The sequence below is a fragment of the Pogoniulus pusillus genome, chromosome Z (genome assembly GCF_015220805.1).
Source record: "Pogoniulus pusillus isolate bPogPus1 chromosome Z, bPogPus1.pri, whole genome shotgun sequence".
Lineage (NCBI taxonomy): Eukaryota > Metazoa > Chordata > Aves > Piciformes > Lybiidae > Pogoniulus > Pogoniulus pusillus.
In genome coordinates, this window is record NC_087309.1 from 47,050,904 (window position 1) to 47,339,261 (window position 288,358).

At 41.0% G+C, this 288,358-nt stretch overlaps 2 protein-coding genes and 1 pseudogene across 4 annotated transcripts; 2 read left to right on the forward strand and 1 right to left on the reverse strand.

Annotated features, from left to right (window-relative positions):
• Window positions 1-17,310: 17,310 nt before the first annotated feature.
• ERBIN (erbb2 interacting protein) lies at window positions 17,311-138,944 on the forward strand. Of its 2 annotated transcripts, XM_064140884.1 has the most exons (27): window positions 17,647-17,899; window positions 57,880-57,936; window positions 68,654-68,851; window positions 72,601-72,718; window positions 85,205-85,283; window positions 86,050-86,139; window positions 92,928-92,984; window positions 99,244-99,307; window positions 101,618-101,692; window positions 103,104-103,248; window positions 104,727-104,799; window positions 108,194-108,323; window positions 108,688-108,803; window positions 109,962-110,031; window positions 111,039-111,138; window positions 112,155-112,276; window positions 113,126-113,296; window positions 114,039-114,221; window positions 116,412-116,526; window positions 117,590-117,773; window positions 118,579-120,097; window positions 127,720-127,863; window positions 128,698-128,829; window positions 130,501-130,710; window positions 131,745-131,837; window positions 133,192-133,266; window positions 135,731-138,944. In XM_064140884.1, the coding sequence occupies exons 3-27, from the start codon at window positions 68,663-68,665 to the stop codon at window positions 135,836-135,838; spliced, it is 4,362 nt and encodes a 1,453-aa protein (XP_063996954.1). In that variant the 5' UTR covers window positions 17,647-17,899; window positions 57,880-57,936; window positions 68,654-68,662; the 3' UTR covers window positions 135,839-138,944. The 2 variants fall into 2 exon arrangements, with proteins under 2 accessions (XP_063996953.1, XP_063996954.1); XM_064140883.1 differs by lacking the exons at window positions 108,194-108,323; window positions 108,688-108,803; window positions 109,962-110,031; ... (11 more) ...; window positions 133,192-133,266; window positions 135,731-138,944 and adding an exon at window positions 17,311-17,360 and having other exon boundaries at window positions 17,856-17,899; window positions 104,727-104,887.
• A 17,960-nt stretch (window positions 138,945-156,904) lies between these two features.
• On the forward strand, window positions 156,905-190,295 carry SREK1 (splicing regulatory glutamic acid and lysine rich protein 1). 2 transcript variants are annotated; one of them, XM_064140584.1, is made up of 12 exons: window positions 156,905-157,345; window positions 161,972-162,105; window positions 169,383-169,498; window positions 174,191-174,355; window positions 175,270-175,448; window positions 176,845-176,975; window positions 178,390-178,504; window positions 180,925-181,044; window positions 183,244-183,777; window positions 187,991-188,086; window positions 188,517-188,652; window positions 189,021-190,295. In XM_064140584.1, the coding sequence occupies exons 1-12, from the start codon at window positions 157,185-157,187 to the stop codon at window positions 189,171-189,173; spliced, it is 2,040 nt and encodes a 679-aa protein (XP_063996654.1). In that variant the 5' UTR covers window positions 156,905-157,184; the 3' UTR covers window positions 189,174-190,295. The 2 variants fall into 2 exon arrangements, with proteins under 2 accessions (XP_063996654.1, XP_063996655.1); XM_064140585.1 differs by lacking the exons at window positions 156,905-157,345; window positions 161,972-162,105 and adding an exon at window positions 167,993-169,092.
• Window positions 190,296-213,419: 23,124 nt separating this feature from the next.
• On the reverse strand, window positions 213,420-264,377 carry LOC135192937 (leukemia inhibitory factor receptor-like; annotated as a pseudogene).
• Between the last annotated feature and the right edge of the window lie 23,981 nt (window positions 264,378-288,358).

The window sequence follows — 288,358 nt, forward strand, 5'->3', positions numbered from 1 at the left end:
GGCACGTTGGGTTTGTGTTTTCTGGATGGAAAGTAATGTAATACTCATAACAGTGGAAGTATTTTGTAAATGAAAACATTTTTAATTGGGATTTTGGGAGGAAGGAGTATCTTCAGATGACTTTATGTTGGTCAGAGTAGGCCAGTTAATCACCTTTCCCATATGAAGATATCTTCATTGGAGGGGTAGTTGTTTCTTAAAGGGATCTGGCTGCTATTTGGGGATTATTTTTTTATTGTTATTTTGGAGAACATTAAGAGAAATAAATGTAGTAAAAGTCTGTCTTTAACCTTTGTCCTAGTGAATTTAGTGAAACTGGTTGTGCTTTCCTTTCCCTGTAACGTCAAGCTGCAGCAGAGCAGTAACAATCTTCTGTGGTTACTTAACACACATAAAGCTTTAACTTTTGGAAAAATACCAGTCTGCACTGCAGATAAAAAGAAAATGAACCTACCACGGCAATGCCATTAGAAACACTGTATTTTTACTCCAGCTAGTTTTATATATTATATACAGGCACAGATGTGAGGATTGTGTTGTGTTTCTTTACCATGGGATATCCCACCTGGGAAATAATGGTTGTGTGCTGCAGAAAAAGAAGAGGACAGGCTACATTTAAGCATGATTAAATGAAGCTTTTTTTTTTTCCCACTGCTGTAACTGAAATTGTAACTGAAATCTGAAAGCTATGCAAGAAGTACCAAAGAGAATGGAAACAGGAAGGGATTTCTGTACTATTCTGTACTATTCTCAAAACACCGCAAGGAATCATAGAATCAACCAGGTTGGAAGAGACCTCCAAGATCATCCAGTCCAACCTATCCCCCAGCCCTATCCAGTCAACCAGACCATGGCACTAAGTGCCTCAGCCAGGAATTCATGTTAACTTAGGTTTGCATTAAGTAAATTGCTATCAATGGAAATAGGTAATTTATAAGGCAAATATAGACTGTTTTGGGTTATTTTTCAACTGTAGTGTGACTTGTCCACTCTTTTGGTATCTTCTGTCAGCAGTCTCATAAGCAGTGGTAGTATGTTGTGCTAGTTTGAAGCTAGCCAGAATGTTTTGGTGAGAAGAGATTGGTGAGATTACAGGCTGTGAAAAGGAAAAGAGAATGATGTCTACTTCACTCATAGGCTTACTGAGAGATACAAGAAGAAGAATCCAGACATAGATAACTCACTACTCCTGCTGGGGATCTGTGAGCTGCATCTCTCTAACCTCACCCTCCATTTCTCTGACTAATCCATTTTGCTTCCTAACCCCCTGGCCGAATGTCCATTCTTCCTTGGGACTGGGGGAAGGTTGAGAGGGGTAGGGGGAAGGTGAAAGGGTGGTTGGGAGCTCCTCCTGGGGACTCAGGTTTCTGGGAGGGGAGTTGTGTTTCTGTATTACCTTTTACTTTGTATATTTCTGTATATAACTGTATATACTGTAAATATCTGCTTGCATATTGTGCCAGCTGTAAATAAATAGCTTCATTCAATTTCCAGAGCCGGCTGAGCCTAGTCTGGGTGATTTCTAAAGTGTGGGGGGGCAGGGAACACCAAAACCAAAGAGTATGCATAGAAGATGTTTTCTACAATGGTGTCACCTGCATAGCATTAGCAGACTAGGTCAAAAAGATATTATTCTTTCAAAAGGGTGGAATAGTCAGCTTTAATATATGTGAAAATGTTCATTAAAAACAAATCAGACAACAAAACCTCAAGCAATCAACTTACAAAAAGAAGTATGTGCACACCTTTTTGTTTAACAAACAGTGAATAAAGGTCTCCCTACATAAGAAAAAAACAACTTAACTCTGTTTAAAATTTAAGTAACCAGGCAGCAGAGTTCACAGGAAAGGAAACTCTGGGCTTTTTTTATTATTCAGTAGTCAAGTAAGGACAAATGGGAAAAAAAGATACAAAAGATAAAAAAATACAAGTGTCTATATACAACTACAAAATGTTCAGTACTTCAGCCACCTGTAAGGCTGCATGTTACATAAAAAAAAGATTATGTGCAGCATAGTTCATTTGGGTGCCTCAGCTAATTAAGTTCATGCATGAGAAAACAACTAAAATACATTGCAGTTTAATTCTTTACAATGGGCACTGGATTAACAGAGCATATTCTGAGGATATCTTACTAACTCCAAGGAAAGTCTTATTTTAGGTGAGTTGTATTTACTGCCCTGTGGCACTGGTGCAGTTGGTTTTTCCTGCATCTGTGTTGAGAATTACCAGGTGGGATAAAATAAGGGTCCTTGGATCTCCATTGGAAGTATTTAGAAATCTTACTTTCTCTAAAACAAAACTAACTAAATGCCAAAATATTCAAAGTCACTAATATATGTAGTTAGTTAATCCTCGAGTGACTGTAAGCAACCACAGGGCTCTAGGAGAACAGAGGCTTGAAATGAGTAACTACTGAAATCTTGTTTAAATCTTTCACCAGGAATTCCAGACACTTTGTGTTACACATGCATTTATTTAATTAAATGGAGTATGATATGTGCATAGGTTTGGGGTTTTCTTTTTGGAGCTATAGGCTTGGCTAACAGCAGGTGTTTCTTCAGTCCTCTCCTTACCCGTCCCTCCTCTCTATGCCTTCATTTACTAATCTGCCTTTCGTTTGTAGTCTTCTTCATCCATAGACTTAATAACTTCTCTCTCCTACCAGCCTTTTGTTTGTCTACCTCATTTTCCATCAGATCATCATTTCTGCTCTTCAATCAAGTCACAAGAGAAAAAAGCAAATTACCTTGCAGAGAGAGTCAGACCAGTTGATGAAAGGGTGCCACTGCAGTAAGAAAATGGACACATCGGCTTTCTGCCTTGCATAGTGTTCACCCTCACTACGTTTCCCTGCTTGTGCTGCTCAATGGTTTTGCAGAGTGCTTGTAGTTTCCAGCTACGTGTGATTACGCTACTTTTCCTTTTTCAGTTGCTTCTTTGCTCTCCTAAGGCTTTAAGAATACCCTTCTGTTCTATTTGATAACACTTGTTTTCAATTATCTGCTTTATCTCTTTGCAGTTGCACGTTAGAGTACATACTAACTGCTCACATCCATTTCCTCCACAGTCACCCACAGGTATCAACTGCCTAAGTACTACAGTGTCAAGAGCTCCTCCCTACAGTGTAGCTTTCTTAATTTAATCTTTACTTGCATTTCTTTCTTAAGGAGTCACTCCCACCATTTTCATAGTGTTGATCCTTCCTCGCAAGAGAATTAACATTTGCTTTTTCTAATTAATTTCTAGAAACCTACATACCCAGGCAGCATGGCTGGGATCTGCCAGTACTGTCATCAGCTTCACACACAAGAAAGTAAAGCAACAGCTGGGGCACTTGTAGGGTGCTCAAATGTGGTAAAACTGGTCTTTTCACCACTTCATAAACCATAGCCTGCCTGGGCTTACTTTTTATTCTCCTGAAGCAGCAGACTTCTTCTTTTCACCCCTCTATTTTTCACCCTCGGAGTCTGGTCCTTGCCTGGAGGTAAGCTGACCTGTTTTCAGGGAGAAAGGAAGGTCTTCAATAATCACTGGCAGCTTAAACATTCCCCTTTTACTGTACACCCCTACACAGAAGATAAAATGCAGGACTGCACCATAACATCATGAAGGAATTCATCCTATACATGGTGGAGCAAAAAGCAGGAAGTCAGGAAGTCCAGAGCATGGCTGGAGTTGAACTTGGCAAGGGATGTGAAGAATAACAAGAAGGGCTTCTACAGGTGTGTCAATATAAAAAAGAAGGTTAAGGAAAATATACTCTCACTGAAAAGGAAGAATGGTGACCTAATAACAACAGATGAAGAGAAGGCTGAGGTTCTCACCAACATTTTTTGCTCAGTCTTCACCGTCAACTTCTCTCCCAACATGTCCTAAGGCTGGGCAGCCAAATCCCTCCCACTGTATGTGAAGATCAGGTTTGTGACCACCTGAGGTACCTGAATATACATAAGTCTATGGGACCTGATGAGATACATCCCAGAGTCCTGAGAGAATTAGGTGATGTAGTTGCCAAGCCACTCTCCACCATGTTTGAAAAGTCCTGGCAGTCAGGTGAAGCTCCTGGGGACAGAAAGAAAGGAAGCATTGCACCCATTTTTAAAAAGGGTAGAAAGGAGGACCCTGGGAACTGCCAACCTGTCAGCCTCACCTCCGAGTCCGGGAAGATCATGGAACAGATTATCTTATAAGCTCTATCAAGGCACATGGAAGGCAGGGAAATAATCAAAGACAGCTGACATGGCTTCACTAAGGGTAAGTCCTGCCTGATGAACATAGAGGCTTTCTTATGATGGAGAGACTACATCAGTGGACAAGCAATGACCTATGGATGTGATTTATCTGGACTTCTGCAAGGCCTTTGACAGGGTCCCTGCAACATCTTACTCACCAAGTTGTAGAGATATGGATTTGCTGGGTGGACTGTTCAATGGATAAGGAATTGGCTGGATGGCCACATCCAGAGGGTAGTGCTCAATGGCTTGAAGTCCAGATGGTGAGCAGTGACAAGTGGTGTCCCTTAGGGATCCCTCCTGGGACCTGTGCTGTTTAATAATTTTATCAGTGGTATAGACAGTGAGATTGAATGCAGCAGCAGCAGGTTTGCAGGTGGCACTAAGCAGAGTGGTGCTGTTGATATGCCAGAGGGATCTGGACAAGCTGGAGAGGTGGGCCCAGGTGAACCTCATGAGGTTCAACAAAAGCAAGTGCAGGGTCCTGTGCCTGGGCCAGAACAATTCTCAATATCAATATGGGATGGGAGATGTGGTGACAGAAAGAAGCCCAGTGAGAAGGCAGTTGGGGATGCTGATGGATGAGAAGCTGGACATGTGCAGACAGTGTGCACCTGCAGCGCAGAAAGTCAATCACATCCTGGGCTGCATCAAAAGATGTGTGGCCAGCAGACCTAGAGAGGTGATCCTGCCACTTTGCTCTGCTCTGGTGGGCCCTCACCTGAAACATTGCATCCAGGTCTGGAGCCCTCAACATAAGAAAGCCATGGAACTGATGGAGCGAGTCTGGAGAAGTGCCACAGGAATAATTAGGGGACTAGAGCAGCTCTGCTGCAAAGACAAGCTGAGGACAAGCTGAGGGAACTGGGTCACAACAAGCCCATAGCAAGCTACAGATTTGGGGATGTGTGGTTAGAAAGTTGCAACTCTGAGAGGGACTTGGGAGTACTGTTTGATAGTTAATTAAGTATCAGCAGTGTGCTAAGGTGGCCAAGAAAGCCAGTGACATCCTGGCTTCTCTTAGAAACAGTGTGGTCAGCAGGAACAGGGAGGTGATCATCCTCCTGTATGCAGCATTGGTGAGGCCACACCTTGAATACTGTATTCATTTCTGGGCACCTCACTAGAGGAAGAACATTGAGGTTCTGAGAGTGTTCAGACAAGGGCAATGAGGCTGGTGAGGGGCCTAGGGCACATAACCTACAAGGAGTGTCTGAGCAAGCTAGGGTTGTTCAGCCTGGAGAAGAGGCTGAGGGGAGACATCATTGCTGTCTACAACTATCTGAAAAGAGGTCGGAGCAAGGAGGGAGCCAGCCTCTTCTTGGTGACAAGCAACATGACTAGAGAAAATGGTTATAAGCTGCATTAGGCAAGGTTCAGGCTGGAAGCTAGGAAATACTTCTTCACAGAGAGGGTTATCAAACATTGGAATGCCCAGTGCAGCTGTGGAGTTACCATCCTTGAAGGTGTTTAAGCAGCATGTGGACCTGGTGCTTAGGGATGTGGTTTAGTATTGACTTTTCAGTGCTGGATCAAAGATTGGACTTGATGATCATCGAGGTCTCTTCCAACCAGATGTTTTCTTTGATTCTGTTGTTCACCTGGAGAAAACTCCAGGGAGACCTAATAGCAGCCTTCCAGTATCTGAAGGGGGCCTACAAAAAGGCTGGAAGAGGACTGTTTGCAAAGGCCTGTACTGATAGAACAAGGAGCAATAGTTTTAGATTAGAGAAGAGCAAATTTAGGTTGGACATTAGGAAAAAGTTCTTCACCATGAGGGTAGTGGGACACTGGAGCAGGTTGCCCAGGAAGGTAGTTGAGGCCTCATCCTTGCAGATACTCAAGGTCAGGCTCAGCAGAACTCTTGGAAACTTGATCTAATGGAGGATGTTTTTGCTCACTTCAGTGGGATTGGACTAGATGACTTTTGGAGGTCTCTTCCAACTCAAACCCATTCTATGATACCATGATCTTCTCTGGAAGCATAGTCATGTATGACTGGAAAAGCATCACTTTCAGTGTTGGAATGAGAAACAAAACAGCTGTAAAATAAACATCTTTGCATCTTACATTTCTTCACTAAGAAATGCTTCAAGTTTTCAGTGTAGCTTACTCAAACTTTCAATAGCTAACAGTGGCTTGTGACACATTGTTGGTGAGGAGCAACAGTGGAGAACTGTGACTTGTTTGTTACAGACTTCTCAAGCTCAAGCAGTCGAAGAAGGGGGTGAGGAAATAGAAAATGTGTATGGGAAAAAAGAGTGTTTTCCACTGTACATCTGAGAATGGGTCAACTACTGTATATGCTGAAACATCACGATTTTCAACTGCCTTCTGAAACTTCTTGTGTGGTCATCACCTGGAACATACAAATGAAGGCAACTGAAATGAGTTGTTAGGGAAAGAAAAGATCTATGGAGGTGCTCTGTGTCTGTTTTCTGCAGAGCAAGGACATGAAAGGAGCTTGCAGTGTTGCATTGTGAGTCTCTGATGTTGTAAGAAGGAAGCAGAATTCAGTGTCTTTCTTACCTTCCTAACCCCTCCAGGATATTCTCAGCATGGGAAGGGTGGGTAAGTAGTAGCTCAGTAAAACATTACACATGTCTTATTTCATAAGCTTCAAATTGGTGTATAGGACTTCAGTTAACAGCTAGTATATGCTAAAACTGTATTGCATGGAAAATTAAGGTGGTTCAGTACACACAGATTTTGTGCACTTTTCTGATTCAATGTAAACAAGCCCTTAGTTCACAGATCTAGTGTCAGGTGTGCAACTCTATCTGTATTAGCAATCTCAGTGAGGACAATGAGCTTACTCATATGAAAAGTATCTCCACATTTTAAAAAGCAAATCCTTACATTTTAGAACTCCGTGTCAGCAGCTTGCCCATTAAATGACCAACTCATTTTCCCCCCAAGCTTACATGTGATTTATAGAGCTTTTGTGTCCATTCACTTATATCAACATGTATTTGCTTTAAAAGTAATGTTATAGATGTCTTACAGTATACGAATGAGTGTTTATCACTGAAATATTTGTACATAGGTGTATGTCACATATATGGTTTACACACATGTATGTCTCTTACGTTGCATTTCAGTTCTAGGCTTTAGAAGATTGTCGTGTGTGTATATATATTTATACACACGCACACCTATGTATCTCAGAACTCTATTAATAATTGTATTAAAACATAAATACAAGGCTGAACTGCAGGCAAAATAGCTCACATAGTGGTCATGGAAGGGAGCAGAGCCCCCTTGCAAAGGTCTTAATTGCCTCAGGCTGCACCAGGGGAGATTTAGGCTTGAGGTAAGGAGAAAGTTCTTTACTGAGAGAGTCATTGGACACTGGAATGGGCTGCCCGGGGAGGTGGTGGAGTCGCCGTCTCTGGGGCACTTCAAGGCAAGGTTGGACCTGGCACTTGGTGCCATGGTCTAGCCTTGAGCTCTGTGGTAAAGGGTTGGACTTGATGATCTGTGAGGTCTCTTCCAACCCTAATGATACTGTGATACTGTGATACTGTGATTGCAAGTTAAGTCGTGGCTCACATGGTACCAGCCATCGAAAACCAAAACAATATTTTATCTCTGCTTGCATGAGCCAGACAGCCCTGGGAGATTTCTTCCCCGAGGGGGCAGAGACATAACATTGGCTCTGTTTTGAGCCAAAAGACCTTGGTTCCCATAGTTCGCTGACCACCTGTTGGGGGCTGAACCCCTGGGTGGTCCTGTAGGTTGTTTATGGTAAGAATTGTCCAACTGTATGAATTGATTGTAACTTTGTACCAATCTGTAAAATTAACATAAAATTGCCTGAGCACACCTCTTTTGAACACCATAAAAATGCTGTTTGCCTTAATTGAGCAACCCTCGCTTTCTCCTCATTCTCAAAAACCCTGCACCTCGATCTTCACCCTGCTCTTCTTCTGAATGATACCATGCCTGCACAAGCATCGCAGCAATAGAAGCTACAAGCCAGCTCGGCACGAACGGGGCAGCACCCGGTCCCCATCAGCTTTGCGAGCCGATGACTGACTCGATCGGACCCGCGAAAGCTCAAACAACACATCGCAATTCGTAATGCTTTAAAAACTCTTCAGATCTGCATTTGGACAGTGAGTAACTGATAAACTTTTTATTTAAAGACTGGATAATTTCTCAAGACTCAAAACTTTCTTAAATCACGGACTCACTTTATTTTAGCCATTCTGCATTTAAATTCTCAACCGCGAACCAAGAACTCACGAGGGATAGCTATAAATAAGTTTGGGGAAGGGGATTTCTAGTATTTTTAGTAATAAATCACTTTAAACCTTTACAAATCGGCCTCACATATTATTCCCCGAACTTTCCCTAAACTCAGTACCACGACAATAGTTAAAATGGTTATGCTATGGAAAATAATGCAACTATAGCCTTCCAATTTCATTTTTCTTCATAGTTTGAATAAAAGCATATCTGTGGAGATCTAAAATGTGGAACAGTCTTAACAAAGACACGACCATGTAACATATGAACATCTTAAAAAGAAGTTTACCAGTATTTACATCTTTGAGGATTTCTTTCCCAAACACCACTTGTTCAGGGCGGTATCTGTCCAACATAAAATAATACAATTGTTTTTCTAATTTAATACAATATTGATTCACCTAAACTGGTGATTTTCAGATGGAGGTGGCTGCCATTGCTAAAGAAATGTGCAGACCAGTAAGTGACAGAATTATGCCACCAAATCTACTCTGTATCTAAAAGATACATGTTGTTACTGAACTTCTCCACTGATGTCAATTCCATATTCCCTCCCCTTCCTAATAACAGAATATGAACATCATCTTTCTAAACAACATGGCTGGCAAAAGTTGACAAAACAAAGTAACCTGTAGAGGAAAACACAAATCAACAATCTCTTCAAATGTCAGCCACTATGCAAAAACTAGAAAAAGTCTCTAGAGCTGCCCTGAAAGAAGCAGGCTCTGTATTTCAATTAACCAATCAAATACTGTCTGTCAATCTAGTAATGCAAAAAAATAAACCCTCACTAACAATATCTTCCTGTCTACTAAGTGCTACTGGATGCTGGCATGTGTACAGAAAATTGCTAAATAATCACAGCATCTACTAAAATTCATCCTTGAAGAGTTCTTCCTGGAGCTCTTTTCCATCTCTCTTGTTGTACACTGCTTCAAATATTAAATGCACGGTCTCCTGTACTAACAGATTTCTCCTTCACTCATTAGAACCAAAGCTTGCTGGCACAGCAAGTGCAAAATTCATTAATACCAATGTATTTAACATAATTTATCTCAGTGCCTAAAATAACTGTTAATTTCCATGCTTCTTCTTACACCTTTAAAAATGTGATGCATTGCACATCATATCCTCTCGCGAGAATTACGTGCATGAAGCTAATCAAACATGACTCACTCAGAACTCACACAGAAAATTGACAAAACACAGCAAGGGATCAGAGAACTCTGTTTTAATGAAGGAAATATTCCATCTCTTACAATGCCCAAGTGCTTACAAAAGACCTACAAGTCATGCTTGAAAAATAATCTTGGGATCAAAATTCTTAATGATAGATAAACAAATTGTGTACTTGGTAGTGACATTGTTTATAAAGCTTACCATTTTCTTGCCGATTTATCACTGTACATTCATGTTAGCAACTATTTTCTTGCCAGTCCTTTGACAGATTAAAGTAATTAAAATAAATCCCACTTGTACTTGGTCTGGAATTTGCTTCTTGTCAGATCTGATTAATGGATGTCAGTCAAGTCCAGAAGTTTGTTTGTTTTCTCCAGTTCTATCAGCTGGTCTAATTAAAGATTCTACCTCTTCTATGAATCTTGTCTCACTTGTATCAGACAGTATAATAGCCATGGCATTTTAACTGTATTCTCAAAATGCACAGAAGTGAGATAAACTTCTGACTGAAACACTTCACCTCTTCTTTTACAGCAAATGGAATGGGTGTGTTCATAAAAATTATGTTAATACTGTAATGATGCTCAGATGCAAACTCTGCTATGTTACTAGTAGCACAGTTAATCAAATCTATGTATTTTTGTAACCTTAGTTTAACAGCAAAGTAACATATTTAAAGGTTTTATTTAAAGAAATCATCATAAAGAGTAACCACAGCTCTAGATGAAAGTACTCTTCTCAAAGCACTTGCTAAAGCCACTTTCTCTAGTGAGAGCTTTTGCTTCTTCACAGGCATGGAAAGTTGATAATACATAACTATCTTACCTTTGTGGCCTGGCAAGTCAGTATTTCCTCACTGATACAGCACACTACCTCTGTCTGTCAGGTAAGGCTTATATTGAAGCGTCATTTTGGTGGAAGAAGCCATGAGGTGAAGTCTGTGAATTAAAACATTAAAAATAGTACATTGTTTTCAGCTACCATGACTTAGAACTTTTGGTAGACAAAAACTGAAAAACATGATAGTCCATAAAAAATTCAACCTTAAATATAATTGAGCCAACATTGAAGCCAAAAATTCACATATTTTTAGTCTTATTTTTATGTGACTGAAAATATTCAGAGGAAACAGATGACAATGGAAGACTGAGGGATTTGTTAAGCATGCCCATATACAGCAGTGTTGCTAAAAACTACTAAGACATCTGGATTCTCAATGTGGGCCTCCTGTGAAAAAAAATAATGTTCAAAACAAAGATAAGGAAGCCATAAAATTTAAACCAAGCACAATTTGTACTGCAGTCAGAGAGATCTGGGTTAGTATTATGATTATCATCATAAATGTGCCTATAGAAACTAATTATGGAATTATATCTGTGATAACTTTTAGAATGTCTATCTACACAACACCTATTCACCAACTTGTTATTCCAGAACACATACTCACAGGTTTTCATCAGCTTAAAAACTCCACCATAATTAATTTCAAATTAACTTGCGACATAAATTCTTCTTTCCTACCAATGCAGAGAGAGGAGTCATAGTTCTCTTACAAGGTGCAGCACTAAGTTGATTCTATTCTATTCTATTCTAATTACTGACCTTTAAGAGCAATATAACCAGTACAGAGTTACTCCAGAGCCACGGTAGAGATAGCAGAATTGATTTGCTATAGAAATGCTATCCCAGAATTGATTGGAAGCTAGTACAGTATTCTTTCAGGATTCCTTTTGGACACAAAAAAATTCAGAAGCATGGTTACCCTTATTTGACCCAAGAACTCTGTCACAGGCAGTCCAAAACCATAGTCCATGCATAGTCAAAATACTGTGCAAGTAGCTTATTTTAGACAGCTTTACAGCTGACCATTTCTGATAACTTCATGTTTAACTCTTTGTCCACAGTGTGGCCAGAAGCAGCTCAGCAGAAGTGTGCAAGCAAACGACTGACGGTTATGGTCTACAGGTGTCCATGTCCTCATATGGCACAGCTGCATTTTCATTCCTTTCCATTTGTCTTGACCAGTGCAAGACTTATGTGAAGGCATCAGCTGTGAAAACAGACTCTTAGGCTAAGAGACTGCATCACAGCTTAAAGGCAATGTCAAAGAAACTCTCCAGAAGCAAAGCAGTCCATATCAGGGAAAAGCAAAGGTGCCTTAACACCTTCTTTTTGTGTTTCCTCCTCCATGTCGAATCCTGTGCATCAGTCAGAATTCATGAGTCCACCCATGGCAACTAAGGAAGAGAATAACAAACAAAAAGGCACAATGAAATGTTTAAAAATAACTCTAATACATTCCTAACCATTTTTGGAACACAGCATATACAAAATAGCTCCTGCTGTGACAAAGACTTTCTATTGGTACCTGCTTAGTACTCCAAAACTTAGTCACATAATACATTTACATTCATCCCCCTTGTTCAATTCTACTATTTGATAAATAATGCAACCAAACACAGGGAAAATTTCTTTATATGCTGTGATGCAATATTTAACCAGTGTAAATTTGGTATTGTACCAAAGTCAGCTTGAACAAAGGTTGTTTACTTAGCTTCTCTTTAAATACAGTTGATAGGCATTGTGCATTTATAAAAAGTCATAGCAATATACTTCTAAGACCTGCCACTAGCTTTGTGTTGATTTCACCAGTATAAGTGTTCTGTAATGCAATTGTGAACCACATCAGTTGAGAAAATGTTACAAGACATTCTGGATGGACCATGTGCAAATTTAAATTATAGGGTAGCTGAAATACAATTCAATACATATGTGTTAAGGAAAAGATTACTTCTTCACTTCTTTCAGGGAGTTATTACTTCACAGTATCACAGTATCACCAAGGTTGGAAGAGACCTCACAGATCATCAAGTCCAACCCTTTACCACAGAGCTCAAGGCTAGACCATGGCACCACCAGCCTCGTTGCCCTTCTCTGGACATGCTCAAGCATCTCAATGTCCTTCTTAAATTGAGGGGCCCAGAACTGGACACAGTACTCAAGGTGTGGTCTAACCAGTGCAGAGTGCAGGGGCAGAATGACCTCCCTGCTCCTGCTGACCACACCATTCCTGATGCAATATTTCCAAGAGGTATTATTTAATATTTATATTACAATGATGTCCAGAAGTCCCAATTCAAATAAAGTTAAACCCCACTGTTAAGTCACTAACTGAGCATTTAATTAGCAGTAGTGCATCTCCCTTTCAATCTGGCTCTTGGAAAAGTGGAAATGCACAGGCATAGTGAACCACAGTATGGGTAGGGAAAAGTTGCAATTTTTCTCTGTTACTCTGAAAAACTCTGTATACATTCTTCATGCCATGGAATTCTTGAAAGGGGCAGAGCGATGTCTGTTTCAACAATTGTTCTTCCAGCTTAACTGTGCAGTACTGCAGTATTTACTAGTGCTCCACTTCAAATATAAAAATAGAATTCTGAATGAGAGGAGTTGGGCCTAGTGTCTACTGTAAAATTGTCTGTAAAGAATTTGTTTAAACTTTCAGTGGCATCACTTGCATGGCCTTACTTGAAAGGCTCATTATATAACTCTGTATTTTGTACTTTGTGCACTTAATCTGTAATTATTTGGTAACTGGGATACCAACTCTGGGAATTAATGTTGCTGGGGACCCTGCTGAAGCTGTAATCTAAATACTGTCTTGATATTTATAGCACTTTTAAATCCCTGGAATAGCTCCTGGTATTTTCTTAATTTGTATAGATAGTTGTATCTTGTCTATGTAAAGTATCTTCAGGAGCTGTGGTACAGCCAGCATAGTTTCAGCAGACTTTTCTTTTTGATGGGTAAAACTGTAAGTGAATTAATATCTCACATTAGAACTAATACTACAACTGTGGTAGATTCACCATGTTACCAATAGTTGCTAAAAATTTCCCACACCAGCCTACTGCTGTGATGCATTAATAAAAACATTGGGCAATCCGCACTAAATGTTGCCAAAGAACATTTTCACATCTAAAAAGTTGTGGTAACTCACACATAAAAGAGGTGCCCTGGAGATAACTGGAATGGAGGCTATCGGTTACAGAGAGCAAATCACGTTGATTATGATAAGGACACATTATTGGCTACTAGGTATGAATGATCAGCTATTCACATGAGATTAAAAAAGTAGCAATTTTATTACAGTACATGCATATACTGAGAAATTCTTAATCTGTTGACAATGGAGGCGACGTTCTCATACCTGGCCTTAGTTCAAAGCAGACTCATTTGAAAAAAAAAGGGTTATCTGAACAAGAATAAATGGAAGTGACTTAATGTTTTCAGAAATACATATATATATCACAGTATCACAGTATCACAGTATCACCAAGGTTGGAAGAGACCTCATAGATCATCAAGTCCAACCCTTTACCACAGAGCTCAAGGCTAGACCACGGCACCAAGTGCCACGTCCAATCCTGCCTTGAACAGCCCCAGGGACGGCGACTCCACCACCTCCCCGGGCAGCCCATTCCAGTGCCCAATGACTCTCTCAGTGAAGAACTTTCTCCTCACCTCAAGCCTAATTTTCCCCTGGCACAGCCTGAGACTGTGTCCTCTCATTCTGGTGCTGGCCACCTGAGAGAAGAGAGCAACCTCCTCCTGGCTATAACCTCCCCTCAGGTAGTTGTAGACAGCAATAAGGTCACCCCTGAGCCTCCTCTTCTCCAGGCTAAACAATCCCAGCTCCCTCAGCCTCTCCTCGTAGGGCTGTGCTCAAGGCCTCTCCCCAGCCTCGTCGCCCTTCTCTGGACACGCTCAAGCATCTCAACGTCCCTCCTAAACTGGGGGGCCCAGAACTGAGCACAGTACTCAAGGTGTGGTCTAACCAGTGCAGAGTACAGGGGCAGAATGACCTCCCTGCTCCTGCTGGCCACACCATTTCTGATGCAGGCCAGGATGCCACTGGCTGTCTTGGCCACCTGGGCACACTGCTGGCTCATGTTCAGGCGGATATCAATCAGCACCCCCAGATCCCTCTCTGTTTGGCTGCTCTCCAGCCACTCCGACCCCAGCCTGTATCTCTGCATGGGGTTGTTGTAGCCAAAGTGCAGCACCCTGCACTTGGAGCTATTGAACCCCATCCCTTTAGACTCTGCCCATCTGTCCAGGCGGTCAAGGTCCCGCTGCAGAGCCCTTCTGCCCTCCAACCCAGCCACATCTGCCCCCAGCTTAGTGTCATCTGCAAACTTGCTGATGACTGACTCCATGCCCTCATCCAGATCATCTATGAAGATGTTAAAGAGGATGGGGCCCAGCACAGATCCCTGAGGGACACCACTAGTGACAGCCGCCAGCTGGATGTGGCACCATTCACCACCACTCTCTGGGCTCGGCCCTCCAGCCACTTCCTAACCCAGCACAGAGTGTTGCTATCCAAGCCATGGGCTGACAGCTTAGCCAGCAGTTTGGTGTGGGGGACAGTGTCAAAGGCCTTGCTGAAGTCCAGATAGACCACATCCACAGGCCTCCCCACATCCACCAAGCGGGTCACCTGATCATAGAAGGAGATCAGGTTGGAGAGGCATATATATTTTTTAACATATATATATGTTAAAAAAAAAAATCTATCTATCTCTATCTATACCATTTAAATCTAGGCATAGATGTAGTCCCCCAGAAGGACTCCATGTTCTGTAAAGATGGAGAGAGTATTTGTAGAAAAATACAGAAGCAATAAGCAAGTATTGTTACCCTAGTAGAAATGCATGCCAAATTAGTAGTTACACCTACAGTTCCCATACACAAAGAAGTTTTAAACAAAAAGCAATATTGTTAATGATTTTTTATAATTGTGATCAACTGCATGTTTTGTTGGTAAGCATTGAATCCTCTTCAGCCAAAGCCCTCCAAGAAACTGGGTAATGCAACTAATGATCCTGAACAGAAAGTATCAACTGCAGCTACTTTTAGGGACTGGTGGAGGTTTAAAGGACTTTTCACACTAGTTGTGTGCTAAAATCAGAGACAGGTCAATACTAACCTGACACATTTTCCGTTGCTGTTCAATGGCTCATGTAAAATTGCATTTTTTAGTATTTTGTCCATTTCTCAGTAAGCAGATTATTGTAGTAAAACACCATCCCAGCTTAGCTGGTGGCAGTCCCAGTACAGAAGCCAAGGATTAAACGGGTGTGAAATAAAACTATCTCTGTCCTTAGACATGGTCTCTGCAGAACACAGTTAAGAAGCATAAGGTGAGCAGCATGTACACGTCCACCCTGCTGCTAGCTTTGTGCACTGTCATGTGGCCAAGCATAACTCCAGGCTTCAGGACTGTTAAAATGGCATATTGTGTACACAATAGGCTATCAAATGCGTGTTTCAAACCACCATGGAAATTAAAGAGAAAACAATTTCCATCGACATACTGTCGTGATCCAACAAACACCGGTATCAAAGCCACATGGCCTATAGTAAACTCAATGGTTGGGTTTTTTTTTTCAAACCTACTTCTATGTGACTGCTACAGCTAGCAGCATTTTCAGCTACATCATATTGTACTGAGGTTGTTAAGATACTTGAAAATCAATTTGCATCCTGCAGTCTGTGTGAAACTGTGCAACAGTGTATGTGGTCCCGGTTGTTGTTGGTTGCACCCAAATTTAAAACTGCATACCCAAACACGGTGTTTGAGCAGAGTTCGCCAGTTTTTCATCGACACGTTCCCCCACACGCTGGCAGCTGAAGTTACAGAAAGCGTAACGGAGCAGCAGCTGCTGGGGCAGCCATGAATTTAAGATAATGAACGCATGATCTGTGATAAATCATCTCAGCAATATTGGCACAGCATGTGCAATTGTGAAATTAGAAAGCCGAGCTGCGTAAGCCCGAGGTAAGATGTGTCATTTGGACCGACTCTGTCCGGGGAACCGACGGACCCTGCAAAGCCTCAGGGCAAAACCGTGGGGGAGATCAGCCACACCCGCGCGCCAGCGCAAGGGGTCTCTCAAACCACAGTGGCTAGCGGCCAGCAAGGACCCTCACAAACACCCGGCCGCGACTCGGCCCTCTCACAGGCCCCCGTCTCAGCCTCCCCCTTCACGCAGGCCCCAGCTCGGCTCGGCTCGGCCCCGCCGCACCTACCGCCTGCCACTCATTCCCTCCCCGGCCCAGCCCCCGCCCTCCGACTCCAGCACCTGACCCCGCGCCAGCGCCTCCCGCCCCCACCGCGCCCCCTTTTCTCTACAGCCCGCTCCTCGCCGAGCCCCATTGGCTGTAGTGGCCCGTCCCTCACGACGCCCTTGGCTTGGGATTGGGTGCGCCGCGGTCTCCCGCTCTCAGCCCCACACCGGTGTTGGGGGAGGGCAGCGAGGCTTGGGGGCGACTGTGGCACCTTCCCCCGCCCTCCCTTCGCGTCTCGACCAGAGGGGGCGCTCACACCGTGGCCGCGTTCGTCTGGCCCCAGCCAAGCTCCCGCTCCGCCCCCTCCCCCCGCCGCTGCAGTGCCTTCCCCAGACCGGGCGGCGGTGCGCGGCGCCGGCAGCCGCAGGGGTGCGGCGGCCTCTTCTCTCTCCCTGATTGTGTCCCTCCCCAACCCCGAGGCGTTTCTGCTCCCCAAGGCTCCGCCGCCTCTCCAGGCCACCCGCTGCCGCGGTCGGGGAGGGGTGTGGGAGACAGAAGCAGCAGAAGGGGGAAGTGTGCGAAAGGAGGCGGGGAGAGAGGGCGGCGGCGGCGGGCGGGCAGGTGAGGCGGGCGGCCATCCTGCTCCCCTCTTTCTCTTGGCGGCGGCGTGGCGGCGGTGGGGGGGAAGGGGTGCGGCAGCGGGTGCTGTGTGCAGAGCGGCGGGGCTCAGCGCGCCGGGAGCTAGGCAGACCGGCCAGCGGACGAAGGGCGGCGGCGGGCAGATTAGGGCCGCGCCGGGCTACCAGGGACGGCTGGGTGGCGGAGGGGACGCTGCTGCCGTGCCGCCGGGCATCGTTTCTATCGGGCGGTCGCGGCGCCGGGCGGGGCCGGCGCTGCTCGGGGCCGCCCGCGGCGCCGCCGCCAGCGAGGGCCGGGAGGAGCTCGATTCTCCTGCTGCCCTCCCCCCGTGCACACGCACGTCGCACGTTCCGCGAACGCCCCCGTTCTCGTCGAAAGCTGTTCCATCTTCCCCCTTCCCTCCCCGCCCCTTTCTTATCCTCTGCCCCCCGAGAAGAAAACTTGATTGGATTTAATGTATTTCTTTGGGGTCGGAAGGAACTCCTGCCTGCTGGATCTGGTTTAGACGCCCGCCAGACAAGGTAAATTTAATGGAGAAGGCTTAGGGAGTAGCAGCAACAACAGAAAAATCCTTCCTCTGCTGAAGGGGGTGGGGGAAAAAGGAAGGAGTTCACGTTTCATTTTGATATCCTGTTTCTGGCCTTTATTTGTCTTGTTTTCCGCCTCGCATAGTTTAGCTGCCCTTTGTGTTTCTCCCCTCTCGCCGAAGTGCTGTTTGTATGAACGTAGTCGCTGGTTCCATGGGAGAGTCTGGGGAGACCGAAAGTTTTTAAGGAGTTCAAACATAAAAGTTTCTTTGTTCGATCGGAGAAGGTACTGAATTGAAACTGCTCGACTCCGTGAGTCTGCTGTTCCAGCGCCTTCCCTTCCAAAACGATTCCTGTCCCTGCGAGTATAATTACATCCTCGGGAAATAAGAAAGTTCTGAAGGAGGTAGTGTCTTTTATTTAATCAAAAGATCTTGAGGCTTGGCACCGTTTGTGTCTGCCGTTGCATGTTTGTTGTTCACTGTTGTTTTGTTGTTTTTTGGTTGGGTTTTTTTTTGTAACATCGGTTAATATTTGGCCGGACTGATTCAGGACAACTGTTAAAAGTTTTTTATTAAAAAAGTGCCCTCGTAGTCCTCTGTAAATGCTGTCGCAGTTTTCCCCGTCGACTGCTGCCTCCACTTCTCTTCCTCCCTGCCACCCCCTCTCTGTTCTCAAGCTGATGCGTTGAACTGCGTGTTTTTCAGCTTGTATAGGAGAGATCTGTATTGCGTTTTGATCCGTACAAAGTTTATCTTAAGAGCCTCAATGTTAAAACAACAAAAAAAACCCCGAACAAACCAACCATCTAGTAGTCTGACTTCGACTTCTTAAAAGTATGTGCAGTTGAACCTTCGAGTTAACACAGCCTTGTTTGATTTTGCTGATCCCTTTTTTCTTTATAATATTTGAAAGTCCTATTTGCAGCTGTTAAACTGGAACTTAAATACAAAGTTTTGGTGTAAGGTTTTGTACTGCAGGTGCTTGTTCAGTTATGCCAACTAACTCTGTGTGTGTAGAGAAAGCAGTATTGCTTGCCGGGGATTCATTTCACGTGCCTCAGAGAGGCAGTTATTGCTTAGTTCTTTCGTGAAGGCAAGGAATTTCTTGTGAATATTTTAAGTGAACTAGACGCCATAGTTCTATACCAGTTTATTTAATTTTTTGTTCCCGTTTGTCACACTTGAAGGCAGTGCGTTGGTCGGAAAAGATGCGTGTGCTTCAGTCTCTCAAGTGTCCGGAATGTGTTGGAATTTGTAAGGCTTGGCTAGAGTAAGTCTGTGCAAAATTTGTAACTCTCCTACACGAGTGGTTCTTTAACAGCGTCAAGTAATGTAGTGTTTGAGGGAAAATTTATTAATCCAATTCTGATATACCATGAAGAAATAATCTTAATATGTATCTGACCTCAAGTGGCTTCTATGGCTGCTAGCAAGTAAATGCAGTTTATAGACTTACCTTTCCCGGCAGCAGTAAGGATTATTCATAGGCGTCAGAAAAGGCTGAGCAAAATAGATGGCAGTGAACTTCGGTTTCCTTATATGGCAGATGCTTGGCAGAAAAGCAATGAAGTCTAAACAGAGTAATCCTTTTACGAAGAACGATCACTTTCCAAAGCAGTGTTTCAGTCCCAGTAATGACTTGAGATTCTCGTGGGGTGGGTAATTGTAGCAATGCATGACAAATGTAGTTGTAAACTACAGCCTTCGTAATTGATGCAATTTTGTTGCTTTTCAGACCTTTTGTATTTCTCATGATATTTTTCAATGCCATGTAGAAGAATAGACCCTTGTAGTGGAGCCACAACTTTTTGCGTTACTCTTTTGTCACCATGGTAGCTATGGATAAGACCCTTTTTAATGATGGAAGTGTAATTCAGTACTGCTTACAGCTAATGGTTATATCATAGAATGCCATTCATTCATTATCATAGTTTAGGAGTTATGAAGGAGTGTATTCTTTCTCAAGATCAACCATCTGAAGTGAAAAACCAGCGTGACATTGATAGTCATAGTATGGAAAAAAAAAAAAGATTAAGTATACACATGCTTGTGTTTGAGGCTCGTGTTGCTTGAAACAACACTTCCCTAGGTACATATTGATGTCTTGGGGAAACATTTATTTGACCTGGTTCTTCCTTGCTCATGAATTAAATTAAGATCAGGTAAACATCAGTAATTTTAAGTAGATATGCTTGCCGTCAAAGACCTGAAATTACAGCCTATGGCATACTAGGAAATATGATTATCATATTAGTAAAAATATGAATCCATTTGTCTCATGAATAAGCTGCCTAGGAAACAATTTTGGTATCCATTTGCACATCACATTCATACAGATGAGGGGTTCCATGGAGAAAGTATTGATTAAAAGTTGTATAGTGTATTAAGGTGGTAGTGCAGGAAAACAATGTTATGATTTGTCCTCAGAGGAATTCTTGCGGAGTCTGTAGTACCAGGCATAGAGAGCCATGCTTCGAATATCAAAGCTAAGGAAAGGCTTGTACATATGTAACATACATTATATGTAGTGTGTTAGCAATAGGTGAAAGGGATCAAATTCCTCAGCGCAGCTTTCCTGTAGGGGTGTAATGAATCACTGATTGTCTGCTTTGTGGGTTGGGCGTTGTTGGTTGGTTTTTTTTTTTTTTTTTGTCCTTCCTGCTTCCAAGTATAAAGGAAAATCTAGGGAAAATGTTACATAAAGATCAAGTGGTTGACATGTCATCTGTTCAGCAGATTCTCCCTATGGAGTAATCTGTTCTGCTAAAGAAGGCTCTGACATTTACTACACAGAGGACTTACAAATCTAACCTTTCCCGAATGAGTAACTAATTGAGTTGATGTAAAAGCTATTCTTACAGAGAGGGAATTAGTAGACTACTCCTATGTAAGCATGTGGTTGGTGACCGTTGATATAGGTAGTTAAACATGCAGTTAGTTTGTGGTAACCTGTTACATTGATAGCTTAGCATCTTTGGAACATCTTTTAAAGTCCAATACACACTTGTGTCTTACACAGTTTTAAAAGTTTAACTGATTTTGAGAGTTTTCCTTGGTGTTTTGAGTGCACAGGGTATATCTCTTAGCGTTGTGGATAAATTGTGAAGAGTTTTGTGGCTACTCACATGGCAGACTCTGATCTGCTTCTGGAAAAGAAGCTTTTTCAGTGCGATGTGGGTTTGCGGAAGTTTCAAACGTGAATTTCCTTCAGTCCTTATAGTTCAAGGAGACAGTCTTCATAGTAAAGAGGACAGCTAATACATGGGGAAACTTGACTCAAGCCTTAATGGCAAGGTATTTTTACAAAGGATTCTTGTTGTTAAAAAAATATTTACTGAAATACAGTCTTTGTTTCTAATTAAGAATACTGTGTTCATATATTGTGAGTAGAACCTTATAAATGTTAAGATATGAAAGTAAGAATGCTAATTTAGGATAAACTTATAGATTTCATCTGTTGCCTCAGTAAAAAAAAAAGGAAAAAGGGGGAAAGTGAATATTACTATACAGGAATTCTTAGTATTTTTCATTATGTAGTAACCTTGGGATAGTTCTGCTTCTGGTGCTGCTCCTCTTCCTCATTAGATACCAGTTCTTTAGAAGATAATTATTTCTCTGACACTTAGTACAGATACTTGGCTTATTATTATTACCCTGCTTAGTTTCACCTGATTTACACTAAACTGCACCTTCCACCTTTTTAAAATAGTGGCTTTTCCTAACTGCGGAGTAAACCTTTTCATTTGATCTGAGCGAAACAAAACTAAATTGTGCTTATGTTGGAGAACTGAACATTGTGACTAACTTCCTTAGGGTAGTTCATGTTTTTTTGGTTTTGTTTTGTATCTGCAAGTAGTTAGTAGATTCTTGACACTAAGTGATCATTACACATAGAAACAAAAAGTTATGATGTGAACAGTGTCATGTTCTGTGGCTGCCGTGGAAGTTTTAACAGTGTCAGAAGGTAAGTGGGTCTTTGGAACGTGTTTGGAAGCTCAGTGCTGTTAGATAAGATAGTACCTATTCTTCCACCCTCTTTATCCACTTCAGTAGATAATGAATGTGATGTCTGTGCTTTTCTATTTCTTAGCATGGCCAAGAAAACATTATACAGCAAGTCTTGTACACAACTTAGAAGAAAGCTCTTTATGCTTTCCTGTGTTCCCTGTCCATCAGGCTAAACCCTGAAGATTACTTACAATAGTAAGAACAACTTGTGTTCCTGTAGGAGCAAACCTACTGGAAAAGAAATTATTCCGAACTGCACAGTTCTGACAGTTTGTCACTTTCAAATTATGCAGTATTCTATACGTTTGCATCTTTTGTAAATCGAACTATAGTTTCTCAGACTTTTGTTTCACACTTTTGTATAATTTAATTCTGCAAATACAAGGGTAGATAATATGTGGTGCAATACAACTGCTGAAAGCAGACTTTCACTTATTTTGAATAATACCTGGAATAAACTGTAAATTAGTATCTTTGGAGTGATCAGTTCAGAATTGGGTGCGTAAGCTCCTTTTCCAAACAAAAATGTCCTCTAAGCATGCTGAATTCTCCAAGTTTGCATAGTTCAGTATGTACAGGGCTGTGCTTCATGTCTGTAGACCTTATGAAGCAGGCTGAGGTGGAGTGAACAAATACCCATAGACATGGTCCAAGTAGTGAATGGTCTGACTGTTCTGGACTATAGCATACTTAAGAGTGTGAGATGGCAGCTGAGGGTGTAGAACTAGGAGTAACCAGGTAGGAATGAAATGCTTGCCTTAGGAGTGTTGAGTTTTGTATTCTCTTGAACTTAAAATTGCACTTCTGAAGTAGGTGCTCAGGGTATAGATGTCTTCCTGTGAGCTCTTAGTGTTCAGTGACTAGTTCTTGTGTCAGTTGTCAGGGGCTGCCTTTAGGAATAGAAGTTCTGGAGTGCTTTGAAGTCTTAGTAAAAGATAATTTAAATGAAACACTTAAAATTTATCTCTTCATTTGGAAGGGCTGGTATCTCCCAGAGAAGTGGCCAGGGCATCATTATCCATGGTGGGGAAAGCTCCAGTGTTAATAACCGAAGTCTAAGTTTGGAGTTCTGCTGGTGTGTTAAAAGTAGCTGCAGAAGTATGGTTTTGGTGTCTGAAGTACTGTGCTTTGAGTTTCAGAGCCTTCTAATGAGTTCAGTGCTGGTTGGCATGAGAAGTTCCTGTAGCAGCTGCATGAGGAGTCTGTCTTCCCAAGCAGTTCTGGAAAAAAAAGTTCCATTTTTTCCTTATTTTTGTGTCCTATAGTATAGGGTCTAAGTTTAGTAGAGTGGCAGAAATTATTTCTTCAGACTCCTTTGTCCATCCTTTCCTTGGAGTTTTTCAGTACACATCCTCCAAAACTTCCAGGCCTCCCAAGAAGGAGAGGGCATAGTTTCTTTGAGCTGCACCAGTACATCCCAACATTTAAATGCTATGCCTGTGAATGTCAGTCACACATTCAGTCATCCAGAATGATTGTGGATGTCATCTTAAATGTTTGGATAGAGGAACGTGTTTCCAGAATTGTCTGGAAGACTTCTGGTAGGCTACTAAGAAACTCTTTGAGAACTACTGCTTCTGGTGACCTAGACTGTCGGCTTGATAATTAGCTCCTTTCAGGAGAACATGCTGATTTAGGGTTACTTCTGGTCATATAGCCATATATGCTGTTAACCCTGGATCAACAGCTCGTTTAATTTCTGAGATGCCTTTTTTTTTTTTTTTTTTAAATTGGCAATAATGTTCATCACGGAGGGAGAAATTTCAGAGGATCACATCTTTCTCATTCCTAATTATCCTTATTTACACCCTGTATTTTTTTGTTGTTGTGTTTTACTAAACGTACACGTGTTGCTTTATTCTTAATAATGAGTGAATTCTTTAGTATATCTCTTTCTGCAACAGTGTAGAGTTTTGCTATAAGGTCACTTCTGTTGGTTAATGTGTGGTTGTTGGGAAACTATTAAAAGCAAGGTAACAATTGAGGTCTTAAGTGGGAAGATGAAATAAAGATTGTTAATCTGTGCTTTTCTATCTTTTCTGTGAATGTTGCAGGAAGGGGAAATCAGTTGGACCACTGAATTTGGCAAGCCATCTCACTCTGATTCTGAGGGATAAGATTAGAAACTTTGATACAGGGGAGGGAGAAACTAATGGAGCTTTATTATTTTACTATACTATTGCTATAGTGCATCTTCTGTGTTCTTCTTGTAGAAGGATTTTTTTTCCTGACCAGTGTTTTGTGAGGGGGAAGATTTTCTGTGGCTATTAGAAAGCTGTTTTTCTTCTAGTGCATTATTCTTAATCTAGATTCTAATGCTTTGGCTCTGCTACCAGAGATTTAATCTCAATAAATGAAAATATAAACAATGCAAGTACTAGCAAAGTAAAATAATCTTAAAATAGATGTTAATAGACTTACATGAGAAATGTTTTTTTCTCATCTGTTTGTATTTACCTGGATGAACTTCTCTGTTTTTCAAGGAGCACTTACTTGGTATTACTTTATTGAAGTAGAGCAGGAGTGCTGAGACTTGTAGCACTCTGTGCTTTTTTTTCAGTGGAGCATTTGCTGGAGCAAGACAGTGGAGCAGGCAGACATTGCTAAAGGAGATCTATGGGAAAGGTATTGTCAGTATTTCAAATGTCCTGTAGTCTTTCATGACTTCTGTGTTACTGAATTGGTTTTGCATCAGCAGCCTGTGACGCTTCTTCAAGAGAAAGGCTATAGCCCTGTCAAATGATCAGGTTAAAATGAAGTTCAATGGGATTGGTAGGAGAGAAATGGGCGGTTTAGTAATTTTTTTCCCTATCCTCTTTTTTATTTTTTCCTTCTACGTAACCAACTGATCAAGAACCAGTGAATTGTCCTCTAAACTTCTGAAAACGGTGCTCTAACCTTCATTTAATATCAGATTGTTACTATTTTTCTCCAAACTTTTATTTACTTGTTTTAAGTCTTTGTAGAGTCTGAAGGGAGGTGTGCATTGGCCAGGTCAAACCATTTGCAATCACAGGTGGGACATTTTCTGAAATTCTTATACTGTGCTGCTCAGTCTCCATTTTCCTATTATGAGATAAAGAGGCTGACATGTTAACAGCAAATCAGCACGGCCCAACTCACATTTTATTTCACTAGTGTCAGCGTAGTATTGTATCTCCTGTGTTTTTCCCCCCTTTACTGCAAAGCACAGGATGTTAGAAGTTCAGTAACACTTTTAGCTGAATTATTACTGAATCAGCTTTGACTTCAGTGTAATTTGTGCTATGATGAGATGGAGGAATCTTAGTTATACTTAAAGCTCCCATCAAGTAAAAAGCTTGATTTTGACAATGTAGTGCATTATTATCTGTTGATAACAGCACTTTGTATTGAAGTACAGTTTCTCTTAATTATCTAGTTTCTAAGTAATTCTTAAGTGGTAAGCTGACATTCTTCTCTAACTGAAGAGGCAAAAATACTTTGGAATTAATTCAAGAATAGCCTTTTAAAGTTTTGTTCTAGCAGTTCCTTAACTTTGGAGATAAGTGCCTGATGTAATAAAATAAAAATAACATAACAGTTTTTTTCTTTTATCATCATGGCTTGGCTTAGAGGCACACAACACTAGGTAAAGAGAAAAATAATTTAGTACAGAAAATATTAGCTTAAGTGTTTCATTACTGTGTTAAGACTGAAAAGAGATTATGAGTTGGCAAAAATGAAATGTGCATTGAGGCAGCAAACCTGAGTAAACAGAGGACAAGAACAATGGTGCTTAGTCACATGGGATATGTGAAGGGTCTTGTGGGCAGAACCATTGTTAATGCAAAGAGGAGTAATTCTTGCACATCAGTTGTGAGTAACTAATAGCAATGGATCAGGATTTGTGTATCAGTTATAAAATGAGTGAGGGAAAAAAAAAAAAAGAGATGCAGTTCAGAGATTCCTTTATTTGCCCAGAATGATCTCTTAAAGCTGTTGAGTTAGTGTGTGTCATCATTATATTGTAAACTATAGAGAGAAGATGCGTTGAATCTGGGAAATACTGATTTTTAGTTTAAGTGTTTTTTTAACCTTCTGCTCATCATAAAAATAGGGGCTACTCTTTATTGTAGCAGTGAAAAAGATATATCAAAGTAAAAATTCTTAAAACTGTGTTGTAAATAAAAAATACTGTGTTTCATACTAAACAAATATAACAAAAGAAACAAACCAGCTTGTTGAGTAACTCTGAGAAAACAGAGATGGAAGTGTTCTTTAATGGGAGAATTTGCGTGTGATTTTGAGTGGGAAAAAAATGTAACAGTGCAAAATTGGAGAATGAATACACACATCCACACAGAGCTCATGCTTTTTTTTTGGTTTTGTTTTTAAATGCTGATCTATGAATGTGTTCCCATTTGTGTTCGTGTTGCCACCAGCTGAGTTGTGTAGCCTGTCTAAATTTGGTGTGGCAGTTTTCTTGGGAATTTATCAATTCTATTAGCTAGAGAGTTTTGAGTGTGATTCCCCCTCTCATGTACCCAACATCTGCTTGGTTTGTATCTCTGTCTCATATTGTTTTGGACCTGCTGTGTTCTCCTGACCCGTGTTGTTTGGTCTATTCATCTAGTTTTAGCTAGGAATTCTGCCAATGACTCTTTTTGAGGGAAGTGAAGGTAAAGGAGAAGGTCAGGCTGTTTTGTTTTAGTGTATGGACCACTCCATTTAGAAAGCAAAACAATTAATAACCAAGAGTCTTCTGAGAAGACATAGTTTCTTTTCTTACCCTTTTCTCTGTGTTGTTTTTTTTTTTTTTTTTTAAATTATTTTTTCCCCTTTTCTATTTCTGTGGAACTCTTGTGCTGCAGATTGCCTGAGTGTGCTGGCAATTACATAGTCTGGTTAATAGATGAAAAGTTTTCTTGTATATTGAAATACAGCTTATGTTGAGCATTGCAGCTTGCTTGTTTAAAAACCTTTGGTATCTGCTGCAGATGGCCGCATAGTGTAAGGAGTGGCTTCCTGGCTGCATTGTACATGAATTGCCAGACATGATGAGAGTAGTTTTGTTCTGGAATGCCAAAATACATTCAATTGATTCAGGAACCAACATACATCGAATGAATAAAAAAATCACTTATGAAACAGAATGTAGTAGTTACGTTTTTCCTGAATTAAGGGAATTAAAAAAGGGCTTCTTGTACTGAGTATAATATTAATTACCACTTGCTGACTTACATTTCCAGGATTTTTGCTGTTTGTTTGTTTATGCCTGTTGGTTTTTTTTTTTTCTTTTTTAAATTAATGTATGCCAAAGATGGGAATTGGAACAAGGAGGCTATCAATAGGAGTACTGCATAGGGCAAGAGTGTTGTGTTTTCTTCTTGGATATGAAGTCCTATGCACAGTATGCAGGTTTTTGGTGAGGGATTGCATTGTTGTTTGATTTTGGCCATGGGTTTTGGATTGTGGTTTTTTAATATTATTTTTGTCTCACTGTTTTTTGTTTAATGCCCTCCTTTCTTTTAGGCTGGTATCCTAGATGTTTCCTTTGCATCCATTTTAGAGTCGTGATTACTCATACTGCAGATAAAAAACTAAAGTGGGTGAAATTAAAAAGCAGCAGTGAAGGATGTTGCTTCTGCCCATATTTTTAATTCCAATAAGTTCTTGACACAGGAAATGGGAATATTTACAAGTAATAGCTCCAAATACTGCATGATTTTATTATGATAAAGAAAAAAGCCTAGGGCGGAGCTTGTTTATTTTAATACAACTTCCTCATTTGCAAAGTAGGTGGTAGTCTCTCTGAATCCTGCTAGTTGGAAGGCAAAAGATATTAAAAATTGTGTTGACAGAAAACCAGACATATGTTGGTTGCAATTGTAATTCCATCTGAATGGTTCTTAACTAATATTTTGCATAGATTTTTCTTATTCAAAATAGTTCGAAAGACATGTTTTTTTTATACCTCTCTTAAACCTAGAGGAATAAAGTGTGCATTGTTAAAGCAATTTTGCTTGTCCTTTCTGAATGTTGTTTTTCTCTTGTTCTCTTCCATCTCTATAATAGTTTAGACTTTAGTGAGTTGTCTTATGTAAGATTCTTGTTTGTCTGTTTGTGTAAGAAGTGATAGGTCCCTGAAATACGAGAGAGAGAGGGCAGTTGTGCAGAAAAGGACTTTGGAGTTCTTGTGGACAAAAAGCTGGACAGAAGCCAACAATGCACAATTGAAGGCCAGTTACATCCAGGGCTGCATCAAAAGAAACATGGCCAGCAGGTCAAGAGAGGTGGTTCTGCCACTCTAGTCTGCCCTGGTGAGATCTTACTGGGAGTATTATGTCAAGCTCTGAGGCCCTCAAGACTGGAAGGACATGGACATGTTGGAGTGGGTCCAAAGGCGGACTTGAAAAGTGGTCAGACAGCTTGAGCACCACTTCTGCAAAGACAGGTTTAGAGAGTTGGGGTTATTCAGCCTGGAGAAGAGAAGGTTCTGGGGAGACCTGAATGCAGCCTTCCAGTACCTGAAGGAGGGACTTACCAGAAAGCTGGGGAGGAACTGTTGACATGGGCATGTAGTGGTAGAATAAGGGACAACAGGTTTTAAACCAGAGCAGAGTAGATTTAGATTGGACATTAGGACAAAGTTCTTCACTAAAAGTGTGTTGGAACACTTAAACAGGTTGCTCAGAGATGTGGCTAAGGCTCTACCCCTGGAAGCATTCAAGGTCAGGCTTAATGTGGCTCTGAGACATAATCTTGTTGGAGTTGTCCCTACTTACTGTAGGGTGGTTGGACTAGATGACTTTTAAAGGTCCCTTCCAACCAAAGCATTCAATGATTCTGTGTTTTCTTTCCATAGTTGTGGATTTATGTAAACCAAGCATCTGATAATAAAGTAGCTTCATCTGAAGCCTGACTGTACCAGTGGCTGTAATTGCTGTTATTGCTGTGCTGTGTTGGTGATACGAAGCGCTCAGTTGTGAAGCAGTATTGAAGGCTTCGTAAGTTCCTTTCTTCTGAATTGAAAGTGGAGATGGCTGGTGTTTCTCTTAGCTTCCTGCCCCCTGAAATTTTTAGCTGTCCCATGGTAATGATCTCACCAACTGCTGAGAGATGAGGCACGTAGTCCAAAACAACCCCTGGAGCTGCTTATTTGTATGTAGGTCTACATCAGCAGTGTTTTCATGAGTGTTTGTGTTTGTTCTGGTAGTCCATCTGTCTCCACTGTTTGTGATGTGTGTTAGTGTGATGTTGATCTTTGTCTTATAGCTACCTCAGAAATCTATAGAGACCATGTTCATGTGTATGAGAGCTTTATTCCTACTCAGCCTTCGTTCTTTTGTAAAGCATTGTATTTTTCATTTTACTGTCATGAATGGTGATCCTGCTAGTCAAAGGAAGGCCATACCTCAAGCACAATCTATTCCAGTATTCCTACTCATCTCCCAGGTACCAGTGCCTACAGCACTGTTCCGTAGCTATTGAATTGCAGGAAGTACCAGAAATAGCAACAGAAAGAAAAGCGTTCTACTGTGTCTGTGTTTTCTTTCTCCTCTTTTGTGTTTCTGAAGTGTACATCCAGTGTAGCAGAGCAAGAATCTATAGGTGTCTGCCTCCTCTCCACAGCTTAGAGGTATCTGTTTTTTCTCCAGAGTCTGGCCTGGTTTGCTGACATTTTTGGTCAGGTGGCTCTTGTGGTTTCTTCTTGAATGTGTCCCTTCTCTGTAGGCTTTCCAAGACATTGGTGGTGTTGACATGGAAGCAGACCAGAAGACAGCATTGTAGACATTTGTGTGTGTTTTTTTTTTTTTTTTTAATTTTGAAGAGAAAAAAACCAGCCTGTTTTAATTTCCTTTCCAATCAGGGTTTACTATTGTGTGTTTTTTCAGGTGTATGATATGGGTGGCTCTAGGTTAATCAAGTAGTAGAATTTAGGTGAGAAGCTTACGTACATTGCAGAGAGACTAGTTATTTCAGTGTGAATTACTAGGTTTGCTTTACATCCAAACACCTAGAGGGTAACTGAAACTGTCATATTACATAGGCTTCATCTGGGAGAAATAGTGTATCTTGTTAGGGATGGATGTTGACTGCATTCTGCTCCAAGTAACGGGCATCATCTGCTATAAAGTGGCAGCTTCTTATGCTATAGGGAGCTTGAGGTGCATCTTATCTATCTTTAATTTCTGTGTAAGAGCACTGAAACAGAGGAAAAGTGATTCTAGTTCAGTAGCACTTCTGTGTATTTCAAACCTAAGTTCTTTATATGGATTTATTCAGTGCTCAGCATTTAAATTAGAGGTTGATATTTGGTGTATCCTTTTTAATCTTAATATTTCAGTTAGCCCTGCCTGAACAACTGCAGCTGTTTATCCTGAGCACTTCTTGACCTTCCTGTATTGGTGATTTTGGAATTTAAGAGAGAATTTAATTTCTTTGGTTAAAAGAAAGTATGTATATTTTTAACTTACCATGCTATGGATGACAGTCTATTGTGTATACTTCAGTCTCATTGCATCAGTTCTTTCATAAGTGTAAAGCATTGCTTTGTAGGCAAGTTGACTTTTTGTTGCACAAATATGCACAGCACTTGCTGAGCAAGGGTGTCCTGCAACTAAGAAGACCACATCTGGTAAATATTTCTGTGAGTTCTGGTCTTGGTGTAGAACATGAACTGCTGACACAGTCACTGTTTGGACTGTAACTGTTTACTTACATGGCTGAGTGTCTTTGCTTCTTCTTAGTTGCCTGGAGATATTTGGCATGGGTAATTTTTCATTTTTAAATTATTCCCTTCTGCTCCCTCTCCAAAGTTCTTGTCTTCACTGACTGATTCCTTCAGGAAAATACCACCAAAACTATGTATGCAAGGCTGAGTAAATTATAAAATATGAGCCACATGATTGAATTTTGCTACCAGCATGTGCTGTTATCAGCATTAAAATATGCCTGCTTACATTTATTTAGTATAATTTGTCATGCTAAGAGAAAAACACTGGTAATAGTTATCACCTTTACCTTTTAAAGAGTATTAATTCAAAGATTCTGTAGCTGAATGTGTAGTCTTAGATTCTACAACATGTCCTCTGACAGGAGGCAGTACACCTTCCTGTTTCCTTCCTGTTTGAGTTCTCTGTCATATATGTGAAGACTTGGTATTGAAAGTCAGTGATTTGATGGGCAAGCTGATCTAACTAGGAAAAAAATCCTCACGTTATCTTGCCAGGTTAACCTTTTCTAGTTGATTACTGACAGGACTTGCAGTGAGATTTTTATAAATTTAGATTTAACATAAGAGAGTTGTGAGGGGAAAGGAGGGTTTGCTCTTTCTTAAGCAGTGAATTAAGCACAGTGGGAATTAGTTTCACTTTTGAGTTCCAGTTGCTGCTTTAGAATAGTCTTTCACTTGACCACAGTAAATGTAAAGATTGCTCTTCATCATCAATTAGTTGATTTTCAGTAAGCCTTTCATGAAAGTCAGAGTGCAGTTAAAAACTGGGATATTACCCAGTAATATGTCTTTTTGGGTAGACTTGAAGTGTGCTAGATCCTGTCTTTCCTGTGGTTTTGCTATATTGAGTTTGACTTCTAGACTTTGGACAGTAGGCTGGGAGTTTCATACCTATCTGTAAAATGGTTTATAATTGCTGCAGGTTTGGGAAATAAATATCCATGGTAAGAACTGAAAGTGCAGAAGAAGCAATGAAGTCCTTTTCTCCTAAAAGCTACCTTGCAGAGCACTTGCTTTTGAGTTGTATGTACCTAATCTCTTTAGCAACTAGAGATTTCTGGTGAGTTTACTTTTTTATTGTCTGGAGGGGTCTGGGTCTCTCGATTGAAATGTGAAAGTCCAGAGTATTTGAATGTGGGATGCCCAGCTTTCAAATTAGACTCCATGGTTAATGTGACTGAGTAACTGACAGGTGATGGGCAGTCAGTGTGATTAGTAAACTAGTTTATATGTTATGTATTAATGTATGAGAACTGTGGAGGAACACCAGCCTGGTGGAACAAGGAGCTTTCTCTGTGACTCAGAGTAAAAAAGTCTGGAAAAAGATGCAGGCAACTTGGAAAGATTTTAAGGATATTGTTAGGTTGTGCAGGGAGAAAATTAGAAAGGCAAAACTTAATCTGTCCACCACTGTAAAAAAAAAAAAAGTAAAATGTTTAAAAAAAAATCGTCAGTAACAAAAGGAAGGCCAGAGAGACCAAGGATAATGTCCATCCTTTATTGAGTGCAGGGGAAAACACTGACACACAGGCTGAGATCCTTAACATCGTCTTTGCATCAGTCTTTAATAGTCAGACCAGTTATCCTCGTAGTATTCAGCCTCCTGAGCTGGAAGACAGGAATGAGAGTGAGCAGAATAAAGTCCCATAATCCAAGAGGAAACAGCAACCTGTTACTCCACCTAGATGCTCACAGATCCATGGAGCCAGAGCTCACACAGCTGTTTCCCATAACTTATCAACAGTCCTTGTTAATCAGGGAAGTCCTAGTTGACTAGAAGCTAGCATATATGACACTCATCTACAAGAAGGGTCAGAAGGAGGATCCCAGAAGCTGCAGACCTGTTAGCGTGACCTTAGTACTGGGAAAGGTTATGGTGTGATCACAGGGTATGTTGCAGGGCAACCAGGTGATCAAGCCCAGCCAGAATAGGTTCATGAAAAACAGGTCCTGCTTGATGAACCTGACCTCCTTCTACAACAAATTGAATGAGGGAAAGGCTGTGAAAAGTTGTTTACCTGGACTTTAGTAAATGATTTAACACTGTCTCTCAAAGCATCCTCCTGGAGAAACTGGTTACTCAGGGCTTGGACAGGTGTACTCTTTGCTAGGTGAGACTGTCTGTCTGAGCCTCGAATTTAGTGGTGAACAGAGCTAAATTCAGTTGGCCATGAGTGCCCAGGGCTCAGTACTGAAGTGACTTTTCATATCTTGATCAGTGATCTGGATGAGGGGATTGAGTGCACCCACAGTGGGTTTGCAGATGATGCTAAGTTGTGTGGGAGTGTTGATCTGTTTGAGCATAGGAAGGCTCTACAAAGGGATCTGGACAGGCTGGATTGTTGAGCTGAGGCCAGTTGTATGAGTTGAAGTACTGGGTCCTCCACTTGGGTCACAACCCAAGCAGAATGGTTGGAAAACTGCCTGGCAGAAAAGGACCTGAGGGTGCTGGTTGAGAGCTGGCTGTACATGAGACAGCAGTGTGCCCAAGTGGTGAGGAAGACCAACAGCATCCTGGCCTGTATCAGAAACAGTGTGGCCAGTAAGGCCAGGTAAGTGATTGTCCCCCTGTACTCATCATTGGCGAGACCACACCTTGAGTACTGTGTTACATTTTGGGGCCTTCACTACAAGAAGGATGCTTGAGTTGCTGGATCATGTCCAGAGAAGGGCAGTGAAAACTGATGAAGCATCTAGAACACAAGGTTTTTGAGAAGCTCCTCAGGAAACTGGGGTTGTTTATTCTGGAGAAAGTGAGGCTCAGGGGGAGACTCTATCTCTCTCTCTGAAAGGAGGTTGTAGTAAGGTGCAGATTGGTCTCTTCTCCTAGGTAAGAAGTGGCAGGGTGAAAGGAAATGGCCTCAAGTTGTGCCAGGGAAGGTTTAGGCTCGATATTAGGAAAAATTTCTTAACGGAAAGAGTGGTTGAGCATTGGAATAGTCTGCCCAGGGAAGTGGTAGAATTGGTGTTTCTGGAAGTGTTTCAAAAATATGTAAATGTGGCACTTAGGGACATGGTTTAGTGGCAGACTTAGCAGTGTTTGGTTAACTGTTGGACCCGATGATTTTGAAGGTCATCTTCAATCTTGATGATTTTATCATTGTAATCACTGGTAGAACGATGGACTCAGAAGTGCCTGTCACAGTGTGGTGTGCCATTACTGCATTTCACTTTTTCATCTCTGATAGAGCCACCTTAATTCATGGAAGGATTAAAAGTGTAACATAATTTAGGGGGCAGGCAGGGTGGAAGAATAGGAGGTATTTAGCTGTCATTCTAAAATCTAGACGATTTGGCACAGCTGTGTAGGTGATGTGTGACTGTTTTATGGAGCCAAGTATATAGTGGTCTCACATGGCAGTCCTGCACATGTGAAGTGAAGGTGACCCAGCTTCTGATCTTTCTGCCATTACAAAAAAGGCCAAGTCTGTACAAGAGAGAGAATATGGCATCAGTGGGCAATGAGATAGCCATAAACATGTTTTTCCTGCATTGGTACCAGCTTTTTAAAGTCCCTGATACTCTCTTTCTGCTTTTCTGAAGACACTAGAGTAGTGTGATGTGGATAAGCACTACTTTGTTTTTTTTCCCTTTCCAATAGAATGAGGAGAAAATCTCACAGTTCCTGTTGTCTAAAATGAAATTTCAGGACACCTGAGTTTAAATTGTGTTTCCCTGCAATGCGTGCCTTATTGCCACTACATGAGAAGTGTTTAAATTGAGTTGTGTAGATTTCTGTGTTCCTCAGTCAGACCAGTGTTAGCAACAATTGCTTCTGCAAGCAGTTCATCTTATCTCAACGTTTCCTGCTTACTGGAATAGTAACATATTAAGTGGATTGTTTTGAAAACATCCTTTAGCAGATAAGCTGGTAGTTGTCTTTTTGTGATAGCCCCCGCTCCTTAAGTTCCAAAATAACGGTGTATCTTCTGGTTGGTTGATAGGTTTTTTTATGGAGTGCATCAGAGGAAATAGAGTGTTATGGAAGATTATTTCTTTTCCTATGATGCAAGGGTAGAAACAAAGCTCAGCAGAACATATTTAATTCCCAAATAAATTTGAATGTTATAGTTAAGAAGACAAGTTATGTTCACTTTCTTTCTAATTATGTACTACAAGGATTTAACCTATGCAGGATTTGGAGATAGTGAATTCTTTCCTTAAACTAGTTTGTGAATGGTGATCTTCTGCATATGTGAAAACAGCAACTGTAATGATATTAAATTCCTACTGTAATGATATTAAATTTTTTGAGACTGAAATTTTATCTTGGGAAACCAAGATTTGTTTGGGATTTGTTGTTTGGTTGGTTTGGGGTTTTGTTTGTTGGTGTTTTTGTTTTTTATTCCACTACTGTCTCAGATTCAAAATATGCTAGGATTTTAATGCATGGTAAAACTAGGAATTACAATTAAAGAGTCTGATGACCTTGTAAATGGGCTTGGAACAATTCTACATTTTTTCCTTGTTTCTGTCTTACGTCTACTTCATTTGTGAGACTTTATCTGTAGTAAGCATCTAGAGCCATGGTAAAGTGAAATTTACTCTGAACCCGAGGGTGTGCGTATCTCTTTTTGGCATAACTTCATGTTTGTATTCATCTCTTCTCCAGGTGAATAGGCAGTTGAAATATTATTAACTACATTCACTTCTTAATTTTTTAAAATTACTTTCTGAGTTTTACCCACTGAAAACTTTAACTGAATTTTTCTTTATGGTACTTTAAGCTTGTGTCTTTTGGGGAAGACTGCTGAAGGACAGGAGTCTAGTTTCAGTCCATCTGTCATAAAACACTGGGCAGAAAAGGTTCATAGACGTTAGCTATGTCTTTATACTTTATCTGCTGTGCTTTTAGAATACAAGTTAGAGCTTTTATAGGTCTATGTGTGGAAAACCAGATATTTTAAGATCCCTTAATTTTAGGATCCAAGATAGAAATGATTCTCGCTTTGCCAAGATGAGTCTTATATGCTGATGTATATAGCCAGTAGTGAAGCTGAGCTTAGCGAGATTAACATATACTGCTGAAGACGACTTCTCTTCCTTCCCTCAAGTCATTCATCTGGTGAAGAAATTAGGATCCAGTGTCAAATGAATGTGTTTGGATTGTGTAAAAACCAGTTCAGCTACTCAACAGCAAGCTGACAGTGTGCTGGCAAATTGATGCCCTGTCCTGTCAATCACTTAGCTTCTGGCAAGCTAAATTTCTGTATAACCAAATTATCTATTGACACTGCAGGATTGTAAAGTATGTTTAAGAACTTCTTAATTATTTTTTTAAAGTGGAATAATTGTATGCCTGAGCAACTTCCTTTAAGATAGGCAAGCTAATTTGTAAGTAATTTGTAAAAATATGCATCCTGCTTGTCCCACCAAATGGAAAAACTCAGATACACAAAGTATTCAGTTGCTTTTAGAAAGTAATTGTGGAGAACAGGTGTTTATTGTTTACAGCCAACTGCATTAATGTAGTTCTTTTAAATGCATTGTGTTTTTCATAAGTGTGGAGGTGGAGTAAAATCTGGGTTGATTGTAATTGTCATCACTGCTACAAAAATACTTTTTCTCTGTCAGATGTCTGTGGGGGTTTGTTTTGTTTTGTTTCTGTTTTTTTTTTTTTTTTAATTCAACAGCACAAATCTGTCTTGTTCTGAGAAGTCCTGATGGTTTGTTACTCTTCTGAAATGAATACATAACTCAGATGTAATAGGGGTAACCTGCCCATCAGACTTCTGATTTGGAATTAGTGTTAATTACACAGAATGTGTTTTAATTAAAAAGAAGAGTATGTGATAATGAAAAAGCTAAAAGTAGACTGTGTTAATTCTGTTTTATTTCTAAGTGGTTGTATTGTGGGGAAGACTTGCATTATACTGGAACAAAGGTTCTTCTTTAGTAAAGGTGTGTAAAATGCTTATTTTCCTGTTCCTTCCCAACTCTTAACTTTTTATGTCTAGCTTAAGTCTGAGCACTTGAAGCATCTATGTCATTGTCTTTTTTTCTTTTTTTTTTTAATCACGGAAAAAGTCTTGAATTTTTGACAGTAACAAGATGGTGATTTTAGTGGCCACGTGAAATATATTGCAGTTGTCAGTGGGGTTAAATTGGTGCCTGTCTTTTGAACTTCTGCAACAGCATATTATTTGTCAGGAGGGAGAAAACAGAGTGATAGAGGAGTGTTTTCAGTCCTCCTCCAGTCATTAGATAATACTTAGATAATCATCTTTTGTGTAAGAATCTGTGCAATTAAAAACATAGAATGTCAGGGGCTAGAAGGGAACTTGAAAGATCATCCAGTCCCCCCTGCCAGAGCAGGATCAGCCAGAGTGGATCACGCTGGAATGCATCCAGACAGTTCTTGGATATCTCCAGAGAGGGAGACTCCACAACCTCCCTGGGCAGCCTGTTCCAGTGCTCTGTCTCCCTAACAGTGAAAAAAATCTTTCTTAGGTTCACATGAAACTTTGACTTCCACCCATTGCTCCTCATGCTGTCAGTAGGCATCACCAAGAAGAGCCTGGCTCCATCCTCCTGGTGCTCACCCCTTACATATTTATAAACTTGAATGAGGTCACTCCTTAGCCTTCTCCTCTTCAAACTAATGAGCCCCAGCTCCCTCAGTCTCTCCTCATAAGGAAGGTGTTCAACTTCCTTAATAATTTTTGTGACTCTGTGCTGGGCTCTTTCAAGCAGCTCCTTGTCTGGGGCCCAGAACTGAACACAACACTCCAGATGAGGTCTCACCAAGGCAGAATAGAGAGGCAGGAGACCCTTCCTTGACCTACTAACCACATCCCTTATAATGCACCCCAGAATGGCATTGGCATTCTTTGCCACAAGAGCACACTGCTGGCTCATGGCCATCCAGCAGGACTCCCAAGTCCTCCTCCTGTTCACTGCTGACAGGGAGGTTGTTCTTCCCCTATATTCAGCACTGATCAAGCCACACCTTGAGTACTGTGTCCACTTCTGGGCTCCTCAGTTTGAGAGAGATGTTGAGATACTGAAACGTGTCCAGAGAAGGATGAAAAAGCTGGTGAGGGGCCTGCAACACAAGCCCTATGAGGAGAGGCTGAGGGAGCTGGGGTTGTTTAGCCTGGAGAAGAGGTCACCTGGTCAGGGGTGACCTCATTGCTCTTTACAGCTACCTGAAGGGAGGTTGTAGCCAGGTGGGGGTTGGTCTCTTCTCCCAGGCAACCAGCAACAGAACAAGGGGACACAGTCTCAAGTTGTGCCGGAGGAAGTATAGGCTGGATGTTAGGAGGAAGTTCTTGCCAGAGAGAGTGATTGGCATTGGAATGGGCTGCCCAGGGAGGTGTTGGAGTCACCGTCCCTGGAGATGTTCAGGAAAAGCCTGGATGAGGCACTTAGTGCCTTGGTGTAGTTGACTGGCTAGGGCTAGGTCGGACTGGATGATCTTGGAGGTCTCTTCCAACCTGGTTGATTATATGATTTTATGATTTCCTTCAAGTCAGTCCCCAGCCTACACTGATCCACGGGGTTGTTCTTTCCCATGTGCATGACTCTACGCTTGCCCCTGTTGAACTTCAGTATTTTTTTCCCTGCCCATCTCTCCAGCCTGTGTAAGTCTCTCTAAATGGCATCACAACATTCAGGTGTGTCAGCCACTCCACCCAGCTTGGTGTCAATTATTGTTTGTGTAGCCACCTTATATATATAGTTACTATGGCAGTTGCTGTATTCTTACTACCTGGAATGTAATGGAAGAGTTGAAAATTAAAGTGAAAGATTGAAGCAGTAGTGGAGGGTACTGTGGAATTCGAGACTTGACAGAGATAGCCACAAACTTGAACTTAAAATCTAGCAGAGTCAGCATGTTCAGCAGCTCACTGTATCTGTGAAGATGCCACTTGGGTTTCAATTGTATTCTAAATACAAACTTAAGTTTCAAAAACTGAACTGAAAGTTTAGCCTGTGGAAGATTGGAAGACAAGGGCTACTTAGCTCTTTTTAGTTACTTAAGTACGAAGAAAGCTGTTTCAGTCTTTACATCATAGAGTAGCAGTTTCCAAATGGGGTGTGTATGAAGGGAGTTGCTGGCCAGATAACAAACTAGCATAATGCAAGACTGATGTTAACATTTTCAGTCATGCAAAAATTTTGGCTCTAAGTGGACAGCAGTAGGAAAATTTCTAATGTAAAGTTCCAGAGCCACCACTGTTAAGGATAGCAATTAATATTTTAATTCCCAACCAGTCAGGAAAGCAGCAGTGCAGTTACTGACCAGTGATTTTCTGACTGTGTTGGCCATGGCATAATGGGAACCTGGTATCAGCAGTGTTCTTGAAAAACCTAATCAAGATTTGTTAAACTGTTATATTAGTATGAAATTTTTAGTGGTTATTACATCTCAGAGTGTTCTGGAAGTGGTAGAAAGTGATTTTAGTGATGATTATGCTACTTCTCTTTGTCTTAGAGACTTAGTTACAGCAAAACTCAGTTTTCTGACTGTGTATTGCATGCTTTATGAAAAAAAGAATGCTAATTTGGGTCTCCTAGAGAATCTGTTTCTTTTAGGAAATATTCCACTTAACAGTGTAGAAACCTTACAGGTATCAGACACATTTATTTAATTTTTTTTTTTTTTAAAATTTTTAAAAAATATATTTTATACAGACGACAAAATTGTCCTTTCTTTATTCTGTTTTGGCATCTTGTTTGACCTGGCTCCAACAAATGTTCTCAAGATGAGGTTATGGGTGTGTTTCATATACATCTGAGACTGGCTGTATTATTCCAGCCTCCTAGCCAGAACCACATGATCTAACTTTGTATCCTCAACAGAGTATGTGGCAGTACTCCACCAAAGCTCACCAGGCGGAGTATGCTTCTTGGAAAGAGATCCAACTGCTTGTAAGCAACTCTTCCAGTCTTGCCAATGACTGTGGCTTCAGACTATCAATAAAAGTTCATGTTCAGTTAAATGAAAGGCAGCTGGTAGGTCAAACTGAAACAATTGCAGATTTTTTAAAAGCCTCATCTGTTGCAAGGAGTTTTACTTCCTCATGAGGGCTGTGGGGAATATTTGTGACATGTGGGTGGTATACAGTCTCCTGCAGAGAATGTTCTTGAGACTCACCAGAACAGTGCTTTAAGAGAAAGTCATCCAGCTGAGGTCCTTCACATAATGTCTTTTGGTTTTGTTTATGTTTTGTTAATCCAATAATTGCATTAAAACTCCATTTATACAAGTAATAGAAAAGGGGCCATTTCCAACTAAAGCTTGCTGTGTTTTGGGTCTGGCTGTCATAGAAGGAGGAGATGATAATCAGTTCTGCCTTTTTTGTGTTTTGGCATGCTGCTTTTCCTGTTTGCATTACTGCAAGATCTGGCAGGGGACTAAAATATGTAATGGTAGAGTGGTGGTGGTTGTGGTATTGTCATTGTGTTTAGTTCTGGTCTAAAACAAAGTTATTATGTGGGTTTCAAACTTAGTTTTTATGCAAGACCCCTTACACCTGTCATCTTGAAAGCACTTCTTAATTATTTTTTTTGCAGGTCTATATAGATGGTTTAATAAATTCTCTTCTGTGTTATGGTGATTCTGTGGTCCAAGTTCAGAAAGTATTCAGACTCTTTTGGTGTGAGTTGTCAGTAGTGGCATGATTTGGATGGGTCTGTCTTGCGTGTGCAACCTGACTTCCGTTGCTTGTGCTATAATTTTCCCCATTGTTTGTTTATTTTCAGTGCTACATAATGTATGCAAAGTAGTAACCTGTTTTATGATAAGTGTATTCGGTAGGTTTGTGCAGCAAGTTAAAGCAGTTTCAAACGTACTCCTGCCCTGGGTAAACTAACTTAAATGATATTATCTGGAGGAAGATTAATATGATTTTTTTTTTATTTAGTTCATTAGCAGATTGATTAATGACCATTTATAGGGGAAGATCTCCACTAACTAAAAAGGTCAGGACTTGCTTTGTGATAGGCTTGTGGCTGTAGGCAGATCTTCAGTAGTTGAATTGTGAAGCGTGTTACAATGAAGTATGTAGGTATCGCAAGAGGCTTAGTAAGTGCTCCTGAGATTTTGTGATCCTCTTGGATAGGGGCTTCTTAATGGCATTCAAGTGTGTGTTCTCCAGCTTCTCAGAAGTTTTGTAATAATTAGGTTTCTGGAAAAGGTGCCATAATTTGTCAAGCTGCTAATTTCACACTGAGCATGCCACTTAAATGTGAAGGTAACATATCTGTGTTTACAGGTACAGAAGTGCAAGGCGGACATACAGACCCTATGTGAATTCTGACTTATATATAGCTGAAATAGATGAAGGAAACTTAAGACCAGGTGTTAAATACTAAAAAAAGGTCCGATTTTTTTTCCCAATTTTTGTAATTTGTATGCTGCTTGATAGGTAAATTTGACAAGTTGCTGAAACCTTCAGTTGTACAATGTTACAGTTTCTTTTGCAGTGGAGTATATTTAGCTTTCTGACTATGTTTTTTTTAAGGATGCAGTTTTTAAGCTGTGTCTAATTAGAGTCAGTTGAGAAAAATTCTGTTTCATTCTTTTACTCTAAAGACTTCTACCTGAATAATGAAAACAACATCTATATCGCATCCCTTCAGTCATGGTTGTGGCTTCTCTATTTCAGTAGATTTTGGACAAGTTCCAAGCTTCTTATATAAGCTCTGCTTTGCATATTTGCTCTATGACTTGCTGATTCATTTCTCCTTGTTAACAATAAATGCTGGCCCAAGTCTTCCCTTTCCTAGTTCTGTTGACAAGTTCTGGCATGGAGTGTCTGCTTAAACTTATCTCAGGTGGGTCAGCTATGAAGACTAATCCAGTAAACACAAGTTGTGTTTTACTTTGGCAATACACTTTGTGAATTTGTTTTTCTGTCAGCCCAGTGTTTGCTGTAGTAAGAGTTATGGATAAGCTGTCTTGATAGGTGAAATGATTCCCAGGCCTGTGGGCATTTCAGCATTAAAATACTTTAGAATGCTTTGCTGGATATTATTTTGATTAAAGGACGTAGGAAGGATAATAGTTAGTAGCTAAATGTGTGTATTCTGCTAACTATCTAAAACAAGGTTAGGTTGTCATAGGGTTGGCTTATGTGATAAGTTTCCTTGTCACATGACCAGAACTGTATGTTCTGAGGAAAACAATGTTAATCCTGACTGCATCTAGGCAAATTTGCTTTATTCTATGCAAAGGCTAGCTGTTGGGAAACTCCCTCTTGCATTGCATAAGCAGTTCTTGAATCTGTTTTGTCAATTCAGCAACTCACAGACAGAAAACAATTCTACAGCACCATAAATGTGCATGGTGGTTTCCAAGGAAAATAATGCAGAGAATACTTCTAATTTCTCTAAGTGACATGATACATTCTGGCCTTCTCTTTCTCTTCCCTCCCTCCTTTTCCAGCTGCATTGTTCAGTGGAGATAGAATTAACTGGTAACTAGTGTATGGAAGCAAATGTCATTTTAACAGTTGCCTTCGAAGGTCTTTGCTGATGCAGATTGCTGTTTTGATAATGTTGGTGTCTATTTCTTCAGTTAAGATATGGCTTCTGTGTCACAGATTGCAATGACTGTTACCTCCTTCTGTTTAGGTTTTTTCCCACTCCTCTGTGCATTTTTTTGTAGTAATGTAATTAGGTCTATTATAATATGAAAATATTTTCCAGTTCAAGGGGGGAAATGACAGTGAGGCAGAAATACCTAATAGAACACTTCTAGTAATGTTATAAGCAACTGTTTTGAGCTTTTATAAGCTCACAGTTTTGAGCTTTTTTTGCCAAAATACTTTCTTTCATATTAAGTACAAATTATAGAAGTGTACAGATTTAGTAACACAAGTTTATATGAAGTACAGATTTCTTCCTGTACTTTCACTGTTTCTGGAGATTCATACAGCAGTGGTGTGGAAAGCTGCACAGACTGATGTTCTGTAGGCAGGAGTCCATGTCAGTATGAGAAATACTGGCTGTCACTGTGTGAAAGCAGAAAATGGAGCAGGCTAGTTTGCAGCCAATCAGTCTGCAAGGAGTTCAGGCCAAAGCAGCTTTGTACACAGAAAATAGCAAAAAACGCAGTTACTTTTGGTTTGTAGCGAAAAGGTACTGTGGCAAGAATGCTGTCTGGTTTTTAATACCCTGTTGCCATCAAGTTGTGATCCTGTGTTTTTGAAGATCTTTAGCCACCCATGATATACAAACTCTCATTGTGAGAGAATTTACACCAAGACAGTTGGAAGACAGTAATGCGTAAGTGGATGAAAGGCAGGTGCATAGTTTATCTGAATGTTCATGTAATCTTCTGACATTTCTCCTGCTGGCAAGCAAATGAAGGCAAAGGCAGATGATGAGAAAAGTGGTCTATCTGACTAGGTAAGTCTTGCAGAAAGGGTGAATTTTCTTATTACGAAGCAGTAGCTTGGTTTTAGGGCAAAGAGAGATGACAGACCTTTCACTGAAGAAAGTATCACTTGAATTAAGCATCAGTTACAGACAAGGAGCAAACAGAATAGTTAATAAAACATGTGCAGAAAACCCAAAAAATTATTGTAATACAACACTAAGGTAATGAAAGTACCACTCATCAAGGAGTGATAGGTTGGACTTGATGATCTTGGAGGTCTCTTCCAACCTGGTTGATTCTATGATAATTCTGAAAATCTTTATAAAGAAAAATATTAGGTACTTAGTTTGTGGGGGGAAAAAGAAAGCTTATGGTTGATCTCTTTAATATCACTGGTCCTTGGTAGGAAGAGTGATGTTGTTCATTGGTTAAAATAGCTGTCTATAATTTAAGAAGGACAGAGTGAGGGAAAAGCATAATGTCGTGCTGATTAAATGAGCTTTTATCTATTTACCTATTTTTGACTTTTGAGAGCTGATGTTCTCTCTGGTAAGCCATGCTTAAATAGATTGCTGTGGACCATCAAATCGTAGTCACATACTGAATGACTAACTCTGTAAGTACAGGAAATTTAAATTTTTCTGTGCAGGTGGTCTTGTGTTACTGATATTAAAATGTTCATTAAAAAAGATGATGGATGCAGTATTCAGTGTAGAAGGTTTTGGAGTTGCAGCTGACACTGAAAGGTGCCAAGTAACCAACCGTATATTTGAAACCTCTTTGTGTTTGATAACCTACTATGAATTGATTTTGTTTGTACATAATGCTGCTGATTGAACTTTATTTATTTGTTCCTTTTTTAAAAAGAGCACTTGGAAGCCATTGAGCCAAATCATCTGTATAGAAATTCCTTTTTTACTCCAGTTTTGAATGAGGATTTTATTAAATGCTTCGGAAGTGGTGAAGCTAAAACAGGATAGTGTCATAGCAGAACGTTTCCATCTATTAATTAAATGAAGAGGGGAAAGCTATAGCAATGAGCTATGGGTTAGAAGCTAAAGACTGCAAATATATTGGATGCTAACGTTAGGACATGCTTCCCACAATTTGTTTCTTTCCCTGTTGTACTGGAAGATCGTCAGGACTTAGTGTATTTCTTCTCTTGAATTTTTTGCGTTTTTTACTTGCTGTCCTTTGGGACAGTAAAGATACAGACAGAGTAGATCTTTTAATTTTTCTAGTTTGAAAGCCTGAATGCTTGTATCAGTGTAACTGTACTGGTTTTATTATGCAGATGCTGGTGCGGATGCAACATGGAATGCATTGTAATGTGTTTAAAAGCAGGACGGGTAAAATCAATTTCTGCCCCAAACGGTATGAGTATGATTGCCCTTTGTGATGATGTAACCTAAAGGAGTTTCAGTGAACAAACTGGAATCATCTGTCATGGTTCAACACCAGTGTGGGATAAACAATGGATTGTATGTCCTCCAGGACAGGTTAAGGTGACCTAGATTGGTTGAGGAGCAGATGAAGTTTTGGGGGTGGTGGGAGGTAGTTGGCTGGATGAGCACACCATCAGCAGCCTAGTAATCATCAGGATTTTCCTTTTCAGCATTGTTGTGAAAGTGAGAGATAAGGAAGAAGATGAAGGAATTAATTGTATATAACTTTATGGAGATGCTATAAATTGTTGTTTATACAAGTTGATTATGGTGATAGAATTTATTGACTGAACAGGAGACGGCCTTGATTTTTGAATTGGAAAATTCTTTGGAAAAGTGAAAATAAGGTGCTTGTCTCTCTAATCAAAAAAGAGGGAAAATGGAGGTACCTCAACCAGCTACACAGTCAAGCACTATCCTAGAAATTTTTCTAGTAAGTGTTGCAAGTTTGTGTGCTTAAGGTTTTGGTTTGGGCCTTTGGAATAGGATGGAAATGTGACTACAGGAACTCAAGTGAGAAACGACTGAGAATTGTGGGTCAGAGTAGCTGGCAGGATACTGGTGATTTCCACAAAAGTAATCAAAATATGTGGTAAGAATGGTTGTTGATGGTGGTTGAGATCAAGTTCTGATTTTATATGCACTGCAGGGGATGCACTGCAGGCAATCCCCTAGATGTGCTCCTTCTGCGGAGCTTTCCTGTAAGAATGGAAGTGTTAGGGTTACTGTAGCCTAAGGAGGCCAGAGGAAGTAACTTGGAAAGAATACACTGAGAAAGAGGAAAAAGTGGAAGAGTGGAGAGAAATGGGCTAATGAACATCACAAGAAATCACAATGACATGGATGAAGAAACAAGAGATGACTCTTTAGGGACTCTTAGCTTTATTGAGAACATTTTAATTGGAAGGATAACCTATAGAGTGATACTAAGTCTCTGAGAAACCTTAGAGATGTAAGCAACCCATCCAGGGTTTTCTTTTCCTTTTTTGTATGCCTTTTCTTATTTTCCTTTTTTTGGTTTAATTTTCCATTTTATTCCTGTATCTCATTAAGGAATACATTTCTGACTGAGAATAAAGACTCCTCTTTTAAATTTCTCTCCTTTTAAAGCATGTGAGGTGGAGTTCACTTTACCGTTTGTTTAAATGTACCTGTGACTTTTGGAGATAGAGATGTGATTTCTGTAGAAAGCAATTACTCAGGCATTTTTACATCTAGGAAGATTTAAGTTTAAGACTCGATAGTCTTAAACTAGTGCCGGTTAGTTAAATTGTTTAAGCCCTGTATTAGTGTTTGTTATTTTGTTTTTAGATACTGGCATGATACCTCTGTTCCAGGCTGTTGAGAACGATTCTTTGCTTTTACCTGGGAGTGCTAAAAGCACGATTGTTTCCTAACTGCTAGCACTCACACTGGTCTCTGCTTCTATAAAGGATGCTGCTAACATTTATTCTTGGCCTGGGCTCCTGGTGTTGTGAACATTAGACAGCTGTTAACTTCAAATGCATTATTTTACAGTTTTGTATAGTTTTGGGGGAAAACAGGGCTATGTGTGTTGTCATAAAGCACATGCATTAAAATTATGTTGAATGGTTTTATCCATGGCATTCTCAGTCTGTCTCAGTTCTGATCCCTTAATGGTATTAAAATGAAAGCTGGTATCTAGAATGGAATTAGTCTGTTAATCTCACTACTGAGATTTTTCTGCACTAGAAAAAAAAAAGAGTCCATTTCCAACCGTAACAAAGATGATTGAAATGGTAAAAATCAACTTGCTGCAGAAGTTGATTTTATTACTGTTTTAGTTGCAGTGTCTTATTTCCAGGCAGAATACTGCATAGAGATGTCATCTAATACAGTTTAGTAAACCTTTCTCTGTAAGAATTTAACATTCAGTAATATGCAGGTAAACAGATGATTGCTTTATTGAGGTGAAAGCTTTAAATACAGACTTGATTGTTTTGTCTGGATCTTTTATTGCCTTTATTTTTTTCTGAGAATACCAGCAAGGTGGATGATGCTGTGATACTGTGTGAAGAAGAAATCTTTTTATGTTAGATTTAAATAGAAGTCAGGTTAAGAGCTCACATCCAGTTGTTTCATTCTTCACTTAGAAGTGGAAATGTATACAAACACCCCTCCCCCCCCCCCCCACAAAAAAAACCCAAACAACAAACACACACATCCCCAAAAGATTAAAAAACAAAACAAAACACAGAAAACCCCACCGAAACCCCAGTTACTTCCATCAACTTGCTATCAGATCAAGTTCTGTGTTTCACATTTTACTGAAAGACACTGTTAACTGGAATGAGCAATTGCAGTACAAAAGCTTTTGGAAAATGCATTCATATAATCTGCAAAATGCATTTTAGGTTACACACTTCATCACAATGTAAAGAGCACATTCCTCCAGGCAGTGTATTTCTACAAGATGACCCTTCAAAAAAAATGAGAATGAGGAGAAATATACTAGTATTTTGCAGGCTACACAAATAGCAGTTTCTTTATGTTACACTTATACTGTGTTAGTTTAGATTAAGTTCAATAAAAAGCCACTAAGAATTGAGGCAAATCATCTCTCCCTATAACCACATTCTCAGAGGAAACATAGCAAACTTCTATCTGGTTCTTTACTAGACACGGCTGTCTTGTAACCATGGTTTTAAGTATCAGTTGTGTTCTTGTTTTCTCAGATTCATAACCTGTCTCTTGATTGGTTACTTCAAGTTCAGTCAGCAGAGTGTTTTTATTTAGGCAGGAAAAAAAACAGGACTATTTTCCAATCAGTTGAATGTAGCATATCCGTTTCCTTAAAGTTTCTGGTGAAGTGAGGATTTATTACTTTGCAGGTCTGTGATTTGAAATTACAGAAATCTTTATTACCTCAATGAACTGCTGGCCTTTTAGTTCACATGGCCTGTGGTATTGGATTGTTTTTGTGTGTTAGCAGAGGATTGTTATCCTGTTATACAGCTTTTATTCCATCCATGAAACAAATAATTTATAGAACAGTATTTGTGGAATGTAAATTAGCTTGCAACAAGAGTTTAGATACCTTTAAATTATGTGGTAAAAACTGCCTATCTGCTGCTTTATCATCAGTTCTTGGGCAGGTAGTGAAAAAACCTGACAGCAAGCTGAGGCTTAGTGCTTAGGAATTGGCTCAGGCCTTCAGATTAAGCAGCAGCATTAGAGTTTTCGAGAGTAATGTGATAATGTCACAGGGAAATGGATCATACCTCAGGGGCAGATGGCACATGTCTGTGTGGCGTGTAACGGGGTAAAAATATGTTTTGGGTTGACATTGCATGTGTTTAGTCACAGTAACTGTTGTGGTTAGTTATGAATTTAATATCAATTCAAACAGGGAGCTTAGACTTCATTAAGAGACTTGCTCAGTTGTTCACAGCTTACTAAAAAGTTTTAGTACCAGACCCTTGCCTTCAACATTTTATCCCTACTTCAAATCAGTGCCTTTAAAAATATTTGTATACCTGGTTTTGCTTGTTGCTGCCCCAGTACCTAGTTCCCATTTTGAATACAGAAGTGTGTTACTCTTCTTGGTGTCTTCCTTTGCTGTTATTTTTAGGGAACAATAACATACAAGAACTGTTGAGTTAATGAGTACTGTTATGACAGCGGATCGATGTGCACAGTAATTTTCAGCTGAAGTTCTAAAAAGGGTTGTCTGGGTTTATTTTAAAGCCACTTAAGCAATAACACAGCAATATTTTTGTATCTCTTTAAGAGCACAACTGAGCTTGATTTAATTCATTAAGATAAATTTATTTCTCAAGCAAGATCTCAGATTGCCAATTATGTCTGTAATCAAACTGTTTAGTGATGTCTCCTAGTTTATCTTTGTGAAGAAGTGAGGAACAAAATGAACGCAGAAGAAAGTAAAAGGTTTATAATAGCAGTTGTTAATTGGAAAGTTATGCCTGCACACATGCAGGGGGAAAATGACATCTAAAAATAGTTGTTGTTTTTTTTTTTTTTTTTTTTTTTGTCCTAAAAAAGTGTTGCTCAACTAGCACCACTCACCTCTGCCCTGGAAGAAAAGCGAACTCAGGAATTTATGTATCCTAACAATGGCTTGGCTTGTAGAGTGAGATCTATAATTAAGTATGCAATTATAGCAACTGTTTGCTGTTAGTTCCTGCTATTTTTGTATCAGTTTCAGCTGGCAATCTTCCTTATGCTGCTTCTGAAATAGGGGAAATGAAAAAAGATTCACTTGGTTCCTAATACCTATTTTTAAAACTATTTCAGGCAACTACTGGGTGGTTATTGGTTCTAACAAATTTATGCATAATTTGATAAATTAAAATACAAAACCTCAGCTTGTTAGCAGCTCAAACTATAATGTGGAATCTCTGCCAGTCGCAGTAAGAGGCAGCAGGCACAAGACAGATTCATGCATTTAAAGTGCTACGAACACTCACAGAATCTGTAAAATACACGTTTGGGTTCTCTGTCTAGGTTTCTGCTGCAACATGTATCCACAGCCTCCTGTATTTTAACAATCTGAAACAGCTCTGGCCCCGAATTTCATTCGTAAACTGTGGTGTAACTGACAAAGTGTCTGCCTGATTCAGGAGTTTATCTGTCAGGCTAGGTTATAAACTGAGAGAAACCCTTGTTCATATTAATGGCAAACAGGTTGTTCATCTCGAGTGCTGGAAACCTATACTTAAATGCTGTCTAAGAGGACTTGAATCTTGGGATATATTTTAGGACTGGAACGCAGATTCTGTGACAGTCTTAGGGTTGTTCAGATGGATGACTCATCCTGGGAAACGTTTGATTAAGTTTCACAAGTTTCTATCAGAACATGCAATATACTGAGCCCAAGATCTTTCCAAGGGTTCTTATTCTCTGGGCTTTCTTTCTCCTCCTACTTGGTAGTGATTCTCATTTTGGTATCTAGATTCCCTCACGCTACCTTATTAACAGGTTATCCATGTTAGTTAGACAGCATCTATTTAGGCTATGCCTTATTCACAGAAATTAGGTGTTGGATGCCACTAGCATTTTATAAGCACCCATGAATTTTGAGATATGGTGCTGGGTTTCTAAAGTTTTGCACAAATAGTATTAGTTAAGTCCTTCTCTGAAGTATTTCATTATCTAAAAAAAAGATAGGGGTGCGATTAAGGAGAGGCGGGAAAGGAGCTTGTGGTGAGTGGCAGTAGGGAAAAAGAGATCGCAATTAACAGCATCACCTATTTCATTTAGATCCAATGTGTCCTTACTAGAAATGGTGGTATGCATTCTGGTGTAATTTAGTGTGTGTGTGTGTGTGTGTATGACTCAGTTGCATGTTTTTAATCACAGATCTTGTTACAGCTTAAATGAGTATATTCCATCTGTTAGGTATTCCTGTTCTCTTAGTCATTTGTTTCCCAGATTTTCCACATTCCTCTCTTTCCCATCATCTGTCTTGGCCTGCTGTGAAAGAATACTGAGGTATTTGCTGTGGCTAACAGTAATAGCTTGAAAAAACTCTTGACCATTGGGAGCTGACACTGTCATGGATCCGTGTACTTATGGGAAACTCTTAAAAGTGGAGAGTGTGAAAAAGGAGTGAAAAGTAAAGGGGTCACTTAGGACAAAGGGTGAGGGCACCGGATAGTTTTCCCATGGGTTTGTAGCCTCTCTTGTTGTCCTGAGTGCTTATGTCACAGTGTGGAGCTAATTGGCCTTCTGATGTGACCTAGGTGTGTCCAGCCTTCTCTAAAGTTGTTGTCAGTTCTGTGGCAGCAGTTGAAATCTTGACAGTGGCTGAAGTTTGGGTAAGAGCTGTCATAACTTAAAAAGAATGTTTTTTTTTTTCTTTTTAATTCCTAGATTGACTCAGGTTGGATTCTTTGTGTTACCACTAACTACAAGAATTCCTCAGGTTAACCAAGACCTTGATGTGTAGCTTTGCACTGCTACTCACTTCTAGTTGGTGAAGTATCAAAAATGCCACTTAGCAACAAGTAACCTGGTAAAGAATTGTGACAGTGCATGGGATACAGACTGTTGCTTGTCTGAAGCATGCTGATTTAGTGATCCCCAAGCATGGTCTGTGAGGTCAAGGTAAGTGGTCCAGGCAGCTCTGTCACCTTGATTGAAGACCTCAGGTTGTTTTCTGTCATTTACTTCAGAGACAAACCAGTCTTTGTGAAAATATATCATTGAATCTGTTTATTTTGCATAATACTAATTTTTAAAAGGCCCATATTAAATGAATGTGTTGTTTAAAGATACCAGGCATTATTAATATTTTAAGTGTTTGGTATTAAAGCCGTCCTGAAATTCTTAAGCATTAAGTTTGATGTATAAAATCTCTTTAATTTCTACTTTTTCATTACTGACAGGGTCTCTGGTTATTTGAGCTAATGCAGTGGCATTGCTGTAACAGAGATAATGAACATCAATAAAGCCTTATGAGGAATTAGCAATAGTATATAATAACAATTTATTTCTCCTTACGTAGCCTGTTCTGCATAGGAAACTTGGTTTATAGAAATTAATAATTTTTAATCCTGTGAACATCTGATGAACTGTGGTGAATATATTTGTCATTGTATAGCAGAAATACTTGCCAATTAAATAGCCATTTCCCTAATTTAATTTCTGTCGATCAATACAGTGATCTTGATTCTGCAAAAGGGATTTTCCTGATACTTCTGTTTTCATGGTAGGGAAGGATACTGGAGTTTCAGTTAAGATGAAGCATTGTGTATCATCAAATCGTGAATGACTGAAATAGTGTGTGATTATTCAGCTACTTTAGTAAGAAAAAGTATCTTGAGGAGAAATTATATTGATTACATAACTTTGCTACAGTGAAGGCATGAAAAACACTAAATCACAAATTTCTCCTCTGGAAATGTTTCCAAATAAGCCAACCAACCTGCTTTCTTTGATGTAATATACTGACATTGACCTTCATTCAAAGTTGCTTTTACTTTTGCTGGACCCTAGTGTTTAAGTTGGCCAGTATGTGGTAGTGTTATTTATTGATGGGTTGGACCACATGACCTGGAGAGGTCCCTTCCAACCTCCATTGCTCTGCAATTGTGATGACATGGGAGTAACAGTGAAAAGTAGTGCTCTAGCTTGCTGCGTTTAAGGGGAATGTTGGGGTGAAAGGTAATTAAAAGGCACAATGTTTATCTGCAACAGCAGGACCTTTCAGTGGTGTTGTAGATACAATTGTTTATGCTTATTAATACCTTATTTTGTTCTTACTATAGAAAAACTTTTCAGACCATATGTGCTGAGCCTTATGCTTTGAGAAGTAGGCATCTCAGTTCATAAATAATTCTTTGCAGTTTTAAGAGTTGAGAAACTCCTCTCATCTTGTGTTAGAGTAGTTTTTCTCTGGTAAGATGAAACTCAGATGTCTTGGTCATTTCTGCATCAGTCCCACTACTCTATAGGGGAACTTTGACTCCAGGCAATTTGTCTATATCTAGATATGTTTATTTTGTTGCAAAACCAAACTTTGCCCTCTGAACACTTACACAGTGAGAATACTTTTCAGCTATATCCACACAATTTGGAAAATATTTTCTTTTGAAATTTTGAATTAAAATTTGCAATCTTCATTTATACCTTGGAAACCTTTTCCTGACCAGCTTCCCAAGGGAAAACAAAACTGAAATGCAACAGATTTGATATACCTATGTTAAGTGCAGCTGAGAATGTCTTTTAACTGTCTTCTTCAGAACTGTTGTTATGGTATTTTAAGTAATGAAGAAAGTTTCATTTTGCTATCCTGTAGGCATTCAAGTTTAAGAGAATTAGAAGCCTTTCCAATAGAACTGCAGATACCTGTCAAAACAGTGAAACTCTTAATGTAATTCATATAGTGAGTTAGCCAGTCAGAACCATTTTCCATTCCACTGTTGTTGATAAGCACACTTGTATCCCTTGGCAGAACACTTCTCAACTGCATGTCCCTTGCATATACCAACAGTGTTGCCAAATACAGGTTATTTTGGGGCATGCTGGAAGCAAATGTGAATCTTCATGTGCTCACTGAGGATACACCATCAGCTGCCCTCTTCCTGCTTTGAAGGACTGTGGTTGTCAGCAGCTGTGACAGCATTGGTGCTACGAGGTAACAAATCCTCAAGTAGGTCAGTCTCATGCTGCTTGAGGTAATGTGTCATAATTAACATCATAAACATGTCCACACAAGACTAGTAGGACAGAGCCTCTCCTGTAACTTCTCAAGTTTTCATCAATGGTGCAATCCATGTAGCCATCAGAGATTGTTTCTTTGCTTCACTCTAGACATCTGGCTTTCGTTCAGACATCAAAGTAATGAGAGTCAATGAGATATGGTGATGGTGTCTGCTTCCAGGAAAAATAAGATGCACTTTTTTGTGGGAAGAGCCTCTGTATCCCTTATGTGTCTCTGGTCCTCCTCTTTTGCCCCTTCCTGTTCCCTAGCGTGGGAATCCAAGATTAACTAAACTGTCTGTGGACTATAGACCTTCCTACTTGGTCAGAAATGTCTGATTTCAGAAGGTACACTATTTAGGTTACAAGTATTTGGCCATCTGTGTTTATCTCAAATCTGTAAGGCAGGAACTTCTTAGCGATGTATCAGGCTGAGACTGAGTAATCACTGACAGTATAACTTCTTTATTATTGTTGTGTATGAAATAATTAATGTGTATCTGTATATACTCCTCTCATACTTAAAAAAAAAATCTGCTTATGGGTATCCTTGTGCAGGCAAAACCTGCTTTTTTGAGGACACTGATACTGATTGTACAGATAGATGCACTTCCTTGGTTTGCCTCAGAACCTCCTGGTCCCCGTTCCAAAAGGGAAAAATACTACTAGTCTCATTGCCCTGAAATAGTTCTTGATTTGCAGCATGGAATTGAGTGCTGCAGTGTGGATCTGCTTCTGCTTAATGAGCCTCTCTGATCAATCTAAAATCTTTATAGCTAAACATACTTTCTCACTGAACATGAGTAGCTATTCAAGGGCAAGCAGTACTCTCCTGGAATTATTGAAAGAAATAATTCACTACATTTACTTTAAATGGAGAGTGGTTGTCACGGGCCAAAGGCTGCCTCAGATGTCTCTGAAACAAGGAATTTTTGAAAGTTTCTTATTTCCAGTCCTTCTTTACATGGAAAGCACAAGTGTTGTGATTTCCCTGCCCTGTCTTTTGTGGGTTTTGTTTTGTTAAAGAACAAAACAAAACAAAACAAAACAAAACAAAAAAAACAGACTGGAGAATGTAAAAACTACTTGGAAGTTGCTCATTCTCATTGCAATAGTATTTCCTCTGTCAGTATCTGTTCAGAGTCCTTCAATAAACAATTGAAAGAAAGACAAGAATTTGAGGTGTAATGTAACTGTGTGGAAGTCATAACAAGAAAGATGTTTATTGAATCAGTTGCAGGCCTTGCTTGTCTGAAAGCAGTGGTAAACTGGAACTGAAATACTTAAGAGGTATGAGCAGACTCCAGGGTAGTGGAGTGATTGGAACAGTTGCACTGGAGGAGATTGACAGTCCATCTGGCAAGCATTTTCTTGCAGCTGTCAAGTAACACTCAAGGAAGAGTAAGAACAGGATGAACACACAAGATAGTTCCCTTAAGTACTCTTCCCATATTATAATCTCAGTGCTAAGGCGCTGCCACCATGCCTTTTTGATTGGAGGAACCTGGCAGATAGTGAAACTTAGTCAGATATGGTTGATAAAATCAGATGTCAGTAGGTACTTTTACCTTGAGGGTACTTTACCAGTAGTCATATAAGGCACCGGTTACAGTTTCTGTAGAACAAGTGGTAAGGTGGTGGTCTGAACTAGTTGAGGGCCTGGTGCATGAGTACCTTGGGCTGCCCTGAGTACCCTGTTCTATTTAATTTGCAGCAGAATGCAAGAAATTCTCATGATTGTGTGAATGTGTGGAAGCCTGGAGATGGGGGCATCCTGCTATTGGGTACTCATCAGTGTTTACAGTTGTAGTTACAACACTCTCTTAGCTCTTCTCTTCTGATACAAGTTTAAGGCTGTATGAATCAGTGTCAAGTTTCAGGTGGCAATAAGATAATACTGTTTGCAGTGAGTTTTGTTGTTCTGTTCTGCTCTTTTTTGTGCAATGTATAACTGCTTCCCATGCTTTGGAGATGGTGGTGTGTATTCCTCCCCCCATCCTGTGCATACACATCCCGCTTGCTATATTAACTCCTGTTAAATGTCTGGGATGAAGTGAGTTCTTTGTACTTGGTTTGGGAGACAGGTCATGATTTGGCAATGGCTCCTGACCACTGGATTTTATTCTTTTGGGCATTTTGACAAAGGCAACTCAACAGGTGTCAGGAAACGATGCAAGATAAATCCTTTCTTGTTTGTTTGTTTTTGTGATGATTATAATGCCAGCTATTTCTTTGGTTATTTTTGTAGTCTGAACATTCTGCCAGCAAAGGCTTGACCTTACTCCTTTTTCTTTCAGAGGCACAATCACCTGACTGTCCCACGGTCAGATCCAGCCCTGCGCTATTGTATTCTCTGAATTAATTTTGCTTACCCTAGCAGACCTACTGCAAACCTGCATTTCTTCTACTTAGGAGCTGTGTACAGTGCCTTTGAATAGCTTTTTGTAAGGATGAAATAGTTTTCCAGTAGGAGCAAAGCACTGTGGAAAAGGAAAGCATGTAGGCACAGCAGTTTGAAAGACTCCCCCCTGAGACCCCAGATTTCAGAATCCAGCTTGATCCTTGCTATCTTTCTTGGTCCTTTTAATTGTTTTCAGTGCTGTTATTCTGTATTTCCAAGGTGGGCTAAATTCTTAGAGGCCTTCCTTTCTTCCTTCCTTTCTTCCTTCCTTTCTTCCTTCCTTTCTTCCTTCCTTTCTTCCTTCCTTTCTTCCTTCCTTTCTTCCTTCCTTTCTTCCTTCCTTTCTTCCTTCCTTTCTTCCTTCCTTTCTTCCTTCCTTTCTTCCTTCCTTTCTTCCTTCCTTTCTTCCTTCCTTTCTTCCTTCCTTTCTTCCTTCCTTTCTTCCTTCCTTTCTTCCTTCCTTTCTTCCTTCCTTTCTTCCTTCCTTTCTTCCTTCCTTTCTTCCTTCCTTTCTTCCTTCCTTTCTTCCTTCCTTTCTTCCTTCCTTTCTTCCTTCCTTTCTTCCTTCCTTTCTTCCTTCCTTTCTTCCTTCCTTTCTTCCTTCCTTTCTTCCTTCCTTTCTTCCTTCCTTTCTTCCTTCCTTTCTTCCTTCCTTTCTTCCTTCCTTTCTTCCTTCCTTTCTTCCTTCCTTTCTTCCTTCCTTTCTTCCTTCCTTTCTTCCTTCCTTTCTTCCTTCCTTTCTTCCTTCCTTTCTTCCTTCCTTTCTTCCTTCCTTTCTTCCTTCCTTTCTTCCTTCCTTTCTTCCTTCCTTTCTTCCTTCCTTTCTTCCTTCCTTTCTTCCTTCCTTTCTTCCTTCCTTTCTTCCTTCCTTTCTTCCTTCCTTTCTTCCTTCCTTTCTTCCTTCCTTTCTTCCTTCCTTTCTTCCTTCCTTTCTTCCTTCCTTTCTTCCTTCCTTTCTTCCTTCCTTTCTTCCTTCCTTTCTTCCTTCCTTTCTTCCTTCCTTTCTTCCTTCCTTTCTTCCTTCCTTTCTTCCTTCCTTTCTTCCTTCCTTTCTTCCTTCCTTTCTTCCTTCCTTTCTTCCTTCCTTTCTTCCTTCCTTTCTTCCTTCCTTTCTTCCTTCCTTTCTTCCTTCCTTTCTTCCTTCCTTTCTTCCTTCCTTTCTTCCTTCCTTTCTTCCTTCCTTTCTTCCTTCCTTTCTTCCTTCCTTTCTTCCTTCCTTTCTTCCTTCCTTTCTTCCTTCCTTTCTTCCTTCCTTTCTTCCTTCCTTTCTTCCTTCCTTTCTTCCTTCCTTCCTTTCTTCCTTCCTTTCTTCCTTCCTTCCTTTCTTCCTTCCTTCCTTTCTTCCTTCCTTCCTTTCTTCCTTCCTTCCTTTCTTCCTTCCTTCCTTCCTTCCTTCCTTAACTGGAAACATGAAGCCTTCATGATGTTTTAACATGTTATTTTTTTCCTCTTGCTGTTTGCATGTCTTGGTTGTCCTTTTGAGAATAAATTAGAAAAGTTATGCAGTATTGTGCATTGGTGTCCATTTGGTGCAAATGGAGAAGCTGGCACCATGAACTCCTGAATGAGGAATAGGACATGTGAAAGTTTGTTGCAGCACAACATTGCAGTGCCAATCTTGAGTTTGAAATGAGTTTATTTTTCTATGATTATGCTGCTGCCTATTTCTTTCCTGAGTCATAGAATCCTTCAGGTTGGAAAATACCTTTAAGATCAAGTTCAACCATTAACCCTACTCCATCAGTAAGCCATGTCTGCAGGCACCACATCTACACAGCTTTTAAACACACCCAGGAATGGTGACTCAACCACCTCCCTGGGCAGCCTCTTCTAATGGCTGACATGCCTTTCAGTGAAAATTGTTTTCCTAATGTGCAGTCTAAGTCTCCCTTGGTGCAGCTTGAGGCCACTCCCTCTGGTTCAATTACCCAGGAACTCTTCCCACTGGGAAAAACTACTGCCACCAGGAACTTTCATTCTAAATCAGCTTTGGGTTTAAGTCCATTGTGGGATTAATTTTTAGGACGTGTTTATGATTATTTTATGGTGGACTAATTCTGCTTTTTATTGAAAATCAATGAAAGACAGTTAAGTAGAGGTAAATCCTTTGAATGAAGCTACAACTTGTGCTCTTCACATTTTAATCTTTTTTTGTGGATGAGTTCTGTGCTGTCTGACTTGACTTCTTAGCTGTTCTACATGACTTCATGCTCACTTAGATATCTGTCTGGTCATAGTGACATTTAATCTCTCTGAAGAGATGTTCTGCTTCTGTCTTTGTTGGAGGCAACATTTATCCTTTCCGTAAGTCTGGCCACTAATTTAAATGTGCTCAGTTGAATGCTCTGGATGGTTTTGTTTATAATTGTTCTGTTTCAGTGAAGACAACATCAGCCTTACTGAGTATCTTGCAGCTTCCTAAAGTATGTCTAAAGCTGATGATACAGAGTGTGCTCTTTCTGTGGTCTGTTAATCTCTTACATATTTTTCCTTTTTTTTTTTTTTTTTTAGTTCTTTTAGAATTGTGTGTGCAAGAGAGGTCCAATGTCAGAGATTAGTAATTCAACACAGCAACTAAAACCGGAGTAGAAATAAAGCGATTTCATAGACAGAATGCTATAAACCAAAGATTTAATTACAGTAAAAAGCAGTGTGTTGTACTGCCTGCACACAAAAAAATAATTTCCCCCAGAAGTGTATCTGTGTAATTTTGACTGTCTTAAAATTTGGTGAAATTCTCTGAAATCTTCAAGTGACTGTTCACGCATAAGTACAGCTGTTCTTTTTATACAATACAAAAGCCAAAACTCTGAAAGCAAAATAATTGTCCTGTGTGACAAAATATCAATTTGTTCAGCTCTACTAGGGATAATGTTAACTAAAATGTTTATACCTTTGTCTTAAACAGGATGTTGGCTTTGAAAGCTCAGGGAAGAAGCAGCAGGGAGGAAAAAGTAACACAGTGGTAAGTGCCTTATTTCTTTCCTCTGGACCAGCTGCACAATATATTAAAATAGAAATGCTCTTTATTCGTATGTTGTAATTGCCTCCGCAGCACTTGAATTCTAATCTGCAACATCTCTAGTGTTATTTTGAAGGCAGTTTTTTAGTTATAAATATCTGTTCAAGAGTCAAGTGAATGATATGCATTTACATGTAATTGTGTGCACATATAGTAAGAGGAATATATGGGAAACTGTCACAGCAAAATAATTATCTCTTAAAGCTCAGTGTCCCTTTATTAAATGGTTTGCCTTGTATGTTGGACTTTTTTTTTGCTTATTCTGCTTTTGCTTGTACTGCTTAAAAAAATTAATTCTCAGGAGAGATAGATATATTTTTTTAAAAAAATGCATTAAAGATGCTTGAGAAAATGCTTTGAATGCTTATTGGACCTCTTACTGTCTTTTCTTTCTGGTTTGCTGATGTAAAGCCTAGGTGAACGTCCTATCATACCATTTTTCTCTTATTGGTGATTAACATTCTTCAGCTAGAAAATATACTTAAGAAGGTGCAAAATGTTTAGAAGCCAAATAAAGTTCAGTTTTCTGTTCAAAGCTCTGTGGAAAAGCAACACATGTTCAGGATCAGGTATTTCTTTATTAAAAGGTGCCAGTGCAAATGTCACTAAACTGCTTTTGCCCTATGTTATAAGGATTTCTGGAGGCAAGTATGTCTTCAGAACTCCATGAAATTCTGCAGAGTTGTCATTGTGTAGACATGCACACCACACCACACCCCTCCATACCCCTGGAAAAAAATACAGTAACATATGACAGCAGCTTCCATCTGCTCTGATTTTATTAATAGTACCACTCAAATGGTGGAAATGCTAATAAATATTGGCACTTCGGTGACTGTAATTTTGAGGCGTAGTATAAAAAGCCAGTTTAAAACATATGAAATCTTCTCCGTGTTTTATCCAGCATTGCTACAAACAGTGCGTACTTTAAAAGGCAGAGGCATGTGCACATGCTTGGGTTTTCCAGCCTTTTGTGTAGTCTGCAGGGCTTTGTGTGCTTTGGCATTCTCCACCGAGCAAAGGAACTGTGCTGTGACTGCGCTGCCTTTGCTGTGCTTACTGCTTCACGCTGTGTTGCTTCCTATGGGAAATGGCTAGTAATGCCTCCTTCTTCATTTCCCCTGTGCTGGTTCATCTCTTTTGACTGTGTTATAACTGGAGGAATTAAGACAGTATCTTTTCCTTTCTGCTTGAATGGGTATTGACAGTATGTGTGATATACAGCATTTATACATACAGTAAACTCAACTGTAATCCACTAAAGGACTAAACCCGAAGTGTTAAGGGTTTACCACCTCTAAGTTGGTTTGCTCAGTGTGATTAATTTTCAATTTTTTTCTGTAGAAAGTCAATAGCTTGTCCTGTTTGTTTCCATGGGTCATTTTCCCAGCAACAGGAAAAGAAATTTGAGTTACTTAATGTAGGAATTAGTAGATTCTGATAGCAGAGCAGTTCTGGTAACAGCTTGGTAACAGCTAGCTCTACTAAATAGCTGTGATTAGTAGTTATACAATAGCTGTGATTATTTCTACTGCATATTTGGTTTTTCTTTTAAAATAAAGAGATAGAGTGGCTAATAGGGGATGGAATTCACTTCAGTATCCGATTGGGATAAGTATTTTATATCGCTGGCTATCTATTAACATAAAACTGGCAAATAGAAACCCCAAGCATAATATTCCATAATGTAAAGGAATTCTGTAACCATTTGAAAACCTAAGTGTTGAAACACTGAAATATCTACATCATGGCTTTTAACAAAAGGTGGTTTTTAAAATATTCCAGCAAGATTTGAGGGGCTCCAGCAGTTTCCATCAAAATTCAATTTGTCACAGTGGGTGTCCTTGAATTTGTGTGGCTTTTGTCTCTTAACTTTTATTTGCGTAGGAGAAATAGATGAGATGTAAGCACAAGGGTTTTAAAAAACAATTTATTCCTCTTAACATTTTTTACCAGCACTACAAATACGTATCCGAAGAATATGCAATCAAGTCAAATGTCAGAAAATTAAGCTCATGTCTAATACTGATCTCAGCGACGTTGCTAATGGTGTACAATTAGATCCCATCCTTTAGATGGAATGTTACAGTGACACTTGGATAGACTGTCTGGTGAAAGGTAGTTTCTGGTGCTTTCTCGTATTTCCTTTAGTTCTTATTCCATGAGAACTACATTGTGACTGCTTCGCCTGCAGTTATGTGGTGGCAAGGTGTGTGCTTGTTACTGTGCAGTTATATATAGTGTTTATATGAAAAGTCAGTGCAAATACTTTTAAAAAGCAAAAATTGGAATTGTTTGGGTATCTCATGATTTTTACCTTTTTTTAATAGGAAATGTAACCAACAGGTTTCTTTCATTCTAGGTCAAGAATTATAAGGCTATTCCCACATTTCACTTAAAGGCCATACTTGAAGCAGAATATTTTATTGTGTAGGTTCTTGCCAAGAAGTTTTTTGCTTCTTTTCTCGGTTTAAAAACAATACTACTGTTGTTTTGTTTCTGAAAATCAGTCTGGTTTTGTAGTTGTTAAACTTGCGGTGTGGTAAGGCCAAGTACTATCTGCTTTGCTGTATTGCTACTATTTTACAGTTACAGAAATGAACAGAAGTATTTGAAATATTTAATATGCTCAAAGTAGGTTTTACTTGTCATAATATCTCTTCAGGGCTTTTTTTACCGTAGGCAGCTTAGACAAATTTCTAAGCTGGAGAATAACTATTACAATAAATACCTGGTTAGACAGTTCTAGTTCCAGTAAAGTGGGAGAATGTTGTTGTTAAACCAAGAAAGTGTTGTTGACAAACCAACTAATTCTAAAAGATTTGCAAAAACATTTGATGAAGAACTTGAAATTGTGTAAAAGATTTCTGAATATTTTAATGTAAAACAAAGCAGAAATGTGATTTAAAGCCCGTTTATGGTTAGAATAAATACATCATGTAATTTAACCCACTGTCTCCAAAACTGGCACCTGGCATTGCTATTCTGAGAGTTACCCAAAATTATCTTGCTGCTTTGGCTCTTGGAGGTGAGTTTTGGGGTTTCTTTTCTGTTTGTTTGTTTTGTTTGTTTTTCTGTGTTTTTTTTTTTTTTTTAGGTTTTATGGTTTGTTTGTGGTTGTTTTTGTTTGGTTGGTTTGTTTTGTTTTTCTGGGTTTTTTTTAGGTTACATGGTTGGTTTGTTTGTTTGATTTTTTTTTTTTAAATATAAGGAGTCTTTAGGAGCTTGGAAAGTAGGTTAACCCCAAGAGAATATTTGAGTTTTATTACCAGCTTTTGAATTCTGTATTTTGTCAAGGTGGAAGTAGAATATTGCTCGTTTTGCTTATATTTTAGCAGCTGTTGAATCAGTAAAAGCAAAAGTATTATTTCTGCCCTCTCTTCATTTCATTTTATCCCCAAATGTGACAAGTATCCGTATTTTCACATTTAATGGTTGGTTATTATTGGCTAACTTGCTCCTCCTCCTACTGTCACTACTCACTACTGTTGGTTCATGTGTAATGCCTTTTATGTATTTTTTCCCTGTATGCTGTATGTGATCAAATGCAGTGTGGTTTTTGGTGTTTCCTGCCTGGGTGAGAACACTCAGCTAACCCTTTTTATTTCCTGCTGCTTGTTCTCTTGCCCAGAGTGCAGTACTGTGGTTTATGGGTTATACTGACCTGAGTGTTTGCCAGTCTTGTTCAGTGGAGTGAATGACATAACCCAATCCAGTTCTGCTTTTTTTTTTTTTTTTTCCCTAGAAGAGACAGAAATAGTTTATATGGGATGGAGGAGAAAGTGAAAATATCTTGACACTGCCACCAAATGGGGCTTCGACACCTCGGGGAATGACGGTGCCTCTTACAAAAGGGCAGTCTCATCATAGTATGTGCTATCCTTTTGTTTCAGCTGCTTGGCAGTAGCCATTAGATTTGCACTTTACTGTACTCTCCTAAGGAGAACAAGAAAAAGAATGGCAGAGAAACAGACATCTAAGCTAAAATTTACAAAGTGCTGGCTGCTGTCTTTTAAATTAAGACCTTGGCATTCCTGTCCAAGAGGATTGAATTAATTTTAGAGGAAGCCTAAGCGAACTCTTAGTGGCCCACCCAGATTCTTTACATGATTTGCTTATGAGCAAGAAGTGCCAAGTCATTTCTGAGATGAAAGAATGAAGCATAATTCTCTTCTTCATTTACTGTGAGAGCTGAGGATGATGTATGTTCTTTAAGGTACCAAGATGTTTACAGTTACCCAAAATTCATGGGGACCTGTGCTGTTGTTAGCTGGAAGAAATTAATTTGAGTTGTGCTTTGAGTTTTCTCTATATAGCATCTTTCATCAACACACCAAGTAACTTGTGTTTTGGTATTTTCTCTGGTGTCTTCTGTTGCTGCTTTAGCAGTGGAAAAACCTTTAACATAGCTGAAAAGAGTCTGGTTTATGGTTTGGGTTTTTTTTGTCCACTTTAAGAATCTTAATTTCCTACTGATTTATTTTTAATGTAGAGGAAATAATCAATTATTTTGATTGGAGTGTTGGATGCTTTGGTGTTTTTTTTTAGTGGATTTAATAAGATTGTTATTGACAATTACTGTTTTTCATAATTTTTTTGTTTCAGCAGGATTATGATTAAACTTCTGTCAGTTGGCCAAATAAATCTTATATTTGTTGGGTGTCATGTTAGCTTACATGTTCCCCAGCACAGTATTTCGCTTTCATGTGTTTACACATCCTCAGCTCTAAAATTCTGAATTTGATTGTAGACAATGGAGTGGGCTTGAAAGAACCTGACCAGATATTTTTGTGCCTGATTCTTTGTGCCTTTCTGTATTAAGGTCTGAGAGCTGGTTTCATTTTCATCTCTGCTGGAACTGCAGTGGCTAAACATCCTTTCGAACGGTTGGAGTGGGGGGAAGTGCTTTCACCAGCTTAGTGCATGAGCTGTCACATCCTGTTAGCATCAGACAGGAAATTTAAGGGACTAATGGTACAGTAAAACTATTGCTTTTAAAGCAAATTAACAGAGATTAGGAACAAAGTTCCAGTGAGCTTAAATTCTACTTATAATAAGCCTGAGTTCAGAATTTTCAAAGAAATGTGATACCTGGAGGGCTGGGTATTTTTGCTGGTTGTTCTTGATTTGTTTTTTTTATGCTTATCAAAGCATAGGCAGACATGTGGTTAAACAAAAATGTTCTGTGCAGTTCTGGCAAATCTGTGGGTGCTGTTGGGCTGTGAGGTACATGGAATTGTCATGACAGGGGTGTGCAGAGAATCATCAGAGAGTTCTGAGAGGGTAATGTTTGAACTGGATGATGCTGTATCTTCTGGATTAACATTTAGCAAAATTCAACATCAAGCTTGGTTACACACTTTCTTTCATTAGTTATGGTCTTTCCAACCAGTGCTTTGCTTTTCTGCTTCCAGTGATTTTGTTCTACAGAATGACAGAATTAACCAGGTTGGAAATGACCTTCAAGGTCATCAAGTCTAACTTATCACCTAACACCTTCTCATTTACTAAACCATGGCACTCAGTGCCTCATCTAGTCTCTTTTTAAACACCTCCATGGATGGCGACTCTCTCCTAATATCCAGACTAAACTTCACCTGGCACAGCTTGAGGCTGTGTCCTCTTGTTCTGTCACTGGGTGCCTGGGAGAAGAGACCAACCCCCACCTGGCTACAACCTCCTTTCAGATAGTTGTAGAGAACAATGAGGTCTCTCCTGAGCCTTCTCTTCTCCAGGCTGAACAACCCCAGCTCCCTCAGCCTTTCCTCATAGGGCTTGTGCTCCAGCCCCCTCACCAGCCTTGGTGCCCTTGTTCAGGCACTTCATATTTCTTAAACTGAGGGGCCCAGAACTGGACACAGTACTCAAGGTGTGGCCTAACCATTGCTGGGCAGAATGACTTCCCTGGTCCTGCTGGCCACACCATTCCTGATGCAGACCAGGATGCCATTGGTCTTCTTGACCACCTGGGCACACTGCTGGTTCATGTTCAGTTGCATGTCGGTCATTACCCCCAGATCCCTCTCTGCCTGGCTGCTCTCCAGCCACTCTGTCCCCAGCCTGTAGCACTACATGAGGTTGTTATGGCCGAAGTGCAGAACCTGGCACTTGGACTTAGTAAAACTCATGGCACTGGACTGTGCTCCTCTATCCAGTCTGTCCAGGTTGCTCTGCAGAGCCCTCCTACCCTCTAACAGATCAACACGGGCTCCCAACTTGCTGTCATCCGCAGACTTAGTGATGCTGGACTCAAACCCTTCATCCAGATCATCAGTAAAGATATTAAGTGGGACTAGGCCCAGCACCAATCCCTGGAGCACACCACTAGTGACTGCCTGCCAACTGGATGTGGTACCATTCATCACCTCTCTGGGCCTGGCCATCCAGACAGTTCTTAAGCCAGCATGTCCGTGAGCTGCCAGCTTGGCCAGGAGTTTGCTATGGCAGACAGTGTCAAAGGACTTGCTGAAGTTTAGGTAGACTACATCCACAGCCTTCCCCATGACCACCAGGTGAGTCACCTGGTCATAAAAGGAGATCAGGTTGGTCTAGTCAGTATAAATTTCATTGCATTGGGTTGATACTGCACAGTTTTGGTAGTGGTGGGGGCTGCAGGTGTGGTGTCTGTGAGAATATGCTTGGAGGTGGCCCCAAGCCAGATGGAACTAGTTCCAGCCATCTCTAGGATGGACCGGCTACCAGTCGAAGTTCGGTGAGCCAGCTGTAATGGTAGCACTTCTCTGATGACATTTTAAAGAAAGCATCTCTGGTAAAGACCATGGTGAGGTAGGTTGTCCTTGTGCAGCCCATGGATGTTGATGGTGGAGCAGATATGCACCTTGCACAGAGAAGGTGGGTACCTGAAGAAGGCAATGACCCTGTGGGGTGCCAGTGCTGGAGCAGGCTTCTGGCAGGACCTGTGTCGCTATAGGCAGAGAAGCCCGTGCTGGCAGTGGTTTGCTGTCAGGAGTTGTGATCCTGTGCCATGTGGAAAAGACAAGTGCTGGGGCAGATTATGAGGAACGACAGCCCACGGGAAAGGGCTCACACTGGAGGAGATTGTGGAGGACTTTATTCTGTGGATGAGACCCTGTGCTGGAGGAGGGGAAGCATGTGAGGAGGAGGGACCAGCTGAGACAATGTATAATAAACTAACTACAGTACCCATTTGCCATACCCTTGTGCCCCTTAAGGGAAAAGGGTAGAAATGTTGTGGGTGATAGAGTTCCTTGATGGGCACCTGGCAGCCAATCAAGGTCAACCCACCGCATAGATGTCAGTCCACTGTTTTTACAGTGTAAGTGTGACCTAATTATCGTCTTTGCTGTATCTTCTCCAGTTTGTTGTTTGGGGTTTTTTGTTGGTTGTTCTGGTGTGGTGGTTGTTACTGGTTTTGAATTTTTTAATTTTTTTTTCTTTTGATTATTGTCCATTTATTCGCCTGCTTTTAGCAAGCGTCAGCAGCTGCTTGGTTACACTTTAGCAAGTGTACTTGCTGCTTTTGGAGAGCTGATAGCTGTTGGTAGTGACAGTGATCTGCTGATAGATTAGAGTGGAGGGGGAAATGTGTGTCTGGAAGCAGAAAACTCCCAAATTTCAAAATAGAAGAGGTAATTTTTAAGTTCTTTTCGTTTGTTTGTTTTTACTGGATATCACTGCCTTCCTGAGCAAAACTTGCAAGACTCCTTGGTCGTTTTGGCTTTGCTTATCAATTGTGAAACTTAAAGTGCTCCAAGTCATTCATGGACTCAAACATGATAGACTAAACGAGCTGAAATCTTTTATCCAGTTGCATGGATACAAGGCAGTAAAACTAAGATGAAGCTTTGTTGTAGTTTGTGTTGGATAAATTGTATGTAGTTTCAGAGAAGAACGTCTTTCAGTTGTGAACTCTTACCTCCCTGATCATACTGGTTAAGCACTAGCACTACACAGTACTTTGTAGAGTCTCAGAATGTTGAGGTTTGAATGAGGCCTTTGTACATCTAGTCTAAATCCTCTGCTAATGTATGTATGCTTAGATCAGGTTGCACAGGAATATGTCCAGGTGGGTTTTGAAAGTCTCCAGAGGAGAAGACTCCACAGCCTCTCTGGTTTAAGTGAAACTTCCTGTGCACTAGTTAATACCTGTTGCCCCCTGTCCTGTCATTGGCCACCACTGAGAAGAGCCAGCCCCATTCTTTTGACCTCCATCCTTTAGATACTTGAAAGCATTTATAAGATCCCCTTTCAGTCTTTCTTTTTCCAGGCTAAGAAGCTGCATGTCTATCAGCCGCCTCTTGTAAGAGAGATGTGCCAGTCCCCTTAATCATCTTTATGGCCCTCCTTTGGACTCCTTCCAGGGACACAGAACTGTACAGAGTACTCCAGGTGCAGGGCCTCCAGGACAGAGTAGGGGAGGAGGAGAAAGTCCCTTGGCTTGCTGGCCACACTGTTAATGCACCTCAGAATACCACTGGCCTTCTTGGCTAACAGTGCTGTCTCATGGTGGAACTTACTGTCCACCAGCACTCCCAGGTCCTCTGCAGAGATGCTTTCTAGCAGATCAACCTGTGCTGGTTTGTGGGGTTGTTCCTTCTCAGGCGCTGAACTTGTCCTTGTTAAACTTATTTAAGATCACCTTTGCCCAGCTCTCCAGCCTATCCTGGCCTTGCTGAATGGCAGCATGACCTCTTGATATCTTAGCTGCTCCTAACAGAGCTAAGAGTATGCTCTGTCCCCTCATCCAGGATGCTGATGAATGTGTTGAACAAAATGACCCTGTACTGACCCTTGGAGAGCACCACTAACCACAGGCCTTTAAACAGACCTTCCACCACAGATCACAACCCGCTGAGCTCTGTCATTCAGGTAGTTCTCAGTCCTGCTCACTGTCCACTCATCTAACCTATGCTTTCTGATCATACCTATGAGGATGTTATGGGACACAGTGTCAAAAGCCTTGCTAAAATCAGGGTAGACAGCATTGCTGCTTTCCCCTTATTAGCCCACCTGGCCACACCATCATAAGATGCTATCAGATTGGTCAAGCATGGTTTCCCCTTCATGAATCCATGCCAACTACTCCTGATAGTCTTCTTTTCCTTCCCATGCTTAGGTATGACCTCCAGAATGAGCTATTCCATCACCTTCCCAGGGTTGGAAGTGAAGCTGGCTGGCCTGTAGTTTCCTGGGTCATCCTCCTTGCCTTTTTTGGCAGTGGGTATCCTTCAGTCCTCAGGCACCTCCCCTGTTCTCCATGACCTTTCAAAAATGATGGAGAATGGATTAGCAATAACCTTAGTCAGCTCTTTTAGTACTTGTGGATGCATCCTGTTGGGGCCTACAGGTTTGTGCGTGTCCAGCTTTTCTAGAGAGTCTGAACCCATTCCTGTGTGACTAAGAGAGAGTCTTCCTTCCTCTAGACTTTCTATCTTAAGTCTAGGGACTGAGAGCCAGCCTCTGCAGTAAAGACTGACGCAAAGGCAGCTTTCAGTAGTTCTGCCTTCTCTGTGTTCTCTGTCACCAGGTCACCCAACTCATTCAGCAGCAGGCCCACGTTTTGCTGGGTACTTTTTCTGGCTGATGTAATTAAAGAAGCCCTTCTTGGTTTTTTTTACATCCTTTGCCAGATTGAATTCCAAGAGTGCCTTAGATTTCCTTGTAGCATCCTTGTGCACTCTGGCAGCATTCATATATGCCTCCCAAGTGGCCAATCCTTTTCCCCGCATTCTGTTAACCTCCTCTTTCTGCTTGAGGTTTTCCAGAAGCTCCTTGTTTGTCCATGCAGGGCTCTGACTTTTACTTGATTTCTTGCTAATAGGGATGCATCAATCTTGAGCTTGGAGGAGGTGGTGCTTGAATATTAACCAGCTCTTTTCAACTGCCCTATTATCTTCTAAAGCTCTAGCCCGTATGATTCTTGCAAGGAAGTCTCTGAAGAGGTCCAGGTTAGCTTTCCTGAAGTCTGTAGCTGCAAACCTTCTTACTACTCTGCTACTTACTTCTGTGTTCTTAAATACTATACCATACTTATAATAGAAAGCATTTTTTTCTCACAGATTTGAGACTTCTTGAAACAGTCTTCATCACTGTTTAATGTAGGAAGTAAAACATGTCTGCACAGTTGCTGCTGCCTTCAGGATAGAGGTGGATCAATGGATGGTAGTTTCTTTTGTCTCATTTTGTGTAGTTACTGTAGAATTTTTTCCCAGTTACCATCACAGTTAATGCATATGAATGAGTGAAGACTACGCCTCTCTGAAATACATGTCTGTGTTGTTTAAACCACCCATTTTTACTAAGGAATTTGCTACAGATACTGATCCTTAGGTCTGCTCATCAAATAAGCTTGGAAGAGGAGGTGTGTAATGAAATTTAAAAATGATCCTTTGTAAAGGTAGGGATAAACTCTTGTTGTAAAAAAGCAGGACTGCTGCTTTGTCCCCTGTATGTGTAGGTGTACTGACTCCATTTAATGCCACTACGGATCTTTGTGTTTAGAAGAAAGTGAATACTCTCTCCTCTCTCTCTCATGCATGTGTATATACACTTACACTGATAGTGTCTGTACTTCTTTCTTTCCCAGGTATTTAGCAGCCATTGAGAGTTTGAGAAGCTGCCTGTGTGAATATTTCTGCATTTGTCCTGGTTTTAAAATTGGTGTGTTTCTGGTTTACAGTGCCTGAAGATGACAACGAAGCGGAATTTGTTCGTGCGGCTGGTGCCATGCCGCTGTCTGCGTGGAGAGGAGGAAACAGTCACTACCCTTGATTATTCCCACTGCAGCTTGGAACAGGTGCCTAAGGAGATTTTTACTTTTGAAAAGACATTGGAAGAACTCTATTTAGATGCTAATCAGATTGAAGAGCTTCCAAAGGTATGTCGACTGGCTTTCCTTTTAGTTACATTTATTAACTTCATCAGCACTGTAGATGCAAATAGTGTTTAGCTTCCCACTTCAGCTTTTAGGCTTCAGTTTGCCAAATGTTTTTAAGTAAATGTTTGTCCCAGAAAAAGTAGTCCCGCTGGAAGATCTCGAGAAGCCATCAATGAAAATCTATACTTGTACATATAATAGAGCCAATAACATATAAGTTAAAACCAGACGTTTTGTCTAGTTTGACGTTTAATTCTTTCTCTTCCCAAGCAGATACTTTGTTAGAGTTACTCCCTTTAGGTTTTAGTTGTTTTGTTTCAAAAATTTCATTTCAACCTCAAAGGTATTTTTTCATGTTATTTTCACAACTTCATTTCTGTCTCTTTTTCTTTATTGGAGAATAACAACATTGACTGCTTAGAAAACAGAAAAAAACACTTTTCTTAGGAAAGAAAAAAAACAAACAAAAGACTCTTCTTGCATTGTATTCTTATTTCCCACATCATAATAGCTAAGCAAAAATCTTGGTACCAAACTCATAAATCTCCATAAATTCTTTTGTTAATCTTAAGAGGAAGAAAGACACTACTGTGGTGATCAGACGGATCCATGTTGGCGTTTCAGACCAGAAACAGGATTTAGTCTGCCTTGTCTTCTGTTAGATGCCATTTGAATTCATTAGTCAGTTCCTATGTGAAATGCAGTTTTGATACATGAAAAAACTGAGACGTGAGCAGTCTGGCCTAATACTGAATTACAAATTTGATTACAAATCCTGCTTTAACATTTATATTCCTTTTTACTTTGAACTGCAGGGACCTGTAATAGCCTATTTCAGGTATAATGTGTTATCCTTACAAGCTTATTTTTGAAAGGGGAAGTATTTTATTTTTAAAGCTGTTAAGTAATTTTGGTCATAATTTTTTCCTACTTTCAGTGTCCAAAAGAAAAAAGCTACTTATAAATTCAAATACTGTAAAGGAAGAAGCAGAGAAATTAGGGAGTGGTGAATACTTAATGAAGTGTTTTATTTAATAATTTGTCAGAAATTATAATCTTAAAACTACCCATAGATTGTCCATAAGGGAAGGCCTGTAATATTTGAAATTATCATAGACTCACCTAGGGTACTGTGTGCAATGCTGGAGCCCCCAACACAAGAAGGACATGGAACTGTTGGAAAAAGTCCAGAGGTGGGCCATGAAGATGATCAGAGGGATGGAGCACCTCTGCTATGATGATAGTCTACAAGAGTTGGGACTCTTCAGCCTGGAGAGGAGAAGGCTTTGAGGAGACATAATGGCCTTCAGTATCTGAAGGGAGTCCACAGGAAGGATGGGGAGGGACTATTCACAAGGTCTTGTAATGTTGGGACAAGGGATTGTGGGTTTAAAGTGGAAGAGGGGAGATTCAAACTAGATGTTAGGAAAGGGTTCCTTACAGTGAGGGTGGTGAGACACTGGCTCAGGTTGCCCAGGAAGGTTGTGAATGCTCCTTCCCTGGAGGTGTTTGAGGCCAAGTTAGATGAGGCCTGTTCTAGTGGGAGGTGTCCCTGCCTGTTGTGGAAGGTTTGAACTGGGTGATCCTTGAATTTGTTTCCAACCTACACCATTTTGTGATTTGGAGCCAGAGATTCAAACTTTGTGTGCCTTTTCTGTGCCCCAAACTTTTGTTAGTCTTTTAAATTGGGGGGAAATAAGGCTTCTAATTAAAACATATCAGATGAAGGGTATAGTGTACTTCTTAGGCTGCATCCAATTTTCTGAAGCTTGAAGAAGTTGCTGCTCTCCTTTTTGCCCCTGGTGGCATGTTCTTATCCCTGTTTTGCACTTTGTGCACCACAACACATCTCTCTGGTTTTGACTGTTGTCACTCTGGTCACTGAACTGGCCTATTAGTGTCTGGGGTTTTATATTTGTTTTTTAAATTGCTTCCACTCTTTTAAGAAAGATTGGAGCATATTCCAGCATACTTACAATATGGTTATTACAGTAAATCTCCTTACTGTATTTCACTCTCTGAGGACATACAGCATGAGGGAAGTGTGGTGGAGAAGGACTTTGCATTCAACAAAGTTATGGTGTGCAGTGTCAGTTTCAAAAGTTACCTGGCATTTGATGTGGTATCATCTTACTTGCTAAATCACATCTGAAAAGGTACTTTGTTTATTCCATGATGTGCACTTGAGCTGAAAAGCTCAAAGTATAGCACTTTACAGTGCCTTCTTTGCTGTTTGGAAGACATTGGAATTCTGCAGTAAAATAGTCCTTAATTACATGACTGCTGCTGTTTGGTGATCATATACTTAACCACTGAATATATAAACATTAAAAAGTACAACAACAACAAAAGAAACAACTGAAAACTCACTACCATCCAAAACTCCCTTCCTATTTATTTTCCATTAAAGGTACTGCAATTCCATGTAGCTGTGTTTCCTTTTACCTGACTGATGACTTACGGTTTCAGGAGTCCAGATTATAGTTTTCAGGGATGAAAGTATATATATTAAGTATATATTCTTGCCCAAACTACTGAAATACCAAAGTTGTTCTTGCCATTTGAAATCCTAAGTAATTTGTAACTCTTCAGAGTCTAAATGATACCAATGAGCTGTAATAGGTGCACTTTTCTGATAAACTGGCACATCAGTAGGGAAATTAAAGCTCATTCCTTGAACTGAGCTGTTATATGCAAACATTATGTGAATGGGAATAGCTCAAACAATTTATAGTTGAAACAATGGCCTCATAATTGAAAGACACCCAAGAAATTTTGGTTGAACTAAACTCTTTGCTCTGATGTTGATCAGGATAAATTTTTGTAGTTGTAGAATACATCCTCATCTTGTATGACCTGTTCTCAGAGTTCCGAAAGAAAAGAACACTGAGATCAGGTATTTGCAAGTGATCTTAGCAGAATTGTTAGGAAGGGAATGTTGACCATAAATTGTTCAGGTGAACCAATTCGACCATATTCTTTAGAGATTTTTTTTGTAGTACCTTTCAGTTTCCTACATAGTATTTGAGGACTTTTCTTCCATTACACTAACACTGATTGCCATACTTTGTAGCTCCTAAAGCTTTATAAGAATGTCAAGGCATACAGAAAGAGAACAGACTCTTCCTAAGCTAGTACTTGCTGCAAATTATAATGCATGGGCATAGAGGCTGTCTTTTTTTGATATCTGTAGAGCAAACTTTCTCTAGCTTTCATTATAAAGTTTGCCAGATTTTCATGTACTTGAGCTAGGAAATGTGGAAAGGAATCAAATAATTCTAAAATATAATGGAGTAAAATAAACGTTTTGGAAAAAGATCAATACCTACTCAAATCCTGTGTTCGACTGGAGGGGGAAGAAAAAGGCACGTGTCTATTTAACTTTTTTGACAAAGCTGTCATCACCTCTGGGGTATCACATGGCACATTTAAGTTAAGGGAAATATTTTGTAGTGTTGGCAGGACTATATGTAACTACAGGTCCCAGTTTCTGAGGCAGTGGAAGGAACTTGTAAGAAGTGTTAAGTATAGCTTCTGGCTTGTTGTGACTGCAGATTTTTTGCCTTCCTCAGCATTGAGAACTTAGTCAATTTTGGATAAAATTAGCTAAATGAAGTTTTTGTAGTCATAGACTCTGTGTAGTCTGGCCTTCAAGCTGCAAGGTCAAAAGTTTAAAGGGATTAAAAGCAAAAGCTATATAGGCAAATCTAAGAGAAAGTTGCATTCTTTTTTCCCCTTTGTTTCAACAGCAACTTTTTAACTGTCAGTCTCTGCACAAGCTGAGTTTGCCAGACAATGATCTAACCACATTGCCAGCATCCATTGCAAATCTCATTAATCTCAGGGAACTGGATGTCAGCAAGAATGGTAAGTCACTTCACTTACTAAATTGAGGTAACTAAAAGGCAAATCACTATTGACTCTACAAAGACACTGTTGAAAATGTATTTTTTTAAAGGTACACAACTAGCAAATTTCAAATTACTACTCCAAATCACCACTTAACATGAGAGATGATCTTTTATGGTCTAACTGTGGTATTTAATTGTGCCTCAGGTTGCTTGGTGTGTACTTTGAGATTCATTACTGAAAACTGATAATTTATTTTATATTATTTCAAAATGCATGTACTTAACTACGTTACTTCTAAAGGTTTTTAGCATGCTTCACGATACTGAAGACAGCTTGCACAAGAACTAGTAACATTTTTCTGAATTCTGTTGTTATACTTTGTTTCATATGAAAATTGTTACATTTTGTTTTAATGAGATGTCTGAAAATTGTAGTAGAACTTGGCTGCTCTGCTGTCCTGCCCTGAGGTCAGTAACCTCTGTCTCATGGAGAGAACTATGTGGACAATGACTGGTTCACTTGTCTGACTTGTTAAAAATCTATCATTCTGTGTGCGTCAACCTTCTATGAATTATGAAGTGTTGTCAGCCAAGTGTTGCATATGTGTTGTTTTATTAACGCTGCTGCTTTAGCAGGCTGCAGATATGTACAACTGTGAGGAAATGGAAAGAACTTGTTTTGTAATCAGACTTAGTTTTGTCACTTATTTAAGATAAAATAAAATTCAGTTGTCATGCTAATTGAGAAGTTTATACTAGAATTGCCTTACTAATTAAATGTGAAGTAAGAGGACTTCTTGAAATCGTATTTGAAAATAAGAATTATATTAATATGCTAAAGATTTTTATCATATTACATCAATTGTTTTATTTGGACAGCTAGCTAATTATGTCTCTGCCAAGTTGAGTAAGTTCTGCTCTATTGAGAAAGTATTCTGGTTGTTGAGATGTTGGCATTCTCCTCGATTGGACGTGGTAGATCTATCTGTGCTTAAAATGTTACTTTATTTTTTCTGGCTAATAGATGCAGCATTTAGAGTGATAAATTGACCTGCTTGTCACTGCTCTGTTCCTGGTACAAGTGGATTAATAGTCTTTCTTAAAGAGCACTGGCCTTAAACTTTCATTGTGACACACAACAGAGAAATAATCATCTTTTTGTCCTAGACTGAACTGTTGAAAGAACTTTTTCCAACACAAGTTCTCAATGCATTAGACTTAGAAGCAGCAAAAGGGCATTTGACTTCCAGTGCTGGCAAATTCCTTAGCTTATGTACATAAATAGGCAGCTGGTACCAGCTAGAGTTACTTGTCTGTCCAAAATGGTGTAACCTTTAGATAAGCCTTCGGAGAGCTGCTGAAAAGAGCACTTGTTCTAATGAGGCATATAAAGAATTTAAAGAGGCAATAGCTGAACTATCCCAGTAAACTGCGAGGCTCTGTTTTCTAGGGCTTGTTTTGTTCTGTTGTTGATAACCTTTCAAAGAAATGTCGGGACACAAGCTTATTTAAACTATTATCATGTGTCTGTTCTCCATCTTACTGCAGTTTGGACAGCTTCTCTGCCTAGTGTTGCGCATCAAAAATAGTTCTGAGGTCACATGCTTGTTTACTTGGGACATGTTTTCTCCCACTATTCCTGAAAGCTCTGTAACACTTAACAAAAAAATAAAAAGAAACAGGGTTTCTGTTTGTCCCTATTGGATGAGGTGAGAAATAGTGCTTTTTATTTGATTTAGGAGGCTGCATTTTAGATGTTAGATAGTTAGATGTTAGTTTTCAAATACTAGTGTGCATGAAATACGAAAGGATTTTCATGAAAGATAATTGAGCTGTTATGTCATAGGCACAGTCAAATGTCTTAACTGAAGTATTGAATTACCTAAAGAACTGATAAAAAACTGAAGAATGGACCTTCAGTTTTAAAATGTGTCCAAGTTACTTTATGAATTGCAAAGTCTATCTTCCAAGGGGAGACCTGTTACACAGGAAACCATCCAGCTTTCTAAGTAGAACTGCAGAAACATGCATAATATTTGATGTGTAGACGAAAGACCAAAATTGCAGATTTTTTCAAAGTTGTACATTTGTTACATAAAAATTATTTGCACAAGAAAACAATCTTTATCATGTCTTAATAGGTCATAAAAGGTCATGCTTTTGTAATTTCAGGTTTACAAGTCTTATTTCCTATATACAATGTATAAAGCTGTGTAACAGAGGTGCAGCAGAAGTCCAAGTCTTTGATATTTAAGAATATTTACTAATATTTAATCAGAAGGAGGATTCATTGAGTCTAATGTGCTGTCTCCAACAATGTCCAAAAGCAGAAAGACAAGAGATATGCATGTGTTCTACTGCATGCCCCAGTGCCCAGCACCTCCTGCTATTGGGCCACCTTGGGCCAGACAAGGTGGGGTTTATTTAGTAGTCTTCATTTGACTTCTTGGTCAGTATATCTAGTCTGTGTGACATACACACAACCACTAAAGAGTCTGTGTTCTGGAGCATAAAGAGGTCTTTGTGTATGTGTTTGATTTGGAATATATTATTAATGGTTGCTGAAGAGGTCATGGCATAGATGTATCCTGAAATACCAAATTGCTGCTGCACATGCAGCAAGAAAGGAACAGAGTTAATAGTCATAGAATCATAGAACAGCTTAGGTTGGAAGGAACCTCAGATATCATCTACTCCAGTGTGCTAGTTTGAAGCAGACTAGAAGGTTTTGGTGAGAGAAAGTAGATAATTGGCTGTGAAAGGAAAACAATGGTTATGTCTCCTTCCCTCACAGTCTCACTGAGAGGTATGGGAACAAGAAAGTAAACATTAGATAACACTTTTCGCCATCTTCTCTCTCTGCTTCTGGCTTCAGACTGAGCTACATCTCCCTAACCTCACTGCCACTAACCTTGCTCCTTAACCTCTTGGCTGAACCTCTTTTTCTTCCTAGGATTTGGGGTAAGGTTGAGAGGGGCAGGGGGAAGGTGCAGGGGTGGTTGAGAGCCCCTCCTGGGGACTCAGGTTTCTGGGAGGGGAGTTGTGTTTCTGTATTACTTTTTAACTTGTATGTTTCTGTATATAACTGTATATACTGTAAATATCTGCTTGTACATTGTGCTAGCTGTAAATAAATAGCTTCATTTATATTCCCAGAGCCTGTCTGAGTTAGCTGGGGTACCTTCTGAAGTGTGGGGGGGCAGATAACACCCAAACCACCACACTCCAGCCTCTGTGCAATGGGCAGGGGTGCCTCTCAACCGTTGCTCAAGGCTTCATCCAACCTGGCCTTGGCAATAGGCAATAAGTTCCGTATTTTTTTTTTGGTAGTAATTATGTGATTTGTCCTTTTATGGCTTTTAATGTAATTTCCCAAGAGTGTCTTGAACCCTTAATGTCATAGGTATTTCATTGCTTCTCTCCAGGTGTGTTTCAGCTTTGAAATATTTATCTGAAGCTTGATACTGTCCTAGTTACAAAGATGAAACTGTACTTGGAACAAATATCACAATAGATAAACCACATTCCTGTATCAGAAATTGTATCCTGCACTGTAGAAACACCCTTTTATCCCAGTCCTGAAGTGACGATGCAGCATACAAAACAGAATTTGCATAGAAAACACGAGTGTTTCATTTATGAATCTAAAGGAAAACTTTTATCTTTTCAGTTTCGTGTAGCCAAGTTATTTATGTGTCAACAATTGTACAGAAAAAACAACCAAAGCAATACCCATTTTAAAAAATCACCAAAAATCTCCCCACTACCACTCTTCACCCCTTAATTGGTCTCCTTAAGGGTTTGTTAACTTTTAGGGGACAATAATTTCTTTTTTTTTCCAGGATGCTAGTGTTAGCCTGCATCTATTGGGACAATTTATGGGGCAATGTGAAATAATGCCAAGGAAATATTCTCCTGTGAAGGAGGGGAAAGCATTTATTAACAGTGTACTGTGGCATATACAAATGGACTGAAGAGATAGCTTTGAAGATGACTAGGTGGTTTGGAAGAAGGCTGAAACACACAATTAGGTGACTTGCTAAGAAGCCCTGGGTTCAATCCCCAGCATCTCCACCAGTGATCTGTCTTGAGCTTAGGAACAGGCAGATGCTCTTTACCCCTCCCCAAAGCAGTAAAAGAAAACGCTCCACACAAGATTGGAAAGAATTGGAAATGTAAATGGAAGTACTATTCACAGCTATACAAATGAGCACAGAAACATGCAAAATGACACAAAGTCATGTTCAGCCTCACAATTTCACTAGGCCAAAGCCTCTCTACCAAGAAGGCTTCAAATGCCCCCTGCACCGTACCTCTTTCTATAGCCCTCCAATACCAGGCCCAAATGATGCAGTAAGAAAATCATCTTGCCTGCACCATGTCCCAGACCCTGGCATTGGAGAGATAACAGTCTGCACTAGGAGGGGAGCAGGCAGAGGAGAAAGGCAGTACAGCCTGGGTTGTTCATTTATAAAGATGAGATGCAGGCATAATGGGAATGAAATAACAAAGATTACACTTTTCTGTTGTCTACTTCCTGAGCATTCTAGGCCTTTGGAAAACTATACTCAATAGTTCAGAGATCTCAATTCTTAAACCCATAACATGGGGCTCTCCTGGAAGTCTGGGAAATGGATTTGAAATCAGTTGTGACTATAAATAATCATGACAAAAGTTATTAACACATGCACGTTTGGATCAAATGTTTTTCTCAGCTTTCCCAGCTATGCCAATACATATGTGTAAGAGGAATAAAAAAACAAGACCCACAAAAAAACAACAGTAAACTCTCATCTTACTTGCCTGCATCAGCTCTGATAACTGAACAGTGCAAGTTTATTGTTGTTAGTCAAAAGGATGAGGTGGCATTATGCATTTAAACAGATCAGAAGGCCAACGTACAGTATAAAGCAGGATTTATTGCTGAGTGAACCTCACAGAATTGGTATGAGGTTTTGGTTTTTTTTTTTTATTTTTAGAGTTCAGATTTAAAACTTAGCATCTGGAATTTCACAACTGGTCTCAAACCAAAAATTTTAGACATGTGAAACTTGACTCAGACTAGGAATGGGTTTCGAAGCTATAAAAAAGCCATTTACATCGTAATGCTCCTGCTTCTCCGCACATGGATATTTATACTGGAAGAAACCCCTTCTGTCTTAATTGTGAATAAATACTTTATTACCGTATAAAAACATGTAGTTAAGTACCTGTCTTGTTAACAAAATAGCACCAAATGTATTCTAATCCTGCATTTTATTGTACATCTATAATTATGTTACTTGTCATAACCAATAAGAGTACATTTTTCTTAACTCATTAGAAAAGCTTAAAAATCTCACTGTGACAGTATTTCCAGGAATGTTTTTCTCTCTTGTGGTATTTGTAGTTCAACTGACATTTTTTCATTAATCATTACATGGACTGTACAAATGTTAATTTGTTTTCCTTACCAAAAAACTCCAAAGAGCCTTTCAAAAATCATATTTAACTTCCATTTTTCATCATGTAAACTTAAGGTAGGAATCCCCCTCATAGTTGCCGCATACAGCTCCTCAAGTGACCATTGCTAAAGGGAGCACAAATGGAAAGGGAAACTTTAAAACTTTCAGAGCATGTAGAATTGGAGAAGAAAACTTTCTGAAGAGAGATAGGTGAATCTGCCTCCTAAGCTATTAAGCAGATAGTTGTCAGACAAAGCCACTTCAAACATAAATCAGGAAATCCAATGGAGTTTGTTTTCAGAATTATGTGAAGCATTTTGTAAGATTTTTAGATTAGATTTTCTTGAAAGAAACAAGAGCTTTTCTAGGAAGAAGACTTTTCTGTGTGAACAAAGTGGAGAGAGTAGAGAATTAAAAGCTATTTAAGTGCCTTAAAATCGGTGTTTTATTAATCCTTAAGAAGTTTAGTGATGATAGGTTAAATCTGTGACAGATTTGGGTTTTGAGTTTTAGTTCTTGATAAAGGTAGCTTTCCTCCACAGATCTCCAAGCTTACACATTTTGCCTTTACAGAAGCCTGCTTTGTCTCTTTCTTACTAATGTTTGTGTGCAAGGAAAACCAAGTTGCAAAGAATGGGCAATTTTGGGGCTCTTGAGATACAAGAGAAGTAATTGATGTTACGTATAGGAGATTTCAAAAGCTTTTGGAATATCTACCTGTTTGCAGAGGTACAAAACAGGACATTTGAAATTGCTGTTCGTTTTTCTTTAAATTTTTGATCACTTTTCTTAGAGTGTGTTTTTACTTCAGTAAAACTAGAGGCTTCAGAGATGCTGGATAGTGATTAGCATACTGAACACCACCATTTGCACAGGGACATTGAGACTGAGCTGCAAACTCCAGCTCTGAGAAGGACAGAAAGGTGTTATTGCTGCTCTGTAGCCTGGTCAGGCCCCACAGGGAAACCTGAGATCCTGGGTGATCTGAAACCATCTGCTGCAAGGGATCATTTGAGAATCTTGAAAAGAGGAATGAACATTCAAAAGGAGGGATGTGTCAGCATTATGCAGTGAATTGATTCAGCTCTGACGTGATGCTGACTTTGGATAATGAGAAATGCTAGTTTTAATTCAGAAGGTATGCAGAAATCCCAAATTACAGCAAATTGTGTGAATAGATAAGAGTAGAGACTATGACTGATACTTCCATTTAAGCTTTCTGTTTAAAAAAATCAGCTTTTGAAAACAGATTTTGTGTAATCTTAGGGAGAGTTCTGGCTCTTGAGCTGTGTAAATATTTTTTTCCCAATATTTCATCCATATTGACTGAAGAAATAGTTGTTACCAGGGGCCCAAGTGGAAGAAAATGAGATACTACTCTTTTTATGGTGGGAGATGCTTTCAGGCAAGCCCTAGTAACTGCCTTACCGGAAGCTGAAACCAAGATGAATAGATTAGCTAAGAAAAGAATGTACATAATTAAGATTGATTTCATATTCATGCAAACTGAAGCACACATTTGCCTCTGTGTTCTCTGTACTTCTAAGGGTTCAAAATGGGGTGGGTGCTCAGCAGGCTGTAGTTTAATTTATTTTAGAGCAAGAGGACTTTTTGGTCTGCGTTTTGTTTGGAGGTTATTTCCCCTTACAATCACCACAAAACTGAGAGGTCTAGCTATGCACTTTTTCCTTTGGGGACATCACCCATGTGGCTTCCACAGGTCTTATGTGTTTCTTATGTGTGATTTTCTTCATGCTGTTTAGGAATTGAATGAATACTTTTTTGGCAAGCCTATTTAAAATGTTTCTTTGTCAGAAAAAGTAGAACTTGTCTGTGAGATGCAGCTGCTGTTGTAGAGCAGTAACAGTTTCAGTAACAGAAATCTAGATACACTAGCTTTAGCATTTGATAGTGAACTAAAAATGTGACAACATGACTGGAGTATGAGCAGCAAAGCAAGCCCCTTCTGCAGTAGGGCTGAAACACTAGAGGGATGTCAGCTCTGGGATCCGTTTCAGTGAAGGAATCTGCCATTAGCAGATGCAACTTACACAATTTTCTGTAAATTTAGAATTCCTAGTATTTCTTGAGTGGAAAGAAAATTTACCTGATGGACAGAAAAAAAATTGTCCCACATTTTTCTCCTGCTTGTTAAGTTATGGTGACCCTGGTGATAGGAAATGGAGGAGAGGAGTGTAACTCCAGATGGAGAGCGGGACTCCAATTATACTTAAAATTGCCTTAATCCAGTCTAAATAGAGGAACATTTGTGCACATTTGTTCTGACAAGCTGTGCCAAAACAATCACTGCTCTCTAGGGAGTTAGATATCAGGCAAAATTCTCTAGTTGGGCTTTGTTATATGAACCAGAAGTGAGAGAGCTTACCTTTAGATTTGTGGCAAATGGCCTGAAATCCCTGAATGAGCTTTTTTTTTTTTTTGGTATGGCCTTTAGGCCTGTGGCATAGCTGGTCTGGGATCATGAGTAAGCATTACTTTCTAGGTTAGGCTGGTTAGCTGGTGAGTTTTTGCAAAGTGCAGTTCTGAATGCTGAGTGATTTCTGCTTTTGGATTACCACAAACAAGAATTTCTGATACCTCTTCCTTACCTCACTGCCAGTTTTTCTTTAGTCCTGTTTCCCCACTCTCTCATTAAAAAAAAAAAAGGAAAGAAAAACTTGGTAGAAATAGGACAGTAAGCATTTTAAAATGCCTGAAATTTGGCAAAACAGAGAGGAAGGAACAGGCAAGTCAATACTGGAAGTTATATAAATATCACTGCTGTGAAAACCTAGACTAAGAAAGAACTTAATTCTCAATTCAGTTTGGATCTGTTGCTTAGAATTAAAGATTACCAGTAAATTGTATTTTCTTCTGTTGTGCTCTGTGAATGGCTGTAGTCCACAGCTATAATGGTTTGGGGTTTTGTGGAGAAATAGCCAGCATGATCTGTGTATCAGCTACAGTTCTGAAATGGCTTAGGGGTGATGGTTGTAAGAATATAAACAGGAAACAACAGGATGAAGAATGTCTACATGATGCTTTTTAAGAAAAGTGGGATAAGGCTATGATGGACTACATAACCCCCAAGTAATATGTTGCAACAGCTGATACAATACCCGAGTATCAGTGTATAAAGTCCTATTTTGAATTAGAACAGATCTAACTCTGTTCAGGGATTTTGCTTTTCATCTCAGTTTCTTCTAAGTAACTGTGCTTTCTGAAATTAACAGTTGACAGTATCTGCTTATGTAATTGGATAATGCTTGAATTATTACTGAGGGTTGTTTTTCAGAAAGGCTCTTATTGATACTTGTTCCTGTGCAGGCTGAGGTCAGTGCTAAATCTTATGTACCGTATTGAGGGAGGAGAAAGTGAAAGGCTGCACCAGTGGTTACAGGAGTGGATGGGAAAGGTAGCTGGAATCCAAACAACTAGGTGTTCCATTCCATATATTGAGTGTAAAACTGAGATAGCGTGAGCAACAAACTTCCTTCTTTAATAGTGTCTGAGGAGGATGCTGCCCATTCTGCCTTCAGTCCTGATCCCTGCTGCTGAGTCCAGTTTGTGACTCCTCCAGTGCAGGCCAGAGTATCAGTAACAGCAATGTAATTGCCATGAGGGAGGTTGGGTTCAATATTAAATTTGTATGTATATGTGTGTATTTCATTTTATTGTTATTTTCATTAAAAATAATGTAGAGTTTTTTATTTTATTCCAACCTTTTATTCTTTCTCTTATTCCCTTCCTTTGAGAAGGGAGAGAGGTTAGAGTGAAACTTTTAACCCATCTAATGGCCAACCCAGACCTAACCCTTGACAAGGAAGCAATGGAAAAAAACTGAAAGAAAAATGGGGTTTAGAATGGAATGTGGATCTCAGTTTGCAGTGCTCATTTGATCAGATACTTCTGAAGGGTGAGGGTGGCTATCAAATAGATTAATTAGCACAGTGTTACAAAAGGAGTGCAGAAAGATGTGGTCATGGAGATCCTTGGCAGTTGCTGAGCTTTCATAATGGGAATGAAGATTAAGGATACTCAGGATAGCTAGAAAGCAGAGAAACAAGGAACAGATCATCTTAACAAGTGCTCTTCAAAGCTCTTTGTCCTTGTCTTATGTATTTTTCCAGTGTTTCTCTTCTTACTTGCTCTTTGAATTTGCTTTCTTGGTGGGAGAATTGAAAGAATACTAATCCAACCCTGATGATACTGTGATACTGTGCATGTTTTTGTACACAGGAGGAATATTGCTGAGGAAGGTTCTGCAGCCATTTAGTAAATACAGGTTCCCATCACATGGAAATGTGCATGTATATATATGCATCTCCTGATGTGTATATACATGTTTTGTTACTTATTTGGTTGGTTTTTTTTTTTTCATTTGAACATGTACTGCAGAGTTTAGGTATATTTCATGCTGTCATTTCCAATTTACTGCTCTTTTGCATGGAGGCTACCGTTTGTCCATAACTAAGTGCTGAGTGAGATTGGTAAAGATGTATACCATAAAAATACTGGCTTTAAGAAGCAGCAAAATTAAATGTGTGGACTTCTTCATTGTTAGCTTTCCCATATTGGTGAAATCTATGTTGTCAATTTGTTATTAAAACTGTTGCTGCCTCTAGGCAAATATGAGACTACTGTGGAGTCCTCCAGTTATGTACCAAAGTGTGATAATTTAACATGTCTGTATTTGGATAGATAATATTTTATTTGGCTGTTCTTATGAGAGTGTTTACACAGGCATTCTCTTTTCTGGCAGATTGCTGTGTTTTGCTTTCTTGGTAGTTATCACAGATTTAAGTCTTACGTGCTTCAGTGGCATCTAATATTAATAGTAAATGCACAAGGTTGGACATTTTGGAACAGAGCAATCTTTTCCAAGGACCAAGCCAAAACCAGTAGTGCAACAACCTTTCATAAAAATTAAGTCTGATTCTTCAGACAACAGAAATAAAGACACAGAGCGAGTCTGAAACACAGCTCTGCCTCTAGTAGACAGAGTGGTGTTAAGGGAAGTAGTGTTTTACTCTGGTTAATGCAGACAGCTGTTTTAAGAAAGTAAAGACCACTTCATACAAATTATACATCACTTCATGTATGCAGACATGAAGCTTCATTGCATTATAAGTATTACCATTTTAGTTTTTATTTTTGAACTGTTGGGGTAATAAAGTTAGTTAAATCAGTATACTTCGTTGTCTTCTGCTTTGACTCCACTCAGGCCCAGTATGGTGAAGCCATAAATGTAAAGCCATATATTTACTTACATGTGTGCATATATATGAACATACAGGGTAGTAAACCAGAAATTGTGGTTGATGGATCAGTTCTTCTTAGGCCCCTCTGCCTCTGTATTTTATTGTTCTTGAGTTCAACAGACTATTTCCCAAGAGGATATGTAGAGATATTTAAACACCTGGGTTAACTGTGTGTCGTGGTGTGAGTTTCTTGTCTTTCACCTTTCAGTAACAGTATGACAGCTGGTATGAGTCAAATGTAAGTTTCAGGCATTTTACTATGACAAACATGTTCCTGTGAAGAAATGCTTAAAAGTCTACTTTGTCAGAGTTGGTGTTTCTGCTGAAGGTGAATTTATGGATGACAAGTCACCGTGGTGATTCAATGTCACTGATTGACTTACTGTGAAAGGGTGTGTTTTGTGACTGCTTTTCTTGTCAGGTGGTATTTCAGCCTTTGAAGTGATAATGTACCAGCTCAATCTTGGTATTTCACAAACATTAAAAGAACCAAAGTGTAAGCAAGTTTCAGAAATTCTGCAATATCTTATGTAAGCAAAAACATTACTTTGCACTTGATGCTTTACCACATTTTTCTGTTTTGATATTCTCAAAACAGATAGCATGGAGAGATGTAACCTGTCCTGGGTTTGGGCTGATCCCTCCCTCGGGAAGAAAATTCACAACACAAACCGCCCTTCTTTTTTGAAAGTCAGGGAAAGATGAAATTGTATTTTCTTATAGTATAAGTATAACAATGTAAAGAGAGATAATAACTAGAGAAGGAAGGAAGGGAAAAAACCCAATACAATAACCTTAAGGGAGATGGGGGAGGGGTGAAGCGGCGGCGAAGCAGCAGAAGCAGCAGTAGCCAAAACAGCAGCCGGGGAAGATAGGCGAAGCTGCAGCAGCAGAAGCCAGCGGGAGAAGGGGGAGAACCAACTGTGCTTCTAGACATTAAGTTCTTGATGCTCCAATGAAATTATATTATCTATTGTTGCCATTTATGTGGCCTATCCCAGGAATGTTCATTTCTCCCCTATGTCTGAGCTAGAGGATCAGCTCAAACGGCCACATAACCAAATCTCATTTTCCTGTCTGAAGGAGAAGGCACCCTGCCGTGGTCTTTTCTCTGCAGCTGGACTACAACAAAGTTAATGGCACTTGGAGCAGCATGAAATTTCACACTCACTAGCCTAAAAGCAAGCATCCACGGAGTGTAAATTCCTCTTAGTGGTCTCATTCCCAGGGTTCAAGTTGCCCCCTCTGCACATCTCATAAAGTACTCTAGAAATAGATGCAATTACTGGTTGGTTTTTTGTTGGTTTTTTTTCAATTGAAAAGGAAAGAGCTAAGATTTCTGTTACCTGAAAAATGCAGTTGTTTTAAAACTATTTTTATTTTACAAGACTTTGGGGGTTGTGTTCTTTTTTTTGTTTGTTTTTAAGACTGTGTTTAATCCAAGTTGAAGAATTGAAGTGTGAATGGTTGTCACACTGAGAAAAAAGTTTATTTAAAATAAAACCAACTGCTTCCAGGTGTAAGAACAGTGTAGGGATACATTGCATATGCAGCTTCAATTGTGATATTAATTTTTTAATTTGATTTTGTGGTATATTAACGATTGAGGTGAAGTGAAAGTCTTGGGCAGTCGACGTGATGTATTTCTTTAATGAAAACTGTATCTAAAATGAAATACTAGATAACCAGTCCACTGGTTGCTAAATGAATTGAAGTTTTTATGTCTATTTGGTTTTATGCCTGTGATAAAGTCTAATAATTTAAGACTGTTTTCCTGCCTCTGTCTGTATTTTGCAGGCATACAGGAGTTTCCAGAAAATATAAAAAACTGTAAAGTCTTGACAGTTGTTGAGGCCAGCGTAAATCCAATTTCAAAGTAAGTTTGTCCTTTTTTTTGGTGTATTTTGTCTTTTGTGCAAACACTGCTGAATCTCAAAGTTGTACCAAACATGTGCCAACCTTTGGACAACACAGAGCAGAGTTACCTGAGAAGTATCTTCGTTAGCCTCATTGCACTAGGACACAGTATAGTTGTGTCACTGGAGTACTTTGCTTGAGTTAATAGGCTGTGTGGGCAATTCTACATTACATTATGTGGTTTTCTCAGCATGAAGTCCACGTTTCCCTGTGAACATAGAGGAGTCTGCAGAGTTTTCTTTCTTAATAGTTAGTTTTATTCTAAAGCTTGTAACACTGTTTTTCAAGCTTGCCTTGTAGTAGTTTTCCCTCTTATCTTCTATAAGTGGCAAAGTTAATTTGCCAGAACTACCACTGCCAAAGGCACAAACTTTGCTTGCTGTGACTCTTCTAGGGGGAAAAGAAGATGTTCTGTAGGTTTTAATTTGTCTTACTGTCCATAACAATTGTGCCCTCTACACTGAATGTCAGAACGTCACAAATACATAGCAAGATCTCTTTTGTCTGTGGTTTTTATTTCCTATAGATACTACCTTCAGTTCTTAAAAATAATTTTGAAAGGAATTTTGGCAGGGAAGTAACAAGTAGCAGTTTTCTAGAAATTCTGATCCCACCTTAATGTTATCGATATCTAGGGCTTCAGTACTGTTCTGTTCAAGAAAATATGGCTTAATATTCTGAATGTAATTGAAACAAAGGCATGACATTATTTTGTTTCAATATAGGCTTCCAGATGGATTTTCCCAACTGTTAAACCTAACGCAGCTGTACCTAAATGATGCTTTTCTTGAGTTTTTGCCAGCGAATTTTGGCAGGTAAGTTGAATCTGAAACTTGATGTCAACATTTAGTTTTAAATTTATGCAGAGCAGTTTTTGCTGCTTCTCAAACAAAGCATGAACTACAAGAGGAGACGAGTGTACATTAACAATCCATTTATGCCACATATTAGTTACATTTAAAAAAATCTGAATATTTGTCACCATTTTTAATTGGGTTTTCCAAGGACAAGGAGAATGCTTATGAAGAGCCAAGAAATAAAGATAATTTACATACTTGCTTATTTTAAAACACAGATTTGGTATGTGAGACTATTTTTTGAAATGCAGGTTGCTTATCATTTTGTATTTGGAGTGAAGCAGGTAATGATATCTGTAATTCCAGTTGTCCTCTCCTAGATTCATTAGTTTATTAGTGATCCACGATCAGAGTTGCTGGCCAATTCTTCTCTATCCAGTTTGTATTCATTCCCTGATGAAGAACTAAAATCAATGTATCTGTCATACACATAGCAAATAAAGGAGCTGCTTATGATGCGGAAGAAGTAATTATGCTTGTTTCTAGTACACTAAGTTTGTGTTGCAAAAGCTCTCATTAAGGCTGAAGATGCAGTCTTTACTTTGCATCATTTTAAAGGTCACTTACACATTTTTCTGGTCTGTTTTTGATAGTCTAACCCAGGGGTCCTCAAACTGTTTAAACAAGGGACTGGTCACTGTCCCTCAGACACTGTCGGTGGCCAGACTATAGTTTGGTTCCAGCCCAGTAGTGTCAGGGGCTGGACTATAGTTTGGTTCTAGCCCAGTAGTGTCAGGGGCTGGACTATAGTTTGGTTCCAGCCCAGTAGTATTGGGGGCCGGACTATAGTTTGGTTCCAGCCCAGTAGTGTCAGGGGCTGGACTATAGTTTGGTTCCAGCCCAGTAGTATTGGGGGCCGGACTATAGTTTGGTTCCAGCCCAGTAGTGTCAGGGGCTGGGCTATAGTTTGGTTCCAGCCCAGTAGTGTCGGGGGTTGTACTGTAGTTTGGTTCCAGCCCAGTCCCACCAGTGCTTGGGAGGCCATCGAGCAGATTAAGTGGCTGCTTGGTTTCCTCCCCAGTGGAGGAGAGGGCGTGGGGGAGTTCTGTGCATACTGGTGGGCCAGATTGAGGACCTTGGGGGGCCTTATCCTGCCTGCAGGCCGTAGTTTGCAGACCCCTGGCTAACCAAATGACAATGTTTTCCTGTTTAAAAAACCCAGCACTACGGAGGAAGTTGAAGACTTCTGCTTGACAGAGTTGGTATTAAACGTAGTTAGTCTTACAAATTTTTAAAGACATTGTTACATTTTTTTCTGAATGGTTGTCTGCTTCTGTAATGATTAATGGTTAGGGAAATGGCAAAGTTATTTATTACATTTACAATCAAAATTAAGATAAGTTACTGAAGGGATCTCAAAAAACAGTTCTCCAGTATAGTGGTTCTCCTAGTAACTATGAAGAATTAGGCTTGTTTAATTTTAAAAGATAGAAATAGTGATTTGCAGCATCCTAGCTTGAAATTAAGTTTTCTCATCAGCTGTTCTAAAGTTAAGGTTAGATAGTGTTCGGCTCAAATAATTTATAGATCAATTAATTTGTACAATGTCATTTCGAAGTAAAGTTCAGACCCCTCTGACTACATTGTAAGGGGTCAGTCTGCCCTGCCAGCCCTCAACTTTACAACTGGACAGTGGAAGCAGTTTTTTAACTTCAGAATACAAGAATACTTTATTTTTTTTAAAGAAAGAATCTAAAAAAGCCATGGTAAAAGCTTTTGGGATATTTGTTGGTTATTTCTCTAAAGAACAAGCCTTCAGGCTGTCTGGTATATTAACTGTTTTGTATATGGCCTTACAGCTGTTAACTTTTCATTGCAACTGACTTCAGTCGCCTGCTCTTAGTGGCAACTACAGGCAGTAATGCCTCAGAAATCAAGGCAATGCCACATTAAAGCTGACTCCCTGTGTTAGGGTCTATCTCTCAGGAGTTCAAGTTGTAGGTCTGGTTTCCTACATCAGTTACCTTTGACTTTTCATATTTGTTTATTCCACAGTTTAATTGGTGCCATGTCTCATAACTAGTGTCCCCTGTTCTCTCACCTGCTCTTTCTGTAATGTTTCTATATCACTCTTACTTTGTTAAACAAAATTCTGCTTCACTCTGGTAAGGCAAGTTTTCCTTTGTGCATAATTAAGTTAGTATATCTTGGAATGAATTTCAGTTTGAATTAATCTTTTTGACAGAGGATGACAATGTGTACAGGTATAGTTAGAATTAAAATGAAGGTCTTTTCATGGCTTGTGCTGTGCCATGATTATCTATTGCTTATCTTGGAAGTATCTGTGGTTAAGCTGTAGTGTTCCAATAGCTGATTTTTGAAGCTACCATGCTACTGTGTGTTATTGCCCATGTAACTAAGGCATTGTACAGTTCTGTTAGAAATGGATTATGCAAGAAAATCATGAGTGCTTGATGTGATACTTGGCATCCTGTCACTTTTTTTAATACTTCAGGTTATACATCTCTTTTTCCCTGTAGTGTGCTCATCATTCACTCTGTCTGTCTTTTGCAACATTAGCAAGCTCGAACATTTTTCCTGTCGTTTAAGACTGCTGTTAAAAAATATTGAATAGTCACAGAATGGGTCTTACACCACTTCTGTCAGTAACATTTAGCCTAATACTTAGGAAAAAAAAACTTCAAATAGTGGAAACTACTTTTAGTATATCCATGTGCCATTTTATTGTGTTTATCTTAATGCTGTATTCTCATCTTTGAAATTTGTGCTAAATCTTTACAGATCTAATGTTTTTTCACTATGTGTTGTATGAGGGTTACATTCAGGTAGGAACTAGGACTTACCTTTGCAGAAAGGTGGCAGACCCCTTAGACCAACTGAAGCACATTTATACTGGTGCAGAAAGCATGGGAAATGAATAAGGGGAGCTGGAGGCCATTGTGCATCAGGAAGAATATGATATAGCGTCCATCACAGAAACATGGTGGAATGTCACGCGTGATTGGAGAGCCACAGTTCATAGCTACAAACTCTTTAGAAGGGATCGGCAATGAAGGACAGGTGTTGGGGTGGCCCTAAGTGTCAGTGACTGTTTTGATTTTCTTGGAGTTAATGATGATGATGATAGAGTTGAATCTTTATGGGTAAGAGTCAGGGAGGAAGTCCACCAGGACAAATATCATGGTAGGATTCTGTTACAGATCACCCAACCGGGATGAAGAGACAGATAAAATATTCTGTCATTATCTGGGAGATGTCTCATGGTCACTAGACCTTGTTCTTGTGTGAGACTTCAAATTTCATGATGTCTGCTGGAACTACAACACAACAGAGAGGGAACAGTCCTGGATGTTCTGCCAGTTTATAGAGGATAACCTTATGACATAGTTGGTGAGGGAGCCACATAGGGGAGGGAGGAGTCCTATCTGCTCTTTGTGAATGAACAACAACTTGTGGGTTGGAGGCTGTCTTGGGCACACTGATCACAAAATGTTAGAGTTCTCAATTGTTGAGCTGAGAACTGTCATCTTGAACTACCAGTGGGCAGAGTTTGACCTATTTTAGAGGCTTGGGAGGCAGTCCTGAAGGGTTTAGCAAGTCCAGGAAAGCTAGATGCTGCTCAAGAGAGAAGACATACAAACATAGAAAGAGCCTGTCCCCATGTGCTGAAAGATGAGTTGTTGGGGAAAAAAGGTTAGCCTGGCTGAATAGAAACATTTGGTTGCAATTTAGGGAAAAACTGAGTTTATGGTCTTTGGAATAAGGGACAAGCCTTTCAGGAAGACTATGCAGTTGTTGTTAGGCTACATAGAGAGGAAACAGAAAGATCAAAGCCCAACCATAAATTCATCTGGCTTCAGCCGTTAAAGAGAATAGAAAATCCTTTACAAATGTATTGGCAACAAAAGGAGGTCTAAAGTGAACCTCTGTCCTTTGTTGGTTGCAGGGGGGGAATGTATTGGTCAAGCATGAGGAAAAGACTGAGATACTCAATAACTTCTTTACCTCAGTCTCCAATAAGACCAATTGCTTACTTGATACTCAGCCCCCTGAGCAGTAAGATAGGGTTGCAAAGCAGAATGAAGCCTCCATAGTCCAAAAAGAGATGGTTAGTGACCTGCTGCACAGCTTAGACATACACAAGTCTAAGTGGCATACACCTCAGACTATAGAAGGAACTGTTGGAACTGCTCTCCAAGCCACTTTTCATCATTTACCAGCAGTGTTGGCTAGGTGGGGAGGTCCCAGCTGACTGGAGATTGGCAAATGTGACCTCCATCTACAAGGAGAGCCAGGAGAAGGGTCCAAGGGAACTGCAGACTTGTCACTCTGACATTAGTGCCAGGGAAGGTCATGGACCTTTTAATATTGAGTGCCACTATACAGCACATGCAGGGCAGCCAGGTAATCAGCATGGGTTCATGGAGGGCAGGTCCTGCTTGACAGACCTGTTTTCCTTCCATGACCAGGTGACCTGCTTAGTGGGTGGGGGAAAGGCTGTGAGTGTTGTTTACCTGGACTGCAGAAAACCCCTTGACACTGCCTCCCACAGCATCCTCCTGGAGAAATGGCTGCTTATGGCTTGAACAGGTGTACACTTAGCTGGGTGAAAAACAGGCTGGATGGCCAGGCCCAAAGAATGTGGTGAACAAGTTAAATCCACTTTGGTTTGTTGTAAGTGATGTTTCCCAGGGCTGTTTTGGGCACAGTTCTCTTTAATATTTATTAATGATCTGCATTAAAGGATTCTGTGCACCCCTCAGTAAGTTTTTGGATGACAGCAAGGTGGGAGGGAGTGTTGATCTGCTTGAGAGTATCAGGGTTCTACAATGGGGACTTGGACACACTGGATTGATAGGCTGAGGCCAATATTATGAAATCCAACAAAGCCAAGTGCCAGGTCCTGCACTTAAGTAACAACAACCCCATGTGACGCTACAGGCTTGGGGCAGAATCCTTGGAAAGCTGGCCATCAGAGGAAGACCTGGAGGTGTTGATCAGCAGTTGTGTGAACATGAGCTAGAAGTATGCTCAGGTGGCCACAAAGCCCAACAGCATCCTGGTCTGTATCAGAAATAGTGCAACAAGAAGGAAAGGAGGCAATTGTCTCCCTGTACTTAGTACTGGTGAGGCCACACCTTGTGTTCCATATGAGGGTGAGAAATCTTTTTGTCAGAATAGCATAATCTGTCACTGTGAGAACTTTTTTTTTCCCCTTTAGTATAAGTTGGCTAATTCTGTCTGTATTTCTTTTCCAAATTATAGCCCACTTTTTGAGTTCCATTATAGCAGTTCAAATAGTATGGCTGTTTATATCAGTAATTTAAAGAGCATCCAGGCAGCATATTTGATGTGTATTATTATATTAAGCTTGAATTAGCCCCTCCAGTCATAATGGAAGAAGTGACAGCTGCTTCAGTGCAGTATTTCTCATCAATTACTGCAGGAAAATTACTGGCTTAGGCACAGCCTGTATTTACCAGCTAAGAGAGGTTGAAAATGTTTCCCTAGTAGCCTCTGAAACTTGATATTTTTATCTCCAGTATCTTAGGAAAGAATACATCATTAAACAAGGTCACAAAACTACAAACCTACCAGCAAAGGCAGTCTTTAAGTTCACAGAATTGGATTATTAGAAGTGCAGTACAGTCAGTTCTGGATGAAGTCAACATTAAGTGTGGACATGCATGCATATATATATATATATATATATATATATATATATGTTGACATCTGCTTTCTTTTAAGGTGACTGTTATGTTCTTGGGGTTATTCATAGGCTCAACAGATTACTACTTTCAAATTCAACCAGAAAATGAGCAAATGAGTAGTTTTCAGCATTCTGCTTTAAAGTGTAGTTCTTACTACTCTAATAAAAAGTAGAGGTCTTTGTCTCTGTCCTTACAACATACTGAGTTAAACATGTTCAGGAAAGGTTGATCTGTTCACTAAGCTTGTTTTTGAGTCAGAGTACTGACTGCCCTGTTTTGTGTTGTATGAGGGACATTAGTGGGTCACGTATAGAATTCCTGCCTTCACCAAACTGTCTTAAACCAAACTGTCTTCATTTAACAAAGCAATAGACTTGTCACTGCTGTCCTGATGCAAAAAAATTCTACTGGGGGTGGCGCATTGCTTGAATGTCAACACTGCTTTGGACTTATCTTGGCCAAGCAGTTGAGTTTGGCATTTAGAGGTTATTTGTCTTGCAAACAAGTATTTGCTGAAGGAAAGGTCAAACTGCCTAACAGCAATATCCAAATGGATAAAAAATCTGACTAGAAGGATAGTATGGAAGGAAATCCAAAAGGAATTTAAAGTTTGTTTTTACCACGTGTAAGACCGTAAGTGATGAGGGTTTTCATATCAAATAGTTTGTGATGTTGTCAGTAGTAGAAATTCAGTGTCTTAACTTACATGGACTGATCCTACCTTTCCTCTATTATTTTGTGTGTGCTACTCCCTGTGCTGATAGCATGTATGTAATGAATCCAGTGAAGAGCTTTAAAATCGTTGGGATGAAGGATAACACATATGTTAAAACATGTGCAGAAAAGCAGGCAAGATTGGTTGTTTGCTGCTTTACCAAACCCAAATCATAGTGAATGAACTAGTTTAAAGTTACATGCACATTTTGGTACATACTTATATTCCTACAAGAAAAATACTTCAAACTTGTAGAACTACTTTTTTTTTTTTAATTCAGCAATATAAATATGTTCAGATACTACTTTTGTCATAAAATGTAGTACATTGTACTAACTGGTTATGCCTTTCGGTTACAGGTTGACAAAACTCCAGATATTGGAACTTAGAGAAAACCAATTAAAAATATTGCCAAAGTAAGTATAGAGGAGATTTATTTGAACTACTTTGGAGGACTTTTTTCTGTAGCATGCACTGCATGCAGAGAAGTATATGACAGCTTAAAATGTGTAGCTAAGAAACTAGTCTGAAGTCTCAGACAGAATTTTCCTTTTGTACTGCTGAAATTATATCTATTTTCAGGCTGACTGCTGTGCCTATTCAGAACTACACATTTTGGAATTGTTTTTCTGTCCCATACAGCTCTGTGAACTTCTGATCCACCTGTTGAGTGCATCTACTTGAGGATGATCATTCATAGACTCCTAGAATAGTTTGAGTTGGAAGGAACCTTTAAAGACGGTCTAGTTCCAGCCTCCCTGCCGTGGCTATCCTCCATTAGACCAAATTACTCAAGGCCTCATCCAGCCTGGCCTTGAGCATATCCAGGGAGGGGCCATCCATAGCTCCCCAGGCAACTTGTTCCATTGTCTTACCACTCTTACTGTAAAGAATGTCTTTCTAATACCCAGTCTAAATCTATCCTCAAGCTCAAATCCATTGTCTTTCATTCTATCACTACAAGCCCTTGTACAAAGCTTCTTCCCAGCTTTCCTGTAAGGCTGCCTTCAGATAGTGGAAGGCTGCTATAAGGTCGCCCTGCAACGTTCTTTTATCTAGGCTTGACCAGCTCCAACTCTCAGAGCCTGTCTCCATAGAGGAGGTGCTACAGCACCTCTGATCATCTTCATGGCCCTCATCTGGACCCGCTCCAGCAGTTTGATGTCCTTCTTATGGTGGGGGCACCAGAACTGGACATCGTTGTACTCCAGATAGGGTCTCACAAAAGCAGAATAGAGGAATTGCCTCCCTTGTCCTGCTGGTCATGCCTCTTTTGTGCAGCCCAGGACATGGTTTGGCTTCTGGGCTGCAAGTGCATATTTGCCAGCTCATGTTGAGTTTCTTGTCACCTGACACCTGAAAGTCTTTCTCCCCAAGACTGCTCTCAAGGCACTCCTTGCCCAGCCTATATTTGTGCTGATACCTGATTCTTTTTGCATGCTGTGTTGTGTGGTATCTGCTCAGGTACCTGATTACAGTTCTGATGGCGGAGTGTCTGAGCAGTGGCATTAGTAATTAAGATCATTAAACCAAAGTTGGAGTTGAGATGTTTGCTCCTAATCACTGAGGAAATGCGATTCATATGACTTGAATACTTTTTTTTTTTAGTTTAACTACTTCAGGACTGAAGAAAGTAACAATTCATTACAGTGTTGCCTGGAATCTGTTGCAACACACCAATTTTACAATGAAACAGGGTTGTTCAATGTAATGCAGCGTATTCTTCAGCATGTTTTCTGTAGTAGTGAAATAGTTCTGGAAATTCTTACAGCATTTGTTTTAACAGTAGGTCCAATTGTACCTATCTCAAGATGTAGCATCCTTCTAAAGCCTGCCTGGCAGTTCTCCCTTGTTTCATCCAACAAGCCTAAGCTGATAGTTTTTCAGTTTATGCTGTTCCTATGACCTAAAGCAATGCTCTAGATTTTCTTACTTGGACCTTGGAGGTCTAAATAGGTTAACAGAGTTGTAAAAGATCAATAAAGAAAGAAAGCTCTTTAAAATGGGATACGAATATCCAGCTGTATAGTCTTGAGTATCTTCTGGTGTACTGTAAAAGCAGTCCTCATCTGGCAACATAAACGAGTACAGAGAGTTACTGGGTTTGGTGGATAGAATACATTTTTGGCTGAGAAGGAGAAGGGCTAACACATGAATATTCATTTTGTCCACCTAATTTGTTAGTAAAAACTTGGATGCAGTAGGCTGAAATGTGAGTTGCTATCCCTTCAAATGCAACAGCAAATTTTCTTGATGACTGTATCTAACCATAGAATGTTTTTTGTGGGAGTTTGTTTTGGGTTGCCACATTTCTTCTGGCAATGGCTTTTGTCCAGATCACAACCATGACTGAGTCCTACGTAAGTGCCATGTTCCTAAGATGTAACTAAGGGACATGTTCTATCAGAATTCCCTTTTCCTTTGCCTAGATACTGTACTGTGGTGCCTGCTGTATAAAGATGGCAGAACTCATATCTGGAATGAAAAGTGTAGCATCAGAAAGTGTGAATTCAAATCTTAGAAGTGTGAAGCATTCTACTCATTTGTGCGATTTAAATCCTCCCTATTCTCATTTGCTCTTTTTGCTATCACTTATTTTCAGTTGGAAAAATTAAAGGACACGTGATTTGGGGGAGTAGCTCTCTAAATGGAGTTAACTCCCAACTGAGGAAAAGTAGCTGTAATTAAAACTTACAGCTAATACAGATTTTGTTTATGAAATTGCTCTGACCTTAATTGCTGTAATTAACACCAGTACCATGCATTATATGGTACAAAGGCCTCTTGTAGTGGTAAGAGATACTTAAATGCTGTGATGCATTTAAGTTAACTTCTGTTGAAGTTGCTGGGAATTTTTTCTGGTTGACTCCAGTGCTTTCAGGATGTAATTATTACTGGAAAACTGCACAGCATCCTTCATGAAGATGTCCTCTATAGCACCTCTGTAATGGTCTAAAGTATAAGATGAGCTGTCACCTTTATTAGTTTCTTCTGGTATTCTTGTGGCTCAGTTAAGGAAAATTAGAGCTATTGAGATGATGTTGGATTTTGCTTTTTTGGTTTTGTTTTGTTTGTTTTGTTTTGCCATTTGTTCATGGGGTGATGTTGTTTTTTAACTACAGCAAAATGCACTAGAATCAAACCTTGCATATGTGTGATGTACACCAGGGAGAAAAACTAGTTGTGTCTAGAGTATGCAAGAGGTGAGTCTGCCTTTCAGAATAAGGCAACCATGCAGCAGTTGACCTAGCTAACAAAAGTGTCTGTGGCGTGGCTTAAACAGCTTTGTTAGAGTAGAACCCAATGTGAAATTGAACTTCTTCAGTTTTCCAAATGTAAATATGTGTTTTAAAAGGAACTTGCTATACAATTATAAGTAGTGTAGAAAACCCAGAAGGTTGTGTGGTTTTTTTTGAAGCTAGTAAGTTGCAGCAGTACATGCTAATATTATTGCTTTGGAATACAATTGTATTCTTATGTTTCCCTCTCAGTCTCACCTTTTTAATATTCTCATACCTAGAGCAAATTCTGATGCAGTTGTATCAGAAATGTCTAAGTTTCTACAAATCAGCTAGACTTTCTGCTGAATTAAACTTGCACATAATTTTTAACAGTGAAGCATGAAGCACTTGAGTGTAAATCAAAATAGGTAATTAATGCCAACATGCTAAATCAACCTTGCTTTGTGCTAAATGCATCGTTTTCTTGAAGCTTATCCACAGTCAGAGAATGCAAAGCTGACAGTGTTATAGTGCAAACCAGCTCAATGAAACTATTTCTACTGAAAGGAAAGCAAAAATACACAGTGTTTATTATAGAGGCATTTATGTTATAGGTAGCAGAGAATTGGGAAAATGACCCAACAGAAATATAAAAAGTTTTTTCTGTGGGGGGGATTTTTTTTGTGTGTGGTTTTGTTTTTTCTGTTGGTTTTAAATTTTTAAAGCTGTTGCCTAAATGTCAATAAAAAATAGTAACTTTTTTTTTGAAAGAAGGAAGTTATTTAAGACTAATTGTAAAGATTCAGGGCCCAGTCTTGTTTATCATACACACCTCTTGAATTGTATTCTGCTTAATGTAAGTTGTAGTATTAATATTAGTGAAGCTGACTATTTGCATATTGGAATCTGAGGTGCACTTAGACTGCCTGATTCCTTAGTGTTGGATTGATTTGACAGCAAGTTCAATAATATTATTTCAGTTTATGGAAGGGGTTACATAGCACTAAGACAGAAGTAGGTAGAGCTTGGTGATCAACTACATTTTAGTTTCTAGTCTCCTATTTCTCTTCATTTAGCATTGAATTTTCCTGCTACTTGAACATTACTGTAAGCTTCTCTTGCATGTTGTTCAAAGGTGTAATTGCTCTATAAACAATACATAAAAGGAAAAATATATTAGCTACAGAACAACTGAAAGTGTTGGAGGCAGTAGGGAAGGAGAGGAAGGCAATTGATCTTGCAAACACACGTGTGTTTTACAGTTGAGTGGTTGTGTTTACTAGATTACAGATGTCTTGGAAAGAAAAGGGTTTAATATCAATAAAATTAGAATCTTAGACTCAACCAGGTTGAAAGAGACCTCAGGATCATCTAGCCCAACCTATCACCCATCCCTACCCAGTCAACTAGACCATGGCACTAAGTGCCTCATCCAGTCTTTTCTTGAAGACCTCCAGGGACGGTGCCTCCACCACCTCCCTGGGCAGCCCATTCCAATGGGAAATCACTCTCTCTGGCAAGAACTTCCTCCTAACATCCAGCCTAGACCTACCCCGGCACAACTTGAGACTGTGTCCCCTTGTTCTATTGGTGGTTGCCTAGAAGAAACCAACCCCCACCTGGCTACAATCTCCCTTCAGGTAGTTGTAGACAGCACTGAGATCACCCCTGAGCCTCCTCTTCTCCAGGCTAAAAGCTCTAGTAGTCCCTCTAGACTCTCCCACAGTCTAGCTAACATAGTTTGCAAACAGAAATCTGAAACCTTTCTAAATTGAAGTTCTCAGTTCTCAGTGGTGTTGGTTTCTGTGATTCAGCAATTGCCTTACCTGTTTAAGATGGGTTCAAGCAGTGGTCTTTCCTTGAGAGGAAAACATGTAGTTGACAGGTCTTTAGCTGGTGACCACAACTTACTGTTGATGAAGAGCTGAAGCACTCCCACGAAGAGTAACTTCACTGAAGTACTCTTTGTCATAAAGATTACTCTACCTTTTACTTTTTGTAAACTAATCAATAGATGAGTTGCATTGTATTCCTTCTGTGACAGTTAACATCACGGGATATTAGGGGTTGGAAGGGACCCAAGGAGATAATTGAGTCCAACCACCCTGACAGAGCAGGACTACACAATGTAGCACAGGTCACAGAGAGATGCCTCCATACAGGCCTTGAAAGTCTCCAGGGGAGGAGACTCCACTGCCTCTCTGGGCAGCCTGTTCTGTGCTCTCTGACCCTTACAGTAAAGAAGTTCCTCCTTGTGTTGAGGGGAAACCTCTTGTGCTGCAACTTACACCCATTGCTCCTTGTCCTACCGCAAGGAGCAAGTGAGCAAAGTCTGCCCCCTCAATCCTGACCAGCCCTTAGATGTTTAGAAATATTTATTAAATCCTCTCTCAATCTTCTCTTCCCTGGACTAAAAAGTCCCAGGTCCCTCAGCCTCTCCTTGTAAGGCAGTGCTCCAGTCCCCTAAATCATCCTCATAGCCCTCCACTGGACCCTCTCCAGCAGATCCCTGTCCCTCTTAAACTGGGGAGCCCAAAACTGAATGCAGTATTTAAGATGAGGTCTCACCAGGGCAGAGTAGAGGGGAAGGAGAACCTCCCTTGGTCTGCTGGACACACTCTTCTTAATACACCTCAAGATCCCATTGGCCTTCTTGGCCACAAGGGCACATTGCTGTGCCATGGATAACTTGTTATCCACCAGGACTCCCAAGTCCCTCTCCACAGAGCTGCTCTCCAGCAGATCACCTCCCAGCCTGTACTGGTGCAGTTCATTATTCCTTCCCAGATGCAGGACTCTGCACTTGTCCTTGTTGAACCTCATTTGGTTCCTCTGTGCCCAGCTCTCCAGTCTGTCCAGGTCTCTCTGGATGGCTGCACAGGCTTCAACTGTATCAGCCAAGCCTCCCAGTTTGGTGTCATCAGCAAACTTGCTGAGCAGACACTCTGTGCCCTCATCAATGTCGTTGATGAAGATGTTGAACAGCACTGGACCCAGCACTGATCCCTGGGGGACTCCACTGGTTACAGCTCTCCAGCTGGACCTAGCACCTTTGATAACCACTCTTCGACCTCTGTCTTGTAACCAGTTCCTAACCCACCGTCTGCTCTTCCATCCCATACTTCCTGAGCTTGCTCATTAGAATGTCATGGGAGATGATGTGAAAGGCCTTGCTAAGGTCAAGCTAGCCTACATCCACTGGTCTCCCTGAATCTACCCATTCAGTTATGTCATCATAGAATGCTATCAGGTTAGTCAAGCACGACGTGATCACTAATGTGTGTCTGGCTGAACAATATGTGAAAATCTGACCTTATTGAGGTATCAGTCCACTTGCAGAAGAGAATCACTACTTAATACTGATTAAAACAGTATGTAAGTACAAATAAAGGAAGATAGAATATAATTGGTATTTTCTCAGATCTAATTCCTTACTAATCCCTTTCCTGTGCAGAACCATGTCCAGACTGACTCAGCTGGAGAGACTGGACTTAGGAAGTAATGAATTCACAGAAGTGGTGAGTTTTGCCTTACTACCAGAGTTTTTTATCTTTTATAAATCTCTTTATCCTTTAATCTATTTTTAATCTATGTGAGAATGTAAACATCAGCTTAAGATTTCTAATGCTGAGCAAGTATTATGTATGTCTTACACTCCTTTACGGTGCCTGTTACAAAAATTATGTGCATATTCTGATGTATAGGAGTATGGTTTTTCCTCCATTTGAAAAGAACACTATGGTATAGTATGGTTACTGGTAAAGAAAAAAAACAGGTTTATGTGCATTTTAATTATAAGCATAATTGTTTGGCCTGTAATAATTAATTGGTTGTCATTTGATTTTGCAAGTTGTCTATAAGCCATGCATAAGCTACTTTTAGTATTGTCTACAACTTGTTTAGATCCAGGGGAAACCATATTAATTTTAAGTTTGAATATTGTTAAAAATAGTATTTATAGTAGAGGTGCTCAGGTCTTTCCTTCAGCATGGATCAATTTAATAAGGTGCAACTCTAACAAGTCTGGTGGTAAACCACATCCTTTAGTACTGCATCTGAGCACCTTTTGGACACCTCCAGGGATGGTGATTCAGACACCGCCCTAGGGCACCCATTTCAGTGTTTGATAACCCTTTCAGTGGAGAAGCTTATTGTAATATCCAATGAAAACCTTCCCTGGTGCAAGTTAAGGAGTGTCCTCTCTTCCTATTACTTTACTAGGGAGAAGTGACACCCACCTTGTTATAACCTCTCTTCAAACAGTTGTAGAGAGCAAGGAGGTCTCCTCTCAGCCTCCTTTTCTCCAGAATATACAATCCCAGATCCTTCAGCTACTTCTCTTAAGACCTGTTCTGCAGACCCTTCACCAGCTCTGATGTCTTTCTCTGGATCCACTCCAGCACCTCAATATCTGTCTTGCAGTGAGGGCTCCAAAACTTGCAATCACTTAGCATCTCCCTGCTTCTACAAGTACTTTTTTTGAATAAAAGAATTGAATTAGAACTACAGTGGAGCACCATGGAATGCCATGTAATAAAGTCAGCTTTTATGTGCCACCAGTAGATCATGCAGGGCTAACTGAACCCTTGCTGATTTGTATGATTTGGGTGATATGGAAGTGTATTTAAGTAACTGTTCGTTAGTGTTCTTACACTTCTACCTATTGCCATTACTGCTGTCATTGCATAAGAGTTACGTGTGTGGGATCTTTAAGATAATGGGTCCAGGCTCACATTAAGCCATTGCAGCCAGAAACTTAAGTATAGGCTAAAAATTACCCATTAGGGTGTATTTTATGCTAAGTGCTTCATCTCTCACAGCTTTTTAGCTATAGGCGTCAGCTACTGTAATTTATTTCATTACAGTCTTCTGGTAAAAGCACACAAAATTTGAAATGGCTTTTTTTTTAATGAAGGTATGTTGAAAGGTAGTCATCATTTTTTTCTCTTGGAAAGTGAATTATTGGGAGTTGAAACTGCAGCTCGTGCAGGAATTATGTATATTTACAGCATAACAATGTTTGAATTCTGCACTTAACTGAACTCAGTTGTAGTTGTTAAGCTGCAGTAGCAGTTGCTTTGTATTACTTTCTCAAGAAGAAAGTTTTAATAAGAAAGTATATGCAACTTGGATAAAGTTGCCATAAAGTGATCTTTCCCTACCAAGATACTTCTAATGAGTAGTAATGGAAGCACAGTCCTGCAGCTCACTTTACCCATCAATTGCTTGTTTAATGCAGATGTACACTTCGTTGCTAGAAAATGAAACTTTGTCTCCACGTTCCCCAAAACCACAAAGTAACTGTGCATTTTGAAAAACTGCTCTGCCCGGGGAGGTGGTGGAGTCGCTTCAAGGCAAGGTTGGATGTGGCGCTTGGTGCCATGGTCTAGCCTTGAGCTCTGTGCTAAAGGGTTGGACTCGACGATCTATGAGGTCTCTTCCAGCCTTGGTGATACTGCGATACTGTGGGATACTGTGTGAATTGATGGAATTTGAGTTTTTAGGCCTCCTCTATGAAGCAGGAAATTGCACCCATAGCATTTATTTATTGTGTGCTCCAGTTCAAAAGTAGTACTTCTCCAGAAAAAAAAACCAGCAAACCCCCAAACCAACAGTTTCTGTAGGGATTTAGTGCTGTGATCAAAAGCTTAAGCGATTTTTGTGTATCTAGTATATATTTACATTGCAAAAAGTGAATTACCAGAGTTTGGTCTAGTAAAAAACAAAAATATGTAATAGCTCTAACATGTATAGATAAATCACTGAATTTGATTCTGCCTTTCAGTGTTTTTTATATGAAGTTTCTTAAAAATTACTTCCTTTTACAGCCTGAAGTACTTGAACAACTGAGTGGGTTAAAGGAATTTTGGATGGATGGTAATAGACTTACGCTTATTCCAGGGGTAAGATCTCTTACTGTGTTAAACATTTTATGTTTTAATTTAGAGGTATTTGTTTTCTCAGCAGTTGTGTATGTTAAAGTTGCTATGTAGTTTTAATGTTACTTGAAGCCAAGAGGCTAAGTGCCACATAAATGTTTAGCTTTGGATTTGACACTGATCATGAGAGCTGGGTACACATCTTTTCTTTCACTTGAAAGTTAAATACCTCTCATACAAAAAATCTTTTTCCAATTCTGTATAAGGGTCAAAATTCTGGATTCAGTCTTTGACTGACTTTTGAGTTGACTGATCCTTCCAAAAAGAATGTATTTTCTTACACAGCATGTTTTGTGAAATTTTACTGATCACAGCTGTAAAGCAAGCAATGCCTGTTCAGATGCCATCTATAGAGGGAGAATAGCCTTTTCCTGAAAAAACATTCTGTTGACTTTGAGTTCCTGGCATCACTTAGAATTATGTGGGGTCCAGACTGAACTGTTTATTACAATACTTGTGAACTTGTGCTTATATCCTAGTAAAATAGTAAACAAGGATTTGAAATCTTAAAATCGATAGCAAACTTGTGACATGAGGCTTTCTTGTCTGATCAGTAATCTTCCCTGCTGTCCTTCCTCACTTTAGCTAATTCTTCCATGAATAGTTAAGTGAATGTATTAAACATTTCTACTTCACAGTAAAATTTATTTTTATGAAAGCGATTCTATCATCCATGGGCTGCCCAGGGAGGTGGTAGAGTCACTGTCCCTGGAAGTGTTCAAGAAAAGACTGGATGAGGCACTTAGTGCTATGGTCTAGTTGACTGGATAGGGCTGGGTGCTAGGTTAGACTGGATGATCTTGGAGGTCTCTTCCAACCTGGTTAATTCTATGATTCTGTGATCCCTGTGAAGATTTTGGTAGTGTGCAAAAGTCATCAAACTTCTTACTGTGTCATGTGGAAAGGTGATACAAACTTCTATTTTATTCAGTTTAGTTCACTGCAGTTAGAGTTTCATTGTTGTTACTTTAGAGGTTAAATAGGATGGAGTTTTACAAAAAAGACATTAAAAGACTTCTCTGGAACCTGGTGATCTCCTTAGGTAATCTGTCCGTGTCCGAGTTCTGTTCTAAAGCTTCGGTTACTTGAGTCAGAATAACTGATCAAATTGATGAATTTTTAGCAGGATAACTACAGAGACCTGCAGAATTACTGCAATATGTGTATGCATGTGGAAGAACATCAGCTGTGTATATCTGCACAAAATATTTCATTATATAGATGAGATACTTTGCATAAAATTGCATTTCAGCACTATAAATAGGCTTTCCCTTCCTCTGGCATTACACTTGAGAGGCTGTTGTCAAATCTGCTAGATTTTTGTTTGTTTGTTTGTTTGAAGTTTCTAGAATTAATTATTTTATTGTGCTTTTAGTTTATAGGCACTTTGAAGCAACTGGCCTACTTGGATGTTTCTAAAAACAACATCGAAGTAGTTGAAGAAGGTATTTCAGGTTGTGAAAGCCTGCAAGATCTACTGCTATCCAGTAATTCACTTCAGCAACTGCCAGAGTCTATTGGTTTGTATTTTCAATCAATTGGTGTTCTTAAAATGCTTGTAGTTTAGACACACAGAATAACTGAGGGGGCAAATGGCATCTTAAATCTAAATGTACATTGATCAAAAGTGCTAATTTTTTGATAAAGCTGTAATGCATAGTGTCGTGGAGGCAGGAAATTAATGTGTCCAAGTCAGGAGTTGTAAAAATAGAATTATTTTATTTTCCTGAAAACTCTGCCCCCAAACTATATACAGAACTAGTTTAGGTTTATTTGCAGGCTCAATTCAATCAGGAAAAGTCTTCACAGGATGCTAGGGGTAAATTTAGAGATTTAGGAAGACAGGAAATGGAAAAGGCTAAGCTACAAAACCAGCTTTGACCCCACTAAAAATTTGGCTGAGCAGAGAATTCAGGGACCAGCAGGCTTTACTCACATGAGGTGAGATAGGAAATTGGAGGTGATCCCTTGCTGGATTTCTCTGCAGCTCGGCTGCCTTCTGGTGCTGCAAGCAATATTCAATTGTGGATCCAAACAATAAAAGTCAAGGCGAGTGGAAAAGCCACCAAACTCAGAAGTGTCTTCAGACTTCTTCCATGAGTGCAGTGGTTGTGGAATGATGCTTGCCTCAGCAGTGTCAGAGGGGAGCCAAACTATTAGCGTTTTCCCAGCCGTGATAGCAACCAGGAAGTCAGTTGGTCTGAAAGTAGCTGGGTCTGGGTGCTCTCTCAAATGGACCCCAAGACTTGCCAAGCTTTCACGTTTGCACAGAATGGTGCAAAAGTTGGGGACCATCCAAATGCAGGTATGGTGCAAAAAACTGAGAACCATGTAAAAGGGTAGGAGCCGTCCAAAAGCAGGGATGGTCTTTCAAGGTGTGAACCTGTCCTGTCAGGAGCTCTGTCAAGGTGGGAACTCTTCCAAGATGGGAGTCTCGCACCTTTTCCCTTGCTCTATTTCTGCTTTTCTAGATAGAGTTTCCATTTGCCGTTTTATGCTGGACATGAAGAACCCATCCAACCAGTAGCTTGATTCCAGTGTGGGCTTCCACATGGGTCAGTACATGTGTGGAGAAAGGCACCTTTTGCTGTTTCCCCTTCAAGCCTGCAGCGAGGGGAGGAAAGCAGTTTTTGCACCACCTTCTCTTCCCCATTCAAACCCTCAGAGGTGGAGGTGGGGGGGGAGAACGAAAGAATTTGGAGTGCTCTACAACACTTAGGTGGATAATAAAATTTATATTTGCATTGGAATACTCTTGACTTCATACAGTACATTATAAATGGCTGAGAAACTGATAATTACAGAGTAAAAAGAAGCTTGCTTTTTTTCCCCCTCCTCCAACCTATGACTGGCTTCTTTCTTTAGATAGCCCTATAGGTATGTCAGAGAATACAGAAGATGTAGGGGTGTGCCCATACTTTTTCTTCCCCTGAGTTTTAATTTAAGCTCAGTGAAATTCAAGTGTCATGTTTTTATTTACTGTTCCACTTTATTACAGGTTCCCTGAAGAAGGTAACAACCCTTAAAATCGATGAAAACCAGTTGATGTATTTGCCTGACTCTATAGGAGGGTAGGTCTTTCACCTGAATGCCAAGTTGGATTGCTCTTATGCACACTTTTCTGTAACAGTAACTCCTCTTTTACATCTTCACTTAATTTCTTCCACATTGTAATGTCTTAACAAAATTGGGAGCAAATGCCTTCATATTTTACATCTGTTTTGCAGCATATATGTTAACAAAAGAATATTCACCTCTTCTTCCGGAGGTTTTTGATGTTTGGTGGTTGTTTTTTTTAAACTTGGTGTTTGTAAAATCATTTTGGCTGAATAAGAAGACCTTCAAGATTGAGCCAAACCATTATCTAACTTTACCAACTCTGGTGCTAAACCATGCCCCTTAATACCTCATCTATGGATCTTTTAAATGTTTCAAGGATGGGGATTCAACACCTTTCTGGGGATCCTATTCCAGTGTTTGACACCCCTTCCAGTGAAGAAGTTATTTTTAACACCCAATGTAAGCCTCCCCTGGTGCAATGCAAGGCCACTTCCTATTACCGTATTTGTTACTGGGTAGATGAGACTGCCACTCATGTCACCACAACCTCCTTTCAAGAAGCTGTAGAGAGCAGGGTCTCTCTCAGTCTCCTGTTCTCTGGAATTAAACCCTAGTTTCCTCAGCTGCTTTTCATGAGACCTGTTATCCATAACCTTCACTAGCTTTGTTGCCATTCTCTGGACCCACTCCAGCACTTCAGTGTTTTTCTTGTAGTAAGGGCCCCAACACTGAACACAGTGCTCAAGGTGTGCACTCAGCAGTGCAGAGTAGGAGACAATCACTTCCCTTGCCCTGCTGGCCAACTATTCCTACAGACCATGATGCTTTGGCCACCTGGGTACACTGCTGGCTCATGTCCAGACAGTTGTTGATCAACAACTTCAGGTTTTTCTCTGCTGGGCAGCTTTCCAGCCACTCTTCCCCAAGCCTGTAGTATCACATTGGGTTATTGTGACCTATGTACAGGACCTGGTACTTGACCTTGTTGGATTCAGTAGGTAAACTCAAGAAAAGTGGGTTGGATGATTGGACCATGTGGTAGATTGGTAACTGTCTCAACAACAGAGTTCATAGAGTTGTGATCAGTGGCGCAGCATCCAGTGGGAAGCCTGTATCCAGTGGTGTTCCCCAGGGATCAGTACTGGGTCCAGTTTTGTTCAGTGTCTTCATCAGTGACCTAGGTGATGGCAAGTTTGCTGGTGATACAAAACAGGGGGTGGTGACTGACACCTGTCAGTCTGTGCTGCCATCCATTGAGATCTGGACAGGCTGGAGAGTTGGGTAAAGGCAAAGCTCATGGCGTTCAACCAGGACAAGTGAAGAATCCTGTATCTGGGAAGGAATAACACCAGGCACCAGTACAGACTAGGGATGGTCCTGCTGGAAAGCATCTCCATGGAGAAAGACCTTGAACTCCTAGTGGACATCAGGTTATCCATGGGGCAGCAATGTGCCCTTGGTGGCCAAGAGAGCCAGCACCATGCTGAGGTACAGTAACAAATGTGTCAGGCAGACCCTGGTACGTTCTTCTTCCCCTCTACTTGGTCCTAGTGAGACCACACCTCAAACACTGTTTCCAGTTCTGGGATTCCCAGTTCAAGAGAGATGGGGATCTGCTGGACAGAGTCTAACAGAGAACTACAAGGATGACTGCGGGACTAGAACATCTCTCCTGTGAAGTAACATGGAGAAACCTGGGGTTTAGTCCTGAGAAGATAAGGCTTAGAGAGTATCTTATCAATGCCTGGAAATAGCTGAGGGGTAGGTGTCAAGATGAATGTAATGGTCTCTTTTTGGTGGTGCCTAGTGATAGGACAAGGAACAGTGATACAAGTTTGAGCATAGAAGGTTTCACTTGAACTTGGAGGAGGAACTTCTTCATGGTGAGGATGACAGAGCACTGGAACAGATTGCCCAATGAAGTTGTAGAGTCTTCTTCTCTGGAGGCTTTCAAAACCAGCCTGGATCTGTTCCTGTGTGGCCTGCCCTAAGTGATCCTGCATTAGCAGAATGGTTGGACTCAATCATCTCTGGAGGTCCCTTCCAACTCCTAACTTTCTGTGATTCTTCAATCACATAACATTTGCCTCGGCATATCCAGGTCCTTCTGTAGAGCCTGTCTACCCTCAAGCAGACCAACACTCCCTCCCAGCTTGCTGTCACCTGCACACTTACTGAAGGAGCACTCAATCTTCTCATCCAGGTTACTGATCAAGATGTTAAGGAGAACTGGCCCCAGTACTGAACCCTGGGGAAGACATTGTGTTCAGCAATTTAATTCTTGCAAATTATAGCAAAAACACTTTAAAATAAAAAGATTTGCAAACATAGGGTATTTGCATGCTCCTATTATAATTCATGTAGGTTATTTTTTTAATTGTCAAAATTGATAAAATACTTTTTGTTTGCCAGATTCTTATATTTGCTGTCTCTAACTTCTGAAATTCTTTCCGGGTTCAGAAACTGCACTTACCTCTTTTTTGGCCATGATCTATCCCATTCAGAATGTTTTCCATGCTTTGCACTGGCACATTTGCATGTGGTACTGAAATACCTGTTTTCACTAAACATGCTTTTATGAGGACAGTCTAAAGATCCAAAAAGTAAACACAATTCCCATTCCCCCTCCCAAAAAGGCAAAGCCTCAAGTGTCCAGTTCTGGGCCCCTCAATTCAAGAGAGATGCTGAGGTGCTGGAACGTGTCCAGAGAAGGGCAACAAAGCTGGTGAAAGGCTTGGAACACAAACCCTATGAGGAGATGCTGAGGGAGCTGGGATTGTTTAGCCTAGAGAAGAGGAGGCCTCAGAGGTGACCTCATTGCTGTCTACAACTTCCTGAAGGGACATTGTAGCCAGGTGAGGGGGTGGCCTCTTCTCCCAGGCAACCAGCAATAGAACAAGGGGACACAGTCTCAAGTTGTGCCAGGGTAGGTATAGGCTGGATGTTAGGAGGAAGTTCTTCACAGAGAGAGTGATTGGCATTGGAATGGGCTGCCCAGGGAGGTGGTGGAGGCACCGTCCCTGGGGGTGTTCAAGAAAAGCCTGGATGAGGCACTCGGTGCCATGGTCTAGTTGATTGGATAGGGCTGGGGGATAGGTTGGACTGGATGATCTTGGAGGTCTCTTCCAACCTGATTGATTTTATGATTCTATGAAAACAAGCTACAAATCAATCAACTAACCAACAAACAAAAAAGTCCCAAAAAACCTTTGAACTCAAATTTCCTTGGATTTCAGAATGTGGTTTTAATTTGAATTTGGGCTTTGTAATTGACAGTATAATTAGTTTATATTAATTGATAGTTTATAGATTTATAGGTAATTTTATTAATATAATTAAAATTGAAATATTCAATTAACACGAGATGAGTTTAGGCTGTATAATTGTTTCTGGGGACTTTTGCAGGTTAATATCACTAGAGGAACTGGACTGTAGTTTCAATGAGATTGAAACGCTGCCTTCGTCTGTTGGGCAACTCTCTAATATAAGGACATTTGCTGCAGATCATAATTTTTTAACACAGCTGCCATCAGAGGTATGTATTTAAGTACAAAGCTGAACAGTGAAGTTTTAAATATGTTTTATATAACAGCTGTACAACTGTGTAACAGAATAATTCTTCAGTGGAGTTTTTTGCTGTATATTTTTAGAGGAGGATGTGTATACAAATATGCAGGTTTTCAGGTAATGACATTCTGGGTGTTTTTTTTTAAGCAAGACTTTGGAATTTGTTGCTAGTGTATTGAAACTAAATGCTTAATATGTAAGAAGTAACCTATTTATGCTATGCAGACAAATAGTTATAATAGTAATTGTTTTAAAACAGTCAAAAATGGCATATTTAGTGTTGTGAAGATTAATTAGTTCTTTGGTTGGTTGTTTTGTTTGTTTTTTCCCAGATTGGAAACTGGAAGCATGTAACAGTGTTGTTTCTGCATTCTAACAAGCTTGAATTTCTCCCTGAAGAAATGGGTGATATGCAAAAATTGAAAGTCATCAATCTGAGTGACAATAGGTTTGTGAATACATTTATTAATGTGAAATTTGTATAAAATGCAATAATGTAGAGGTATTGCTGTGACTATATTACACCGTCTTGTATTGCATGCAGCATAGAAACTAACTGAGATGTGTGTATTTAATGTGTTGGTGTTGCATTCTGGGTCTTCCAGTTCCATTGTATTAAACCATCTTTATTTTAGTGGCACGTGCATTGAAGCACAGCTTTAATACATTCACAATTGTTAGCATGTATTTTTCTGGGGAATTACTTTGGTTATTTTCATAAAACTTTGGATTCTTAAAAGTTATGGGCTTCCTTACTTAAAAGTTAATAGCTTCCTGTATCGAGAATGGAGGACAAAAACAGTATCATAGTGTAAAGCACTTGAGTGTTCTGGGGAAGGGAGGGAAAAAAGAGTTGAGTTTTGTTGGAGCTAGTCGTTAAAAAACTGACAAAACATTTCTTACTTGGGAACTGCCATTTTGTAGAACAGAAATTGATTGGGAGAGATGAGAAAAGACTGGATGAGGCACTTAGTGCCATGGTCTAGTTGACTGGCTGGGGCTGGGTGATAGGTTGGACTGGATGAGCTTGGAGGTCTCTTCTGACCTGGTTGATTCTGTGATTCTATTCTAAATGTTGAATGCACTTGCTCCTTCCTGTTCTGCCAGTCTGACTTCTACATACTCCATCTGTAGCTTGATTTATCCATTAATGCCAGAGCTTCCATTTTCCAGGGCATCTCCTTTCCCACCCATGTATCTGTGGGAATAACAATTTTTCAAATGTAGCACTTTTCTCTTAATTGGCATGTATGTATATTGAAAGATGAAATACTCAGGATTCAAATTAATTCAGGTTAATTATTATCAAAATAGTATTGTAGCCACTGTACTGAGTTAACTTCAAGTTATACTGTTACATTTTTAAGCTACTTGCTAAATGGGGCAGAAACATGGGGGTTTGCATTTGAGTGTCTGGAATTCTTTTAATTCCAGGTTTAGCTTCACATCTAAATTAAATGCTTTGCCTCTCAACTGTGAGCAGTTACTCGTTTAGCTCTGTCTGTAAATGTCCTTTGAAAAATTTTTGCAGGCTAATGTAGGATTGTTTCTTCACAGTCTTAACAGTATTGCTAAATGGACTTACATAAATTCTTGTGATTTACAGACTGAAGAATTTGCCATTTACATTTACAAAACTGCAACAGCTGACTGCTATGTGGCTATCAGACAATCAGGTAAACTTGTTTAAAATAGAAAATAGATGATTGTTGATTTTATTCCTAATGGAATTGACAAGTAGAGAGACATCTGTGCTTAACATCTCCTAAATAATGACACCTGCTACTGTATATGTACATCACTACGTGACATTACTGTGTCAGTTCTCCTGAAAGAACTAACACTGAGCCTATTTGTCTTTGGTTACATATATACTTCCAGTGAAGTTCTGTCCTGTTAGGAAACACAATTTAACAGACATTGTTTTTTTTTTTTTTAATTTTAGTTTTCCTTTGTTCAGATTTGTTTACACAAGAGAGTTAGTGCTTGACAGACTAGTATGTTAACATGTGGCATGCTGTTTGTTCCACAGCTCTACCGCTGAGGATCTTAGTATGCCCAGTTTCCTTCAGCTAGTTTTCTTAACACGCTTTTTGAACTCTGTGACTTCTGTGACTGTCCAACTTTCAAGCTATTAAAGAGTAACTAGTGCTTGTGGCTTCTATTTTTGCTCTGTTGAAGCCCTCTGTACAATGTTAATTTCCTGAATGGCAGTAAGTTGCAGAGGGCTGCCAGAAAACCACTAGCTACAGAGGTAGTACAGTACAGGCACTTCTATTAATACAGTAGTTTAAAGAATCCTCAGCCCTTTTTATAAGAAGTGGAGGATATCAAGTAGAAGATTGTTCTCCTTACGTGATTGAAGCTTTAAATGCACATTCTAAATCAGCCTGCTTTGGGATAGTGTTCAGTCCTCACAAGAAACTGGGTTATTTTTTCAATATCCAGTGTTTGCTTTTCTCTCATAGTGGTTAGTGAGTTTCAGTTCTCAGTCAAAGGCAGTCATCAAAGGACAGATGTTAATAACTTCAATTTTGTGAAAATTACTCAGAGGAGAAATGGTTTAATATACAAAGCAGATTGATTTTCAGAGTAATGGGGCAGTCATGCTCTGCAATATGTAGATCATATTTGTTTTGAAAATGCATTTTCATAAAGTTCTGTTCTTTCATTTGCTTCCTAGTCTAAACCACTTATTCCTCTTCAAAAAGAAGCTGACCTCGACACACAGAAAACAGTGCTTACTAATTACATGTTTCCCCAGCAACCAAGGACCGAGGATGGTAAGAATTTCAGAAATGTCCTGTCCATTTTTAACATTTCAAATTGTAAAAATTTATTACCAAATTCTTTCTTCTTTTTTTTTTTTTTTTTTTTTTTTTTTTTTGACCAGGGACAGTTTCAGTGATGGCAAAGGCTATTAGAATGTTTTTAAATGTATTAACTTTTAAAATTTACTCAGTAAGTGCAGAGTAACATAGCCTAATGCACTTGTTGAGAGCTTTTTTTCCTTCTTTTTTCCTGGTAAAAAAAATAGTTAGTACCAACATGTCTTAGAACTGCTAGAGAAGGATATACATTTCCTGGGGTAGTGGTGGCAGATTTCTAAGATAATTTATCATGTTGTACAGAACCTGGCTGGTGTAACATAGAGCATGGTGTTGTGCTAGAATGACAGTGGATACCCAAAAGATTGTTTTTATCTCTTGTAAAATTAAGCAAGTTCCTGTCATTCGTATAAATGGTACAAAATTACATGTTTACCTGAAGTCTTAGACGATTTAGGTTTTTTTGAGGATTAGTAATACTGCAGGGCTTTGACACTAGGTCATTTTTACTCCTTGTTTGTAAATTTTCCTTGAGTAAAATCAAGGGAATGCTCTTATGTCCTTAACGACACCACTTCACTGAAATCAGGCTATATAAATCTGTGGAACTTTAGTCTACATTTATAGATAACACTAGTTCCGTACTTATATGCATATTTATTTGTGAATAGAAATACTTCACAGGAGACACTTCTGCAGAAAATGTTCAAATGCCAGTGTTAAGGCTAGTGTCACAGCTATGCAGATTATGTTTTCTACCTTACAGATGGGGATTTTACTGCTAAGAAAATAGAACTAAGTTCATGAAGTGGTGGCAGTGTAACTTCACTGGTCTTCAGTTACTGTTACTGCTAGTCTCTTGTTTCAGAACGCCTACAAAAAGCATACTGCTCCTCCTAAAGAGAAAGAAAAAGAGGATTTTAATTTTACATAATGTATTCTGTTCTTATGAGTGTCTCTTTGTTTTTTAGTTATGTTCATATCTGATAATGAAAGTTTCAATCCATCTTTGTGGGAGGAACAGCGTAAACAGCGTGCTCAGGTGGCATTTGAGTGTGATGAAGACAAAGATGAGAGAGAGGCACCGCCTCGGGTCAGCATTTAATGGATTTTTAAAAAATTATTATTTGATGTTTCTTTCCCTATTGACTCCATGTGTGAATCCTATCATTTTCCTTACTTTGTCTGTGAATTGGACTTTGCTGAATAAATTACATCTTTGTTTATTAATTAAGAGAACTTAACAGGATAAAACACCCTGGGTTTTGGAGTGGTTTAGGTTGGGTTTTTTTTTGGCTAGATAATTTAAAGTGGAGCACAAGGGAAGAACTCGTTATTGATTTAAATTATTATAGGACATAACTAGGAGATTACCTGACTTGGTGGTGCCATGGAAAAGGGATAGTGGGGAAACAACGATTAATTCTGATTTTCTTTTGTGTAAATTGCAGCTATCTGCATCAGCGTAGGTAAATGTGAACAGCAAAATGGAGGCCACAGAATCATCAGAGTTGGAAGTGACCTCAAAGGTCATCCAGTTCCACCCCCACCCCGCCATTGGCAGGGACACCTCACACTAGATCAGGTTACTCAGCACCGTCCAGCCTGGCCTTAAAAACCTCCAGGGATGGTGCTTCTGCCACCTCCCTGAACCTTCTGTGCCATTGTGTCACTGTCCTCGTGGTGAAGAAATTTTTCTTAACGTCCAATCTGAATATACCCACTTTTAGTTTTGCTCTATTCTCCCTAGTCCTATCACTCAACACCCTTAAAAAGTCCATCACCAGCTTTCTTGTAGGCCACAATAGGGTTTCCTCAGAGCTTTCTCTTCTCCAGACTGAATAAACCCAATTCTCTCAGTGTGTCCTAATTGTTTTAAGGTTGATGTTTTAATTATGGCATTTAAATTAATGTATCCTATTACTGCTTTTTTCTTTTAAAGGAAGGCAACCTGAAGAGATACCCAACTCCATATCCTGATGAACTGAAGAATATGGTTAAAACAGTCCAGACAATTGTACACAGGCTAAAGGATGAAGAGTCTACTGAAGATGCCAACAAGGAGGCAAAACGAGAAGGCCAGACAGTTTCTGTAAAAGATGTGGGGGTGAAGGTTAGAGATATTCTCTTTTGGTTTTGAATGAACTTCCAAAGATTAGTATCATTGATTGCTTTTAATTATTTCTTCCTCCCCACTAGTGTCAGCAAGAATAATTTTCAGATTCAAGAACAGAATTTACCTTTTCATGAACTAAAGTCTGGCTTACAGTAATAATTTTCCTCTGACACTAAGAGCAAGGGATGTGATATTTCTCAGGCAACAACAAACTATGTATATCTTAAGAAGCTGGCTGCATTGCTTCTTACCATCCTCTGACCCTCTTTTATCTGCCAGATAACTTCACAATGAAACTCAGAACAATCTCCAGGGATCTTATTGCTGCGCTCATGACTGAAGGTTTTACAGGATAAGTTTGGAAGGCAGACGTAGCAAGTTAGCACAGAAGACAGCAGTCTCCAATAGTCTGATGAGGCATAGTAGATGGTAGGACTTTTGTTAATGTAGATATGTCATTGTAGATACTCTTGACTTTTTTTATTTTTTTCTCTATTTTTAATCTGGAAATGTAATCTTTCAAATTTACTCCAATAAGGGGAATAGTCAAAATGAGTGGTAAAGGAAGGTAGGGGCCATAGGTAACTCTGTGATCTGCAGACATTTCTCTGCATTTGATACCTACTTAAATTAAGTTATGATTTCAAATATCAGATTATATTTTGGTAGACTATAGAAGTTAAATAGTATTAATTGAAAATATTTCAGATTTTTTGTGCTCACATTCTTAATCCTGTAGACTTTGGAAGCTGCTACAATAAAAAACAAAGCAGACGAGAGAAAGCAATATTCAGCAGGAAGCTCTCTGCAGAAGTCTACTGAACCAGAAGCTGAGCACAGCACCACAAATTCAGAGATGACCACAGTTGTTAAAACCTTGCAAAATGCAAAAACAATTGTCAACCATGAAGACATGCTCGAGGTATGACATTGTGATGAACACCACAGCAGTAAAAGTATTATGCTGGTGTTGTACTGAGTTTGCTACTCTGTGAGATGAAAAATTGTGTTGGTAATAGGAGAAAATTACTATCCCTAAGTGCTTTGAATACAGGTGGTTGGTAATACAGCATTTTTCTCACTTTGGATTTTATTAAGTAAAAGTTGAAGTAGCTAATAAAAAGTTGGTGATGAAAGGTACAAGAACCATAAATCAAACTTGATTAGAAGTTGACCTAAGTTTCAAACTATGAAGACTCCAAAATTTCCAGGTTTTGCTTGGTTGTCAGTTCTTCATTAAATAGTTATCACTGAAATGACAAAATACCTGATTCATGGGACCAATCAAAACTTGTCTATCCAAATGACTGTGCACTTGCATTTCAAGTGAAAAATGAAAGGTGGGTTTAAATATATTTATTCCTCTGTGTTTATTAGTGAGATATCATGAGTATGAATTATGTTGTATTATTAAATGTCAGAGGTTTTAAACTTCTAAACTCTTTGTACATCTCTCTGACAAACACTATGTGTTTGTTCATATAGATTATTTCAGATTTATGATAAATATTGAACTTGGCATTTAATCAATTGCCAGTCACAAACCTGTGAAATGCTTTTTTTCTTTCATAGTTTCACAGGCAGATTATTTTTGCCTCTGTTTTGTAAACTGTGGAGCATGCATGCACCATACTTTTGCTCAAGTGGTGATGTGACAAGCAATTACCTTACAAGCTGTTTCCTTGCTGATGATAATGTTTTGATATTTTTCTTTAGTTTAAAAACGTAATTTCAGATAATCATATCAGTTGTCTGACAATAGTGACAACAGTTCTTTGTAGCTGGCTGTATACTAGCATGTAAACGAGGTAGCAATGCGTAGTTAGGTCAGGGATCACAAAGTCCTTACTTCATGTAATAACCTTATGTTATAAGCTCTGTTGCATTTGAATCCAGATGGATAGACCTAGCATGTGTAATTTTTTTATTTCAACAATTCATACACTTGTTGTGTGTCACATCCAAGAGGAAAATCAGTGTCGCAGCGTTCTGATTGTGGAGAAAAACAGATTGGTTTTTGGTTTGTTTAGGGATTTTTGGGGCTTTTTTTGTCGGCTTGTTTTTTACATCTCAGTCAGGTTTCTCCTCCTTGCAGTCCAAAGAAGTGATTAGTATGATGGAGAAGGTGATGCCTCAATAAGTTCCCCACATAAAATGTTCTGAAACTTGTAAGAAAAAGTGAACATTGATAGACTGTTTTGGTAATCTGCAGTATTTGTAATGGGAAGCATGTTTACTAGAAAGAATTTACCACTTTATAGAAGGAAGGACTGCTTTTCTTTCAAAATATAACTAGAAATAATCAGTCTTGTGAAAGTGGTAGCAATATAGAACAGGAAGTGGGATACTGAGTCAGTCTCATAGCTGTTCTTGCAGCATCTTTGTCAGTTAACCTGTTTCTTAAGTGCACTGAACTCCATTCATTAGTTAGCAACCAGCAATGTCTAGCTTGGATGTATTCACTTTATTCCTGTGGTACTGTTCTTGAAGTTATTTAACTTTCCTTCTTTTGGAATTTACTCACAATCTAATTTTTAAAATAGAAACCAAAGCTGCACTTGCTGGCTTTTTGCTGGAGTAGTCAAGTCAAATTCATTTAGTCTTTTCCTATGGCAGAGCTTGTCATTCATATAATTGTCTTGGTCATGCTAATCTGTAGCTGTTCCAGTTCAAGGTCACTTCTGCAAAAAACGGTACCCAGTTGCTTATTCTGGGGTGTTTGCTGATTCAGTAGTAACTTGCTGACTTGAAGTCAGCTGGAAGTTCTCTCCAGTGGTATTGGAAAGGCTGTACCTGCTTGATCCAAGTAGATTGTTGCAGATGAAGTTTCTAGTTTGAGTGGTGCTCCCATTGAGTTCATCAGTGACAATGCAAGTCTGCATCTGCTGCTTCTTAAAGATAATTCAGTGGCAAATATTACAAAATTCAGCTGACTTGCAGTAAAAATGCCCTGTGTAGCTGATCTGTCTTCCCTGTGTCATGTCTCTTGGTTGTTCTATTTTTTTTCTCCCTTGTTGTTCACTGGGTGACAACTTAGGTACATTTACTTCACATTTATTGTATTCTTTATAAAATGCACAACATAAAGCTGTTGTTTTTTTTCTTTTACCAGGAGTCAGAAGAACTCTCCTCTGATGAAGAGATGAAAATGGCTGAAATGCGACCACCGCTGATAGAAACCTCCATAAACCAACCAAAAGTGGTGGCTCTTAGCAATAACAAGAAAGGTTAGATGCCATAAAAAGCAATAAAAGTCTGCATGATTCTGATAATTCAAAACTGCTAGTTGCCCCTTCGACAGTAGATGTAATTTGTGTGTTTTAAAAGAAAGATGGGACCAATTCTCTCGTGAGGCAATGAAAGCAGGAAAAAAACCCATCTCTTTAAGATCTTATGCTTGTGTATGTGTTAGAGTAACTTGTGTTGGCATCCTGATTTTCCTGATAATTTTCATCAGTTTAAAAGCAGAGGGGGGAAAGAGGATAAATGTTCTGAAGACTGTTAGCTTGAACACACTCTTGATATGCTTAAGAAATGGATTGCAGAAAATGTTACTTATTTACTTTAGAAATACTCCATATTTCATCCCTTCCTCAGATTCTTTGGGACTATTGCAAATACAGGCACCAATATCACTTGTTCAAATCTCTTAGAGTAGCTCTCGTCTCTTTCTGAGGATTAAGAATAAACTTGTGGCAACTCTCTCCAGAGTCATGGAATCATAGAATCCATCTGGGTTGGAAGAGACCTCTAAAGGTCATCTGGTCCAACCACCCTTCAGTGAGCAGGGACATGCTCCAATAGATCAGGTCATCCACAACTCTTATCAAGTCTCACCTTGATTGTCTCTAAGAATGGGACCTCAACCACCTCTTTGGGCAACCCGTTCCTGTTTCTTCTTTCCCCTAGCAGGAGACTTCAGGACATTGTTCTTTACTACCTAAATTTTATATTCTCTGAGAGGTACTTTTGGTCTGGGTAACTATTTCCTTAAGAGGGAGTAATGACTCAGATAAAACAATTTAAAATTTGGAGAGCAAATTATATTTTGCTTTGAATGTTGTCCTAGTCCAATACTTTCCAGGTCTTTTCTGGCCATTAGGTATACAAGAGTGAGTTTAGTAGGAATGAAGGAAAACCATATGGAGGTAGCTGGAAGAGTTTCCTGAGGATCACATGCAGGACATGCAAGAATAAGGGGCAATGCTGAAACACCATAAAGTACATACATTACTTGGTTTTGAAAAAGATGTAGGTGTCTGTGACTAAACTGGCAATTTTTGGTTTCAGATAATTCAAAAGATGCTGATTCCTTATCAGATGAAGCTACCCACAATAGCAATCAAAATAACAGCAATTGTTCCTCTCCTTCTCGGATGTCAGATTCTGTTTCCTTAAATACTGAGAGTAGCCAAGATATTTCTCTCTGTTCTCCAGACAAGGAAACACATGCTGCTGTTCTAGCCAAGATCAGGTTTGTATGATACTATATAACACTGAGCAAATATATAACTGAAAAACGTTACTTAATCTTTCATGTTTTGTGTCCATTCCTGTAGTTTGTACTTCATTAAATAATTTAATAATTGTAAAATAAGGCTGAAAAAATGAGTAGTTATCTAAAAAAGAAAACAAACCAAAAACCAAACCAATAAAATTCAGAGGCTAATTTGTTGTAGCATAGAAGACATTATTTGTTTTAATAATCGGATGTAACAACTTTGTATTTAGAATTTGTTATCCCTGCAAAATAGTTCAGCACACCATTTTAAAAAGCTCTGGTTTTGTTTACACAATTAGTTTGACTGCTAACATTAGCTTACAAATACTTTTAGAAACTAAAAGAATGGGCTCAGAAAGAATGGGCTCAAAAAGAATGAGCTCCCAGGTTGCTAACTCCTTGTTAGAAGGTGCCATTTAAAAAAAAAAAATTGTTGATAGGTGAAAGATCTTTTCCCAAAAATTGTCATGGAATTTACAAGTATTTGATTAATAAAACAAGGTATTGTCACTTGGAATTTTTTTACACTTTTAAAATGTCTTTAATAATTTCTATTTACTTTAAACAAACTTCTTTTACCACATTGACCCAACTGTGGCCTCTGTGTAATACGTTTCCGTAAGACAGCAGATCATGCATCTGGTTGTATGCTGGTTTTTGTCTTCTTGTGTGCACAGTATGGCCAATGCTGCATGTTGTTAATTTTTTTTCTGAAATAATTCTTAAATGAATGCTGGTTCATTTTGGAAGTTCTTTTAAGAGCCATCCTTATTTGCAGGCGAGAAGATGAAAACTTGAATAATCTTTTGCAAAATGGAAGTGAATCAAATGCTACAATGGAAGAAAATGTGCAAGAGAAGGTTACTAATTTGCCTGCATATGAACTGACCATTGAAGAAAGATTTGGCCTGATGGGAAAAGGCGTTGATCTGAGCACTCCTGCAGAGGAGTCACACAAATTAGACCAAATAAACATGAATATTAATGAACTAGTTAGTGAAGAAGCAGTGCCAGTCCCCGTAGAAAGATTACAAACACAGGAAATAGTTTCAGCAAAGGGCTTGTTGAATAACAATACAAAAGAAAAAAGTGAGCACTTGGAAAATGGAAATAAATATCCAATAAATAAAGTAAACGGACATCCTGAGGAAACAGTACAGTCGTCTAGTAAAGACAAACTGATGAGAAGCACTACAGTTGATAGTGATTCTGCTGAGCTGTCTGCTTCTAGGAGCACTGAAGATTTGTCCCCACAGAGAAGCGGTCCTGTGATGAAATCTCACAGCATCACCAGTGTGGACACTGGTGGTCTGAAAATCTATGATATCATCAATGAGAATAGATCTCAACAGCCAAACTCGGTAGTAAAATCAGCACCTGATAGTGCGGATGGAAAAAACATAGTCCGGAGTAAATCTGCTACCCTTCTATATGACCAGCCTTTGCAAGTTTTCCCTGAGTCATCATCATCATCATCTGATTTAGGGTCTTCTGTGAAAACTGTAATGAAGTTTGACTCAAACCACAACCCTGAAGGTGTTAACGTAGTGAGAGGATCAGTGATGAGTGGTGCGCAGATGTTTTGCACTCCGCAGTACAATATTCAGTATAGCAGCAGTGCAACAGCAAAAGACACCTTATGGCCCCAGAAACAAAACACCCAAGCAGAACAAGGAAGTTTACCTCCCTCATGTCTGTTTAGGTCTGACAGTACAGAAGCTCCCAGCTATGTAAAGCATTCTGCCAATATGAATTTCTCCAATCATAACAATGTCCGAGCCAGTGCTGTGTATAACACTCACCAGCGGATGGCTGGGAGACATGCAGATATGTGGGCTGTTCCACCAAATGATAGACTGCTCCCAGGAGCAAGCAGGCACACACTTCAAAGGCAGAGTAGTGTGTCTTCTGCAGCCTCTGTAAATGTTGGGGATACTGGACCTTCGAGACGAACCCAGGTTCCTGAAGGGGATTATTTAACATACAGAGATCTGCATTCAATGGGAAGAGCTCCACCAGTAATGTCTGGGCAGCAGAGACCTCTTTCTGCTAGGACATACAGCATGGATGGTCCAAATGTGCCCCGACCACAGAGTGCTCGGCCGTCAGTGAATGAAATACCAGAAAGAACTATGTCAGTCAGTGACTTCAATTACTCGCGGACTAGCCCTTCAAAGAGATCAAACCCAAGAGTTAACTCTGAACACTCCTTATTAGACCCTCCAGGAAAAAGTAAAGTCCCTCATGACTGGAGGGAACAGGTGCTGCGACATATTGAGGCAAAAAAACTAGAAAAGGTAAAAATGACAATTTTTAAACTTTTCTACCTTTCTGTTTTATGAATGTGGAATAAGCTGCATACTATTGCGTTTTGAGTTGCTTTTAATCATCTGGGAAAATGTACTTCTGATAAACACACTTGCAAGGAATAATTGAGGAAGTCACATAATAGAATATAAATGAACTTTTCTCCCTGTTGTTTTCATGTCATAATTGCCAGCTACTTTAGAGTACATTACGTGTATCGTAGTGACCTCCTGAATTACAAGGACAGCTTTTTCAGGCCAGGAAATTTTTATTGTAGCACTGTATTCATGTTCTACTAAAATACTCCCTTACACTTCTTGGTCTTTCTGTTCAGTCTTTTTAGCCCCCATTTCTTCCCTTTAAAAACAAGAAAAATAAAATGGGTAAAAAATCTATGTGGAGATACAGGTCTACAGCTTCAGTTGATGAAGAATTCAAAAGCCATAATTATCATGCATTTGCCTCCAAGCCAGTTGTCTTTTGAAGTTGGGTAGCTGACAGATCATTGAATGAATTTATTGCTGTAAGATGAGAACACTTAAAAATCTTGTTCATTTCAGGAAATCACAGGAGGTTTTGACAGAATTAGAGATAATGAACAGGATTCTTTATGTCATCAGGAATTTGAGCTGGTCTGTAGAGCTGAACAATTATATCTCTTCAAAGAATTTTAGTAGAGATTGGCAGAGCCTAGCTATGCTGTCCAGCTAAAACAGTTCAAAATAGAATCACTACAATGCCATTAATCTGATGGTGTTTCCTTGGAGGGGAAGTGTTTAGAGCAGCGAAAATGCATGTTGATTATGCCAGCTAGATAGATTTTCTGGTTTAGTTTCTTTTGGAGGGCTATAGTTTGGCTTATAATTATTTTGCTACATAGTTCACTATCTGTAATATCTAAAGAAATTTCTTTGGAAATGGTTGGGAGAGTTACTTTTAACTGTTTTTCTTTGCAAATCCAAGTATTTGGAAGGAGTTGTTGTTCTGTTCTAAGTTGAGTAGCTCTTAATGATAGAAAGGGATATGGGGTTCGTTTTGTCAGGGAGCCTGCACAACATCTGCCTTGTTCTTCTGATCCAGCTTGAATCACAAAATATTTTAAGGCTTTCACAGTACTGTACTGTGTAGCATGGGGACCTTTTGTCCCACAGATTGGTCACAATCGTTAACATGTTCCAACCCTAATAAAAGATGCATTCTCTGGTCTTCCATTCTGCTGGATATGTTTATCAAACCTTACAGGAGACGGCAAAGAAGCAGAAACCCCCAGCAATGCCTGAATGCAAAGCGATACAAAACTTTAGTGCATTGCTAGTGCGGTTTGTCCATATCCCATGCTAGTATCATCCACGTTTGACTTGTAAGGAACAGTGTTTAATATACAAGTGATGTCTGTTCTGGTACTTCTGCAGTACTTCACTGAAGTGAAATTAATTGCCTGACCTGATTCTCTTTATATTTGACCATACTTTTTATTATGCTTCATAAGTAAGCCTTCATATTTATTTTCTCCTAAAAGGATATGGAGTCTTAGCTTTGCTGCAATATACATGTATTATGTGTGTGTTTCTTTTTTTCTAGCCTCAAAGCATTTAAAAATAGCTTTTACTTATCAATCTCAGACTTATTTACGAGTTTAAATGTGAATGTGCATAAAATTGTACTTGATACTCTCTGGGATATGACTAACTTTAAAAAACAAAGGCTAAACTGGAAAATGCAGATATGATCCTATATGGCAGCTGGCAAATATGATAATGTGCAAATGATAGAAATGTACTGAGTATTTCTTCATTCTTTTAGAATAACGGTTTCACGATTTCTCTTTAATTAAAAATTAGCTGGACTGGGCAGGGTAGGGGAGTTTAGCTGTGAACCAGACTTCAGAAGTGCTTTTAAATCTGAAAATAATTTCAGTTAATGACAGAACTCATTCAGAGAACAAGTTAAATTACAGAGCTTGTTTAAGGAACATTTATTGTTTTGACAAAGCTTTCATGGATTTAAAATGGTGTTTCTTTTTTTTTTAAAAGCATAAGACACAGCAGTGACAGAAACAGGTATACAGAATTAAGTATTATGATGAATATTTAATGGTATTGCTTTTGCTGTGACTCTTCTGAGTCTGTTACTGAAATTAATCCTGTTAGTTACAAATACACTGTACTTAACTAAGAGAGAGGGCATAATGGTTTTTGCAGGATTGGTTTTGTTGAGGCTTTTGGTTCGTTGTTTTTTGCTGGGGATTTTTTTTGTTTGTTGTTTTGAAGGGGTGGTGTTTATTTTGTTGGAGTGTTTTTGGTGGTGGTGGTGGTTTGGAGTTGTTTTGCTAAACCCCTCAAGTACCTGTTTATTTTGGGTTTATAGAATTTAATAACCAGAGGGAGAAAGAGAAGGAGGAGGTTGTACAATGTCTGTTGGACAAATTGAAGAAGCTAGTTCCTGGTAACTAACTTTTTCTACCTGATATAGTTAGGGAAAGGGAAAAAAAACCAGCCAACTTTTAAGAGTTTAATTTACATGAGGAGAGATACAAAGTAGCTTTCAGTCCAGAAAAAAATTCTTAACCATGGGTTCCAGACAAGTGATGAGCATTTATAATGACTTTGACAAGCTGTAAGGGGTATACACCAATCAACTGAAGGAAGATGAGGAAAGTTTGATACCATTTGTAAACAGAAATGTTGTATATATTCAGGAGACACAATTTGCTTGCCTGGTGCAAAGCACGCTTTATTCTGGGCTAGAGACAAGAGATTATTTAGATGTCAAGGTGCTCTCTAGTGGCTATATATGTAAGCTGTAGGGAAGCACATAGTCAATTCTGCCCCGTGGCCAACAGGGCAGGGCACAGGTGGCTTTCCAGGGGCAGCAATGTTTTCTGCATTCACACATTTCAGTGGGACTTGCCAATTCTACTACCTGCAGCAGTCTTCTGTAGTAGTTTTGTTGAGTTCTCATTTAAGAATTTAAACTGAAAATAGTCTGTGTGAAAAACATGAGCATCACACTGATTTTATTGTGTCATAGAGGATTTCCCCATCCAGAAAGTGGAACAGTAAATACCTGCAACAGTTACCTGCGAATATCTGTTACATTTCGATGTGCTGCACAGGCAGAAATAGTTACTGGACCTCACTCTGTCCTTTCCTTACATGTGTATATTTTCTTCTTTTGTTGTGGATCTCTTGGAGGGTTCATCAGGTGCATGCTTGTTTTCAATTATAGTTTCACCAGGAATCAAGTAATTTTGTTTTTTAATCTGTTTTACCTACTATTTATCTAAAATGGCAGAGCATTCAGGGAAGAGGTCATAAAGTTTGATTCCTGCTTTTCACTTGAAAATTGGAAACTGGTGGCTTTATTCTCCAAGTTGGCAGTGTGTTAAAGGAAAAAAAGGTAGAAGTGTTTCAGTGCAATTGTTTTGTTATTGGTAAAAAAATGCAGTTTTAATCAAAGCTTGCAAGTCGTTCTTGAGTTAATATTTTTGGCCTCAGATTTTCTCCAAATTAAGCTTGCTTCGGTGGTTCTATGCACACACACAATTTGTTGCTGAAGTGATTGTAAGAACAGAGCCTGAAGAGCATGTTGACAATGGAGAACGCAACCCATTCAGCAGCTGTTAGTTGTAAATGTTTATTTCAACCTGTTTGGTGGGTATTTTCCTCCCACTTCAGATGGACTGCTGAACCATAGAAGTGTTATAATGGTATTTTGTAGAGTTCACACCTCAGTACAAAAAGCTTGAAACATTTATTTTAGGCAATTCAAGTGTTCCAGAATACCTTCAGCAAACTTTTAGTGAAAGTCTATTACAGGTATGTCAAGGTGGGAATGGAAAGTGAGAGGATTTCTAGATACATAATACAGCTTGAAAGGATAACTCATGTCCACCTTTAGCTGGCAATTAATTCCAAGTACTAATAAATGAATAAATAATTAGGCTAATTCAGCTTAGCAGTTATGGCTGTAAGTGGGGTGCACGGCCTTGCTGTCTGCAGGTACTTGAATTTTATTTGTTCCTGTTCCATAACAAACTTTCATGGACTGTTGTGACAGGTGACAGACTCCATCATGTCTTAAAATAATGACAGTATTATTCAATAGCAATTGCCCTGTTTATTGTCTTGCTTACCTAAGCAAATGTGTTAAGGCACTTCAATTCCCAAAAGACACCCTTTTGAATGCTGAAGTTTTCCTCTTGCAAGCTGCAAGATAGGAAATGTTCTGACTCCTAGAAAGTCAGAATAAATTTAAGTATACCCAAAATAATGCTACAAGCTGGCTGCATCTAAACTGATTCCTTTAAAGGCTGGTTTTGACTACAAATTGCGATTTGATATGCTGATCCTTTTTAATTTGTACTTTGTGTATGGCCATTTTTTGCTAGATGTATTGTACACCCTAAGAAATTTAGTCGGGAATGAAAGAGAGGTTTACAATGACATTGGTGATGATTGCATCTATGATTGTGACTAATGCAGAATTCTAAGTAATAAGAGCTTCATTGAAAATCAGTGTCTATTGTTAAGCTCTTAATTGTGAAAGCAAAGAGTTACTAAAGCTGAATAGAAGTTAATTGGTGCCATCTTTCTAAGTCTACAATTGACCTTTTTTAGGTGTTAACAATCAGAGATCAAAGAACCTAAATGACGACACGCTTCTCACAATAATCACCGAGCTATCTACAGATTTTTTTTCTGCCCACAAACTGAACTGAAATGGGGAGGGCTTTGAAAACCAAGTAGAATTTTCCAGCTGTGAGGTCACTTAGGTACAGGCAGATTCACTCCAAACATACTCTTTGCTTACTTCCTCATCCATTCCAAGCTCAAACTGCAAAGCTTAAGACAAACTATTTAGGTAGTAAACATTAGCTACAATGTGAAGAACTGAGCAGGTTGCACCTCCCAGGAGTGGTGTACTCTGTTGAATAACTGATTTATAGTAAACTTAGCTTTTGTAAAAATACAGTGGAATATCATATGTGTGTTGATTAATGTGTATTGGTTTAGAGTAACCAAAATGACATTTCTCAAGCCTTAAATACTTGAGTTACCATTCTGCAGGCTGTTAATGCCCTAAGACACTTGAGTAAATTAGGTGGAGATTGGAGTTGATACTTATAATTAAATAATATTTAATCTGAAGTTCAGATCATATGTTTATTCCAAAATATTTTTTTAATTAAATTGGAATAAAAATCAGGGGATTTAATGCCATTGGCATATTCAGATTTCTGAAAATGTCTTCTCTGGTGCACCAATCTTCAGAAATATCACTAGGAAATACAAAAGCTTCATAGAGAAGTAAAATTAAGAGGAGCATTGTTCACCTACTAGATGCTGCAGTTTCTCTCTTCCAAACTAAAATTAGATAAATTAAAAATACTTCCCAGATTTGCCATTAGGGATCTCTTCTTGTCTTAAACTAACAGTTTCTTACAACTCCATGTAATTTTTTTAAGAGTTTTAATTTAAAGGAAACAACAATTGCAGTACTGATATGCTGTGCTCAGTGTTGAGAAGGAGAAAAATTATGTTTGCAGAACTTCTCATGTCTTTTCTACTTCAGTTGCAGAATAATTTTTTCTACTTATGAAAAGGAGATTTTATGAACCATTGACTACAGCTACTCTCAGGCGATGTAATTATCTTGAAGCTCACTAAACTGAGTTAATTGAAATCTTAATTCATGATGGACAAGTTTGTAACCCCACAGATTTTAGGAATATTTTGACTTCTGTTGAAGATCTGACTTATAGATAGTGCAACTCGAGATTTAAACTGCTGTTACTTAGTGATGGTCTCTTTGCATCCAAGTAGACTGTCTTAGGGTGTTCATATTTGATTTAGGGATGTTCATAGTAAAGTAGTTTGCTATAGACACTTGCAGAAGGCAACCTGCTAGTCTCACCGTGTATTCCTTGTATTTTTATCTGTCTTGCCACTTATATCTCTCCTACAAGAGGGAGAAACACAGGACCCTCTGAGAGGAGCCTCCTGTACTCTTGATTTGGGGAGTTGCCTGTACAAGTAGGAGAAGAAAGCTACCTGCCTAATTATAGAGGCTATTTTGAGAAGAGTTTTAAGGTGGTGTTTTAGGTACTTAGAAGATAAGGGAAACTTAGAGCTTGGCAGTTTCGTCTGAGTGTTTGGCTTGAAACTTAGACAAGCAGCAATGAATGTTTAGTAAAGAGGGACTTGAATGCTGAATACAGTCTTTCCCTCACAAGATGGAGAATGCCTCTGGAGACTCGAGTGGAGGCTTTAAATCCACTGACCACAAAACACTGTTGGTGGCCTCCTATGCTGTCAAGTTGACAGGTTATCCAAGAGCCTTGGCCCAGAAAAGCTCAGTGTTGTCAGTAAATACTATTTTCCAAAGGAAGTTCCAATGACTACTACCAGAGCACCTGGGGAGTATGAATATGCTGAGGGATATGAGTTTGATTACTAAACTAGTTTTAATTCCACAACACAGAATTAGCATGAAAGAGTAAATGTCTGCTCAAGGACTAGTGACTGTTTTAAAAATCAAATTGCTGTATGTAGTCAACAGAAAAGCATTAAAATATATGAAGAGTTATTGCAGTATCTTAGGTATGTTGAACTTCTTTGTTGACTTTTTTCCTTTTTTTTTTAAACGGGAAAAACTAGACATAAAAAAAAACCCCAAATGCAATACAACAAGACACAAACCAAACAAACTGAACTAAAACAAATCCACAAAACTGTTGCATTTGCTGGATTGTAATCTTTACTTTGATCATGTTTTTTTCATGGGTCTTTCCTTTTGAAGGTAGGCTTATTTCACTTATTGGGTAGCACATGGAGGATTTTCATTCTATTCTTTTGTGGAGTCTTTGTTTTGTTTTGGTGTTACAACTACGCAAGTCTATGGTTGCAAGACTGTCTACTGTGTTCTTTCTGAAGTCATTCTTTCTGTATCTTTCTTTGCCAGTATTGCAGAGGTCTAGTTTGCAAGGTGATGACACACAAAACCAAAGCTCATGTTACCTGATTATAGTGGCACAGAGTTTCCTTCAAGCCTCTTTCTTTAAAAGAGGCTCATTCATTTTCTTGAGCGAAGTGTTACTTGCCTTGCAGGTGTTGACAGCATAGCAAGAAAACCTGGTCAAACAATCAGATCTCTGTGTAAAGTTTTATTTGTACTTCACCAGTAATGTGGGGGAGGAAGAGGTGGGGTGTGAAACACAAAACAGTAACTAGAATTAGACGGTTTTGTGCAGGTGTTCATCTTGACTGCCAGCTTGTCTTCCTACAACGTATTTGATATCTTGCAAATTTAATGAAACCTAGAAATTCTGATAAGCTGTGCACACCTTTGTTTTTCCACACACATGGACATTTGAACAACTTTATTTACATGTAATTCTGCATGCTAACTCCTGATTGCATGCTGATTTACAGTAAATAAAGGTAAATAGAGGTCACTGAGTTGTGTTTGACACATCACAGTCGCACTGTTCTTGCATGGTTTTTATCTTGCATGACAATGGAATAAATTTGTATTAGTCTATGTATAACTGTCTTGTGGTTTATGCATGCTGCACTAATCTCTGTGTTAAATCTGTCCCTTCTTTATTCAGAGCATGCTGTCTAGGTCCTTTAATTCCAATTATGCTGCAGTTAGCAGCTTTCACTATGGCAGCTCTAGGGATCTGCATGGCAGCCAGGGTAGTGTTGCCTTGAGTGTTGCAGACGGAAGAGGTTCTGGTGTGCACGTTGTTCGAGTGAGTACCCACAGGACACTATTCCAATATATAGAGGGGGAAAGAACAGAATATGTGAGGTGTCCTTAAACTGGTAGTTATGTAAACTTGTCCTTATGCATAAGTTTACATAAGGACAATGCTTTCAATAGGAAGTATATAATTTATATTTTGGAATATTTTAGTAGACATTAAATCTAATTCTTTGGCTTCACTTTATATGGCTTAAGTTTACTGAAAGGCTTTTTTCAATTTAATGCCATAAATTAGAATTTTTAAGTTCACTTTTATAAATGGTTGAACCTATGTAAAACTGTCTGGTTTCATTTTATATATGTGAACATCCCGAATTTAACCTAGGTTGATGAAGATTTGAACAAAATGTTGTTATGCTTTTTCCTCCCCCAAGCAAATTCAGATGATGTAAACTGTACTGTAAGATATTGTAGGCATTCAAGAAATGTGAGGAAATGTGTGAAAAAAATAGGATATTTACTTGTTTTAACTCTGAGCATTCTGAGTGATATTATTTATGTTAGCTCTACTGAACAGGATAAAGGCAACAGAAGATTTCTTTTAAACACAGAATCATTGAGGAGGCAATTCTTGGCATTTGCTGATTTTTCTTATCAGTTTATTGGTGATCAGACACCTCTGCAGATGCCTTTTTTGTTTTAATATCCATCAGTATTTTCAGATGGGGTGTCTACTTGTAGATTTTCTAATATCAACAATGTACTAGTTAATCAAAGAGCAATAAAGCCTTTAAGATGTTCTGTTTGGTGCTTCTTAGGATAATTTTTCTGTTTCAATTATATCAAGATGGTCATCTTTACTGCCATTTTCTTTTTAAAGCATCCCCAGGCTTCTACTCCAGGAGATCAATGCCAGGATGAAGTCTTCATTTCAGGACAACAGAATTACTCATCTGCAACACTTAGTCTCAAAGATGTTCCTCCAGACAGCATGAAGAAAGTAGCTGTGCAGGTAATTACTTAAATGAGGCCACAGATGGGATATATTTCTGATTATTTGCCAGGATGTATTATTGTATTGGTAGTAGAAACTTATGTTGGGGTAGCAGTTGTAACAGGGGCTTCTTGGTGGTGTAAATGAACTAGCATCCTATTTTTGGAAGACAAAATCGTTAACTACATGAAGGAGGGTGGTGCTCACTGTTTTTCATCAGTGACTTTGAAGGAAGAAATTCACAGCCAAAGATGTAACTGCAAGTGGAAATTAGAATATGGCAAATGATTTCAAGAAAGCAATCTAAAGCGTGACCAAACCTTGTAAAGAACATAATGACATCTGTTGGGATAAAATTGTGGTGGTAACCTAGAATTTGTAGGAGAGGTTCTGTATTCATCTCTAAGGACCGTCCATACAGGCAGGCCTTACTACCATGAAACTAAGTGGGTATTTGTAAATTACTACAATGCAGGAATTAATGTTCTTCACTAATTTGAGCTGCATTTTAACAGACACTGGATACAGGGAATGTGCATAACTGGTGATACATGTTGCCTATGTAAACTCTTCCTCCTGGCTATACAACAAAAAATAGTTTCCCATGTTAACTTTAGGTTTTAAGAAAAGGCAGTAGAAAATAATGTAAACTGAGTACTTTGAATCTATAAATAAGCTAAAAAATTACCTGTACACCCATTGCCTTTTCTCAGAATTGGTTTGACAAACCCATCTCAACAGAATAGATTCTGATGCATGTCCATTCGTATTGCACGCTTAAATGTTGAACTTCACAAACTTCAGACATTTGTAATATTGAGAGAGTACTTTGCTGTCTGCTGTATCCTTTGATATTAGTGACAGACATAAAAAAATTCCATATCTCAGGCCTATAGCAGTTTTGGAATGTGGGAATCATACAGACAAGTGACTGACTGCTGAATATGGGTAAGAGCGCAAGGCATATGGGTGAGGAAGGAGAAGCCTGCCCTGCCCATCTTAATGCTCAGCTGAACAGTAACTGAGTCTTCAGTAAGAAACTTTGTCATCTCCAGCATCGTTCCAGGTGACATGCTTTTAGTGCACTGTGTGTGTTGACAGTTATATAGCTTCTGCTGTTTTCTGTCATTATACCTATCAAATCAGTGACAGATGTGTTAACAAAAGAGTTATATCAACTGGAAATACTACTACAAAGGTGTATGTGAATTAGCTCAGGAAGCTTTTGTGTCAAGTGGTCACCTAAAGATGCTTGGAGAGTGTACAATTCCTGCCAGCTGTCTGTGAGAGATTTTTATTTTGTGTGTGATCTGCTGGGAATGATTAAAAAATGTGAATTTTATGGAACAAATATGCAAACTCTAATAATATCAATAAGTGTCAGTCGTATCGGTTGCACTGCTAGAAAACAATGATTGGAGGTAACTCAGTGACATGAGTGCTAAAAGCAAGGACTGTCTGTTCTGGTCTGTGATAACTGCTCAAAGTTCTTATTTTTCACGTTTGTTCTCAGTAGGTCAGAGCTTGTGACTATGAAGACAGTTAAGTAAAAGTACACGATTGAGTAGTTTTAGTAATGTTCCTTGAAATTAAAAGCAGAGAGGATTGAGCAATATTGAAATAATAAAGGAAGACTGGAGGGTTGATGCTTAGAAACTGGATGACATTGAGTATTCGTGTTTTATTCAGATACCTTTGACAAATGGACAAATGTGCCAGCCTCAGAGACCTCAGGCAAACTACAGCCAAGTCCATCATCTCCCTCCTCAGTCGTCAGTAGCAAGACATCCATCTAGAGAGCAACTAATTGATTATCTGATGTTGAAAGTTGCGCACCAGCCTCCTTATACCCAGTCCCAGTGTTCTCCCAGACAAAGCCATGAGCTGGCAAAGCAAGAGGTGCGGATGAAGTCTAACTTCATGATATGGCATCTGTCTGTCAGTGGTAGTGAATTGTTGTATAATTTTCATTTATTATCATAATTCTTCTTCAGGTGGTGACTGAAATTGTATAGGAAGTTGCACCCGTTTTCCAAGTTAGAAATTCATTTCTCAACCACATTTATGGATCATAAACTCGTTGTTTATTTAGTAATTGAAAAACACACACCGTAGCAAAACAGCTTAGAGTACTTTGCATCTATTCATTGCTATCCAGAATGGTTTTAAAAACCTAGAATTGTAGAAATCCATAAAACAGGAGGTAGGATAAAATAGTGTGAGCATCTGATGCATGCTTGATAATTAATCCGGTTTGTTTGTGATATACAGATGTGGGTAAGAAATTGTTAGACTATTTAATGTCTCTTTCATTGTGGCAACCTTTTTCTGCTTGTGGACACAGGATGCTTCCTCTCTGTTACAGGCTTTTGAAGAAATGCCAAGAACTACATTTTCATTCTGTGCTAGAGTGAAGATGTCTGCTTCTTGTGTAAAATTAAATTTTCTAGTCAACTGTCTTAAGAGGATAGTTTCTAAAAGAAAGGGGAGATAGTGTTGGTTGCTCAGAGAGAAGGTAGGAACAAGGTTTGTTTTTTTAAATTTCAGCTGGAGGTAGCACAGAAATAGGAGGTGCAGGTTCTTTGATGGGAACATAGATTGTTCTATTTGCTGAGGGCATTGAATGCATCTGCATGTGTCAAAATATGTCTGAATTTAAATTCCAAGTGAACTATGATTATAATGATGTGATCCTGAAGTAAAACTTAGGTACAATGCTACATGATGCTGTTCTATTGCAACTTTGTTATGAATTAATGTTTAGAGATACTTTCTTGATACATAAGTGTGTTTGTGTGTGGTTCTTTTGTAGGGTTTTTTAAATTACTATTTTAAAAGCTTTTGTTCACCTGCATTGTTTAATAATTTCATTACATGAGCTTTGAATGCAGATTTTTCATCCAATTCATCTAAATTTGGTTCTAACTACTTAGATTCGAGTGAGAATTGACAAGGATCCAGAACTTGGATTTAGCATCTCAGGAGGAGTTGGTGGTAGAGGGAATCCATTCAAACCTGAAGATGATGTGAGTATTTTATAGTAATACATCTTAAAATAATTCTGCTTAATAATATTTCTAGTGTTTACCAAAGGTACGTGGGGGAAGTGTATGTATTCCCCAAACCACTGAACTCCAGGGCTAAGAGGAAGAAAATCTGGAATATATGATAATTCCAATGGGATGAGATTTAACAAGGCCAAGTGCAGGGTACTGCACTTTGGCCACAACAACCCCAAGCAGCATTACAGGCTGGGGACTGAGTGGCTGGAGAGTAGCCAGGAGGAGAGGGACCTGGGGGTACTGGTGGATAGTAGGCTGAAGATGAGCCAGCAGTGTGCCCAGGTGGCCAAGAGAGCCAATGGCATCCTGGCCTGCATCAGGAACAGTGTGGCCAGCAGGACAAGGGAGGTGATTCTTCCCCTGTACTCAGCACTGGTCAGGCCACACCTTGAGTGCTGTGTCCAGTTCTGGGCCCCTCAATTCAAGAGAGATGTTGAGGTGCTGGAACATGTCCAGAGAAGAACGACAAAGCTGGTGAGGGGCCTGGAACACAAACCCTATGAGGAGAGGCTGAGGGAGCTGGGGGTGTTTAGCCTGGAGAAGAGGATGCTCAGGGGTGACCTCATTGCTGTCTACAACTACCTGAAGGGGGGTTGTAGCCAGGTGGGGATTGGTCTCTTCTCCCAGGCAACCAGCAATAGAACAAGGGGACACAGTCTCAAGTTGTGCCAGGGTAGGTCTAGGCTGGATGTCAGGAGGAAGTTCTTCACAGAGAGAGAGATTGGCATTGGAATGGACTGCCCAGGGAGGTGGTGGAGGCACCGTCCCTGGAGGTGTTCAAGAAAAGCCTGGATGAGGCACTTAGTGCCATGGTCTAGTTGACTGGCTAGGGCTGGGTGATAGGCTGGACTGGATGATATTGGAGGTCTCTTCCAACCTGGTTGATTCTATGATTCTATGATACAGAAAATCAAAGTGATAGGTGACCACAGTGGCCACATGACATTACAATTCCAAGTGTAAGTCAACATATTTAAGACAGTGAATTACGGAATTTACAGTTAGGAAACCTCTGAAAAAAGAACATGATTTAGCCTACCACCTTCTTTCTGGAGGGTGATAATTCATCTTGACATATGTATCTGCCAAATTAAATAGATGAAGATCAGAGTTTGCCCTTCAGCTCCTTTAAAAGCAGTTCTCCTGGACTTGATGACTGGAAGGCAGTTATTGAAGGCAATAAACCTGCTGAGTAGTACTGCCTTCTCTTCTACCTCGTATGGAAAACTGAAAATCTAGTTTGAATTACATGTTTCATGCTGCTGCACTGTTTACAAAATAAATAGTCAAAAACATTTTCCATCTCTTCTTTTTCAAGGGTATTTTTGTAACCAGAGTGCAACCAGATGGACCAGCATCAAAGCTGTTGCAGCCCGGGGATAAAATAATTCAGGTACTGCAGTCACCTAATTAACTAGCCTGTGCAATATAACAGTTCATTTGTGGTTTGCACCTTTTCTAACAGCAGAATACTTAATTTTTAAGTAGGTTACTAGTAGTTTTTCCAGATGCATTCTTATATTCTGGCATGAAGCTTTTAATTTTTATCTGTCTACGATTAGGATAGGTGATACAGACTGGAGCTTTGATCAGTTGGATCATGTTTCAAGTTCTGATTATTTTTTTCATACCTGTAAAGACAGAAAAGCAGGCTTAATGTTGTCATTCAGGGTGGAAAGTGAGCATTTCACTAGGCTTTTTGTCAGTCAGTTATTCAAGTTGTGGTCATTCACATGAGCTGTTCCGAACAATGTGTTACTTGAACACTAGTCTCTCATAACCTCAACAGCTGCTTCTTGCTTGTGCATCCACCTCCATCCTGTGATTCCTACCAGTCTTTGCAACCTCTCCCCCAGCTGACAGGCTGGACATCTGCAAGTGCTGGCAGAAAATCCCTCTGCACTGGCTGGTATCTGGCTGGTCACAGCATGTACCTCTTGGCTGCCCTATCTGCTGCAGGCAAGCCAAGCAGGTTCCTTCAAGAGCAGAGATTTCTCTGCTGCTGCTTTGCATTTTTTTTCCACAGGAAGTTGGTACCATTCAGATCTCTTCTGTAACAGATCTGTTTGAGCTTGCCTTATGAGCTCATAAGATATTTGGGGCAGAGCCAGGGAAATGAACAAGCCTTACTTTCTTAGTTAATCGGGCTAACACATCTTTTGAGGCACTGCGGAGCTTGTAAAATAGTTAATTGTTCACCACATTACTGGTTTGAAAATGTTGATAGTCTCAACTCTGCTTCATTTCAGTTTTCTAAAAGCAAACTAATTGAAACCTAAACAAACAAATAACACGCATACAGCCCCCCCCCCCCAAAAAAAAACCCCAAAACAAACAAAAAGCCACCCCCGTACCTCCCCATATCTCAATTAAACCACAGCATTCTGTGAACAGCCAAACTGGAAACTCAGCCTAGTCCTTTGAATGGGAGGTAAAGCCAAAAAGCACACAAGAAAACTAAACTGAGATTAGATTGTTCTGACTAAAATGTGGTTTGGTTTTGGGCATGATATTCTTCTTTGTCCTCACTGGGGCAAGAAAGGTCCACAGTTTTTTGGCCAATTTAGGCACATTTAAGCAATGGGAGTAACCTTCCAGTGCACCATACAAGAACAAGAACCATGTTAAACCTTTGAAAATACTCATAGTGTATTCATGATGTATTTATAGAGTGGAAAATGTCTGAAAGGTGGAGTTTTTTTTCATAGTTTATGCCTGTCCTTATGGAATTTCATTTGTCTGTGTGAATTTTTTAATGAAATTACCTTTCATCATGTTGGCAGTGCTTGGGTTTTGCTTTTTGTTTATTGCACATAATGCATGTCTAATAAAAACGTTCTACGTGACACGGAGACTAGAAAATTGCCTGTAAATGTTAAGGTACTTTTGCATATTAGGTTAAGCCTAGAACACTCTGTGGAGATGATGATTTTGAAGGGTTATTTCCACTTTTGCCCTATGAACAGTCTGTGCTTGAATCTTCCTCTCTAGCCCTAGACAGGTTTAAAAACTACTGCCTGTACCACAAATCTGTACAGTTGGTAGCAACAGCAAGAGCTTGGTGATGGCATAAGGAAGTGCAACTGCAATATGGCATAGCTAAGGTGCAGAGCACATACCCAGTTCTCTGTCACCGTGGAAGGGCAGTAGATCAGGAAGAAAGATGGGCTAGAAGCAGTAACAGTTTAAAAAATGTTCACAGTCTGTCATCCTGCAAGATTCTGCCACCCAGACTGAACATGAATTCGCAGCAGTATACAGCAAGAAATGGAACCACAGCCATGTTTTTTTCTGTCTTTTTTAGACCACTTAGGCCTGCCTGTGTTTGCCAAGCCATACCTATCCCAAGAGTGCCAATGCTGTTTAAAGTTGTAAGAAAGTTAAAGCTGGGGGTGGCTTCAGGAGGTCTTACACCCTAAGATGACTCCCAGCCCCCTTAATTTTTGTTGAAGGCTTCTAACAGTTTTAATTTATCACAAATGCCATTCCTGATATCCTAATATTTAAGCTGGGATATAATGCTTGTACTCCATTTGATTGTGGGTTTTTTTTGCATGGCTATATTAAGACTGATGGATTAGGTGTCTGCTGTGAATGGTTTAAAGTTCAGTTTTGTCTGGTAATTATGCATAATAAGTTCAGGGGCATAATTCTTCCAGGGCTAACACAGAGGTAAGTGTTAGCTGGCATCAGCAGTGTCATCTGCAAATCTGCAGTGGTTTGTAGCCTGCATTTGCTTTAGAATTTGGTTATTTAAAACCTCAAAACTTAAATATAAATGAACATGACATACAAGGCATGTATCACTAACATGGCATGTGAGGTTATCATTTTCAATTTTAAATATTTCTTTTTAGGCTAATGGCTACAGCTTCATCAATATTGATCATGGACAAGCAGTGTCTTTGCTAAAGACTTTTCAGAATGCAGTGGAACTCATCATTGTAAGAGAAGTTTCTTCATAAATACTGTGTATTAGGGGAAAAAGCCAGCAGGATTTGTTGAAGGACTTCTGGGAAATGGAATATTTTGCTATTTTTATATGTGAAAGGAACTTGAAAAGAATTATGATCAAAATTTGTACAGGAAATACTGAACTTGTGGTTAAAGGGGAAAAAAAAAACAACACTGTATAGAACATACAGGAAATCACTTCAGAAATGCATATGGTGAATAAACTTGTTTTTAAGCATTATAGCAATTTAAGGATCACTCCTCCAAGAACAAACCTGTGTTGGTTTTTTGTACAGATGGTAGGTTTATTTTTGGATAATTCATACACATTACTAAACTCTGTGCAAGGCTTCATGAAGCCTCGGTTGTAGCGAATGGACAGATGGCAGGGCTGTCTGTCCTGTAGCTGTTTATTGCCTTTATTTTTATTCACCAGATATTAATGTGTTATGCTGAAACCACTTCTGTAGATAGGGACGGGAAATACGAAATGTTGGCTCTGCTATGTGCACATTGTATAGGTGAATGGGTAGATGGAAGGTGGTGCTGGCTGGACAGAATAAAGGTTAGGTGAAACAACTATCTGGAGTTGGGAAAGAAGAAAAAGCGTTTAGTTTTGCAGCGTACGTCTACCAATAGAAAATGCAATAAAAGCTTACAGTGTTTTTTAGGAAGACTATAACTACAAACGTGTAACATTCTACAGGATTTATTCTTAATGGAGTCACTGAATACTCATTTGCCACATGTGATTCATGTTAAGTTGGGTTTTCTTGAGTACTTAATCTTTTTTTTCAACTGTACTGTGGAAACGTGCCCAGAGCTTTTTCTCTGCTGTGGAAATCCCCAGTTTTGTGCTAATGGTGATGCTTTTAATTTTTATAAAATCTACTCCGTTTTAACCTTACAGATTTTAGAAATGAAACTGAAATGGCCAGTTTTTAAAGGTTGTTACCTGTACTATCTATTTAAACACACACACAAAGTAAATGATACAGGAAGAGTTACGAAAGACATCTCGGTTTTGTTGTGTGTTTGGCCTTCACTTTGCCTTGTCAATCAAAGGAAACCATACGCATGGAGCTAGGTAACCAAAGCAAGTTTGTAAAACTTCTAACGGTGGTGGAGAATTGCTGTGGTGAGGTGAAAAAGCAGAGGGAGGGTGTACTTACAACCCACCAGTTCTTAATTATGTTTCTTAAAGGGCTGTTCCTACAGGTAACATTAAATGTGAACTAGACACTTCAGAGTCATTAAAGGGTTTCTAACTATATTAATGTGATAATGATTTACCACAGGCTGCCTTTGTTCCTTTCTACTGTGTAAAATATTCAATTCTGCTCCTATTAATTTTGTTTACCAGAAACATTAACATTATTCTTCTCTTTCTTCTTTGTAATTGAACAGAGACTGCATAATCTGCAGTGATAATTAATACACGGTTGTTATGGACCAGGGTAAAGTGCCATAGAAGACCAATAACTGTTTTTAATTAGGGCTAAGGATTAGCCTGTCATTGGAGCAATATTCAGCTATCGTCGTTCATTTTTAATTACATAAAAGTTGGTAGTTTGAGACAGGTATAAGTTGTTTTGTTTTATTTTAACCCATGTGTACAAGAGTAAATGCTTTTAATAAAGCTAGTGACAACATCATCCTCCTTCAGTTTTGGTCCAGTGAGCTGGAAGAGAGAGGAATTACACAATGCTAGTGGTAATAAACAGGCAGTACTTCCTAAATAAGTGAACTTCAGTACTATTGCACTTCTTTCAAAGAGGATATCTATTGCTTATTGTACTGTGTATACTTCTAATAATTTTAATGGAAACCCTTTAACAACTCTTTATATATTTTAATTTTTTTTAGTTGATTTTCAGTGATATTTACATAGAAAATTATTTTTTGTTTTGATATATTAGCAGAAATATGGTGTATTTTGATAAATTTCACTTACTTCCTGTGTGCTGTTAATCTTCCAAGAAAAGAATGAGAAACATAGCTATATAATGGCAGGCTTCAGCATTCCCCTTCTAAGATGTGTTTTGCTTTAGTTTAGTTTCCTTTTCTTTTTATCAACTGAAAATGCAAAATATTTGCATCATATGTTCGTTACTGTTGATCATGTTATTTTTACCACACATTGCCTTTTAAAGGGAATGCGTTACAGACAAGCCCTAAATTACCTTGGTCTTCTACGTAACCTCTATCTCTGAGAAGGGAAAAACTCCCCACAAGCAGAACTGATTCTTTACTGATCTCGGACTGACTTTGTATGCATTTTGCAGTACATTTAAATATATCCTCGAGGAATTACTGTATTATATTTTGCTTTAATGGTAAGAGATGTTTTTAATGTTGTCGTGTCACTTAATTTTCAGATTTATGTTTCACAGGAAAATGCTACCAAAAAACTGTTTGGCTGTGGTAGAACTACAGAAGTGGAGGTTTGTAGCAAAAAGTTTAGTATTTCTTGTGGAAATAGTTGGCCAAAGCTTGTCTTCAGTAACGTAGCAAATTAACTATCTAATAAAATGTGTTATGCTAATTTTACTCAGTAAATGTTGGAGTTTCAAGGGGATCAAAATGTGTTTATTCCTTCAGTATCTGTGTAAAGGTAAACACATGGCAAACTACATGATTTTGTAGCAAGTGGAAGACATTATGTCAGAGGAGAGATAATACTGGCACTTTTCATTTTGAATGCATCTTAAACTACGTGTTGAATAAAACAAAATTCAGCAGCAGCCTATGTTAGTCATCATGGCAGTAGTTGATGCTGTTAATTCTGTTTTTAATAGTTCATTAAAGAATCAGTTCACCTGATGTAATGAAAAGATGAAGTCTCCCACGTATTTATTATGTAAATATTTTTTAGTTTCTTTCGGGACTGGAGTTAAAAAAGTGTATATACTTGAAGACATTCTATGAACACAAAGATAGCAATAAGCAACACACAGAATCAAACCTTTACAATTTTGTTTAGAAATAATCCCTTGTGAACAGCTACAAAATGTTTTTATTGATCAGCATTTATTCAACATTCCAAATTTTTGTATATAATTAGACTGTTTCTGAGGTAACACACGGAGAATAGATAATAAACTAATGCTCTTTAAAGCTGTGTGTGATTGATTTATTTAAGTTCCAGAAAATTCTCCATAACACTATTTTGTTCTTCCCTTTCTTCTGCAGACCTTAGTTACTCTATCTTTGTGTTTCTAACTCCGTGTATCTCAGTGCCCAGGTGCCCTAGGTGACTTCATTGCAAGACTGGATAATTTGTCATACTTTTGTTAATAGCCCAGTCTTGCAGTGCAATCATCTAGGGCAGCAAGTAGCTTTCTCTCCTAAAGATAGAGGTGCTCTTCATCTGACACAAACTCTTGAGTAGTTGAGGGGTGACTAAGGTAAGGATCTGGGGTTGAGATTCTTACCTTAGTCTTGAGAGTGCTCTGATCAGATGTACAAGGGTTATGTGATAAAGCAAGCGAAGAGCTAGGCATGGTATTTTATAGGAGAGGTGAATGCAGGTTTGCATCCAGTTTTCTTGGAAACTACATGACAAGGTTTTAAGACTGCTCTTGTTCATGATATATTTTTGTCATGGACAAGGGTACTGTTATGTTAAATTTTCCCTAGGGTATGTATTGGAAAACAAAACAAAAAGATTCAACAACAGCAGAAACACTTTTCTCAAAATCTCCCTTTATTCAGCTTTTACTACTTCTTTTGATAGAGCACGTTTTAGGAAACTTGTTTCAAGTTGCAGTAGTAAATAATTTCTACTCTTCTGACAATAAGGACTTACCTTTCCCAGAGGCCCACTTGAGTAAGCAAGTTGAAAACATTTTTGAGTGCCTGGGCATAAACCACTTGTTCTGAGTGGTCTTAAAGAACTGTTAGAGTTATCTTTATAGCTTTCACTTAGAAAGACTCATTGCATCTGCCCTCTGAAAAATGAATGTTGGAACATGTTGCAACCAGAACAAGTATACTTTCTGAAATAAACTTTTCCACTAGGAAACCAGAAGTGATTTAGAAGATTACAGTTTTGGGTCAGAGGCTTTCTCATAAATGGCTAATACTGCATCTGAAAAACTTAACCCTTAGATACAAATTGTGTTTATTTTCTTTGGAACAAACTGTGAGTCTAGGAATCCACCCTGGAAGATGAGAGGAAAAAAAACCAGCCACCAAAGACAGTTTATTATTGCAATAACTGATCTAGTTTATATAGCTCAGTTTTTATAACTTTTTAAGTTTGGACCTAAATTTCTTTGCTCATGAATAGTTTTTCACCAAGAACTGCTCTACTTGTGGCAGGACTCTATCAAATGATGTGATATCCATGGGAGAATCTTAGATCACACAAGGGCTCTATCTTTGTCTTTTTCAGAGGCTTTTTGGTACTTTTTAAAACTCTTTGCAAAAGGATAAGCCTGAAAACTTCTACACTGCCTTCAATACAAGATGAACAAACAACCCCATCTTTGAAGGATTGGCTAAACTCAAATGAAGGTCATGTTCTGCCTTATAATGCTTCTATCAGCTTGCATATCTGCAAGGCACTTGCTGCTACGGTTTTAACTAACCTTCTTATTCATACTCAACAAGTATGCAGTAAATTACGTTAATTAATTTTGCATGACCTCACTACACCTGATTCTTCTTGCAATCATGAAGACTAAAGAAAACTACTGATGACTGTTGGCAGGGAGAGGAAGCTTTTATAATTCATAGATTCATAGAATGGTTTGGGCAACCTGTTACAGTGTCTCACCACTCTTATTGTAAAGAATTTCTTCCTACTACCTAGCCAAATCTGCCATTCTTAAGCTTCACAGTATCATCAGGGTTGGAAGAGACCTCACAGATCATGAAGTCCAACCCTTTACCACAGAGCTTAAGGCTAGACAATGGCACCAAGTGCCAATCCATTCCCTCTCATCCTATCATTACAGGCCCTTGTAAAAAGTCCCTCTCCAGCCTTTCTTGTAGACTCCTTTCGGGTACTGAAGGGCCACTATAAGGTCTCCCTGAAGTTTCCTCTTCTCAAGGCTGAACAGCCCCAACTCTTGCAGCATGTCCCCATAGAGGAGGTGCTTCATCCCTCTGGTCATCTTTGTGACTCTCTCCTAGACCTGCTCCAGCAGTTCAGTGTTTGTCTTATGCTGAGAGCACCAGAACTGCATGCAGTACTCCCAGGTGGGGGTCTCACCAGAGTAGATGGGGAAATTAGCCTCTCTGAACCTCCTAGTCATGATTTTCTTGATGCAGCCCAGAACACAGTTGGCCTTCTGGGCTGCAAGCTCACAGTTCTGGCTCATGTTCATTTTTTGGTCAACTGATATCCCCAGGTCCTTCTCTTGGAGACAGCTCTTGAGCTACTCCTTGCCCAGTCTATATTTGTGCTTGGGATTGCCCTGAACAAGATGTGAGACTTCACATTTGGCTTTGTTGAACTTTCTGAGGTTGACTTGGGCCCACCTCTCAATTCTGTCCAAGTCCCTCTGCTTTGGCATGCCTTCCCTCCAGTGTGTCAGCTTGGTCTCATGCAAACTTGCTGAAGGTGTACTCAGTCCCACTGCCCATGTCATTGACCAAGATGTTAAACAACGATGGTCCCAGTACCAGCCCCTGAGGGAGGCCACTTGCATCATGGTAATGACTTAAGAAAAAAGTCCACTGCAAACTGATAATTTCCACATCCCATTTCAAATCATGTTTGCGTCTTTGTAGTTTAAGAAGGTAAGTTTTCAACAGCTATCCATGCTATTAATTCAGTAGCTGACCCTTTGGGTTACCCTGGGGAACTGCACATGGTTTTTGCACAAATATGGGTTTCAGTAGACTTGACACACTTTAAGCAGTGATGTCCAGAGATGGTAGGATTACTTATATGAATCTTAAGAGTTACTACATGCCCACCACCACTTAGTGCAGTACATTCCATCTTTCCAAGCAGATACTCAAAGAGGTTTCCATGGTGATAGGAACTAAATGTGTGTTGCTGACCCAGCTCTGCATGTAGTTGTAGATGCTCAGTAGCAGTCTCCTCCTCCTCAAAACCTTTTCCCTCATAAGAGGACCAAGGAGAAGAGCACTTGAGACCACATGCCCCTGATTTTGCCTCTGAAGACTGTAGGTGATAGAACCTCTCATGGTAGCCACTGGAGATATTGCTGGTGCCCCCATGGGAGAATGACATGGGTTCATAGATGGTTAGGCAAGCTTTGGCAGTGGTCACACTATGGATAAGATCCCAATGTCTGTCAGTCTCAGAGCCCTAGGACATTTAGTGATACTGTTTGGCGAAATGAATGTTTGCCTCTTTCTCAGTACCTCAGTAAGAACTTCCACTGAAAGAGGTTCAGAAAGTTAAAACACAGATAAAATTAATTTATTCAGGTTTCAGGATACAACAGGTTTGAGATTGCCAGTGATAAACACACTAACTACTAGTGACTGAGCTGAAGCTAATAAATCAGGGTAATAGAGATGCCAGTCTTTGCAATAGTGCTAATTTAAGAGAAATGCCAGCAGCTAGGAAGGCATCCCTATCTTGGGTGGAGGAAAAGAGCCATCCCCATCTCTGCTAAATCTTCAGTCTTTTGCCCAAGGAAGAGATATTCTTCTCATGTTTTTTATATCCTAAACCCAGCTATCTTTGCCTTCCATGTGATGTTGAACACACTTTGGGTGTAGAGTTGATTAACATTGTTAAATATGTTTCACACATACTCCATTCGGCTCATTGCCATACTAAAGGATGTAAATTTTAATACTAATTTTGTAGTAAATTATTTGCTTGGGCACTATAGACTTCCAAACCTGGTTTGAAGCTGTGTGTTTGTGTTGCTTTAGCTTTGCCTCACTTGTTTTTGGCTGAAATGGAGCTCCCTGTTCAGACTCTTCACCAGCCACTTGGCAGGCCAGCTTCAGAGGTCTCCATTGCCATAAAGGTCTTGCCCATGGAGGTCTCTTAGTTGTAAGCATCTCAGCCTTTCTGCTAAAGCACATTCCTGTCAGATTGCAAGCTAGGCAGTTATGCCACATACACTTTCTCTGCAACATCCTGGATCTGGTTTCTCAGCAGGCAGCAAACTTCTCTATCCAGTGGGTTGTGTCAGGCCAGCAGATGAGTGACCCTGTGCTCTACAGCTGGGCAATGCCCACTACATCACCCACTGCTTTCTCCAGGTGGTCGGGCATGGCATGGGGATCAATCTGTCTGGATGCTTTGGTTAAAATCATGATCAGTTCTTCCTCAGCTTTGTGAGTAGTGAGCCTCAGGTGGAGCAGGAGCCTTATACATGATGTCAGAAGGTGCCATCTTCAAGCCATTGCTTTCCACTGATGTTCCACTTGTGATGGAAGAAGCCCCAGATCTGCATTGTGGCAGGGTTCCAGGGCCTATAAAGCTGTAGGGTCTCTGAGGAGATCATTTATCTTTCTAAAACTCCACAGCCTGTTGACTTCCTTAACTCCCCTGCTTAGCAGCTCAGTATTCCAACAGCAGTGCATCTCCTGCATGAAAGGTCCAGCCGAGGAGTCCCCAGGCACCCCCTTCTGATCCACCTAACAGGTCTCACCTACAGGCCTCTCCCTAGGACAAGCTAGAAGGGTAGGAGTGTGACTCTCCCAAAATAGAAGCAGCTGCAACGAAGATTTCAAGCACCTTGCATCAAGGGCTGCTGACCATGCTGCCAGAAGCTTTGCCATGCCCAGAGCCCTGTGGATCCCTTGCCTTATGCCTGGTGGCAGCTGCACATACCCTCCAAGTTGTCAAAGGGTTCCTGAGAGTTGCCCTCTTCTACTGCTTTCTAAGAGCCTTGTTTCAAGTATGGCATCACGCCCTTTTGTAGTCCAGCCCCTCTGTCCCAGTCTCTGATTTCCAGTTCCTTCCTTTCTTGTGTTTGCTTTTCCTGATACTGTCTTTTGAAAAATGTGACTTGTATTTTCATACTAGAATTTTAAATACTGCTTTATTCTAAGAATAAGAACACAGAGAAAAAGAAGCGGATATTTGACCTGAAGGAAGAGAAAACGTGAAATAATCACTACAACCTACATATTTTAGTCTACATCACAAATAATCTGCACAAAGCATTTCAGAAGTAGTTTGCAATTAATCCACCTTAAGGGAAAAATCTATTAACTGGTTATAGATCAATGTGGAAGTTACGGATAGATGTGAAAGATGCACAGAATCACAGAATGGTAGGTGTTGGACTCTACACTTGCCATTGTTGAACTTGTCAATGTTCACCTCAGCCCAGCTCTCTAGCCTGTCCAGGTCACACTGAATGGCAGCACAGCGTTCTGGTGTGTCAGCCACTCCCCCCAGTTTTGCATCACCAGCAAACTCGTTAAGACTACTCTCTGTTCCTTCATCCAGGGTATTGCTGAACAAGAGTGGACCCTGTACTGGCCCCTGAAGAACATCGTTACTCTCCAGTTAGACCCTGGACTATTCATCGCAGTCCTCCATGTTCTGTCAGTCAGCCAGTTCTGAATCCACTGTCCACTCATGTAGCCTGCACTTCCTAAGCTTACCTATCAGGATGTTATGGGATACACTGTCAAAAATCTTGAAGTAAAGGTAGACAACAATCCACTTCTCTCCATCTACCCAGCTGGCCACATCATCAGAATGCTATCAGATTCAATTAATATAATGTCTGAGTGGGAATATTTAGGCCACTCCCATTTATCTGGATATGCAATTAAAAATGTACAGTTGCAATAAGAAAAGAACAAGCAACCTGTGATAGGACTGGAGAGCTTCCCAAGATGGATGAGAAGAGTTTCTCATGAAAATTCATACTGCCCAAGTGACATAGCTGTTCTGTGTGGCCTGAACTTTTGACCCTTGGGAATTAAGTTTCTGATTACAGTGGTCTGTCATAATCTATTTTTGCAGTTGCTTAACACAGAGGGGAATAAATCTTTGCATACATTTCATGAGGCAAAGCTGGACACTGCAAATGCTCGACTCTTTGTGTTTCAAGGTTGTTCAAATAAATGAAAAAAACTCTCCCAGTTTTGGTTTTATTTTGTTTTTCACTCTGGTTTGTCAGATGTGAAAATACCAATTTGGATAACTCCTCAAGGACCATCTCCTCATAGAGAAAATGGTAGCAGATGAACAAGATGCTCTGCAGAGAAATGTGCATTCAGTTGCTGCTGTTGATTAATTGTGAAGAAAAGTTTGGGTGAAAAAAATAGCAAACCAATAAAAAGAGGGGAAAGTTTTCTACTGAATTGTGAGTATGAGGTGGCAAAACACTTTGTTTCAGACTATTGTAGAAGGCTCCTAACATTTTAGCACACTTGACTGATTTTTATCTGGAACAACTTCCACTCAGAATAATCAACAACTGTCTTTGAATATGGGAAAGGTAATCTTGGTGAGAATGTTTCTGCCACAAGTGCTTCAGTTGAAAGCTCTGGCTCCACCACTGAGAAAGTGAAGTTTACTAGTAACAAATATTGGAATACATATTAACTGCTGGTTAGCTGACATAATCCTAAATCCTGGGGAAATTGAAATAATAAGGTAAAGTGGTTTAGTTTACTAAACTGTGACCAAAAAAAGTGACTGATGAGATTGGAGCTTATGCATGCAACAGATAGGAAAAATGCTGAAAAAAATCTCTCAAAGAGATAAAACATTCCTTTTTTTCCCCCCTGACTTTAGTTTAAAATGCTATCAAAATACACTCAGCTATTTGAATAATGGAAACAACTCTGTAGTAATTGATGTGGGATGATTTTTCACATGTAATCCATTCTAGCAGTGACCCTGATGTGTTTATATTTCAAGATAAGATATCAAAACATCCATATTAAGAAACAGAAAAAAAATTCATTGTTAGTACTTAATGAATTGAATTTATTTAATGCCTATTTATGAATAAAATATTTATGTTTATTCGTACAGACTTATATTTTAGTGTGTTATCACACATACAATTATAAAGGTTCTATTGGTTTTATTGTCAGTGGAAGCCTGTATTCTGATATCATGAAGGAGGATGGAAAGCAGAGGTACTGGCAAAGGGTGACTGTGCTCAGAAATGCTCATCTTGTCATGCAGCAGGATACACAAGATTAGAGTTTAAGTGCTGAAGTTACCATTCTTTGTATTTTTTTTCTGTGTCTCAGATAAGAATAATTTGGTTATCTGATAGAAGCATAACTGGTGTTATTTTTCCAAAGTAAGGCAAAAGAAGTACTCTTTGACATGCAGCATACCACAGAATCACAGAAACATTCAGGTTGGAAAGATCCTTGGGATCTTCAAGTCCAACTGATAACCCTACTCTACAAAGCTCACCCCTAAACCATATCCCCAAGCACCACATCTAAATTACCTTTAAACACATCCAGGGATGGTGACTCCACTGCCACCCTGGGCAGCCTATTCCAATGCCTGACCACTCTTGCTGTGAAAATCCTTCCTACTATCCAGTCTAGACCTACTCTGTCATAGTTTGAGGCCATTCTCTCTTGTTCTATGACTATTTACCTGTGAGAAGAGGTCAGCACCAACCTCTCCACAACATCCCTTCAGGTAGTTCTAGAATGATGAGGTCTCCCCTCAGCCTCCTCTTTTTCATACTAAACAGCTGTAACTCCTTCAGTCACTCTTCGTAAGATTTCTTCTCCAGGCCCTTCAGCAGCTTTGTTTCTCTCCTCTGCGCTTGCTCCAGCACCTCCACACTTCTCTTGTATTGAGAATTGAACACAATACTCGAGGTGTGGCCTCACCAGAGCAGAGTACAAGGGGACAATCATTTCCCTACTGCTGCTGGACACAGCTTTTCTAATACAAGCAGGCTGGAGCTATAGACGATTTCAACGTTTGGACATTATTTTTTCCTAGAGACTGCTAGATCTTTTTCATTTTTATAATTGCAGAATTATGAAAGCCTCAGTAAAACAAAACAAAACAAAAAACCAACAACAACCAAAAAACCCAACCCAAACCCCAGAACAAACAAACAAAAAAACCCCAACAGAACAAAGAGTCTGTTGTTTAGCAGGTTAATGTGAATTGATGTGATAACAACCAACAGTGAAACACAGAGTCATCTGACAACCAAACTCAGCTGAGAAATGCCCGCTGAGAGGAGTATCAGTCACATGGCCACCCTACCACCAGAGAAGCAATTCTTCCCAGAACAATGTATCTATTGGTCTTTCTTCTTTGTAAGTCAGGTGAGTAACAGGTGTTACACCACACAATGAAAAACTGGTGACTCAGAAACATGAGAAGCAGGAAAAGCAGTTTGACATAGATTCATAGAAGAGTTTGGGCTGGAAAGGACCTCCAAAGGTCATCTAGCTCAACCCCCTTGCACAGAGCAGGGGCATCCTCCACCAGATCAGACCACTCAGAGTCTTGTCAAGCCTGACCTTGAGTATCTCCAAAAATAGGGCCTCAACTACCTCCCTGGGCAACCTGTTCCAGTGTTCTACCACCCTCATCATCAAGAATTAGTTCCTCAAGTCCAAATTAAATCCACTCTTGTCTAACTTAAAGCCAGTGGCCCTTGTCCTAGCACTGTAGGCCTTTGTAAACAATCCTTTCTAGCTTTCCTGTAGGCCACCTTCAGGTACTGGAAAAGTTGCTGTTAGATCTCCCTCAAGCCTTCTCCCGGCTGAGCAGCTCCCTCAGCCTGTCTTCACAGCAGAGGTGTTCCAGCCCCCTGATTATCTCCATGGCCCTCCTCTGAACCTGCTCCATCAGGTTTGTGTCCTTTCTATGTTGAGGGTTCCAGAGCTGTATGCAGTACTCCAGGTGAGGGATTACCAGAGCAGAGTGAAACGGCAGAATCAACTCTCTCAAATTGCTAGCTATACTTCTGATGCAGCCCAGGATGTGATTTGCCTTCTGGGCTGCAAGCACACACTGTCTGTTCATGTCCCAAGTTGTGGCAGGTACAACAAAAGCAGTATCTGCTTTTGTTGACAGTAATGTAAATTCATTGAGATGCATCCAGAGACGGTTTCTCAAGCACAGTTTTTTATAGACTATGTTAGTGTACTTAGGTTGGTAGTAACATAGTGAGTATTTGAAGTGCTGCTTGGCCATTGCAAAGCATTGTAAATATTGTTTGCTCCAAGAACTGGGAAATTGGCAGCTAGACTGGTGTTGGTTCTTATCACAAAATCAACCAGGTTGGAAGAGACCTCCAAAATCATCCAGTCCAACCTATCCCCCAGCCCTAGCCAATCAACTAGACCATGGCACTAAGTGCCTCATCCAGTCTTTTCTTGAACACCTCCAGGGACAGAGACTCCACCACCTCCCTGGGCAGCCCATTCCAATGGCAAATCACTCTCTCTGTGAAGAACTTCTTCCTAACATCCAGCCTATACCTACCCTGGCACAACTTGAGACCGTGTCCCCTTGTTCTATTGCTGGTTGCCTGGGAGAAGAGGCCACCCCCCACCTGGCTAGAATGCCTTTTCAGGTAGTTGTAGACAGTAATAAGATCACCCCTGAGCCTCCTCTTCTCTAGGCTAAACAGGCCCAGCTCCCTCAACCTCTCCTCATAGGATTTGTGCTCCAGGCCCCTCACCAGCTTTGTTGCCCTTCTCTGGACATGTTCCAGCACCTCAACATCTTTCTTGAATTGAGGGGCCCAGAACTGGACACAGTACTCAAGGTGTGGCCTGACCAGTGCATAACACTGCATAACATCCTGCAATGTAATGAGTAGAGGCTGAGGGAGCTGGGGTTGTTTAGCCTGGAGAAGAGGAGGCTCAGGGGTGACGTCTCTGCTGTCTACAACTACCTGAAGGGAGGCTGTGGCCAGGTGGGGGTCAGTCTCTTCTCCCAGGCAACCAGCAACAGAACAAGGGGACACAGTCTCAAGTTGTGCCAGGAGGTATAGGCTGGATGTCAGGAGGAAGTTCTTCACAGAGGGAGTGATTGGCATTGGAATGGGCTGCCCAGGGAGGTGGTGGAGGCACCGTCCCTGGGGGTCTTTAAGAAAAGCCTGGATGAGGCACTTAGTGCCATGGTCTAGTTGATTGGTTAGGGCTGGGTGATAGGTTGGATTGGATGATCTTGGAGGTCTCTTCCAACCTGGTTGATTCTATGATTCTATGATTCTATACTGGATGTGCTCTGGAGCTTTACCTTTTTCCAGTGCATTGTGGATGACTGAGTGACAGATGGTTGAGCTGTGTTTCCACCCCTGAGGCAAACGATTGAACTCGTACTGGATTCCTCTCCAGGTGAATTCAAACTGAGGCCTGCACTCCTTTGCTATGGGAATAGAGAAGAAAGCATTAGCAATGTCTATGGTTCCATACCATTTAGCCTCCTTCGATTCCAGCTCGTACTGGAGTTCCAGCATGTCCGGCACAGCTGCACTCATGGGTGGCATCACCTCGTTGAGGGCACGAAAGTCAACTGTCAGTCTCCAGTCGCCCGTAGGTTTGCGCACAGGCCAGATGGGACTGTTGAAAGGTGAATGAGCTTTCTCGATGACAGCCTGACTCTCCAATTGACGAATCAGCTGATGAATGGGCAACAAAGAGTCACGGTTAGTTCTGTACTGCCTGTGGTGAACAGTTTGAGTTGCAATTGGCACTTCCAAATCCTCTATGTCATGATGTCCCACAACTGCAGATTCATCAGAAAGTTCAGGTCTAACAGACAATTTCAATTTACCACCCTCAATCTCTACAGATGCTATTCCAAAAGCCCATTTATGACCCTTAGGATCTTTGAAACAACCTTGTCTCAAAAAGTCAATTCCCAAAATGCAAGGCGCATCAGGACCAGTTACAATAGTATGTGTCTTCCACTCTTTACCAGTTAAACTGATCTCAGCCTGTACCTTAGTTAACTCTTGAGATCCACCAGTGATTCCAAAAATAGATATGGACTCTGTCCCTTTGCAATTAGAAGGCAATAAAGTACACTGAGTACCTGTGTCAACTAAAGCCCTGTATTTCCGAACTCTTGAACTGCCAGGCCACCTAATGAATACATTCCAATAGATTCGGTTCTCTCCACTATCCCTTTCCTCCTCCTGGCTGGAGGCAGGGCACCCCTAATGCTGAACATGGCATGTAGGGTGTACACAGTGATTGGTGGTGTTGTGAGAGGAATTGCAACTGTTGGAACAATTGCAGTTGCTCTCAGGAGCTGAAGAAGTGACAGCTACCTTTCGGGCATTACTGCCTCTGTTTCTGCCACTCTGCAGATCCTTGACCCTCTTTGAAAGAGCTGAAGTAGGTTTACCATCCCATTTGTTCATGTTCTCCCCATATGTGTCACGCAGAAGTATCCACAGTGACACACGTGATTGCTGCTGTCTGGGTGGAGTTTGTCTCCTCCTGGGCTGGAATTGCCTTGCAGGAAGTGGGCGTCTGTTCCTGACCACAGAAACATGCACCCATTCAGATAATGCAGGAATGGTATCCTTTACCAGATTAGTAATGTTTTTGAGATCCTCCTTCAGTTCTTTCATGCTCTCCTTAATGCCATCTCTAATACTATCCTTTATCCCTTTCATCTCTGTCGTCATAGTTTGTATAGCAGAGACTAGGCCAGAGTGTGACAAGCTGTCCTCTATTTGCCTGAGCTGGTCAGTGAATTCAGCAACAGTGAAAGACCTTCCATTATCACTTCTTGCTAGAAACTTACTGGCCAAGATGTTAGCATAGGATGAAGGAGCAAGCTTAATCAGCTTCTTCATGAGACCTGTTCCCAAAGGAGTATCGTCAGGCTCATGAGTGCCATGATCTCCATAGAGCACTTCCTTCACAGCAAACTCCTTCAGAAGCTTAATTCCCTGCTCAATGGTGTTCCACTTCTTGGCAGCCCATGGCAGATCATCTCAGGAAGGATATCTCATAGCCACAGCCAACAGAAGGCGTGTCCACAAGCTAACCCTACCAAGAGGACTTGCTAGGTATTTGTCCACTCCACTCTCCTTGGTGAGTGGTCCCAGCTGCTTGGCAGACTTGTCTCCTACCTGCAGGGCATTAGCACCAATGCCACAGCATCTCACTAGCCAGCTTAGGATTGGTTCACCGGATTCCCTTGAGTATTCCTTTCTAACTTCCCTGACTTCTCTGAGAGGATCATTGGAGTCCTGGATGTCATCTTCCTCCTCTTCCTCCTGTTGATCTGGTTGTCCCTGGCCTAACAGAACCTTCCTCGTAGCACTCTTAAACTCATTGGAACCATCCTCTCTCTTGGCAGCCAACCTCACAGCGCTCTTCTCATTTGAGTATTAATGTCTCAGCACATTTGCAAGGTCTCGCAGACTAACTATATCCTCTTCTTCCTCTTGCTGATCACCAGAGGTCCCCTCTCTTACATCCTCCTGTGAACCACACTTTGTCTTAGCTTTTGCCTTAGCAGGTGCCAGAAGGGCCTGAACAGCAACAGACTTGGACGTGTCTGCTGGAGGGTTTGAATCATTAGGGGTCTGACCTGGAGCTTGTGAGTTCAGATCTGCCTTACTTTTTACAGGGCTCTGATTCTGGTCTGCTGGCTGGGGATTCGAATTGGCTGAGCTGGTGTCATTAGGATTTGGACTGACTGGGCTAGCGTTACCAGCATTAGTGTTATTAGTATTAGTGGGATTATTTGCATGTCCTCCTGGGATGCCTGCCAACCCTGACGTGTTATCATTGTTGCTAGGAACATTCTGATTTTGGGTACCTGCCTGTCCTCCTGGGACTCCTGCCAAACTCTGCGGATTGTTGTTGTTATCCTTGTTGTTTATATTACTGGCAGGAACATTGGCAGAATTCCCAGAACCTACAGAGGAGGGTGGAGAGGCTGGCAGGGGGGAAGCAGATAACTGTGTTCCCTTGTTTTGCTGTGAAAGAGACTGCTTTTGAGACACAGAATTTTTCCTAGTTCTTACAGAAACTGGTTTTGAATTTTTCACAAATAATGCCAAAATTAATATGAATATTAAAATCATAAGAGCCAGATTAATGCACAGCAATCCCGCCACGGTTTCTTTAATGTAAAAATCCTTGCATGGACTTGGCATTTCAGTTTGGGGCTGGATGACCCTCATGAGAGCAGTAGATAAAGCAGAATTTCGACTGATTGTAACATTATTGACAAGTGCTCCTGTAATATTGCTTGTAATATTCTCAGAGACATTAAAACCAACATAACCAAGGATAAAATCACCCCAGCTCCAGAACATGCTTGAAACTTCGGCTTTAGCCTTTTTATAAGCTAAATCAATAAAATAAGCAACAATTTGAGCCTTTATCCAACTAAATGCCAAGAAAACAAAACCAGACCAGAGTAATGTCCCACACAAGTACAATAGCTGCCTTATTAGCTCCATTTTAATTCCCAGAGCCAATGAACAGTCACTCAAGTAGACTTAGCCCCACGTTGGGCGCCAATTAAAAATGTGATGGTTTGGGCTCTTACCCGCCCCCCCCCCCCCCCCCCCCCCCCCTTTTGGAATTGCCCCAGCTAACTCAGACGGCCTCTGGGAATATAAATGAAGCTATTTATTTTACAGCAGCAAATATACAAGCAGCTATTTACAGTATATACTGTTATATACAGAAATATACAAAGGATAAACAATACAGAAGCACAACTCCCCTCCCAGAAACCTGAGTCCCCAAGAGGGGCTCTCAAACCACCCCAACACCTCCCCTTGCCCTCTCAAACTTACCCCAGTTCTCAGGAAAGAAGAGAGGTGCAGCCAAGAGGTTAGGAAGCGAGGTTAGTGGGAGCAAGGTTAATGAGATGTGACTAGGTCTGAAGGCAAAGGCAGAATGAAAGACAAAATGGAGAATGTTTTACTTCTTCCCAGAGTTCTCAGCGTGACTGTGAGCGAAGAGACACAATTGTTTTTTATTTCACTGCCCATTATCTACTTCTTTTACCAAAACATTCTAGCTTGCTTCAAACTAGCACAATAAAATTATTTATTAAAATTAATATTTACAAATCTGTGCCACCCCCAACCACTATGAAATCCAGGTTCTTATGCAAGGTTATGAAAATAGCTTTGGGATATATTTATAGGGATTGATTATTAAATGGAAATATCAAATTATCAACAATTATTGACAGAGAGGAAGATTCCCAGGCTTAATGCCTCTTAACAACTCTAGTGGTTGCCCAGCAAGGGCTGAAACTGTGTGTGCTCTTTAGATAGAGACAACTTATATTACAAAAGTATTAAAGCTTATTTAGGCGTGATGCTCTTGAATATTAATCATTAAATCACCCTACCCCGGGATTCTGCCTCCGAGTGCCTCAGTTTCTAGGGACTTGATGGAGCTGGAGATTTGTCCTGGCTTGCAAGGGGAATTGATAAGAGTTTTTCCCAGTCTTCCCAATCTCTGGGGTAAATAGAGTTTCTCTAACCTTCTGTCCTGGGGTGATCTCTGCCTTCGGTGCTGCGGCTTCTGGATGCTGTGTGTCCAGGGGTGATCAGCTGGCAGGATTCCAGGTGCAGGAGAAGGATTTCATCCGTGTTTCTTCTGACACGGTCGGGCTGGCAGCTAGCAGGCTGCATTTGCAGGTTTGCAGACCATCTGGAAAGGGGTCTGCTGGCTCTGGGTCTTCCAGAGTTACAGGATAGCTATCAAGTAGTATTTATGCTGGGCAAGCAGGGTCTATGCCATGCTGCAGGGAGATTTAACTCCGTATAAATCAAGATAGCTCTAGGCTAGACAGGGGGTTCTCGGCTCCCCAAATATGTATGGTATAGGCATGAATGTGCTCTGCTTCTCAGAGGGCTGCAGGTAGCTTGACTGCGCCTTGAGATCAATGGATGAGGTCTGAGCCTCTGTAATGCTTGCGAGTGAGGGAGGCCTGATCCTGTGTCTAGGCCAATTATGCAAGCAGGTCAGTGCAGCAAGGTGCTGCTGTGGATCAGAGCTGAGTCTGTGCTCCAAGCTTCTGAACTGATAAACAGTCTGGGTCGTCTGACTGGACTGACTGACTGTCTGGTACTGCTGTTCACCCCTCTTTATAGACTCTGGGGCCGAGATTCGTGGCTTGTTGGACATCTAACATGACCAATCAGGTTGGCCGTAGGCCAAACCTTGCTCCAATAGGCAGTAGAGATATGCCTGGACCCTCCCAATAGGGGTTTACCTGGGTAGACCCCAGGGGTACATGGGCTGGGCATGTGTGTGTGATGCGACTTGTTTGCTGCCTCATGGGTCCTGGCAAAAGAGCATGTCTGGGCATGCAGAGGCATAGAAAAGCCTCAGTTTTGGGGCTGCTGCCCCTCCACCACACACACCAGGAAACTTATTTGAGTATTTAATAGCCTTTTCAGTGAAGAAGTTTCTTCTAATATCTAATCCAAACCTTCCCTAGTGAAACTTGAGGCCACTTCCTCTCACCCTGTTTATTGTTCTAAGAAGAGACTGACACCCATGTCACTACAATCTACTGTCAAGGTACTTGTAGAGAGTGAGGTCTACCTTTAGCCTCCTTTTCTCCAGACTACACAACCACAGTTTCCTCAGCCACGCCTGTTACGACCTGTTCTCCAGACCTTTTACCAGCTTTGTTGCCCTTCTCTAGAGGCACCTCAATGTCTTGTAGAGAATGCCTCAATACTGAACACAATACTTCAAGATATGGTTCTTTACCAACTAAGACTGTAGTTATCGACAAAACCATAGAATTGTCAGGGCTTCCAGGGCTGGAAGGGAAGAATATTGGTGAAGGGCACCTTAAGTTTCACAAATACAGGATGCCACAGACCAGATGCACATTCTTGATTTAGGAGTAAGATGATGTGTGTAGCACCTAGCTGGGCAGCTATAACGTGTAAGCATAAATGTCAAAGTTTGTATCTCATGACAAAGAGGGAGGATGCTGGTCCAGAGAAAAAGAGAAACTGGGACCTTGGAAATAACGATGCAATTGAAAAAAGAGGAAGCCAGCTGCGAAACTGGACTGAAGGTGAAAAGTACACTGTGAGGAAGACTGCTGGCCTTCATCCCAGACCACCACCAGAAGAGCACTGAGAGGGGAGATCCAGGGTGGAGAATAGGAGGACACCTATGCTAATGAGCTCCAAGAACTCATTTTAACAATCACACCTATTCTAAGAAATGATTGTAATAACCCTACCACTTATCACGAGTATGTATGGTTTTGTAATATAAATTATGGCTGGTGGCAGTGTAGGGTGTGCAAGTTTGGTGGAATGATATCCCCCCTGTCACTCACCACCATAATAAGCATATCTACTTTGTAACTCTTTCTGAGTTGGGGGGTTGTCTTTTTCCATCGATTGCTAAAGGACCATCTAGCTCCACCCCTCTGCCATAGGCAGGGATGCCTCACACTAGGTTGTTCAAAGGCACATCCAGCCTGGCCTTAAACACTTCCAAGGATGGAGCTTCTTCCACCTCCATGGACAACCTGTCCCAGTGTCTCACAACCCTCATGATGAAGAACTTCTTCCTGACAACCAATCTGAATCTACCTACTTCTAGTTTTCCTCCACTCTCCTTAGTCCTATCACTACCCACTATCTTAAAATGTCCCTCCCCAGCTTTCCTGTAGGCCCCTTAAGATACTAGAAGACCCCAATAAGGCCTCCTTGGAGCCTTCTCCTCTCCAGACTAACTCCAACTCTCATTCTGTATCCACAGGAGAGGTGCTCCAGCTCTCTGATTATCCTCATGGTCCTTCTCTGGACACACTCTCAAGCATGTCTGTAATTTTCCTGTAACAGGGGCTCCAGAACTGGATGCAGTACTCAAGGTTGTGATGGCTTGGGTGCTACCTGCCCCCCACACTTTGAAATCACCCAGACTAGACTCAGCGGGCTCTGGAAATATGAATGGAGCCTATATTTACAGCTAGCACAATATACAAGCAGATATTTACAGTATATACAGAAATATACAAGGTAAAAGGTAATACAGAAACACAACTCCCCTCCCAGAAACCTGAGTCCCCAGGAGGGGCTCTCAACCACCCCTGCACCTTCCCCCACCCCTCTCAACCTTACCCCAGTCCCAGGGAAGAATGGAGGTTCGGCTAGGGGGGTAGGAAGCAAAGTAGATTAGTCCAAAATGGAGGGTGAGGTTAGAGAGATGCAGCTCAGCCAGTTCCCCAGCAGCAGCCCAAGTGAGAGTGGTTATCTGTGTTTTCATTTCTTGTTCCTATACACCTCAGCCACCCTGTGAGGGAAGTAGACATCACCACTGTTTTCCTTTCACAGCCTGTAATCTAGTTCTTCTCACCGAAACACTCTAGCCTGCTTCAAACTAGCACAAAGGTTAAGTCTCTTCAGAGGGGAGCAGAGGGGGGAGAATCACCTTTCCTGACCTGCTGGCTACACTTCTCTTTATGCCGACCAGGCTACTTCACAGTGATCACCCCCACACACGTGGCTGTGTTTAGCCACATCTCCTCCAGTCCGTTTACCGTTTAAACAAAACTTTAACTCCAGGTATAATCAATGCAGCTTGACAGTTTCCTAGCCTCTAACAGAACTACTAAGAACGCACTGCATTACAACCCATTCCCGTTTAAACGCAGTTACAATGTTTTCAAGGGTTTATCCCCTCCCTAGGGTAATTTAGCTGCCTCTTACTGAACCTGGCTACCAAAAGAGCGTTTACATGGGAAATATCTTCCCTAGGGGAGTATTTTAATTTGCCATCAGGACAAATCTATCAATGGACCCAGCCCCATTAGAGCCGTGGTGTTGCACTCAGGCTCCAGGTTTAAACTGAGAGCCCCTGCGCTTTGGTCAAAGAAGGAAAGCAGTTCTCCAGGCACTGGGGCCGCATTCAGAGCGGGCTCAGCCACAGGGGCTCAGCCGCAAGGGCTCAGCCCCGCACCCTCCCTAGGCCCGGCAGCCGCAGCCCGCAGCAGCGAAGCTGCTCAGCAGCGCCTCCCGCGCCGCCGGCAGGCCGCGCCCTGCCAGTGCCGGCGCGTGCGCAGCGCGAGGCGACAGAGAGCCCCGCGGCTCCTAACGGTCGGGCTGCGCGTGCGGCCGCGCGCTCCTTAGGCGGGGCCGAAGCGTGACGTTGGTTCTTCCCCGGCAGTGGCGGCCCGGCCGGCGCCTTAGAGAGCAAAGAGTTTCTGCTCCCGGCCGAGCTGGGGAGTGCGGCCGCCAGAGGTCGGCCTGCGTGCCGCGCGGGCACCTACTCCCCACGCCCTCGAGTCTCTTCTGGCAGGCAGAGAAAGACCGCCCGCCCTTAAGCTCCTCCTGGAGGCAGTCGAGCTCGCTGCTAGAGCGTCCCCGAGCCAGGGCGCTCTAGCAGGCGCGGCGCGCTCCTCTCAGTGGTCAGGTCCGCCTCTCCGGCTGTGTGTAGCACCGCCGTGAGCGGAGCGGTCGTGTAGTCTCCGCCATGATGAACAGCGGAGGGATCGGGGTGCCTTTGGGCTTCCCTTTAGGCCCCACGTCTGTCATCCAGGTCACGAACTTGTCTTCTGCAGTGACCAGTGAGCAGATGCGAACTCTCTTCGGCTTCCTGGGAGACATTGAGGAGCTGCGTCTTTACCCCCCGGAGTAAGTTGGGTCAGCGCGGGCCTCCGGAGCGATAGAGGTTTGGGAGGAGGAATAGACCTAGAGGGGCCGGTAGGGTGGAGGGAAGGGAAAAAGCAGCAGGCCCTGAGTGCCATCTTGAGTGTGGGCACCAGAGGCTCCGGCACGGGGAGCCTGTCACGTGGCCCCACCTCATTGTGTGGCAGGAGCCATCCGGGAGAGGAGCTTCACCCGCACCTAAGATGGCGGCCGCAGTCGGGGAGGGAGAGTCGTCGCGGCAGCTATGCGGCTGCTTTTGTTTGCCGTGGCGCGGCCAGGGTGGCGGCCTCCCCATCTCGGCACTTCAGTCCGATGTTTCGTAACTCAGATTGGTTGGGAGAGGTTATAAAATGAATGTCGAATTAAAATACACAATTTTTTTGGTAGTTTGTCAGTTCCATGTTTTAGGAATTGATCAAAGCCCTACAGTTTCTTCAGTCAGATGTCCCTTTTAGAAAGATGTGTTTTTTTTTTAACTGCCGTGTCCCAGAAAGATTAGTTCTCTGTGGGGAAGCTTTTGTCTTGGGTGTTAGGAGCTTTCACAATGCAGATGGCATTAACTGTTAATTTATTACTCCTATTATGATCCTAAGAGGCCTGTGTGAGCTGCAAGCAGTCCACCCACAGATTCAGTATTGAGGGCAGTGGCCCCGAAAAGGTTTCCGTATGGTCATCATTCCGGTTTTAGGTGCTTATCAATGAGGCTTTATCGACACTGGAAACAGTATTTATTTTAACTGAAAAACTTTTAATATTAATCGTGTTCTAGCGGGTCAAGCGTGCTTGTTACTGATGCCTTTTTTGTTTATATATTTTCTTACAAGAAAAGATAAAGTTTGACTCGATTGTGCAATTATGTTGTTCCTAGAAAGATTTCAACTGAAACAAATGTAAATTCCATAGAAGTGGGAAAAGGGTTGATTTTTGTTGGAGTTTTATAATCCACTTATTCACTGTTGAAGCAGGGAGACCTACTAATTATTTTACTTACATCGGGAAACTTTTCCAGTAATTAGGAGAGATTAGCCTCCAGACTTCTAGACAGAAAAAATGGTTAGGCCTTGAGCTGGCTAGAGTGAAGAAGGTCAGACATAGCTGCAGAACAATGGCTAAAGCTTCGGGGAAGCTAAGGCAATAAAGAATCACAGACTGAGAAGTTGGCCAAAACATCAACAGGAGGCTGTTACGTTGTTGGGAGATCAGAAAGTGACAGCAGATATTGAGAAGTATTTATCAGTTTAAATTTCTGCATGCATATGTAAATATTTCCCCATAAATTTAAAGAATATGTATTACTATCAGTGTATGTAAAGTATGTGGAAGCCATCTTTGGTTATTCGAACTGGGAGGGCTACCCCTTTACATCCGACATATCAGTAAAGGGAATACCTGGCTTAATGCAATTAGCTGTTAGGTTTTGTTTGATCCTCCCCGTGTCACTCTTAATTTGTATGTGATTGTCAGGTCTTAAAGAGCAGTGGAATTTCTCTTGCATTATGCTGCCTTTGTTAGGTGTATTTGTTTAATCTTGTTTGGTGACTGGCATCACAAATTTGCACAGGAAACTTAGACTCGATGAGATTTTTTTTATCACTTTCTTCATAAGACTTGTTTCTTAAAGACTGCTATACGTGGCTTTCAGTGCTCAAAAGGCCCATTTTATTCCACTTCATTACTAAGTTCATCTCTCCTTCCCTGTTCCATAAAAATAATACTAACCTTGATAAGTAGTATGTTCAAAGACCCTTTCAGAATTCTGGTTTTTAATTTTGAACAAACTTCACATGAAGGATGGTCAGAAATAAAAGTGAGGGATGATTGTAAAATCCTTTCAGAAAAAAATGATTGCTGTGTTGCTTGGATTCTTAATTTACTTGTATGTAAAGTTTTTTTGCCTTCACTTGCATCTTATGAAAAGCAGAGTGACTGAATTGCAGGTTTCTAATTTTACCACAAGTTCTGCTTTCTTCCTGAAGCTTAAAATTTAAGTACTGTGAAGAAAAGTTCTAGATATTTATGAAAATAGCTTGGAAAATTAGATAGGGTGAAAACATCAACAAGAGCTGAAAATAATGTTTATTTACAAAGGCTGCATAAGAAAATTAGTTTCTTTATGGAGAATTTTTACTGGACCAGGGCCTTCTGTGTAGAAGACGGTGGCCTTTAGTAGAGCTTTACTGTGGGCTGCAGTGGTATTTTGCCGCAAAGTCTCAGGAAGAAACCCTGAAGTTTTGAATACTTGAATGTGGTCCATCCTGATTTGGTTAGAGATCCGAATTCCTATGTTGGGAGTGGAGAATTTTTGTCACTGTTTAACAGGAGTTCCTTAGACTGCAGTTTGCAAAACATTCAGTGGTTACTGGTTTTCTCACATGGGAATACACAGAGGCCATTAAGGAGGCAAAAAGGAGGCCTCCTGCAAGTCTGCATGTGCAAAAAGTCTCAGGAAAATCACACTTGTGTGATGATACTGACATCTGAATATACAAGAGGATTAGAGGAATGCTCTGTAGAGCAGGGAATGCTGCCTAAAACTTTAGTCTGTGTGGTATGTTGTTTTTAGCAGCCTAAAGTTTTAATTTATAAAATGTCTTGTTCAAGAAAATACTCATTTGGCGCCTTCCGGTTGTCTGTTTAAATAGGCTTCTGGGAGATGATGAAGTGTAGGTTCTTTTTTTTTTGCAAAGAAGACTGAGACCAATTTTTTAGACTACTTTCATTTTGCATTGCAATTGAAATCTGAAGCTGGTTTGCAGGGTGTGAGAGGTCTTTTGCCTGGTATGTACTCCAGTATGCCAGTTGCTTATACAGTTTAGACTTGATTTTCAGTTTACTAGTATGATTACTAGTGATGTCTGTAATTGGATTTTTAGTCTTAGCTGTGCTTTCATGTTAAGTTTGTTACCCAGCTGTCTAAGAGAAGCCTTCAAAAAAAGATGAAAAAATACCCAAAAACTTACATATTGAAAAGGTTTTTTGAGCAACAATCTGATTTTTGCTGAATGAGTTGTTTAAAAGCAAGGAGGCACAATCTGTTTCCAAACTGCTTGCTCCTGAATTGACTGGAGTGGCCTTGGAGGCTTAACACGCAAGTGTTTCATTCATATTGTTATGCCCTGAAGTGATAGTGGTATAGATAAGGCCCCTTTTATATGTGAGCCTTATTTATACATGATCTGCACAGATATTTTGTAACATTTTAATAAGCTGTTAGTTTTTATTATCTCCAGCACCAGCCCCCGATGGATGTTTGTGGCATCTATAAAAAGGAAAGCAGATATGGCAGAAATGTCTGTACGCTATTTAGATATTTATTTCTTTTTTTGAGTTTTTGTGCTTTCCTGAAGAAACTAGATTATAGTAACCTTGAGTAAGAGATGTTTTAGATTTTTTGCATTGGTGCTTCATAAACCTGAGGAAGAAGACTGAACCTCAACTGCACCTCAGAAAAACTGGCTTCTTATATCTTTTATCTAGATGTTACCTTTCTAATAACCAGAAGCATACTAATCAACCTACTTCAGGCTGTTATTGGTTCGTTTATGCAATTAATATGCTGAAATAATGTGTCTAAAATTTCTGATCTTTAAATACTAAAGCCTAATTAATTCTATAGAACAGCTTTGGGAGTACCTGCTTGGAATCTGAGGGGCTACAAGATGGATTGGACTAAACTAAAACTATTTCTGGTACCTCCAGAAAATTGAAGTGTCAGCTGAGGAAGACTCATGATGAAACAGTTTATGCATCTTATTTTCCATGAATTAGTTATTGCTTTGCTAGGAGGCAGATGCCCTTTTCATAGGGAAATTGCTGATGTTCCAGCATTATCCTTTTTCATTATTTCTATTTCAGGTGTACTTTTTTGGATATAAAGAAGTAAACTCACTTGTATAAGGGTTGCAGGCTTTGACTAGGGAATACATTTTTTTAAAAACTTGCTTGGTTTTGATCTAGGTTACAGTCTTCACATGTTGTGCTGAGATAGCCGTACCCTTTCTCATGGAAAAGCAAATTGAACATTTTTTTCCATCTAGTTGAATAGAGATAAAAAGATGTTTTTGTTCCAACACCTAGTACTTGAAAGAAGTCTCAAGAACTGCTTTTATCTTAAAAAGAATTAATGAAACTGCTTTCATGAAGACATAAGGAAGCGTATCCATTATTATAGGCTAAAATTTAAGTATCTGCTGAAAAATCACTGGGATTGTTGTTCGACTTTCTTAAGTAAGGATTATTTGGAGGGGAAAAAATACAAAGTATGAATTACTTCCCTGACAAATGTTTCAGGTAAATATGCTTGCTTACAGTAGTAATTAGGAATGTACAGGTCAATAGTCCTTAGCAATATTATGAAAGAAAATTAACCTTGTTAATTTCAAATTTTGGGCTCTGAGATGTCAGTGAAAAGGAGGAGGTGATATGATATGCATTTTTCACTGTTGTAGTAAGTAGGCAAATAAATAAATAAATTTCTGTACTCTTGTCTTCTGGCTAACTTCTAGGAAGTCTAAAATCTATTTTGATGAGGAGTAATAATCTTAAATACATTGAATTATGATGTGACTGATCGTAATTAATTGTTTTTTTTTTTTCTCTTTTATCTTGCAGCAACGCGCCTCTTGCTTTTTCCTCCAAAGTATGTTATATTAAGTTTCGTGAAGCATCGAGTGTTGGTGTGGCCCAGCATCTAACTAACACGGTTTTTATTGACAGAGCTTTGATAGTTGTGCCCTGTGCAGAAGGTTGGTATTTCAGATATTCTTCTGTAATGTTGGTCTTTGTTGTGTCTGCTAATTGTTTTGATCTTTCTATGTAAAGGTGCAGTGCTCTATTGTTACTTTATTTTACTGCCTTTTGGGAAAAAAAACAAAAAACAACAAAACCAAACAACAAATCTTGAAACTACTGAAAATTGAACAAAGAGAGGTTTCATTGAAATTCATTAGAAAAAATGTTGGTTCAAATTAGAATTATCCCATTTTCCATAGTTATTGAATATTTTGAAGGAAAAGAAGGTAAAATAATTCCCTTCAGTACAGTTTGTGTTGGCAAGCCTAATTCTCACATGGATTTCCCACTGAAGTCAATGGAGCACTGAAAAGATCAGTGGGTTTCCTGACAGTGATAACACTGCAGTTTAGATCTTAATGTGTGATGGGTTTTTCTGTTTTGATGATTTTTTTCTTTAAGATAGTGATTCTTGTTCAGTTTTTTTTTAGATTGAATTCAGATGTGCTTGCAGGCCTGACTATATTCATTTGGCCATTTTAGGTTCCCTTAATCAAAACCACTTAGCATTTAGAGTGATAATTAGTGTTTGAGTATATATGTTTACCTAATAGTTTAATAAAAAAAAAGGCAATTTTTCTTTCTTGCCGCTGTGGAAATTATTACTTTGTATGACATAAAAAAGCTTTCTTATGTGTACTGGTACTCCATTTTGGGTTTTGATATCTTTAAAAATCTCTACAAAATGCTTCCAGCATAAAATATTTTTTAAACTCTTCATAAAGTGCTTGTTGAATACTGAATCTGTAAGTGTTCCTTTGACTGTGTTTGAAGCTGTACTTATACAGATGTCTTGAATACAAAGTTGTTCATATTGTTAATAGAATATCCTTGAATATGGTCATATGAAGCTTGACCCTATGGTAGGCATATCACTGGAGTTAGGTGGAGCCCCATTGACTTCATTGGGATCATTGTGAAATTGAGCATCTGCCAGTACGTTTCTGGATTTTTTGCGCTTTTGGATTGGAAATGTTCCAGCTGATGGAATGAACCTAACTTTGAATATAGTAGCTATTCTGTTACGAAAAATAATACTAAAAAATAATTTAACAGTAAACTGAATTGAGCAATGAATATCAAGTCCAGAAATACTTCCTATTAATATAACTGTTGTAACTGCAAGAGTTTTCGCTCAAAAAGTGCTCTTGAATTCTTGAAGTTTAACAGTGGTCCCACAGTACCCTTTTTTCACTTGTTTGCCACGTCATGATCTGGATCATATGAGGCTACTGCTGCCATAATAATGGTATGAGGTGTTCCTGACAGACTCAAGCAAGTCTCTAAAATGTCAAAGGCTCTAAGTATTATCACTAAAAGCTAGCTTTCACCTATAATATACTGCCTACTCGTGTAGCCTTTAGAATAGGTACATATGGCACATGTATTTGGTTATGTGAGGCCTAGATTTTTAGTGACTTAGATGCTTTATTTTGGGAACTTTCTGTTTTGGTTTTTTTTTTTTTGTACTTAAACCCACAAAGAAGATATTGCTGTATCCTGATGAAATTCTGTAGAGGAGAGTGGGTCCACAGTCCTTATTGAAAAATTTCCCTTAAAAATGAACTACTAATTATTCTGGATCTTAGTTTTACATTTCATTGAAAAGATCTTTACGCTGATACAGTACTGCCAGAAAGGGAAGACTGTTGCCTAATGAATAAACAACACTTGGGGGTATTTTTCTTATGGCGAGATAATTGCCTGACATAATGTGGCAACAGACAGGTAAATCTGTTTGCCTGTGTCTCTTAATGGTGGACAGTGAATGGAAGGAGAAAAAAATGAAAGTTTGACAGATCTTGTTCCAGCTCCATTTGTAGCTGGCTTCGTAGGTGCTTCTGAGAACATATTACAGAAAAGTGTCATTGTTCAATATTATTCCAGACTCCACAGAGGTTTATTTATAATTTGGTGAGCAAGTGATTGAGTTGTGGGGTCAATTTTTTTTATTAATGTTAGAATGCTCTTTCCTTATATCTTTCTAACAGAAACACTAATTATAATTTATAAATGTGTGAATTTATATAGGTTTAACTTTCTGAGGAATTTGTGTGGAATAACTATGACTTTGGAGACCACAGTGAAAGATTTTTGATTCACTGTATACCGTATGATGCATTGATAATGAAATCAGTGGAATGTATGACTTTCAGAGTACCAATGGTTATGCTCTACCAGGAGGTAAAATTATATCCTTGGCCAATGGTGCCAGTAATAAAACACTTTATGCGCCGAATTGAACACAGAGGAGAGGTAAAATGGAACTCTGAAAACTTGGCTTAAGAAGCAGAGTAAAACTGAAATTTGGAGTGTTTTTTAATGATGGTATATCAAAGGAGTATGAGGAGGGAATCCCTTCACAATGAAAACAATACTAGTTGTGTGACATTTAATAAACAATTTAACAAAAATGTAAGTGAAGTAACATTATTAAGCTGTCAAAATATGACTTTTCTTTTGTGTGTATATGGATGGGTAGGTTTTTCTTTAAATGTTATACTTTGAAAACGCAAAGGTTGAAAGATAAACAAAGATGCCACCCTAATCATTCTAAATTTTATGTCCACATTATCTGGTAGATGGATTTTGACTATTAATTTGGTTTTGTATGTTTTCTCTGTGTGATATTTGTGCATTATTAGATGACTAGACTGGCCAAGGCAGACCTGTTACACTTGCCTGAGTTAGGCATTGTTTGCCATGCCACTAAACCTGCCGCCAAGTGAAACCTTCATGGGGGAAATGAGATCGAAGTCTGGCCTGCTGAAGATGGACGCCCTGTCTCTGTTTTTATTTTATTTTGCTTTCTTTCCTTTGTTTCTTTTTCTTTTATTTTGTCCCTTTTTTGTTTTGTTCTGTTAAATCTCTTTCCCTTGTACTTGTGAACTGGTACTTCAGTTCTGTAAAAATGGTGTTTTGTAAAGGGTTCATAGTGTTTCATTTTGAAGTTAACCTGAAGCTGCTTATGAATGGTGGATGGTATATATAGGATTTAGAATATGATTGACATGCAGAGAAATTTGATTTGGAATGCATTTAATCTAAATTTAACATGTAAGCACATTATGCGAGAAGATAGGCAGTGAAAAATACCTCAGTTTTAAGGTAAATTTGTGTGCTCCTTGAGTTTATTTTGGAAAAGGACAATCAAACCTCTTCTGGGAAAATTAAGTTTAGAAAATAATGTAATGATTTTTCATAATCTTTCTCTGCTATTTTTCCTCTTCTCAGCAGAGTAGTTTTATTTTAGGCTGCATCATCTGTTTAAAAGAAGGCTTATTATTTAGTATGAGGAGTTAAAAATAATTCTGAAATAGAAATTTCATGAATATTGAATGTCATGAAATAATTGTTTCTTTCTGGTGAAACCTTGCTCCAGTGAGGTCCATGGCAGTAAGATTTCATCCTATTGTTTGTAATACTCAGAAAAAACTGTTTACCACTCATAAGTACAAATGCAGCCTGAACTTTTGGTTGGAATATGTTGTGAGGTGCATTGTCTTTTAACACTGTTATTTGTGGGAAGATTGAATCAGTTCTCTGTGTGTATGTGTGTGTATGTGTATAATGCACTTTGACATACTTTAGTGTCAGTTATTTCAAGAGGAGGGCTTAAAAAAAGGAGTGTCTTCTCTCATCTTGCAATCTCAGAAGCCCTGGCAGTTCATGCTGGAGTGATTGAGGAAGTTCATCCACAAATGATGTTCTTGTGAAACAGACGCCTTGAAGTACAAGTGGTGGATCAGGTGGTGTCTGGTCCTCAGGCATTGCTGTTCGCAGCCAGCTGCATTGGGATCAGTTGGTTTCACCAGGCTATACATTACAGCTAGGAAGAGCTTTACTTTGTGATCTTTGTTGAGATCATGAGTTGAGGTAATTGCCAGTAGGTCTAATCTCTTTAATCATTGCTGCTAAATCCAATAAGAATCACAAATTGGATCACACAAACTATTTATAAAGTGTACATTTTGCATTGATTTTAAAGTGCAGAAAAAACACACACACAACAATTCCTTTAATTACAGTTAGAGTAGATGTGAACTGTAAGTATTTTTAAATGAAGCAAATGTATTTATTGCTGAAGTGGGATGTGGGGAGGAGGATTATGTAGTTTTAGTATAAAGAGTAGGAAATGCTTTCTTTGAACACCTTGAGAGGGATAAAAATACAGTCATCAGTGCTTGCTTAATGAAAGTACTTCAGCTTTCTCCAAAATGGATTCTGATATGGTCTAGGTTCACTAGTGTTCTAAGCATGTCGGTACAAAAGAAAAAGTAGCAATAATGATGGATATTTAGGACAGCTGTATATTTCCTTAAAAAGCATAGTGTCTTTAGGCAGTGCAAAGGTAATCTACATATGTTCTCAGATTACTTTGCAAAGTGAAGAGTCAATAAATAAATGATCACAGAATCTGTAATTTGGTAAACCTGAGAGCTTCTAAGAAATCCAAGTATGTGGTATAGATGTGGCATGTTTCTTGTCTGTTTCCCTCAGTAGAAAATAAATACCTTTACCTCATTTCCATTCAGCTTTTAAATATCATGACTTTGAACTAAAGTGTTGTTACTTATGCTGTAACCCACAGGAATTTTTTTTTTGTGGTGTGTTTTTTTTTCTTTTGGGGCTTTATTGCTTTTATAAATAAAGCAATGGAGATAAAACTTAAAAAAAAGAAAAGAGATTATTTAGCCTCATGCACTAATTTTTTTTCTTGAAACTGTCTGAAGAAACAGGAAGTAAATTTGCAGGTTTTCCCTTTCCTCTCAATGGTGCATTTTCTGTACAATTGCTTAAGAAGTTTGACCTCGTCTTAAAAACTGGAGAATAGCTTTAAATATGCTGTAAATTTTCAGGGATCTGTCTACAGAGATAGTAGAATTAATTAAGTTTTATGGCATATTTACCAGCTAGATTTTGGATCTAAAGTAAAACATTCCGTTCCCACCAAAGCGTTCTGAAAATAACGCTGTTAACGTGATAATTAGATGTGCATGTCATTCATTCTTTAAACTGCTGCTATGGTGCACTTAACCAAAATTGTTCAGTTGTTTTCTTGAGAAGCACTTTAGCAAAAGAATAATTCCTATTATTTCATAAGGTGGCCCACATACTTAAAGCTTAGGCTTATATTTAAGTACCTTTCTGAACTTCACTCATTGTCTAGTTCTGTGCCTCAGTTCTTATTTACAAGGGCAAAATACCTAAACATCTTTTTAAGTTTACCTGGTTAAGTGTGTATTGAATTTGCTCTGTGTAAGTGCATGCTTAAATTAGGCGTATACTTATGTACATTACCGACCAAGGATTTAAATCAGAATACAGACACACCACTTTAGGGGCCATTTCTGACATTGAATGTACTGAAGCCACATCCATTGATCCTGTAGAATCCTGCATGATTATCCAGTTAATTGCAAGATGCTAGCTGTTCAGGATAAGGTCTGGGTCATCAGTCATTTGAAAACATTTAGACATTTCTATTTTCAGAATAAGTGGTACGTAATTCTATGCTTAATTTGCATGCACAGCTGCCAGAACTGTATTTGAAAGCCTTTTAGTTAGCTACATATTAGGCAGATGTGCAGCACAATACCTGATACTTATGAGCTGTCAGGTAATCAGGTACATCCCTCGTTGCATGCCTGACTTCAAAAGAAATCAGTAAAGAGTGCTGAACATTGTGATAGTGACTCGGATTCATGCATGTTTTTTTAGCAGCCTTGGGAAGTCATTATTGCACAGTTAATTCTTAAGTGCTAATAATTTTTCCTATTTTTCTCCTTTAGATAGCAAAATCAAGAGGTTTGTTACTTGTTAAGGAGCAAAATGCCTCAAAATTTAACATAAAATAAATGTAAATAGGAAGCATGTGAAAAAAAAATGGGTACTGTTATTTTATCTTTTCTATTCCACCCATACTTCATACAAATTAAGTTTCATTTAGATTTGTTTTGTTCTTTGGTCATACTGCTTGAACCGAAGCAGTAAAAGCCACTAGCATAGTGTTTGTCAGACCTTGATTTTAGTACACTGTTCAAATAAAAGCATTAATTTAAGTGAAGTGCACAAGGTAATACCAAAGGACTCGGCTGGATATCATACATACAGTTATGTCAGTAAACTTGAGTAGATTATAGATGGCAAGTAATTAGAGCTTCTTTCTCCAGTGTTTCAGTTCAGTGTTTTATGTTTGTACCAGTTCAAATCCCATTGCTTTTCAAATTTAATATGTACATTTCATTGTAATAATGAATGTGTAACTATTAAAACTTATATTTTTGCAGGGTTCATTTAGTAATCTGATTTTAACTAACGTCTGAAACGTGAATTTAATTCAGACTATTATATTTTTAGCATGACAGGGAGTGTAATCTTGTTGAGGTAGTAGAAAATACATATTTAGGAAAATATAACTTGCTTAGTTGATCAGTTAACTATTTTCTTCAACATCAATAAATACAAAGCTAATTTATCAAAATTTCAGATAAATTGAGGAAGCCTGGAATGTGAGACATTACAAATCTAATTTTTTTTCTCTTCTCAGCCTTCATCTTCACTTGTAGTATGGTTCGTGAGGAGTCACAGTAGCTCAGTAGTTTTTCTATTTTACTAATTTTTACGTCCAGTGTAGGTAGCACCAAAAGGATTTTTAAAACACAGGATTTCAGTTAGCGCATACTTTGGTTTTTTTGCGTCTCTCTCTCTCTCTCTTTTTTTTTTTTTTTTACTGATTTGGTTATTTGCCGTTTCTGGGGATTAAACTTTAAAAAATGTTCTTCTTTTCTGTATCTGATGTTCTGTGTGCTATTAGTGATGCAGCCAACACGAACGGTTGTCATGTGTAAAACAACTTTCGATCACCGCGAAAACATCGCCCTGGGAAAGCGTCCATGCTTGATATCGTTTGGTTCATGAACATTAAGTTTCCAGTACAGGTGACCCATAGCTCAAAGTGTTAAATAATTGTATACATTATTCAGTTTTTAAAATTATAATCCAGTAATGAGATTGCTAGTCTTTGAAGTTTTGCTCACATTTGTTTTTCCTAGTAGAGCAGGGTAAAAGGGAAAACTTAAGTTCTTATTTGTTTCTTTGTAAGGATCTGGTAGATAGATTCATTATTACTTATTACATTTTTAAATGCAAGGGTAATTGTAAAATCATAGAAAGAGTAACGTGTATATAGTGTTCCAACTCTGTGTAATGCTTTAATTTGCTTCTTCAGGTAAAATCCCAGATGAAGCCAAAGCCCTTTCTCTGTTGGCTCCTGCTCCTACTATGACAAGCCTGATGCCTGGTGCAGGGTTGCTTCCTATACCTACACCAACCCCTTTGACTACAGTGAGTGAAATTCTGTTGCTTTGATACCTCTTTTCCTCTATGCTCAGACTTTACTGCGTACAGAGAGCAAGAGCCATCTGATCTATGGATCTTGTCCTGATGTATATACTAGCTACCTCAGTGAGGTTTTAGCTGTGGTGTGTCTTGAGAGTAGATCACAGGATGTCCATGCACTGTCTTTCCTGGATTTTTTTGTTTAGATAATTTTTTCATAGAATATAGAATTGTTTTGGTTGGGAAGGACCTCTGAGAGCACCAAATCCCCCTGTCAACCTAAGACCACATTTGCCATTAAATGGGTCCTGAAGTGCCAAATCCACACATTTCATGACCACCACTGGGAATGTTGACACCACCGCCTCCCTGGGCAACCTATTGCATTGACTCACCAGTCTTTGCTTAACAAAAGTTTTCCTAATACCCAACCTAAATCTTCCCTGGCACAATTTTAGGTACTTTTCTGGCCTTCTATCACCTAACACTAGAGAGAAGAGACTAACACCCACCTCACTACAAACTCCTTTCAAGTAGTCAGCTTCCTCTTCTTCAGATTAGACTGTCAGCTTCTCATCGTAAGACTTGTTCTCTAGACCGTTGAGTAGTTTTGTTGCCCTTTTCTGGACACACTTCAGGAACTCGATGTCTGTCTTGTAGTGAGTAGCCCAAGACTGAACACAGTATTTGAGATGTGGCCTTACCAGTTCTGAGTACAGGGACATGATCACTTCCGTTCTGCTGGACATGCTATTCTTGATATAGGCCAGGATGCTTTAGAATAGTAGAACCGTAGAATCAACCAGGTTGGAAGAGACCTCCAAGATCATCCAGAACAACCTATCACCCAGCCCTATCCAGTCAACTAGACCATGGCACAAAGTGCCTCATCCAGGCTTTTCTTGAAGACACCCAGGGACGGTGCCTCCACCACCTCCCTGGGCAGCCCATTCCAATGGCAAATCACTCTCTCTGGCAAAAACTTCCTCCTAACATCCAGCCTGTACTTACCCCGGCACAACTTGGCACCATGTCCTCTTGTTTTGTTGCTGGTTGCCTGGGAGAAGAGGCCACCCCCCACCTGGCTACAATGTCCCTTCAGGTAGTTGTAGACAGTAATAAGATCACCCCTGAGCCTCCTCTTCTCCAGGCTAAACAACCCCAGCTCCCTCAGCCTCTCCTCATAGGGTTTGTGTTCCAGGCCTCTCACCAGCTTTGTTGCCCTTCTCTGGACATGCTCCAGCACCTCAGCATCTCTCTTGAATTGAGGGGCCCAGAACTGGACACAGGACTCAAGGTGTGGTCTGACCAGTGCTGAGTACAGGGGCAGAATAACCTCCCTTGTCCTACTGGCCACACTGTTCCATTGGCTCGCTTGGCCACCTGGGCACACTGCTGGCTCATCTTCAGCCTACTCTCTATCAGTACCCCCAGGTCCCTTTCCTCCTGGCTGCTCTCCAGCCACTCAGTCCCCAGCCTGTAGTGCTGCTTGGGGTTGTTGTGGCCAAAGTGCAGAACCCTGCACATGGCCTTGTTAAATCTCATCCCGTTGGCCTCTGCCCACCCATCCAGCCTGTCCAGGTCCCTCTGCAGGGCTCTCTTACCTTCAACAGATCCACACCTGCTCCTAGCTTGGTGTCATCTGCAAACTCACTGATGCTGGACTCAATGCCCTCGTCCAGGTCATCAATAAAGATATTGAACAGGACTGGGCCCAGCACTGATCCCTGGGGAACACCACTAGTGACAGCTGCCAACTGGATGTGGCACCATTCACCACCACTCTCTGGGCTCTGCCATCCAGCCAGTTCTTGACCCAGCACAGAGTGAATCTGTCCAAACCATGAGCTGCCAGCTTGGCCAGGAGCTTCTTGTGGCAGACAGCGTCAAAGGCTTTGGTGAAGCCCAAGTAGACTACATCCACAGCCTGCCCCACATTCACCAGGCAGGTAACCTGATCATAAAAGGATATGAGGTTGGTGAGGCAGGACCTGCCCTTCCTAAACCCATGCTGGCTGGGCCTGATCCCTTGGCCGTCCTGTAGGTGCTTTGTTATGGCACCCAAGATGACCTGTTCCATGCCCTTGCCTGGCACTGAGGTCAGGCTCACAGGTCTGTAGTTTTCTGGCTCCTCCTTACGACCCTTCTCGTGAATGAGTATCACACTGGCAGCTTCCAGTCTTTGGGGACCTCTCCAGTGAGCCAGGACTGCTGATAAATGATGGAGAGTGGCTTGGCCAGCTCATCTGCCAGCTCTCTCAGCACCCTAGAGTGGCTCCCATTCAGTCCCATGGATTTGTGAGGATCCAAATGATGCAGCAGGTCCCTTACTGCTTCCTCATGGATTAGAGGGGGACTGTACTGGTCCCTGACTCCATCCACCACTTCAGGAGTCCAGCTGTCCTGGAGACAGCCTGTCCCACTATTGAAGATTGAGGTAAAGAAGGTGTTAAGCACCTCTGCCTTTTCCTCATCCTTTGTCACTATATTCCCCTCTCTATCTAATAAGGACTGGAGGTTGCCCTTGGCCCTTCTCTTGCCATTCATATATTTAAAGAAACACTTTTTATTTTCCTTGACAGCCGTGGCCAGCCTGAGTTCCAAATGGGCTTTTGCCTCTCTAATTTTTCCTCTACAAGACCTAGCAACTTCCTTGAACTTTTCCTGGGTCACCTCCCCTCTTTTCCAAAGGTGATACACTCTCTTTTTAATCTTTAATTCCTTCAGCAGCTCCCTGCCCATCCAGCCTGGCTGCCTCCCTCATCGGCTCGTCTTCTGGTTCAATGTGACCCCTTTGGTCACCTGGGCACACTGCTGGCACATGTCAACCAACCACCCTTAGGTCCTTTTCAGCTGGGCAACTTTCCAGCCACTGCCTCAAGCCTGTAGCATTATATGGGGTTGTTGTGACCCAAGTGCGGGACCTGGCACTTGGCCTTTTTAAACTTCATACAGACAATTGATCCAATCTATTCAGATCCTGTGATAGAGCCTTCTTACCCTCAAACAGATCAACACTCCACCCAATTTAGTGTCATCTGCGTACTTACTGAGAGTGCACTGAATCCCTTTGTCCGCATCATTGATCAAGATATTAAAGAGAACTGGCCCCAATACTGAGCTGTGGGGAACACCACTTGTAACTGGCTGCCAACTGGCTTTAACTCAGTGCACAACCACTCTTTGGGCCCACCCATCCAGCTAGTTTTTAACCCAGCTAAGCATCCACCTGATCAAATCATGAGCCACCAGTTTATCTAGGAGGATGCTGTAGGAAATGGTGTCAAAGGCTTTACTCTAGTGCAGATAAACAACATTCACAGTGCTTCCGTCATTCACTAAGTGGGTGACTTTGTCATAGGAGATCAGGTTCAATCAGGACTTGCCTTTTATGAATCTGTGCTGACTACTCATCTGGTTGCCCTAGAAATGCTGCATAATTGCAGAATGTTCTGACCTTCCTTGGCACCAGAGTCAGACTAATACGTCTACAGATCTCCCAAGTCCTCCTTCATCCCCTTCTTTTAGATGGACGTTGTGCTTGCTACCTCCAGTTGTCTGGGAGCTATTTTGAAAAATAATTATTAAATACTCATTTTAAATGTCTGTATCCATTTTGTCTTACTTGCTAGACCTGTTACCTAGTTCAGTGGCAGACCTATGGACCTCTTAAAAATTTCTTGAAACAGTAGTTACACTGACACAGTTCTTCAGAATAATAAAATGCTGCATTTGATTGCTTTCAGTTGGTATCTTGCCAACTGAACTGTGAGCATAACCATGTTTTCACTGAAAAAAAACCCAGAGGAGCTAGCTGCTGCTACTTATACTTAGTTCTCTCCCTAAGCTTTTCTTAATGTAATCTATCAGCAGGCAACAGCCTATTCAGGGAAAATTTCAAGTTAAAATAATTTTCTTTTGGTGTTATATAAAAAATAATTACTGGTGGCTTGTTTAGAATTTCTCATGCTTGCTAGAAAATTTGTTTGCTGAAAAGTCAATTGCATTTTGGTTGGAGAAGCTAAAACTGAAGTCAGAAATTTAACAGACAAAATCAGTAGTGGTTTCTTTAAGTGAGGTTTTTCTATGACATTTGTCAGGACAGATTCAATTCCCAGTACCAAAAATGAGAACTATATTGTCCTCATTCTCTAGAAAGTAACTGCGTTTGTAGGAAAATAACATAATATCCTTTACATTTCAGCTGTAATTAATCTTCCCTTATATGATGTATTTGTCCAAATGGTACATTTTTTGTCCCTTTGATGGACTTACATCTGTATACAAATTGTCCCTGGATGCTGCAGATTCCCTTCTGCCCTTGCTGGAGAGGGACTCATCAGTTTCTCACCTATTCCTAATACTGGGGCAGGGGTGGGGGGGGGGAAGAGTATTACCAGTGCATGAAGGTACCTTACTCAATTCGATTAAGTATTAGAAATTCAAGCCTATATGTTTTCTGATTGATAAACTGCATCTCTGGCCAGAACTTTTTGATAAGATGTTAAGCGATAACACACAGAAAATCTTAACTATAGAAAGTTATTTATGGGTAGATTTTCATTCTCTAAACTTAATGTTTAAAGTATTGCCTATACTGATTAGTTTTGTTTTAACAGACATGGACAAGGCAGACAAGTATTAAGCGTTAGTATATCTTACCACTTGCAAAGCATATTCTATTTCTGTGTTTCCCAGCTTGGTGTTTCACTTGGCACTTTGGGCGCTATACCAGCAGCAGCATTGGACCCGAACATTACAGCACTGGGAGAAATACCACAGCCACCAATTATGGGGAATGTGGATCCATCCAAAATTGATGAAATCAGGAGAACGGTCTATGTGGGAAACCTGAATTCCCAGGTAAGGCTTCTTTTGTGTAATTGAAGGGCCAGTGGATGTGTAATTGTGAAAGGCCAATGGAAAATGTGGAATTATAATGTTTAAATTCTAATGTCACATGTTAAAGTATTTTTATTAGTCAATTCAAGACAAAAATTGTGTTTTTTCATTATTAGTGAGATTTTAAACTTTTCAGTGGTCTTGAGCCAATCAGGTCAGACCAGACTTTGGATATCAGACAAATTACACTGTATCTGAATTCAAGGAGCATATGTACAATTTTATGTGGTTATCAGATGTCCATCTAGGTTGTATTAGTTGAGCAATGCCTTAGAAGTCATGAGATTGTGACAGTTGACCCCCACAGTACTCTGGCAGTTGATAAAGTACAGTATGAAAATGAAATGCTTTGTTCTAGAGGAAGTTGCAGAGTTAGCGTAAATACTGTTATGTTTCTACAGAAGGAAAGTTAGATCTGTTAGAAACTGATTTTTCATCATTCAATCAAATGTAATTGAAAAACAACTCACTTCTGCCTGATGGCAATATTTTGGGGGGGCTTTGCCTAAGTAGAGTGTGAAAGTACTGTTAATTGTGAATAAAATTTTAAAAAGCTAGAAGCCAATAGAAAAATAAAAGGCAAGTCTTATAATACTATATTTTTTTAATTGGTCAAATTTCAGTCAGTAGCTTAGACATAAGTGTGTAAGGAAAACGTTCATCCGTTACTTGAAATGAACTGCCTAAAAAGTGCAAAATCCCATGCAAATGCACTTTTAACCTTGATGTAGTACTTAAGAACTTGAGTAGTGTATTCTTTAGATTAAGAAAGTGTTACCTTTCTAAAATCTGTAGCTCTAAAGATTACCTTACATTTTGGATAAGTGGATTTCATTGTCTATAATACTTCATCCAAGCTCTTCCGCTCTTTCTAGACTACAACAGCAGATCAACTGCTTGAATTCTTCAAGCAAGTTGGAGAAGTCAAATTTGTACGGATGGCAGGTGATGAGACGCAACCAACACGATTTGCTTTTGTGGAATTTGCTGACCAAAATTCTGTACCTCGAGCTCTTGCCTTTAATGGAGTTATGTTTGGAGACAGGCCACTGAAGTAAGAATTTAGTTATCCATATGGCTGTTGAATGAGAGGTCTCTTTGTCTTTTTACCCATTTATGACTCGTATGTGCAGGGAAAATGCTGCGATGGTATTTTCAATAGACCTATTGTTAGCAAACTGGAACATTGTCATAAACTCCAGTTTCAAGGTTGAGCATAACTTTTTGAGGAGAACATGGACGATTGTAAAATACTTAATTTTTACATTTTGAGTACTATTGTGGAGGCAGGGAATTAATGAGGCTGAGTCAGGAATTATAAAAATAGAATTATTTTCCTGAAAATCCTGCCCCCAAACTATATACAAACCTAGTTTAAGTTTATTTACAGCTCAATTTAATTTGGAAAATCTTCACAGGATATTATGAGCAAATTTAGAGGTTTAGGAAGTCAGAAAATGCAAAAGACTAAGCTACAAACACAGCTGAGCAGAGAATTAAGGGAACAGTAGGATTTACTTACAGAGGTGAGACAGGTATTCATGGATGATCCCTTGATGGATTTCTCGGTGGCGTGACTGCCTTCTGATGCTGCAGGCAATATCCAGTAGTCTGTATCCACGTAACAGAAGTCCAGGGTGGGTGGAAAAACCACCTAAGTCAGAAGTGTCTTGAAATATGGCTTCCAAAACACAGGGATTTGTGGAAGAAACGCTGCCTCAGCAGAGGCAAGGGAGAGCCAAACTGCTAGGGTCTTCTCAGTTCAGAGTAGCATCCAGGAAAATCAAGGCTGTGGTATGGTCCAATAGTATCCAGGTCGGGGTGCTGCCAGCAGCTCTCTCAAATGGACTCCAGGACTTGCCAAGCTTGGAAATTTGCACAGAATGGTGCAGAAGCGGGGAGAACCATCCAAAAGCAGGAGCAGTGCAAAAAACAGGGAGCTGTGTTAAAGGCAGAAGCTGTCCAAAAGCAGGGATGGTCCAAAATGGGAACTGTGTCACAGAGGAAACTCTTTCAAGGCAGGAGACTCTCTTGTCTTGGGAGTTCTGTCAAGGCAGGAACTCTTTCAAGGTGGCAACCTTGTGCCTTTTTCCCTTGCTCTAATTATCCTTTTCTACACAATATTTGCCATTTTATACTGGGCACAAAGAACCCAGCCAACTGTCAGCTCTATTCTGGCTTGCTGTTCCCCCTTCAAGCCTTCAGAGAGTGGAGAAATCAGTTTTCCTGCCTCCTCCTCCCCATTCAAACCTGTGGTGGTGGGAGAGGGAAGGAAGTAATTTGGAGTGCTCTAGAACAGGTACTTAGAGGAGTGCTAGGACAAGTATGTTGTTTTGCTGAACTTTGAGATTTTTAGTCATACATGGAGGTGGAGGTGTTCTCTTTAGTTGTTTCTCATTGTCTGTTTTCAAGTGTTTGGGAGTTAAAAGTTTTTTTTTTCTTTAATTTAGAATAAATCACTCCAATAATGCAATAGTGAAGCCTCCAGAAATGACACCACAAGCTGCTGCCAAGGAACTGGAAGAGGTGATGAAGAGAGTAAGGGAAGCTCAGTCTTTCATATCTGCTGCTATTGAGCCAGGTAGGTGTATTTGTGTTTGTTACGTAACAGACCTATTCTTTGCATACCATGGTACAGACACATAAAAATATGTAAAAGCACATGCTTTCAAACACAGGAAAAGATGAACCTGTGTTAGGGGAAAAATGAAAATAATCGAAATTGTGTTTGTGCAAAACAGTGGAGTTTTTTAATGTGATCATCTTATTTCCAGGTGCAGATTCTAAACATCAGGAAATTAATTCTAATTGATAAGTAATTGATACTTAATTTTTGGTGCTTTTTAAGTTCCAAGTACTTACAAACTTCTGAAAGAAAATGCTTTATATTTTATTTTACTCTCATTAGTGCCATAGCTTCATGCTAAGGGAAAGCTAGCGTGATTTGGACATCAGTAACACTATGCTTTCCTTACCTGCAGGAGGTTTAATTTTGTCTCTGTTCTGTTTTCCTGATGGCTCAAGACTGTGTTCATCCTCATAGCAAACAGGATCAGCAGATGAATCTGGGATAAAACCTAACATACTGTAAAGGACCTTTTATCATCCAGATTTGTTCCCTGATCCCTGTTACCACTGAGGTGCCAGGTCAACGAGGCAGGTGGCTATGGGTTAAGAGTTTAGAGAGATGTTACACTGATAATTTATGCTGATTTTAATTTCAAAATCAGGGCGTAAAAAAACCAATTTGTTTTTAACTTGCTGTTGAGATCCTTCTGTTTGCTTTCATTAGTCAGATTTTGTTATTTTTCTTATAAAAAACACAGGCATTGTCTGAAGTAAGTTAGATTGTGCAGAATCTTGATGGGTGTTTTGGGGGCTTGTGGGTGAATATTTTCTGTTGTTTTTTCGGGTTGCAAGAAAAATAGCTCTAACATTTTCTCAGCAGCACAATATCTATCTTTTTGGAGTCTGAAGCAAGATCTGGTGAGGTCACTGTTAAGATTCTCATTAACTTCCTGGCCTTTTGTTAAAACTACTCACTCTGTTCCAACGAGGAAGTAATACTTGTACAGAGCTTGAAATATCTAAAAGTGTAGAAAGTACTTCCATTTTATGTTTGTTTTTGAAGTTATACTCTCTAAACTTAATCTATTCTTCTCAGGTTATAAGAAAAAAGGGTTGTTATGTTAAATCATGATCAAGAGGAGAACATGTTGTGATCTTGTGCATTGTGGCAGCAACATAAATCCTATTGCTAACAGAGCTAGCTGTTTATAATTATCTGGTTTATGTGTACTGCTGCAGGATGGCTGCACTCAACGAGTATATGCAATGACTTTCTTGGATGTTTCTGAAGGATATTTGCAAAGAAGGAAGATATGCAAAGAGTAGGCCCATTGCACTATGTGTGGTACATTCCACTTGTGCCAGATTGTTAACTGGGATCTTTAAATGTTCTGAGCTTACACTGCAAAGTGGTTTTTTCCTCTCAGAGTCTGGAAAGAGCAGTGAAAGAAAAGGCGGTCGATCTCGTTCCCATTCTCGTTCAGAATCCAGGTCTAGCTCAAAATCCCGATCTAGAAGGAAAAGGTCACACTCAAAACACAGGTAAGTATGGCTTTTATTTTGGCTTAAGAGATCATTTAGGCTCAGTGCAACCCTGGGCAGCCTGATCCAGTTGGTGTCCCTGCTCAACTGTAGAGGAGTTGGAAGATGGCTTTTGAGGGTCCCTTCCAGCCCAGTGCAGTCTGTGTATCATAATGGAGTTTATTTAGTGGTAATAGTTAGTGAAATATCTTTCTTAGGATTTAAGTATCCCTGTGGAAAAGATTACTAACTTAAACTGAGCAGATCAGAGTAACCAGGAACTTCATCTCTTTCCCTCTAAATGATAAATGTTTTCAGAATTACTTTCAGTTTAGACACACTAAGAGGCAATTTGTGCCATGAAGCATTAATTATTTCTATGTTTTCACAACACATTCTGTGCCATATAGCATAATACAATTTTGTGAGCTGTATTTTAAAGAGCAACGCTTAACATACTCAATCTACAAAATACTGGTAGTTTCCTGTTAGCACCCTGATCATCTGCTGGCTGATATTCCTGTTGTCATGAGCTTGTAAATACCAAGTTGATAAATGTATTATTATTTACTGTATTGTAAATGTAAAATCATAATTTTAAAAAGCATAAAAAATGCTTTAGGGACAGTTTTTATTTTTCAGGTCTTGTTTGCTGTGCAAAATTTGTTCAGTTCTGAAGCAGGCTTTGGAATATGAGATGAAATAAAATTACTAGATCACCCTTAAAGTATACCCATTAAATATTTTTTTCCAGTAATGATGTAGTCTTGCTGTGTGAGACTTAATGCTTCTTGAAGTGGTTCAGATTTTTTCAATGTCACAAATATTTTCTGAGCATTTGTATAATCAAACATAGTTGGCTACATTAAGGATCAAAATAATCTTGGTGTGTATTTGAAAGCATCTTTTAACATAGCAACTAGAATTCTTTTAGATAAAGAAAAACTGACCAGAGTGAGTTATTAATGCTACCAAACAAATATGAAGTAAGTGCAGGCTTCGATTTTGCAATAGCAAGACACCACAGTGTGCGTTATCTAATATAGGGTACGTTTTTAAGCAAGAAGATGGATTTGGTCACTTACTGCTTGTTTCTCTAACTCAGAGCTGGAAAATAGTCTTTGTCTTGTGTAACACTGCCGTAATCTCAGTATTACTTTGTATTGACACAAGCCAAATGGGTTTTTGGAAGATAAACTTAAAATTTTAACTTGTGGAAGAATGGTGCTTTAAACAACTGTTGATCGCTATCATTTTATTGTTTGAGGTGTTTTAAATGCTGCTGTCAGTTTTGAGAATGTGCTGAAAATAGGACAGTCTGATCTGTTGAGAAGTTAATCACTAAGAGTAAACTATCTTGTCTACTTCTTGTCTGTTTTATAAATCACATGAATTTTAACCTCTATGATGTAATATTTGTTCAAGTTCTATTCTGACTCAGCTGTAGTTAATTTGCATTGTAGTTAGTGTTTTTGCACCGATCAGCAGAGCAAAACTGTCTTGAGCTGTGGAAGACAAGTGCAGCTGCTATTTTTTTATACCACCTTCTTCAGTCTTGAGTAATAGACATGGCCTTTTTTGGCTTCATTAAGTTAAACATCACTGTACTTCTGCCTCTTGGGCAAAATATCCAATGATGGTGGGGTTTGAATCTTGCTCAAATTCAGCTGTTTGTTTCCCCTTACTTAAGCAGTATTTAAAAAATGGGGAATATATTTGAAAAATAATACAGTAATTTAAAAAAGTCTTAATTTCTTAACCAAGTCTGCAACTGTATTATATATGGTTATCAGAAGACTTCAAGTGGAATTTTTTTTTTTAGAGTATCCTCACATTATTTGCACTGATCATTTACCAATACAGTAAATGCCTCTTCCTCTCCTGAGAATTCTTATAGTTGAAATCCAGCTTTTGACTGAAAAGGTAACTTGTCTAAATGCTGAATCATGGCTACTGGATATTTTTTTAAAATTTTTTTAGTTTGATTTCTTTAAACTGTAAAGCTGAAGCATAAAGCAGAGAGTCCAGTGAAAGCCTTCCTTCAGTGACCCAGTCTGCAATAAGCAATTTGGCTTCGAAAAGAAGTAAAGTAAAATAAAGAAAGTATTTTGGCAAGCTGCTAGGAATTGACTTTACTAAAATACAGTGCATTTAATTTACTAAAGACAGCTATCCAAATGTGATTTGTTTTCCAGAACATTTGTGGAGGTTATTATGAAACATGGACATTACATAAGTAGTACATTGTTATAAAGGAGGACATGTACACCTTTTACAGAGCATAAAGTGTTGGTATTTGCAAAAATGTTGGTAGGAGCAGTAACTGTTTAATTTCATGTGGTGAGGCAAGATGTATGGTCTTTTTCCTTTGTGCATTGACTTACTTTAATATTGGAACTTCATAATCTGAAAGTTATTTTCTTCTGGTATTGTTCATGTAGAAGTAGATCTGGCAACAGATCACTCTCAAGACACAAGGACAGACGCAGATCTAGAAGCCCTCTGAAAAAACGGTCTAGGTCTAGGGAAAGGCGAAAATCAAGAAGTCGCTCTCGTTCTCGGTGAGTCTGGTTCCTAAGAAATTATACTGTTCTTAACACACAGTACAGAGTTTTGGAAAAAAAGAAAACTTGCCCATCCTTACGCTGTTTTTGGGACAAACCAAATAAAAATAAAACTTCATACCGAGTATAATAGTTTTCACTGGGATTTTGTGTATAGTAGCTCATTTGATCCCTATGGAGGCTAAACCACCATGTTGAGATACTTAAACATTTTGAGTCTGGTCTCCATTTATACTTACAAGCTAACTGAAAATAAGGTTTGTTCTTTTTAACGTCTAGACTACAACCAGTAGATTAGGAATTTCCTCTGTAGCACGTGCAACTCTCAAGAAAGTGTATGATGCTCCTTTGATCTGTGTCTGTCGAGAAGGTTGGGTTCAGGCTGAACTTGATCCTTGTTCTGAGACTGTTTAAAGCATGAGCTTTTATTTACGCCTCTAGTTATCTGATATTTGCCATATACTGCTGTAGACTCAAATGCATGTATCTGTTATATGGTGATCATGAGGTGTTAGAACAGACTCTAATATCTATATTGTCCCTAGTCTATTAATTTTTGAGTCTGATCATCTAACTTTTGAACTGTGAAGTTCCCACAAAGTAATAGCACTGTTTTCTGAGGACTGAAAGTTATGAATATTTACAAAACCAAAGTACGTGTGGAACTAACTTTATGAGTAGAAGTGTTGGTACTTTTCTGTTTCATCTCTAATTCCCCATACTCATTTAAAATGAGATTCATACTTAACTTACACAGTTGCTTCTTGGTTTTTGAGGGAAGAACTGCAGCTATGAGTCCTCAGTGGAAACAGGAATAGACTGTGTAGTTATCTGTGATTTATTTATAGATCCTTTTGATTCTCTGTTACTGTTGCCTAGAGAATCTACTGAATTCTTGATCTGCTCATTGAAAATGGGCAAAGCCAATGAAATCTCTGGTAAATTAACTGGGAGGCACTTGAGACACTGTGAGACTTAGAGCTATTGCAAATATTGCATGCTCTTTCATCTTTATGATCTTACATTCCTTCTCTGAATCTTCTGGAGAAGTATTTGCCAAAATTTGGTGGAAACCAAAGTGGTCTTCTGTGATTCTATGGTCAAGCCACAGAGGATACAACAGCCTCCTGTTTATTAGCAGTTTAAAAGATACAGCCAAACACTTCTTCCATTTGGAGGCTGTGCTTAGGGCGTTTTGTGTGTGAAGGAGGCTTTTTGAGAATATTTTAAAATCCTAGAATAGATACCAATAGCCACACCAGCTTCTGTCAGCCTGGTTCTCTTGACATCAGCTTTTCTTGTACTTTTTCCTATTTCTGAACAACTGTTCCTTTTCATATGTCTTGGAGGCAGCTCTAGGAGTCAGGTTTCTGTCTGCTAGAAGCTAGTGCCTTGTACTTCCAAGTAATCCTATTGAAACAAAGCTGTAAGCTAATCAATTTTTGTTTGGATTGATGACTTGAAAATCGTCTGATTTTCCCTGTGATCCTTCTTGTGAACATGAATCATACTGTCTGTCCCAGAGAAGCTGAATTTTTCTGTTATCCTTGCTTCTCATTTTACTGTAAAACACTCTTCAATGATTTTCAAAATTCTAATGATGTTACAGATAATTCAGTTGTCTTGATAGAGTCTATGCTTTACATTTGAGGTAATTTGTTTGGTGAAATTTTCTATGTTTTTATTTCTGTGTCCTAATTGGTTTTGGGCTACCAAAAACTGTGAGCATCGTGTGAGAATACCTATGTGAGAGACCTCTGTAAAATAAATACTTCTCTCAGCTGTCATTATTCATGTGGGCGTGGTTAATTTGCAGTCCATGTTATGTGGACATGCTTTTAAAAAGTAAGGTGAAAATGTACAGATTGTAGAGTTGGTCTCACTTATGACAAAGTATAGGAAATTTATATTATAACAACATAACTGTGAGACAGAGATACCTTCTGTCCAAGCGTAGTAACTTTACTCTGAAGATCACAGTTTGATTTGATTTTGGTCTTCTCCATATTGGTTCCCAAATTTTTCCAATCTATTTAAGCTTACACTCAGGATGAGCAGGATGGAAAATTAAAATATGGAGTACTTACTATGCTTAAACAGAGATGCATACTTAAGCAATTAATCAATACTAAAAGTTGTAATTTTAGTTGGAAAGTTCAAATATGAGTTAATGGATTTGTGTTTGGCTTTTCACAGGGACAAGAAAAGAGACAAAGTCAAAGAAAGAGAAAAAAATAAAGAAAAGGAGAGAGACCGAGACAAGGAGAAGGAGAGAGACAGAGACAAGGACAGAGAAAGAGAGCGAGATAAAGAAAGAAACAGGGAGAAGGAGAAGGACAGGGAGAGAGATAAAGAGCGAAACAAAGATCGAGAGAGAGTCAGAGACAAAGACAGGGATAGAGAAAGAGACAAAGATAAGGACAAGGACAGGGAAAAGGAGAAAGATAAAGATAAGGAAAAAGATAGGGAAGAGTTGGACCAGAACAAGGAAAAAGAAGATACTGACAAAGATGGGGAGAAGGACAGAGAGAAGATTAAGGAGAAGGAGGGAGATAAGGACAAAGGAGGGGACAAAGAAAAGGACAGAGAGAAAGAAAAGGAGAAAGATGGGGATAAGGATAAGGATCGAGAAAGAGAAAAAGAGAGAGATGATAAAAAGAAGAAAGATAAGAGATCCAGAACACCCCCAAGAAGTTACAGCTCTTCAAGAAGATCTCGTAGCTCCAGCAGGTTTGTTCAGAAGTTTTTTCATTATTCTTTTGACTTCTCAGTTCAGTGTGACACTGTCCTAGTTTTTATGTATCAGTATTACCATGTTTCTTACTAACTAAATTAGTATCTTTCTAAAAAAGGTAGAATCTAGTTTGAACAGCTCTGTATGATTCCTTTATGAAGACAATTTCTTGTTGGGGTACTGGTGCTTAGTTTCTTTCCTGTAACCAGACAGTATATTCAAAGTCCTTGAGTACAGCAAAAAGCTGATTCTCTGTTGGAGTCATCCAGAAGTTTTGATAAAGTGACATTGCTCATCTCTGTGCTGGTGAAGGTCTGAGTAACTTTTGCATAGCTTGCTGGTACATAGATCTCATGCACAGCTGGGTGATGGTACTTGCCACTCTTCAGCTGGATGGCTGAAAAGAAGAAAGCAAGTGTGTTGCTTGGCTGACAAACTATTTTAAAGTTGAATGTGTCTCAGTTGGAATTTATGGATAGCTTGTTAAGCTGGTTAGATGTACAGCTGATGTTCCTAAATGATCCTGATAGGATCATTAGGAAAATACTCAAGTTTATGTAGTTGCTGGTTTTGCCTGTGAGGGAGTCTAAATTAGATGGGAGTATGGATAAATTTGATACAGAAAAAATAGGCTCTGAGATTGATTGTAAGTTCTGTAGCTAACAAGTTTAGAAGCTTTAGTGGAAAAAGTACTTTTTGAATACCTCAGAAGTTCAGTAACAACACATGTCAAATGCAGATACCAAATGAGAATGAAATGCTGGATGAATTGGGCAAAGTTTTACATATCATAATTTTACTGAACAGAAGCAAAAGTCTCATAGTCCTCAAAATTTTAAGAATTCTAATAAAAATTAGTGTGTGTCTTCTAGCAGACTCAGAGTACAAACCCCTACTTTGATATAAAGGTTTTTTTTTTCTTTGTATGAATGTTACTAAACAAGAACAATGTTATTTTGAAGAGGAAGGATTAGAGAAATACTCTTTTTAAAATATGGATTTACAAACAGGAAAAAAAGGACTGATAGGCATCTCATGGAGATGGAACAAAGAAAAAAGCAAAGTATTGCGGCCAGGCAGGAGTAAGTCAGTTGCACCAGTATATATAATGGAAGCTAATTGGCTGAAAGATTGTCTGGCAGCTAAAGACCTGGGATTGCTTGCAGCTAATAAAGCCAGCAGTATGGTCACCTATGTTAGGCCACATCTGGAGTTTCTGTCTAGTTCTGGGCTTCTTGCTACAAGAGAGCAGGTGTACTGGAGTGAGTCCAGTGAAGGGTCACGAAACTGAGTGGTTTGGAACATCTGTCATACAAGGTGAGACTGAGAAAGCTGCTATTGTTTATCCTGTAGAAGAGGGGGCATCTTATCAATACAGAAGAGGACAGTCCCAACAATACTTCATGGGAGAGTGTGAGGAAGACAGACTTCTCAGTGATGAAGGTGGAACAGGACACCTAGGACGTTCCGAAAACTAGTTTGCATCTGACCTTTGCTTTACTGACGGATGGTGTGCAAATGCGAGAATCCTATGGTTTGTTGTGGTTCTTAGCTGAAGAAAGAGATGCAAACCAGGGGAAGGGAAGGATCTGCTTCCTTTTCCAATAGCCATCTACAGGCTAGCAGAGGAGATAGGTACAGAATGTTAGTTCTGTGTATGATTAAAAGACACAGGATCACTACTGAAGTATTTAGGCTTGTTTATTCTTAAATGTTGCTGTATTAGTATCGCTTAAGTTTTAAACAGGTGTACAAAAATCTTTGTATAGGCAAATGTAATAGAGTTGGGAACAAATACTGTTCAGACACAGCTGTAGTACTTTTTTGAAATATAAAAAGCAGAAAGTGAGAGTCAGACTAGCAACTGTTTGTTCATGAAATCTGAACACAGTTGCTAAGGTGCTTGGTTTCTCACTGGGAAGCAACATAAGAGATGTACTCAGTGTAGCCTAAGAGGGAGCACTGTCAGAATAATGTATCAATTTTAGTATCCTCATTTGAAAAAAAAGGTGATTATAAATGCGGAGATGTTCAGAGTGAGGTGTGTGTTACATAGTAAACAGTGATTGTGTTATTTTTTCAATGACTTTGAGGCTATGTTATATCATGGAATATTAGGCATTGGAAGGAAGCTTGAAAGGTCATCTAGACCAACCCCCTTGCTGGAGCAAGACCACCTAGATCAGGTCACCCAGGAACATAACCATGTAGGTTTTGAATGTCTCAAGTGAAGGACACCACAGCCTCTTTGAGTAGCCTGTTCCAGTGGTCTGTCACCCTCACAGTGAAGAAGTTTTTCCTTATGTTTTCGCAGACCCTCTGATGCTCCAGCTTGCTTCCACTACCCCTTGTCCTGTCATTAGACATCACTGAGGAGAGTCTGGCTTTGTCTTTCTCACACTCTCCATTCACATATTTATAAACAGTAATGATGACAACCCTCAGTCTCCTCTTCCCCAACCTAAAGAGCCCCAGCTCCCTCAACCTGTTCTCATAAGGGAGATGTTTGCTTCCTTAATCATCTTTGTGGCTCTGTGCATCAGTTCCCTGAGGTTCTTAAACTGAGAGGCCCAGAACTGGACACAGTGTTTCCTGTGTGGCCTTGCTAGGGCAGAGTAGATGGGGAAGAGAACATCTGTCAAGCAACTAGCCACACCCCTTCTCATACCCCTCCAGGATGCCGTTGGACTGCCTGGCCACAAAGGCATGTCGCTGGCTCATGGTCATCCTATTTCCTGAAAGGACTCCAGAGCTCCCCAGAGCTGCTTTCCAGCAAGTCAGCCCCCAACCTGTACTGGTACATGGGGTGGTTCTTTCCCAGATGCAAGACTCTACACTTGTCTTTGTTGAATTCTGTAAATTTTTTTGCTACCTAACTCTCCAGCCTGTCCAAGTCTCTCTGAATTGCCACACAGCCTTCAGGTGTGTCAACCAAGTTTTGACATCAGTAAACTTGTTGATAGTGCACTCTGTTTCCTCATCCAGGTTGTTGATGAATATATTGAATATTGCTGTTTGCAGTACCAACCCCTGAGAGACTCCACTAGATAACCTGCTTCCAACTAGACTCCATCCCACTGACCACAACTCTGACTTTTTTTTTAAAACAAGTTCACAGTTCACCTCTCTACTCAAGTGTCTAGACCAGACTTCCTCTCTACTGAAGACTGAAACAAACTTATTAGAATCATAGAATGGTTTAGGTTGGAAGTGACCTCAGAGATCATCCAGTTCCAACCCCCCGCCATAGGCAGCAACACCTCCCACTAAAACAGGTTGAACTTCCCATACAAAGTAATATGGAAATTTTATCTTGTGCAGCTTCAGGAGGTCTGTAAATCCAGATAGTGATAGCAGGCATATTCGAACATATGCTGTTGTAATTTATGTAATTGTTGATTTCTTGGCCTTTTATAAATACTGAAGATAAAAATACTCATACCTGATAGAGGTAAATTCTGTGTTTGTGTTGTGTGATATTTTACTGGCTTGCTTTTTACTTCAACATATGCTTCAGTATGTTTGCTACCAGGTATTGAACGTTTGTTCTGTTCAAGATCATAACAGCAGCTTCAGCAAGCTCCATGGATAGATGTAAAACAGCTATTCTATAAAATACTATGAGCTCCTCAGTGTATTACAAAATGATGAAGTTCTGTTAGGTGAGCAAAGACTGCTAGGAAAACAACAGCTGGTAAAGTATTTATTCTCATTTTGACAGCAGCTTGAGCTTCATTTTCCATTCTTTTTCATTTGACTATAAGCCAATAGGAATGCTGACTCATGTATTAGGAGCTAAACTTTGGTCACATTGAGCTGAAACAACAGTGATAATAACATTGCAGTGGTTGTAAGGTTACATTTTGACGTTTGTATTGCTCAGGTTGTCTTTTGTGTTAATATGGCTTTCTATTCAACTGGATTCTCTTCTGGACTGAAAAAAAGTCTTACTTAACACAGGATTAGTGAATTCATTTTGTTTCTATTGTTAATAGGTAAAATGTTTTCCATTTCCAGCCTCCCCTGTCAAACCAACCAAACTTTTTTTTTTTTTTTTTGTGTACACTTCAGGTATTGGTGGTGATAAATAATACTAAATTTAGGAATACTTAACCTCATTATTCCAGCTTTAAGAGCTTTGTGTTTTTATCCAGCTCCTAAGTTTATTATTTTTATTGTTTGATCATCTTGAATTTTTTGATCTTGTAGAGAAAGGCGCAAAAGGAAAAGTAGAAGTCCATCCAAGTCTCCTAAAACTTCCAAAACAACAAAAAGAAAGTCTTCACGAACTCCTTCTCCAAGAAGGTCAGTTTCATGTTCGACATAAAAGTGGATGAGCAGTAAAGGAGACATAATTTATATTTCTTTTATTTTCATTGTTTTACTGCCTTTAATATCAGATGATTTCAGTTGGTCCATGTGATTCAGTTTTAATTTAGAACATACCAAAATCCTTCATGGATTTGAGCCTTGGTCTGCTTTCAACTAGAGTTTCGAATCTTATCCACAATGCAAGCTTGCTTCAAGTCAATAAAAGACCTTCATCACATTCAGATTAATTTGCTTTTCTTTTTGCAGATACCATGCGTACTGAACACATGCATTCTTAAGCTCTTTTCAGTCAGAAAATTCCCTTGTCTTTATGAAGCAGGTTTTGTTACATTTTGGTAGTGAAATGGTTTGAATTTTTTTCTGTTAGATCAAATTCTGATTTTGTAAAATTTTTCTTAAACAGAAACAAGAAAGAAAAAAAAAGAGAAAGAGATACAAATAATGAAAGAAGAGAAAGAGAACGCTCCACTTCCAAGAAAAAAAGTAGTAAAGAAAAAGAGGGAAAGGAGAAATCTGATAAAAGTATGACAACTTTCAAGGTAAGCTGTGTCATGGAGTGATAAGCAGAGTGAAGTAAGTGGTGCTAGAGCAGCCATTATTGAAAGTTCCTCCCTTCTTTTTCTTTTCCTTTTCCTTCTTTTTCTGGAGCTGTTTCTGATAGGTTCCGTGATGCTGCTTGTTCTGTTTTTCTCTGCATATTGATAATAGAGACAGAGTATAAGTCAGCAATGATTTTCTGAATGATGGTTGGCTGTGAGAGCCATCTGAAAGGGTTGTGAGAGCCAATTGAAAGGGAAACTTATTTTCTTGAAAAGAAAAAAGAGACCAGATGGGCATGTAAAAGAGTTGGTTGGAAGTCATCCTCTAAGAAAATTTTTTTTTTGTAAAACAATTTTATCTTTGGTAGGACAAAGATCATGCTAAAGAAGATCAGAATTCAGACACTGACAAAGAAGTAGAAAACAGAGATGCACAAAGGATGGATGAAGTCAAACTGCAACAGAATGGAAACTGTCAACTAAATGAAGAAAACCTCTCAGTTAAAATGGAAGAGATTTAAAGCAAAGAGTGAAACTCTGATTCAATTAAGGACTGAAATCCAAAGCTTTCTATTTCCTAGAACGAAGAAGAAAATGTCAAAGCAATCAATCTGAACATATTGATAGTACTAGTAGCTCTTCCAATTCTTGTGATAGCTTTGTTGTTGTCTTGCTGTGAAGCAAGAGAGCACGGACCAGTAATTATGCCGTGAAAAGGCAGATGCCATCAGAACTATTCATCTCTGAAAACCCATGCATTTCTGTGGTGGCTGTACTTATTTGTAAAATTATTTATGTTAGGGTTTACTTTAAGCTGTTACAAATAAGTAGAGACTGAAAGATGTAAACCTGTACTACCCAAAAAAAGCTGGGGATATGTGTTGAAGGTTGTTTAAATTACTACTAGTTCATGTATTCTGCTTCATTTTACCTTGTGGGTTAAAAAATCCACAAAAACTTCAATGTGTACTCTTTGATATGCTTGGAAATGATGTGTCAATATCCACACTTTCTTTTGTTGTAAATGACAGCTGCCAACCCTGGAAAAGGGTTTTAAACATAAACACATTTTTACAGTTCTTATGTTAATTATCCATTGACAGCTATGTTTTTCCTTTGTTCGCTGCTTGGAATTCTTATTTAAAATAATTTCATACTTATATCCCTGAAATTAATATTTCTTTTACATTGTTTGGAGAGTGCATGCTGCTTCTCTGTTCCTAAAAGGAGCATTGCTATGTTATAGACAATAGGTTAGCTTACTGGGTTATTTTGGAGTTGGTTTGCTTTGTCTTCATTTGTCCTTCCAGAAGTGAGCACATCTGTACGATAAAATTGAAACTTAAAGCTTCGTTTTGAGCAGTACTGCAGTATCTGTTCAGCTGCAAGTAGTACAGGTGCCATTATGAAAAAAATAATTTCATGTTTGTTTAAAAAAGTTACAGGAGCACAAGCAGAAGCTTTAGTGCCTTCTTAAAATGTGGTATTTTTTAGAAATGTATACGTGCTATTACTCACTTTAACTTAAATCTTAACATGATTTATCTCTATTGCTGTTTTGCTGCCACCATGCTGTAGACAAGAATGCAAGTGATGTGTCAGAATGGTTGTTTTGATTCACTTGTTAAAATACTAAAGCTCCATTTGTATGTGGTTTTTTTGTTTAAGAAAAGAGATTTATAAACGAAAGAAAAGATGCAGTTTGGGGACCACCACTGTACAAAAGTAGTAGCTGAATACAAAGCATTTTCTGATCACCTACATCAAAGACAGCCCTTTAGACTTTTACTGTACATTTGGATGGCCTTAATCATTACCTCTCCATCATTTTCTCTTATACCTGCTGGGTGATAAAAAAGGACTTGTGTGCAAAGACGGGGGGATAAACAATTTGGGGATAAAAGTTCTAGTTTACACAGCAGCTGTATGGTAGAGATTCTTCTTTCATTCTTTCAGAAAGCATGTAAGAAAAGAATTACAAAGCAAGTATTTTTATCAAGGTAAAACACTGTTTGTGTTCTCTGAACTAATGTAATCAGTTGGTTACATGAGATTTTTTAAGAGTCATGCATTTAAAACTTGATTATACCTGAAACTGAGCAGATTATTTTTAATATAACTTACTACAATCAAATTACTTAATTGCCTTACCTCACAGGAAGAGTTATTTCTTTCAGTTTTAAAAATCCCATTTAATATCATATTAGGTATTTGCTTTCAATTTGTTTTTCTTTTGCATAGTTAATTTTTTTTTTCGGGGGGGGGGGGGGGGGGCGGCGGGAGAGAGAAATAAAGGCAAGCGTATTACAAGGAGTGAAAAATCTGCCCAATTCTTACAGTAATGAAACTCCCTTGGATTGTGAAGCTGCTTAATCACTTCTTTTTTGGTAGGATTTAATGTTGTTGCTACTGTGTACTTCTAAGACTATATAGGAAATGCTTTACCATGTAAAGTATAGACAGTCATTTTTGTGATGTTTAAGCCACATGCTGTTGGCTGGTAAACAGCTTATTCTGATAAAAGAATGACAAATCTGTATGCTTACAGGAAGGCTACAAAGGATTGTTTTGCAACAACAGCTGTCTTATTTATGATGTGTAAGTAGCATAGAGCAAAGAGATTGTTTGTATACTTGTTATCTTTGGTACCATTTCACTAATAAAATTAAGTATTTTAGAGGGAAGTTTCTGCTGGAACGTACTTATTAAAGGAATATTTTTAGCTGATCTGACCTTATTCATGCAGCTTCTTTGGTTTGAAATGTGGACACCAGTGAAAATATACATGTACTGTTTATGACATCTTTGAAAAGCTGTTTCTCCTGCAGTGAATTCCTGCAGTGTATCTAGTTTCAGCTGATACCAGTTTAATTTCTTCTGTTATCCTGAAGTTGCATAGCTGTATAGGTTACAGAGTACATTAAGGTTTGTGTACAGTTAGCTAAGACACATGCCTCTGGAAATTGTTAGGAATGACAGCCTCATGTAAGATCATAAGCAGCACATTGGGGTTTTTTTGCATGTGAATTATTGATTCCCTTATAAGAAGTTGTTAAAAGGGAAAAAAACCCAAACACCAAACACACAGTTCCTCCCCACCTCAAGCTGATACTGTCTTAGAGCTTACCTTATTTCCTTGGTTTGCTTTGTAAGTATTGTGCAGATCTGTGTTGTCGAGTTCTGACTGTTTGTGTTGGTTCCTCTCTTCATAAAAAGCCACTGCTAGAGAACTTCTGTAAAATGCTTGTGTCTTCAGAGGGTAGCTAATTTTTTAACTGGTGGTGTACCATAATAATGATGATCTTGCTTGCTGCAAGAGGACTGTGTGTCATCCACTAAATGTGTCCATCTTCCACCTCAAGTTTGCATGCTGAGCTGCCATGTCAGATTTTTCAGTTTAGCACTTTATAAATGTGATGAAGAGGTCTTGAGGATGATGTGGTGCATGATAGATATATTGTTTTAAATTTAGCTTAATTTGAGCCAGGTATTGTTGGAAAACATTATGCCTTGTTACTGAGAAAAGTCATGATACAGTGCCATTTTGCAAAGGTTCACTTAGAAGCTTCCTTTTAGTGACCACAGTTCTTTCACAGCAGGGTTTCTGGCTGAGAAGGTTTTTCTTTGGATTTTGAAAGAAGCTAGCAGAAGAAAACTGCTGATAGGTGAAAGAGGATTTCGGGCTCAAAACGGGTGGCTGTGACTTGGATACCTTAATTCAAGTCAACAGGTTTATACAGCTGTGAGGGATGAAATTTTGCTTGGGAACATTGATGATAGTATGGTATGCAAAGAATACTGATTGTCATGTTTCTGAATTGGAACGAAGAGTGGGAAAGGGGTGGCAGTTGAAAATTAGGAACATCTGAGTACCTGAGAAATGAGTCAGCTGTGGGTTCTGCCTGCTCATTTGCCACCAGAAAATTTTGTTTGAAAGAAAATTTCAGATGCGTCTGAACTAGCTTTGCATTGGCTGGCTAATAGCTTGGATTTTGAAATGAGTTATGGCCTCTTAAGTGTGTTTACTCTGCTACACAAAAGGTAAACTCTAGCATGCTTTGCATTGCTGGCTAGTGTACTCTGGCTTAGCTACATCTATGGCAATACCTGAAGTTACTTTGAAACACTGCAAAAGACTGTTACATAGCAGCTACTGTGTGTTGCCTTTGGCTTGTAGTGGTATTTCGTAAGTTACATGGGGATTTCTGTGATGTTCTTTTGGTTTAAAAGACAGTGATGAAGGCTGTTTTGTGTGATAGAAATTGTGTGCTTCATACTGGTTCTGAATACCACTTTTTTCATTCTTGTGTACAACTGTTGCAAGGGGTCATGTTGTAGTGATGTGTCTCTCTTCTGCTGTTATGTCTGAAGTGTCTCTGATCACTGTCTTTCTGTTAGTTTGTAATGAACAAGGTTAGAGTTCATGTATTTTGATTTTACTGGCCATTCACTTAGAAGAGAAAAACCCAACCAACTGACAAAAATAAGTGTCTTGAATTTTGAAAATGTTAGCATGAAAATTGCATTTTAATGGTAAAAATATCTTGAAGATGTGAATTCTGAACAATGGCTTGCAAACCGGGGCATATTCTGTCACTTGGTGGTGCTTTCAGTTTTACAGCCATCAATTACTGCCTTTGGTCTGTTCTGTCATAGTTCTAAAAGTGAAAATTTGACTTAGTGACACAAATGCTGAGATCTGTAAATGGCTGAAATAATGTATAATCAGCAGGTGCTTAGTTCAGGGAGGTGTTTTCTCACAGGGACTGGAACATGGACAGATGAAATTTGTAACTTTATTGAGTGTTACTACCTGCAGAGAATCTAAAACTTAATTTTGTTTGCTAATATTAAACAGAAAAAAATGTTTTCAGCCTGTACTTTAGGTTTATTTTTATATGCTGAAAAGTGTAATTAATACTGAAAGCTCAAAGCACTCTATGTAAGGGATTTTTTTTTTAATGTAAGAGAAATAGACTCATGTTTAAGCTATTAAAACATATCTTTGCATGCAGTGTTTATTTCAAATTCAAAAAGCATTCATAGGTAAGTCCTACTGTAGGATCTGAGCATGTTAGTGTGGGGGCTTCTTCTGTACTCTATAAAACAGCTTAATAAACTTGTCTGACAATATGTGTAGGCAGCTAATTTCTCCTTAAGTTTGAAGAGGCGCTACTCTAACACTTTGATTTTGTAAGTACTGCACTTTGAGAACCTATCTACAGACTTCATTTTTCACAATGGTTTTCTGAAACTGGCAAAATAATCTGCCCTTTAGAAGAATTGTCGTGACAGTTTTATGATTGCAGAGCTTAATGCAAGAGAAAACAGCCCCCCAAAAATTTTTATCTGTTTATATATCTTTTTCTGGAAAGTTGCAGCTTTCACTTTTTCGAATTCTTGACATTAGTGCCAAATGTGACACTTAGGTGTACAAGTTATGTTTCACAGTCATCTAGTTAATGAAATTATTCTACCATTGAGAAGGCTACGTGTGTCTTTTCTGACCTGAAAGTCTTACCAGCAATGGTGAAAGAATCGTTTCATTTTCCTTTCACTCAGTACTTGATGGCTTTGAGGCTGCCAGGTAACATTCCATGCATCCTATATCTAGTAAGGCTTAGTATTCTCTGAACATACTAATGTGCTACACATCTGTGCCAAGCAAAATGATCAGTATTTCTGAACCATAATGCAGAATAAATACGTATTATTAATTGGTTCATATAAGCTAGGACCAAACATGGAATGCATTTTGGTTTGTTTTGGTGTGCCCGGTTAAATTCTATTTTAGCCTGAGGTGATTTTCAGTGGCTATGTCATTAAAATGTTTATTTGGAGGCAGAGGAGAGGGGCTGGTCTCAATAAAAGATGTTGCCTAGATATTTATAAGTATGAGGTGTTATTTGATCTAGCCAAGCTTCTTTTTTATAAGTGGGAAGATCCTTTGATGTGTTAAAGATGCCTTGAGCTGTGGTGTGTTTATTCTGTTACTTAGCTTCCAAAGAGGATGGAAAGGTGACCGCTCTGCATTTCTGGTGTAAAGCTGGAGGCCACTTTACCATTTTTCAGATAAGTATTAGTCTGCTTCAACATCAGCTTCAAAATGAAAGTGCTCATTGGAGTAAAGAATTATGGGGCTTGAAGTTCAGATTGTAAGATGCGAGGCTTCCTCTTCCAGAACTCAAAAGCAGCAGCCAGGCTTTGAGTGGCTTTCTTCTGCCGGAATGGCAATGGGACAGAGAGAGTAGGGTGACAGCTCCCTGTCTTGGGTTTTTAGCCTGCTTGCCTCTGCTTGCTGCTGTGCTTTTCTCCAAAAAGGCTAAGGTAATTGTGCATCTGTGTTATATGATTTGCTGAGTAAACTCTTGCCTTTTTTTTTGCCTCAGCAGAGTTTACGTTGTTTCTCCATCACTTTCGTGATGGGGGAACAGGCAGGTTACCCAACTGGTTTCACTTTAAACCATTACAGTTACTCTTCCAAATTTATAACAGGACTTAAATACTTGCTTTATTCAACTGAAGTGTGGCAATACTAAATGTATTAAAGTATAGCTCGGAATCTTTGGATGAAAGAAAGTGTTAGACTTAGATCATTGTCTTGCACTGAACACATTAGAAATGAGCATTTACTGTGCTGTCATAGCCAGATGAAAGATGGTAGCCACGTATTGCATTAAGTTAGTTCATTCTAGTAAATCAGATTCCTTTTGGTCATTTCTACCTGAGTTAAGTTATAGTTGTAAGGACTGTTGTAATTTCAGTAGATGATGATAAAACATAGAAATCCTACTTTTATTTAAGAAACTTTCTTCTGTCAGACGCATAATTATTCCAATAGTGTAACTGCAGTTGCAATAAGTAGTATATATCTTTTGAAAGTAATCATGTTTTGTGGGTTCTGTGTCATCCTCTGCCTGTAAGATAGATTTTTGCCTTCACACACTTCATTGAGAGGGACAAACAGAACTCTCTAGAGATTGCAAAGGCTGTATCAGAGTTCTAGATCATAATTCTCAAGAGCTTTATAAGAGCAGTCAAGCATCGTTATTGTTCTCTGTCACCCCTAAATTTAGAAGAGCATGAAGGGTGAGTAGCTGCAGGAGCTTGCTGATCCCACTGTTGATTCATCATCTGACTTACAGGCATGCCTGTAAAATATAAAATTCCTAACATTAGTGACCAAACATCCTTGGTTGTGATACAAATATTTATACCATGTGAACTGTTGCTGCTGCTTGGTACTGTGACAATGTTTGGGCGAAAGAAGAATTTTAAGGTGGGAGGTGGGGGGGGGACAAGAAAAAATGTTATTCAATATCATTCATTTTTTTTGTTACAAAGCTGTCATTCATGGCTGTTCTGTTGAAGAGGACTCTGTGTGAAAGTAGGTTGTTGCAGTGTGAGGAAGAGGACTGGAAGTACTTTGCGTTGAGGTCCTGCTGTTACACGGGTACTTAGGCAGAATGGGTATTTCAGGCTTTTACAGCAATTTGGCTTAACCACTGTGATTTGATAATGTTTAATACCAACTTTCCCAGAAAGATGATGTTCCTGCTTTTGGAGCACTGCACTGCACTGCTGTTGGCAGTATGCCTTTTCCAGCACAATACATAGAATCTGTAACACAGTTCTGTGTATCACTTACCGAGGCTTTACAGTTGTAAATTGCAATCTGGAATTTGCTGTAGGGATGCCCTGTTCTGAAAATGTTGTTCATTGCTGCAAACACAAACACATTATATGCCCTCAACTTTCCAAGAGAGGTTTAACAAGGCTCTTAAAGATTGTTGAGGGAATTACAGTGGAGAAAGGGAAATGTTCCAAGGTATCATCTGCCCTGGAATTTAAAAAAACACAAGTGATAGCTGGTGTAGGAAGAGCATCTTCAAGTAGTCACACTGTGCTGCACTGCAGTATAAAATTCATTGCTAGAGCACTCCCTCTTGAGGTATCACTGATGTATCAGGTGATGTTTGAAGTACTACATATTCAGATGTGCAGTGTGCTGCAGGTTTACAAGCCTACTGCAAAGCACTACTATTTTTAACACCCTACCATTACTATTATAGAATGGAATCATAGAATGGTTTAGATTGGAAGGGATCTCAAAGATCATCCAGTTCCAACCCCTCACCATGGGCAGGGACACCTCCCACTAGAACAGATTGCTCAAGGACTCATCCAAGCTGGCCTTGAACACCTCCAGGGAGGGAGCATCCACAACCTCCCTGGCAACCTGTTACAGTGTCTCACCACCCTCACTGTAAAGACCTTCTTCCTAACATCCTGTTTAAATCTCCCCTCTTTCAGTTTAAACCCATTACCCCTCGTCCTATCCTTACAAGACCTTGTAAATAGTTTCTACCAAGCCTTCCTGTAGGCCCCCTTCAGATACCGGAAGGCTACTATAATGGCTCCTCAAAGCCTTTGCTTCTCCAGGCTGAAGAGCCCCAACTCTCATAGCCTGTCCTTGTAGGAGAGGTGCTTCAGCCTTCTGATCATTGTGGCCCTCCTCTGGACTCGCTCCAACAGTTCAATGTGCTTCTTGTGCTGGTGGGTCCAGAACTGTGCACAGTATTACACATGGTATTACAGTACCCTAATGCAATCTCCATCTACTAAAAGGCACTGGAATGTGGTATGCCTATTACTCATTAATATACTCCATATACAGGTTACAAGACCTTTGCAGTCATATCTGAAATAGGTCATCACCAGGTGCCTTGAGCTGAAGTTGCATTTTTGCACTTGATCAGATGGGGCTAATTTGTTAATTCAAATTAATTTGTTTGTACTGCTTCTTTGAGGAGGGAAAAGTAATTTAAAATGCTTGAGAATGGGAAAGTGGTTTTATTTACTGTAAATCAAGACAAAATGAAGTTAATATATTCTTATTCAGGCTCTCAAGACTGAGTTTTGCCAGCTGTAATGGGAGCTGTAAGGCTGAATTCTGCTGCCTTGACATCAGGCAGAGTACCATGGTGCCAATATGCAATACTGAGCCTCCAAGGTGACTTGGCTGGTTCTAGGTCCAATATGTACTGGTACTGCTGGAAGGACAGACTATGCAAGTGTAGGGGCATAAGACCAGAGAAACAATGTATTTGAAATAACTGTTTTGTTCCTAGTGCTTGGAGCTGTCTTGGTCAACTTGTTTTATGCATCCAAAGTTTCCTTCCCTTTCATTCATCAAAGCTTTCCAGTAATCAACCAGTATGAAGAAAACACAAACCAAAACCAAACCACAGCTGCCCTTGGAAGTTGGAAAAACAGTGTTTTAGAATCATACAATCAACCAGGCTGGAAGAGACCTCCAAGATCATCCAGTCCTACCTATCCCCCAGCCCTAGCCAGTCAACTAGACCATGGCACTAAGTGCCTCATCCAGGCTTTTCTTGAACACCTCCAGGGATGGTGCCTCCACCACCTCCCTGGGCAGCCCATTTCAATGAGAAATCACTCTCTCTGGGAAGAACTTCTTCCTAACATCCAGCCCATACTTCCCCTGGCACAACTTGAGACCGTGTCCCCTTGTTCTGTTGCTGGTTGCCTGGGAGAAGAGGCCACCCCCCACCTGGCTACAATGTCCCTTCAGGTAGCTGTAGGCAGCAATGAGGCCCAGGCTAAACAACCCCAGCTCCCTCAGCCTCTCCTCATAGGATTTGTGTTCCAGGCCCCTCACCAGCTTTGTTGCCCTTCTCTGGACACATTCCAGCACCTCAGCATCTTTCTTGAATTGAGGGGCCCAGAACTGGACACAGGACTCAAGGTGTGGCCTGACCAGTGCTGAGTACAGGGGCAGAATAACCTCCCTTGTCCTACTGCCCACACTGTTCCTGATGCAGGCCAGGATGCCATTGGCTCTCTTGGCCACCTGGGCACACTGCTGGCTCATCTTCAGCTACTATCTACCAGTTCCCCCAAGTCCCTTTCTTCCTGGCTGCTCTCCAGCCACTCTGTCCCCAGCCTGTAGTGCTGCTTGGGGTTGTTGTGGCCAAAGTGCAGAACCCTGCACTTGGCCTTGTTAAATCTCATCCCATTGGCCTCTGCCCACCCATCCAGCCTGTCCAGGTCCCTCTGCAGGGCTCTCCTACCTTCCAACAGATCCACACCTGCTCCTAGCTTGGTGTCATCTGCAAACTCACTGATGCTGGACTCAATGCCCTCGTCCAGGTCATCAATAAAGATATTGAACAGGACTGGGCCCAGCACTGATCCTTGGGGAACACCACTAGTGACAGCTGCCAACTGGATGTGGCACCATTCACCACCACTCTCTGGGCTCTGCCATCCAGCCAGTTCTTAACCTAGCACAGAGTGAATCTGTCCAAACCATGAGCTGCCAGCTTGGCCAGGAGCTTGTTGTGGCAGACAGTGTCAAAGGCTTTGCTGAAGTCCAGGTAGACTACATCCACAGCCTGCTCCACATTCACCAGGCAGGTAACCTGATCATAAAAGGAGATCAGGTTGGTGAGGCAGGACCTGCCCTTCCTAAACCCATGCTGGCTGGGCCTGATCCCTTGGCCATCCTCTAGGTGCTTTGTGATGGCACCCAAGATTACCTGTTCCATGCCTTTGCCTGGCACTGAGGTCAGGCTGACAGGTCTGTAGTTTTCTGGCTCCTCCTCACGACCCTTCTTGTGGATGAGTATCACATTGGTAGCTTCCAGTCTTTGGGGACCTCTACAAGTGGTTCTCCAGTGTCACTTTTCCATGTGCTAGGACTGGCACATTTTTTCATCAGATTTGGAGGGCAGAAACTGAGTCACAGTGTTACAAATAAAATAGAGTTGACTGCCAATAAAATGGACACAGGACTTAAAGTTCACTGTGACCCTGTAACTTAAAAGACACAAATATGTAAGCAGAAAGGAAAAACACTGATGCTTGAGGAAATGTAGGAGTAAGAAACATTTTTAGAACGAATATTATCAAAGCAATTCTGTAACGGGTTAATGAGTACAAACATAACCTGTTTGCAATTGCAGACTTCTCAGTCATTCCAATAACAATATAGCCTATATATAGTGAATTTAAGTACACTGTTGTAACTTTGTTTTTAAATCCTGGGGGCCTTCTGACCAAGGTTGAACAAATGTATAAGCAGGGTGAATAGAATCACATATCACTGGTTTGTGTCTTAACTGGTTTTGTTGCTAGGGCTTTTCTCAGCATCCACAAAATCTCTTATGTAGGTAGTGGAAGTATTTTTTGCCTTTTTTGCTAGTGGGGTCTTTACTACTAAATTTTCTTTGAGCCAATGTATTCCATGTAAATTGTATCTTGACTTTTCCACAAATGCTCTATAGCATTGGGAAGACATTTCTATGATCCAGCATAATGAAACTAACAGATTAGAACTTCAGTGTGAGTGTGCTATTGCATTTTTAGCTATGAGGTACTAACCTATGTTAAGAAGCTACAATGCAGTCTGTGTATAAATAAATGTCTTATGTGTGTATGGTGCCAACACAACTGGCTTGACACAGATATGATTAATTAAAAATGGCAGAAACACAGGTGAAGTGTTTCCAGAAGTGTGTAGTACTTGAATATAAGACAGGGAAGTCGCAGTGGCCATATCCATTAAGGTGGGTGTGACTCACTGTCCTGGTTTTGCTGCTGCAGAATCACAGGCCAGTGAAAGGCTGCATGCTATTAGCAATTTCAAGTCAGCAAGGACAGCTAACCCAGGCTGGCTCACAGATGTATCCCATACCATAAATGCTGAACTCAGTGTAAAGGGGGAAGTTTGCTGAGGAGAGAGGAGCCTTCGGCTTAAACCCTTCTGCTTGGGTTTCTCCTGCTCACATTCCATCTCTGGCTTCCAAGGGCTGCCTTCTGTTTTGAAGCTCTGCAGAAGCGGTGCAGAGCTGATTATAACTTTATGCATTTCATATATGGCACCTGAGGGATGGCCAAGGGCTCAGGTCCAGCCAACATGGATTTAGGAAGGGCAGATCCTGCCTCTCCAACCTGATCTCCTTCTATGATCAGGTGACCCGCTTGGTGGATGTGGGGAGGCCTGTGGATGTGGTCTATCTGGACTTCAGCAAGGCCTTTGACACTGTCCCCCACAGCAAACTGCTGGCTAAGCTGTCAGCCCATGGCTTGGATGGCAACACTCTGTGCTGGGTTAGGAACTGGCTGGAGGGCCGGACCCAGAGAGTGGTGGTGAATGGTGCCACTAGTGGTGTCCCTCAGGGATCAGTGCTGGGCCCCATCCTCTTTAACATCTTCATAGATGATCTGGATGAGGGCATGGAGTCAGTCATCAGCAAGTTTGCAGCTGACACTAAGCTGGGGGCAGATGTGGCTGGGTTGGAGGGCAGAAGGGCTCTGCAGCAGGACCTTGACCGCCTGGACAGATGGACAGAGTCCAATGGGATGGGGTTCAATAGCTCCAAGTGCAGGGTGCTGCACTTTGGCCACAACAACCCCATGCAGAGATACAGGCTGGCGTCGGAGTGGCTGGAGAGCAGCCAGACAGAGAGGGATCTGGGGGTGCTGATTGATACCCACCTGAACATGAGCCAGCAGTGTGCCCAGGTGGCCAAGAGAGCCAGTGGCATCCTGGCCTGCATCAGGAATGGTGTGGTCAGCAGGAGCAGGGAGGTCATTCTGCCCCTGTACTCTGCACTGGTTAGACCACACCTTGAGTACTGTGTTCAGTTCTGGGCCCCTCAGTTTAGGAAGGACACTGAGATGCTTGAGCGTGTCCAGAGAAGGGCGACGAGGCTGGTGAGAGGCCTTGAGCGCAGCCCTACGAGGAGAGGCTGAGGGAGCTGGGATTGTTTAGCCTGGAGAAGAGGAGGCTCAGAGGTGACCTTATTGCTGTCTACAACTACCTGAGGGGTGGTTGTGGCCAGGGGGAGGTTGCTCTCTTCTCTCAGGTGGCCAGCTCCAGAACGAGAGGACACAGCCTCAGGCTGTGCCAGGGGAAATTTAGGCTTGAGGTGAGGAGAAAGTTCTTCACTGAGAGAGTCATTGGACACTGGAATGGGCTGCCTGGGGAGGTGGTGGAGTCATCGTCCCTGGAGCTGTTCAAGGCAGGATTGGACGTGGCACTTGGTGCCATGGTCTAGCCTTGAGCTCTGTGGTAAAGGGTTGGACTTGATGATCTGTGAGGTCTCTTCCAGCCTTGGTGATACTGTGATACTGTGGTATCAGTTCTGTTATTTCATTCATCCATTTTCATTTCTGCTCTGGAGCCTACTCTCATTTTTCCAATCCTCCTCCTCTGCTGTAGTGGGGCCATGAGATGACAGAGAAACTGCTGTAGTTTAGCACCAGATACAGGTTAAATGTAGCCATTGGCATACTGAATGTGCAGTGTCGTTCTAGTGATTCTCAGTACATAGGCATCTGGGATGTTAATTGCAGCTCACAAGAAAGGTGAAGGTTGCTGAGAGCACTGTGGCTTGAACCACTAACAGCAAAGCTCAACAGCAGCAATTACTGTTTGGGAAGGTCAGAGAATACCCCTAAGAGCTTTATGGTGCTGTGACCCGTTTCTGTACCTGCAATCTATGACAAACTGGCTGCACCGTACCATTTTTTGGGTGGTGTGTCTGTGGCTCTCCAGCCTGCCTAGACTCCGTTGTCTCCAGTAAAGATCTGCTTCACCTCAAATTGCCTTATTAGTTTGTTTCTGTAAAATCTTTACCTGGGCTCAGGGAAGTCTCCCTGTGAGGAAGTTAGACAGCAAGTCCTGTGAGGAATGGCGAAGGGGACTGTGGCTACTTAGTGTCCTGGTGTCCTGGGTACCCTAAATTCCTCTCACTCTCTGGTTTGAATGAGAGAGGAAAAAACTGTTTCCACCCCTCCTGCCCTGCAGGGGGAAGAGCAAAGGATCCTTCGGTCACAGGGGCTGACCCAGGCAGATGCCCGTGCTGAAATCAGGCTGGCGATTGACTGCTTTTCGTGCTCTTTGTCTAGCGGAAAAGGTACAAACAGAGGGGGCTCTTCCCACCTTGGTGCTTCCTTCCCGCCTTCGGAGCTCCTGCAGAGAGAGTGCCCGGGCACTGCGAAGGACAAGCTCCTGCCGTGACTGGGCTGGCCCTGCTCTGGACGGCTCCCCCCCTTGGCACTCTTTTGTGCAAGCTTAACAGGCTTCACGAGCCGTGGGGAAGGTTTAGACTGGGCGTTAGGAAAATTTCTTCGCTGAAAGGGCTGTCAAACATTGGAACAGGCTGGCCAGGAAAGTGGTTAAGCCACCATCCCTGGAGGTATTTCTGTGTAGATGTGGTGCTTAAGGACTTGATTTAGGAGTTTTCGGTTTGCAGTTATGTTATAAATTGAGAATGACTCAAAATCAAAGTTTCCAGATTACAAATTTATTCATAATATTAGGCAAGTAGAATATGAGCAAAGTTGCAGCGCTGGACGACAGGGGAGTCCCCGCTCCTGCCAACTGTCGTGTCAGGTTTCTCAATCAGCCTATATTTATACCACATTGTCTGTGGAAATTGTTGTTCCACCTATAAATCCATCCTTCCTGCACATGTTCCTTCTTTTGGGTTAGGGTCTTCCTTCCCTTCTGGTGGTCGTTGAGGATGAAGTAAGCAGTCCTCCTCAGGTGTGCTCTGGTTAACCTGTCTCCAAATATGGGTTTCCTTTGGCTGGTTAACGTCCCGAGTCCCATATGTGGCATGTTTTCTCAAAATTAAGGATGTACCTAAAGCTTAGTCCTTGGAATATGACTGATTAATGTCCCGAGTCCCACATGTGGCATGTTCTCTCTTATCTCAAAACTAAGGATGTACCTAAAGCTTAGTCCTTGAAATTTTTAGCAATTAGCTAGCTTATTCTTTGCACATTACCATATATAGCATGACCTCTGCAGTTAGGCATATTTCCTGATGTGCAACAGCTGTACCTACACTGCCGCTTGCAGCTAGGCATACTTAACACTCTATTAAAATGTTTCTTGATGAAACAATTACAATTACCTATTACAGTTAGACTCAGTGATCTTAAAGGTCTTTTGCAGTCTAATCACAGAAAGAATCCAGCCCTGCTGTCCTGTGGCTTGACACCAAGGAGAAGAGGCTGGGCACCTCCTTGCTCCTCAGGTAGTTGCAGAGAGCAGTGAGTTCTCCCCTCAGCCTCGTCATCTTCAGACTGAACAAAGTAGTTTTGGGGGGTCAGGGTGCCTGAATGAAAACCTTTGCCTAATTAACTGTAATTTTAATGTTAAAGTTGATACCCTTCAATATGCTAATGAAGAAAATCAAATACATGCTACACAGAGATGACTTATGTTACTCAACTTTCCTCCCACATCGTGCTAAACAGCACGTGGAAGGCAGGGACAGCCTGGGCTGGGGTATAAAACCCACGAGAAGAGCATCTTGGTGCATGCTGCCTTTGGCATCAGGGGATGTGTGTGTTGCTGGCATTGGCACCGGGGTCAGCAAGGTTGGATGCAGTGTGGGCCAGTACCACCCCCAGCTGCACCAGCAGCTGAGACCAGGAGAGAAGACAGAGACAAGGACAATGGTTGTGCTCCTTTTCTGCCACCCAAGACAGGGACTCTTTCTTGGTGAGAACCGCACCTTCAATACACAGCTGAACTTTTGCTTCATTACAGTTAGAGCCGCTGTGAAGGTTTGCACCTCTGACTGTGTCAGATGTCACCCAGAGTTTGTTAGTCCTCAAATCACCTTGCAGCCAGTGCCTCTACCACCAGCAATCCTGAATCTGTTGTATCTGTTGCTTTGAACAATTGAACCATCTGAGTGTTCCAGTTTTTCTGAGCTGTGTCAAAGCAAGTCCTTAGTGAGGCACCAGAAAGTGGAGGCCAGTGTGAATTTTGCCAGATACTTCCATCGAGAGTTCTGGGCTCTGAGGTAGGCAAACACCAGGATCTTATCCTCAACGTGACTGTTCTGGAGTCCTGTACCCCTAAATTCCTCTCCTGCCCAGACTTCGGGGGGAAGGGGAAAAGCCGCCTGGTTTCCCCCCCCCCTCGCCTGCCCTGCAGCCGTGAAGGGGGGGAGGACTGCCCCGTGAGTTCCCGCGCTGGAGCCAGGCTGGGATTGGCCGTGCGCTTTCGCGCCTAAGGTGTGGTAACTCTGCCCTTTGTCTAGCGAAGGGTATAAATATTGGGGTCTTCCCACCTTTGGGGTTCCCGCTTTGGAGTTTGCCTGTGCCTGGACATACGTGTCTGCCTGAGCTCACACACTCTCCTCGCCTTGACTACAGAGAGACCTTCAAAGGGATTGCTTTTCTATTGATACCTTTGTGAGCCTAACGACCCTTAACGACTCTTAACGATTCACCTGCAGCCGCTGAAAGGGAGCGAGCGAGAGAGACAGACCGCAGGAGGAAGCCTGAGTGAGTTATTTGGCTCAGCTTAATTTAGTAAGAAACCACTATTAATTAATAGCTAACGCCTTTTCCAACTTCTGACTTCCAAAATAGTCAGATTATTGGTAGTAGCCCTGTAGTTTAATTCTCATGTGACTGCATCCGCTTATTAAACTAAATTAATCTTTGTATATATATATATAGTTTTGGGGGCGGGTTTTTGGGAAAATAAAAATAACTATTTTTGATAAATTCACGTCTCGGCCACATATTAATTCCTGCCTCCACAACAGTGACATAACTCATTCAGCAGTGGGCCTGCATCCACCTAAGACTTCTACTGATGCACTTGAAGAAGATCTTCATGCTGTATTTTGTATCCTTTGCCACATTTAATACCAAGAGTGCCTTAAATTTCCTAAATTCCCCAAATTCCTGCATCCCTAAAAAAATACAAAATGGGAGTCATTCTCAAATTATTATGTAATTGCATCCTGTGATGTGCTGAATGTGTCTTTGAGAATGGGTGATGTGAGTCACTGTTTCTAGCATGGCAGGTTGATTTCAGTTTTATTAACTGAACTGGTGCACCCACTGCAGAAATAGAATAGGTGAGGAGATAGGATTTTGTCCCCCCCTCATTTGCTGTGGAGTGATTTGTCTTAGTAAGAGTGTTCTATAAGCACTACTCAGAACTGACTAATGTAAGCTATCCCAAGTTTTATTATCCATGTTCATGCAGATTTAATCGATGCAGTACCAGGACACAGTTAACATCATTCAAGCAGTAGACACACAGTGCCATCACGAGAGAGAAAAAAGCAAACCAAGAGCCTATGATACATAATTAAGAGCTCTGAGACAAGTTTCTCCTGTAAGGAGAGGGCTTTAATGAAGTGCTTCATTATTTTACAGTTTTGTTAATAGTAACAGGTTGACTCAGGCTGACAGGATGCCTCTGTGATCTCTGCTTTCAGGAGGACTCTGCTCAAGGTGCCTTTACTTTGTAAAGGTGATCTTTAAGCTTGCCAAAGACTTAGCCCAGAGGTTTAGAGGGTTAGGAGACTTGTAGATACACTTTAGTAGTTATTATTTTATTTGATAGTTAATACAGACTGGAAAAAAAAACAGAACAAAACCCCTCTGGAGTATCCTGGCTGCTGCATTCTCCCAGTCTGAGTAGCTTTTTAACTTGGCTCTAAAACACTGGTAGAATTTTCAGTGCTGTCCAACCACACTTCCTTACATGAAAAATAAAAAAGTTAAAACAATTCAGTGTCCAGACTACTTCAATGTAGGGAAGGAAAAAAAAGCCGACTGTTCTTTTCTGGTGTCCAGGGTAGGTACATACTACTTTTGTTTTGCACATGTTTTTAGAGGCCATATAGAGTGAATATTACATTACTCTGTAAATACAAAATGCTGAAACACTCTAACCCTGCAGTACAACACCTCATGCTCTAAATCACTATGCATATGTGCCTCCAGACCTACAGTTAAGAGTCTGATCTTTTGCAGTGTCCTTATGCTCACTAATGCTAACAGGGGTCACCCAGAACTATGTTGACTGGCTAAAAAGAAAGAAATGAAAAGAAAAAAAAATCACCGAGATCTAAAATGTTATGATCTTAAGCCTTATATTTGCTGTTTCATAGAATCATTGAACTAATCAGTTTGGAAAAGACCTTCAAGATTATTGAGCCCAACCCATCATCTAACATCTTCTATTAACTGAACCATGACTCTAAGTCCCTCATTCAGCCTCTTTTTAAACACCTCCCCTGGCAGCCCCTTCCTAGAGCCAGTCACTCTTTCTGTGCAGAATTTCTTCCTAACATCCAGCCTAAACCTGCCCTGGTGCAGCTTGAGGCTGTGTCCTCTTGTTCTGTCATTGATTGCCTGAGAAAAGAGACCAAGACCCACCTGGCTACAGCCTCCTTTCAGGTAGTTGTAGACAGCAATGGGGTCTCCCCTGAGCCCCTTCTTCTCCAGGCTGAACAACCCCAGCTCCCTCAGCCTTTCCTTCTAGGGCTTGTGCTCCAGCCCCGACGTGGACCTTGGTGCCCTCCTCTGGACACCTTCAAGCCCCTCAAGATCTTTCTTAAATTAAGGGCCCCAGAACTGGACACAGGACTCAAGGTGTGGCCTGACCAGTGCTGAGTACAGGGGCAGAATGACTTCCCTGATCCTGCTGGCCACACTGTTCCTGATACAGGCCAGGATGCCATTGGTCGTCTTGGCCACTTGGGCATACTGCTGGCTCATGTTTAGTCGGATGTTGACCATTACCCCCAGGTTGCTGTCTGCCTGGCTGCTGTCCAGCCACTCTGTCCCCAGCCTGTAGTGCTACAAGAGGTTGTTGTAGCTACAGTGTAGGATCCAGCACCTGGACTTGTTAAAACTCATGGTGTTGGACTGTGCCCATCTATCCAGACTGTCCCTCTGCAGAGCTATCTAACAGACTGACACATGCTCCCAACTTGGTGTTGTCTGCAAACTTACTGATGCTGGACTCAATCCCCTCATCCACATCATCAGTAAAGATATTGAACAGGACTGGGCCCAGCATTGATCCCTGGGGTGCACCACTAGTGACAGCTGCCAGCTGGATGTGGCATCATTCACTTCCACTGCCTGGGCCCGGCCCTCCAGCCAGTTCTTTACCCAGCACAGAGTGCCCCTGTCCAAGCGATGGGTTGCCACTGTTCCACTCTTAACAGCTATTGAAGCTAAGAACACTGAAGCTAGGAACACTTCTGAAACCACTTGAACAGTACACAGCATATGAAATTTAACACCTTGCACAGCACTGGTAGAGGTCTGCTTCTGCAGTCACTGTACATCTATATAAGCATAACAAAATGATTTGCTTCTAATGGGAGTGCCTGAGTACTCTGTGACTCCTAGTCCTGTGTCCCTGAGTGGGTACATTATTTCAGTGAAGTCTTCTTTTTGGCTGGATCAAACTGTTTAGCAAGTGTACTCTTATGTTCTTTCCCCATAAAAGGTTCTCATTTTTCTTTCACAGGACACATTATGATGAGTTCTGCTTTTACATCAATGCCTGGTGCTACTAGCAGGACGTTGGGCAAGGCCACACCTTGACTACTGTGTTCAGTGTCTGGGTCCTCACTGCAAAAAGGACATTGCTGTCCTGGAATGGATCCAGCAAAAAAAGCTGATAGAATCATAGAATTAACCAGGTTGGAAGAGACCTCCAAGTTCACCCAGTCCAACCTATCACCCAGCCGTGTCCAATCCACTGGACCTTGGCACTAAGTGCCTCATCCAGGCTTTTCTTGAACCTAAAGGTGGAGGCATTTAAAACATGCATAGGATGTGGTCTTTAGAGATACTTTTTAGCACCAGATTTGGTAGAGCCAGCTAATGGTTGAAACTGGTGATCTTATAGATTTTTCCCAACTGAGAGGCTGAGAAACTAGAGGCTCTTTAGCCTAAGAAAGTGAACTCTGAGAGGGAAATGTACTGATGCTTATAAACACCTAAATGGTGGGTCACTAGTGGATGGGATCAGATTATTTTCAGTGGTGGCCAGTGACAGGATGAGGGGCAATGGGTACAAACAAGAACACAGGAGGTTTCACTTGAACTTAAGGAGAAACACCTTTACTGTGAACAGACTGCTCAGAGAGGTTGTGGAGTCTCCTTCTCTTGCCACTATCAAAACCTGCAAGGACAAATCCTGCGCAACCTGAGTTAGCAAGATCTGTTTTAGCAGGGGGGTTGGTCTAGGCAATGTCCTTCCAACCCCTACCATTCTGTGATTTTGTGATTCTGTAAGACAGTTCTATGATCTATTCTCCATGCCAGGATTTTTTTATGTAGCTCTCAATCTCCAAAATACACAATTTACAGTTGTTACACAGATACTGAGTGTGGTATTGCTCTAATGTGAGCAGTTAAGAATTACATATGCTGTGAGCTTGATAACTGAAAGAGGAATATCTCTGTCCCTTCTATTTGAGGAAAACAGGTCCATGTGTACTTTTAGGAAAATTCTCTTGGCCTGACAAATGGATTTTCTTCATCAAGAAGAAGCTCTGCTTGACCTGCTGCTCACAAATAGAGAGGGGCTGGTGGGGGATGTGGTGGTTGGAGGCTGCCTGGGGTCCAGTGAACATGAAATTATAGAGTTTTCAATACATGGAGAAACCAGGAGGGGCATCAACAGAACCTCCACACTGGACTTCTGAAGGACAGACTTCAGCCTATTTAAGGAACTAACTCAGAAAGTTCCTTGGGAAAGAGCCCTTAAAAACAAAGGGGTCCAGGAAGTTTGGACCCAATTCAAGACAGAACTCCTGCAGGCACAGGAGCAGGCAGTGCCACTGAGCCGGAAGATGAGCCGACGAGGGAGGCAGCCAGGCTGGATGGGCAGGGAGCTGCTGAAGGAATTAAAGACAAAAAAGAGAGTGTATCACCTTTGGAAAAGAGGGGAGGTGTCCCAGGAAAAGTTCAAGGAAGTTGTTAGGTCTTGTAGAAAAAAAATTAGGCAGAAGCCCACTTGGAGCTCAGGCTGGCCACGGCTGTCAAGGAGAATAAAAAATGTTTCTATAAATATATGAAGGGCAAGAGAAGAGCCAAGGACAACCTCCAGTCCTTACTAGATAGAGAGGGGAACATAGTGACAAAGGATGAGGAAAAGGCAGAGGTGCTTAACACCTTCTTTGCCTCAATCTTCACTAGTGGGACAGGTTGTCTCCAGGACAGCTGGACTCCTGAAGTGGTGGATGGAGTCAGGGACCAGCATAGTCCCTCTGTAATCCATGAGGAAGCAGTAAGGGACCTGCTGCGTCATTTGGATCCTCACAAGTCCATGGGACTGAATGGGATCTATCCTAGGGTGCTGAGAGAGCTGGCAGCTGAGCTGGCCAAGCCACTCTCCATCATTTATCATCAGTCCTGGCTCACTGGAGAGGTCCCTGAAGACTGGAAGCTGCCAATGTGATACCCACCCACAAGAAGGGTCGTAAGGAGGAGCCAGAAAACTACAGACCTGTGAGCCTGACCTCAGTGCCAGGCAAGGTCAAGGAACAGGTAATCTTGGGTGTCATCACAAAGCACCTACAGGATGACCAAGGGATCAGGCCCAGCCAGCATGGGTTTAGGAAGGGCAGGTCCTGCCTCACCAACCTCATATCCTTTTATGATCAGGTTACCTGCCTGGTGAATGTGGAGCAGGCTGTGGATGTAGTCTACCTTTGACAGTGCCTTTGACACTGTCTGCCACAAGAAGCTCCTAGCCAAGCTGGCAGCTCATGGTTTGGACAGATTCACTCTGTGCTGGGTCAAGAACTGGCTGGATGGCAGAGCCCAGGGAGTGGTGGTGAATGGTGCCACATCCAGTTGGCAGCTGTCACTAGTGGTGTTCCCCAAGGATCAGTGCTGGGCCCAGTCCTGTTCAACATCTTTATTGATGACCTGGATGAGGGGATTGAGTCCAGCATCAGTAAGTTTGCAGATGACACCAAGCTAGGAGCAGGAGTTGATCTGTTGGAAGGTAGGAGAGCCCTGCAGAGGGACCTGGACAGGCTGGATGGGTGGGCAGAGGCCAATGGGATGAGAATTAACAAGGCCAAATGCAGGGTTCTGCACTTTGGCCACAACAACCCCAAGCAGCACTACAGGCTGGGGACTGAGTGGCTGGAGAGCAGCCAGGAGGAAAGGGACCTGGGGGTACTGGTAGATAGTAGCTGAAGATGAGCCAGCAGTGTGCCCAGGTGGCCAAGAGAGCCAATGGCATCCTGGCCTGCATCAGGAACAATGTGGCCAGTAAGATGGGGGAGGTTATTCTTCCCCTGTACTCAGCACTGGTCAGGCCACACCTTGAGTCTTGTGTCCAGTTCTGGGCTCCTCAATTCAAGAGAGATGTTGAGGTGCTGGAGCGTGTCCAGAGAAGGGCAACAAAGCTGGTGAGGGGCCTGGAACACAAACCCTATGAGGAGAGGCTGAGGGAGCTGGGGTTGTTTAGCCTGGACCTCATTGCTGCCTACAGCTACCTGAAGGGAGGTTGTAGCCAGGTGGGGGTTGGTCTCTTCTTCCAGGCAACCAGCAATAGAACAAGGGGACACAGTCTCAAGTTGTGCCAGGAGGTATAGGCTGGATGTCAGGAGGAAGTTCTTCCCAGAGAGAGTGATTTCCCATTGGAATGGGCTGCCCAGGGAGGTGGTGGAGTCACTGTCCCTGGGGGTGTTGAAGAAAAGCCTGGATGAGGCACTTAGTGCCACGGTCTAGTTGACTGGATAGGGCTGGGTGCTAGGTTGGACTGGATGATCTTGGCGGTCTCTTCCAGCCAGGTTGATTCTATGATTCTGAGATGTCAGACAATGGCTAAGATCAAAGAAGCAATACTCACTGGATCAAAACCCCAAACTGTGTTTTGAGTGTCATGTATGAAAGCTGCTTCATATACTGAAACTGCTCACAAGCCACTTGATTCTACTTCTTTATATTCAACAATACATGTTGACATGGTATGCAGTATGCACAGAGTAGAGTATGTTTTCAAAGGTACCAACTACACCAGGAAAATAAGATGCTCTGACTGCAAATGAAAGAAGCATTACAGATAAGGAGAGGCATAGTTCTTATGCTTGGGAAATGGACAAGCTAAGCTGTGTTCACATGACTAGCTGATAATGGTTGCATGTAATTTGAGGAGTTGTTGTCCGTAACAGCTATTTATTTCTTCCCCTTTAATAGATATTGCAAATAGTAACAGCTTTTTTAACATCAAAATCATCTGTGTTCTCTTAAATTTGAATCAGGGAAAGTTAACTAATTAAAGTTAAAAAATGTAGAAGATGCTCAAACCTCTGAAGTAGTCTGGGGAGTGCTCATCTTACCCCTTTTTTCAGTGAGCAGATAATTACAGAATCATAGAATCAACCTGGCTGGAAGAGACCTCCAAGGTCATTCACTCCAACCTAGCACCCAGCCCTAGCCAGTCAACTAGACCATGGCACTAAGTGCCTCATCCAGGCTTTGCTTGAACCAGGGATGGTGACTCCACCACCTCCCTGGGCAGCCCATTCCAATGGCAAATCACTCTCTCTGGGAAGAACTTCCTCCTGTGAGGAATTAGAGTAAGTGGTAATGGTACATTGCTTTGCAACAAGGAAATGAATTTAAAGTGCTAAGAGACTTAAAACGATGCAAAACCCAAAGTGAAATATAGGATGGTTCTTGCCAATCCTAACAGACAGAGAGACATAAAGAGAGAGAGAATGTAAATAAGAAAAGTGACTTATACAGGGTTTGTTATGGGGCCTCACCAAGTCAGTCAACTGGGCACATGCAATTTCTTTGAGCTGTTCTGTATCATATCCTGCCTAACATGGATGTAGACATTGGTGTGAATGTGAGTCATGCTCCTTTTTAATGAGAGAATCCTAAAAGCGATCCCTCTAAGGAACCTCTAGGGCTTAAGGTACAGTGGATCAATTTCTTCTTCCACAAAATAATTTTAATAAAATGCTCTGTAACCCAGAGACTACCATAAACCAGGTCTTCACAAAACCCAACAAATCATTAATGCCTACAGACTTCACGGATGAGAAGTAGCTGTAAGCTGGAAAACCAGTTAAGACTCTGCTCCATGGTGATACATGATGAAGCCACGGAGAGAGTATATTAAGACAGACCTTTTTTATCCCTTGTATTCCCACAGTAAGTCCTCTTTGCAAGCTTTAGAGAGGTGACTAACTGAACTATCTCTTCAGCTCCTTGAAGTCCATTCAAAAAACACCATAATTGTATGCAGTCTGAAGTCTGCAGCTAAATCTCATGACAGATCATGGAAGGATTTCCAGTCTGTGCAGATAAATGCAGGAAGAAGTAGCCTTGATCTAATGCAAGTAAAACCTCCAGTACTAATAATGGTACTTATTATGACCTTTGTTTACACAGTACTATTCATCTATGGTGAATAAAGGTACAAATATAGATTGATGATTACCATTTTCTATTCCTAAATTCTAGGCTTTTGACTCTCTTTTTTTGGCCAGCTTTGACCAACTGGAGAGCTTCTCTGGAGTGGTAGATGCTTTTTCTGGAGAAACTTAATAGGTTTGAAATCAGCTTTTATATTGCTCATGGTCGTTAGAGAAGTCTCTAGAATTCTAAACTAGAACAACAGAGCAGAAGTCTTAAAATGGCTTCCTGGGTGCCCTGGTCTAAGCAATTAGCAGAGATAACTTACTGGGAGGATTTTCATACAGTTCCTTGAAAAGTCTGCCTTTGTGGAGACAGCAGGAATTTCCACAGAACAACTGTGCTGAATTAATTAGGTAATCAGTTGGTTTCAGCCAAGAGGCTTATTGAAGTAGAGGATAACTGTTGCCACAAGTTCACTGTACTTTATGGCCCTAACAGATCCAGTCAAGAATCAGAGGGTTTTAGAACTTTATGGTATGGGAAGTTTTGGAGATGCTTCAATTCAAACTGACTTGTCCAATCAAAGCTGGTGCAGATGGCAAAAATACTACTTGGCCTTATTTGAGGTAATCTTGGGCTGCACACAAAACCTGATGTTCGGTTTGTGCTGCCTTATGGCTTAGTTCCATTTCTAGATGAGGACAAGCAGCTTTTGCAGGCAGTTTCACTGTGAGGCTCATCAGGGCTTTCTGGCTGAGCTCTATACTGGTGTAGTCACTCAAGAATGGTACCGTAATGGAAATTAACTCTTCGTTTGTAACTGCTTCCTCAGGAAGTTCTTCATGCCTTAGTCTCACATCTATGTCATTGCTAGGCTTTTCTGACTTGCAAGCATCACAATTTCTGTCCTCTTCGCCATCTGTATGGAGGTCTATCTTCAAAGGAGCTTTTGGCTTGTGCTCTATGACATAAAGGTTGGTGGTATCATTCTCTGTCACGGCCTGAAGCAGTGACCTGGAAGCAGATTTCCAGTTAGTCTGCAAGACAAAACAAGGAGAAAGAATAATTTTAGTATTACACTTTGGCAAAGCACAATTGGTTATCTACTGAAATAGATAACAAATGGATAAAGCTAGGAGATGGGGTCTTGGTCCTGCCTGTGCAATATGCACAGTTAATTTTATCTCCTCTTCATTACTTTTAGACTCAGGAAGGAAAACATTTCTTTCCCTAACTCAGAGTGCCATCTTCTCCTCTCCCACTGTATTTAACCAAAGTTATTCTTGCTTTTATACATGCTTTGAACAAAAAATAGTAGGCTTCACAATGTGCTGTTCTGAGACCCACAGCTTTCAAAATGTTTAACAAATGTGTTACTACCAAAAGGCGGCAGCTTGAACTGAAAGAGTGGCCAAACAAGCTCTAGCTGTCAGCTGCTGCAAGCAGTTTGATATGCAACTTAAGGTTATTTTGTGATCCAAGTATACCTTGGGTTACCAGTTTTCACAAATTCTGAATGATAAAGTGGAGAATAGTTTGCAACACCAAACATCTTTTTTTTCCACTTAGATTGTCCTGCAGGTTTTGGCCACTTTTGCCACTAACTTTTCAACATCGGTCCAGGCTGCTGGCTGGAATGTTCATTAATATATTAGGGTTTTTTGGTTGTTGCTTTTTTAACTCAGTTGCTCTGAGTTAGTTTAAACTCATGGTTATCTTGCAGTAAACAAATAAGTGTGAGGGGTTTGGTTTGTTTTGTTTTATTTTCTTTCTTCTTACAATTTGTGTTCTGATCTGGAGATGAGTATGCTCCTTGCAATCTTAGCAATCCCACATAAAATGTATCTATATTTCTTTTGCAATGGAATGAGTAGACACCTCTGCATGGTCAGCTTTTACCTTGTCCCAAAGAAAGACCTGTGTGATACCTACCTATGTTATAATATTTACTATAAACAGCAGCCTAAACTCTGCACCTACAAAATGTGTGAACTGTCTGAAAGAAGCACTCATAGGTAAAGAAGCATCAGCATCTTCAAAGTATCTTGTCTAAACGTGAAGAACAGCACACTGACAGAGTGGCTGCCTCATGTGTTAATCTCCACAGTTCATTTTCCTGGCCTCTGTGTGCTGATTGAATTGAGCACCTCCAGTTCCTCCTGCTGCTTTGTACCATGAGATGTGTCATTGCTTTAGATTGCAAAATAGAATGCTCTATGTGGATTTAGAGTACAAATTCTCTGGACTGTATTTTTGTTTCTATCTAGAGCTGCTGGCTTACTGAAGTAACCTGATGGGGTTCAGTCTTGAAACAGCTTACAAATAGAACAAATACATGGAGTATAGTAGGATTTACTGCCATGTCACGGTGTTCATGTGGAGAATAACCTTTCTCCACATTTCAGGAACTGTTTTTAAGACCAGTTTACTTCTAGGCAATGCATTTGGTAGCTGCTTTATTGTATTGTCTACTCACATAGAATTTTTTCTGCTTTACCCCAAAATCCTATCTGACAACTGAGTAAGGAGTGAGGAGCAGTAGTGGTGTCTCTCCAGATGTGAAAGCAATAGAGTTTAGAGTCATATTATCATAGAATTGTTTTGGTTGGAACAGACCTTTAAGACTATCTAGTCCAACTATCAACCTAATACCACAACAGCCATTAAATCTGGTCCTGAAGTGCCACGTCCACATGTTTTTTGAACACCTCCAGAGACAGTGACTCCACCACCTCTTTTGGTAACATATTCCAATGCCTGACCACTCTTTCCTCAAAGATTTTTTCCCTAATACCCAATCTAAACTTCCACTGGATAAATTTCTGGCCACTTCTCATTCTGTTACCTGACAGTAAAGAGAAGAGACTGACACCCATATTGATACAACATGCTTTTAGATTGCTGAAGAAAGCTGTGCTGGTTTGAGGCTAATTGGAAAGTTTTACTGAGAGAAATTAAATCCTTAGCTGTGAGTAGAAAGAAAAAAAACAACCAAACAACAGTAACCTATAGCACTCATTGTTTTGCTGAGAAATGCAACTAGTCCAAATATAGATAAGACACTCACTTCTCACACGCTTCTCAGCTGAGAGTTCTGTTTCGTTTCTCTCTGGCATTCTGTGTGGTTGCCTCTACCTTAACTCTACTCTGACCTAACACTTTATTTCTCCTAACCTTCTTTTCTTTCTGACATCTCACCTTGGATCTCTCCAGATTTATCACATGAGATATACAGGGATTCGTCTGGTTATTTCTGAAGGTTGGGAAAGTGGGGGGAGGATGTTTGGGTCAGGAGCCTCCTGGCAGTCTGACTTCTGGAAGGGGTACTGTGTTTCTGTATTACTTTTAACTTGTATATAACTGTAGATATTTGTGTATATATCCACGCTTATAAACTGTGCTAAGCTGTAAATATAACACACTCAGCTGGCTGAGTCTAGTCTGGGTATTTTAATTGTGTGTGTGTGGGGTGGGTAACTCCCAAACCAGCACAAAAGTAGCGAGGCCTCCCTTCATCCTCTTCCAGGTTGAACAACCACAGTTCTTTCGGATACTCTTCATAAGACTTGTCCTCTAGACCAGACTGCAGCTTTGTTGCCCTTCTCTGGATGTGCTCCAACAACTCAATGTCCTTGTGTAGTGAGGGGCCAGAACACAGTATTCAAGGTGCAGCCTCACCAGTTCTGACTATAGGGGCACGATGACTTCCCGATTCATGCTGGCAGCATTATTTATGACATAGGCCAGGATGGTGTTGGTTTCCTTGGCCATGTGGGCACAATGCTGGCTCATGTTCAGATGGCTGTTAGTCAAAAAATCCAGGTCCTTTTCCACCAGACAACTTTCCAGTCACTCTGCCCTGAGCCTGTAGTGTTGCAGGGGGTTGTTGTGAGCCAAGTGCAAGAACTGGTGCTTGCCCTTAGAATCATAGAATCAACCAGGTTGGAAGAGACCCCCAAGGTCATCCAGTCCAGCCTATGACCCAGCCCTAACCAATCAACTAGACCATGGCACTAAGTGCCTCATCCAGGCCTTTCTTGAACACCTCCAGGGATGGCAACTCCACCACCTCCCTGGGCAGCCCATTCCAATGCCAATCACTCTCTCTGTGAAGAACTTCCTCCTAACATCCAGCCTATACTTCCCCTGGCACAACTTGAGACTGTGTCCCCTTGTTCTGTTGCTGGTTGCCTGGGAGAAGAGACTGTGCTAGTTTGAAGCAAGCTAGAATGTTTTGGTAACAGAACTAGATAACGGGCAGTGAAATGAAAAACAATTGATGTCAACTTCTCTCACAGTCACGCTGAGAACTCTGGGAAGAAGAAAGACTTTTTCTCCATTTTGTTTCTCACTCTTGCTTTTGCCTTAGACCTGGTCACATCTCATTAACCCTGCTCCTACTAACCCTGCTCCTTAACCTCTTGGCTGCACCTCTATTCCTACCTGAGAACTGGGGTAAGGTTGAGAGGGGCCGGGGGAGGTGTTGGGGTGGTTTGAGAGGCCCCTCCTGGGGACTCAGGTTTCTGGGAGGGGAGTTGTGCTATTGTATTGTTTATCCTTTGTATATTTTCTGTATATAATTGTATATAACTGTATATATTGTAAATAGCTGCTTGTAAATTCTGCTAGCTGTAAATAAATTGCTTCATCTATATTCCCAGGGTCCGTCTGGAGTCAGCTGGGGCAAATACAAAAGTGTGGGGGGGAGGGGTAACCCCCAAACCCATCACATTTTTTAATTGGCTTTCCCAACGTGGGGCTAGATATTTCAGTGAGTGGAAATAGCTCTGGGAAATAAGATGAAAGCTAATCAAGCAGCTATTGTACTTGGTGGGGATGCTGTGTGGCCTGTTTTCTGGTTTTTTGTGTACAATTGGATCAAAGATCAAATTGGTTATTTCTTGCTTCATGTAGTTTTTAAGAAGGCTAAAGTTAAGCTTTCAAACATGTTCTGGAGCTGGGGTGATTTTATTCTTGGTTATGCTGGTTTTAGTGTCACTGAGAATATTACTAGTGATATTACAAGAGTTTTTGTCAATAATGTTACAATCAATCGAGAGTCTGCTTTATCTACTGCTCTCATGAGGGTCATCCAGCCCCAAACTGAAATGCCAAATCCCTGCAAGGATTTCTACTCGAAACAGAGCATGGCAGGGATGCTGGGCATTATACTGGCTCTTGTAGTTTTAAATTTCATATTAATTTTGGCATTATTGGTGAAAAATTCAAAACCAGCTTCTGTAAGGACTAGGAAAAATTCTGTGTCTCAGAAGCAGTCTCTTTCACAGCAAAACAAGGGAACACAGTTCTCGGCTTCCCCCTTGCCAGCCTCTGCCCCTCCTTCTCCAAGTGCTGGGAACACAGCCAGTGTTCCTGCCACTAACGTAAACAATGATAAGGATAACAAAAACAAGCCACAGAGTTTAGCAGGAGCCTCAGGAGGACAGGCAGGTACCCAAAATCAGAATGTTCCTAGCAAAAATGAAAACACCTCAGGGTTGGCAGGCATCCCAGGAGGACAGGCAAATAATCCCACTAATGTTAATAATACTACTAGTGCTGGTAACGCTAGCCCAGTCAGTCCAAATCCTAATGACACCAGCTCAGCCAATTCGAACCCCCAGCCAGCAGACCAGAACAAAATCCTCCTGTTAAAAGTAAGGCAGATTTGAACTCACAAGCTCCAGGTCAGACTCCTAAAGATTCAAACCCTCCAGCAGACACATCCAAGTCTGTTGCTGCTCCGGCCCTTCTGGCACCTGCTAAGGCAAAAGCTAAGACAAAGAGTGGTTCGCAGGAGGATGTAAGAGATGGGACCTCTAGTGATCAGCAAGGAGAAGAGGAGGAGGCAGTTAGTCTGCGAGACCTTGTAGATGTGCTGAGACAACAATACTCAAGTGAGAGGAGTGCTGTGAGGTTAGCTGCCAGGAGAGAGGATGGTTCCCATGAGTTTAGGAGTGCTATGAGGAAGATTGTGTTAGGCCAGGTACCACTAGATCAACAACAGGAGGAAGAGGAGGAAGATGACATCCAAGGCTCAAAGGATCCACTCAGAGAGGTCAGGGAAGTTAGGAAGGAATACACAAGGGAATCAGGTGAGCCAATCTTAAGCTGGCTAGTGAGATGCCGTGGCATTGGTGCTAATGCCCTGCAGGTAGGAGACAAGTCTGCCAAGCAGCTGGGACCACTCACTAAGGAGAGTGGAGTGGACAAACACCTAGCAAGTCCTCTTGGTAGGGTTAGCTTGGGGACACGCCCTTCTGTTGGCTGTGGCTATGAGATATCCTTCCCGAGATGATTTGCCATGGGCTGCCCAAGAAGTGGAACACCGTTGAGCAGGGAATTAAGCTTCTGAAGGAGTTTGCTGTGAAGGAAGTGCTTTATGGAGATCATGGTACTCATGAGCCTGACGATATTCCTTTGGGAACAGGTCTCATGAAGAAGCTGATTAAGCTTGCTCCTTCATCCTATGCTAACATCTTGGCCAGCACATTTCTATCACGGAGTGATAATGGAAGATCTTTCACTGTTGGGTGAATTCACTGACCAGCTCAGGCAGATAGAGGATAGCTTGTCACATTCTGGTATAATCTGTGCCATAAAGACTATGACTACAGAGATGAAAGATAGTATTGAGAATGGCATTAGAAATGGCATGAAAGAACTGAAGGAGGATCTCAAAAATCTGGTAAAAGATACCATTCCTGCCATCATCTGAATGGGTGCATGTTTCTGCAGTCAGGAACAGACGCCCACCTCCTGCAAGGCAATTCCAGCCAGGAGGAGACAAATTCCACCCAGACAGCAGCAATCACGTGCGTCACTGTGGATACTTCTGCGTGACACATACGGGAGAACATGAACAAATGGGATGGTAAACCTACTTCAGCTCTTTCAAGAGGGTCAGGGATCTGCAGAGTGGCAGAAAACAGAGGCAATAATGCCAGGAAAAGTAGCTGTCACTTCTTCAACTCCTGAGAGCAACTGCAATTGTTCCAACAGTTGCAATTCCCTCTCACAACAACACCAATCACTGTGTACACCCTACATGCCATGTTCAGCATTAGGGGTGCCCTGCCTCCAGCCAGGAGGAGGAAAGGGATAGTGGAAGAAAACCGAATCTATTGGAATGTATTCATTAGGTGGCCTGGCAGTTCAAGAGTTCGGAAAATACAGGGCTTTAGTTGACACAGGTGCTCAGTGTACTTTATTGCCATCTAATTGCAAAGGGACAGAGTCCATTTCTATCTTTGGAATCACTGGTGGATCTCAAGAGTTAACTAAGGTACAGGGCTGAGATCAGTTTAACTGGTAAAGAGTGGAAGACACATACTATTGTAACTGGTCCTGATGCGCCTTGCATTTTGGGAATTGACTTTTTGAGACAAGGTTGTTTCAAAGATCCTAAGGGTCATAAATGGGCTTTTGGAATAGCATCTGTAGAGATTGAGGATGATAAATTGAAATTGTCTGTTAGACCTGAACTTTCTGGATGAATCTGCAGTTGTGGGACATCATGACATAGAGGACCTGGAAGTGCCAATTGCAACTCAAACTGTTCATCATAGGCAGTACAGAACTAACCGTGGACTCTTTGTTGCCCATACATCAGCTGATTCGTCAATTGGAGAGTCAGGCTGTCATCGAGAAAGCTCATTCACCTTTCAACAGTCCCAATCTGGCCTGTGCGTAAACCTACTGGCGACTGGAGACTGACAGTTGAACTTTCGTGCCCTCAATGAGGTGACCGCCACCATGAGTGCAGCTGTGCCAGACATGCTGGAACTCCAGTACGAGCTGGAATCGAAGGAGGCTAAATGGTATGCAACCATAGACATTGCTAATGCTTTCTTCTCTATTCCCATAGCAAGGAGTGCAGGCCCTCAGTTTGCTTTCACCTGGAGAGGAATCCAGTACCAGTTCAATCGTTTGGCCTCAGGGGTGGAAACACAGCTCAAGCATCTGTCCCTCAGTCATCCACAATGCACTGGAGAAAGGTAAGCTCCAGAGCACATCCAGTACATCGACGACATCATTGTGTGGGGCACCAAACTGCTGAGGAAGTCTTCGAGAAAGGTAACAAAATCATTGACATTCTGCTGCAAGCAGGTTTTGCCATTAAGAGAGACAAGGTCAAAGGACCTGCCAGAGAAATTCAGTTTCTGGGAGTGCGGTGGCAGGATGGTCGCCGTTACATTCCTCAGGATGTGATCAACAACAGTCTCTACCATGGCTGTTCCACCAGTAAGAAGGACACACTTTCTTTTCTTGGTGTGGTGGGATTTTGGAGACTACACATTCCTGGTTTCAGTCAGATTGTCAAACCTCTGCATGATGTGACTCGTAAGAGAAACAATTTCGAGTGGGGACCTGAACAACAAGCAGCCTTTGATCAAATCAAACGAGAAGTAGTCCATGCAGTGGGCTTAGGACCTGTGAGATCTGGTCCGGACATTAAAAACATTCTGTACACAGCTGCCAGTGACAATGGTCCAACTTGGAGGTCTTTGGCAGAGAGCTCCAAATGAGACACGTGGTCGTCACTTGGTTTCTGGGGACGTTGTTACAGAGGTTCAGAGACAAATTACACTGCAACTGAGAAAGAGATTCTAGCAGCCTATGAGGGAGTGAAAGCAGCTTCTGAAGTGATTTGGAACTGAGTCACAATTGCTTTTAGCTCCTAGACTGCCAGTTCTGAACTGGATGTTCAAAGGCAAAGGTTCATCACCACATCATGCCACAGATGCAACCTGGTCTAAATGGATGGCTTGATAACCCAACGAGCACGAATGGGTAATCTTGACCGACCTGGTCTGGTGGAGGTGATCACCAACTGGCCGGAAGGCACAGACTGTTCCAACCTCCAGAGGAGAAAATAACTCGTGCTGAGGAAGCTCCTCCCTATGGTGATCTCTCTGATCAGGAAAAGAACTATGCTTTGTTCACAGATGGTTCCTGTCGTCTTGTTGGGAACAAGCGAATATGGAAGTCAGCGGTTTGGAGTCCAACCAGGAGAGTTACCGAAACGAAAGATGGAGAAGGAGATCCAGTCAGTTCGCTGAGGTAAAAGCTGTTCAACTTGCTCTTGATGTGGCTGAACGTGAGAATTGGCCTATCCTTTACCTCTACACCGACTCGTGGATGGTAGCCAATGCTCTATGGGGTTGGCTGAAGGACTGGAAGAAGAATGGTTGGCAGAGGAAAGGAAAGCCTATTTGGTGTGCTGATCTATGGCAGGACATTGATGCACGGCTGGAGAAAATTCCAGTGAAGGTGCGGCACGTAGATGCACACATGCCTAAGAGCAGAGCCACTGAGGAACATCACACAACCAGAAGGCAGATCAAGCTGCTAAGATTGCTCAAGCTGATACCAACTCTGAACTTGACATTGACCTTGATTGGAAACACCGAGGTGAACTGTTCTTAGCTCGGTGGGCCCATGACTCATCTGGACATCAAGGCAGAGATGGAACGTTACCGATGGGCTCGTGATAGGTCAATTGACTTGTCCATGGATGCTATCACCCAAGTCATCTATGACTGTGACATTTGTGCTGCTATTAAGCAGGCTAAGCCGAATCAAGCCCTTATGGTATGGTGAGAGATGGTCAAAGTACAAGTATGGTGAAGCCTGGCAGGTTGACTACATCATTTTACCTCGATCTCGTTCTGGCAAGCAGTATGTGCTGACGATGGTAGAAGCCAGCACCGGATGGTTGGAAACCTATCCAGTTCCACATGCTACTGCACGTAACACCATTGTTGGTTTGGAGAGACAGATCTTATGGAGACATGGAACTCCAGAGAGAATCGAGTCAGACAATGGTACTCATTTCAAGAATAATCTTGTGAAAAAATGGGCCAAAGAGCATGGTATTGAATGGATCTATCACATACCCTACTATGCACCAGCTTCAGGGAAGATTGAACGCTACAATCGGTTTGCTGAAAACCACCCTAAAAAGCCATGGGGGGGGTGGAACTCTGAAAAACTGGGACAAACATTTAGCAGAAGCTACCTGGTTGGGTAAATAGTAGAGGTTCAGCAAATAGAGCAGGACCTGCACAATCAGATTTAGTCAAACAGTAGACCGGTGATAAAGTTCCTGTTGTACATGAAAAGAATCTGTTAGGGAAAACTGTTTGGGTATTTTCTCCTTCGGGTGAAGGGAAACCTGTCCGAGGGGTGGTTTCTGCTGAAGGTCCTGGTCATACATACTGGGTAATGCAGGAGAATGGTGAAATCCAGTGTATTCACAGAGAAATCTAACCTTAGCTGAGAGAGTTTAAATTCAAGTTGTTAGGAGTTTTCTATTCTAGGTAACATCGGCGCCCAACACTGAAAGAATCTACAGTACGTGAGCACGAACCCAACATCACCTGGGAGTCCCTGTTCTGAGCTTTTGAATCACCTACATCTGATTGAAGTGTGAACTGGACTTGTATATATTGTTTTAGTGTAAATATTGGTTTGAATTAGATTGGATAATTCTCAGCGATACTCTGAGCGAAGTAGACAGGGGTGGATTGTGCTAGTTTGAAGCAAGCTAGAATGTTTTGGTAACACGAACTAGATAACGGGCAGTGAAATGAAAAAACAATTGATGTCAACTTCTCTCACAGTCACGCTGAGAACTCTGGGAAGAAGAAAGACTTTTCCTCCATTTTGTTTCTCACTCTTGCTTTTTGCCTTAGACCTGGTCACATCTCATTAACCCTGCTCCTACTAACCCTGCTCCTTAACCTCTTGGCCTGCACCTCTATTCTTCCTGAGAACTGGGGTAAGGTTGAGAGGGGCCGGGGGAGGTGTTGGGGTGGTTTGAGAGCCCCTCCTGGGGACTCAGGTTTCTGGGAGGGGAGTGTGCTTTTGTATTGTTTATCCTTTGTATATTTCTGTATATAATTGTATATAACTGTATATATTGTAAATAGCTGCTTGTAAATTCTGCTAGCTGTAAATAAATTGCTTCATCTATATTCCCAGGGTCCGTCTGAGTCAGCTGGGGCAAATACAAAAGTGTGGGGGGGCGGGGTAACCCCCAAACCATCACAGAGACCAACCCCACCTGGCTATAACCTCCTTCAGGTAGTGTAGACTGCAATGAGATCACTCCTGAGCCTCCTCTTCTCTAGGCTAAACAATCCCAGCTCCCTCAGCCTCTCCTCATAGGACTTGTGTTCCAGGCCCCTCACCAGCTTCATCGCCCTTCTGTGGACATGTTCCAGCACCTCAACATCTCTATTGAATTGAGGGGCCCAGAACTGGACACAGTGTAGTCTGGATAAAAGGAAGCTGAAGGGAAACCTTCCCACTCTCTAAAGGTACCTGAAAGGAGTCTGTATTGAGTTGGGTGTTGGTCTATTCTCACTAGTAACAAGTAACAGGATGAATTTGTCTCAGGTTGCACTGGGGAGGTTCAGATTGGATATTAGAAGGAGATTCTTCAGTAAAAGCATTATCAGATAGTGACACAGACTCCCTAGGGTGGTGACTGAATCCTCATCCCTGGAGGTGTTTAAAAGATGTAAATATGGTACAAAGGAACATAATTTAGCACTAGGCTTGTACTCAATGATCTGAAAGGTCTTTTCCAACTGAACAATTCTATGATTCTGTTACATGTGCTATTTCTTGATCCTGTCCATTATCAACATTACAGTATTTCTCTACCACTCTTGGCTAATAGAGGCTTAATTTCCTTTGTCTTTGCAGGAACAGATACATGTATTTTAAATAGGTGTATTTTGTAGTCAACATATTTATGTCAAAGTGGCACTCTGGTTCATGAAAGTATTTATCCTTTCTTTAACATGCAGGCCTTAATGTATTTCACCTCAACTTCTTCCACAATGACAAACTGTTCTTTGAACCTACTATATAATTTTTGTTGGAAATTCTTACTCCTTTCTTGCTGAACTTCTATCCTGCAGTTCAGTTCCACATGAGGTTGTTATTACACTGAAAAATCAGCAGGTCTTCTGCTTTCTTTAAGGAAACAGTTCCCCAAATGCTCAGTGTACCACATTTCTTTTTTGCCTTTCAGAATCCTCACTTCAAACAATGATCAGATATAGCACTGTCTGAATGCATGGTGGAGAAAAAGCAAGAGAATTAGGTGCAGTTACTGTTACTGAAGTGGTCAGTGGTCTGGATCCTATCCCTGAGAATAGAAAGTTGCATGGTACTTGTATGCAGATCAGTTTCTTTAACTGAACAGAACAGTGAAACTGCAATTTTCCAATGGCATTTGTGAATCTCTGACTTGGTACAACTGTACATTGGTGCATAGGATACTCCTTTGTTCAGCATCATTGGCTTTGGCAAATGGCTCTCTGATACTACCTCTTAGCTTGACACTTATTTATCTATGTTTATGTGGAAGAAAGGAAGAAATCAAGCTATGAAGGCCTATTTGGAACATCAAAGTTCACACTAGTGCTGTTGAAGAAAGCTGTGCTGATGTTCAGGAAAATATTTGATTATCATCAGCATGTCAGATTCTTATGAAATTTAATTGCTGATGATTCTTTATTCTGTGTCCCAGATCTTGGACAGTGTTTGGCTTGTAGACTCCTTCCAGCGTCTGCCTAATCTTTTTCACAACAGGCACAAGTTTGCTTTGTAAGGCTTGCAAAGCTGCCTTAAGAAACTGTCATGGAAGGCCAAAATAGGCCTCAACATGTTCTGCTTCCCTGGACATGTCTCCCTGTTCCCCCTCTCTCCTGTTGTTGAGGGAAGCAAACTGCAGCAAAGGGTACCTGCACGTGTTTATACACTTGTTTGTGTTTTGCCCAAATAATGGTAAGCAAGCCCTGGTTTCACTTGATTGATCAGTTGGGCAAAGTGCCCATTCTGATTGGCTAGTCTGTGGCCAGAAGAGACATTGATAAAAAGAGAGGAGCAGGTAGCAACAAAGTGCTCTACTTCATCGAGCTTCTGCCTCATTGCTCTCCTGCCCATTGCATCCTGCCATGCTCTGCCTGCTATGTAATAACAAGCTCTGATACTTTAGGTTAGTCTAACTAGAAACTGCCTTGCCTCAGTTTACCAGGACTAGGCATTAAGTGCCTTCATGCAATATGCTTACTTAGCCAGCATGACATTGTTCCTGTTTGCACCTCTGCAAGACTTCCTGCCCGCACCTCTGCAAAGCTCCCTGCAAGTCTGGAGTCAAAACGGAACCAGGATCAGGTCAGAGATTGTTTGCCTCTCTCCTAGCACCCTGTTAGAGCCTGAGACAATTCAGAGTCTTAATGACTATTAAGATATCAACAGAACACCCTGCAAGTGTTTGAGTACTGTCTGGAAACTGTAGCTAGCCCCAGGAGCCTGGAGATATTACAGTATCACAGTATCACCAAGGTTGGAAGAGACCTCACAGATCATCAAGTCCAACCCTTTACCACAGAGCTCAAGGCTAGACCATGGCACCAAGTGCCACATCCAATCCTGCCTTGAACAGCCCCAGGGATGGCGACTCCACCACCTCCCCGGGCAGCCCATTCCAGTGCCCAATGACTCTCTCAGTGAAGAACTTTCTCCTCACCTCCAGCCTAAATCTCCCCTGGTGCAGCCTGAGGCTGTGTCCTCTCGTTCTGTGCTGGCCACCTGAGAGAAGAGAGCAACCTCCTCCTGGCCACAACCACCCCTCAGGTAGTTGTAGACAGCAATAAGGTCACCCCTGAGCCTCCTCTTCTCCAGGCTAAACAATCCCAGCTCCCTCAGCCTCTCCTCATAGGGCTGTGCTCAAGGCCTCTCACCAGCCTCGTCGCCCTTCTCTGGACACGCTCAAGCATCTCAATGTCCCTCCTAAACTGGGGGGCCCAGAACTGAACACAGTACTCAAGGTGTGGTCTAACCAGTGCAGAGTACAGGGCAGAATGACCTCCCTGCTCCTGCTGACCACACCATTCCTGATGCAGGCCAGGATGCCACTGGCTCTCTTGGCCACCTGGGCACACTGCTGGCTCATGTTCAGGTGGGTATCAATCAGCACCCCCAGATCCCTCTCTGTCTGGCTGCTCTCCAGCCACTCCGACCCCATGTATCTCTGCATGGGGTTGTTGTGGCCAAAGTGCAGCACCCTGCACTTGGAGCTATTGAACCCCATCCCATTGGACTCTGCCCATCTGTCCAGGCAGTCAAGGTCCTGCTGCAGAGCCCTTCTGCCCTCCAACCCAGCCACATCTGCCCCAGCTTAGTGTCATCTGCAAACTGACTGACTCCATGCCCTCATCCAGATCATCTATGAAGATGTTAAAGAGTACTTGCCATATCTTGGAGAGCGCTGCTGTTTCTTGGACTTGGTACACTGGGCCAGAATGATAGTTTCAGCCTGTGAAGAAATATTCCAAATTTATTGTCAGGTAAAATAACTGACATTTCCTATGCACTTAACTACCATTTATATATAACCGTAGTTTTATGACCATCAGAACAAGATGTTCTACCATGACAGTTATGCATAATGCAAACTAAATCCTGAAGACCAAGCCTGATAGACTATGCAAAAATGCATCTGTATTTAAGGGTGAAGGAGCTGTGACAGGAGCTGGCAATGTTTATTTTTCTATATGTTCAATTATGGCATATTATAATTCACTATTATTGCCAAACTCACCATCTTCATTGAGGACTGTTGGACACATAGAAGGAAGCTTGTTTTAGTAAGTTTTTGCTCATGGTTTTCACTTTGAAGTTTATTTTACTCAAAAAAAGAAAAGAGTAGGCTATTTCTGATTTCAGCTTCTGTGCAATAACATCAATGGCCTGAATAAAAAGGTGACAACATGGCTTCTGCTCTATCATAGAATCACATAATGTCAAGGGCTGGAAGGGACCTCAAAAGATCATCTGGTCCAGTACCCCTGCCAGAGCAGGATCACCCAGAGCAGATCACACTGGAATGCATCCAGACGGTTCTTGAGTATCTCCAGAGAGGGAGACTCCACAACCTCCCTCGGCAGCCTGTTCCAGTGCTCTGTCACCCTCACAGGTTGAAAATTCCTCCTCAGGTTCACATGGAAGCTCCTACACCTCAGCTCCCACCCATTGGCCTTGTCCTGCCTCCTGGCACTCACCCCTTAGATATTTATAAACATGAATGAGATCACCTCTCAGTCTCCTCCTCTCCAAACTAAAGAGCTCCAGCTCCTTCAGTCTCTCCTCACAAGGAAGATGTTAAACTTAATCATATTTATGGCTCTGTACTGGACTCTCTCAAGCAGCAACCTGTCCTTCTTGAGCTGGGGGACCCAGAGCTAGACACAATACTCCAGAGGAGCACCATGGCAGAGTAGAAGGGAAGAAGAACCTCCCTCGACCTACTAACAGCCTACTAACAGCCCTTCTAATACACCCCAGAATGGCTTTGGCCTTCCTTGCCACAGGAGCACACTGCTGGCTCGTGGCCATCCTTCCATCCACCAGGACTTCCAAGTCTTTCTCCCCTTCACTGCTCTCCAGCAGGTCAGTCCCCAGCCTATGCTGATACATAGGGTTGTTCTTTCCCAGGTGTATGACTCTACACTTGCCCCTGTTGAACTTCATTAGTTTTCTTCCTGCTCAACTCTCTCTGAGTAGCAGCACAACTCTCTGGTGTGTCAGCCACTCCACTCAGCTCTGTGTCATCTGCAAACTTGCAAATAGTGCACTCCATGCCCTCATCGAGGTCATTAATGAATAGATTGAATGATACTGGTCCCAGCAGCAACCCCTGAGGAGCTCAGCAGTTACAGGCCTCCAGCTAGACTCTATCTCATGGATCTATCCCTATCACTTTCAGTTTGGCTCTTTCTGGGAACTGTTACATACAGTGTCTCGTTTATCCTAATATGAACCTAAAGACACCTTTACTAAAATCTTACACCAGCTGTTTCTGCTGTAGAGACTGTGGTTTGTAAGGTAGAGCTGTTTGCCACTTGAGCTGTTCAAATGGGTTTCAGAGGCTGCTTATCCTCAGACCTTTCATAAAAGTCCCATTTTTTCAAGCTCCAGCCTTGCACCAGGAGCAACAATCTGCTAATGCTCTGTAGAATTTCTGGGTTCTACCATGAGCACTATCTTGGGCGTTGTCCTCCCTGATCTTTCCTGAGAGGACAGGTAAGGTAGTAACTGTAGCCCGCCCGTCACTCCTGCCATCTTGGCATGGTGATTCCAGGCTAGAAGAGGCCAGTTGTGATTTTCCTGCAGAGAGAAGCAGAAGTTGAGTAGGATGTGATTCTGAGAGGAACATCTGCTGAGCTGACTGATCCCATTGGCATCAGTCACTGTTCACTGTTCATCACCACACCTGTGGGACTGTCCTCTGCTTTTTTTGATCTGATAACTCTCTTCTAGGATCTGCTCTTGGAGCACCTCTTGTTTTTTTTAAGCTTTAAAAAAAAAATCTTTCATAATGGGCCCAGACAGTCATAGAATCATAGAATCATAGAATCATAGAATCAACCAGGTTGGAAGAGACCTCCAACATCATTCAGCCCAACCTAGCACCCAGACGTAGGCAATCAACTGACCATGGCACTAAGTGCCTATCCAGGCTTTTCCTGAACACCCCTCTAGGGATGGTGACCTCCACCACCTCCCTGGGCAGCCCATTCCAATGGCAAATCACTCTCTCTGACTGGTCCCCCTGGTTCTGTTGCTGGTTGCTGGCAGAAGAGATCAACCCCCACCTGGTTACAGCCCTCCTTCAGGTAGTTGTAGATAGCAATGAGGTCACCCCTGAGTCTTCCTCTTCCTCCAGGCTAACAACCCCAGCTCCTTCAGCCTCTCCTCATAGGCGTGGTATTCCAGGCCTCTCACCAGCTTCATACCCTTCTCCTGGACATAATTCCACTGTCTCAACATCTCTCTTGAATTGAGGAGCCCAGAACTGGACACAGGACTCAAGGTGTGGCCTGACCAGTGCTGAGTTCAGGGCAGAATAACCTCCCTTGTCCTACTGGCACACTGCTCCTGCTAAGATCTACCAGTACCCTCCAGGTCTCCTTTCTCCCTGGCTACTGAATTATGATCTTATGTTTAATATAATAAGTTTGCTCTAGGTCAAAACTTCTGAGTAGGTCTTGGAAGTTCTCGTCAAAACAGGCTAGATGAGATATAGAGCAACTTACAGTAAAATCTAAGAAAGGGAAGCGCTCAGGAGGGTCAGTGAGGAGTGCAACAGTCAGTTTTCCCAATAGCAAGGGCAGAAGTTTAGCCTGATGCATAAGCCAAAGTGACCTACAACAAGCTTTCAAACCCCTGGTCTTTAGCAGTTTGCTTTAAGATTCAGAGACTGCTGCTTTGTCTATAAAGGAGAAAAAGGAGGGCAGTATTCCTAAACATCAAATAGCAATGTGAATGGTAGTGTCCATACAAGTGTATCAGAAAACGCAAGCCATTTGTCTTATGGTGGTAGCAGTGCCATGTGCCGCCCTAGTATGATACCTCAGATTAATTTAGGGATGGTGTACTTTATTAATGCAGAGAACAATTTCTCCTAAAATAGAGGATCCCATCCATATCTTAAGGGATTCTTGGTATTCTCTTCTCTTTACTCATCCCTTCACTGTTTCCTCCTTGTGATGTTCTTGTGTGCATAATTTATGTAGTTAACATTCAAATATGCCTGCTGGAAACTGCTTAGCTGGCAATGTCAATTTGAGTATGCTGCTGGAATTACTTGGTTTATTTCCACAGAAGAGTCATGGCTAACAGTTGTGAATGAAAGAGTAAAATTACTTAATGCATGATTTTTTCCATAGAAGATAGATAATAGATAGGTAGTTATAGCTAGGTAACATATTTCAAGGGTGTTTGACAGTAGGAGGTAGTCAGAATCATAGAATCATAGAATCAACCAAGTTGGAAGAGAACTCCAAGATCATCCAGAACAACCTATCACCCAGCCCTATCCAGTCAACTAGACCATGGCACTAAGTGCCTCACTCAGTCTCTTCTTGGACACCTCCAGGGACGGTGTCTCCACACACCTCCCTGGGCAGCCCATTCCAATGCAATCACTCTCTCTGGGAAGAACTTCCTCCTAACATCCAGCCTAGACCTTCCCCTGACACAGCTTGAGACTGTGTCCCATTGTTCGATTGCTGCTTGCCTGGCAGAAGAGACCAACCCCCTACCTGGCTACAAATGTCCCTTCAGGTAGTTGTAGACAGCAATGAGGTCAGTCCCTGAGCCCCTCCTCTTCTCCAGGATAAACAACCCCAGCTCCCCCCCCCTCAGCCTATCCTCACAGGGCTGTTGCTCCAGGCCCCTCACCAGCTTTGTTGCCCTTCTCTGGACCAATTCCAGCACCTCAACATCTTTCTCTCGAAACTGGGGGGCCCAGAACTGGACACAGTACTCAAGGTATGGCCTGACAAGGGCTGAGTACAGGGGAAGGATAACCTCCCTTTGTCCTACTGGCCACACTGTTCCTGATGCAGGCCAGGATGCCATTGGCTCTCTTGGCCACCTGGGTACACTGCTGGCTCATCTTCAGGCTAACTATCTGTCAGTACCCCCAGGTCCCTTTCCTCCTGGCTGCTTTCCACTACAAGTAAAACATTATTGTGGGAAGATAGGAGAGCCCTGCAGAGGGACCTGGACAGGCCTGGATGGGTGGGCAGAGGCCAATGGGATGAGATTTAACAAGGCCGAGTGCAGGTTCTGCACTTTGGCCACAAACAACCCCCAAGCAGTGCTATAGGCAGGGGACTGAGTGGCTGGAGAGCAAGCCAGGAGGAAAGGGAACCTGGGGGGTACTGATAGACAGTAAGCTGAAGATGAGCCAGGCAGTGTGCCCAGGTGGCCAGACGAGCCAATGGCATCCTGGCCCTGCATCAGGAACAGTGTGGCCAGTAGGACAAGGGAGGTTATTCTTCCCCTGTACTCAGCACTGGTCCGACCACACCTTGAGTACTGTGTCCAGTTCTGGGCCCCTCAATTCAAGAGAGATGTTGAGGTGCTGGAACATGTCCAGAGAAGGGCAACAAAACGGTGAGGGGCCTGGAGCACAAATCCTATGAGGAGAGGTTGAGGCAGCTGGGCCTGTTTAGCCTGGAGAAGAGGAGGCTCAGGGGTGATCTTATTACTGTCTACAACTACCTGAAGGGACATTGTAGCCAGGTGGGGGGTGGCCTCTTCTCCCAGGTAACCAGCAATAGAACAAGGGGACACAGTCTCAAGTTGTGCCAGGGTAGGTATAGGCTGGATGTTAGGAAGAAGTTCTTCCAGAGAGAGTGATTGGCATTGGAATGGGCTGCCCAGGGAGGTAGTGGAGGCACCGTCCCTGGGGGTGTTCAAGAAAAGGCTGGATGAGGCACTCAGTGCCATGGTCTAGTTGATTGGTTAGGGTGGGTGATAGGTTGGACTGGATGATCTTGGAGGTCTCTTCCAACCTGGTTGATTCTATGATTCTATGATTATAGATTTTTTTACAAATGATTTGGTTTCTAATTGCCCTCACTGGCTAAATGAGTTGGGTGGGATAGGGCAATTGTGTTGCACTGCTTTAATGACAAAGAAAAAAAAAAAAGACTCAGTACTATGAAACGAGGTCAAGCAACAATGAAGAACTGTTTACTGCTTCGGTCAGTATTACCTTCTTACCTTTTATGCACCAGAAAACAAGTGAGAAGTGCAAAACCCAGAAAGAACATCACGCCAAAGCAAAGGCCAGTCACAAAACGTTCAAATTCTCCTGTATCTGATGGGGAGAGAGCTTGAATCAGACATGTGGTATCAGGAAGAGAAATGCTATCATTGCCTCTGCAAGAAATACACTTCAAACAGAAGTCAAGCCAAACTTCACACAAGTTCTGGGATTACTGTAAGTGAAATTTATTTAAAGCAAGGCCTGGGGTCTCTGAGGAGTCAGAAGCTTTCAGGTTTGAATTTTTAGGCATCTACATATGTGTGCTGAATTCTTAAATCTGCTATCTAAAGTAAGGATTTCCTACTCCCTATGCTATTGCATGAACTCTAGGTTGTTTAATGGTTCGTTACTCTGAGGCAAATCTGACTTCATAATAAACTGTTTGAGTGAAATGTACTTTTAATCTGTTTCAGCTTTTACAAGTAGGGCTTGGGTTTTTTTTGGCAAGATAATACCCGGTCCTGATAATAGTAGTATGCTTTGTGTATTGGTAGATGCCGTGCTTCACTTCCCACCGTGACACCACCATTCTGAAGGAAGTAAAGCACCTGAAAGTTTAATTAAGGTTCATCAGATGCTAAGGCAGTGAGATCAGTGCTGCTGTTGCAAGCACCAAAGAAGTTCATGATGTGAAGAGTGGTGGCTGAGGTGTTCTTTACAGACAGCTAAATGAAAAGCTTAAAAATAGCACCAGGGAAGTGTGGTCAGTATAAGATAGCATTGCTAATACAAACTGCATTTGCCAGAAGACTTTTCTTTTCCTATCACCTGTCAACAAGTTTTAAACTTTTTTTAATAAGCAAGCAACCACTAATTTTTGTTTAAAAATCTATTTGAAATGCTGCAAACTGCATTGTTGCTGAACAAAAAGGGCTTTTATGACAAAGAAAACCGAGGAAATAGTAAAGCTAACCTTCAAGTTAAATGCAATTACCTGGATTTTTTTTTTTAATGTTACATTAAATTAACTCTACATTTTTGTAATTTTTCCTGAAAAACCGAATCATATCCAAATATGTTCAGAAGAATGCAGAGAATAAAGCCCTGCAGTGGAGATAGTTTAATTTCTTCATTGATGGGGGAGAGGATTTCACTGCAGGGAGAAGAGGCGGCAGAAACCTTGTAGACTTCAAGGAAATAAAAATTAATTTCCTCTTTCTTTCTGGTTCACACTGGCTATTCAGTTATTTGTGTTTGTGTTTTCTTCAGGTACTATAAAAAAGTTGTAATTGGGAGAACCCATTTCCATACTTCCATCTGAATTCCACAGGTTACTTTCCTGTTCTTTTGTTATTCAGAAAACATCAATGAAGGGAAATTAATCATGCCAAAAGGAAAAATAAAAGGCCTAGGACAGTGTTATATCTAGTTTAACTGGTAAGGTTTTGCAGATGTTTGAGAAGAAGGCCAGGTTTAACCGACCTTACATGGTTGCAATGTACTACACTTTATGCGTGTGTATATGTACATTGGTCATCTTAGAGGGTACAGGCACCTCAGAAAGAAACAAACTTTTGTCAATGAACGGCAGGACCTGTTATGGAAAGTGTACTTAAACTATGAGAAAACAAAGGAGATATTGATTAGCTGTCACACACAAACTGTTGTGGAGGGCCTGTAGGCCCAAAAGCAGCCTTATTTATGTCTGCTCTGCCTGGACATGTCTCTGCCTACACCAGGGGTAAATGAGAACAAAGGCACATCTGATGGTGCAAGTCCCCACACACCCAGCTCGGGCCTGCCTGGTGCTGGGCCCACGTGATTCCCATGTTTGGAGTCCAGGCCTGTGGGTTTGACCTATTATGGTAAGATTTGGCTGACTGCCAGCCTGATTGGTCATTCGAGTGGCCAATGAGACCATTAACTCTCGGCCCGCATTTAGTAAATAGGGGTGCACAGGCTCAGTGCAGCCTGCCCCAGATTGCTTGCAGCTCCACCACATGTTTGCTTGCCTGCCCGCGTGCCTACTTCCTTGCAGCGTTATGCCTGCCTTTGTATGAGTGCCTGGTGTGCACACTGCCGTGGGTTGCCAGGAGCAGACCCACTTGTCTGCATTCAATCGGTCTGAGGAGCAAGCGTTGGACCCATGCTCAGACGGCACAGAATCCTGCCTCTGCACCTGGAGATCTGCCTGCGTACCCCTGGAGAGAACAGCCAGCAGAATCCAGCAGCAGTAAGGCCAGAGTCTGCCATTCCCCTGATGCTGGAGGATTCCAGCCTCAAAGTCCACAGACAGAGACCCTGAAGAATTGGACACTTGCAATAGGCTGATGCAGCCCTAGAGGGTGATTAATAATTGATAAGAATTGTGAGTAGATGCCTCTGTAATTTCTATTACCTCTGCCATAAAGCAGAGAGCAGTTTTCATGCTCAGCTTTGCTGGGCAAGCAGTACAAGTCCACAGGAGGGCATTGAGCCATGGGGAAAACTCTCTCTCTCTCTCTCTGTTAACAGTTGAATGTTTGCTAGTTCATCTAATAAGTTTTCTGTTGATATATATCCTAGAATGTCTTCAAACAGTGTAAAGAACCCTGTTAATCATTAAAAGTTCAGATGGTGGGGGTGGAGAGTTGAAATATTCGGAAGTTAATAAAATATATCTATTTTTATAAATATTCTCTCACATTAATTAATTTCTCCCCTCCACCAAATAGGCGTAGGTTGCAGAATACCCCATCCACGACAACAACAGAGATTATTTTTTCCCCATCCCCCTTTGGTTAATGGCTCTAGTATCTAACTGGAAAACCAGTTTTATATAATTGCTGAAGATTTCGCCTTGATCAAAGACTACTGAACCCTAACTATACTCAGGGAGAGTGTTGAGCTGCTGAAATCTATTATAACAATTATCAGTAAACAAAGATATATAATATCTTAATACTTAGAAGATGAGAAAATGTTTTGGAGCATGGGGAACCCTATGTAAGTCTTTACTGCATGTTAGGTCATGAAAGACAGATTAAGTTGCCCGCCCTGTGATGCATGTCTTGCCTCTAACAAAGGAACAATTTTGTGTCTGTTACTGGCAACCAAGCACTGAAGAACAAATCTTCTACATAAGCACTTTGTTATTCCTGGAAAACAGGACAAGTTAGAGTATAAGGCCATACATAGCACATACAGTGAGTCTTGATGCTGGGTAACACAATCTAAACTACCACAGTACCGATTTTTGAGTGCTGAAAAGCTGTGAATCGAGTGGGGAGGCCTTCACCAGCATTAGTGAATCCTGAAATCTGCACGTGGTAGATGGTTTTTGCCTTCAGTCCAGTAAGATGGTAACTTGTGGTTGAAGAATTGAGAGTAACAGCTAAAAGGCAAGAGGGGTTGGGAAGGAGGTTATTAGACCAACTCTGACTGCCGAGCGTGTTTCGCTGTAGATGACTAGGGAAAAGGAAGAAAAATTCCGTGCCTAATCCACAGCTGGAGGAAGCCACACTGTGCTTATGCACATTTTAAACCCAGAGGCAACAAGCAGGAGCTTTTTACATACCGGGCATGTTTTGGTGCTGAGTGCAGAAGGCTGTTTATACTGCGTGATGGGAAAACAATTAGCACATTGAACAGTGGTTTTCATGGTGGCTGTAACAATGCATAAGGACTAGACCCTACCCACATGCTTTACCCATGCTACACTAGTCAGTAGTGATGCACTCTGATTAATACCTGTGCTGTTACTCAACCCACTCAGTACAAAAGCCTACTTCACCTGCTTCTGCTTCACCTACTTTGGAGAACGTTCAGCTCAACACTTCTGATGGTTCAGTAACTTTTCCTCTGGCCAGAACAACGCAGTCAGTGATGCTATAGGTGCTTTTAACAGGGTAGAAATTAGTTTTCAAGTCTAACACTGCAAAGTTCAGACCTGCTTAGAAGTGGAAATGGTTTTGTAGCCCTACAGGCTTCCCTGCCCTAAATTTTCTGTGAATTTATTCTTTCTGGCAAACATGGCAGTCAGCTGTCATGCCACTGCTGTATTGAATGATCACAGGAAAAGGAAAAAGAGAAGTACAGTCCTGAACACCCCTCTAGTGTCTCCTCTTGTGCTTTCTGATAGGTATTGGGGTGGAATAGAGCCCCCCCCCCCCTCCCCGGACGATGCTGACAGACTTCCTGCTAACGCTGTGTACTTGAAGCTTTTGTTACTATTTATGACCCACTCTAAAGCATAAGTCAACATGAATTATAAACCTTTGCTGTTCTCCTTGGTTGGGTGCTTAAGGTGCTAGTTGGCCTTCCATAGATCATCTTCAATTTTATTTGAAAAGCCTGGATTTTGCAAAGTTAATGTATTATTATTTACAGCAAGAAGACTTTTCACTGTTGATCAGATTAATATTTATCAGAAGAAGATAGGGATTTTTTATTTTTTTTTTTAAACTGAAGCTCTTTAAGCTCACAAATAATATCTTCTTAATGAGTATTAGTTTCATCTTTTGTAGCTGCACACAAAAGCTATCAATATTGGAAAATGTTTTCTAAACATGAAATTAATAATAGTGTCTTAAAAACAGATAAAAATTAAAAACTTCTATTTCCTGCTAATTAGTTAGAAAATAAATATATAAATTCTCAAGTGCTATAGAAAGGCTCAGAGCTCAGCTTTGCTGAGTTGCAATGAACGTAACAGTAGTGTGACTGAAATCTTAATACCCCAGAATGCTGAAAGCATACATCTTCTTGTCAGGGTTTAGAACAGAGAATTCTGAGCAGTCTTGGAAGTGTAAGGCTGCTTTAAGAAATGTGGTGGGTTTTTTTTTTAATCAATAGTTAATTTGTGGTGCTATCTAGAAAATTCAAGGCATTCATAGGACCACTTAAAACATTAAAACTCTAACCTTGGAGAGCATTACATTCCACAAAAGTCTGCAAGAGCACTTATGTATCTTTTCTCTTGCATGAGGGGTTTCTACTTTGCTCTGAACAATGATCACTTACCCAGAGACTTTGTCCTCAGTGACTCTGTGTAGCTGAGTCTGTATCCCTGGAGAAAGCCCAAACAGTCTTCAGCAGCTATTTCAGTCCACTTCACAAGTACAGAATGCTTTGTGATATTCAGAATTGTCACGTTGTTGGGACTGCCCTAGGAACTTAATCAGATAATAATTAAGTTCTTCCTCGATGCTTATACCATAGAATAGAATCATAGAATCAACCAGGTTGAAGAGACATCTGAGATCATTCAGTCCAACCTAGCACCCAGCCCTAGCCAGTCAGCTAGACCATGGCACTAAGTGCCTCATCCAGGCTTTTCTTGAACACCTCCAGGGACGGTGCCTCCACCACCTCCCTGGGCAGCCCATTCCAATGCCATTCACTCTCTCTGGGAAGAACTTCCTCCTAACATCCAGCCTAGACCTACCCTGGCAACAACTTGAGACTGTGTCACCTTGTTCTATTGCTGCTTGCCTGGCAGAAGAGATCAACCCCCACCTGGCTACAACCTCCCTTCAGGTAGTTGTAGACCGCAATGAGGTCACCCTGAGCCTCCTCTTCTCCAGGATAAACAACCCCAGCTCCCTCGCCGCCTCTCCCATAGGGTTTGTGTTCCAAGCCCCTCAACCAGCTTTGTTGCCCTTCTCTGGACATGTTCCAGCACCTCAACATCTCTCTTGAATTGAGGAGCCCAGAACTGGACACAGTACTCAAGGTGTGGCCTGGTCCAGTGTTCAGTACAGGGGCAGAATGACCTCCCTTGTCCTACTGGTCCTGCTACTGGCCACATACAAGACTACTCCTGGGTGCTTTCCTAGATTCTAGTTGTCATAAATATATGGTGTGGAAAAGAGAAATCCTATGGAGTGAAGAAAACACCTATCTTAAGAAACAGCAAAGTAGGGTGAAAACAGTGACTGTTTACTCATTGTTCATTACAAATACTTTTTACTCCATAGCTGCAGCTGCACTCATTTCAACTTGCAGTACAAGACACTACTGAATTGAGATTGGACAATCTGACTGCAGCCGAAGTTAAATTTGAGGTATACGGAGCAGTAATTCCAAGACCTTCTTTCTGTTATTCATGGTAATGGCATTCATAGTAATAATAGCAAAAATAACAGGCACAGTAATAGTAATAATAACAATATTAATAATAGTACTAACAAAAATAAAACAGTAAAGCCTGTAGTAATAATGATAGTACTCCTGTGTGATCTGGTATAGGTGATCCTGCTCTGGTAGGGTGGGTCAGACTAGATGATATTTTGAGGTCACTTCCAGGTCCTAACATTTCTGTGATTCTGTAATACTAATAATAGTTGTAGTAGATAATAATATAGTAATATTAATATTAGCAGTACTAACAATAGTTACAGTAATAATAGTAATAGTTACAGTTATAATAGTATTAGTAGTAATGGTGTAAAAATAATTTCTATGGGCCTGTCAGTGAGGAACAACATTTAGGCCATTCACTGCTAGTGATAGCTGCTAGGACCAAAGTCAATGCTAACTGAAGAATACTGACAAGTCACCTGGAAAAGAGACTTTGTGTAGGATTCATTTTTTTGCTGCAGATAGGAGATGAGAAGAAAAATAAGAGATGAGGTTATATAAAGGGGAGGAGTACCTCCTTCCACTGAGTAAAAGCGAGTCACTCAAAAGTCTTTTCATGTTTCATGAAAACTTCCACACTGACACACGTCAGATGTATGCACCATTAATTTGTACAACTTATATGGCTGAAGATTGTCTGAAAACAAAGGTACATCAGTGTTCACTAGAATGAAAGTCATAATAAAGAAAGGGAGGAGAGACAACATTATAACTTCTGCATGTAGTTCTTACTTCCTGAGACTCAAGCACAGTCTGATTTTTTTTACAGTGCTTTTACACTGTGCACAAAATATGTGCATCTTTCTTTATTGTCTCTAGAGGCTTAATACAAACTATTTCAAAAGCAGAAGACATAACATGGCTTTGCTTTTAAAAGATGCCAGGTCTGCTTGTACTCTTCCTCTTGAAGGCTTTTTCTCCTGAGGCAGTAGGGAACCAAAATGGCTACACATATCTTAGTTTAATGACAGATATATCCCCCCTAGCTAGCATATCTAAAAACAAGCAAAAAACCTTGAGGTAACATGGGTGGTGCAGGCGTAGCAAAACGGCCAAAGAAAACAGTGCATTCACTCTGAGGATAATTGTTCTCTGCTGTAAGTAAAAGCCAAGACATTTTCAATGACTATTCTGTCAAGTCATCCCTGGATGCAGCTCATCATGTGTAGCTTGATAAGCAGAATGAGTTGAGAATTTGAGATTTGACAAGGGCAGCCACAGGATAAAACAACAACAACAACAACAACTCCTCCCCCAAAAAAACCCCACAAAACCAAAAACCAACAAAAAAAAACCCAGAAAACCAAACAACCAAACAAAAATCAAGCAAAAAAAAAAAAATCTATGTGAGACTGTAAGAGAATAGTTTTATTTAAAGTTAAGTTTACCTAGGGTAGTGTATAGGTCTGTCTGGAATGTGGGCAAAAAGAGACACCTCAGCAACAGCAGCTTAGCTGCCTTTTTTGACCACCTATGACTAGAAGAATCCCCACTGAAAACTCTGTCATTTGTCTGACTTTGTGTTGATAATAATTAGATGATGTGATAGACAAAAACAAGAGTTGCTCTTTGTATTTTCAGTTTGCTCTTAAACATGATGAAAGTCCTACTTTCCCCAGCCCAAAATAACCATAAGTGAATTAGTGCCTCCATAAGTAGATGTATCAGTTGCTGTTACCTAGTGTGAAATTTCCAGTAGCTGTAGTTACTACTTTCATGTGCTATCCTCTTTACCAGTGCCCCAAGTCAACCACAAAACATTTTGGTTTGTAGTCTGGAGTCCAAGTGATAACTGCATGAGTTCCTGGTGCCTTAATGTGGATTTGGCCAGGCAAGTCTGTGAACAAATATACTGTTAGAGACTGATAAGCAGGAAAGCAGTTTTAATCCTCTCTTCCCTTCTGTCTTTTGCTCTTTTTTATGATGACTCATTAAGTGGTCATCATTGCTGGTAGCTAGTGTATGGCAAGATTTACACTGGCATGTCAGGAAAGGAAAGTTATCATTTGGGACTTTGCAATGATCTCTGGCAGCTTCAGTGTTAGCTGTTGTTCATGGCCTTAATTTCCTCCAGTCAGGAAAGGCTGAATAGTTGTTCCAAACCCAAGGAACACAAAGCCTGACGTTGCTAAATAATTTCTTGTGTGCTATCTGCCATACATGAAGTAACTGTGAGGTAGTGTTGACCTGGGGGAGAAAAAGTGGATAATTATGTGTTATAACTACTTCAAATTCCACATAATTAGTATTTTCTGCCAGGATCTTAAACATTTTGACACCTTAAAAGACAGATTATCAAACTAGGAAAGACGTGACAAACCAAGAGTGGAGAAGAGCAACCTATCATTTCACAGTAAGAAGGAGGAACTTGTGGCAGCCAGACAAAATTCTCCATTTAATATTGTGTCTGAAAACTAATAAATTAAAATAAAATTACAGAAAGCAAGTGCTCTAGCTGAGGAAGAGCTGTGCTTGCTGAGAAGGGATTTATCTTGGGAATGCACTTAATGCAAATATTTGTGACAGATACAGTAGCAGGCCTCTTAACAGTCACTTAGGTCAAAACTCATAGATTTGCATGTAATTCCATGAATTTTGTTTATACTGCTGTTACCTGCTTGACTTGGAGTACCCTTTCAAAGCCCTTTTGATAGGTAAGTGTAGCACATAGTTGTCTGGCTAGATTGAGAAAACAAGAAGCCTATATTATTTGCATTTTCTTTCTTGAGAGACATTTACTGACAAAAAAAAATCAGCCTAATAAATATTCAAGGGATTGCTTAATCCTACCTGAAGATTATCAGAAAGTAGCCTAGGCTTGCTCATAAAACTTCTCACTGGTCTAATGAATGAATGTTAAGGTAAGTACCTGTTGCAGAGAAGTCTGGACACTGTAGATGGCTCGTGGAGATTCTCCTGCTTTATTAAAGCAGAAAATGCTAATTCTATAATAAGCCATGGAGACATTCAGAAGAACCTTTTCTGTCCTTCAGAACAATGCGATTTGGTGAATCCCTGCAAGTGTTGGGTATTCTTTCCATGCTAATGTAATATCCAAGGATGTTCTCACTTGGTGTTGCCTAGGGAAAAGATTAATATTCTATAAATTTTATGTTGTCCTGTGCAGGACTATACAATGAGGCATTAAACGGTTAACGAAATGATCACCTTTAATGATGAGGTTAATATCACAATCATTTAACTAGGTTGTTAGGAATCAATGGAACAAAACCAATTCCTTGAAACTGAGAGCATGCTTAAAATGAGGGGATTTAAGCACAGGATTAAGTATTTTGCTTAATTGAGATCTTAGTTATATGTATCCAATTAGCAATAACAGCTGTAAAGTTCTCTACATTTCACTGGAACGTATCCCTCATAATTAGGAACTTGAAAGTTAATGAGAGGTGTTTAATTGCAATTTATGCCTCTGGGAATCTTCATCTACTAGGCTCCATTAGGCATCTTGCCTCTTTGAGAGTAAATGTAGTAATTATACTCTGACTTTGGAAAATGCTATGTATCTACTGACAGAATTTTTTAGGGTGGTGATGGTTCGTTAGGTATTTCGCTTCATAATTGGACAATGAGTGCACAGAAATGGAATTTGTGCAGTCTAGGTATAAATCAAACTCAATACATGAAGGCCTGTGAATGCTGAAAGGATTACTTCTGTCAAGCTTGACTATTATTTCTTAGCAGAAAATTAGCAATGTGAAGGCACCACAAAGCTGCTTGAGTTATCTAAATGAAATAATTGGATACTTTTAGACTAACATAGGAAGAGATTCAGTAATTGAAAGAGAGAGATATGTGTTGAGACAGATTTGTGGCAAAGCTGGAACTTCTTAAAATAGGAACTTCTTAAAATAGAAACCTCTTAAAATGGAAAAAATATTTTTTTCCCAAGACAGGAGGGAAGAATTTGTGCCATTATCTGAAGATCTTGCAAAGCTGCTGGGGGAAAAGTGCTGTGGTTCTTTCAACAGGCTTTGAAACTGGCACAGATTTCTGTGTGGGAGAAATAATTCCTAGGATATAGGGAAAAAATAGGTCTATTGTGGAAGAACTAGTAGAATTTAGCTCTATTATATTAGCAAAATGAGACTGGAAAAGGCTTGCATTGCTCTCTTCTGTGTAGAAGGATGTCCTCTGTTATTTGCAGCCATGAAAACAGCAGACGTTGCCCCATTTGGCAATTTGGAGCTGAAACCACCCGTCTTGTTCCTGCTGATCCAGGCTGTGTAGAGGTCACTCACAGAACATTATGAAAAGCAGAAGAGCTTTGTCTAGCCTCTAACAGTTTGAGCTGTTTTGTTTCAGACCAGCTTAAACAAGAAAGGCAGCAGAGCCAAAGAGGTGAGGGTTTTTTTTTCCTCTCCTTGTCACATGTTAACTACTGAAGGTATGTCTCCCCTATGCTGCTTTGGTGTTTGTTGATGCTGTCCAGACTTGACAATTATTTTTGATATTAGACTTATGTGCTATTTTGAATAAAAGCCCCAGCCCTGACACTATGTTTAATGTTTGATTTTTTTTTTTTTTTAATGAAGACATTCAGATGGAGAATGCATTGTTCCTTTAGCTCAACATCTAAATTGGCATGTACATTGTATTGCTTTCTCACAAGGCAAATCATTCACTGTGCAGCTTTGCTGCCTTCTCAGGAGATAAGGTGAAAAGGGAATCTTTGTTCTTATCAGGAGATGAGATGTTCATTTGCTCTGTCTTTTCTCCCTCTTTACAATAAACTTATGGGATAATTACACAATTTTCCATACCACCTGATATTTCAGAATTTCTGCCATTCTGTGTCCTTTTCTGCCACAGACATCCCTTGTGGCAAACTTCCTGAAGTTTTTAGATGTTTTTTCTCTCAAAATCCAGATAGAATTCATTAGTTTCCACAGAAACACTCCTTGTCCATTGAAATTGCCTGTGGGCCACTCATCTATATTCATTCAAGACTGTCAGTTCTCTATTTCCTACAAAAATATTTAAACTGTTAAGACTGACTGACCCTCCTCTAGTCAGCTGATAATGACTCTTGCTGCAGAAAGGGGATGCCTCGGCGGTGGAGGTTTGAAATTTAAATGTCATTGAGAAGCACTTAGCTGGATCCTGTTCTCATAAGCCATCCTGGTGTATTTGCAATTCTGAATAAGTAAATCTTGTAGATTTAGCAGGCTTTTCTAAAGTGTTTTGGTCTCAAGAATATGAGTGTTCCTTAGGAACAGGTGAAATGCAAGGTATGTCACTAAAGACTTATGAGGATCTTTCAAGGGATGTTTAATTCTGGCAGACAAACTGGAGGCACAACAGTTTTTAATGCAAGTTGGAGGGTAACTTTATTCTAATCATAGAATCACAGAATAATAGAATCAACCAGGTTGGAAGACCAGGGGACTGCTGTTATAATAATTTTTCAACTTTATAAATTAGCATGGCTTTTCCTTGCTCCTTTGCCACCTAAACCATCATCATACAAACACAATGAGTCCTGAAGCAGAATGCAATATTCAAGGCCTTTTGCTTTTACAGTGTATTCTCAATAGAATGAGTCAGTTCATTCCCCCCCCCCATTTAAAATAATAAATGTTGACTGGCTAGGGCTGAGTGCTAAGTTGGACTGGATGATCTTGGAGGTCTCTTCCAACCTGGTTGATTCTATGATATGATTCTATGATATGAATAGCATGGACATAACAGAAGGTACCCAGACTCAAAGGGAACATTACCTCCCACTTCAGAAGAACACTTCTTCTGCCTGGGGAGATTTCTGTAGTAGCATTATGTGATATTCTTGGCTTATTTGTGAGCTCTAGTAAAACATGGAAAAGATAGAGACACAAGCTCATATGAATCCATTTGATTTTCATATTTTCAACATTATCCAACACTTCTGTTTCACATGACACAGGATTTGAGAAGGCTTTCATGTTCATGCTTGCTATCAGTAGGACAAAGCAATATTTTACTTACTGTGAGGGACCAAAATCTCTTTGCTCCAAACACAAACACAGGGGAGAGCAGCCTTGGCTATGCATCTGAGCTGAACAATGTACGAAGACATAGGATTTACATTTGAAATACTGACATTGATAGCATTCATTTCTACAGGCACCTGGTGGGGGGAGAAAAAGGTTGTTTCGTTTACGTGGCAGCAATGAAACATAATTTTATATCAACTTGTTTCCCAGACAAGGACTGGGAGCTGGATCTGGAAACAGGGGTTCCTGTCACTAAAGAGGAATTACTACAGATTTTAGCCAATGTCTGTTCATTTGTTCAAGGGAATGCTCTCTTTTCCTCAGCATATGAGTTTATGATTCATTCTGCTCAGTCAGGACATGTAAGTAATAGCTTAGGTCAAAACATTGCTTTTAACATTCAATCAGGCACCACATATACTGAAAAATAACTATGTGATTCTGAGAGTTGTTGGCATCCTGAAGAATAAGACATCAAGGTCAAAAATAAATATTGAAGAAAAAATAAATCTCTTATTTTTGAGTGTCACATTATGTTTAAATAGATCTGGGAGATTGATGTGGTAGGGAGCTTGGCTGGACCGAATGTGTGACTGCCTATGCCTTAGCACCAGAGAAGTAGTGTTCATCATCAGGTGATGACACTGGACCTTCAGTGACTCTACAGGGAATTGAGATTGCTTTGAAGTCAGAGAGTTGTGGTCAATGGAACAGAGTCTAACTGGAGGCCTGTAACTAATGGGTCAGTATCGGGACCAATATCATTCAGTGTATTCGTTAATGACCTGGATGAAGGCATAGAGAGCACTGTCAGCAAGTTTGCAGATCACACAGAGCTGAGTGGAGTGGCTGACACACCAGAGAGTTGTGCTGCCATTCAGAGAGACTTGGGCAGGCTGGAGATCTGGGCTAGGAGAAAATTAATGAAGTTCAACAGGGGCCTACCACAACATTAGTGGAGAGTCATGCACCTGGAAAGAACAATCCCATGTATCAGTATAGGCTGGGGACTGACCTGCTGGAGAGCAATGAAGGGGAGAAGGACTTGGAAGTCCTGCTGGATGGAAGGATGGCCATGAGCCAGCAGTGTGCTCTTGTGGCAAGGAAGGCCTATGCCCATTCTGGGATGTATTAGTAGAGGTGTGGTTAGTAGGTCAAGGGAGGGTCTCTTTTCCCTTCTATGCTGCCCTGGTGAGGCTCATCTGTGTCCAGCTCTGGGGCCCCCAGTTCAAGGACTGGTCACTGCTTAAGAGAGTCCAGTGGAGAGCCATAAAAACGATTAGGGAAGTTGAACATCTTCCTTCTGAGGAGAGACTGAAGGAGCTGGGGCTCTTTAGCTTGGAGAGGAGGAGACTGAATCATAGAATCATAGAATCAACCAGGTTGGAAGAGACCTCCAAGATCATCCAGTCCAACCTAGCACCCAGCCTGAGCCAGTCAACTAGACCATGATCTCATTCATGTTTATAAATATCTAAGGGTGAGTGCCAGGAGGATGGGGCCAGCCTCTTCTCAGCGATGCCCAGTGACAGGACAAGGGGCAAGGATTCCATGTGGACCTGAGGAGGAATTTTTTTCTCTGTGAGGGTGACAGAGCACTGGAACAGGCTGCCGAGGGAGGTTGTGGAGTCTCTCTCTCTCTGGAGATATTCAAGAATCATCTGGATGCATTCCAGTGTGATCTGCTCTGGGTGATCCTGCTCTGGCAGAGAGACTGGACCAGATGACCTTTTGAGCACCCCTTCCAGTCCCTGACATTCTATGATTCTATGAAGCAAAGACATTTCCTGTGTCTAAGGAAATCGCTGAGTTGAAAATGTAGAAGAGAATGTGATAGAATCTTGTTACTTCATGTTTCAGCTATTTCACACTTTCCTTTAGAAGTCCATTGGTGCAGTTACTGAAGCACGCTATCCTGCATTAATTGGACCTCCAGTCTGACAAGTTCTAGGTATCATGATGTTCAGTAGAAATGCTACTGCAGATTGAAGTATTTGTTTTAGCATTCGTCATTATGATGTTTTCTTGGTTGTATATATATGTGCTGGGTCCTTCACCTGGGTCATATGTTGCACCCTGTGCCACTCCAGAAGAGTGGCTGGAAAAATCACCCATCAGGAAAGGACCTGGGGTGCTGGTTGACAGACAGCTGAACATAAGCCAGTAGTGTGCTTAGATAGCCAAGAAAGCCAACAGCATCCCGGTTTGTATCAGGAATAGTGTGGCAAATCGTTCTGCTCTTGTGCTTGGCACTGGTGAGGCTGCACCTTGAATACCAAGTTCAGTTTTGGGCCCACACACACTATGATAAGGACATTGAGGTGCTGCAGCATGTCCAGGAAAAGGGACAATAAAGCTGGTGAAGGCCCTGGAGAACAGGCCTCAAGAGGAGCTGTGGAGTTACGTAGGGTTGTTTAGTCTGGCAAAGAGGAGCTGAAAGGAGATCTTACTGCTCTCTACAGCTTCCTGAAGGAAGTTGTAGGGAGATGTTATTTGGTCTCTCCCTAGTAGCACGTGATGGAATAAGAAGAAATGTCCTCAAGTTGCATCACGGGATATTTAGATTGGATATAAGGAAGAATTTCTTTACGGAAAGAGTGTTCAGGCATTGGAACAAGTTGTCAGGGAGGTAGTGGTGTCACCATTTCTGAGGGTGTTAGAAAACTTGTAGATATGACACCTGGGGACATAGTTTAATGGCCATGGTGGTGTCAGGTTGATGGTTGGACTTTTCAATTCATGCTGTGATTCTGCGATATGCAGTCCCTAGAGAAAAACATCCAAAAGGAATAAAAAAAACCCAGCAAACCATAAGCTCCTGTCAAAGCTGGCAGCTCATGGCTTGGACAGATTCATATTGATATGGGTCAAGAACTGCCTGGAGGGCTGGGCCCAGAGAGTGGTGGTGAATGGTGCCACATCCAGTTGGCAGCTGTCACTAGTGGTGTGCCCCAGGAATCAGTGCTGGGCCCAGTCCTGTTCAATATCTTTATTGATGACCTGGACGAGGGCATTGAGTCCAGCATCAGTAAGTTTGCAGATGACACCAAGCTAGGAGCAGGTGTTGATCTGTTTGGAAGGTAGGAGAGCCCTGCAGAGGGACCTGGACAGGCTGGATGGGTGGGCAGAGGCCAATGGGATGAGATTTAACAAGGCCAAGTGCAGGGTTCTGCACTTTGGCCACAACAACCCCAAGCAGTGCCTACAGGCTGGGGACTGAGTGGCTGGAGAGCAGCCAGGAGGAAAGGGACCTGGGGGTACTGATAGAGAGTAAGCTGAAGATGAGGCAGCAGTGTGCCCAGGTGGCCAAGAGAGCCAATGGGCATCCTGGCCTGTATCAGGAACAGTGTGGCCAGTAGGTCAAGGGAGGTTATTCTTCCCCTGTACTCAGCACTGGTCAGGCCACGCCTTGAGTCCTGTGTCCAGTTCTGGGCCCCTCAATTCAAGAGAGATGTTGAGGTGCTGGAACATGTCCAGAGAAGGGCAACAAAGCTGGTGAGGGGCCTGGAGCACAAATCCTATGAGGAGAGGTTGAGGCAGCTGGGCCTGTTTAGCCTGGAGAAGAGGAGGCTCAGGGCTGACCTCATTGCTGTCTACAACTACCTGAAGGGAGGCTGTAGCCAGGTGGGAGGTGGCCTCTTCTCCCAGGCAACCAGCAACAGAACCAGGGGACACAGTCAGAGAGAGTGATTTGCCATTGGAATGGGCTGCCCAGGGAGGTGGTGGACTCTCTGTCCCTTGAGATGTTGAAGAAAAGCCTGGATGGGTCACTTAGTGCCATGGTCTAGTTGACTGGCTAGGGCTGGGGGATAGGTTGGACTGGATGATCTTGGATGCCTCTTCAACCCTGCTTGATTCTAAACCCCCAACCCAATCTCCCACTCTCAAGTGACTAGCTCTTTCCTTTGGTTTTCAAAGTGCACTCTTTTAAAATTAAAGTTAATTTGTCAACTTTGAATACTTTCTTCTAGCATAACTAGCTTGGCCACACAAATCCCCACCAAACCCAAACACGTAATATTACAGAAAGACTTCTATCCCCTTACAGAAAAAAAGGGAAGTGGAATGGGTTAAAGACTTGCATGTCAAATTACACTACAGGTACATTTTTATTGCCTAGATAAACACTTTTTGTTCTCCGTGATTCTACACTCACAGTCACCTTTCCTTCCAGTGCAAATGCAGACTTCATTCACGTTGCAAAAAAAGCATTTGCAGCCTAGGTTTACAACATCAGCTGGGACATGGGAAATAATGAATACACATGGCCTGTAGTCTCTCAGTACTTAATAATTCTTAGCTGTCTCTACCAATCCTTTACACGCCTAACCAGCCCTGTCACCAAAATCTATAGGACATGCATTTTCACTGCTCTTTATTTGTGCTTCCACATGCTGCACATTAGACTACTCTGCATATTGTCATCTACCTGTTGCTCTACAGCTGGATTATACTTGAGTATCTGGCTGTCACAGAATGGTCTAGGACTTATATGCCAATGAACAAGGGGACCTCAGCAAATCTTGCACTTTCTTTACACTAAAATGAAGCCTGTCTTACATGGCTTCTGGAGTACTTCTTCTGAAGTGACTAAACAAATTGGCAGCCAGCTATGAGGGAACAGAGAAAACACTACAGGTAACTACAGGGAACAATACTGGAGATTCTGGTGTTATGAAAGAAGGAAAGAGGTTCTTAGGACTGCAGAGATGCCCCAAAAGTGAGAATAGTTGATTTTCAGTTTTCAATCTTTAGATTTTGTTTTACCTGACACACATAGTTCATCCAGCTACAGATAACAGAGCTTGAAAAGCAAACCAATTCAGGGGCTCTGTGGTACTAACCATGCACATGGGAAATCAGGATTTGAGTTTGTAGGGCATTTCTGATCATCCCCTTCAGCCTTTGTACTGCTGATTGGTTGTGGCTTCTCACTGATGAGTTAGTGAACCAGCTGACCTGCTGTTCTACTTTTTTAATGTACACAACAATATTTCTTTCTCAAAACATCTGATTTGTCAAAACAAAACTAAGAGACCTTTGTAAGATTTACCTATACATTTTTGGCATGCTGCCCCTCCTCACTGTCTGTGCTGTGTATGCTTTTGAGGGTCTGATATGTCAGGCAGACCCTACTCATGGGGAATTCTGCTGCCTCCCAGGAGCCAGGTAAGAGATATCACCAGGAAACACCCAAGTCTGCTGAGGCCTACAGACTACTACCCACTGCTATTCTTCCATGTGGGTGGTGATGAAATTCTTAGTGCATGTCCCAAGAGTGATTAAAGAGACATCAGGGCCCCAGGATGTTCAGTGAGAGGATCTGGGGCAGAAGTTACCTTTTCCTCCCTCCTTCTGTTTGTGGACAGTGACACTGAAAGGAAGAGGCAAACCCAATTTATTAATACATGACTCTGTGGCTGGTGTCAACATCACAATTTTTGGATTCTTGCTGGCACCAGAAGGGAGTCACCTTTCTCAAAGGGGAAGAAGGGTCCTCACCCAGGAACTAGTGGGACTCATTGACAGGGCTTTAAAATAGTGGTACAATGAGACAGGGAAGAAATCAGGCTTGCTTATGACTAGCAGTGGGTTGACTCAGTGTTCAGAGAGGAATGATGCTAGCATGGGCCCCAGATGTGCTGTGGACTCTGCAGCACAGTCAAAATTCAGTGGAGGTGAGCTAGGGCAGTAGAAGCCAGCAAGGAAACTCCAATGAAACACCTCAAGGGAATTGAGGGGCACTTCACTAAAAATGATGCAGCCAATAGTCCATCTGAACTGCCTCTACACAAATGCACATAGCAGGAGCAATAACCAACAGGAGTTGGAAGCTACTGTGCTGATAGAAAACTACGATCTGATTGCCATCACTGAAGTTTGGCTAGATGGATCCCATGACAGAGTGTGGCTAGTGATGGTTACAGGCAGTCCAGAGGCACAGGCAAGAAAGCAGGGGCAGAATTGTTGCCCTCTATGTCAGGAAATGGATAGAGTCTGAGGAACTGTCCTTGAAGAATAGCCACAAACAGGTTGAAGGCTTATGGATAAGAACTGGGAACAGAAGCAAAAAAGTAAACCTTGTGGTTGGCATCTACTACAAGCTGCCTGATCAAGGGGAGCCCACTGATGAAGCCTTCCTACACTATCCACAGGAGGCTTCATGCTTGCAGACTATTGTCCTGCTGGGGGACTTCAATCATCCTAATACCTGCTGGAAATGTATTATGAAGAAATAAAGGCAATAGAGGAGACTCCTGAAGTGCCTCAAAGATTTTTTTTTAAGCCAGAGAACAGACAGCCCTACCTGAGGGATACTGGACTTGATGGCCACAAATCCAAGTGATTTCATCAGTGATGTCAAGATTGGAGGCAGCATGGGCTGCAATGGTCATGTGCTGGTGGATTTAAAAGTCCTAAGGGATATGGGGCAGGCAAGGAGCACAGTCAGGACTCTGAATTTTAGGAAAGCAAAATTCAACTCTCCAAGGAGTTAGTCAGTAGGGCATTCTGGGAAGCAGTTCTCAGGGGCAGGGGACCAGAACAGAGCTGGAAGATCTTTAAGAATGCTCTTCATAGAGTGAAGAGCTCTTGATCCCCAGGTGTTAAGAAAGCAAGCAAGGAAGGGAAGAGACAATCATGTCTGAATAGAGACCTGCTGGTCAAACTAAAGAGCAAGAGGGAACAGAGCAACAGTGGAAGCGTGGACAGGTAACCTAGGAAGACTATAGGAACACTGCTTGGTTGTGTAGAGATGAGGTGAAGAAGGCCATAGCATGGCTGGAGCTGAACTTGGCAAGGGATGCAAAGAACAATAAGAAGGGTTTCTGCAGGTTCATCAACCAGCAAAGGAAGGTTAAAGAGAGCATTCCCACTCTGAGGTGTGAGAATGGAGAGATAGTGTCAACAGATGAGGAGAAGACTGAGCTAACTAATAATATTTTGCCTCAGTCTTCATTGGCAACCTCTGCTCTTCAACCCTACCATGTTGATGGACCAGAGGGGTAAAATCCCTACCACTGTAAAGGAAGCTCAGGTTTGTGACCACCTGAGGAACCTGAACATACATAAATCTGGGGGACTTGATGAGAGGCACCTCAGAGCCCTGAAGGTATTTGCTGATGTAGTTGTTAGGCCATTCTCCGTGATATCTGAAAAGCCCTGGTTGTCAGGTGAAGCCAAAGACTCACAGAGAATCAGGGAATGTCAGGGGCTGGAAGGGATGTCAAAAGATCAGCCAGCCCAACTGCCCTGCAGAGCAGGTTCACCTATACCAGGTCACAGAGGAATGCATCCAGGCAGGTTTTGAATATGTCCATACTGGTAGACTCCACAACCTACTTGAGAAGCCTGTTCCAGAGTTCTGCCACCTTCACTGTGAAAAGAATCTTCCTCATGTTTACGTGGAACTTCTTATGCCTCAACTTCCACCCCACTGCCTCTTGTCCTGTCATCAGGCATCACCAAGCTGAGCCTGGCTCCATCCTCCTGGCACTCATCTTCTATGTATTTGCGAACACGAATGAGGTCATTTCGCAGTCTCCTCCTCTCCAAGCTAAAGAGCCTCAGCTCCCTCACTCTCTCCTTGTAAGGAAGATATTCCATCCCCTTAATAGTACTTTGCGTCTCTGTGCTGGACTCTCCCAAGCAGTTCTGTGTCCTTCTTCAACTGGGGGCCCAGAACTGAACACAGTGCCCATTTTAAGAAGGGTAGAAAAGATGACTCTGGAAATTACTGACCTGTCAGTCTCTCCTCTGTGGCCCGGGAAGAGCATGGAATAGATCCTCCTAGAAGCTATGCAAAAGCTACAGGGAGGTGACCTAGTGGTGTCCCTCAGGGGTCCATACCGGGACCAGTGCTGTTCAGTATCTTCATCAATAATGTAGGCAGCAAGACTGACCACACACTCAGCAGATTTGCTGATGACACAAAATAGAGTGGTGCAGTTGACAAGGCTGAAAGATGGGATGTCATCCAGAGGGACCAGACAGGCTAGAGAAGTGGGCTCAGGAGAACTTCAGAAGGTTCAATAAGGCCAAGTGCAAGGTCCTGCACATGTGTTGGGTGTCAATACAAGCTGGGGAATGGTGAGATTGAGAGCAGCCCTGCAGAAAAGGATTTGGGGATACCAGTGGATGGGAAGCTGGACATAAGCCAGCAATACACACTTGAAGCTCAAAAGGCAAACCTTATCATGAGCTGTGTCAAAGAAATGTAGCCAGTGGGTCAAGGGAGGTGATTCTGCAAACTCTGCTCTACTCTGGGAGACCTCACCTTGAGTACTGTGTCCAGCTGTGGAGTCCTTCACACAGGAAGGACATGGGCGGAAGGTCATAAAAATGAGCAGAGGGCTGTATCAGGTTGTTCAACCTGGAGAAGAGAAGGCTCCAAGGAGATCTTATAGCAACATTTCAATATCTGAAGGAGACCTACGGGAAGGCTGGGAAGGGATTGCTCAGAAGGGTTTGTAGTGATAGGATGAGGGGCAATGGTCTGAAACTGAAGCAGAGCAGATTTAGGCTGGACATTAGCAGGAAGTTCTTCACAATGTGGGTAGTGAAATACTGGAAACGGGTTGCCCAGAGATGTGGTAGAAGCCCTGTCCCTGGAGACATTCAAAGTCAAACTTGATGGGGCCCTGAGCAACCTGATAGTTAGATATTCCTGCTCACTGCAGGGGAGTTGGACAAATGACCTTGCAAGTGTGCCTTCCAACCTGACACACGCTAGGATTCAGTAGTGTCCTGTTGATGTCCTGCTGTATGTGTTACGTACTGCTGAGCTGGTAGCAAGCTACTTCAAGTTCTGTGCTAGTTTGAAGCTAGCTAGAATGTTTTGGTGAGAAGAACTAGATCATAGGCTGTGAAAGGAAAATAATGGTGACATCTACTCCCCTCAGAGTCTTGCTGAAGAAGAAACGAAAACATTAGATAACACTCTTGCCATTTTGTCACACTCTGCTTTGGGCTTCTGACTGAGCTGCATCTCCCTAACCTCACCTGCCACTCACCTTTGCTTTTTAACCTCTGGCTGAGCCTCTGTTCTTCCTTAGGACTGGGGTAAGGTTGAGAGGGGCAGGGGGAAGGTGCAGGCGTGGTTGAGAGCCCCTCCTGGGGACTCAGGTTTCTGGGGGGGAGTTGTGGTTCTGTATTACCTTTTACATTTGGAAGTACTTACCACTGTCCACTGAGTGGACTCTGTGAGTGGCCTCTCTGTATCTCAGCTCATATGGTGTAGGAGCTGTGGGCAGGTCCCACTTCACAATCAATTGGTTTTTGATCTGATGAGTATTTATGTTAGATGGTGTCAAGCACTTTCCTAAAATGGAGAAAATGTTACAAGTGCAGTAGAAGCAGAGACACTTTGGTAGTTATGTGTGTCAGGTGTGTTTTATACAAAATAAAAGACTTGGCACAGAATACTGACTACTGTAAGGCTTAAAAAAGACTAGAAATAATTATTAAATCCTGATGATATCAGCAATATAGAGATGTTCCTCTTGCCTTGCTTTTGTGAATGCATTTACCTACGTCAGGAAGGCCCTTTTTGTAAGCAGGTGCTATTCTGAGTGAGTCTGAAAGGCAAAATCAAAATGTCAAGAGCACCTATAATTGTGAAATGCACACAAAATTTCCAGAACATCTTCCATTTTCAGTAACTGTGTTTAGCTCTTTAGCTGGAAGAGCAAATGTGCTTTTGTTGTCCTTCCAATAAATCTCTCCAAAGAGGCCGTAGTGATGCAGTTGTTACTGGTTAGTTCCTCACAAGCACTGCTTATCTCTAGGCCCATTATTCCTTCTGAGACAGCAAAGTTTTGGGAAGCTCTCAAAGTTGTCTCAGTGCACTATCAGATACTGCAGGGAATCTTTAAATAAACATCTAAAGGATATAGTTAACCAGGATTTCCTTTTCTTTTTTTTTTTTTTTTTTCATAGAACCCAGGCAGCACTGTGTAGCAGCCTAAGTGGCCTTCTGAAAACAGTTTAGCTTCTGTAAATGTTTCTCAGAATGCTAATGCTCCGTAAGCAAGGCTTCCTTAACTGCATGTGCTGAGTCAACTTGCTCTTTGTAAACTAATAAAGAAGCTCAGAAAGCCTGTCAAAGAGAACACAGGAAGCAGGTTAAGTACCGTACCCAAATATCTATTTTTCTGGTTAGGACTATTTTATAGCCTAGGCAAATGATTTAAAATAAAATCCTTGTTTCATAAAGAAAAAGTTGAACTCCAGTAGAGATTTAATCCAAGGAAGCCAAACTGCAGCTTAGCTCTCTAAATCACTGAAAATAACAAGTATATACCAAGAGTTGCAATTTTGGAAACAATCCCTAAGATAAGATATAGCTTTAGCTGGGCGTTGCAGCAACACAGAGATATGATGTTGAGGACATGGTTTTAGCACCCGTCTTGGTAGAGTTAGAGAATGGTTGGACTTAATGATCTTAAAGGTCTCTTCCAACCCAAACCCATTCCATCCCATTCTATGAAGACACTGTACCTGCTGTGCTCAGTGTAAGTGAGATGTTCTTTCCTTTCACACAGCTGTCGTGGGCATAATTAACTGCTATCCAAATAAATGCAGATCTTTTCATGATGAGATTCTTTCTTTGTATTGTGATAGAGATGATGAAGTGTTTCGTTGAAAAAGTTTTGGAATTCTCTCCCTTTGAAAAAGGAAGCAGAATGAAAAACAAAACAGCTTATCAGACTATAGTTGCTCTCTTCTCCCCTGGCCCCCACAAAGCACCATTAGAAAAAACAGTAGTGTTCCACGTTTCTACGTACAAAGTTCAGCACCTTGAATCTCCAAAGGTGAGGTCTGAGTGGCTTGAAACAGCAAGTGCAATTCCAGTACCCTAGTAACTAGCAAATCTGAACAGGCAAATCCTCGCTTCATGGTGGAAAAGTGTTAAATTCCTTAAAACATGTAAAGGCACAGGTGTGACTCTTTTGTTCTTACAGTGGGATATGAAGAACAACTTAGAAGGTATAAAATTAGGTTAGAAATGCTTTATGAAGTCTGTTTGTCACCTACCATAGGAGAGCCTAATTTCCTTTTGGGGTGAATAGCAAGATTTCCACGAACTACCACAAAGATATGAAAAGCCTCTTGTATAGTCATATACCTTCTTGCTCTCCACTCAGCAGGAATGCAAGACAGCAGGATCAACATTTGACAGAGATGTTTAACTGCCATGCCACCTCACTTCTCAGCCCTGTAGGTTGTCCTGGTGTATCTAATGGACACAGGCAGAAAGTCCATGAGGTTTAGGCTTTACAAAGGAGATTGTTCGTGTTCTGCCTTAGGTTCCCCTCAACTTCTCTCTCTCTCATCTACTCTCTGCACACAGGAGACAAATTTTTTACATGTATTTTTTCCATGCTTTACAGTGCCAGTTCAATGCTGTTAAAGAAATGTACTGGCATACTGCTGGCCTACTTACATCTTTCAGACATTAAATGTGCCAATCGTGATACAACATTTAATAACTGAGCAAAACCAACTCGAAGGTTCCTCTGTCTTCTACTTCAGACTAGTTCTGAATCACGCCATTAACATTTTAAAGGATGGAGTTCTAATGCTTGGTTGGAACTTCTCCGTGGGAGTGTTTTTATTTAATCTGTTTCTTCTTGACAACTAAATCGTAAGGAGCAAGGACAAGGAACACTTTTCAATGTCAGACTGATGCAACTTGCAGAATAGGGTGATGTGCTCTTCCAGAGAAGCCAAAAGCCCTTTCATACATATTTTTTTTCTTTCTAACCCAATAAAAATAGAGAAAGGAAATTGTTGTCTTGTGTTTTAAGACCACTAGGCTGAAACCTAGGAGGCCTATACTCAGTCCTGGCTCTGGCTTGGGAATCCAACATCTCTGTAAGGCTACTACTTCCTTATCCTCTATCCACCTCCTCTTTCACTTTTTTCCACCCCCCTTTCTTTCTTTGTTCATAACACCAACTCTGGACCCTAGGAACCATGCAGTCTGATTTTAGATGAGGACTCTATTACAACTAGCTTACAAATACTTCAGCTGATGCACCTCTGTAGAAGCAGAACTGTTTCAAGGTACTTCTGTTCCAAGAAACTTGGACCACCTGGAAGACCCAGGAGGCAACCAGTCAAAGCAGCCATGTTTTGGTGTTTATTTCAATCCAGCATCTGCTGCTGCCCTCAAGTGGGAAAATTAGAGTGTGATGGGGAGGATTAACCTCAAGCCCTGGTGTAGTTGCTTTGTTCCTCACATTGTGCAGAAGATCACCCTGGGGAACAACCCAGCAGAGTGGTGTAGCTTTAGAAGACCTCCTAACCACAACTCATTTTTGTAATGCAGTGTGGTCGGTTATGTGGCAAAATAACAGCAAGGAGTATCAGAATTTGCCAATGGCATACACAGTATTGTATCCTGTGTATCCTGTGGTACAGCCTCAAGGCAAAGACCATGCCTTCTGATCTGACTGCTTCCTTTTTACATATACCCCTTAGTCTCATGAGACATCCCAAATATGTAGATATAGAATGTGGGAAATACCTTTTTGTAAAATACAGGTACTCTGAGAGAGAAGTCTGAGGGGTTTTTTTTTTTTGTTTGTTTGGTTTTTTTTTTGTTTGTTTAATTATTATGATTATTTTTAACAAACTGATGGACACATACTGGTTTAATCCTGCCCATCTGCATTTTATATATCCCTTGGTTTTGGTTTCACAAGAAAGGTGCAACTGAAGATACCCACATTTTAAGGTAATCAATAAGATCAACCTTACAAGTTCATAAACTATTGAATCAATACTTGGCTTTCAGAATTACAAGAAAATAACTAATCTCTTTTTCACGTTTGCCCACACCTGATGCTTCATGTGACACATGGTACAACCAGCACAAATAATGTAGAAGATAAAACAGTTTAGCATCGGTTTCTTTTTGTGGTTTGTTGTTTCATGGTGGTTTGGGGCTTTTTGGATTTTTTTTTTTTTTTAAACTTTGATCTCTTTAGCATTGAAATTCAATGCAAGTCAATAGATGACAGTATGAAATAATTCGATAAAGTGATCTTTAGCAACAGAGTTTCAAACAGTGTGCAGGAGGCCATGAAAAGATGTATAATGTCTCTTTGAATAGAGTTTTCATGGCAAGGTTTTGGCATCAGGGGAACTACAAGGTCGCTCTCTCAGAAGATGCCAGATGCTGCCTTTGTTGGTCCGACAGAGCCAATGAGGCTGTCTCCAGATGTTATCTCCCTGGCTGGCCAAGTGTGAGTCCATCAATGAAGGCAGCAATGTAGCTGATTAACACTCAAAAGAGGAGGGAAAAACTCTCTGCAGTTGCAGCGGGAGAGAGGACTGAGAGTAACAACTTTGCAGACACCAAGGGCCAGTGAGGGAGGAGGAGATGCTGTAGACGTTACTATGCAGTCTATGGTGGAAGATCATGGTGAGGCAGGTTTTGTCTCTGCACCCCATGAAGGTTTAAATGGTGGAGCAGATATGCACCTGCAGATTGTGGAGGACCCCATGCCAGGCCTGAAGAGGCTATGACCCCATGAGAGAACCCACACTGGAGCAGTCTGTTCCCTGAAGAACTACACCTTATGGGAGGGACTTGCACTGGATCAGTTAATGAAGAATAGCAATTTGTGGGAAGGGCTCATGTTGCAGAAGGTTGTGGAGGGACAGTCTCCTGCATGATGGAGCAGGAGAAAAATGTGAGGAGTCCTCTCCATGGGTAGGAAGGAGCAGCAGAAACAACATATGATGTACTGCCTATTACCCATCCCCCTCTGCTACTTAAAGCCAATGAGACGATAAATTGAAAATGAAGTTGAGCCCAGGAAAAGGGAAATAGTTGAGGGAAGGTGTTTAATGATTTCATTTTTATTAACTAAATTTCTCATGTCAAGTCTGTTTTGCCTGTGGCAGTACTTGAGGAGTGAACCCTCTGTCCTTATTTGACTCATGAGCCCCTCATTATTTTCTCTACTTTGTCCAGCTGAGGAGGGGAGTGATAGAGCCGCCTTGGTGGGCATCTGGCTTCCAGCCAGGTTCAACACACCCACACTCTTACCAAGCTTTTGTCAAATCAGTAGGTATTGATGAGATGTGAGGAAAGATTCTGCATAACATCCTGCAATGTAATGAGTAGAGGCTGAGGGAGCTGGGGTTGTTTAGCCTGGAGAAGAGGAGGCTCAGGGGCGCCCTCATTGCTGTGTACAACTATCTGAGGGGAGGTTGTAGCCAGGTGGGGTTTGGTTTCTTCTGCCAGACAACCAGCAACAGAACAAGGGGACACAGTCTCAAGTTGTGTCAGGAGGTATAGGCTGATGTCAGGAGGAAGTTCTTCACAGAGAGAGTGATTTGCCATTGGAATGGGCTGCCCAGGGAGGTGGTGGAGTCACTGTCCTGGAGATGTGAAAAAAAGCCTGATGAGGCACTTAGTGCCATGGTCTAGTTGACTGGCTAGGGCTGGGTGATAGATTGGACTGGATGATCTTGGAGGGTCTCTTCCAACATGGTCAATTCTATGATTCTATGATTCTACGAAATACCTTGGAGTAAAACTCTGGCAGCAAGGGCAGCTTATAATTTTCAGAAATTACTTTTAGACTTACCATTTAAAGAATATTGTATATTAACCACATTTGGAGCGGATTGGGGCACTGGCAGCCAGGTGCAGGGTTAGATCCTCACTTAACTCTTTGTAGCACACCAATTCATTATCCAGATCTGAAAGATGAAAACACATGGGCATGGAAAAGATTCATCTCAGGCAACTGTTTACTGTTAACTGGTGGGTTAGAATCATAGAATCATAGAATCAACCAGGTTGAAGAGTAGACCTCTAAGATCATCCAGTCCAACCTATCACCCAGCCCTAGCCAGTCAACTAGACCATGGCACCGAGTGCCTCATCCAGTCTTGCTTGAAGACCTCAGGGACGGGTGCCTCCACCACCTCCCTGGGCAGCCCATTTTGTGACTAAGGGAAGGAAAACTGAATACAAAATTGGCTATAGCCTTCTGTGCAATAACATAATAACTGTGTGACTCTGTCATGTTTACTCTCAAGTAGTTCTCTAATGTTTAGAACAAGGGATAGAAACATCTAGGAAGATTAAACCTTATCAGTTTAGTGTTTCCAAGCAAAGCCTAGTTCTCCTTCTTGTGCTTCACCAGCTGTTACATACCCACCACATAGTGCTGAAATTCTAACGTTTTCCACAGCTTTGGTTCATTACTGCATTTGAACTGTGTTTCTCTGTTGTGATAAAAGATCCACAATCCCTCAGGCTGCTTGCCTCTGCATTTGATTTTTGCCCCTCCCCCCCAGTTCTAAACATGACAGATCTTTCTGGAAACACTACTGCATTCTTTAGCACAAAAATTCCAGAAACAAACTGCGTACGTCAAAGAAGTGTTACTAGTTTTTGGGCCTCTGCTTTGAGGAAAGATATTGTAAAGTAACCCCCTTAAACCAGGATGGCAAAATTACTGTGAACCTCTCCTAGTCTTGCCACTGTATTTCGGGGAGAACTCAACTGTTAGCTGAAATTTGGACAAAGCAAACCCTGGTGAGTTCTCTGCATCTGGAGAGTAGGCTCCCTCTCTGGGGGAATCACTGTGAAGAAGAAGAGGAGCACCTGCTTTGCACATGGAGGAGGTACTGTGTGATTGGTTTGGTTATTCCCCACCCCATACACTTTAGAAATCACCCAGACTAGACTCAGACAGCTCTAGAAATATGAATGAAGCTTATATTTACTGCAGCACAATATACAAGCAGATATTTACAGTATATACAGTTATTTACAGAAATATACAAAAAATATATTGTAATACAGAAACACAACTCCCCTCCCAGAAACCTGAGTCCCTAGAAACGGGCTCTCAACCACCCCTTCACCTTCCCCCTACCCCTCTCAACCTTACCCAGTCCCAAGGAAGAATGGAGGTTTGGCCAGAGGTTATGAAGCTAAATGGGTTAGCTCAAAATGGAGGGTGAGGTTAGAGAGAGATGCAGCTCAGCCACCAGCCCAAGAGAGAGTGATGGTGAGTGTGTTATCAAATGTTTTTATTCTTGTTTCTATACTTCGCAAGCAAGCCTATGAGTGAAGTAGGCATCACCTTGTTTTCTTTTCACAGCCGTAATCTGGTTCTTCTCACCAAAACATTCTAGCCTGCTTCAAACTAGCACAGTTGCCACTGAGTTGGGGAATAAAGGAGGAGAGGTACTGTATTTTGGTAATTAACACCAAAGGCCAGTGTGGTGTTTCCATAATTTCCAGCTTGCAGGAATTTCTGTGGAGTTTCTTGCAAAGCATTACACACTGCAGCACAGAGCTAATTATCAACAGCAGAACTGATCGACCAGATCCATTCAGAATTACTTCCAAACCATCAATCACCTCTATCTAGATTTTAGAATTGTGCAACATTGCTGGAGAAAAATTATATGCTGCTGTATACTGCCAACTTGACAAAGATCACATTACAAAGCAGCAGAAGCATAAAGGCATGTACAAAATTACTCATGTCTAATTTCTGAAAAGTGTGGGTGGTGGGATTTTTTTTTAGTGGTTTTCTTCTTTTCTCACCTTTTTTTTTTTTTCAAACAAATGCATAAATTTTTCAGCTGAAGTGAGGTTAAACACTAATATAAAGGAACTAATTTTTAGTCACTAGTGGTTAAGCTTATTTGAGTATTTTAAAAAAATCCCTTATCAGAAAGAATGGTGGAAAAATATTACTGTTTTCTCTCTGCTTTGTGTCTTACTGTCTGAACTATTAGCTCAGATGAAATCAGCCAAAATGTTTTAAAGTACCACCCACACTTTAAAAAAAAAATACCTCCCCCTTTTTTTTCCCCTCTTCAGAAAGGCAGATAAGGATCTTAACAGGTACAGGATATTAAGGTCATAAAAATTAACTTTTCCTCACATGCAAATATTCTCTATGTCTATTGGCTTTAACAAGCAGGCAGTAGGCTTACCAGTCTTGAACAAGGAAAGTGTTGCTCTTGGATAAGTAAATATTGCAAAGCTCTAGAACAGAAAGATTATTCCTCTTCTTTTCCTCATTCACAGACGTTTCTTACTGCAACTTTGGTTACAGAGTATCCTCACTGTTCTTTAATCATTCAATTGGTAGTTGAATATTTGATTGATTTGGACCAAAAAATGTGTCAAATGAGTACAGCTCATACCCTCACCCTGTGACACTTCATTTCGCCTACTAAAAGGAATGTGCTTTTCTAACAAAGAACACACTCTTCTCCTTTTAAAAAAAACTCTGAACCAAGCTTTTTATTTACTTGGTGTCTCTTTCCTTGAATAAACACCTGAAAACGTAACCTTTTTGGAAGTCTTGTAACACTTTGTGCTAGCACATTTGCAACATACTGCTGCTGAAACTATTTGAAGTAACAGTTCTGGACAGATGATGATAACGGAACTTTTTCACACTTCTAATAAATTTCAACTAACTTCTTTGCAGGTATTTTTCTGTTAACTGAGATCAAGTGGTAACCACAGCAGTGCAGGTCTGCTTGGCTTGCAGAACAGGCTGTTATTGTTTCCTGTGATCACAGTCTTAAAAACCTCACTGGCTTTCTCTCTGAGATGAAGGTTTTAGAACAGACAAATAAAAAGCAGTAGATGTAACGTGGAAATAGTGTATTATCGCAACTAACATGTCAATGCATCACTTCCCTGCTAGAATAATAAAGATAATAAATGCTGCACACTGCTTTTTTTGTGTTTCCTGCATATATCAGTGTGCACATTCAGATTCATCTCAGAAGCTTATGTTTTTATTGTGTGGCCTCCCCTTGAAAGACACATGCAATATATTAGTTCCTTCTGGCCTCGGAATTGTGCCATTACTGTGCTCCAAAAGGTATCCAAAGAAAGGAGAAAGTTTTCCTCTGCTCTAAAGACACCAAACCCACTTCTAAACAAACGAACAAGCCAACAGCCCCCCTTAACAACCAACAGCAAAAACCCAAACACCACCATCCCCCCCAACAAACCAACCAAGCCATATTTTTTTTTCCATTCCAGAACTTGGTGGGTTGTTTCTTGTGCATCTGTGGCTCTCTGCAATCCTTTGGTGGAATTCAATCTGACTGGTTAATCATAGGGTCTAGAAAATGATCCATGGAAAAATACAATCGTTCTAATGACATCTTGTCCAGTGCCACCCTGTACTCCAAAACCTGTCATCTCTGCCGTGGCTCGTAACAAGCAAGGTGTCATAGCTCCTCCTGAGGTACTCCAGAGGTCACCAGATGCTGCTCAGCAACGTCTACTGAAATGCGCTGTACCGGTCCTTCTCGCAGTACGCCACCAGTAAAGCGTAAAGCATAAAGAACTGTCACATCCACGCCTTACAGATTTCATTGCCTCTTGAAATACGGTACTTTGCCAGAGACTACACGCTGGACAGGGCTGAGAGGCTGAGCATCACCTCCAGGCTGCCATAAACTCTGGGCCGCACATGGACACATCTGTCCACGCTGTCTAGAGGGCTTTTTTTCCTTCAGAGAGCAGCAAACGTTTCGGTACCGATACCGCCTCTCCTGCCACGCGGGCAGGCAGCGCCAGCAGGTCCCAGCGCCCCTGCCCCTGAAGCCCCGGGAGCAGGACCTCGGCAGGCGAGAGCGCAGCGCCGGGGCAGGCGCCGAGCCCCGCACGGCACCGGGGAGGGGGCGGAGCTGGGGTGTAGGCGGTGCCGAGGAGCTGGTGTGGGCAGGCAAGTGGGCGTGGCCGGGCGGTGGGGCGTGGTTGAGGCGGGTCAGGGCCCCCCCCGAGGCCGGGTTCAGAGGTGACTTTAAAGGTCCACCCAGGGCAACTCATTTCCGAAACGCGCTCCGCGTAATACAGCCTGGACAAAGCCTCCTAGGGCTGAGTATGTCCTTCCCTTATCTGAAACTGGAGAGATTTCAGGAGCAGCATCCATTACGAAATGCTGCCCATTATCTGGGACAGCTGTAAATCAGTAATGAGGTATCAGCCCCACCGCCTGCAGAAGGTGGGATGTGCTGATGAAGCAAAGAATTGCAAGGCTTAGCTAAGGAGACGGGAAAGGAGGCCCGGGATTAAAGCAAAAAGAATGTAGAAAGAGGTAGTGGAGTGCCCATCTCTGGAGACATTCAAAACATGCCAGGACATGTTCCTGTGTGACCTTCTCTAGGTGAATCTGCCTTGGCAGGGCATTGAATCAGTGATCTCCAGATGCCCCTTCCAACTCTCACCATTTTGTGATTCTGTGAGTCTACTCTGTAATTCTGCCTGCAATGAGCTGGAACATCTTCAACCAAATTAGGTGCTCAGAGCCCCCACTCAACATAACCTCAAATGTTTCCAGGCATGGGCATCCCCCACCTCTCTGGACAACACATTCTAGTGTTTCACCACCCCTTATTTATTACTGTAAGCAATTTGTTCCATATATCTATCTAAATCTACCGGAAAACATTCCTTCAACAACGGTGTTCATCTTTGCGATTAAGCAGGGGTTTGTGAGAAACACTCACTCACCTGGGAGGCTGCTGGCAAAGATGAAAAATCCTGATTCATGCAGCTGCAGGAGTCTGGAGAATAAAAAGAAATCATTTAACAGGCTGCTGTAAAAGAAATGCTATCGTAAAAAACATTATTTGGTGTTGTTTGTCCTACCCACAGAACTTGATTTGTCATTGACTTTGTTCTTACAGCCTTGCCTTTTAGTAACGACAGGAATTTTTACTGATTATAAATACTAATAATCATTGCAGCAAAATGAAAACTCACCTGCTGCAAATAAAATGATAGCTGCAAGCAGAGAGGTCTCCATCGGTCTCTGTAAAGAAGCATAGTGATACCATCAGCACTGCACTGTCTTCAGTCTCTTTTTCAACATTTCCTCTTCAAATTTCTTATTCATTCCACTACCTTATTCATTCCACTGTTACTGGCTGAACACAAGTAATAAGTGTATTAATGGCTATGTGAAGGATGCTTGAGCTCCAACGTATTACTTGTACTTAATAAAACCATAATAAACTTCCAATACCCAGGAAACTTTCCCCTCAGTAAGAAGTCAACAATGGCATTCTTCTTAGTGCCTACAGCAATGCAAGCCAAACTGAACTTTTCCCCTTCAGTAAGAAGTCACAGTGGCATTCTTGTTAGTATCTATAGCAATGCAAGCCAAACTGAACTTATATAGGTACTTCACACTCCTTTGAAAATCCTAGCCTACAAGACTATGTGAATTAGAGACGTTGATAGCAATGAAAACTACATCAAGGTGTTTAACTTACTCTCATATGGATGCTTGAATACTGCAGAAATAACAGCAGCAAAGAAGACTCTGTCTTCATTTTGTGGACATCTTCCACATTCAACATATCTGATCATGTCAGAAATTGCTGTGTCTACAGTGTTGGTATCAACTCTGGGAGCCCTTAATATAGGCAAAACTCAGGTGTAACTGTCAACTTCACATCCGTTACATTTTGTCAGAAAACATTCAAAATAACGCTGGGCACAGAAGCTAAGGCAGTAAGGGGAAATTTTAAGAGAATTTCCCTTTGGAGCTTAGATGGCTGCAGTCAGAGACTCAATCAGACCTACCTGTGACAGACAAATTAGTAACTTATCTTCATAAGTTAATCGTGACGTATTTCAGGTTGAGTATTAAATAGCAAAATAATATCAGTTTAAAATTTATCACTTTCTTAAAGATAAAGAGATATGGGCATGCATCTGATCTTGGTCTCTAGTAGGAGTGGGTGACTAATGCACCAACTGTATCTTATCAGATTTTGTGAAGGCATGATCATGAATGTAAGCGAATAAGGGTGTCTACTGAGCGTGACAGGGGTTTCCTAAGGGTGAAATAATCTGGCCTTGGCATTAAGCTCTGAAATGTTGTAGAACAGCAGATAGAGCAAATGCACGCAGGTTCAAAACCTCCCTAATCTGCATCAGCCAAAAATCAGCCTTGACAATATTTTCCACTGATAAGCCAAGAGCATAGTTTCAGTTTATGAGTAAGGAAAAACTAACAAAGAGAAAATGCAAGTATACATGAGAGAGATTTTGACAGTAGGGGTCCAAGAGTTAGAGACTCAGAGTGGCATAGAAGTTAAAACATGGAGAAAAACTATGTCCACTGTGTGTATAGGTTTGACGTGATCAAGATAATCATATTTAAAATAACCTACCCCTGGTGGAAGTCACGTAAGAAACTCAATGGGAGAGAAGGAAAATGGATTCAGCATGCACAGAACTAGGAACAGATTGTACTTGAAGAAACAAACCCAGTAAGGCAAGTCCATATTATCTTTGATGAGCTCTATGTCTCAGTATGAATGTTACTGTTATTTAAACAGAAAAGTCAAGTATAACAAGCACAGAAAATAAATCCCCAATCAAAAGAGGAGAGGAGATACAAACCTAAAAACTAGAATATGTCCTAGGAGCAAGAACCCATTTTTAAATGTAGTACAGCTATCAAGTTGCCATAGTAACCTTTCAATGTACAACAAAAGCTGAATTCTCATTTTTTAAGGTAAATTTTGCATAGAATCACTTTTTCAAATGTTTAACACTTCAGATCTTTCACTGCTATGGACTTGTATCATCATTAGGTGAGGATAAATTATTCCATCTTCTGTGATTTGCTCAGCACTGCATGACTGAAGGATACCATCAACATTGCTTAATTTGTGATCTAAATGGTTTCTCAGACCTAGGTTTATGAATTATTATAGTTGTAGTTTTCTCTGAATTCTTTTCCATGCCACTTTTCTTATTTGCAGTAAAAAGGACAGTACACGCTTGGTCTCCCCCAGAAGCAATCTTGAAACAAATGAAGTTTTCAATTTAGGACTTGATTACATCATGGTAAATTAATACAAAACCTACAGCATCCTTCTCTCTTTCCTGCCCCAGTTCATCAGTAATTTATTATTTAAGAGGAAATACAAATCTTTGAGACATCCAGACACAGTGAAGAAAGCACTGCTCCATAGCTGTGGAGGTCAATCTCTTGTAGCTTTGGATGAGCACTGGCAAAAACATGAGGCTTGTGAATACCTTGTGCCCACAAATTCCTCATAAACCAGAAGGGGTCTGAAATCTTATTTACTCATTATCCTGAAGATATCCCAAGACAGTTTGGGTTATGTGGGAGCTGCACTCAGAATTCATTGGGCTACTGAAACAGAATATACTCTGTAGAGGTAAGGCATTGGAAAAGATAGTGGCATTTCTATTTGAAGTCTTACCTTGTCTGAAGTGCAGACAGTCTAGGTCTTCATTTTTGTCCTTAGTCAATCCATGTGTTGTTTCTGACAGGATCACTCCTTTCTCTGGTGAAAGGTTCAGTTTCCAGATGACTGGTTTAGACACATTGTTAATGAATCCAGTGATGTAGTAAATTCAGATTCAGTTTAGGGCCTATGAGTACTACATGCTGGAGCCCTCTGTTTTTCCTCTGTGGATGTAAAGTAGCGCTACACTATTTTTCAGAGGTTAGTTTCTCAGACAAGTCTGCTTCCAACAAACAAACCTTCAGATCAATAAAAGATCTAATAGACTCTTACAGAGTATTTTTTTTCTGCCAGAAAAATGCACAAGTGTCTGAATAAAAATGCAGCTCTTGTATGGTCTTTGGGAAAATAAATCCCACTCAGCCCCTCAGCCACACCCTCTGGGGAATTTGCTGTGACAGGGAGTATCCTTATCATCTAACTCTCATCCTTTCTGAGTTCAAGTTGCATTGTGAAGCAGCTTATCATTCAAACAGTTCTGTGCTATCTTAATGAAAATCATAGTCTTCACCCTAGCACACTGAGCAGAAATCATAAAAAAGGATCTGTCCTCAAGACACACACACAAAAAAATCCAAGTACAAATGAAGCATAAATGTCATTGAATAAACTGCACAGCCAATACAGAATGCAGAAGAAACAGAGATTTTGTGAGTGGAGGGTCTTTAGAACAAACAAAAAAACCAAACAAAAAAGAAACTAAATAGATTTTGTTAAGACCAAATGTGAACTAGATTGTGCTTGTACTAGAGTACATCTAGGGTCTCACCACTGACAGTGGCATGATGCTAGGTCTACTAAGTATGGTTGTGCATTTTGCTCAGTGAGTCAACTAGAGTATTTATGAGTTGAGGAAGTATGAGCATATGAGGTAGGCACCATAGCTAGTGCTACAGGCTTCTTTGTGGGATAATGTGGGGAAATTCTCCCTGGTGTAGCTCTGACCAGTGGTTTGGAAAAGTATTCGACAGACACACACTGACTAAGCTGTGTGCAGAGCCAGAGATTTTAGTACTGTGATTTGGAAACAAGGTCTTTACCTCTGCTTGTTCAGCTCCAAGCACATCTGATCAGTTTTACTAACTTGTCTCTGACTGCTCTGAAAGTAAAACGTGAGAGTCTGTGTGTTCATTATGCCTTCCTCTGCAGTCAAGAGAAGACCCAAGGACCACTTGTAGCTGTCTGCATCACGTTTATGATTTTATTAAAGGCAGTGTAGTACTTTTAATGTGCAAGCAGATAAATCTTCTAAGCGTTCTTCCTTGCCCCTCTCTTACCCAGTAGGTCTCCATCTGCTAGAGAGGGTTATTTTGGGATATGTGGTGTGGAAATAAAGTAAATTTGACATAATCTTGTCTATGCTCTCACACAGGTTGCATTTTCTAATTTTGAGGGGGGGTATTTTTGCTTGTTTACGGGTAATTTTGGTTTGGGTTTGGATTTGGTTTGGTTTATGGGTTAATTGTAGTTTTATACCTGCTTTTTTTTTACCCCTCAGGCCAGGGGAGTCAATATAAATGTATGAGTCACTTTTTTTTTTTTTTTTTTCTTTGTTTGTTTGTTTGGTTTCCCTTTTCCTGGGATTACTCCTGGACAAAGAAATGCTTTCTAGAACAGAACTGTAGTAGAAACCATGTTTGGAGAAAGGCAGTAAAAAAGCACTATGAAGAAATTTGCTTAGTACAAGGCAGAAGATGGACTTTCCAACATACTGTTGTGTTGATACAGCCCTTCACACTTCAGTAACAGGGCATGTGTCCACGCTGTTAATGTAGCTCTTTCACAGCAAACTTTTCTCCATGGCAATTTTTCTTTCAGAGTTTTATCCACTTTACTGGCTGGCCAAATCGTTACCTTTGCTCTTCAAGTGCCTCGGAGCAAAGCGAGGTTAAAAGTTGTAATTATGGTTAACTGAGTCATCAGTCAACTCGTACTCACTTGTGGCCATCTCAAATAATTCAATACCTGCTTAAGCTCTCTCCAGTAAACAAACAAATGAGCAAGCAAGCAAACAAACAAAACCCCAAACCAACACAAATAATAAAAAGAATATAGGATTTTTTTTCTGAAGCAAAATTAAGATTAATTTAGACCTGCCAAGTGCTTGTGAATGTGCTCAATGAGTTCTTAGCAAGAACCTTTCAGCAATGTGATAAGGGACATGAGGTGAACATGGCTGCATGAGGTGGTGAAAGTCTCTGTAGTTACCATCACTTGCAAGCAATTCTTTTTTGCCCTTTCCCCATATGGGAAGGGAAGGCCATACAGGGATCATGGCAGGAAAACAGAAATTCTGAAGAGTGAAATGGCATTCCAAAGAGCAAAACTGAACTGAAGAGGGCATGTGCAACCCTGAAACTGTGGAAGTTTGGATCTAATATTTGGATTTTTTTTTCTCATTTACAAAACAAATTCCCATTGATGACTTAGCACCCAATTTCTTCCTCAAGTGCTGATTTTTGGCAATAAAACAACATCTGGTTAATATGAAGACTCGAGTGCTCAGCAGAGAAGGATATTAGAAAAATGTGAAGTACAGGCCTTCCAGTTTACAGAAAGGATTGTTACAAGATGAGGTGGAAGTGCACTCAAGGGAAAATACTTAATCATAGTTTGCATGTCTCAGACCTGGGCTACTGGTGAAGTAAGAGTTAGAGTGAGCTATAAAAAGGACTACCTGTGGGTCTCTGGATCTTTCTCTATGTTTAGAAGTAGATGTATGTAAAACACAAAGTCTAAGCACAGGAAAATATATCTTCCTTGCAAAACAACTCAGGTATTGAAGGTTCCAATTTGCTACCATGTAGGGCTATATACACATGCAAAGCAAGAGCTGTCACTCTGTGATAATGCACTTTTGCAGTGGTGCAGGAGAAGAAACGACCATAGTTGAGATACATTTGTTTGGCTGTGTGGTTATAGGAGGATGTGAATGAAATCTGATATCTCGGTATGCTACCCTGTTTTTTTCAGAAAAGCAGGGCTTGTGCAATCACGATGGTGTGCTTGATAGTGAAGAAAGGCAGCTGCAGACCATCAGTTAGTGTGAGGTCATGTAAACAGCCTTTTGGTGCCCTGCCCCACCTGACACAGGAGCTTACCCTGCCATAGTAAGGAAACACATTGGCTAAGGAGTGAAAAGCTAGAGATGGTTTATGAAAGTTATCTTGTTTTGCTTCTGAAGGAAAGAAGCTGTGATCTTGTTTGGCCCAACTTGTTAGATGAGCATCATTAGAAATAGAAGCTGGAGAGCTAATTCCATAGTTTGCCGTAAATTAATTTTTCTTCTCTCCCTTTCAGGAATGAACAATATTGCAACAGAAAGAGAACAATTTTTATTTAACATATCCCTTCTGCCTTTGTGGAGTGAAATTCTGAGTCACCAGTTCCAGTTCTGTTGTGAAGGCATTTGCAGTCTGTTTACAAATTAGATAGGCTGCAGCTTAAAATAGTTTGTTTCTGATTCCCACTGCTTCTCATGGAAAGTTATTTCATAACCATGTATCTTTGAGAGGTCTTTGGGGAAATGAATCTAAGTATCTAATTTTCCATTTTGGAATAATTTGGAGGGAAAATTTTAAAGGAGTACTACAAATCAGTTTTTGTTTTCCTTTCATCAAAGAGGGGACTACAACATTGCAAGATGCTGCTATGTTTCATCCCTTGGTTTTGCAGTCATTGTGGCAATGGTCCTCTAGCTCCATTTCAGTGGCAGCTTGGAGGTTATCAATATTCTCTCCAAACACAACAGACTGTCTACATGATAAAAATAAATTGAAGCTCCTTTGTTGCAATCATTCTGTTGCATAGCTCATTAAGGAAGGTCAGGATTTCCTTAATTTTTTTTAATGCCACCTGACAAGTGGAATCACAAAGGCATATCATGAGGCTTTCACAATCCAATAATTTTTACTATGTGTAATGTTCTGTAATAATATTTCTAAGTGAGCATGGGTAGGTAGTGAAATGCAAGATCTAACCTATGTTCATTATTTCATAGAGGTTCTTGATGGCTTTCTCTTCACTCTTTTCCTCAGTCCTCCTAATCTGCTATTACTGAAGTACATAGGCTTTTCCGCTGACTAAGCAATAATTAACATTAAAACTAAACATGGTCCTGTGCAAGCCAAGCATCATGCATGGAGTAGCTGTGGTGCTGTTGCTGACAGGCCAAAAGTTCAAAAGTCATATGGCTCTCAGCACTTCTGCTATGATCTCCATCTTGGTGGAAAGTACAAGATCTTGTTTCTACCCCTTCAATTACTTTTTCCATATAAAACATGGCTTTGAGCTCTGTGAAGACTGCTTAGCTTGGCAGTGCCTCACAAGGTGACACAAATCCAGTAACGGCTTTTTTCTTAACTGAGTTTCTGAATCATGAGGTATAAGAGAAGAATAACATACATATCACAGATCTGAAACTTTGATAAGTTTCTGAGTAGCACTGTGTAGGCTTTGTTCATCTTTGTACATCTTCGTACACCAAGTTCTCACTCTGGGTGCTGAATAAGCTTAGCACAAGAAAATAAGTGGTTAATAGAGGAAAAAATCCAAGAAATGTCACATTTCTTTACAGCACTTTCTTACCACTTATTTAATGGAGAGCTTTTTTTTTTTTCACTAAAAGTAATTTTTAAGGTAAAAATCATAGTGCAGGCAAGAAGCAAGAAATGTGCATCCTGTACTAGTTTATCTGCTCCACCTCAAGGAAGTTTATGTTCAGAGATCAAATGTCAGACTCAGAAATATGTTCTCTCGTGTCACTTATCAACCTTTGAAAAGCAAAACTTCAAGTTGAAGGAGACTCTGATGCTCATTTTGAAATATTGCTTGAGGGGGCCCTAGGACATTTGATGGAGCCAGCTTTATCAGGTAGAGGTATAGGGTGAAAGAATTGAAATTGACCCTAGCTTCAAATGTACAGACTGAAAGTTTTCCTATTTGTTATAAAACCATGACAAAAAATGCAAAATCAATTGAGCCAAAGTTACTGACAAAGCCCAGAAATCTGTTGTTTGAGAAAACCTTTTCTAAGCCTACTGCACAATGAAGTTCCACGATTCCATCTGCTCCTAGTACATGAGCCACTTGACTCCCATTGGATGTGACAGGCCATTGTTCACAGCAGCTGTTACAGGAATGGGCAATGGTTTGAATTGTCAGGTTATGATTTAAACACCTTGAGCAGATCTGAAATGCTTTTAGCTGCAAAAGTCTTGTTTCTATAACCCTTACGTCCATATAATGCAGTTGGTCTGGGCAGACTGTGTATAGTGTAGATATGCTTGACAGCGTCATAGAATCATAGAATCAACCAGGTTGGAAGAGACCTCCAAGATCATCCAGTCCAACCTAGCACCCAGCCCTAGCCAGTCAACTAGACCATGGCACTAAGTGCCTCATCCAGGCTTTTCTTGAACACCTCCAGGGACGGTGCCTCCACCACCTCCCTGGGCAGCCCATTCCAATGCCAATCACTCTCTCTGGGAAGAACTTCCTCCTAACATCCAGCCTATACTTTCCCCAGCACAACTTGAGACTGTGTCCCCTTGTTCTGTTGCTGGTTGCCTGGCAGAAGAGACCAACCCCCACCTGGCCACAGCTTCCCTTCAGGTAGTTCTAGACATCAGAGATGTCACCCCCTGAGCCTCCTCTTCTCCAGGCTAAACAACCCCAGCTCCCTCAGCCTGTCCTCAGAGGGGTTTGTGTTCCAGGCCTCTCACCAGGGCTTCATCACCCTTCTCTGGACACGTTCCAGTATCTCAACAGCAATCTTAAATTGAGGAGCCCAGAACTGGACACAGTACTCAAGGTGTGGCCTGAGCAGTGCTGAGTACAGGGGAAGAATAACCTCCCCCATCCTACTGGCCACACTGTTCGTGATGCAGGCCAGTAGTTTTTTTTCAAAAGAATAAAACTCATTAAGCATCTCTTAACTTCTACTAGAAAATAAGTTCTTGAAATAGAACAAAATAAACCCCTAGATTTCTCTAACACATACTTCCTTAAATAAAAACACATTACTCTTTAAGTAGACATGGACTTTTTTATATTCATTAAAAATGTTCTCATTATCTTTACTATCAGCACAAATCAAAAAGCATTTAAAGTTCTTATGAAAAACATAGTATAAGAGAACGCTCTAGCCCAGAGGAGCTTTATTGTCCTGGGCAGTTGAAAAGTGACAGCCAAGACCCAGAACCAGATGTGGTTTGGAGCAGAAAACAGGTCACACTGAACCCAGCAGAGTGTCCTCCTCATCAGCTTTCTGATGCTCTTAGTTTTTGTGCTAGTCTACTCCTTTACTCCCTTCTAAAGGGAGGTTAGGCAATGTGATGGTTTGGGGGTTACCCCGCCCCTCCACACTTTTGAATTTGCCCCAGCTAACTCAGATGGACCCTGGGAATATAGATGAAGCAATTTATTTACAGCTAGCAGAATTTACAAGCAGCTATTTACAATATATACAGTTATATACAATTATATACAGAAATATACAAAGGATAAACAATACAAAAGCACAACTCCCCTCCCAGAAACCTGAGTCCCCAGGAGGGGCTCTCAAACCACCCCAACACCTCCCCCCGGTCCCTCTCAACCTTACCCCAGTTCTCAGGAAGAAAGAGAGGTGCAGCCAAGAGGTTAGGGAGCAAGGTTAGTAGGAGCAGGGTTAATGAGATGTGACCAGGTCTAAGGCAAAAGCAAGAGTGAGAGACAAAATGGAGAAAGTTTACTTCTTCTTCCCAGAGCTCTCAGTGAGACTGTGAGAGAAGTTGACATCAATTGTTTTCATTTCACTGCCTGTTATCTAGTTCTTGTACCAAAACATTCCAGCTTGCTTCAAACTAGCACAATCCACCCCTTGTCTACTTCGCTCAGAGTATCGCTGAGAATTACCCAATCTAATCTAAACCAATATTTACACTAAAACAATATATACAAGTTCAGTTCACACTTCAATCAGATGTAGGTGATTCAAAAACTCAGAACAGGGACTCCCAGGTGATGTTGGGTTTCGTGCTCACGTACTGTAGATTCTATCGTAGATTCTCTCAGTGTTGGGCACCGGTGTTACCTAGAACAGAAAACTCCTAACAGCTTGAATTTAAACTCTCTCAGCTAAGGTTAAATTTCTCTGTGGAATACACTGGATTTCACCATTCTCCTGCGTTACCCAGTATGTATGACCAGGACCTTCAGCAGAAACCACCCCTCGGACAGGTTTCCCTTCGCCTGAAGGAGAAAATACCCAAACAGTTTTCCCTAACAGATTCTTCTCACGTACAACAGGAGCTTTATCACCGTCTACTGTTTGGACCAAATCTGATTGTGCAGGTCCTGCTCTGTTTACTGAACCTCTACTATTTACCAACCAGGTAGCTTGTGCCAAATGTTTGTCCCAGTTTTTCAGAGTTCCACCCCCCATGGCTTTTAGGGTGGTTTTCAGCAAACCATTGTAGTGTTCAATCTTCCCTGAAGCTGGTGCATAGTAGGGTATGTGATAGATCCATTCAATACCATGCTCTTTGGCCCAATTTTTCACAAGATTGTTCTTGAAATGAGTACCACTGTCTGACTCGATTCTCTCTGGAGTTCCATGTCTCCACATGATTTGTCTCTCCAAACCAACAATGGTGTTACGTGCAGTAGCATGTGGAACTGGATAGGTTTCCAACCATCCAGTGCTGGCTTCTACCATCGTTAGCACATACTGCTTGCCAGAACGAGATCAAGGTAAAGTAATGTAGTCAATCTGCCAGGCTTCACCATACTTGTACTTTGACCATCTATCACCATACCATAAGGGCTTGATTCGCTTAGCCTGCTTAATAGCAGCACAAATGTCACAGTCATAGATGACTTGGGTGATAGCATCCATGGACAAGTCAATTGACCTATCACGAGCCCATCGGTATGTTCCATCTCTGCCTTGATGTCCAGATGAGTCATGGGCCCACCGAGCTAAGAACAGCTCACCTCGGTGTTTCCAATCAAGGTCAATGTCAAGTTCAGAGTTGGTATCAACTTGAGCAATCTTAGCAGCTTGATCTGCCTTCTGGTTATGTTGATGTTCCTCAGTGGCTCTGCTCTTAGGCATGTGTGCATCTACGTGCCGCACCTTCACTGGAGTTCTCTCCAGCCGTGCATCAATGTCCTGCCATAGATCAGCACACCAAATAGGCTTTCCTTTCCTCTGCCAACCATGCTTCTTCCAGTCCTTCAGCCAATCCCATAGAGCATTGGCTACCATCCACGAGTCGGTGTAGAGGTAAAGGATAGGCCAATTCTCACGTTCAGCCACATCAAGAGCAAGTTGAACAGCCTTTACCTCAGCGAACTGACTGGATTCTCCTTCGCCATCCTTCGTTTCGGTAACTCTCCTGGTTGGACTCCAAACTGCTGACTTCCATATTCGCTTGTTCCCAACAAGACGACAGGAACCATCTGTGAACAAAGCATAGTTCTTTTCGTGATCAGAGAGATCACCATAGGGAGGAGCTTCCTCAGCACGAGTTATTTTCTCCTCTGGAGGTTTGGAACAGTCTGTGCCTTCCGGCCAGTTGGTGATCACCTCCACCAGACCAGGTCGGTCAAGATTACCCATTCGTGCTCTTTGGGTTATCAAAGCCATCCATTTAGACCAGGTTGCATCTGTGGCATGATGTGGTGATGAACCTTTGCCTTTGAACATCCAGTTAAGAACTGGCAGTCTAGGAGCTAAAAGCAATTGTGACTCAGTTCCAATCACTTCAGAAGCTGCTTTCACTCCCTCATAGGCTGCTAGAATCTCTTTCTCAGTTGCAGTGTAATTTGTCTCTGAACCTCTGTAACAACGTCCCCAAAAACCAAGTGGACGACCACGTGTCTCATTTGGAGCTCTCTGCCAAAGACTCCAAGTTGGACCATTGTCACTGGCAGCCGTGTACAGAATATTCTTAATGTCTGGACCAGATCTCACAGGTCCCAAGCCCACTGCATGGACTACTTCTCGTTTGATCTGATCAAAGGCTGCTTGTTGTTCAGGTCCCCATTCGAAATCGTTTCTCTTACGAGTCACATCATGCAGAGGTTTGACAATCTGACTGAAACCAGGAATGTGTAGTCTCCAAAATCCCACCACACCGAGGAAAGAAAGTGTGTCCTTCTTACTGGTGGGAACTGCCGTGGTAGAGACTTTGTTGATCACATCCTGAGGAACGTAACGGTGACCATCCTGCCACCGCACTCCCAGAAACTGAATTTCTTTGGCAAGTCCTTTGACCTTGTCTCTCTTAATGGCAAAACCTGCTTGCAACAGAATGTCAATGATTTTGTTACTTTTCTCGAAGACTTCCTCAGCAGTTTGGCCCCACACAATGATGTCGTCGATGTAATGGATGTGCTCTGGAGCTTTACCTTTCTCCAGTGCATTGTGGATGACTGAATGACAGATGGTTGAGCTGTGTTTCCACCCCTGAGGCAAACGGTTGAACTGGTACTGGATTCCTCTCCAGGTGAATGCAAACTGAGGCCTGCACTCCTTTGCTATGGGAATAGAGAAGAAAGCATTAGCAATGTCTATGGTTGCATACCACTCAGCCTCCTTCGATTCCAGCTCGTACTGGAGTTCCAGCATGTCCGGCACAGCTGCACTCATGGGTGGCGTCACCTCGTTGAGGGCACGAAAGTCAACTGTCAGTCTCCAGTCGCCCGTAGGTTTGCGCACAGGCCAGATGGGACTGTTGAAAGGTGAATGAGCTTTCTCGATGACAGCCTGACTCTCCAGTTGACGAATCAGCTGATGAATGGGCAACAAAGAGTCACGGTTAGTTCTGTACTGCCTATGATGAACAGTTTGAGTTGCAATTGGCACTTCCAGGTCCTCTATGTCATGATGTCCCACAACTGCAGATTCATCTGAAAGTCCAGGTCTAATGGACAATTTCAGTTTATCATCCTCAATCTCTACAGATGCTATTCCAAAAGCCCATTTATGACCCTTAGGATCTTTGAAACAACCTTGTCTCAAAAAGTCAATTCCCAGAATGCAAGGCGCATCAGGACCAGTTACAATAGTACGTGTCTTCCACTCTTTACCAGTTAAACTGATCTCAGCCTGTACCTTAGTTAACTCTTGAGATCCACCAGTGATTCCAAAAATAGAAATGGACTCTGTCCCTTTGCAATTAGAAGGCAATAAAGTACACTGAGCACCTGTGTCAACTAAAGCCCTGTATTTCCGAACTCTTGAACTGCCAGGCCACCTAATGAATACATTCCAATAGATTCTGTTCTCTCCACTATCCCTTTCCTCCTCCTGGCTGGAGGCAGGGCACCCCTAATGCTGAACATGGCATGTGGGGTGTACACAATGATTGGTGTTGTTGTGAGAGGAACTGCAACTGTTGGAACAATTGCAGTTGCTCTCGGGAGCTGAAGAAGTGACAGCTACTTTTCTGGCATTGCTGCCTCTGTTTCTGCCACTCTGCAGTTCCCTGACTCTCTTTGAAAGAGCTGAAGTAGGTTTACCATCCCATTTGTTCATGTTCTCCCCGTATGTGTCACGCAGAAGTATCCACAGTGACGCACGTGATTGCTGCTGTCTAGGTGGAATTTGTCTCCTCCTGGGCTGGAATTGCCTTGCAGGAGGTGGGCGTCTGTTCCTGACTGCAGAAACATGCACCCATTCAGATGATGCAGGAATGGTATCCTTTACCAGATTGGTAATGTTTTTGAGATCCTCCTTCAGTTCTTTCATGGTATCTTTAATCTCTGTGGTCATAGTTTGTATGGCAGAGACTAAACCAGAATGTGACAAGCTGTCCTCAATCTGCCTGAGCTGGTCAGTGAATTCACCAACAGTGAAAGATCTTCCATTATCACTTCTTGCTAGAAACTTACTGGCCAAGATGTTAGCATAGGATGAAGGAGCAAGCTTAATCAGCTTCTTCATGAGACCTGTTCCCAAAGGAATATCGTCAGGCTCATGAGTACCATGATCTCCATAAAGCACTTCCTTCACAGCAAACTCCTTCAGAAGCTTAATTCCCTGCTAGAAGGAGGGGCAGAGGCTGGCAAGGGGGAAGCCGATGACTGTGTTCCCTTGTTTTGCTGTGAAAGAGACTGCTTCTGAGACACAGAATTTTTCCTAGTTCTTACAGAAGCTGGTTTTGAATTTTTCACCAATAATGCCAAAATTAATATGAATATTAAAATCATGAGGCAAATATTAAAAATTGTGAGAAGAAAAACAGTTTTACACTAGCATGTGCCTATGCAAACAGTTGGGATTCCTGTCTTAGGCTGAATAACTCTCATTAGAGCCATATTTAAAGCAGAATTTCCATTGATTGTCACATTATTGACCAGAGCTCCTGTAATGTCCTTGGTAATATTCTCAGAGATATTAAAACCAGCATAACCAAGAATCAAATCACCCCAGCTCCAGAACATGTTTGAAAGCTTAACTTTAGCCTTCTTAAAAACTACATGAAGCAAGAAATAACCAATTTGATCTCCACCAAGTACAATAGCTGCTTGATTAGCTTCATCTTAATTCCCAGAGCTAATTTCCGGTCACTCAAAAATCTCTAGCCCCACGTTGGGCGCCAATTAAAAATGTGATGGTTTGGGGGTTACCCCGCCCCCCCACACTTTTGAATTTGCCCCAGCTAACTCAGACGGACCCTGGGAATATAGATGAAGCAATTTATTTACAGCTAGCAGAATTTACAAGCAGCTATTTACAATATATACAGTTATATACAATTATATACAGAAATATATAAAGGATAAACAATACAAAAGCACAACTCCCCTCCCAGAAACCTGAGTCCCCAGGAGGGGCTCTCAAACCACCCCAACACCTCCCCCCCGGCCCTCTCAACCTTACCCCAGTTCTCAGGAAGAAAGAGAGGTGCAGCCAAGAGGTTAGGGAGCAAGGTTAGTAGGAGCAGGGTTAATGAGATGTGACCAGGTCTAAGGCAAAAGCAAGAGTGAGAGACAAAATGGAGAAAGTTTACTTCTTCTTCCCAGAGCTCTCAGCGAGACTGTGAGAGAAGTTGACATCAATTGTTTTCATTTCACTGCCTGTTATCTAGTTCTTGTACCAAAACATTCCAGCTTGCTTCAAACTAGCACAGGCAAAGATGATATAATTCCACATAATGTTCCTACACGACAAAAATCCTCATCCCATGTCTGGGTGTCTTTGTCATTTATATTGCATAACAATAACGTAATAACCTCATAAAGGTTATTATGACTGAGTATCCTGGAGGCATAGATATCGAGTTGTTATGACAACAAAAATACAAAACCACTAGAGAGATTAATACAACTTTCAGACCCAAAATGGAGATTAAAAAAAAAAATTGTTTGCAGCAAAACATGAAATTATGCTGACGTTGCAAAATCTGAAAGATTTCCCTGTCCCTAGGTGTCTGGTCCTTGGGCAGACAGCTATACAGTTACAGTCTTGGGTGACTTAATGCTTTGGAAAATCATTCCTACATTTAGCAAATTAAGGATCCCAGGACACTGCAGAAGCCCAAGGAAATGCAGTCCCTGCGTAGCACTTGAGGTATTTCACTCTCAAAAGTATCAGCAACGGCTGAAGAATTTTGAGTGGCCCTCTCCACTCATGTCACCCAGCTCATGGAGCTGCTGGAGGCTGATGATGTGGCCCAGATGAGGCAAACACTATAAGTTTCCTCCACCAGGCACTGCACAATGCCTGTGACTCCTCCTTCAGAGAAACTTCTCTGCCAGCCTGTGGTGTGTGTTGGAGGGGTGACACCCATCGGCCTCTTGCCTAGCTGGGCTAGGGGTGTCCACCTGAGCATCCTACACCGCAGAGAGGTGTTTGGATGTTGTGTTTATTACCTCGCAGTGACACCTGCTGGAATAGGTGCCTTAATTTTGTGGTGGTTTGGGTGTTACCCACCCCACACACACTTCAGAAAAATCATACAGACTAGGCTCAGTCGATCTGGAAATTTAATAACGCTTTACATTTACAGCTTAACACAATATACAAGCAGGTATTTACAGTATATATACAGAAATACTCAAGTTAAAAGTAATACAGAAACAGAACAGCCCTTCCAGAAACCTGAGTCCCTAGAAGGGGTTCCCTGCCACCCTTCCATCTTCTCCCCACCCCTCTACTTTACCCCAAACTTTGCCTTATGTTCAAGGTGAGTTTGGAAGGTGTTAAGGAGGGGTTTGAGTCTGGGTTTGGGGTGAAATATAATGAGGATGACGTAAAGTCTACAACTACCTGAAGGGACATTGTAGCCAGGTGGGGGGTGGCCTCTTCTTCCAGACAACCGGCAATAGAACAAGGGGACACAGTCTCAAGTTGTGCTGGGGGAGGTATAGGATGGATGTTAGGAGGAAGTTCTTGCCAGAGAGAGTGATTGGCATTGGAATGGGCTGCCCAGGAGGTGGTGGAGTTGCTCTCCCTGGAGGAGTTGAAGAAAAGCCTGGATGAGGCACTTAGTGTCATGGTCTAGTTGACTGTTGTGATGGTTTGGGCTCTTACCCGCCCCCCCCACACTTTGTGGAATTGCCCCAGCTAACTCAGAAGGGACTCCAGGAATGTAAATGAAGCTATTTATTTTACAGCAGCAAATATACAAGCAGCTATTTACAATATATACAGCTATATACAGAAATATACAAGGGATAAACAATACAGAAGCACAACTCCCCTCCCAGAAACCTGAGTCCCCAGGAGGGGTTCTCGAACCACCCCAACACCTTCCCTTGCCCTCTCAACCTTACCCCAAATCCTGAGAAAGGAATAAAGGTGCAACCAAGAGGTTAAGAAGGAAGGTTAGTGGCAGTGTTGTTAAAGAGATGTGGCTCGGCCTAAGGCAAAAGCAAAAGTGAGAACAAAATGGAGAATGTTATCCAATGTTTACCTTCTTCTTCCCAGAACTCTCAGCGAGACTGATGAGGGAAGGAGACACAACCATTTTGTTGTTTACCTTTTCACTGCCCATTATCTAGTTCTTTTCACCAAAACATTCTAGCTTGCTTCAGACTAGTACAACTGGATAGGGCTGGGTGCTAGGTTGGCCTGGATGATCTTGGAGGTCTCTTCCAACCTGGTTGATTCTATGATTCTATGATAAAGGTTATTGAATAATTTATTAATATATACAAAGAGAACTTTCCCCCAAACTTACGTACAATTAACCCACACAAATTCTATGATGTGGTTGGTAAAACTGTTTTGAAAAATGTTTATATACAACCAAATTAAGCAATTTGGTGAAGGTTTTAGAAATGTTTCTGATTAGAGAATCTTGAAGCATGAACTGCCGCTGGTAAAGTTAATGAAACTCTTTTAGCAACCTGAATAAAGAGAGTTCAAATACTCACTAGTTGGAAGTCTTAATATCTGTGTTCCCAAAATATATATAGTGAAAGCCATGTGGTTGATTTCATGTGGAGCTGCTAAGTCCAATTCAAACCTCTGAGAAGGTTTCACAGGCATGAGAGAGGTCTTCCGTGGCTCTCAGGAGGACATCGGACGGTCAGTCGGCTGGGCAAAAGCAGGGTCCAGGCTTTTGGCTGGAAATAATCCACTGGGGTGCTGTGTAGCAGGAGTTCGGCAGCTCCTGGGTTGGCACGGTGTGGTGGAGTCCCAAAGGGCACAAAATGAGCTTGAGCATGTCCTGTCTTATCCAGACATATTTACCTACCTGCCTGCATTGCAGCCAGAGGTGGGAAAACAGGACAAAAGAAACCCAGACAACCCAGTCTGGTTTAGTCTGGTTGCATGAGAGGGGTTTATAAGGCCCATGCCCCTGTCACGTGCAAGGTGTATGCGCCCCCCCCCCCCCCCCCCCCCCCCTTTTTGGAGGAAAACAGCCTGTGGGTTCTTCCTTTTTTGGGTCTACTTGGGTGATTGCCAAAGGTGATTGGGTGACAGTGTGGCCAATGAGACCATTAGCCTTGGCCATTGTCCTGTAAAAGGGGGTAAACAGGTGAATAATGTGCTTGTGTGCTCATTTGTTCCTTGCTCACCCATCCCCTCAGCCACCTCAGCCGCCTCAGCCAGCAGCCGATTCCACATCGCAGCCCACATGGAATTCACCATAGGACTTCTATTGAATATTTTCCTGCGTATGTTTTGGGCCACAGACATTAAGACTGAGGGCTAGTGAGTATTCTGAATTCTTTCTTCAGGTTGCTAAAGGAATTTAATTAACCTCACAAGTGGTGAATTAAGCCACCAGTCTCTCCAGCAAAGACATTTCTAAAACCTTTCAAAATTCCATTGTTGTCGCGGAGGGGTATTCTGCGACCTATGCCGGTTGTGGCTGAGGGGAGAAATTAATTAATGCAAGAGCATATTTATAAATATATATATATATTTATTTATTAACTTCCAATATTTCAACTCTTGCCACCCTCAACCACTGAACTTTAATATTAAATTGTTCTTTACACGGTTGTGAAGACATTGTGCGAATATATATCGACAGAAACTTATTAATAGCTAGCAAACATTGAAACTAGTAACAGAGAGAGAGTTTTCCCTGTGGCTTAATGCCGCCTGGGGTCTTATACTATTTGCCCAGCAAAGCTGAGCTGAAAGCTGCTCTCTGCTTTACAGCAGAGATAATAGAAATTACAGAGGCACTCAAGTATTTACTCACAATTCAGATTGATCAATAATCACCCTCCAGAGCTATGTCACAGCCTATTGCAAGTGTCCAGTTCTTCAGGGTCTCTGCCTGTGGACTTTGAGGGTGGAATCCTCCGGTTTCAGGAGAGTGGCAGTCTCTGACCTTGCTGCTGGCTTCTGCTGGCTGCTCTCTCCAGGGCTAAGCAGGCAGATCTCCAGGTGCAGAGGCAGGATTCCGTTCAGTCTGAGCATGGGCCCAACGCTTGCTCCTCAGGCCGATCGAATGCAGACAAGTGGGTCTGCTCCTGGCAACCCTCAGCAATGTGCACACCAGGCACTCATACAAAGGCAGGCATACAGCTGTAAGGAATTGCGCAGGCAGGCAGGCAAGCAATGTGGCAGAGCCACAGATAAGGTGTGGAAGGGCCTAGCACGTGAGCCTGTGCACCCCTATTTATCAAATGTGGGCCGAGAGTTAATGGTCTCATTGGTCACTCGAATGACTAATCAGGTTGGCAGTCAGCCAAACCTTACCATAATAGGTCAAACCCACAGGCCTGGACTCCAAACATGGGAATCACGTGGGCCCAGCACCAGGCAGGCACAAGCTGGGCGTGTGGGGACTTGCGCAATCAGGTGTCCTGGGCAACTGACTTTATGGCCTCCGTCTGTTGTGCCCCTTTGTGCTTGTTTACCCCCGGTGCAGGCAGAGAGACATAAATCAGCCTGCTTTTGGGCCTACAGGCCCTCCACCACAATTGCATAGAGACGCTGTAAAACAGTGCTGCTAACCGCATCCAAGAACTCGCATGGATAGTTGTAAACAAGTTTGGAGGGAATGAACAAATTATTTAATAACTTTTGAATCAGCCTTATTGCATTTCACCCCGAACTCAGATTTCAACTAGCCCCTTCGTAACACACAGCAGGCTGAAATGGCAGGCAGGCCAGGAATGCGTGGTTGGGTCGTCTGCTGGATCGTTGCACGATGCAAAGTGTCGTAGAACAAAGAAGCACGTAAAGCAACCAGGGAGCGAACAAACAAAAGCAGCAGCAGGCAGTGAGCAAGCAGGGAGAGATGAGCAGTGAGCGTTTAGGAGGGATGTTGAGATGCTGAAGCATGTCCAGAGAAGGGCGATAAGGCTGGTGAGAGGCCTTGAGCACAGCCCTATGAGGAGAGGCTGAGGGAGCTGGGATTGTTTAGCCTGGAGAAGAGGAGGCTCAGGGGTGACCTTATTGCTGTCTACAACTACCTGAGGGGTGGTTGTGGCCAGGGGGAGGTTGCTCTCTTCTCTCAGGTGGCCAGCACCAGAACGAGAGGACACAGCCTCAGGCTGTGCCAGGGGAGATTTAGGCTCGAGGTGAGGAGAAAGTTCTTCACTGAGAGAGTCATTGGCTACTGGAATGGGCTGCCCGGGGAAGTGGTGGAGTCGCCGTCCCTGGGGCAGTTCAAGGCAAGGTTGGACGTGGCACTTGGTGCCATGGTCTAGCCTTGAGCTCTGTGGTAAAGGCTTGATGATCTGTGAGGTCTCTTCCAACCCTGATGATACTGTCTTGTTTACCTGGATTGTCCTGTTTATCAGATATGGGCCGAGATTAATGGTCCTTTGGCCACAATATCATCTAATGGGCTTTTGGCAGCTGGCGAAAGCATACCAAGTTAGGAAAGCTCCACAGCCCTGGCTCCCTCAACTACAGGAAGAGCACAGGCCTTGCACCCGGTGGGCCATAAGCTAGGCGCCTGGGCTGATACAGCTGCGCTACACAACCTGGGCCCCGGGCAGGCCAGACTTTGTGGCGCCAGGTCTATTGTGCCCCCTTTGCCCGTTTTTGTGTTTACCTCTGGTGCGGCAGAAAAACATGTCGAGGCAAGGCAAAGCGTGTATGAGCCTGTTTTGGGCCCTCCCCAACAGCGGGTCGGGCAGGAGGGTTAGGAAGCAGATGGACTAGTCACACAGAGAGCAGGTTAGGTTAAAGAGAGAGGTGCAGCTCCAAAGACAGAGAGCAAACAACTGCTTTATCTGTGTTTGTGTTCTTGTTCTTACACATCTCAGCAAGCCTATGAGTGAAGTAGACATCACCATTGTTTCTTTTTCACAGCCTATAATCTAATTCTTGTCACCAAAATATCCCAGCTAGGCTCAAACCAGCACACATTTAGACAGCGAAGATGTATTTTTAGCATGAATTAAATGCCACCTGATTGCCAGAAGCAGAGGGCACACTATGTGTGGCAGGAAAATACTAACACAAGTGAAAAACACCAGGAGAGTATTAAAAACCTTTCTGAGAACCACTGCAACACTGCAGAGCATCCTACTGTGTACTTCTAAAGACACTTAAGAACCGAGTGCAATTTTACATCCCAAGTTCTGCTGCACTTCCAGATCGTCTCTTCAAAGGGCTGCAGTCTGCTTCTCCATACAGTGATTCCTGAGGATGCTGAAGCTTGAAGCCCTCTCCCAGCTACCTGTGGGGTCTGATCTATGGATTTCTTTGCCCCTTTCCATGTTTTGTGAATCAGATCTTTAACTTCTGAAGTGTGAGGTTCTTGCCGGCAGTCTTTGTAGTCTGTCTCAGAGTCCTGTCGGGTTCAGAAAGAGGCAAAAGGAAATGTGGGGAAGACGTGTGCCACAGAGCATCCAGGATGTTTCTCTTGGGCTTGTCCTACTCAAGAAAGCACCACTAGGTGTCACTAAATGCCAGGGATTCCCTTGCACCTCTCTCATCGGCCGCACTTGACAGCGCTGAAACTCTTATTTCATAGAAACATCTAGTTCATAACTATGGCGTTTTTGCCATGCCCCAAATGTGAGGTCGTTTTAGCTTTTAGCAAGATTCACATTTGATTTGAGAAACACCTCTGGCTTCCAAGCAGCAGATGGAAACATTCTAATTTTTGCAGGAATAGCTTGACTTCTGTACAATGCACGTGAAATAATCTTGGTCTGTCATAGTTATCGAATTGTAGATGTTTGCATTTGAGAACATCTATTTTGGTCTCAGGGTGAAAATAGTGGTGGGCTCCTACACGTGGTTTTTTACTTGCTGGGTATATTCAGTGATGTTGCACTCAATGGAACTCTCTTCATCGTCTCACATAGAAAAGGTAAAAGCTGCCTCAACTGTGTTTGATTTTAGAATGTTTGTATGCTTGCACATGCAGACATATACAAGTGTTAGAAGTGAGGCTGGCAATGAGCTTCAACCTCAGCTTTGTCCAATCTCCCTTTAATTTGTAGAGCAAGCCTCATGTGGCACTTTTTTTTCTTTAAGTGCGGTTTCTGTCTCAGAGTGAGCCTTTCTTTTTGAGGACGTGCAAGGCACAGAGGACAGGAATTTTAAGCACAGTCAGATGATTTTGAGAGGCAGATCAGAGGTCTTCCTGCAGTCTCTTAAAGCAAACTCTGCTCCCTTCCCTGTCCCAATGCGTGGTCCTTCTTCAGAGATGAAGAACGAAGGGTCCAGATACAATCGTGTATACCCAGAGAGCAGGGCTGCACCGCAGCACGGACATTGCTACAGCGTATGTAGCTACCTCTGCCTCTAGCATCTGCAAAATGTCTCAAGCGACAGGAGTCTGTACTGATGCTGGGCTCTGACCCATGCCCTCAGGCATAGCTCTGTAAGGCAGAGCTTCCTTAAACTGGCAGTACTGAAGATCTCCTGGGAAGACCCCAGAAGGTATTTTTATTTCTTCCTTTAAATATTTGACACCAAAGGCAGAATGGAACTGCATGTTGGAGAGGGAAATAACAAAGTGCATACCGAATTCCTTCTATTGAACAGAACAGAAGATATGCAGAATAAAAAAGCAGTATTTTTTCTTACTGGTGATGACTGTTTCTTATTGTATGCAAGGAAACTGCATTGAGACTACCTGCTTGAGTTTTGTTCTTTGTCACAATAAGAACATCCTCTGACTTTTTTTCTTTTGATAAATGTATACTCCTTTAAATAATTCTTTCAATATGTATTCAGTTCAACCTCGTCTGAGGAAAAAAAATCCCTCCTCCGTCACCCCAGGTTGTATAATTACAGTTTTCACTGACAGGAAATAATAAGCTTCCCATAACTCTGATTGTTTAATTTGCCTATGCTTCTCTCCCCCATTCAGACCAGCTATTTTGACCTTCCGTGTTGCTTTCTCATCTACAGTGCAGTAAAGTTTTCTGTGCCACAGATTTTCCCACATATGTATCTCACAAGAATGTTTCAAGGTTTAAGTCATGCATGCTTACAGAACACACTGAAGACAAAGCCCCCAATATATGATAAACATTGCTTTGTAGTACTTTGATCATAAAAGGAGCATTAGTCCTTTCTCCTCATCTTTCAAATACGCAGCTTTGCTGTCTGTTCCTAGGCATATACCAAAAACATATCTATAAAACAGGAAGAAAAATAATTAGAAGATGAAGAATTATAACTAATCAAATACAGAGGTAATTTATTTTGACAATTGGAATCTCTCTCACTTGGTTCTTTTGATCTCCTTGAGGCTCATTAAACCGTTGATGGCAGAGCCTTCTTCCATGTTTGCTACTTAAATGCAAGCACAAGTTTCAGTGGTAATGAGGCTTGGGCCCTATGGACAAAAATGTATAGGTTGATTTGCATGCACTTTCCACCTCCTCTGCTGCTTATTTGCATTGTTCCTCATTTTCCAGCCAGACCAGAAATCCTCAGCTGATTTGTTAATATTTGCACAGTGCCCACTTGTATTACTAATACTCTTCAGGTAGGCAAGGAGGAAAAGCACTGTCCAGTGAGCTTTAAATCAAATAGCTTTAGTTATGACACTCTCACTTTCATCTATTCTGGAGGAGAATCAAGGATTTTCCACAGCAACTGTGAGTGACAAAATCACAAAACTGTGTTCTAAATCAAAATCACATAACTGAAAGTCAGGGGTGAAGAGCTGTGTCCTTGTGTTCCCTCTGTGAGGAATATAGTAATCTTCAGTTTTTCTGTGCATATTCTTGCCTCGTTTTTATTTCTCTTGGTTTTGTTGCTGTGGCTGTGTTTTCTTTATATTCCTTTGATGGCTGGGGTTGAAGTAAAACAAAGATTTGCATAACCGGTGATGGTTCCTGATTGATTGCCTTTGCCCAGTTTGTGCCACATGCTATCCTAGTTAACTCCATTGGCCAGTGCTACATGTAATTACAGAGGGAAGTGGGACCTACTGCACCTAGAATGGACTCCCATGGTAGGGCAGACTTGCATGCTTGAGCCCTTTTTTTACAGGTGAGAAGTAGTGTCCTAATGACTTACAAAAACAATGAAAATGCAACATCATAAAAGGGGAAGAAAAGAGTTTCAAACTCTTGAAAGAGTAAATCAGGAAGAGTACAAAGACCTTGTTAGGTCACACAGAGAGACAATTAGAAAGGCAAAAGCCCAGCTAGAATAATCCATCTGGCCACTTTAGATAGGAAAAAATGTTTTTACAAATACATTAACAACGAAAAGAAAGCCAAGTATAAGATCCATCCTTTATTGGAAATGTGTTGCTGCCAAGGTTGAGGAAAAGGCTGAGGTGCTTAATGCCTTCTTTGCCTCAGTCTTTAATAGTGAGACCAGTTATTCTCAGGGTATTCAGCCCCCTGAGTTGGGCAATAGGGACAGAGAACAGAATCTACCTTGCATAATCCAGAAGGAAGTAGTTAATGACCTGCTATGGCATCTGAACACTTAAACATCTGGAAGGGCTGGCTGGGTGAGGTGGATATTGGTCTCTTTTCCTAAGTAAATAGTGATAAGAGGAGAGGAAATGGCCTGAAATTGTGCCAGGGGACGTTTATATTGCATATTAGGAAAAAAATTCTTTACTGAAAAAGTGCTTATGCATTGAAACATGCTCTCCAGGGA

Coding starts and splice junctions, on each gene's coding strand:
- ERBIN (XM_064140884.1), top strand. CDS start 68,663: ATGACAACGAAGCGGAATTTGTTCGTGCGGCTGGTGCCATGCCGCTGT. Junction 86,140..92,927: donor TTGCCAGCGAATTTTGGCAG/GTAAGTTGAATC, acceptor TTTCGGTTACAG/GTTGACAAAACTCCAGATAT. Junction 99,308..101,617: donor GTAATGAATTCACAGAAGTG/GTGAGTTTTGCC, acceptor TTCCTTTTACAG/CCTGAAGTACTTGAACAACT.
- SREK1 (XM_064140584.1), top strand. CDS start 157,185: ATGATGAACAGCGGAGGGATCGGGGTGCCTTTGGGCTTCCCTTTAGGC. Junction 178,505..180,924: donor AGGTCACACTCAAAACACAG/GTAAGTATGGCT, acceptor TTGTTCATGTAG/AAGTAGATCTGGCAACAGAT. Junction 181,045..183,243: donor AGAAGTCGCTCTCGTTCTCG/GTGAGTCTGGTT, acceptor GGCTTTTCACAG/GGACAAGAAAAGAGACAAAG.